The sequence below is a fragment of the Schistocerca piceifrons genome, chromosome 9 (genome assembly GCF_021461385.2).
Source record: "Schistocerca piceifrons isolate TAMUIC-IGC-003096 chromosome 9, iqSchPice1.1, whole genome shotgun sequence".
NCBI classification, from domain to species: Eukaryota; Metazoa; Arthropoda; class Insecta; order Orthoptera; family Acrididae; genus Schistocerca; species Schistocerca piceifrons.
In genome coordinates this window covers 40,825,387-41,113,744 of record NC_060146.1, presented here as the reverse complement: position 1 = coordinate 41,113,744, position 288,358 = coordinate 40,825,387, and the positions used below count along the sequence as shown (strand labels likewise).

General features: G+C 41.8%; 1 protein-coding gene, 1 non-coding gene and 1 pseudogene across 4 annotated transcripts; 1 reads left to right on the top strand and 2 right to left on the bottom strand.

Annotated features, from left to right (window-relative positions):
• Nucleotides 1-57,572: 57,572 nt before the first annotated feature.
• On the bottom strand, nt 57,573-57,691 carry LOC124717610 (annotated as a pseudogene).
• Nucleotides 57,692-118,857: 61,166 nt separating this feature from the next.
• Nucleotides 118,858-256,827, bottom strand: LOC124716947 (apoptosis-stimulating of p53 protein 2-like). 3 transcript variants are annotated; one of them, XM_047243537.1, is made up of 18 exons: nt 256,670-256,827; nt 251,651-251,818; nt 223,735-223,964; nt 209,746-210,032; nt 191,261-191,483; nt 188,847-189,073; nt 188,795-188,816; nt 185,860-186,008; nt 179,269-179,389; nt 168,866-168,988; nt 163,198-163,439; nt 159,109-159,295; nt 150,117-150,332; nt 145,509-145,749; nt 139,203-139,530; nt 129,853-130,019; nt 124,172-124,371; nt 118,858-120,978 (listed from the first exon to the last, which is right to left on the bottom strand). In XM_047243537.1, the coding sequence occupies exons 1-18, from the start codon at nt 256,794-256,796 to the stop codon at nt 120,937-120,939; spliced, it is 3,300 nt and encodes a 1,099-aa protein (XP_047099493.1). In that variant the 5' UTR covers nt 256,797-256,827; the 3' UTR covers nt 118,858-120,936. The 3 variants fall into 3 exon arrangements, with proteins under 3 accessions (XP_047099493.1, XP_047099491.1, XP_047099492.1); XM_047243535.1 differs by having other exon boundaries at nt 188,795-189,073; XM_047243536.1 differs by having other exon boundaries at nt 163,198-163,436; nt 188,795-189,073.
• Trnal-caa lies at nt 169,744-169,818 on the top strand. The gene has a single exon. It is a non-coding gene; the product is annotated as a tRNA-Leu (tRNA).
• Nucleotides 256,828-288,358: the final 31,531 nt, after the last annotated feature.

The following is a 288,358-nucleotide window of genomic DNA, read 5'->3' as shown; positions in this document are numbered from 1 at the left end:
GTACGATGATGTACTGGAGTTCAGATTAATCTATTTACTGTCACTAAACATTGGACAATGTTGACTGGAATACTCTCTTTCAAATACTGAAGGTGATAGGAGTAAAATACAGGGAGCGAAAGACTGTTTACAATTTGTACAGAAGCCAGATGGCAGGTATAAGAGTCGAGGGGCACGAAAGGGAAGCAGTGGTTGGGAAGGGAGTGAGACAGGGTTGTAGCCTATCCCCGATGTTATTCAGTCTGTATACTGAGCAAGCAGTAAAAGAGACAAAAGGAAAAGTTGGAGTAGAAAACCTTGAGGTTTGCCGATGACATTGTAATTCTGTTAGAGACAGCACAGGACTTGGAAGAGTAGTTGAATGGAGTGGATAGTCTTGAAAGGAGGATATAAGATGTACATCAATAAAAGCAAAACGAGGATAATGGAATGTAGTCGAATTAAATCAGATAATGCTGAGGGAATTAGATTAAGAAATGGCACACTTAAAGTAGTAGATGCGTTTTGTTATCTGAGCAGCAAAATAAGCGATGATGGTCGAAGTAAAGACGGTATAAAATGTAGACTGGCGATGGAAAAAAGCGTTTCTGAAGAAATGAAATTTGTTAATACCAAATGTAGATTTCAGTGTTAGGAAGTCTTTGCTGAAAGTATTTGTGTGGAGCGTAGCCATATCTGGAAGTGAAAGATGGAGGATAAAGAGCGGACCAAGAAGAGAATAGAAGCTTCTGAGATGTAGTGCAACAGAAGAATGCTGAATTTTGGGTAGTTCACATAACTAATAAGAAGGTACTAAACAGAACTGGGGAGAAAAGAAATTTGCCGTACAATTCGACTAGAAGAAGGGATCGGTTGATAGGACACATTTAAGACCTCAAGCGATCACCAATTTAGTACTGGAGTAAAGTGTTGGGGGTAATGAAACCAGGAGGTGAATGCAGCAAACAGATTCAGAGGGATGTAAGCTGCGGCACCTATTCGGAGATGAAGAGGCCTGCACCGGATAGGGTAACACAGAGAGCTGCATCAAAACAGTCATCGGACTGAAGGCAACAACACAACAAAAATGTGTTCGAATATACTGAATTACCTCAAAGAAACCGATTTACTGACAAACAGCCAACACGAATTCAGAAAATGTAGTTCTTGTGAAACACAAGAAGCTCTTTATTCACAAGAAGTAACGAGTGCTCCCAGAAGGCTTTTGACCCGTTCCTCACAAGAGAATTCTAATTAAATTACGTATATACGATATATCGCTTTACCTGTGCGACTCGATTCGTGGTTTCCTGTCAGGAAGTTCGCAGTTCGTAGCAACTGATGGAAAAATCATCGAGTGAAAAAAAAGTGACATCTGGCGTTCCCCAAGGAAGGGCTGTTCCTTATTTACATCAAAGACTTTGGAGATAATCTAAACAGCCATCTTAGATTGCAGATGATGTCGTCATTAACCGTCTATAAAAGTGTCAGAAGATCAAAACCGATTACAAAATAATTTATAGAAGATTTGCACAGGATGCGAAAATTGTGAGGTCATCCTCGAGAGTACTAAAACGAATACATTCCATTTCGGGTATATGATAAATCACACATATCTAAGGGCTTTCAACAGTGTTAAATAACTAGGAATCAAAATTGCGAACAATATAAATTGGAACAATCGCATATACGATATTGTGGGGAAGCCAAATCAAAAAGGCCGCCTACACTACCCTTGTTCGTCCTCTGCTAGAGTACTTCTTAGCAATAAGGTATCTTTACCAGGATGCATTGGCGGAGGACATCGAAAAAATTCAAAGGGGGACAGCTGGTATTGTATTATCGCCAAATAGGGGATTTGTGTGGTACGGATATGATACTAGAGTTTGTCGTTGCGGCGAAATCTTTTCACGAAATTTCAGTCTCCAACGTTTCCATCCGAATTCGAAAATATGTTGCTGACATGCACCTATAGACCGAGAAATGATCAGTGTAGTGAAAGTCAGTGCTCGCAGGGAAATATTTAAGTGTTCATTTTTTAAAAAAAAAAAAAAAAAAAAAAAGGTTCAAGTGGCTCTAAGCACTATGGGACAACATCTGAGGTCATCAGCCCCCTAGACTTAGAACTACTTAAACCGAACTAACCTAAGGACATGACACACATCCATGCCCGAGGCAAGATTCGAACCTGCGACCGTAGCAGCAGCGCGGTTCCAGACTGAAGGGCTTAGAACCGCCCGGCCACAGCGGCCGGCTGTTCCTTTTTCCCACGCGCTGTTAGAATGTGGAACGGAAGAGAAATAGCTTGTAGGTTGTTCGTCTTCAGATAGAATGGGGGACGCCAGTTGTGATACATATATTTAGTATGAATAAATCTTTTAACTGTATTCAAAGATATGGCTTTATCTGCTATCGATTCCGGTACCACAATGCACAGTCTTCAGTCGCTTCTTTTGATAAATCGAATGATAACGTGGTTTATCGAAGTGGGGCTTGAGGATAGCGCATTGTAGCGCCGAAATCTGTAGCAGATAAAGCAATACTTTGAATACAGCTGAAGGATTCACTCACACTAAAAGGTGGCATGTGAAATTATGCCTCAGCTTAACGTGCCTTACTGCACCACTACCGCTTTCAGGCCTAAAATAACGTCTTTTTTTATTTCGCATAGCCTTTCTAGAGATTATTATAAAGAAACATTGTTTCTGCGTTATTGATTTCAACCGTAGTTTCCTTTGGGCCAACACTCATTTCAATCTTCGAGAACGTTATTCATTTTCTTGTGTCCACTTTCATCCAATTCTTGATTTTTTTTGTTCTGATGGACTACCTTTTCCGTTCCTTCTTTAAACAGTGAGCTGATTGTTATTGTGTCTATGTCGACTCCCATATTTTCTAGATTTCTTCCTGCTTCTCCCAGGGACGTGAGTCTGAATTTGTGATTGTTTAGTAAGTCATAGAGTTTTTTCAATCATCCTGCATTATTCATCCCGTGTCCACAGTATATTGATCTCCTTTATCCCATTGCTACTGTCAACTTTTCAAATTCCAGATATAATTGTGTAATACACCACAGAACCAAAGAAACACTTACAGGCATGCAGATTCAAATACAGAGATATGTAAACGGCCAGAATACGGCGTTGCGGTCGGCAACGCCTATATAAGACTACAAGTGTCTGGCGCAGCTGTTAGATGAGTTACCGCTGCTACAGTGGCAGGTTAAGAAGATGTAAGTGAGTTTGAACGTGGTGTTATAGTCGGCGCACGAGCGATGGGACGCAGCATCTCCGAGGTACCGATGAAATGGAGGTTTTCTCGTACGACCATTTCACGAGTGTACCGTGAATATAAGGAACCGGATAAAACATCAAATCGTCGACATCGCCACGGCCGGAAAAAGATCCTGCAAGAACGGAACCGACGACGGCTGAATAGAATCGTTCAACGTGACAAAAGCGCAACTCTTCCGAAAATTGCTGCAGATTTCGATGTTGGGCCCTTCGACCGCTGTCAGCGTGCGAACCATTAGACTATACAACATCGATATGGACTTTTGAAGCCGAAGACCCACTCGTGTACTCTTGATGACAGCACGACACAACTTTACGCCTCACTTGGGCTCGTCAACACCGGCATTGGACTGTTGATGACTGGGGGGATGTTGACTTGTAGGACGAGTCTCGTTTAAAATCGTGTGGAGCGGATGGGGGTGTACGGGTATGGAGACAACCTCATGAATCCATGGGACTGTCAGAGCTGGTGGAGGCTCTCTCATGGTGTGGGGCGTGTGCAGTTGGAGTGATATGGGACGCTTTATACATCTACAAACGACTCTGACAGGTGACACGTACGTAAGCATCCTGTCTGGTCACCTGCATCCATTCATGTCAATTGTGACGGACTTGGGCAATTCCAGCAGGACAATGCGACACCCCACATGTTCAGCATTGCTACAGAGTGGCTCCACGAACACTCTTCTGAGATTAAACACTTCCGCTGGCCACTAAACTCACCATACATGAACATATATATCTGGGCATAACTGAGATTCCTTGCAACGTGGTTTTCAGAAGAGATCTTCACCCTTTCGTCCTCTTACGGATTTATGGACAGCCCTGCAGTATTGATGGTGTCAGTTCCCTCCAGCACTACTTCAGACATTAGTCGAGTCCATGCCACGTCGTGTTGCGACACTTCTGCGTGCTCGCGGATTCCCTACACTATATTAGTCAGGTGTACCAGTTTCTTTCGGCCTTCAGTGTAGATCGTAATCTGTAATCTGAGTTACTGGTGCTTTTGGGTCCTAGTATTTTTCTTAGAATTCTTCTTTCAGTTGTACAGGGTGTTACAAAAAGGTACCGCCAAACTTTCAGGAAACATTCCTCACACAAAAGAAAGAAAATGTGTTATGTGGACATGTGTCCGGAAACGCTTACTTTCCATGTTAGAGCTCATTTTATTACTTCTCTTCAAATCACATTAATCATGGAATGGAAGCACACAGCAACAGAACGTACCAGCGTGACTTCAAACACTTTGTTACAGGAAATGTTCAAAATGTCCTCCGTTAGCGAGGATACATGCATCCACCCTCCGTCGCATGGAATCCCTGATGCGCTGATGGAGCCCTGGAGAATGGCATATTGTATCACAGCCGTCCACAATACGAGCACGAAGAGTCTCTACATTTGGTACCGGGGTTGCGTAGACAAGAGCTTTCAAATGCCCCCATAACTGAAAGTCAAGAGGGTTGAGGTCAGGAGAGCGTGGAGGTTATGGAATTGGTCCGCCTCTGCCAATCCATCGGTCACCGAATCTGTTGTTGAGAAGCGTACGAACACTTCGACTGAAATGTGCAGGAGCTCCATCGTGCATGAACCACATGTTGTGTCGTACTTGTAAAGGCACATGTTCTAGCAAAAAATGGTTCAAATGGCTCTGAGCACTATGGGACTTATCATCTATGGTCATCAGTCCCCTAGAACTTAGAACTACTTAAACCTAACTAACCTAAGGACATCACACACATCCATACCCGAGGCAGGATTCGAACCTGCGACCGTAGCAGTCGCGCGGCTCCGAACTGAGCGCCTAGAACCGCTAGACCTCCGCGGCCGGCATGTTCTAGCAGCACAGGTAGAGTATCCCGTATGAAATCGTGATAACGTGCTCCATTGAGCGTAGGTGGAAGAACATGGGGCCCAGTCAAGACATCACCAACAATGCCTGCCCAAACTTTCACAGAAAATCTGTGTTGATGACGTGGTTGCACAATAGCGTGCGGATTCTCGTCAGCCCACACATGTTGATAGTGAAAATTTACAATTTGATCACGTTGGAATGAAGCCTCATCCGTAAAGAGAACATTTGCACAGAAATGAGGATTGACACATTGTTGGATGAACCATTCGCAGAAGTGTACCCGTGTAGGCCAATCAGCTTCTGACAGTGCCTGCACACGCTGTACATGATACGGAAACAACTGGTTATCCCGTAGCACTCTCCATACAGTGACGTGGTCAACGTTACCTTGTACAGCAGCAACGTCTCTGACGCTGACATTATGGTTATCGTCAACTGCACGAAGAATTGCCTCGTCCATTGCAGGTGTCCTCGTCGTTCTAGGTCTTCCCCAGTCGCGATTCATAGGCTGGAATGTTCCGTGCTCCCTAAGACGCCGATCAATTGCTTCGAACGTCTTCCTGTCGGGACACCTTCGTTCTGGAAATCTGTCTCGATACAAACGTACCGCGCCACGGCTATTGCCCTGTGCTAATACATACATCAAATGGGCATCTGCCAACTCCGCATTTGTAAACATTGCACTGACTACAAAACCACGTTCATGATGAACACTAACCTGTTGATGCTACGTACTGATGTTCTTGATGCTAGTACTGTAGAGCAATGAGTCACATGTCAACACAAGCACCGAAGTCAACATTACCTTCCTTCAATTGGGCCAAATGGCGGTGAATCGAGGAAGTACAGTACATATTGACGAAACTAAAATGAGCTCTAACATGGAAATTAAGCGTTTCCGGACACATGTCCACACATCTTTTCTTTATTTGTGTGTGAGGAATGTTTCCTGAAAGTTTGGCCGTACCTTTTTGTAACACCCTGTATATAATAATTCGAGTTCTTCCATGGAAGCCAGTGAAAGAGTATTTATTGCATCGAACATTTCTGGTCTGACGACTGTTTCATAGTATCCCAGTTTTGTGTTCCGGGATAAAGATTTTTGTCTACGCACTGCATTATTTAAAAAAAAAAAGCGAAGCACCCAAAAGGGGAGGTGGAAACGAAATCAAATGTTATAGGTTCAGAAGGAATATTATGTTATTTCAGTCATTACAAACTAGAATCCAAGTTATAACTTACTTGGCTGTATGAGCCAACTTAGCAGTCAGTGTGACATGGTACCTCTTCTGCCTGGATGCATGAACTGATTTTGTATGGAAATGGTGTCATAAGATCGTTGTATTTTCTCCTGAAGCAAGATGGCCCACAAATGTTGTAACTGGTCCTTTATATCCTGGGTCCTAGTACTAGGAAACTTGATGATCGAGCTGATCTCACACTTGTTGTAACCTCCCCGCAATAATATGACAATATAAAAAATGTAAATGGTAATGGAGACATATATCGTTAAATTGAAATGAAGCCACGAAGCAATATCGTCGCCACAGAAATATTTAAACATAAATATGACAATGATAATGAGCCAAGTGTAACCTCCCAAACAGAATTAACGTTAAGGAATGAAGATTGATCATGAACTCACAATAATATTAATTAAATAATGAAGCATGAACTGAATGTAACATCTCAACACAAATAATTAAACCTGATAAATTTTATAAGGGCAGCTGCGCTGACCTTCGGCCCTGTGAAATAATTTAATCTGATAAATTCTTACCTCAGTAAAACTGCATCTATATCTGCTCTTTTTTTCGGCACAGCTCCGTGCAATGCTGGCCCATATTTAATTTTGATTCTTGGAGGGAATGCATAGGAAGTATTATTTAACTTGAAATGAATATATATAGGTGTAGAACATGAAGTAAATATAGTGCACATGCACCGAGTACACAACATATCAGACAATGACAAAAAATATATATACAATGAGTACAGAACATATCAGCAAATCACAAAAAATGTATATACAAATTATACTGATAAATGACAAAAGTACACACTCACTGAAGTAGTGAACATATCAGGGAATCACAAATGTATAGGCAACGAGTACAAATCATATTGAGAAATGACAAAAGTGCACACGCACTGAAGTAGTGAACATATCAGGAAATCACAAATGTATAGGCAACAAGTACAAATCATATTGAGAAATGACAAAAGTGCACACCCACTGAAGTAGTAAACATATCAGGAAATCACAAATGTATAGGCAACGAGTACAAATCATATTGAGAAATGACAAGAGTGCACACGCACTGAAGTTCAGTACAAAACATATTAACAAATGGCAAAAGTGCACATGCACTGTAGTTCAGAACATATTAAGTAAAGACAAAATGTATATACAATGAGTACAGAACATATTCACAAATGGCAAAAGTGCACATGCACTGTAGTTGAGACCAAATCACAAAAATGTATGTGCAATGAGTAGATATCATGTTTACAAATGACAAAAGTGCACATGCACTGTAGTTCAGAACATATTTGCAAATCACAAAAATGTATAGGCCATAAATACAAATCATGATAACAAAAATTATTTTTTATTACTATGTCAAAAGAATTAGGATAGGAAAGGGAAGGATTGCATCATGGTTGTAGCACTTTAGGTTGCACGTAGCTGCACTGAAAGTCCATATCTTTCTACAGAAGCACAACACCAAGTGAGGCAATCTAAAGTTCTTTTCCCAGAAGTATTAATCAGCGTAGCCAAGACACTGAAATGCCGTAGTAATATTCCATGTTATCCTTTTGGTGGTACATTAGGTACACCAAACAGTGGGACCATAATAACATCTCCATCGCTCAAGGTGGTGGACAGCATGTCGTGTCAACACCACGATCTTGTAAAGTAGACCAACGTAGAATTAGTGCAAAAACCAAATATAGTGCTCCATGATCATGAGGATAGACAGGACAAATAGATATTGCAGTAATTTCTGGTAATTAGGTCAGAAGATGTAGGACATTAAGTCACATAGTAGTCTTCATTGAGAATTACACTAGTAATGGGTGACACTCATCGCCCAGTTACTGAACATTTCTGTACCATGTATGTAATATTACAGAATAATGTTCATAAAATTAACTGAATGTAGTAATTATTGGCTTTCATTGCCCAGTTACAGACCATCAGAAGTCATCATTCAAAACATAAGCTAATGAATGGCATAGTATTAACATAATTCACTTAATTATAGTAATTATTGGCATCATGGGTAATCTTATTACAATAAACAGTGGCATTCATTGGCTAGTTACAAAGCATCATTTATTTGTATTATTAGGAAGTCATTATTGAAAATGAGTTAATTACTGGCATAACATTTATACATAATTAATAATCAGGGGCATCATAAGTAATCTTATTACAATAAACAGTGGCATTCATTGGCCAGTTACAAATCATCATAATTTTTTTTTGTGTTATTGAAAATTAGTTAATTACTGGCATAGCATTTATACATAATTAATACTCATGGGCATCATAAGTAATCTTATTACAATAAACAGTGGCATTCATTGGCCAGTTACAAAGCATCATATTTTTTTTGTATTATTGAAAATGAGTTAATTACTGGCATAGCATTTATACATAATTAATAATCATGGGCATCATAAGTAATCTTATTACAATAAACAGTGGCATTCATTGGCCAGTTACAAAGCATCATTTTCTTTTTTTTGTATTATTGAAAATGAGTTAATTACTGGCATAGCATTTATACATAATTAATAATCATGGGCATCATAAGTAATCTTATTAGAATAAACAGTGGCATTCATTGGCCAGTTACAAAGCATCATTTTCTTTTTTTTGTATTATTGAAAATGAGTTAATTACTGGCATAGCATTTATATGTAATTAGTCTAATTATAGTAATCATGGGCATCATAGATAATCTTATTACAATAAACAGTGGCATTCATTGGCCAGTTACAAAGTATTTTTCTTTTTGTATTATTAAGAAGTCATTACTGAAGTGACATACTATTTAGAGCTGATCAGTATTATTCAGAATTCTCTTAAACCAGTAGCATTATTTGGGACTGGTAATTACTTTGTTTGCTTTTGAGTTATTGCTGCAAATGGAGATGTGTAACGTCATTCGTCATGAGTCAGCTGTAGCAAGGTCATGAAACAAGGTAGTATATGTGATCACATTTATAAATGATAGTCACAACTGGTAAAAAAAATGCAAGTACTAGTACAGGTTTAATAAGTAACAGGTTTAGTAAGTATCATGAAAAGCTTCTCCTGGAAAAAATACAAAAATGGATTATTGAGCTGAAAGAAGAAACGCATACTATGCTGAAAAGTAGTGAACTTCCAATTAACAGGTAGTGAAATGTGTATAAAAATATGTGTTCTCTAGCTGTCCTTTCCAAAACCTTCAATCATCATACCATACGATATAAAACATACTATCAAAACGAACTGCAACAAATACTTAAATAACCACATAGCATAAATACATAAACTTCAACATCATCCTCATCTGTAAAGAAAATACTTCATTATCCATCACTTTATTATCCATATTATCTTAACTCCATTATTATCATCACCTGTAAAGAAAAACTTCATTATTCATAGTAGCATATTCTTCATCATTATTCATCATTATCATCACCTGTAAGGAAAAACATTATTCATAGTAGCATATTCTTCATCATTATTCATCATCATTCATTATCATCTGCAAAAAAAATCACTCCATTATTCAGTATACAACTATTCCTTATTCCTAGCATATTTCATCACTAAAACTAAGATGTGTAGTTCTGTCTGACAGCCTGCATCAATCGCTTCGTATTCTGAAAGAAAAAATTAGTTAAGACTGCTATTCTACGATGTGTATAGTATATTCTTGTTAATGCTTGTTAATTCTGATCCATTTACTCTTCCTCATAAGGTTTTTGCATCTTCTTTCGTTTATTCCGTAGGTGAAATTCCCATTTCTGTTTAATTTATTTCCTTTACACGTTATTTCTTTCTGAAAATGATAAACAAAGATTAATGTCTTGCATTTAAATCATATACCCATTAAATAAAAACTGGTTTATAGTGATATTTGAGCATACAGCATACCATGACAGAAAACGTAATATGTCAAAAAACATAGACAGTGTTCAGATGCAAAAATGTACCCAGTGTATCACAATGTAGCAGCAAAAAGAAGTAAAGTAGTCACGATGTTGAGATATCATAAGGCAAAAATGTCAAAGTCAACTGGTGTTTGCTATATCTTAACTATTTCATAGTGCATACAAACAAAACAGGAAAACAATCATACATACATAAAAATGGAAAAATATGCACAGTCTGATGTGTAACGACAAGAAGAGCGACCTGCTAACCTTACCTTGTCGGGCACTTGCCAAGAAAAAATACGACAATCGTCAGTAAGTATTCACATGAATATAATTGTATAAGTGGTCATAAAATGTCTAAGTTCATCTGGAAAAATATGCACGATCTGATGTGTAACGACAAGAAAAGAGACCTGCTAACCTTACCTTGTCGGGCACTTGCCAAGAAAAAATACGATAATCATCAGTAGGTGTTCATGTGAATATAATTGTATAAGTGGTCATAAAAAAATTAGGAAATGGCATTACAGTGTGATAAATCGTAAAGTATGTTCATTCAATAAAAGGTTTGACGTTCGACACGTGGTGGTTCCCTTTCGATTTTCTGGTTCTCAAAGTTTCGACGTGTACTACATTGGGGTGAGGAATGCTGCGAATCCGATATGGACCTGCGTATAGAAGTTCAAATTTACTGCACCTACCTTTTATTTTGTTGGATAGATAGTGTGTACGTACTAATATCTTCTGTCCAATATGAAAGTCACGGCGTGTACAAACCTGTTTTTGCTGTCTTCTCCGGCGCTCTGCGGCACGTTTGATGTTGTTCAGCGCAATGTCAATTATTTCATGGTGTCGAAGTCGACGAGACGTAGGAAATGTTACTAATTCTTTAATTTTGTTAGGTGGTTCCACATTTTTCAGTATAACAGACGGAGATAGCATAGTGGATTCATTTGGTATGGAATTAATTACATCCTGGAATGAGTGTATGTGTGTGTCCCAATCAATATGTCTTTTATGGCAGTATATTCTACACAGTTTACCAATTTCTTTCATTAATCGTTCACAAGGGTTCGAAGAAGCATGGCACCTGGATATATAGATCGGAGAAATGTTTTTAGCTCGTAACATGCGTGTCCATATGGCAGATCGATACTGTGATCCATTGTCATAAATTACTTTCAACGCATGCCCTACATGAAATAGAAAATGTTTTACAAATGCTTTCGAAACAGTTTTAGCAGTAGCTTTGCGTAACGGAGTGAAGGTAACAAATTTTGAAGTGAGTTCAACAGCGACAAAGATGTAGCAAAAATATCTATTAGTTCTGGGAATCGGACCAAAAAGTCTACAGCGGCCATATGTCTTAATTTAACAGGTACAATGGGATGTAATGGAGGAATATGTGAAGTCGTATCTGATTTAGCTTTCTGGCAGATTTTACATGACGCTAAAACTCGTCGTATACGTTTCTCCATGTTGGTAAAATAGCAGTTCTGTCTCAGTATAAGAAAACATTTTCTAGCTCCGTAATGTGCGTTACTTAAATGAGTATACCAGATTAATTTGTTAACAAGCTCATCAGGAATGCATAATAACCAATTGTTGCTGTCAGGATGAGGGCGGCGAAACAGAATGTCATTGCGTACAGTGTAATGGTTTCTAATCGTAACATTATTCCTATCTTGCCAAAGGTGTTTAATCTCTTTCCACACGTTGTCTTTACTTTGCTCTTGTGCTATGTCCTGTAATGACGACGAAATAAAATTTTCAAATGCAACTTGTTGAATGTACATGACGCTGAAATTTGCTTTGCAGAAGTTGGTTGCGATGTCTTGCTGATTGTTGCTGAGAGAACGAGATAGTGCGTCTGCTACAATATTTTGTGTGTCGGGAATGTGAACAATTGTAAAATTAAATTCCTGTAAATAAAGTTTCCATCTGCTTAATCTGTCGTGTGTAAATTTCGCCGAAAGTAAAAAATTGTATCGCTCTGTGGTCTGTGTAAACGGTGGTGTGTCTTCCATAAAGAAAATGCCTAAATCTTGTAAAAGCCCATACAACACATAATGTTTCCAGTTCTGTAACAGAATAATTTCGCTCAGCAGGTGACAGAATGCGACTTGCAAATGCGATGTTTGTAATTACTGTAGAACCATCTTCTTCAATTTCCTGGAAAATATGTACGCCTAAAGCGGTGTTAGAACTGTCGCTCGCAATGGAAAAATTTCTGGTAAGATCTGGGTGCGATAAAAGTGGTGCATTCAACAAAGCATGTTTCAGGTTCATAAATTCAGAATGTGCTTGCTTATCCCAGGACCAAATAGTGTTTTTACCTGTCAATTGACATAATCTGGGGGTGTCTAAAGCAGAGTAATGAATGAATTTACGAGAAAAGTTGATTAAACCCAAGAAGCTGCGTAGTTGTTCCTTCGTCGTAGGAACAGTAATGTCACGTAGAGCTTGAAGTTTTTCCGGGTCAGGCGTAATGCCTTCTGCTGAAATTACATGTCCAAGAAATTTTATAGAAGTTTTACCAAAGTGCGATTTTCTGAGATTAACTGTGAGTCCTTGCGCACGAAAAGTTTGCAACAGTTGTTCAAGAATCAAATTGTGTTCAGACCAGTTAGCTTCTGCAATAAAAAGTCTACGTACGTTGTGATTCTGTCTTTAAGTTCTGTCGGAAGTATTGTGTTCAAACCGCGAATAAAAGCTGCTGAAGAAATTAAGCCGAACGGTAATTTACAAAATTGATAACAGTCACCAAAACAGAGAAATGCTGTATACTTTCTGCAGTTCGGATGGAGCTGAATTTGCCAAAATCCCGATTTCAAATCTAATGTGGAATAAATAGCAGTACCATGAAATTTCTGTAGAAGTTCTTCTAGTGTCTGTGGGCGATCTGTTTCATTAATAATAATGTCATTGATGTGGCGCGAATCAAGTACGAGGCGAAGTGAACCATCCTTTTTCTTAACAATATGGAGCGGGTTTATGTACGGACTAACTGCCGGTTCGATAATTCTTTGCTCGAGCATATCTTGCAATTCCTTCTTAACTTGTTCTCTATGGATATATGGAATGGGATAATGCTTGGCTTTAAATGTATCGTGCTGTTTGACTTGAAATTCATACATAAAACCGGACATAGTACCAGGAATGTTGTCGAAAATTGGAGCTTGCTGTAAAAGAATTTTGTGTAGTTGCGTACGTTCGTCGTCTGTATTTGCACTGCTTTGTTTAACTTTATCAGAAATCATCTGTATTACGTCATAGTCAGCTTCGTCTGGAGTATTATAGTTATGTACGTACGTATCTGTGAACAATGTGGAATTACAGTCTATGCTGCGTGATACGGAAATGACCTCTGTGCGATTAATTGTTTGTTCTTCTGCAGATAATGAGTGCTGAAATTCTACAGCAAATTGTACATTTTCATCCTTCAACATTAAATATGAATTTTGAAAGTCAAGGGCTGCGTCGTGTTGTACCAGAAAATTAGTACCTAAAATAACGTCTGTTGTCAATAAAGGAACAATCCAAAAATTTGAGTGAAATGTGTGACCTGCAATACAAAATGATAAATGTGTCTGTAATTTAACGTCTACTCCTTTACTCGATACTGCTCCTTTCACTTTCGTTTTGCCTAATGGTAGCGTAGGATAGGTATTCTCTTTGTTACACTCGTTGAAAGTTTCTTCATTTATTACTGACATAGGTGATCCGGAATCGATTACTGCTGAAAATTTCGATGAACCAATTTTAATTTCGATGACAGGATGTGAAATGGTTTTCTGAACAATTGGTCTTTCCTGCAAAAGAGTGTCTCTGATGTCGCCAAAAGTAATAACATTTTCGTGAACAGCATTTTGCGTGTCAAAAGTAGTGCTTGTGTTACTGGAAGATGCGACCTGTACTGTATCTAGTCAAATTCTATCTGACGTGTTATTATTTTCAGGAGGATTCTGTGGCATTTCGACTATTTGAATTGTTCTGTTATTTCTTCCAGACGTATTACGCTCTGGATGATACCTACTGTCGGGTTCATTCATGAGAATATGTTGTTGCTGATCATTTTGCTGCTGGTAAGACCGACTGTTATTGAACGTATGTTGATAGTTGTGCTCATTGTTTTTACATCTGTCGTGATAGTCATTCCTATACGGTGCATTGCGATAGGAATTGAAGTACTGTGTTTTCTGCACGTAGTTATTTCCTTGCAGCCGTGCGTTACTATTTGTTGGAGCTGAGACTATACGTGCACGCGGCAAAACATTAAAGCCTGGTTGACCTTGTGCATTACATTGTTGGTTAGGTATGCTAACTGGCTGACTTTCATGCTGTTGTGGTGAAAAACGTCTATTGTTACCAAAATGTGGTTCTTCTTGCTGATAATTTTGTCGATACTGATAATTAAAATTTTGCCTGTTATTAGAATTCTGGTGGTTGTCGTTCCCGAAGCGTCTATTAGCTTTGCTATTGTAATTGCGCGGCTGATCGTAATTGCTGTACGTTTGTTGACCTTGGTTGTTATATGAAAAATTTTTGTTAATAAAGGAATTATCCGATTGCTGTACTTCCAAAAGCTGTAACAGATCTCTGAATGCCGAAACATTTCCCTTCTGTTGATCCGTTAAAAGTGACACTCTTAATGACTGTGGTAATTTAGAAATGCATAATTGTATAAGTGCAGATTCACTGTATGGTTCACTTAGGTACTGGTTTTGTTGGACCATGTGTTCAAAAAATTGCGTGACAGTGGAAAAATTTGAGTTCTCATAATTTGGTAAACTAATTAATTGATCTTTAATTCCGCGCTGTGTCGTCTTCGACCAATACACTGACAGAAAAGCATTCTGAAACTCTTCTACCGAGTAATATTGTCTCGCAATCGGTCTCATACGAGTTGCCGGTTCGCCTTCCAAAAAACTACAAATAAATTCAAGTTTGTGTGTTACAGGCCAAGTTGGTGGAAAAGCAAAGCTGAATTGTTGTATCCAATCCAGGGGGTGAATCTGTGTTCTGTCATTTTTAAATACTTTAAATTTTCTCATGGATAGAAAATGCTTGTAATCAAAATTATCGTCTCTGTATAACGGAACAGGCTCAGGATTGTATGGGAATCTGTTTGACTGTGACTGTTTGGAATCTAACTCACGTACTCTCTGTAGATTACCTAAATTATACTGGCTGTGTGAGTGTGAGAAATGTTCGGAATTCGCCATATGTTGTGACGTGTTATTAACTGAAATATTTTTTATCTCTGTTACCTCTTGCTGTAAACTTGACAATTTTCTACGTAATGTATTATTAGACGAATCTATCTCACTGATTGTCTGCTATAATTTTGGAATTCAGGTGTTTGAATAAACGAAATCGGCGAAGTATCGTCTGATTTGCTGTCATTATTACTTTCAATAACGTCAATACGACTGGCCAATTCATCATATTTTTCAGTCAGTATTTTTACCTGATCATCGTTTTTAGTGTCAGAAGCATCAATCTGTTTTTGTAATTTACGTGTGGTTTCGTTCAATTTTTTAACGTCGGCTTTGATGACATCGGAATCCTGTGTTAGTTCTAATTGTTCGAGTCTGTCGGCCACTGTTTGAAAATCTACTGTGTGTGTGTGTCTGTTTTCGATTTAAGATCGGAAATTTCATCACGTAATTCTGTGTTCAACTGTTTGATGGTATTAATTTCGTCTGACACTGTAGCAATATTGTTGTCTACGTATGTTATTGCTTTCGCAAACAATTTACGTTTATCTTCCTGTCTCTGTGAGGTGATTGTTTCCATGACCCGTCGTTTTACTTTATTCTGTTCCTGTATAAATTTACGGAAACGCGTATCACTGTTTTGTAGGTGGTGATTAAAATGTTCGTCAATTTGAGTGTTCTGTTGGTCGAATTTCGCGTCTATCTTTGCATCCGTTGTGCGCGAAAGTTCTGCTGTCATTAATTTAAACTCGTCGCGTAATTGTGTTGCTTTCTCAGAGCATTGTTCACCGACTGCACTAATTTCGTCTCTAAGTGATTCTGTTGCAGCTGTTTGCATATCCCTTAATTCTTGGGCAACAGATCTAATTTCTTCACTACTTTTCCTAGCACAAGTCTCAATTTCCTCACGTAACTGTTCTTTAGTATCATGACATTGCGCGGCAACAGCTCTAATCTGTTCACTAAGCTGTCTCGAATTGTTGCCTAATTTTTCATTTAACTATCTGGAATTGCTATCTAATTTTTCATTAAGGTGTTTGTTCTGTTCACTAAGTTGTTTGAAATTTTCTTTAAGATTGTCTTGTTTTTTATCAATTTCATTAAGTTGTTGTTTGTTCTGTTCACTAAATTGTTTGAAATTGTCGTCCTGTCTTTCATTCTGTTGTTTGGAATTTTCATTAAGTTGTTTGAAACCTTCACTAAGTTGTTGTTTGAGATTTTCACTATTTTCATTAAGTTGTTTGAATTTTTTATCAAATTGTTGTAGCAATAGTGCCACAATTTGATCCAAGTCAATATTACCGGCTGTATTCTCTGTGCTGTTTGATGATGTACCTGCAATTGTCACGTTTTGTGTGACCATTTGGTCATTCTGTGATTCACAAAAAGGTTTGCCCATCGGACGCGCACTATTAGTCACTACCTCGGAAATAAATAAATCCGACGCATTCTGATTACACTGTTCGTTTTCATTAAAAATATCTGTCCGTTCGTCACATAAATCCTGCAAAACCGGGTGTGTTAAGCTGGGCAGCGCTCATTGCAACAGAACGCCCCCACGTCATTAATTGTCGTCAAATTAACAGAGGATGCAATTGAATTCGTCTGTTCATCACTAGGATCAAAATCATTATTAGTGGTTGGAACACACTGATTGTCAGTAAACGGAGGATTGTCATCATTACACTGTGTGTCACTAGTACTATCGTTCAAGTTGTTTAAGTCGACTATTTCACTCATTATACCTCGTGATGTACTATTAACAGTTTTTCTCGGCATTTTTCTCAGAACAAATTAGTCACAAATGAAATAAGCACAATGCAAAAAGCAACAAACACAAATACAACAAAGAGCAACGAATTGCCGATGATCTGTGAGAGAAAGTCACAAAATTAGTAAAAGCATTCCGCCAAATGCTAATTATATTTAAGTAAATAAGAGCAGATATCTGACTACTTATCAGAAGATTCTCAAAGAAATACGATCCTGGCAGGGTCGCCAAGTGTAACCTCCCCGCAATAATATGTCAATATAAAAAATGTAAATGGTAATGGAGCCATATATCGTTAAATTGACATGAAGCCACGAAGCAATATCGTCCCCACAGAAATATTTAAACAAAAATATGACAATGATAATGAGCCAAGTGTAACCTCCCAAACAGAATTAACGTTAAGGAATGAAGATTGATCATGAACTCACAATAATATTAATTAAATAATGAAGCATGAACTGAATGTAACATCTCAACACAAATAATTAAACCTGATAAATTTTATAAGGGCAGCTGCGCTGACCTTCGGCCCTGTGAAATAATTAAACCTGATAAATTCTTACCTCAGTAAAACTGCATCTATATCTGCTCTTATTTTTCGGCACAGCTCCGTGCAATACTGACCCATATTTAATTTTGATTCTTGGAGGGAATGCATAGGAAGTATTATTTAACTTGAAATGAATCTTTTTCTTTAAAACAGTTAACTTTATAAGAAAATTATTATTGGGGCAATTCTTGAACAAATTAATTACAATTAACATATGTTATTAGCTGAGCGCAATGCTGCTTCATTACCTTCGATAACAATATACCTCGTCCCGAACCGTGACCAGAGATGCAAGGAGAGCACGCCGCCGAAGCATGCCGACGCCCGCTCAGTACAACCGTCCACTCGCTACAACTACTGCCGACTGACCACTACTGCAGACAGAGTGCAATTCGCAACTGAACTCTCGCGCGGTCAAGCGCAGACTAGCAACGATAAATAACTCTCTGGTCAGAGATTCTGTCATGCCTCGCCATCGCTGGTAATGAACACATATGAAACGTACGCGTTTCAAACATCTTTTCTTTATTTGTGTGTGAGGAATGTTTCCTGAAAGTTTGACCGTACCTTTTTGTAACACCCTGTATATAATAATTCGAGTTCTTCCATGGAAGCCAGTGAAAGAGTATTTATTGCATCGAACATTTCTGGTCTGACGACTGTTTCATAGTATGCCAGTTTTGTGTTCCAGGATAAAGATTTTTGTCTACGCACTGCATTATTAAAAAAGAAAAAAAACGAAGCACCCGAAAGGGGAGGTGGAAACGAAATCAAATGTTATAGGTTCAGAAAGAATTTATGTTATTTCAGTCATTAAAAACTAGAATACAAGTTATAACTTACTTGGCTGTATGAGCCAACTTAGCAGTCAGTGTGACATGGTACCTCTTCTGCCTGGATGCATGAACTGATTTTGTATGGAAATGGTGTCATAAGATCGTTGTATTTTCTCCTGAAGCAAGATGGCTCACAAATGTTGTAACTGGTCCTTTATATCCTGGGTCCTAGTACTAGGAAACTTGATGATCGAGCTGATCTCACACTTGTTCTATTGGAGACAGATCTGGAGTCTTTCCGGCCGCGGAAACACCTCAACATCTCTTAGACAGTGGACAAGCATAGAAATTACGGAATATCTCCCCAGTGTGGCGAAACAAGCGCCGTATCGTTGTGAGACGCACTGATGGGAGCGAGTGAGCCGGGACTTAACCCCGCTTCACTACTACTATCGCCACGTCGTCATAACGCGGCTGCGCGTAGCTTACAAAGTACTGCGCCACAATCTAAGAATGAAATTAAAAATTAAAATAACTTTTCCGAACTTTGCTAACGCATGCTTCAGTGTATTAATGCCAATATTGTGAAATCTCAGAATGATCAAAAGAACGAGCTTTGCTAAATATGTTGTTCTAAGAAAAAATAGTGTGGCGTTCGCTGTGTTATTCGGTGGTTACGTATTTCATTAACTTGTAAAAGAAAATGATAATCGTATTTTATTACATTCAGTAATTACTAAATAATTTTTCTCTCGGCTAAAGATTTGGTCAAGTTGCTAAAGAACTCCAAGTTAACGTCGTGTTAAAGTGTTGTCTGTAAGTTGTGTAAGTGTCACTAAATCACAGTTCATACAACAGTTTCTATACAACTATTGATTATGTTGGAAACAGTTATCTTCAGCAAAATGATCATTAAAACCACCGAATATCAGCCGCGCACAACACTGACGTATGTTACCTGAAACAATATTCTTCGCAACTCGTGCGTAATTAATTTCGGATCCATACATCAGCTAGAAAAGTTCGTTATATGGATCGTGCTATGAGCACTGTTTTTAAAGAACCAATCTGCTTCGAATCATTTTCATTAAAATGAGTTCGGGACCACCGGTGCACATTTATTTTTACACATTTGTGTTACCTTCGGCATTTATGTCTGCAGAGTTGCGTAATTTGAATTTGCCGCTGAGATAATTGTTAAGATAGCGGCAGACAATTGATAGAGACTTCCTATTGTTAGAGCAAATAGGATAAGTATTTGAAATGCTTATTAAACTTTACTTTCGTATTGTGCACTATTTAGACTTCATCAAGCAAACATTTGATTTTTTCTAAGGAAAACACAGACAAAAAAACGCGATGCAAATCGCTATCATCAATGGCTGCGCTCCTTGCAGCGGAAAGAAATAATTGACACAAATAACGCTTACTGAAAGAGGAATTACAGTTACAAATAATTATTCACTTATATTTATAATAATAATGAACTCTATTATCAAGTAATAATTAACAAATAATTACAATTTCTTAACAGACCTCAGTTTGATATGCGTCTTGCGTCCTGAACCTACAAAAGCCAACCAACAAAAGGTAAAAACAAAGCAAGACAAACGCAGATCATAAAAGGAATTTACAATTATCATTGTCTTTGTATGATACACATCGATATGTCCAATTACATCATAAAATATTATATAAATAATTAACATTTATCATCGTTTTCACTGTTTTTTCATATGTCGGATAGATAACGTTTATAACAGTTAGAGGCGTAATTTCCTCTCGTCGCACTGTAGCTAAAATTTATCTCGTGGATGTTACAATAAGTAGCGCTAAATGATGGAACTAGAAAGTTAAAAATTGTTCGGAATGTCAAAATGGATGTCCCAATCAAAAGTTACAAGTCTCGAGTTAATCGGTACCATACTTTGATCAAAATCGGCGCTTTTGCGTGAAATTGAAGGCGCTAAATATTCGACTCAGAAAGATGAAAAGTTGTATGTAGTCTTAGTTTGATATAAAAACATGAGGCCTAACTATGTGACACCATTAAGCTGCCTCCATTACTTTTCAGGCTATTTACTAAAAACTAAACTCGAAATGAAAACGTTGTTATTTGTAATTGATTAAGTGTCCTTTGTATATATGGTAGCAAGTTGTAATTACTGTACTTGATTACATTCATTAAATAATACAGCTACACCAAGTTTCAAGACATTAATGTAAACAATCAAAAATACAAGGTCACTTAAAGAGATAGTCCAGAGGGCATGTTCTACTGTCGGTTCCGTTTGAAAAATTCTAGCCGGCAAATTTTAAATGCAGCCGGTCTGAAACTTTTGTAGTAACTAAAATCAATGTAACTCCATTCATATAAAAATTAAGACTATTGTAAACTGTTAAACAACAGAGATATTAATTAATACGTGTCCGAGATAGGGGCCATTTAGATGCTGCTACCTGTGCCTACAGCAGTTAGTAGCAGATGTTCCGTTTGGCAGTCTGCTGCGCCCGTATCGCTTAGATTTCAGGAAAGAAACTGTTTGTGTGTCGCCCGTGGTGTTGACAACGCCGTGTGGCAAGTGTTGAGATTATTTTCCACTTTTGTAGTGGGCAGTTAACATGGATGATGAGAAGTCACGACGATTGACTCTTTCGTTTTGAACTTACCGTAGAGGTCACTTCCGAACTGCTAATGGTGTTGTTTCTGATAGGCATATTATTGTTATTACTACTATCAGGAATGTTTCTTGCCGTGAAATGTTACTGAATATATTAATCACTTAGAACTCAAAACTTTCACTTATAGTCGCTGTTCCTGATCCAGCTGAGTAGACAGCAAAGAGTAACATTTTCTTTCAGTTAGCACAAGGAGAAAGTGGCCTTTCAGGCTGGAAATTATGGTCAGTATGCTTTCCATCGCTTTCCGGCTGATCGCAAAAATAGTTTTCAGGCTACTATAAATGATGAAGAAGATTGAAACTTCCAGGCAGATTAAAACTGTTTGCCCGACCGAGACTCGAACTCGGGACTTTTGCCTTTCGCGCGCAAGTGCTCTACCATCTGAGCTACCGAAGCACGACTCACGCACGGTCCTTACAGCTTTACTTCTGCCAGTATCTCGTCTCCTACCTTCCAAGCTTTACAGAAGCTCTCCTGCGAACCTTGCAGAACTAGCGCTCCTGAAAGAAAGGATACTGCGAAGACATGGCTTAGCCACAGCCTGGGGGATGTTTCCAGAATGAGATTTTCACTCTGCAGCGGAGTGTGCGCTGATATGAAACTTCCTGGCAGATTAAAACTGTGTGCCCGACCGAGACTCGAACTCGGGACCTTTGCCTTTCGCGGGCAAGTGCTCTACCATCTGGGCTCGCGAAAGGCAAAGGTCCCGAGTTCGATTCTCGGTCGGGCACACAGTTTTAATCTGCCAGGAAGTTTCATATCAGCGCACACTCCGCTGCAGAGTGAAAATCGCATTCATTCACGAAGAAGATTGTTCCACGTGCCGGCCCTCCTCAGGTCGACGTCATACTCGCCGATGATGTCCAGGTAGCGCAAAACAACGATTCATTCACGAACACACTACCACACTATTCATTAGAAGTCCTCGCTTCCTGGTCATGTCACGACTCCAAACGCTGCCGTCTGTGTTGTGTTAACGTCAGCCTATGCGGTAATCTCCTGGTCTGACGGCTATTAGCCTCCGACCTATGGTGGGCTATGACGCAGATTATTGCAGGGAGTTCATTATCTGTTCTCGGATGGCAGGAGTGGAAGTGAAGGGGTTACGATGTGCCTGCTGCATAGTACTGTATCCTCCCTCGAGGACATCAGACGTCGTCGGCCAGGGACCTCGACTGCTAGTATGGCTGCACTTCAGCGTCGGGCCGCTGTCATATTTTAATGCCAAACAAACACTGCATATTGCAAGATTCGACGAGCCGGCTAACAATGAGGCCGCTTTCAGACACTGTCAAGTGCTCATAACGCTGCCTCACACGACTATGCTGCATCTCCATATATTTCAAAGTGCTCTCTTAACATCTGACTCTGTTCACACCTCATACACTGAAGCGCCAAAACTGGTATAGGCATGTGTAACCAAATACAGAGATACGTAAACAGGCTGAATACGGCGCTGTGGTCGGCGGCGCCTATATAAGACAACAATTGTCTGGCGCAGTTGTTAGATCGGTTACTGCTGCTACGATGGCAGGATAGCGAGATCTAAGTGAGTTTGAACACGGTGTTACAGTTGGCGCACGAGCGATGGGACACAGCATCTCCGAGGTAGCGATGAAGTGGGGATTTCCCGTAAGACCATTTCACAAGTGTACCGTGAATATCAGGAATGCGGTAAAACATCAAATCTCCGACATCGAGGCGGCCGGAAAAACATCCTGCAAGAACAAGGGCCAACCACGGTTGAAGAGAATCGTTCAAGGTGACAGAAATGCAATCCTTCCGTAAATTGGTCCAGATTCCAATCCTGGGCCATCAACAAATGTCAGCGTAAGTACCATTCAACGAAACATCATCGATATGGGTTTTCGGAGCCCAAGGCCCACTCGTGTATCCTTGATGACTGCACGACACAAAGCCTTACGCATTGCCTGGACCCGTCAACACCGACACTGTTCAAGTTGGTGGAGGCTCTGTAACGGTGTGGGGCGTGTGCAGTTGGACTCCTGATACGTCTAGATACAGCTGACAAGTGCTTAAGTACACTGTCTGATCACCTGCATCCATTCCTGTCCATTGTGCATTCCGTCGGACTTAGGCAATTCCAGCGGGTCGATGCGACACCCTACACGTCCAAAATTTCTACAAGGTGGCTCCAGGGACACTCTCCTGAGTCTATACACTTCCACTGGCCTCCAAGCTCCGCAGACTCCCCTGAGGTGAACATTATTGAACATAATTGGGATGCCTTGCGTCTGGCTGTTCAGAAGAGATCTCCACCCCTTCGTACTCTAATGATGGACAGCTCTGCAAGATTCATGGTGTCAGCTCCCTCCAGCACTACCTCAGACATTAGTCGAGTCCCTTCCACGTCGTGTTGCGGCACTTCTGTGTGCTCGTGGGGGCCTACACGATATTAGGCAGGAGTACCAGTTACTTTGGCTCTTCAGTGTATATACCCCACCCAAACCGGTAACAACACTAAACACAAACAACAGTAACGCACTCCTGTGGCCATCCTACCTGAGGCGGGTTACTATAACTCTGCATACCCCCTGATTGCTGATTGCCTCTATACAGGGTGTCCCAGCTATCTTGTCCACCCAAAATATCTCTGGAACAATAACAGCTATTGGAAAACGACTTTCACCGGTATCAATGTAGGGCTGGGGACCATGAATGTACACATTTGGAAACATTCTAAAACGAAAGCATGTGTTTTTTAACACAAACTTATGTTTTTTTTAAATGGACCTCCTATATTTTTCCTTCAGCAATCCATAGTATGACAAAGCACATACACAATGGCGTTGAATGCATCGCAATATTCCCATTACATCCCGAGATATTAAGACGCGAAGTTGACGCTTGAGACACCCGACATGCGCTGCTAGCGCACGTCCTGAGGCTCAGGCGTGAACCCCATGCTGCCCGTAATGGCGATGTGATTGACATGCGTAATCACACTTCCATACTTATCAAGAGGTCCGAAACGAATAATACGGTCTGCTCCCATCCTGCATTAACGTCGTACATTCCAGCAGGTATTTATCCCATAGGCTAGGGGTGATGCGGTTCTGTAACATATCTGTGTACCGCAACGTTAGTCACAAACGTAACTTCGCTTATCGTTAATCCGTTACTAAAAAGGTAATGCCGTTCAACGTTAAAACTTTACTTTACTGTAGATCTAGCGCAAGTGACAGTTAATCATTCACTCGTAATAGTAAAATTCATGTTGATGGTTTCAGTGAAACGAGCAAGTGCACTAAAAGTTTTACCGTTGTTTCGGACCCCTTGATAAGTATGGAGGTGTGATTACACATGTCAATCACATCGCGATTACGGGCAGCATGGGGTTCACGCCTGAGCCTCAGGACGTGCGCTAGCAGCGCATCTCGGGTGTTTCAAGCGTCAACTTCGCGTCTCAATATCTCGGGATGTAATGGGAATATTGCGATGCATTCAACGCCATTGTGTATGTGCTTTGTCATACTATGGATTGCTGAAGGAAAAATATAGGAGGTCCATTTAAAAAAACATAAGTTTGTGTTAAAAGGCACGTATGCTTTCGTTTTAGAATGTTTCCAAATATGTACATTCATGGTCCCCAGCCCTACATTGATACCGGTGAAAGTCGTTTTCCAATAGCTGTTATTGTTCCAGAGATATTTTGGGTGGACAAGATAGCTGGGACACCTTGTATATATGAAGTTACATTGAGATCCAATCATGTCTTCTGGATACCATACCACCCCCCCCCCTTCTCGCTCTCTTTTTTTTTTTCAGGCAGTGTAAATCAAGTCATATTAGAAGCACGCGCCCATACAAGAAAGGATGCTGAGTATGGAAAACATTAAAGAAACCTTTGCTGAAAAGAGAACCATCTGTACGAAATGAAGAGATCAGGTGATAAGGAAATACTAAGGAAAGAAAGGAAGGAAGAGAGGAGGAATAAATAAATAGAAGTGCTCTAGTAGGTAAATGAACGCGAAGACGTTATTGTGAAAACGGAAGAGGGCGTAGATAAAGATGATATATTATACAGCGAGAAGAATTTGACAAAGCTCTGGAAGGCCAAAGACGAAATGAAAGCACTGCAACACTGTTCTACCTGGTAAGTAGGATATTCGAGATAGGCCAAATACCGTCGGATTTAAAGAAGAATACGACCCCAGTCCAAAAATGGTCGGTGCTGACTGGTGTGGAAACTAAGAAATCATAACTTTAGTAGCTCAAGATCGCTAAATACTAAAACTAGTTGTCCGCAGAAGAGTGGAAAAATTGGTAAAAGTTAACCACTGAGAACATCAAACTGGTTTATAGAGAAATGTAGGAACGCGAGAGGCAACACTGGCCACAAGACACAGCTATTTTAGAGGAAATTCTGAAGAAAGGCGAACCTACGTTTATAGCCTTTGGAGATTTAGAAAAAGTTTTTCCTCAATTTCCGCTGGAATAGAGTCTTCGAAATTCTGAGGTTTACCAAGTACATAATACGAGGTAGTATAGGTTACCAAGAATTTATTCAGAAACCATATTGTAACAGTGAAAGGATATGGAAAGGAGGTACCAATTGAGAATGGAGTGGGACTAAAGACAGCTCACACGCGATTACTTTGCCCGTGCGCAGCGACGCATTCTCGATGTCAGCGCCAGCCGACCCCACCCCTCTGTTCCAAAGTGGCGCGCGTCTCACTCGCCTACCGCCTACACAGTTCTCCACCTTCTCCGTTACAAATGAAACAGTCTCTGCCCACATCAGCTACACAGCGGGAACAGAGGTGTGCACACGTTGGCTGTTCTATAATGCCGGGTGATCAAAAAGTCAGTATAAATTTGAAAACTTAATAAACCACCAAATAATGTAGATATAGAGGTAAAAATTGACACACGTGATTGGAATGACATCGGGTTTTATTATAACAAAAAAAAAACAAAGTTCACAAAATGTCCGACAGATGGCGCTGGACAGGTGAACGTCAGTGACTGCGCATGACAATCGTGTATGAAAGGAGCTGTAATGAGAGAGAGAATCAGATGCGCCAGCAGTCGCAGCATGTTGACGTTACCTGAAAAGGCGCTTTTAGTGAAGCTGTATTATCAGAATGGGGAATGTGCTAGTTCAGCGTTACGATCCTATCGCCATAGGAAGGGGATTCGAACGGGTAAAGGTCCGTTGACAAATGCAGCTGTGGCGAGAATGATTTCGAAGTTCGAAGCCACGGGTTGTTTAGACCCCGTAGTGGCCGACCGAGCATAAGGCGTAATGCTGCTGAGACAGTTCAGGAAGAAATGGAGACTGTAGCGGGTTCGTCTATGCACGGGGAAGTCAGCCCTCGTGCAGTCGCACGTCGCACCGGCATTCCATACACTACTGTTTGGTTGGCACTGACGCGTACCCTCCGATGCTATCCGTACAAAATCCATCGGCATCATGAACTGTTACCTGGCGATTTAGTGAAGCGGAGGGCATTTGCGGTGTGGGCGTTTCAAAAGATGGCGGAAGATGACGATTGGTTGAGTGACGTGTTGTGGACCGACGAAGCTCATTTCACGCTCCGAGGGTCTATCAGCGCCCACAACTGCAGAATTTGGGCTACCGAAAATCCTACAACTGTCGTGAAAACTCCATTGCACCACGAGAAAGTCACGGTATGGGTTGGATTTACCACACGTACCGTTATCGGGCCTTTTTTCTTCGAGGAAATGCGTGATTCTGGTTTTGTAGCTGCTACCGTGACGGGTGAGAGGTACGCCGATATGTTACAGAATCGCATCGTCCCCAGCCTGGCTGATAAACACCTGCTGGAGCGTACGATGTTTATGCAGGATGGCGCTCCACCCCATATTGTTAGACGCGTGAAAGATCTCTTGGTGATGATCGTGTTCTCAGCCGCCACTTTCGTCGTGCTTGACCTCCCAGGTCCCCAGACCTCAGTCCGTGCGATTATTGGCTTCTGGGTTACCTGAAGTAGCAAGTGGTGGTGGTGGTTAGTGTTTAACGTCCCGTCGACAACGAGCTCATTAGAGACGGAGCGCAAGCTCGGGTTATGGAAGGATTGGGAAGGAAATCGGCCGTGCCCTTTCAATGGAACCATTCCGGCATTTGCCTGAAACGATTTAGGGAAATCACGGAAAACCTAAATCAGGATGGCCGGAGACGGGACTGAACCGTCGTCCTCCCGAATGCGAGTCCAGTTTGCTAACCACTGCGCCACCTCGCTCGGTAAGTAGCAAGTGTATCGTGATCGACCGACATCTCTAGGGATGCTGAAAGACAACATCCGACGCCAATGCCTCACCATAACTCCGGACATGCTTTACAGTGCTGTTCACAACATTATTCCTCGACTACAGCTGTTGTTGAGGAATGATGGTGGACATATTGAGCATTTCCTGTAAAGAACATCATCTTTGCTTTGTCTTACTTTCTTATGCTAATTGCCGGCCGCGGTGGTCTAGCGGTTCTAGGCGCTCAGTCCGGAACCGCGCGACTGCTACGGTCGCAGGTTCGAATCCTGCCTCGGGCATGGATGTGTATGATGTCCTTAGGTTAGTTAGGTTTAAGTAGTTCTAAGTTCTAGGGGACAGATGACCGCAGATGTTAAGTCCCATAGTGCTCAGAGCCATTTGGACCATTTTGTTATGCTAATTATTGCTATTCTGATCAGATGAAGCGCCATCTGTAGGACATTTTTTGAAGTTTTTGTATTTTTTTGGTTCTAATAAAACCCCATGTCATTCCAAGCATGTGTGTCGATTTGTACCTCTCTATCTACATTATTCCGTGATTTATTCAGTTTTCAAATTTATACTGACTTTTTGATCACCCGGTACTTCTCAGACGATTTTAAATAAACTTATCCGTAACAAAAAAAAACGATTTTCTTCTGATGTCATAGCCTCATTCGTCAGCTTCATGGTGTACTGCCTGCCGTGGTCATAGTTACTACGATGTACGGTCTAGTCACATTAATGTGACCACCGCCTGTGTTCTCTGTCAACATCCAGTAACCATCAACGTGCAATAACGGCAGCAGTAGCAGTGGAGAGTAATTGAAGCGTGTCGGGTCACCGCTGTAAGCAATGCAGTAGTTGTAAATAGTCTTCACGGGTTTGCCACCGGATCACGTTTTGCAAATTCCACAATATTTCCCCGGAGCAACTGTCCGACATCTTCAGGTGGTCCAACATTGCTTATGGCTAGGTGCGACTGACGGTATCGGCACGTCGATGCCCCGTTTCTAGAACACGCACGCGAAGAATGCGCATGCGCAGAAATCGCGCATGCGCAATGATATGCAGACAGATGGTGCCATATCGAAACACCCTCTGCCAAATATCGCAGAGCGGCTGTCCCGTGCGTGCGCTGTACGCTGCGTTTGCCAACAGTGTGGCCAGACGTAACTCACGAACGGCCGTACTAGGCCAGTGTTATGAGGGGCCAGTTATCGAAGAATCTGGATTTTAGCGTCGTGATTTAATAGCAGCCAATGCAGGGTTCCAGGGTGTGCTCAGTTGAAATCCTGCATCCCTGCTGATGAGATTATCGGCTGTACGGATATGTATCGCTTCCTTAATGACGCAATCCCATGAAGATGGTGCTGGGGATAAAACTTATCTTTTCATAAATCGTCCGATGTCCTGTATACGGGCAGTGTTCCGGAATTGCCGACTTTTCTGGTTGACGAAGGCGTATATGACGCTGATGTTCATCGTAGCGTTCTTGTACTGTGCCGCATGTCTGTCCTACAGGGTTATTACAAATGATTGAAGCGATTTCACAGCTCTGCAATAACTTTATTATTTGAGATATTTTCACAATGCTTTGGACACACATACAAAATCTCAAAAAGTTTTTTTAGGCATTCACAAATGTTCGATATGTGCCCCTTTAGTCATTCGGCAGACATCATGCCGATAATCAAGTTCCTCCCACACTCGGCGCAGCATGTCCCCATCAATGAGTTCGAAAGCATCGTTGATGCGAGCTCGCAGTTCTGGCACGTTTCTTGGTAGAGGAGGTTTAAACACTGAATCTTTCATATAACCCCACAGAAAGAAATTGCATGGGGTTAAGTTGGGAGAGCGTGGAGGCCATGACATGAATTGCTGATCATGATCTCCACCACGACCGATCCATCGGTTTTCCAATCTCCTGTTTAAGAAATGCCGAACATCATGATGGAAGTGCGGTGGAGCACCATCCTGTGGTACGTTTAGCTCCGTGCTTGCTTTATTCGTCGACTTCCGCGGGCTACGCGTGAAAATTGCCGCACGCGTTCAACCGTTTCTTCGCTCACTGCAGGCCGACCCGTTGATTTCCCCTTACAGAGGCATCCAGAAGCTTTAAACTGCGCATACCATCGCCGAATGGAGTTAGCAGTTGGTGGATCTTTGTTGAACTTCGTCCTGAAGTGTCGTTGCACTGTTATGACTGACTGATGTGAGTGCATTTCAAGCACGACATACGCTTTCTCGGCTCCTGTCGCCATTTTGTCTCACTGCGCTCTCGAGCGCTCTGGAGGCAGAAACCTGAAGTGCGGCTTCAGCCGAACAAAACTTTATGAGTTTTTCTACGTATCTGTAGTGTGTCGTGACCATATGTCAATGAATGGAGCTACAGTGAATTTATGGAATCGCTTCAATCATTTGCAATAGCCCTGTATATACACTGCCCCACATTGAATGGTTCAAATGGCTCTGAGCACTATGGGACTTAACATCTGTGGTCATCAGTCCCCTAGAACTTAGAACTACTTAAACCTAACTAACCTAAGGACATCAGACACATCCATGCCTGAGGCAGGATTCGAACCTGCGACCGTAGCAGTCGCGCGGTTCCGGACTGAGCGCCTAGAACCGCTAGAGCACCGCGGCCGGCGCCCCACATTGACAAGGAATCTTGTTTACATCACATTTCCTCATTTTCTGTCGATTGAACTACAACATTTGAAGACAGTGTTCCGACAAAACGGTTATTCTGAGAGACAGATACGGAATGCATTCAGGCCCAGGCGAATTCAATCTATGGAGCAGAATGAAGATACGAAGACACCCACAACTTTGGCCATTTTGCCGTACATTGGTTCCATGTCGTCAAGAATAGTAAGAGCCGTCGGAAGATATGGAATTGTATTTTTCAACCATCTGCAAAACTGAGAAACCTGTTGAGTTCGGTTACTGATGACTTTGGTCTGAGTAAATGCGGTGTGTACAACATTTCTTCTTAATATGGGGCAGCGTATATAGGACAGACATGCGGCACAGTACGAGAACGCTGCAATGAACATCAGCATCATACACACCTTCGTCAACAGCAAAAGTCGGCAATTGCGGAACACTGTCTGAATACAGGACATAGGATGCAATGTTACTTGTAATCTGTCTTGATTGCAAAAATGTTTATTCACATGACCGGTTTCGGTTCCTCTAGAACCGTCTTCAGATCTGAAATTTCGGTTACAGGAGTAAGCCGTCCACACGCAGCAACTTTCACATGCTGCGTCACATGTGTCGGATTACAAGTAACATTGAATAACCAGTGATTGCGGTATCCCTTCAGACATTATCTCCGTTTTTGCAAAGGACATCGGATGATTGATGAAACGACGGAATTTTTATCCCCGGCATCATCTCCCTGGGACTGCGTCATTAAGGAAGCAACACATATCCGTACAGCCGATAATCTCATCAACAAGAATACGGGATATCAACTGAGCACAGCCTGGAACCCTGCACTGGCTGCTATTAAATCACGACACGAAAATCCAGATTCTTCGATAAAGGGCCCGTCATAACACTGGCCCAGTATGGCCGTTGGTGAGTTACGCCTGGCCACACTGTTGGCAAACGCAGTGTACAGCGCAGGCACGGGAGAGCCGCTCTGCGATATTTGGCAGAGGGTGTTTCAATATGGCACCATCTGTCTGCATATCATTGCGCATGCGCGATTTCCGCGCCTGCGCATTCTTCGCTCGTGTGTCCTGGAAACGGGGCATCGAATTGCGGATACCGTCAGTCGTTCCTAGCCACCAGGAAACTCCAACCACCTGAAGATGTCGGACAGTTGCTCCGAGGAAATATTGTGGAATTTGCAGAACGTGAACCGGCGGCAAGCCCCTCAAGACTATTTACAATTCATCCGCCGGGAAAGCTTGAAGAGTCACAATGCAGTAATTGTCGCAATGAGGAAATGAATGATTTATCTGACGTCCAATGGGCGTGACCATTCGCTTTCGGGCCAAGAGTGGAAGCTTTTCCGAAATGATTAAGTTTGTAAACCGGTCGCGGGCCACAGTGGTTAAAGTGTGCCACGCATGGGAAAATGGCGCTATACAAAATAGGAACAGAGGTATCTCTCGTGAACCATGGGCCACAGATGACAGGGGTGAAGGACGGTTGCGGAGATGTCTACGGGCGAACAGACGTGGAACTGTTGAGCAACTGACCGCCCAGGTGAATCGAGAGACTACCAAACATGTCTCCCCATCGATCGTTCCGCGGCCGTTGCAGCGTTTGGGCCTCCACAGCAGGCGCCTGGACCACGTCGCCATGCTGACTGCTGTTCATCGGCGACGAAGGTCGAATTTGCACGCCAGTACTGATAGGCGTCAGGTTGCCTCTTCCGATGAATCACGTTTTATGCTCCATCAGCGTGTAAAGTCTGAAAGCAAACACCCTGCATCGGGGAAGGAGCGTTAATGGTCTGCGGAATGTTCTCGTGGTTTTCCCTGTGTGATCTCGTCATTCTGGAAGGCACATCGCGCATCAACACCAGTATGAATCTATGCTTGGGGACCATGTCTACCCTTAGATGCAATTTGTTTTTCTTCAGCGCAGTGGCATCTGCCACCAGGACAGTGCTAAATGTCACACAGTTCAAGTCGTACATCTGTGGTTCAGAGAGTACCAGTGAGCCGGGGTAAAATTTGCTGCTTTGAAGAGCGCACCGCACCGCGTAGTCTAAAGCAGTCGCCTTCCGTTTCTGGCGGTGGCGCCACTGTGGCAGTCGCAGCTTTGGTGTCTCCCTCTGGTGGGAAAGGGGAAAGTGTGCCTGTTCACGTGCGTTTAAGGGGCACTATGAGCTCGGAAGTGTCCCCCACCTTCTCCTTTTCCTTGAACACATCCGCACACTATATATTGTCTGCCGCCTTGATCCCCCTCACCCCCTGGTGTCTCCCATCCTCTCCGCCCCAACCAGTTGCCGCGCCTTTACCATTGTGTCCCACCCTCTCTCCATCTCCACACCCTCCGTCTCCTTTCCCAATGCAACTTCCACCGTCTACCCCTCCCGTATGATGAGCTTCACCCTGACATCTACCCTTCCTACCAACTCTAACCCCATCTTCCTGCCTCCTCCTCAGGGCTAGGGCTGCCTTTCCTCCCCCTCCCTCCTCCTGAGTGGCTTCCCCCTCCTGCTCCCCCTCCATCTCTTGTGCCCCCTTTCAGTGTCTCTGCACTCCCTCCTGCCCTGTCTTCCCTCTTCCTCTCCCACCCCACGCTTTTCCTGCCTCTTCGTGAACCCGCCATTCCCCCCCCCCTCTCTTCATCCTGCCACTTCTCCTGCTGCCCCTTGCTCTCCCCTCCTTTTCCATCCTCTCTGACCTTTCCCTCGGCAGGTCCTGCCTGGCAGTTTTATTCTTTGTCGTGTGTGCTGCAAGTGGACTTTAAGTGTGTTGTTCCGGTGTGTTTTTACTACTGTGGCCGACTTTTAATCTGTGCATGTCCATTCAGTGTCTTCTCTGTGTTTTGAAGAATCGCCAACTGTGTTTTTTAACTTTCTGGTGACTTTTTTAACTGTCCTCCATGAACGCCTCCATGTTAGTCTATTTTTTACCTCCATTTTCTCCCATTATTCTGTTTTAAGTTCCCCTTCCTCGCCTTATGTATGTAACATTTTATTCTTATTTTAAGTTGTTATGTCACTAGGCTGAAGAGCATCGGATTGTGCCGCTGACAGCCCTTCCTTGCCCATATGGAGCAGGATAATGGAATCACAATAAAGAAAAATAAGACTCGGAAGTGGGTCAGTCAGCCTGAGTCAGGTGGGGGGCGGGGAGTCTGTCAGTCTAGTCAGTTGGTCAGCTGGCTCAGTGTCAGGCAGTCAGTCTGTCTATCGGTCTGCTATACGTTAAGGGGGTCAGTCGGAGTGAGGCTAGGTCAGTCTCGCGTCACCAGTTGCTGGTCTGTCTCTCGTTTGCATTTGTGCAGCGGTTTGTCAGTCGGAGGCAGTCAGTCGGAGGCAGTTGGGCAGTCTGTCAGTCTCGGCGAGTCTGGTGAGTTGGTCAGCCAGCTCAGTGTGGGGCAGTCAGTGTCTGTCTGTCGTCCAGAGTGCTAGTACGTGTTAGGCCGCCAGTCTGCTCGAGTTGTTCAGGGCAACGGTCATTGGCGATCGGATCGATCGGTTGGTCGGTCTCGCACTGAGGCACAAGATGACTTGTCCGCCTGGAGCGTGGGTGCATCTGACGTCCCCACGTGAGTCCAGTGGGCTGCACTGTATAGCGAGGAGTAGTGGCTTCGCGGCTAACACGAGAGCAACAGGAGTCAACCCACGATATCGGTCTCGCCAAAGCGAGCTGCGACGCCGTGAGACGGGAGATCGGCGCGCCTTCCTGCGTCCGTTGAAGCGGCTGGCAGCGGACGGTTCGGGAGAGCGTTTTGGGGGGTCGTGCACCAGGTCTTCGCCAGACATCGCAGTTTATTAGAAGTTAAGTGATTGGTGATATGTTGATTGATTTACTCTTGTTAAATTCTACTTGTTTTCTCGGTCAGTGTCTCGTCCCCAGCTTGTTCGTCTCTCTCCCGTCTCATTTGTTAGGCAGTTAGTGTCTGTCTGTCTGTCTGTCGGTCTGCCGTACGTTAATAGCTGCCTCTGTCATGTTTGTCGGATTCGGTGTTGACGAATTTATTGCTTAAAGGCCGAATTCTTGAAATATGTTTCTACCTTGTGTATCATCTTGCGAGGTGGTATATTCGTAATGTAGAGCATGTTGTACAGTTTACGTAAGTCTGCATTTTATGGGTTTTATTTAAATAGTTATTTTAGGTTATAAGCTTGCCACCCTTCCACCGTAAGAGTCCTTTTAAAAAATTGCACTTTCAAATAATTTGAGGGTTGTACCATTTCCATTCCTCTTACGGGGTGCATAGTTTACATGTTTGTGTGAGTTGTTAAAATTTTTTGTATAAAGTAATCTGGTGTGTTGCAGATTTGCACCAGTGTACTGTTTCAGAGGTTGTTGTGAGCGGTCATGACTACCGCCGTGTTGAAAGGGAGCAGGCAATCTTCTCAACCCGAAGGCTCCTACTATTAATATTGTTCTTTGCCTCTATATAAAACTGTAACTTGATATTTCAAGGGCGCTTTGCTGCTTATAATTTTAAATCTGTTTTGAAAAGGCTTTTAGAAATAAAATTCATATTTGCTAAATTGTGACTTGATATTTCGAGTGTGCTTTTCTGATTATAATTTTAAATCTGTTTTGAAAAGGCTTTTAGGAATAAATTCACACTTGTTAAAAATAATTTTCCATCAGTTACTTCCTGGCAAATACTTCCACGCTCACCTAGTGTGATTAAATGTGTCAATGTTCTTGATGAATCGCCAGTAAATAAAGAAAATTCTTTAAGAAAAAGAAATTGAAAGTAAATTCACGGTTCGACCAGGCTGAGTTTACTGTACCACCAAACTCCCCAGATTTAAACCCAGTCGCGAATGTGTGAGATCCCCTCGATCAGACAGTTCACGCCGTAGACCGTCAGCCGAGAAAGCTCGTGTAGCTGTCCACGACACCAGGACTCTGTTCCTGCGCGTCTCGCGGTTGAAAACATGGTTATTCAGGCTTCTGACATATGGTTATAATAATGTGACTGGATAGCACAACGTATTTTGCCATTATGTAAGGTACTGCACAAAATTCGAATAGTTTTCAATGGAAAATAAGGGTCGCCATGAGTTTGCGTTTGGTGTATACCAGCTCACGTATTACTGCTTATGAAATGTAGCACACATGTTGATTTTTTTTCTTGAGACGAGGTCTACGAGGGTTGCCCAGAAAGTAATGCACCGCATTTTTTCCCCTGAACAATTCTTTACTAAACGTAATGATAGTTACACATACGAAAGAATGGTGTTCTATCTACGCACCCTATTTTTGCACGTAACCTCCATCCCGTTCTAGGGCCTTCCTCCAGGGGAAACAAGCCCGTGTATGCCGTGTCAGTACCAACATGTCCTGGTGGCGGAGCCAGTGCTTCACTGCCCATCATCGTCCTCAAAATGTCTTCCACGAATGGCAACCTTTAATGACCCCTCGCGAATGACAGCATCAGCTCGCTGTAACATGTCACGTGTGACAGCCGTGGATGGTCTCCCCGACCGCTGCAAATCGTGGAGCTCCGCCGAATCCCCTTCTGATGACCTCACCCTCCGTGCCCAGCGACTAACTGTACTTCTGCCGACAGCAGACGCTGCGTGGACTTTGCACAACCGTTTGTGAATAGTTCCCACAGTTACTTCTTCTGCAGTGGTAAATTCAATGACAGCAAGAAAATGTTCAAATACGTGTGACATCTTATGGGACTTAACTGCTAAGGTCATCAGTCCCTAAGCTTACACACTACATAACCTAAATTATCCTAAGGACAAACACACACACCGATGCGCGAGGGAGGACTCGAACCTCCGCCGGGACCAGCCGCACAGCCCATGACAGCAACGCCCTAGACCGCTCGGCTAATCCCGCGCGGCTCAATGACAGCACATTGCTTATCACCTACAGACGCCATTTTGAAACTGTCCTGCAGCTACGCTATATGTCGCAAGTGATGGAAAGTTGGCCAGTTCCTCAGAAGACTTCAAATAATATATACGTAGCGTTTCTCATTCTCAGCATTGCTTTCGGCTGAGAAAAGAAAATGCGGTGCATTACTTTCTGGGCATCCCTCGTATATCTATCTCCAATCTCGAGAACATGGATTTTATGTAGAGCACTCATTCCGATCGCATTCACAAACGACTGAGTGGAAGCGAATTATTCATAACATCCCTCATATCTCATAAACCGTTCGAGGTACAGAAATGAGTTTTTGGCAGACGACAGCAGGCGAAGCAGAGAATTTTTTTTTTCCTAGAACTAACAAGGAAACTTTCTTATCTACAGTGACAAATGAGTGACTACAGACTTTTCAATGAAATAATGTAATTATTTTAAGGGCCATCAGTAGCTGGTGAAGCGAGAATGTGTATGGGTTTGCAACTACGTGCGAGAAGCAATCACACATTTATTTTTATACAGAGTCTGAACTTTTCATAAGCTATTGACCTTACTTGTCCAAATCGTTTGCTTAGTAATAAACTGTTCCGGTGAATTTGTGTAAACCCCGCGCGTTTTCGCAAAAGAAGTTAAGTTTAACATGGCAACAAGAGAAAGAAAGGAAAGCTGCACAAGACAGGAGAAAATAAATCTCCTCTTCCGTTGTACGAGGGCAGTTCAATAAGTAATGCAACATATTTTTTTCTGAAACAAGGGTTGTTTTATTCAGCATTGAAATACACCAGGTTATTCCCCAATCTTTTAGCTACACAACACTATTTTTCAACGTAATCTCCATTCAATGCTACGGCCTTACGCCACCTTGAAATGAGGGCCTGTATGCCTGCACGGTACCATTCCACTGGTCGATGTCGGAGCCAACGTCGTACTGCATCAATAACTTCTTCATCATCCGCGTAGTGCCTCCCACGGATTGCGTCCTTCATTGGGCCAAACATATGGAAATCCGACGGTGCGAGATCGGGGCTGTAGGGTGCATGAGGAAGAACAGTCCACTGAAGTTTTGTGAGCTCCTCTCGGGTGCGAAGATTTGTGTGAGGTCTTGCGTTGTCATGAAGAAGGAGAAGTTCGTTCAGATTTTTGTGCCTACGAACACGCTGAAGTCGTTTCTTCAATTTCTGAAGAGTAGCACAATACACTTCAGAGTTGATCGTTTGACCATGGGGAAGGACATCGAACAGAATAACCCCTTCAGCGTCCCAGAAGACTGTAACCGTGACTTTACCGGCTGAGGGTATGGCTTTAAACTTTTTCTTGGTAGGGGAGTGGGTGTGGCGCCACTCCATTGATTGCCGTTTTGTTTCAGGTTCGAAGTGATGAACCCATGTTTCATCGCCTGTAACAATCTTTGACAAGAAATTGTCACCCTCAGTCACATGACGAGCAAGCAATTCTGCACAGATGGTTCTCCTTTGCTCTTTATGGTGTTCGGTTAGACAACGAGGGACCCAGCGGGAACAAACCTTTGAATATCCCAACTGGTGAACAATTGTGACAGCACTACCAACAGAGATGTCAAGTTGAGCACTGAGTTGTTTGATGGTGATCCATCGATCATCTCGAACGAGTGTGTTCGCACGCTCCGCCATTGCAGGAGTCACAGCTGTGCACGGCCGGCCCGCACGCGGGAGATCAGACAGTCTTGCTTGACCCTGCGGCGATGATGACACACGCTTTACCCAACGACTCACCGTGCTTTTGTCCACTGCCAGATCACCGTAGACATTCTGCAAGCGCCTATGAATATCTGAAATGCCCTGGTTTTCCGCCAAAAGAAACTCGATCACTGCCCGTTGTTTGCAACGCACATCCGTTACAGACGCCATTTTAACAGCTCCGTACAGCGCTGCCACCTGTCGGAAGTCAATGAAACTATACGAGACGAAGCGGGAATGTTTGAAAATATTCCACAAGAAATTTCCGGTTTTTTCAACCAAAATTGGCCGAGAAAAAAAATGTGTTGCATTACTTATTGAACTGCCCTCGTAATGTCAGCATAAATCTGTATCCACTGTGGTTTTAATGACAAATGGTTGACTTGTCGAATTACTGGCTGTACCGGCACAACCTGTTAATATGATAGTTTGCAGTCTCGACAGCTGTTGCTTAGTTCTGCACGATAGACGTTTGTGTGAAAGTTTCAGGTGTAGAACTACACCTGCCCTACCGCAGTGGCCTGTCTGCAAGGGAACCCCCACCACTACCGTTGTCTGCTCCACTTACACACCATCTGCGCTGACAAGTAATACTGTACACACTCTAGCCAAGGAGGAATCTGGCAATATGACTCAAGTTAAGTGAGAAGAAATAAAAATTTTGAGATTTGCTGACGGCATTGCAATTCTGTCAGACACCGCAGACGACTTGCAAGAGGCTTTGAAACAGATGGTTAGTGTCTTGAAACCAGGTTATCAGCATCTACATCAACATACACTACTGCCCATTAAAATTGCTACACCAAGAAGATGACGTGCTACAGACGCGAAATTCAACCGACAAGAAGAAGATGCTGTGATATGCAAATGATTAGCTTTTCAGAGCATTCACACAATGTTGGCTCCGGTGGCGACACCTACAACGTGCTGACATGAGGAAAGTTTCCTGCCGATTTCTCATACACAAACAGCAGCTAACCAGCGTTGCCTGGTGAAACGTTGTTGTGATGCCTCGTGTAAGGAGGAGAAATGTGTACCATCGCGTTTCCGACTTTGATAAAGGTCGCGATTGAGGTTTATCGTATCGCGACATTGCTGCTCGCGTTGGTCGAGATGCAATGACTGTTAGCAGAATATGGAATCTGTGGGTTCAGGAGGGTAATACGGAACGCTGTGCTGGATCCCAACGGCCTCGTATCTTGTCCGCATGGCTGTAACGGATTGTGCAGCCACGTTTGCAAGACAGCAACCATCTGCACGAACAGTTCGACGACGTTTGCAGCACCATGGACTATCAGCTCGGAGACCATGGCTACGGTTACCCTTGACGCTGCATCACAGAGAGGAGCGCCTGCGATGGTGTACTCAACGACGAACCTATGTGCACGAATGGCAAAACGTCATTTTTTCGAATGTATCCAGGTTCTGTTTACAGCATCGTGATGGTCACATCCGAGTTTGGCGACATCACGGTGAACGCACATTGGAAGCGTGTAATCGTCATCGCCATACTGGCGAATCACCTGACGTCATGGTATGGAGTGCCACTGGTTACACGTCTCGGTCACCTCTTGTTCGCATTGACGGCGCTTTGAACAGTGGACGTTACATTTCAGATGTGTCACGACCCGTGGCTCTACCGTTCATTCGATCCCTGCGAAACCCTACATTTCAGCAGGATAATGCACGACCGCATGTTGCAGGTCTTGTACGGGCCTTTCTGGATACAGAAAATGTTCGACTTCTGCCCTGGCCAGCAGATTTTCCAGATCTCTCACCAATTGAAAATGTCTTGTCAATGGTGGCCGAGCAACTGGCTCGTCACAATACGCCAGTCACTACTCTTGATGAACTGTGGTATCGTGTTGAAGCTGCATGGGCAGCTGTACCTGTACACGCCATCCAAGCTCAATGCCCAGGCGTATCAAGGCAGTTATTACGGGTACTGATTTCTCAGTATCTATGCATCCAAATTGTGTGAAAATGTGAGTTCTAGTATAATATATTTTTCCAATGAATATCCGTCTATCATCTGCATTTCTTCTTAGTGTAGCAATTTTAATGGCCAGTAGTGTACATACTCCGCAAGCCACTGTATGGTGCGTGGCGGGGGTGCGCTGTACCACTACTAGTTATTTTCTTTTCTGACGCACTCGCAAATGGAAGGAAAAACAGTTGTCTGTAATGCCTCTGTATCAGCCCTAACTTCTATTATCTTGTCTTCGTGGTCCCTACGCGCTATGTATGTTGGCGGTGGTAGAATCGTTCAGCAGTCCGCTTCAAATGCCAGTTCTCTAAATTTTCTCAACAGTGTTCCTCGAAAACAACGTCGCGTTCCCTACAGGGGACCCTTAAGTAACTCCGTAACCCCTCGCATGTCTCTGAATTGATCGACATCCTCTTTTAATCCGATCTCGTGCGGATCCCCAATACTCAAGAAGATCTCAACAATGGTGCACACAAGTGTCCTATATGCGATCTCCTACGGTTGAACCAGACTTCTCTAACATCCTCCCAACAAACCAACGTCTACCACTCGCCTTCCATACCAAAATCCTCGCATGCTCTTTCCATTTCATTTCGCTTTCCAACGTTACGCCCAGATATTTAAACGACGCGACTGTGTCAAACAGAACACTACTGATGCTGTATCCGAACACCGTTGGTTTGTTTTTCCTACTCATCCGCATTAACTTACATGTTTCTACATTTAGAGCCAGCTGCCATTCTTCGCACCAAATACAAATATTGTCTAAGTCATCTCGTATCATCCTACAGTCACTGAACTTTGACACCATCACGTACGCCACAGCATATTCAGCAAACAGCAGCAGATTGCTCCCCACCCTTTCCCCAAGATCGTTTATCTATATAGAAAATAATGCCGTTCTTATTATATTTCCCTGCGGCACTCCTGACGCTATCCTTGTCTCTGATGATCATTCGTCATATCTCGTCTTCCAGTTAGGTCGAACATCAACTCTGTGTTAGGCTTAACCATAACACTCCAAGCTGTAACATTTCGAAACAAATAACTTTTCTACATTAACTTGTATATGGTTGCAAATGACAAACTATGAAAGAAAACAAGTGCAATCAAAAATATAAAAACACATTCTGTGGCAACAAGGTATATACAGCAAACTTTGTCTGTTTTTCAGATTAGTAAATACTGTCTCAAAAACTTAAATTTTTATGTGTACAAGTAGCACTTTTCCTTCTTAAAGAAAGAAAATAAAAGCCTACAGATGATGCCGAAACTTTACGTGAAACATGTCTGGAAAAAGGAAGAAAAGATAAAATTATGTTTTGCTCAAGGCGGTGCCTCTTTTGAAACAAATATAGTTGTTAGCTAACAGAGTCGGAAAAAGCTTCAACCTCCGGATGATTATTAACATCATAAATTCAAAAATGGCCAAACTGATTTTCTCTGGTATAAAAATCTTATCTCTAGAGCCGCAACCTAAACAGCAATACCAATGTTCAGATTATTATAAGCCATCTAAGGAACTCATTCACTGCTGAGAAAAAAGTGATGTTGCGATGTTTTTCCTGGGAGAATGGTTCCAAAAAATGGCTCTGAGCGTTGTGGGGCTTAACATCTGAGGCCATCAGTCCCCTATGAGCCGTGGCTGGCTCGTGTTATGCTTTGCATTAAACCTTGATCGCTATTCTGTGACCAGTCTCCCGCGGTTACCGCGATTATGCTGTTATTCTCCCTCTCCGCGAAACGCAGCAGCAGCGTGTATCGATATTCGCACCCTTGTGTAAGTAGGCTGTTTAGGTGTAAGTAGGCTGTTTAGGTTTTTATGTTGGTAACGCCACGTATCGCTCTGTATGAAAATCACTGACTGTGCTATGTGCAGTCTGTGGCTTTCATACAGAGCGCTACGCGGCGTTACCAACATAAAAACCTAAACAGCTACTTACACCTAAACAGCCTACTTACACTTGCACTATCTTTGGCCTCGCGCTGATAGTTTCCAGCTGTGCCGTGTGTGGGCAGTTGGTCTGTTGGCGTGGAGCAGCGAGGAAGTCTCCGCGGCGCGCGTCTGGCCGGGCCTGCTGGTGGCGTCCATGTGTGGTCGGAGTGTGAGGGGCTGTTCTGATTGCTACGAGGTCCGTGGCTCACCGATCCCGGACACGGAAGTTGAGTCTTTACTTAATCTACCAGCCAGCCCCAACTGTTCATATTGTGTCGTTTGAATTTCGTTGTGGGCTGTTGGGACATTCCCGCGAGCAACAATGTGTATTTTCAAGTTGGTGAAATTCTAGTCGCCCTCCTGCGGAGTTTAACTTAACTTGATTATTTTTTAATTGAATTGCACCTGCTGAATCTTCTGCTTTGTGGCCGTTAACGTTCCAGTTACCTGCCCTGGCCGTTGACGTAAATTCAGGCAGTGTATTTTCCTCGTCGTGTTGTGGCTGTCCAGCGCGGCGTGTAGTGCCGGCCGAAGTGGCCGTGCGGTTAAAGGCGCTGCAGTCTGGAACCGCAAGACCGCTACGGTCGCAGGTTCGAATCCTGCCTCGGGCATGGATGTTTGTGATGTCCTTAGGTTAGTTAGGTTTAACTAGTTCTAAGTTCTTGGGGACTAATGACCTCAGCAGTTGAGTCCCATAGTGCTCAGAGCCATTTGCGGCGTGTAGTTTGACAGCTGAATGTGTAATTCGTTATGGGCGCCGATACCTTCTGCGTTGTTCCATTGAACTCCCTGTTACGTGCTGGTTCGGTGGAGCGGAAGTTATCCTGTCGCTTGGTCCGTTGACTGTCTGTCGGTTGGGTTGCCGTCGGATTGAGAATTGTTGGGACGACTGCCTGTCTCACCGAAGCGAGCGTTAGTGTTTGAATTCCAGGCCGACCCTTGCAAACTTCTGAGCGCCGTTTGATGTGCTGCCTTTTCTTATTTGTCCTTGTTGTTTGTTTGTGTATGGCTTCTAGCCGATTTTAAATTAAAGTTGTTTTGCCCTTAAGGCGTGAGATTGTTTGGGCCTTCAGCCTAATTTAGAGAAATGTTTTAAGATAAAGCTTTCTGCCTTTTAAATTCAAATTCCTGTTTTTTAAGTGATTGCTCTTCAGCTGGTTTGAAATTAAAGTTGTTTTACCATTGAGGCGTGAGATTGAAAAGCGCAATTACCAGTGAATTAAGTTCTAAAACTAATGTTTGGCTTACTCTGTTTTTAATGTTTTCTTTATTCTCGTAATGTTTGTCAAATGAGTAAACTAGTATGTTCGAGTGTAACTGACAGCCACTCATTTTGGCCCCTTTCCACAAATTAAACTATCTGTCCTGTCCTGCGCATATAGCAGGGGATATCACCCTAGACCAGGGGCGGGCAGGAATCCTGCACGTGTGCGGTGCACTTGCACGCGTGCAGTTAACAGGTGTTCCGCGTGCACACAGGGGCAAGCTGGCCACCCGCTTATCTCCTAGGTTAGGTTAGTGGTGTTTAACGTCCCGTCGACAACGAGGTCATTAGAGACGGAGCGCAAGCTCGGGTTAGGGAAGGATGGGGAAGGATATCGGCCGTGCCCTTTCAAAGGAACCATCCCGGCATTTGCCTGAAACGATTTAGGGAAATCACGGAAAACCTAAATCAGGATGGCCGGAGACGGGATTGAACCGTCGTCCTCCCGAATGCGAGTCCAGTGTGCCAACCACTGCGCCACCTCGCTCGGTGCTTATCTCCTATCCCCACCATACCCTCTCTCCGCTTCTTCCTCTGTAATGCGTTTTGTTTCCTAGCTTGCTTTATTGAGTGAATGAATAAGGTTAGTAGGAGTGCTTGAAGGAAATCATGGTTTGAAAGAGTACCTATTACCTACGATACGTTTTATTTAATTATCACAGGTGGAGTTTACAATACGTTTAATATCTGGATCAAAATTTCTACATACAGACAAACACAAACAGCTACGTAAATTTTCATCACTGATGTTTGCTCTTAACCGAGACTTATTAATTCAGCAAATGGTTTTCCAGCTCTCGCTATATTAAGCGCAGTCTTATAACTTGCACATACCGCTGGGCTATTATTGTTGTCGTCCTGAAAACTAGAAAACAGTGCTCCATAAAATGTTAAATCAGTTAGATGAGAGACATGACGAGAGAAAGTCGCAGATCTCTCGTGACAACAGCAACTACGACAAATTCAAATGGCTCTGAGCACTATGGGACTTAACTGCTGTGGTCATCAGTCCCTTAGAACTTAGAACTACTTAAACTGAACTAACCTAAGGACATCACACACATCCATGCCCGAGGCAGGATTCGAACCAGCGACCATAGCGGTCGCGCGGTTCCAGACTGTAGTGCCTAGAACCGCTCGGCCACTCCGGCCGGCCAACTATGACAGATTCATCTGGTATCGTCAGATCGCTCTTCTTAAGCTCAGTCAATTCCCCACCCGCTCAGAATCCGACAATAAATTGTACTCGTCCTTGTGAAATTTATTATAATGGCCTTCAATACTAAACTTCCGTTGACCAGCTAGAATACTGCCACATATTAAACATTTCGAATTTTCACGTTTTTGCACAAAGAAAAAATGATTCTCCAATTACTTTTTAAAAGATAGCAAATCTCCACTTTTCCGTTTCTTGAAATACAACGTTCACTACATAGTGGTCGCTTCGCATCAACGTCCGCAGCTTAGCCTGGCACTACACTGCCGCAACCTGTCGGCTGTCGCCACAGCCCCGTTCGACGACTGCACGCGAGCAGCACACGTGCAGCGCTGTGCGCTCATGAGCCGCGTGCAACGTTTGCCCACCCCTGCCCTAGACTCAGAACTACTTAAACCCAACTAACCTAAGGAGATCACACACATCCATGCCCGGGGCAGGATTCGAACCTGCGACCGTAGCAGCAGCGCGGTTCCGGACTGAAGAGCCTAGAACCGCTCGGCCACAGCGGCCGGCTGGAAGAATGATAACACAATTAAAATTGTAACTGTAGTTACGTTATTTGTACAGGGAAAGAGTGCGGTTTACAACGGCGCGATTTTTATCGTCCTCGCTGTTATTTGAGAACAGCGTCATCTAAGGTTGCTTGCAATCAATAATAGCTGTGGTCGTGGTACGTAATACAGCTTGGTCGAGCGCCCATGCATTCCGCCACCTGCCCAACACATCCGTAACGCGGGTCCCCTACCGAGTAGGAGCAGGCTGACGGCCACCAAGCAGAAACCAGGTGAAGCCGGCAGCAGCCAGGAATACGACGATAGAGGTCGCGACGTGTACGACCTAGGTTATTAGGCATAAGCATGTGACTGAGTATTCAGCCGTAGGCAGCTCATTTAAGGCTGCGCACAGGTCACAGAAAGCGGTCTTCATCCAGAAGACGCTGGGTCGCCGAGAACAACATCTTTGCCACAACTAGGGGTTTACTGCGAGGGTAAGTCAATTATCCGCGATTTTGTTATATTTTTGTTTACTTCGTAGTACTGTCGTTTTACGTTGATGACGCATGCTTTGCTTATTTTTTGTTATATCTTTCCAATTTTCAAGCTGCTAAGTTAGTTTCGCTATCGCTGCCGCGCAGTTAATCATGGCAGCTCCGATATTTGCACCAAAGAAGAGCGACGTTCAGTGATCCGCTTTTTGTCGTCAGAAGGCGTATCAGGGGCCGAAATTCATCGAAGACTTTCGGTACAGTACGGGAGCAGTGTTTTTTCACAACGGAGTGCCTACGAATGGATTGAAAAATTCCGAAATGGTCGCACAAGTGTTACGCACGATGAAGGAGCCGGACGACCGTTTACCGCCGCAAGTGAAGAAACCATTGAGCGTTCACGTGAAATGATTCTCTTGGACAGACGATTAACCTATTAACGAAGTGACATATCGTCTGTGAATTAGTCATCGTTCTGCCTACGGAATCATCCACAATAGACTTGGATTTCATACAGTTCGTGTAAGGTGGGTCCCAAAACAACTCACACAGTTTCGTAAACAAATGCGCTTGGAAATCTGCAAACAACATTTGTATTGCTATGGTAACGAAGGGGACAACTTCTTAGACAGGATCATTACTGGTGACGAAACATGGATCGATCATTACGAGCCGGAGAGTAAATGGTAATGGAAGCGAAACATCCAAATTCGCCGTGCAAGAAAATGTTCAAGATCCAACCGTCCGCTGGAAAACTGATGCTTACAGGTTTTTGGAACGCACAAGGTCCAGTACTGGAACATAATGGTGAAAGGGGCACAACAATAAACAGTGTACGTTACAGTGAGATGCTTACTACCAGGATAAAGCGTTCAATTCGAAGCAAACGCCGAAGATTGCTGTCAAAAGATGTGTTGTTGCACGACAATGACCGTCCGCATACTGCTGCCCACAGTGCTGAAACGCTCCAGAAACTGGAGTACTGGATCATGCTACATATAGTCCCGATCTTCTCACTTCTGACCATCACTTGTTTGGTCCACTCAAACAGGCATTAAGCGGCCGTCGATTTGCCTCGGACGAAGCAGTGAAAGAAGCGGTGCATTCCTGGCTCGCAGCTCATCCGAGAACCTTCTTTTGTGAGGGCGTCAGGAACCTTGTACCACGATTGACCAAGTGCGCTGAAACGCAAGGAGACTATGTCGAAAAATGATGTTCTTGTAAAGTTACTTAAAATCTGTCTTGATTGTAATTTTTTTTTCATATGACCGGTTTCGGTTCATTCGGAACCATCTTCAGATCTGATATTTCAGTTACAGGAGTAACCCGTCCAAATCCAGCAACTTTCACATGCTACGTCACTTCATGTAGCATATGAAAGTTGCTGGATTTGGACGGGTTACTCCTGTAACTGAAATATCAGACCTGAAGATGGTTCTGAATGAACCGAAACCGGTCATATGAATAAATGAAAAATACAATCAAGACGGATTTTAAGTAACTTTATAAAATCACTGATTGCTGTTATCCCATAAGACATTATGTCCGTTTTTGCAAAATGTTCTTGTAAGTTTCCTATTTAATTACAATAAAATTCAATAACTACTTTGCGGATAATAATTCACTTACCCTCGCACTTTGTATCCGGGAACACAGGTTGCAGTCAACCGCCATTTACGCTACCGAGTCGTCCTCCAGGAGGAACTGCAAAGCTACTGACCCACAGACCGTTGGAAAGACACTTGTGTTTACTAGCAGGAGATAAACTTTTCTTCTTTTACACCTTGAGAATCGTTCTTGTTCGCTGATTGCAGATATGGCGGTACAAGTGCTAACCAGTGCGAGCATAGTCAATGATTTCGCCTGGAATAATAATTGATAAAGAGCTGTGTGAACGGGTTCCGAGTCAGCTAGTTTTATAATTGTTATCTGTAGTTGAGTTCTTTACTAATATGTAATAAAGTCGGTCGGCCGTTTGGACGAGCGGTTCTAGGCACTTCAGTCTGGAACCGCGCGACCGCAACGGTCGCAGGTTCGAATCCTGCCTCGGGCATGGATGTGTGTGATGTCCTAAAGTTAGTTAGGTTTAAGTAGTTCTAAGTTCTAGGGGACTGATGACCTCAGATGTTAATTCCCATAGTGCTCAGAGCCATTTGAACCATTTTTTGTAATAAAGTCGAGCATTAAAAATGCGGAACGTAATGCCACACCTTCCTTACCAGACAGAAAACGGCGATGCTCAGGCAGTGAAAGGAAGACCAATAAAATCAGTAGGCTCAAATGGTTCAAATGGCTCTGAGCACTATGGGACTTAACTTCTGAGGTCATCAGTCCCCTAGAACTTAGAACTACTTAAACCTAACTAACCTAAGGACATCACACACATCCATGCCCGATGCAGGATTCGAACCTGCGATCGTAGCGGTCGCGCGGTTCTAGACTGTAGCGCCTAGAACCGCTCTGCCACCCTGGCCGGCTAAAAGGAGTAGGAATCCGTCGTTATGTAGAGGGAAATTCAAAAAGAAAGGACAGATTGCAATCGTTTATTACAGGTAAACTGTGAAAGAAGGAAACAAATTGCGCATGTCACTGGATAGAGGAAGTTTGAATGTTTTGTGTTCGCACAGATACTTTACCATTCATCTCGCACGAGTACCATGCGTTGCTCGAGAAATTGGAAAATGACAGTCAATTTCATTCACACACGAATCAACACAAATCGATAGCTTCAGCAATTCGGTTTCTCAGCTCTTGAAGTGTAACTGCCACAGGTGGGACAAAGACTTTGTCTTTTATGTGCCGCCACAGAAATCGTGGTGTGTGAGGTCTGGTGGCCTAGAGGCCAAAAGCAGTGAACAACATCTTATTTTCTTCCTCTTCCAATCCAACGTTGTGGGGTAGTGTTGTTAAAATAACGCAGCACCTCAAGGTGAAAGTTAGGCTGGGTTTCGTCATGCATAAAAATGAAATTATTGGAATATTTACGAAGTTGGGGAAACAATCAATTTTTCTGTCATATTCTGGAGAACTGAAATGCAAATTTCATACCTTTTGCTATGGTAGCCGGGACGCGATTGCCGAACTAACTGCAACTTGTGAGACTTCATATGCAGGCGGCGTTTCAGATCACGTTACACCGTTGTTTGAGGAAGTTGAACTTCCTGGCCCGCTCGTCTTGTTGGCTTCCGAGGACTCCGTGTGAACGTGTCTCGGATACGCTCGACATTGTCATCAGATTTGCGTGGCCCGCCAGTGCTTTTCCCAGTATTTTGTATCACAGTCGTAAATCCGCTTGTGTAGAGGCGGTGTCTTGCTAAATCGACGGTTGACTGCGCGTTGCACTTGAACAATGGACTGACTACGCGCAAATTCCAACACACAAAATGATTTGTCTTGTGGCGTAGTGACCGTGTTGCTACAAACAACAACGCAGCTCCCAGCTTCGTCAGAACTTTGAAACTTCCTCCATGCAGTGACATGCGCAACATGTTCCTATCTTTTATAGTTTGTAATAAGTACTCCCCCCACCCCACCCTATGAACTATGGACCTTGCCGTTGGTGGGGAGGCTTGCGTGCCTCAGCGATACAGAAAGCCGTACCATAGGTGCAACCACAACGGAAGGGTATCTGTTGAGAGGCCAGACAAACGTGTGGTTCCTGAAGAGGGGCAGCAACCTTTTCAGTAGTTGCAAGGGCAACAGTCTGGATGGTTGACTGATCTGGCCCTGTAACACTAACCAAAACGGCCTTGCTGCTTTGGTACTGCGAACGGCTGAAAGCAACGGGAAACTACAGCCGTAATTTTTGCCGAGGGCATGCAGCTTTACTGTATGGTTAAATGATGATGGCGTCCTCTTGGGTAAAATATTCCGGAGGTAAAATAGTCCCCCATTCGGATCTCCGGGCGGGGACTACTCAAGAGGACGTCGTTATCAGGAAAAAGATAACTGGCGTTCTACGTATCGGAGCGTGGAATGTCAGATCCCTTAATCGAGTAGGTAGGTTAGAAAATTTAAAAAGGGAAATGGATAGGTTAAAGTTAGATATAGTGGGAATTAGTGAAGTTCGGTGACAGGAGGAACAAGACTATTGGTCAGGTGAATACAGGGTTATAAATACAAAATCAAATAGGGGTAATGCAGGGGTAGGTTTAATAATGAATAAAAAAATAGGAGTGCGGGTAAGCTACTACAAACAGCATAGTGAACGCATTATTGTGGCCAAGATAGACACGAAGCCCATGCCTACTACAGTAGTACAACTTTATACGCCAACTAGCTCTGCAGATGACGAAGAAATTGAAGAAATGTATGACGAGATAAAAGAAATTATTCAGGTAGTGAAGGGAGATGAAAATTTAATAGTCATGGGTGACTGGAATGCGACAGTAGGAAAAGGAAGAGAAGGAAACGTAGTAGGTGAATATGGATTGGGGCTAAGAAATGAAAGAGGAAGCCGTCTGGTAGAATTTTGCACAGAGCATAACTTCATCATAGCTAACACTTGGTTCAAGAATCATAAAATAAGGTTGTATACATGGAAGAATCCTGGAGATACTAGAAGGTTTCAAATAGATTATATAATGGTAAGACAGAGATTTAGGAACCAGATTTTAAATTGTAAGACATTTCCAGGGGCAGATGTGGACTCTGACCACAATCTATTGGTTATGAACTGTAGATTAAAACTGAATAAACTGCAAAAAGGCGGGAATATAAGGAGATGGGACCTGGATAAACTGAAAGAATTAGAGGTTATACAGAGTTACAGGGAGAGCATAAGGGAACAATGGACAGGAATGGGGGAAAGAAATACAGTAGAAGAAAAATGGGTAGCTTTGAGGAATGAAATAGTGAAGGCAGCAGAGGAACAAATAGGTAAAAAGTCGAGGTCTAGTAGAAATCCTTGGGTAACAGAAGAGATACTGAATTTAACTGGTGAAAGGAGAAAATATAAAAATGCAGTAAATGAAGCAGGCAAAAAAGAATACAAACGTCTCAAAAATGAGATCGACAGGAAGTGCAAAATGGCTAAGAAGGTATGGCTAGAGGACAAATGTAAGGATGTAGAGGCTTATCTCATGAGGGGTAAGATAGATACTGCCTACAGGAAAATTAAAGAGACCTTTGGACAAAAGAGAACCACTAGCATGGATATCAAGAGCTCAGATGGAAACCCAGTTCCAAGCAAAGAAGGGAAAGCAGAAAGGTGGAAGTAGTATATAGAAAGTCTATACAAGGGCGTTGTTCTTGAGGATAATGTTATGGAAATGGAAGAGGAAGTAGATGAAGACGAAATGTGAGATACGATACTGCGTGAAGAGTTTGACAGAGCACTGAAAGACCCGAGTCGAAACAAGGCCCCGGGAGTAGACAACATTCCATTAGAACTACTGACAGCCTTGGGAGAGCCAGTCCTGACAAAACTCTACCATCTGGTGAGCAAGATGTATGAAACAGGCGAAATACGCTCAGACTTCAAGAAGAATATAATAATTCAAATCCCAAAGAAGGCAGGTGTTGACAGATGTGAAAATTACCGAACTGTCAGTTTAATAAGGCACAGCTGCAAAATACTAACGCGAATTCTTTACAGACGAATGGAAAAACTGGTAAAAGCCGACCTCGGGGGAGATCAGTTTGGATTTCGTAGAAATATTGGAACACGTGAAGCAATACTGACCTTACGGCTTATGTTAGAAGAAAGATTAAGGAAAGGCAAATTTACGTTTCTAGCATTTGCAGACTTAGAGAAAGCTTTTGACAACATTGACTGGAATACTCTCTTTCAAATTCTAAAGGTGGCAGGGGTAATTTGTACAGGAACCAGATGGCAGTTATAAGAGTCGAGGGGCATGAAGGGGAAGCAGTGGTTGGGAAGAGAGTGAGACAGGGTTGTAGCCTCTCCCCGATGTTATTCAATCTGTATATTGAGCAAGCAGTAAAAGAAACAAAAGAAAAATTCGGGGTAGGCATTAAAATCCATGGAGAAGAAGTAAAAACAATGAGGTTCCCCGATGACATTGTAATTCTATCAGAGACAGCAAAGGACTTGGAAGAGTAGTTGAACGGAATAGACAGTGTCTTGAAAGGAGGATATAAGAGGAACATCAACAGAAGCAAAACGAGGATAATGGAATGTAGTCGAATTGAGTCGGGTGATGCTGAGGGAATTAGATTAGGAAATGAGACACTTAAAGTAGTAAAGGAGTTTTGCTATTTGGGGAGCAAAATAACTGATGATGGTCGAAGTAGAGAGGATATAAAATGCAGACTGGCAATGGCAAGGAAAGCGTTTCTGAAGAAGAGAAATTTGTTAACATCGGGTATAGATTTTAGCGTCAGGAAGTCATTTCTGAAAGTATTTGTATGGAGTGTAGCCATGTATGGAAGTGAAACGTGGACTGTAAATAGTTTAGACAAGAAGAAAATAGAAGCATTCGAAATGTGGTGCTACAGAAGAATGCTGAAGATTAGATGGGTAGATCACATAACTAATGAGGAGATATTGAACAGAATTGGGGAGAAGAGGAGTTTGTGGCACAACTTGACAAGAAGAAGGGACCGGTTGGTAGGACATGTTCTGAGGCATCAAGGGATCACAAATTTAGCATTGGAGGGCAGCGTGGAGGGTAAAATTCGTAGAGGGAGACCAAGAGATGTATACACTAATCAGATTTAGAAGGATGTAGGTTGCAGTAAGTACTGGGACATGAAGAAGCTTGCACAGGATAGAGTAGCATGGAGAGCTGCATCAAACCAGTCTGTTACAGTTTTTGCAGATGGGAGATCATAGCAGACAGCGACAATTCATCACTTGGCTTTTGAAAAATTTTAGCAGAAATCCGAACCGATGTGAATGAAGAAAATAAGTTTCAAGACTATATTCAGCTGATGGGAATAGCATTAAGATGTGTCAGAACGTTTTCTACATACCCTCTCTGTTATAGATATGTGGGTGGGGACTGACGCAAAGAAACTGGAAGCACATGGAAATTTGCCTCCTACTCTGAGAGGAAAGAATTCCAAAAGGAGGAATACGATACAGCCTGAAATAAATAAGTCAGTTTGAGAGCATATACACAACTTTCCTTGCACACATTACAAAAGGAAAGTACCAAGCAAAAAATACTTTGATGCCGGAATGAACATTGCAAAGGCGTACCAAGGTTGGATCAAAGAAAGTAAAGATATCGCCTTGAATCCTGACACATTAAGGGAATACACTGCCATATTCATATTGAACCAAGAGTTCGCCCCTGGTAGTTGAGTGGTCAGCGCGACAGAATGTCATACCTATCAGCCCGGGTTCGATTCCCTTATGGGTCGGAGATTTTCTCCGCTCATGGACTTGGTTTTGTGTGGTCCTGATCATCATCATTTCATCCCCAGCGACATGCAAGTCGCCGAAGTGGTGTCAACTCGAAAGACCTGCACCAGGCGAACGGTCTACCCGACGGAAGGCCCTAGCCACACGGCATTGAACCAAGAATATAATTTTCATTCTTTCATCCTAAAGAGGATAAATGTGAAATGTGCTATTCTTACGCTATTTCTTCTGGGGATGAGAAAGCAAAGTTGAGAGAAAAATACGCCTGTCACGTTGCCAACAAAGCTACTGTCAGGGAACTGAAATAAGAAGACGGAATCACTTCAGTCTAAGACGAGTCCATTGTCAGTGCTCGTTTCGAAATGCAGAAAGTGTTGGCTGTTCCTCAGTCTGATGTGAGCCTTTATTACTACAAACAGGGATATTCACCTTCAATTTAACAGTGCACAACATGGGAAACGAGGAAGGGCATTACTATGTTTGGCATGATCCCATTGCCCGTGGTGTTCCAAATGAAATAGACTACTATCTTTACCGTTTCTTACAGATGGAGGCTGGTAAAGGTGGTTAAACATTCAAACTACTCAGATAGATGCAGAGGACAAAATAGGAAAAGATTCTATTTTTTACGTTTCTTGTTGCGTCTTTTAAGTTCGGAATGTCAATCACACATCGCTTTCTAGAAAGGGGGCACTCCCAGGATGAAGGTCACTCAATGATGTTCTTATCAAAAGAAGTACAATCTATGTACGTTATGGATCATAAGCTCACCTTACAAGGGAACCTCCCCATCGCACCCCCTTCAGATTTAGTTATAAGTTGGCACAGTGGATAGGCCTTGAAAAACTGAACACAGATCAATCGAGAAAACAGGAAGAAGTTAACGAAATGAGTCAGGACGTAATATAAGACTTCAAGAAAGTGGTGCAATAACAACAGTGCAAATAAAGTTATGTGGGGTAAACTAACAGGAAATCGCTGTTTTAGAAGGACGGCTATACGAATTGTCCATCAGGTTGTGTCTTTTGTGCAGAAGTGATCTAGAGGAAGGCAGAAAAGAAACATCATTCTGCCGTTCATCTCGATGACTGTGTTTGTGGAGACTACCATCGTCTTGTGTAGCAAAAATGAGTTTCACCCGAAGAGCCGACAAGTTTCCATCGATCGACGCTCGAATCCCGATTCTTCCGTGCCCACTGCAGTCACAATTGATGATGTCGTTAGGTCAACATGTGAAAATTTAGGGGTGGTCTGTTGCGAATGTACGATGATCTGAAACACTTGTGCGTGCACCAACATTGTGCTCTTTCGGCAGAGATGTCACAGATCACCATCTGTCCTACTTTGCAAAGCAGAGAAGCATCCGAACCCCACATTCTGCGAAGAGTCGTGGACGTCCAACCATTTAGCGCCTAGTGCCCTGCCTCTTCCCGTAGATGCTGACGACAGTAGCACGTGAGCACTCGACCAGCTATACCCATGTCTCTTCTTTTCTTGTTTCTTGATCCCAGTTTCTTCAGGTCTGTTGCGAAGAGTCACGACAAAAGTTTAGTAGTGGCGTGGGACAATCGGTTGTGGGTGAATCTGTCCAGTTAATGCGAAATAATGATGTATGATACAAGTGTTCAGGTAAACCTTATTCCACTTCCACAAGACTTAAATAATTCCACCTGATACAGTTTATCCTAGAATTGGAAGCTGATTGCTCTGTTTTAATGAAGTAATGCCGGTTGAATTATATTGGCATTTATTAACGGTTGTGATCTGAAATGCTGCTTGCCAGTGTTGGTGAATATTCAAAATCTACTTGCAATTAATAATCATATATCAATAAGAACAGTGTTCGTCAGTGAAATGCAATATCAATTAAGTTACACAGCATTTGGTAATTTAAGTTTTGAAACCGCTGGTTTATTGGCGTTTCTGGAAAAGAACACTCATACTCTAGTTCGATCAGCAAATTCCGTGTAACAGTTTGTATGTATAACGGGACTTATTACGTCGCAAATCGTTCTAATGAATGAATTGATTTGCATTACAGTGTTGCTAAGCAACGAGATCAACAAGATGACATGCGTCCTAATTAAAACAGAACCTCGATATTTAGAATAAATTTTCACTTCTTTTTTATCAAAAATCAGTATTTATCTAAAAGTAATTTCAAACTTTGTGTATTAAGTCCAAACACGTTTGCAGTTATTATATGCGATTTAATTGAAATCTCAATTACGAGCTAGTGTGTAACGTGTTTCAAATCGAGCACGCGGGTTTCAATTTTCCCTGATGGGCTAAACGACCTTTTGTAATAACGTGATGTGTCTATCTCACGAAAAGTCTTAATGAAATTGGATTTGTCTCTATTTGGCTCAAAATCACCAGATGAAATACACCGCACAGGTCAGCGAACTGTACACACGCACTTTTAGCACTCTAGGTGGTAACTCGTCTAAGAGTAAAAGCCGCACATAAATACATACGTCTTACATGCATACAAAAATCAAAACACCTTTATATTAAAAAGATAAATTATGGCATGCAATTACTAACTAAACATTTCCTATTCTAAATAAACTTCAAGAACTTGTATTTCATAATTGAGCCGTGGTAAAAATTGCGATTTTGAAGAGCGCGCCGCAGCGCGTAGTGTGAAGCAGTCGCCCTCCGTTTCTGGCGGTGGCGCCGCTGTGGCAATCGCAGCTTTGGTGTCTCCCTCTGGTGGGAGAGGGGAAAGGTTGCCTGTTCACGTGCATTTAAGGGGCGCTATGAGCTCGCCAGTTGGTCAGTCTGTCAGTCTTGGCGAGTCTGCTCAGTTGGTCAGCCGGGTCAGTATGGACCAGTCAGTGTCTGTCTGTCTGTCGTCCGGAGTGCTAGTATGTGTTAGGACGGCAGTCTGCTCGAGTTTGCTCAGGCAATGGTCATTGGCGGTTGGATGGATCGGTTGGTCGGTCGCGCGCTGAGACACAAGATGACTTGTCCTCCATGAGCGTCGGCGCATGTGAGGTCACCACGTCAGTCCAGTGGACAGCGCCGTATAGCGAGCGGTAGTGACTTCGCGGTCGACACGAGAGCAACAGGAGTCAACCCACGACATCGGTCTGGCCGTGGCGAGCTGCGACGCCGTGAGACGGGAGATCGGCGCGCCTTCCTGCCTCCGTTGAAGCGGCTGACAGCGGACGGTCCGAGAGAGCGATTTGGGGGTGCTGCGCCAGGTCTTCGCCAGAAATCGCAGTTTATTAGAAGTTAAGTGATTCGTGATATGTTGTTTCATTTACTTGTTAAATTCTACTTGTTTTCTTGGTCAGTCTGTCGTCCCCAGCTTGCTCGTTTGTCTCTCGTCCGCATTTGGTAGGCAGTTTGTATCTGTCTGTCTGTCTGTCTGTCGGTCTGCCGTACGTTAATAGTTGCCTCTGTCATGTTTGTCGGATTCGGTGTTAACTAATTTATTGCTTAAGGTGTAAAGGCCGAATTCCTGAAATATGTTTTTATCTTGCCTATCATGTTGAGAGGCGGTATATGTGTAATGTAGAGCATGTTTGTACATTTTATGTAAGACTGCATTTCATGGGTTTTTATTTAAAGGGTCATTTTAGTATATGAAGTTGCCACCCTACCATCGTAAGAGTACTTTTAAAAACAAGTTGCACTTTCGGTGGCAAATAATTTTTAATGTGAGTGTTTTGCACCATTTCCATCCCTCTTACGGGGTGCATAGTTAATGTGTTTGTGTGAGTTGTTAAAATTTTTAGTTTAAAGTAATCTGGTGTGTTGCAGATTTGCACCAGTGCAATCTTTCAGAGGTTGTTGTGAGCGATCGAGACAACGGCCGTGATAAAACAGAGCGGCAAGGTTCTCAGCCCGAAAGCTCATAGTGTCAAAAAAAAAAATTGTTATTTCTGCCTCTGAATAAATTGTAACTTGATACTTACAGGGTGCTTTCTGAATATAATTTTAAATCTGTTTAAAAAAAAGGGCTTTTAGGGATAAAATTTCCATTTATTGAAAAAAATTTAATTTGTTTTAATCAGTTACCCACTGGCAAATATTTCCACGCTCGCATGGTGTGATTTGATGTGTTGTTCTTGATGAATCGCTAGTAAGTAAAGTAAATTCTTAAGAAAAGGTTTCGAAAGTAAATTCACGTTTCAATAATCAATAAAAATGAAAGAAACTATTAGTTCGCTAAAACAGATTCAGATTACTGTCAACTCGTGTCTGGACGATGACGTCACGGATTGATACTTGCTTGGAATGAACGAAATAACTGTACTGAAAAATACTGTCAGTTGAGTAATTTAGGGGTTTTTATGACAAATTTGGTACCCCTTACATCGCTACACAGTTTCACCGTTTTCAAGATATTCGTTCGGAGGCACTGTGTGATAGTAACCTGCCCTTTATCAGAGCGGCTCACTTCAGTGGATTTCCCCATTCGCAGCCTATATCTTCACTAGGGTGATCCCCCGACCGCGTCTACTGCGCTTACGACACTTCTGTCACCGCATCGAGTACCAGCAACGCCACCATGCGGCAGCCAACATCGCGGTGGGTGGTGGTCATAATGTTTTGGCTGATCTGAGTGAAATGGAGTTTGCTAATAGCAAGAAAAGCTCTTCTCAAGAAAAGAAGTATGTCACCATGCAATACGAATTTAAGTGTTGGAAAGACTTTGCTGATAGTATTAATGCAGACTGTAGCATAAAGTAGAAATTAAACGTGTATGATTAAACAGTTCAGACAAAATGACGAAATTTTTAAAGGTGATTCTACAGAAGTATGCCAGAGATGTGTGTAAATCAAATAACTAATGAAAAGATACTGCATCGAATTGTGGAGAAAGGTAATAAACTATCTAAGTAAAAAACACCACCCGAAAAGGCCTTGAAGCCTCAACGGTATCGACCGGCCGCCGTGTCATCCTCAGCCCTTATGCATCACCGGATGCGGATACGAAGGAGCATATGGTCAGCACACCGCTTTCTGAGTCATTGTCAGTTTTCGTGACCGATGCACAATACTTCCCAATCAAGTAGCTTCTCAACTGGTCTGACAAGGTCGAGTGCACACCGCTTGCCAACAGCACTCACTAGACCAAGACGGTGACCCATCCAAGTGCTAGCCCAGCCCAACAGTGCTTAACTTCGGTGATCTGACGGGATCCGGTCCTACCGCTGCGGCAAGGCCGTTGGCGCATTAAATTAGAGACTGTGAATTAATTCAATTAGTTGGTAAACATATCTCTCTCACAAACTAAAAAGACATAGCCTACTTAAAAAGCTGAAAGATTTAATTATTTCATGGACCAAATGCAATGTACTAAAAAAAGGTGAGAGAAAAGTACATTTCTACAAAAGAATGGTAATACCATCTATAATTCAGAGTAGTTAGACAATAATAGCTGAAAATGAAAGAAGAACACAAGCTGCACAAATGAGGGTTTCAAGAAGAGCAGCTAGCTATAGACAGCTACGCTATGAATGAAGACATCAAAGAATATAGAAATAAATGGAGAGATTATGTTACAAGAACAAATCAAAATACCGTAGAATGCCTAAGATAATAGTGAACACTATCTAGTGACGGAGAAACGATAGACCAAGAAGGAGATGGAGAGATCAAGTAGAAGCTGACCATAAAGGACAGAGGCACTGTACAAGACGATGTAATGCGCAAATGTGTAACACTTTGAAGATTGCCTGTTCAATAGGTAGTTTTATTTTTACCCACTATATTTTACTTTTAGAACATAGCGACAGTTGTCTGCGCAATACTCTGCATATTTCTCCCGAGATTCGACTAATCGAAATAAACTCTTTGAGCAACGTCCACTGAGACCCTTTCGTGTCTTTGGTAGGTTAGTTTGTCAATTAGCCGTTAGAAAGCTTTCGCGGCTTCGAAGCAATGCTGGGTTTCTTGCTTGAACACACTCCGCCCAATCCCAGTATGTGTTTTTCTATGTTCTGTTCTTGCACTGTTGGAAGTTTATGAGGGAGACTGGCTTTATCTTGGTGTCGACCAGAGCTATTTTGTGAGATTCTACAATGATGAAGAAACTGGGTGAGATCATTTCAGTTATTTGCCGAGGTGAAACTTAGGCGAACTGGCTAGGTTATTTCGTGACTGCTTGCTGAATTTCTGCAGAGATTACTCGCGATTACTCCGCGTTTCGAATGGAGGCTGTATTCTTCCGACGGCGAAATGGTTACTCGTATGGTGCCCAGTTTTACAATAAATGGAAGCTGAATTGTAAATGCGTTCCTGTCGAATTAAACGTTGTGTATTAAGAACTTAGTATGCAGGTTGCTCATTGTGAAGTTCAAGCGTGTTGTATTGCTTTGAGGACCCGCTCGGGCTTGTAAATCAGCTATATTATTTCGGTACCAACGTATTTATTTATTAATGAACTTATTTCTGAATTACTTACCCTTAAACAGTGCAGTGCTGCTATGCCCACCTCGTGCTTTAACTTGGGTCTAATCACGGTCTGTGAATATTCCTATGCATCGGAGGCCACTCAAGGAATCAATTTTGCAACTAAAAATCTTCAGAAATAAGTATTTTCTTAGAACTAAATTGAGTTTCAGATGCACAAAGATAGGTCGAAGACTGCAGTTACTAAATGTACTGTGGGGTAACCTTGCTGACATTTTAGATGGAACTGTTGTTCATCAATTGTGTTGATTTTGACGGTTCAGTTGATTCTTTCATGCTGAAGTCAATGATTCCATGCCTGAGGGGACATCCTCATTACCGTTTCTGGACAGTATTAGGAGAAAGTTATTTAATTCTTGATCTGTTTTTTGATGAATCATTACTACCTGTTCAATGTTCAAATAATAGTAACTCAAATAAATGTCTTCATTTCACGTCTGTGGTCACAAATATTGTAGGTCAGACTACCGGTTTCGGTCAGCCATGACCATCTTGAGATCTGCAGCAACACACAAAGACAACTAGTGCGTGTCTACAGCACAAAACAATGAAATACGCCATGACGAAAAGTATTAGTGGCATACATGCGAAAATTATGAGCTTTATATATGACTAGGCATACCTGTTTTATATTTAAAAAAACCATATCCTGGAGCCCTAGTGGCGTGGTCAAATGCCAAAAACACAAAATTAGCGCCATTATCGCCACACGCATATAAATTATGGTATATACTATAAGCATCTTGTTAAATGTGCTACTGTTCGGAACAAACTGCTCTACGGTAGACACAAAATGTTTCTGTCGCAAGCTCGCCGCGTGACACTCCTGTAGGTGTAAACATATTCTTCAATGATCTAGTTATAAGATATAAGGAAAGAAATTTATTCTACATTTTCGAATCACTGTTCCATTCGCAATCATGTCGTAACTTGTGAAAGACAGTTATAGAAAACGCAGTTTCAGTTACACTTAAATTATATAGTTGTGCGTGTGAGTGTGTGACTATCCTGATGATTATTGCAGGTGAAATTGTGTTTCCTGTTTCATTCTGGTGCTTGTAGGTTCATTCATAATGCATTGCTTGAAACTTCAGAGCTTTTCTATTAGTTACTCATGGGAGCGATTCACTTCTTATCACGACACACGACTTAGAACTTCAAGAAAGAATGAAACCTTCCCGTTTCCTCTATATCTCTTTTGTTACGCAACCTTCCCTTCTACAAGAACCTATGAAACCTCCCGTTAGGATTTCTATCTCTTGCTTAAAAATAACAAATGAAATATTCCCTTTGAAATTAATTATCTGTCTCAATCTTCGCATACATATTTAAATGCTGCTTATTAAAAGTGATTTTCGGATTATTTCGACGAAACATAGAATGTGTCGTCGTCGTGGCCCTCAGTCGTTACCTGCAATAACCCAAAACTGTTCCTTACCTTTTTTACTGTTACTGGATCGCTATCTGACTGCTACATCGAACTGCGACATGAATATACTTACTCTGTTTTACTATACTCTATTAACTGCTGGTGGACTGTCATAATAAGTGGCTGTATTTATTACCAAAGCTGACGTTATTCTTTAATAGCAAAGCTGACGTTATTCTTTAATTAATTTGACGAAAGTTATGTAATTCATAGTTAAACTTTTTCTTGACAACAATAAAATTTTGCAAAGTTTTATGTTGATGGTTTTTGGGATGTATTATAATCAGTAATGCAACATTGCTAGCAAAAATTAATTATATTCTGAAAACGATTCTTCATATATTTACTGTTGGTAATGAAATGATTTTACAAACGTTCCAATGGGACTTACTTATTACAATAATCTTACAACTAGCATTGCATAAGCATACCTGCCGGCCGAAGTGGCCGTGCGGTTAAAGGCGCTGCAGTCTGGAACCGCAAGACCGCTATGGTCGCAGGTTCGAATCCTGCCTCGGGCATGGATGTTTGTGATGTCCTTAGGTTAGTTAGGTTTAACTAGTTCTAAGTTCTAGGGGACTAATGACCTCAGCAGTTGAGTCCCATAGTGCTCAGAGCCATTTGAACCATTTTTAAGCATACCTTCAGTAGTCTTGAGTTTCTCAAAAAAATAATTCAATAATATTAGTTCGTCTAGTGATAATAGTTAGCTGATGTCTCTTGTAAATCATAGCTGGTGGCTGGCAGGCACACCGCTCCTCTCAACCTCTCGCTTCGGACCTGCTACCGACCCGCTTCACATCTCGCTTACTACTGACTTCCTACGAATGCTAAAGTGTGGTCTCTCCCGCCAAGAATGCTTTCTGGTGCAGACAATCCCAGCTACCATTACAAAATGTATCAATGCGCGGTCTTTCCCACTCTTTTCTTAAAATCTATCCATACGCGGTCTCTCCCGTCCTTTTTAAAATTATATCAATGTGCGGCCTCTCCCGCCAACAATACTTTGGTGCAGACATTCCCTGCTAACGCAATTATTTCCAAAATGAGACATATTAATTATTCCCACTTAATCCTATTAATAAAATATAAATATCTTTCATAAATTGTGGTTTGACAATAGAAATATACACGCCTTACAAGGAGAATAAGAAAACCTGACGGTAAGCGGGGCTCACTAAATAGGACACAACCTGAGACATGACTGAATGAACACTGTGGACAGAGACCGAAATTTGACGACTGTAAGTGGATTCTAGTCGAGTGGGATGTGGCGAGATGGAAGAGTCTCCCTCAGGATAGATTAGCACGGAGACTGCTGCACCGGAGATCTTGGTAAAAGCGGTCGGCAACCCTTCGGGCACCTGTAGCACGCGTGTAGCCTACACGCCCCCTGCACGCCTCAGCGTCGCGAGCTCACCCGACCGCAGTAACGGCGGTACCAGCGCTAGCAGAGGCCGCCACTTCCGAGGGGCCTATTTGCGTCCGCCACAAACGTGGCCTGAAAATAGTGCCGCGAGTATTCCGCCCACCAGCCACTATAAAGGTCGGCACCAGAGCTGAATAGGTCAGTTCGTCTGGCTTAGCCTCTCCTAGCCTCCGAGCGGGTGCTTCTCGCCCTTTCGTCTTATGACGCCCTCGAAGTCCATCGTAGGGACCAACGCTGCTGTATTCAGGTTTCGTTATTGCATCCATTGGTGTAATCACACTCGGATAGAGAGTCCCTGTGCTGTTGTTATTCAGGACAGCATCATCAGACTTAGAATATTCTCCATTCAAGTGTATTTGTCTATAAATACACTACTGGCCATTAAAATTGCTGCACCAAGAAGAAATGCAGATGATTAACGGGTATTCATTGGACCAATATATTATACTAGAACTGACATGTGATTACATTTTCACGCAATTTGGGTGCATACATCCTGAGAAATCAGTACCCAGAACAACCACCTCTGGCCATAATAACGGCCTTGATACGCTTCGGCATTGAGTCAAACAGAGCTTGCATGGCGTGTACAGGTACAGCTGCTCATGCAGCTTCAACACGATACCACAGTTCATCAAGAGTACTGACTGGCGTATTGTGACGAGTCAGTTGCTCGGCCACCATTGACTAGATGTTTTCAGTTGTTGAGAGATCTGGAGAATGTGCTGGCCAGGGCAGCAGTCGAACATTTTCTGTACCGAGAAAGGCCCGTACAGGACCTGCAACATGCGGTCGTGCATTATCCTGCTGAAATGTAGGGTTTCGCAGGGATCGAATAAAGGGTAGAGCTACGGGTCGTAACACATCTGAAATGTAACGTCCACTGTTCAAAGTGCCGTCAATGCGAACAAGAGGTGACCGAGATGTGTAACCAATGGCACCCCATACCATCACGCCGGGTGATGCGCTAGTATGGCGATGACGAATACACACTTCCAATGAGCGTTCACCGCGATGTCGCCAAATCCGGATGCGACCATCATGATGCTGTAAACAGAACTTGGATTCATCCGAAAAAATACCATTCGTGCACCCAGGTTCGTCGTTGAGTACACCATCGCAGGCGCTCCTGTCTGTGATACAGCGCCAAGGGTAACCGCAGCCACGGTCTCCGAGCTGATAGTCCATGCTGCTGCAAACGTCTTCGAACTGTTGATGCAGATGGTTGTTGTCTTGCAAACGTCCCCATCTGGTGACTCAGGGATCGAGACGTGGCTGTACGATCCATTACAGCCATGCGGATAAGATGCCTGTCATCTCGACTGCTAGTATTACGAGGTCGTTGGGATCCAGCACAGCGTTCCGTATTACCCTCCTGAACCTACCGATTCCATATTCTGCTAACAGTCATTGGATCTCGACCAACGCGAGCAGCAACGTCGCGATACGATAAACCACAATCGCGATAGGCTACAATGCGACATTTATCAAAGTCGGAAACGTGATGGTACGCATTTCTCCTTCTTACACGAGGCATCACAACAACGTTTCACCAGGTGACGCCGGTCAACTGCTGTTTGTGTATGAGAAATCGGTTGGAAACTTTCCTCATGTCAGCACGTTGTAGGTGTCGACACCGGCGCCAACTTTGTGTGAATGCTCTGAAAAGCTAACCATTTGCATATCACAGCCATCTTCTTCCTGTCGGTTGAATGTCGCGTCTGTGGCACGTCATCTTCGTGGTGTAGCAATTTTAATGGCCAGTAGTGTATCTTGACTGTGTTAATTTGTCAGACTCTGGAATCACCATACTGTCAAGTATTCATACCTGTGAGACACTTTATCTGTGATTTTGTTACTATCGTTGAAGCAGACGTTTATTTCCTTGGTCAATACACTTCTGTAAGCTTTGATTCCAGTCTTACCTGCGTCGGTCTGAGCGACACATCAGAGATCTACATCAAACCGGTCTTCGGACTGAAGGCAACGACGGCCGCAGCAATAACAATAAGTAGGCTTAAGAGGTGTCGGAGAAGAACGACACACAGTAGTGTCAAAACAGTTTCGGAGGGTGAAGCAATTCAACGTTCCAGCGTCCCTCTTTAGCATGAAGTAAATTCTGTTAGTGGCGCAGTTCTTGTTTATGCCCGTCACGTCGTCAGGGACGGAGAGAAAATCCCCTGGACTCCCTCCCTAGGGCTTCCCCTCCCACCCTAGCTCCTGTGTAACCGAGTTTGCACCATTGGCCAGCTACAGGGTTGTGTTAACTGGCCGTAATGAAGCGTAACTGCTTAACTAAGTGGCTCTCCCTGACTGCTCGAGATGGTGCGACTTCGCGGCCCAGAAGGAGACCATCCAAGGTGCTGAAGGCGCTCTGTCTACACCTGCATCCACAAACACAGGGTGCTCCGAAACTGTTTGTTCAAAACAGTAAAACAGATAGAGAACACCAAAACAAATGTATGTATCTGTGGTACACACGTCCCTGACGGTAATTTCTGTTGCTAGGGACTATTTACGAGGAAGGTAAGTCTATCATGCTAATTACGAGGTGCATTCAAGTTCTAAGGCCTCCGACTTTTTTTTTCTAATTAACTATTCACCCGAAATCGATGAAACTGGCGTTACTTCTCGACGTAATCGCCCTGCAGACGTACACATTTTTCACAACGCTGACGCCATGATTCCATGGCAGCGGCGAAGGCTTCCTTAGGAGTCTGTTTTGACCACCGGAAAATCGCTGAGGTAATAGCAGCACGGCTGGTGAATGTGCGGCCACGGAGAGTGTCTTTCATTGTTGGAAAAAGCCAAAAGTCACTAGGAGCCAGGTCAGGTGAGTTGGGAGCATGAGGAATCACTTCAAAGTTGTTATCACGAAGAAACTGTTGCGTAACGTTAGCTCGATGTGCGGGTGCGTTGTCTTGGTGAAACAGCACACGCGCAGCCCTTCCCGGACGTTTTTGTTGCAGTGCAGGAACGAATTTGTTCTTCAAAACATTTTCGTAGGATGTACCTGTTACCGTAGTGCCCGTTGGAACGCAATGGGTAAGGATTACGCCCTCGCTGTCCCAGAACATGGACACCATCATTTTTTCAGCACTGGCGGTTACCCGAAATTTTTTTGGTGGCGGTGAATCTGTGTGCTTCCATTGAGCTGACTGGCGCTTTGTTTCTGGATTGAAAAATGGCATCCACGTCTCATCCATTGTCACAACCGACGAAAAGAAAGTCCCATTCGTGCTGTCGTTGTGCGTCAACATTGCTCGGCAACATGCCACACGCGCACCCACCTGGATGACACTTTTCGCATTTTCAGGTCGTCATGCGGGGTTTTGTGCACAGAACCGACAGAAATGCCAACTCTGGAGGCGATCTGTTCAACAGTCATTCGGCGATCCCCCAAAACAATTCTCTCCACTTTCTCGATCGTGTCGTCAGACCGGCTTGTGCGAGCCCGAGGTTGTTTCGGTTTGTTGCCACACGATGTTCTGCCTTCATTAAACTGTCGCTCCCACAAACGCACTTTCGACACATCCATAACTCCATCACCACATGTCTCCTTCAACTGTCGATGAATTTCAATTGGTTTCACACCACGCAAATTCAGAAAACGAATGAGTGCACGCTGTTCAAGTAAGGAAAACGTCGCCATTTTAAGTATTTAAAACAGTTCTCATTCTCGCCGCTGGCGGTAAAATTCCATCTGCCGTACGGTACTGCCATCTCTGGGACGTATTGACAATGAACACGGCCTCATTTTAAAACAATGCGCATGTTTCTATCTCTTTCCAGTCTGGAGAAAAAAAATCGGAGGCCTTAGAACTTGAATGCACCTCGTACAGTAGTGACATACACACGAACTGCTCCAACGCGCGGCTGTTGGGCTGTATGCACGCAGAACATCGTCGGACTATCGAGCGCCGTGTCCGTTCGGAGATTGCTGGCATGTCCACAATGGTACAAGTAGCGACGAAAATTCTAGAGAAGAGGCCTTCTTCTGTTTCCACGACGTTTCAAATACACCATCTGTTTCATAAGCAGCCAGAGGAAGAAATCCAGACACGTGAGGCCAGGTGGTCTGGGTGACCAGCCGACCCATCGATTCCCAGAGAGGGCTCCCAGTGCCGCTGAAGTGGGTTGGCGCCCCATCGTGCTGGAAGCACATCCTTTGAATCAGTGTGCTTCCAAGCAGACCTCATAGCCAACCATTCAAACACAGAGCAGTTTCTAATGTCACAACACATTATCAGTTAGCGCCGCCAACACGACAGCTTGTGTCAGAACCAAAAACAAAATGTTCCCTACGATTACAAGTTGACTTCAGAGACCGTATGTTCCAAATAAGAATATGCGATTTTCTATCCGCTTCACGTACAGAGTGTGAGAAAAGTCACTATCTTATGCTTCTCTAGACTGCTGCTCTAGGTATGAGAAACACACAGCCGGGTGGCAGCACAGTCTGTAACGATAACACCGAATACCTTAAACGGCAATCGATGCTAATATTAAACCTCTGCGAGGAATTTTTGAGAAACTTGTGACCGTGGGATAACCAAATGGCAACAGAACTATCAGGCTGGGGTTCGTTTCCGAACCACTCCGGCAGAGTGTAACCAACAGCAAACAGGTGGGTCAGGAACAGACGTTCTCCCAGCTCAAAAGCAAGTTGTAATATGACTTATTAATATCGGTCGCCAGCCTAATTAGGCATTTTTGTGTCAAGCAATATACGAGGGTTGACTGAAAAGTAATGCCTCCACCTTCGTAACTCTTCGACAGTTGGCAGCATTGGTATGCGGCAGCTACTGGGTTGTTCTGTAGCCTCTTCTCCACAGCTCCAGTTGGGGAGAAGCCTTAGTATTGAACGGTTGTCTTGCTACAGTGTAAAGTATGGAACCCTGCGCAGACAGTCGGTCAATGAGATTTAAGCAACGTGCAGTCATTGAATTCTTGACAGCAGAAGGTCTCACCCCTAAAGGAGATTCATCAGAGAGTGAAAGCAGTTTGTGCTGACTGTGTTGATGTGAGCACTGTGCGTCGTTGGCGAGTAAGTTTAAAGATGTTGAGGTGGGAATATCCGACATGTGTGACAAACAAAGAGTTGGACGTCCTGTAACAGCAACCACCGAGTTTCATAAGCAAAATTTGACAGATTGATTCAGGACGATCGTCGTATCACTCAGAGAGAAATTTCAAACACAATCGGCATTTCAAAAGAACGTGTGGGTCACATTATTACTTTGCTTGGCTAACGGAAGATCTGTGCACTATGGGTACCCCGGATGCTGACTTCAGAGACTGAATCTCACCACCGTACTGCATCCTCCGTACAGTCCAGATTTAGCACCGACTGACTTCCATCTGTTCCCAATAATGAAAGATGACCTGCGGGGACATCATTATGCTTCTGATGAAGGCGTTGAGAGAACTGTGAGAGTTTGGTTGCAGAACAAATCAGTTTGGACTGTAACTGAAGTGCTTGAGCATTGTCCTGCAAAACGTTGGTCAGGTCCTGCAGAAAGTGTCGTCACTTCTGTCTCTATGCTGTTCATTTTTGGAACACTACCTACGACCAGCTTAGAGACAGGAGTGATGAAACTTTCTGCAGGACCTGACCATCAATTTCCAGGACAATAGTCAAACACGTACAGTGGAAGCTGTTATAGATTTGTTTGACTGATGGGGCTGCTAAGTGCTTTACCACTTACTGCACTCCCATGAGTTAAGCCCTCGTCAGTTCAACTCGATTTCTAAACTGAAGGAAACACTTCACGGCATTCGCTTCACAACTGCTACAAATTCGTCGGGCAACAGACCGCGCCGTTCGAACTGTCAACACAACTGGCACTGCTAAGAGTATCCTACGACTTCCACATCGCTGGCAACGGGTTACACACAATGCTGGTGACTACTTTGAAGGTGTCAATGTGTTCTTTTTTCCATTTCCAGGAGTGTGTGTATATATATATATATATATATATATATATATATATATATATACTCCTGGAAATGGAAAAAAGAACACATTGACACCGGTGTGTCACACCCACCATACTTGCTCCGGACACTGCGAGAGGGCTGTACAAGCAATGATCACACGCACGGCACAGCGGACACACCAGGAACCGCGGTATTGGCCGTCGAATGGCGCTAGCTGCGCAGCATTTGTGCACCGCCGCCGTCAGTGTCAGCCAGTTTGCCGTGGCATACGGAGCTCCATCGCAGTCTTTAACACTGGTAGCATGCCGCGACAGCGTGGACGTGAGCCGTGTGTGCAGTTGACGGACTTTGAGCGAGGGTGTATAGTGGGCATGCGGGAGGCCGGGTGGACGTACCGCCGAATTGCTCAACACGTGGGGCGTGAGGTCTCCACAGTACATCGATGTTGTCGCCAGTGGTCGGCGGAAGGTGCACGTGCCCGTCGACCTGGGACCGGACCGCAGCGACGCACGGATGCACGCCAAGACCGTAGGATCCTACGCAGTGCCGTAGGGGACCGCACCGCCACTTCCCAGCAAATTAGGGACACTGTTGCTCCTGGGGTATCGGCGAGGACCATTCGCAACCGTCTCCATGAAGCTGGGCTACGGTCCCGCACACCGTTAGGCCGTCTTCCGCTCACGCCCCAACATCGTGCAGCCCGCCTCCAGTGGTGTCGCGACAGGCGTGTATGGAGGGACGAATGGAGACGTGTCGTCTTCAGCGATGAGAGTTGCTTCTGCCTTGGTGCCAATGATGGTCGTATGCGTGTTTGGCGCCGTGCAGGTGAGCGCCACAATCAGGACTGCATACGACCGAGGCACACAGGGCCAACACCCGGCATCATGGTGCGGGGAGCGATCTCCTACACTGGCCGTACACCACTGGTGATCGTCGAGGGGACACTGAATAGTGCACGGTACATCCAAACCGTCATCGAACCCATCGTTCTACCATTCCTAGACCGGCAAGGGAACTTGCTGTTCCAACAGGACGATGCACGTCCGCATGTATCCCGTGCCACCCAACGTGCTCTAGAAGGTGTAAGTCAACTACCCTGGCCAGCAAGATCTCCGGATCTGTCCCCCATTGAGCATGTTTTGGACTGGATGAAGCGTCGTCTCACGCGGTCTGCACGTCCAGCACGAACGCTGGTCCAACTGAGGCGCCAGGTGGAAATGGCATGGCAAGCCGTTCCACAGGACTACATCCAGCATCTCTACGATCGTCTCCATGGGAGAATAGCAGCCTGCATTGCTGCGAAAGGTGGATATACACTGTACTAGTGCCGACATTGTGCATGCTCTGTTGCCTGTGTCTATGTGCCTGTGGTTCTGTCAGTGTGATCATGTGATGTATCTGACCCCAGGAATGTGTCAATAAAGTTTCCCCTTCCTGGGACAATGAATTCACGGTGTTCTTATTTCAATTTCCAGGAGTGTATTTAAGACTTTACAGTATATTTATGATGTGTGCTTTTTCTACTTCAGAGAGTAGTTTTTTGAAATTTATAAGCTAATGTACAGAACTTATGTGACATTGAGATTGTGTGTCTAATAGTGCCAAACACAAAACATTAAAGGTGCATTATTGGCTTATACTACAAATTTGGAAATAGACAGTTTTTATAGAAATGTCCTTATCGATTGGTTAAAACCATAAGATTCTATCTGATAAATGTAATATTCAATGGCTGGCACATTGCCCTGTTCATTTTTGCAGTGAAAGACTGATTATATAGATCTGATCACTTCAGATACTTATATTCAATTAATGTCCAGAAAGTGTAGTTGGAAGGCTAGTCAACTTTATTATATATCTCCTTTCCGCCATTCTCAAGTCTTTATGTTTAATTTAATTCTTTCTGGTAATTTAGTCAGTAACACAATCTTCTGTTGTCTTTCCTTAACGTCAGCGTAATTGAAATGATCAAACGGTTTTGTTTAAATAACTTCATGTATGTATAACTTAGTATGTATTTGGAATGTGTAATATTGTTTTTTTTAATAAAGGTTTTTATAAAAAAAAAAGTTGCGTCTGTATCTGACAATGAGTTTTTGTTGGGGCGGTGGTTCGCGTCGTAATAAGTTCAAATTTTTTTCCTATCATTAGCGTTTTTTATTAGGTTCCGATACTTTATTATTAGTTTAATATAAGTATGTGTTATAATATTTTATGTTATGTAAATATAAGTTCACCTTTTTTTTGAGGGGTGACTTTGTTCCTTTGGCTTAATCTACAGGACAGCTTGCGCTACTTGTATAAAGATATTTTGCTCCTTTTTCTTTTACGCTTCGTAATTCACATGTTGCAAAGATTCTGCTACTGAGTAGGAACAGTGATCAAGTAAGATTGATCTCGGGATTTTACTAAAATTTGGGAATGATGAAATAATGTTTATCTTATGCGGAGAAGTATTCCGAATTTGTACCGCACTGTAATGGAACTTTTACAAGCCTGTGTCCTTATTGGCTGGACATGGTACTTTCCTTTTCGTGGACGATGGAGGGAATGTGCATTTTAATAGAGCTAACGTGGGAATTTTACGCGCGCCCGTTGAGTAAACAGTGTGGTTTACGAACTAGAAACATCCCGCAACTGCCGCTGGAGTGCGTTGCGATCGCATATACCACGTTGGGGCCCACGTTCCGTGTGCACGAGTCGCATCGTTCCTGAGCGTTCAGCAGCACGTTGAACTCGGCACGCTCAAAGTTGACGTTCGACAGCACGGTCCGTGTGCCGACGGCTTAAAAGGAGTGGTGCTGCAAACCGCCCTCTGTGCCAGCCAGGGCTCTACGCCACGAGAGCGCAAGCTGCATGTTGACATCTCTCCTCTAATACGTGGTGAGGAATTTTGAAGTGATTGCTTACACTTACAACGAGAGGTCAGCAGGTGGGATCGACTTTTTGAAACTAAATACACCGTGATGCAGGTTAAGATCTCAAGTATTGCTACCTGCAACAATTCGCCCTTGTGGGTCCTCGTTCGCGATTAACTGACCAAAAAAAAATTCGGAATTTTGGGTCATGATCAGTAACGATAAAAGAGCCAAATCACATAATCTTGTTGCGTGGTGTAATGGACAGGATAATAGCTAAACACGTAAGAGGTTGTGGGTTCGAAACTCGTCAGCTGCAGTTATCGAAATGACTTTGATCATTATTTCTTTGAATTAATTGTTTAAATGTAATTTCTTATTTCTAATCCTTTGTGGCGTTATTTTAACAACCGTATAAACTTTCCATTTGGGTAACATTGAAGCAATTACCCCCCTCCGTCGCGAAAATGAAGTCTTTCTGACGTAGGTTGCGGCCACTTCTAAGAGTGCCTCCGTCAGAAATAAAACATTTAAAACTGGCGTGTCACGTATAAAATAAATACGAAGCATTAACGCTTTAGGCGCAGAATATTTTGTGACTAAAGCGTTATCGCTTCATATTCATTTAGTCACAAAATATTTTGGAACTAAAGCGTTATCGCTTCATTTTTTTTTTTTTTTTCATAGGTGACATGCCAGTTTTAAATGTTTTCTTTCTGATGAAGGCACTCTTAGAGGTGGCCGCAACCTACGTCAGAAAGACTTCATTTTTGCGACCGAGGGCTGTAATTGCTTCAGTTTTACCTTGTGACGGTCGCTGACAACGCAGCCATCTTTAAAGCTGTAAATTTTCATGTGTGTTTTTTTTATTTATATCGTTCTTTTTCCAATCGGAATTTTTGTGAATATGAATTTAATTGTATTTATCTGTTATATATTCAATTCCGATTTATCAGTTAAAAAACAGAAGATCAAATAAGTGTTTATATTGGCCGTGCAGTGGCGTAAAAATGTATTTTTAGTTACCAGATGTGCAACTTTTTGCGTGGTAATCGCCACACAAACATTCAAAACAAAACCTAAATACCTACTGCACTATGGGCAAAATAACGCAGATGGAGATTAAATGAAAGCAGGGTTTATAAGTATAACGAAATGGAAACAAAATGATAGATATAGTGAACACAATAATGTTGACGAGAAAATAGGACGACAAAACAAAAGAAATCCAATCGAAATTAATACATAAAATTAATTACAAACACATGAATAAAGATTTCAATTGGAAAAAGAATTAGAGGAAGAGAAAAAGAGAGCTAATGAAGAAATTGATATTGTGATTAAAATGACGTGACGTAGGAATGGAAATAAAATTTACAGTCAAAGCAATTAATTGAATAAAAATTATGATCAAAATCATTTCGATAGGGATTTAAAAATAAAAAAATTGTTTCATTTTTTTCTTTATATCATTCTTTTTCCAGGCGGAATTTTTGTGAACATGAATATAGTTATATTTATATGCTACAATATTGAATTATTTGAAAATTCCGATCTATCAAGTAAAAAACAAAAGTTCAAATAATCCATCTATTTTGACTGTGCAGTGGTATGAAAAATGTATTTTTCGTTGACTAAATGGCTCTGAGCACTATGGGACTTAACATCTGAGGCCATAAGCCCCCTAGAACTTAGAACTACTTAAACGTAACTAACCTAAGGACATCACACACATCCATGCCCGAGGTAGGATTCGAACCTGCGACCGTAGCGGTCGCGCGGTTCCAGACTGTAGCGCCTAGAACCGCTCGGCCACTCCGGCCGCCAGAGACTTGTCAAATGATCAAATGATGGTTCATGCACTAGAGATACAACTACAATAAAGAGTTTTTCATTATTGCCATCAGTACCAGTGTTTAGCGGGAAACCCAAAGATGATGTGAAAGTTTTTTTTTGTTTTTTTTGTTTTTTTTTGTTTTTTTTTTGTGTTAACTTCAAGGTGCCTACCTGTGAGGATCATGGACAAATTCCGATAAGCTACTGGTTGCCAAATTAAGAATTCAGGGAGTAGCACAAGATTTCATTAGCGCGGAGCCTACTTGCGTGAAAACATAAGATTACAATGAGTTTAGAACGATTGTTGTTCAGAGATTTAAGCGTAAAAACGCGATCAGATTTTACATAGAGCAGCTTCACAATTTGCGAATGCGACGAGACGAATCTATCGAGCAGTGTGCCAACAGAATTCGAAGCATCAACGCCCAAACGTACGAGTTAGAAGATGAAAATGAAAATCCCATTCAGTTGTTCGAAGCCGACTAGAGAGTCTTGGACACATTCATTCACGGGTTGCACGGAGGGAAAGTACGGAAAGCTGTTAGACTGGCGCGATGTAAAACGTTTCTGGAAGCTGTAGATTCAGCTGTTTGTTTCGTTGACGCACTAAGACGACCGAATGAGATGCAGAAACAAGAACGCAGAGTTTTCAACACAACAGTACAATGCTACAGATGCAATAAGCTGCGTCACATGCGTAAGGTTTGTAAAGAGAATCGAATCTGCTATTATTGCGGTATGCAGGGTCATGTTTCGAGTGATTGTCGCAACAAGAAGGAAGGTAATGCGAACAGCAGACTATCAGCCAGCTCTTTAAACGAGTACGGGGACGTACGGCCCACCATTCCGTCTGCCCCTTGCGAGAGACACTGATTCCTGTTAGTTCCAGCGAAAATCAGACTGAAAATGACTTCATGATAGGTGCTGTATATCGTGGGAGAAACATCAAACTACTTATTGACACAGGAGCACAGACCTCATTAAAGTGGTGTTGCATAGGTAAACGGGATAAATTGAAACCGCCGCTTTTAAAAGTGCGAGGGTTAAATGGAGGAAAGCTACATAACTGTGGAGAAGTTCAAGTAGAATTAATTCTTGGCCAAGTCCACGATGAAGGTGAAAATAAAGATAAATACACAGCAAGGGTGCAAGTAGTTTCAAATAACGAAACGCGTTACGACGATGTACTTGGATTTGATTTCTTGTCCGCTAACGAGGCAGAGATATTTGTCGCAGAAAGAAAGATCGGACTAGGCCGTAGCAACTACAAGCTAGGAAATCGATCTTCAGATCGTACTCAAAGGAGCAGCAATACTGACGTCATGGGAATGGACCGCCTAAACGATGCATCAGTTCAAACCGTACGAGTCGATGTTCAAATTGATCAGCCTCAGCAAATTCCCAAGGGAGCAAGAAAGACAATCTACGTTGAAGTTAAGTCACCCCGATGCAAGGATGGAACTTTGTTAGTAATTGAGCGATCCGAGAAAAGTGAGTTATTGGATACGATGCATTGTTATGTTGCTAGAAGAATAGGTGTCGCTACAATGGTGAGACAGAATGTCGCAAAAGTCCCGGTTACAATAACGAATATTGAGCCGTAGTAAAATTTGCTATTTTGAAGAGCGCGCCGCAGCGCGTACTGTGAAGCAGTGTCCTTCCGTTTCTGGCGGTGGCGCCGCTGTGGCAATCGCAGCTTTGGTGTCCCCCTCTGGTGGGAAAGGGGAAAAGTTGCCTGTTCACGTGCATTTATGGGGCGCTATGAGCTCGGTCACTCTGAGTCAGTCAGTCGGAGGCAGTTGGTCAGCCAGAGCAGTCGGTCAGTCTGAGTCGGTCAGCCTGAGAAGTGTCAGTCTGTCAGTCTCGGCGAGTCTGGTTAGTTGGTCAGCCGGATCAGTGTGGGACAGTCAGTGTCTGTCTGTCGTCCGGAGTGGTAGTATGTGTTAGGCCGCCAGTCTGCTCAAGTTTGCCCAGGCAATGGTCATTGGCGGTTGGATCGATCGGTTGGTCGGTCGCGCACTGGGACACAAGATGACTTGTCCGCCTGGAGCGTCGGCGCATGTGAGGTCGCCACGTGAGTCCAGTGGCCTGGGCTGTATAGCGAGGCATAGTGGCTTCGCGGCCGACACGAGAGCAACAGGAGTCAACCCACGACATCGGTCTGGCCTGTACGAGCTGTGATGCCGTGAGACGGGAGATCGGCGCGCCTTCCTGCGTCCGTTGAAGCGACAGGCAGCGGACGGTTCGGAAGAGCGCCAGAAATCGCAGTTATTAGAAGTTATGTGATCGGTGATATGTTGTTTCAGATATTTGTTAAATTCTACTTGTTTTCTTGGTCAGTCTCTCGTCCCCAGCTCGCTCGTTTTTGTTAGGCAGTTAGTGTTGTGTCTGTCTGTCTGTCTGTCTGTCGGTCTGCAGTACGTTAATAGCTGACTCTGCCATGTTTGTCGGATTCGGTGTTAACGAATTTATAAAATTAAGGTAAAGGCCGAATTCCTGAAATATGTTTTTGTCTATCATCTTGCGAGGTGGTATATGTGTAATGTTGAGCATGTTCTACATTTTATGTAAGTCTGAATTTCATTGGGTTTTATCTCAATAGTCATTTTTTATAAAGTTGCCACCCTTCCACCGTAAGGGACCTTTTTAAAAACGAATTGCACTTTCGGTGGCAAAAGATTATTATTTTTTTTTTTTTTAGTGTGAGTGTTTGCACCATTCCCATCCCTCTACGGGGTGCTTAGTTAATGTATTTGTGTGAGTTGTTAAAAATTTTAGTTTAAAGTAATCTGGTGTGTTGCAGATTTGCACCAGTGTAGTTTTTCTGTAGTTTTTGTGAGCGGTCGTGACTACGGCCGTGTTAAAGGGAGCGGAAGCTTCTCAGCCCGAAGGCTCCTACTGTAACAAAAAAAAAATAATTATTCTGCCTCTGAATAATTGTAACTTGATATTTCGAGGATGCTTTTCTGCTTATAATTTTAAAACTGTTTTGAAAAAGCTTTTAGGAATAAAATTCACATTTGTTAAATTGTAACTTGATTTTTAATGCTGTTCTTGAAAAGCCTTTTATGAATAAAATTTCCATTGGTCGAAATTTAATTTGTTTCCATTGAGGGTGCTTTTCTGCTTATAAATTTTAAATCTGTTTTTCAAAAGTCTTTTATGAATAAAATTTCCATTGGTCGAAATTAAATTTGTTTCCATTGGTTATTCCTTGGCAACTACTTCCACGCTCACATAATGTGCTAATATTCTTGATGAATCGCTAGTAAATAAAGTAAATTCTTTAAGAAAAGATTTTGAAAGTAAATTTTCACGGTTCATATATGAGCAATGAGGATGCTATTTTGCCACGAGGAACAAAAGTTGCTGAAGTGTCGACCGTAAGTAAAAGTGACGTAATACAGATTCCAGATGAGGTAACAAATGCTTCAGTTATAAACACAGAGTTTTGTAACACTACCGCAAAATTACAACGAGGAGACGAATTTAATTATGAACTGAAGCGCAAGGTTTGGAAAAATATAGAACATTTCACAGTTGATGAACAGAAGATTTTAGCGCCTGTTTTGTTGGAGTATGCAGATTTATTCCGAGAACGTGCAAATTTACCTGTCACTCATTTAGTTCAGCATCGTGTTCATACAGGGAATGCAACCCCAATCACACAGAAACCTTACCGAATACCACTCAGTCAGAGAGAGTTGGTAGAAGACATGGTTAAAGAACAATTAGAAGCCAGAATTATAAAACCAAGAAATCCTTCAGACCCACCGTGGTGTTCGCCTGTTGTAATTGTAAGAAATCTATTCCTGGAGAACCACAGTTCCGTTTTTGTGTAGATTACCGATCTCTGAATGCTGTGACAACACCCGACATTTACCCCTTACCAAATTTAGTGGAAACCTTGGATTACTTGGGCAGATGTCGAATTTTTTCAGTATGTGATTTAACAAGTGGTTATCACCAGTTAACAGTGCATCCAGATGATCAAGGTAAAACTTCATTTGTAACAGTAACAGGAGTATAAAAGTATCTTCATATGCTGTTTGGACTTCGTAATGCTCCAGCTACATTTCAATGCCTGATGGATTCCGTTTTACGAGGGATCACCCCAACATAAGCACTTGTTTCCCTTGATGATGTAATAATTTTTGGTGAAAACATGAAGCAGCATACTGAGAGACTACAAGCTGATATTGAGTGTATAAGAAGCGCAAACGTGTCTTTAAGAGATAAATGTCATTTTGTACAAAGTAAAGTTAACTATCTTCGTGATGTTATAACCAGCGAAGGTGTTCGACCTGATTCAAAATTAATTGAAGATGTAAAGAATTTTCCTGAACCACAGAATTTGAAAGAACTACAATCATTCTTGGGACTGTCAAATTTCTATAGAGGATTTATAGCCGGTTATGTGAATATAGCACTTCCAGTGACACAGCTACTGTAGAAAGGGGCCACACTTTATTGGACAACAGAGAGCAAAAATGCAACGGAAGAACTTAAAACTGCTCTAACCACAGCCCCAGTGTTAGCCTATCCGGATTTCAGTAAACCTTCTATTCTTTCAACAGATGCATCCAATTTTACCATAGGTGCAATCTTGTCTCAAGAAGTTGACGGTAATGAACATCCAATCTCATTTGCTTCCAGACAATTAAACAAGGCAGAATGTAATTATACTACTACTGAGAAGGTGCTTTGTGCTTTGGATTTTGGTATAACACATAACAGATGTTCCTTAACAGGAAGAGAATTTACAGTTATTAGAGATTATGCTGCACTTAAATGGTTTTTGAGCTTAAAGGATCCAAGTTCCAGATTAACAATATGAGCACTAACCAATTTAAGGTTATTCACCGACCTGGTAAGCAACATGTGAATGCTGATGCAATGAATCGAAAAGTCAATGTTTGTGTTACAATGAGTCGAGAAGAAGAGTTAAAGGCAGTTCAGGAAGAAGATCCACAATGCAAATTATGGAAATATGATCAACGTTTTGTCGAAATAGATGGATTATTGTACAAAATCACTAGTAAAGGAAACCGCCTAATTATTCCAGAAAGCATGAAAGATCAAATCCTGAGAGAGCAACACGATTCTCTATTATCAGGACATTACGGTAAAAAAGTAACAGACATTAAAATAGCTCAAATGTTTTGGTGGCCGAGCCGCAAAGCTAACGTTTTAGAGTTTGTTTCGCAATGTGATTCCTGTAACAGACGGAATAATGTAGGAAAAAGTAGAGCACATTGCAAGAACTGCCAGAAACAAGTGAAACATTTGAACGGGTAGGACTAGATGTCGTAGGACCGTTGCCTAAGACTAAAGATGGAAACAAATACATATTGACAATGTTAGATCATTTCTCTAGATACCTTCTCATGATACCAATGCCTGATCTGAGCGCTGAGACTATAGCTAAAGTTTTTGTAAAAGAATGGATTCTTAAGTTTGGATCACCATTAAGTATAATCAGTGATCAAGGAACGCATTTTAAGAGTGAATTGCTTAAACAGACTTGTAAGCTCATCCAAATAGTTAAGGACTACACCAGCACACGCTGAAGGAAATGGAAGAGTCGAACGAGTCCACAGGACAATTATTAAAATGGTTAGCCATTATGTGAGCAGCAAACACGACAATTTGGATGTCTGTCTGCCGTACATGGTAAATTGTTACAGTGCCAAAATGCACAGCTCAACTGGCCTAAGTCCATGTGAGATCGTCTACAGAAGAAGAATGCGTTCACCCTTGGACTTTGCACGATCGACTGCCGGAATCAGCAATAAACATGTAAGGGATCTAGCACTCAAACTAAAGGAAGCATGGAGGGGAGTGAAACAGCGAAATCAACAATCCTTTCTTCAGCAAACAAGACAACACGACCGCCAAGCAGCAGTGCCACAGTATCGAGTTGGAGATCTTGTGTATCTGAGCAACGTGGTGTTAAAGAAGAGTCAAATCAAAAAGTTTAAGAAGTCTTGGAAAGGACCATATCCAATCTTGGAGGTGTTGTCGCCAGTCACTGTTAACCTCGAACTGCGCTTTCGTTCCATTGTGGTTCATGTCAGTCGCGTGAAGCCACTTCTGGGTAGACTTCCTGTAGTATCGCAAGACGACGGGGACCGAACGGGAGGCAGACCTGCTGTTCTCAGACCCAGGAAGCGAGAATCGCGAGGTCGCAGTCCACACTTCGAGGCGGAGGCACCGCGTTCGTTTCATTACGAATTACGTGGAAATATATGCTTTGCACTCTGTTCAATGAAAACCGTGTGCTTAGTAATGGTTCTCCGCATATTCTTTAATACGATAATTTCATTAGAGAGCTTAGTTGAATCTGTACTGGATTGTACGATCCTGTTCCCTGACAGCCCTACAATCTGCGTAAACGCGTGTAGTGTGTGCGAGTGCAATGCGTGTGTTTATTTGAGCCATGTGCTTATGTGGATGTGTTGTGAAAATTTAGTTCAAATGGTTCAAAATGGCTCTGAGCACTATGGGACTTAACATTTATGGTCATCAGTCCCCTAGAACTTAGAACTACTTAAACCTAACTAACCTAAGGACAGCACACAACACCCAGCCATCACGAGGCAGAGAAAATCCCTGACCCCGCCGGGAATCGAACCCGGGAACCCGGGCGTGGGAAGCGAGAACGCTACCGCACGACCACGGGATGCGGGCAAAAAAATTTAGTATTGAAGCTAGTGCACAAGTGAAAGTAAACCTTTTATTTCACAGGTTACCACAAGAAACTTATTTATTTTATGTTCATTGTTAATTCTAGTATTTAGAACTAATTAAGCATGTTCATTTTTATCCTAATGCTTGCTATGATAGCGTATTCTACTAATGCTGTAGTAATAGTACCACAGAGTACAAGTGTTTTGTTTGAACCACGATCAGAAATGGTAGTTTCAACAAGTAATGCAAAACTTGTCCTCAAGTAAAACCTGAGTGAATTCCAGCAACAGATTAATTCTGTAAAGAAGCAAATTGACCTAATTCGTTCTGTTAAGGGCAATGGTACAGTTTTGGAAATGGGTACATCTTGGTATAATAACTGGATCACAGCCAAAATGCAGGTAGAGTCTACATTTGCTAATTATGAACAAGAGATTTACTGTTTTTTATAAAGCTTTTGCCACACAAAACATTAATTAGGCATAAACGTGCCTGGTTTGATTTTGGAGGGAGCATTCTTCGTAGTGTATTAGGTACTTTAACTAGTCGAGATCTACTTGAATTTAAAGGCAAAATATTAGCTCTTGAACAACAATCCAGTACAGATTCAACTAAGCTCTCTAATGAAATTATCGAATTAAAGAATATGCAAAGAACCATTACTAACCACACAGTTTTCATTGAACAGAGTGCAAAGCATACATTTCCACGTAATTCGTAATGAAACGATCGCAAATATCCAAGAACTATTCCAAGGATTAAATACCGTGAGTGCGCACTTAGATTTAAGCTCTCTTTTGTTAAGGTTACTGATAGTTTATCAAATGCTAGAATTGATGCCCTTAACTTTAGAACAGCCTAAGAAAGTAGTTCAAATGATTGTTTCAGCAGTGTACTACTACATCCAGAACAGTTTTTACAGATCCTGCTATCAATTGAACGAAAGCTAGATCCAACATATACTATGATTTATCCTGTTAACTCTTACAATTTATATGCTTACTATAAGTTAAGCACCACACACTGCTTAATGATTTAAGATGAATTAACTGTTATTGTTTCTATTCCCGTTGCTAGATCAAAGCATAATTTTGAAATGTATAAGATTTATGCTTACCCTGTGAAATGGAGACAGGCAGATATTCATATAAAGTATGTGCTGAATGATTATCTACTAAGCAGCAAGGATCGAAGGTATTTTGTGTCCTTAAATGAAAATGATTTGCATATGTGTAAACGTAGTCATAAGTTAATTTGCCCTGAATCGGCAGTATTCTTAGACAGTAGAGTGTACAGCTGTGAGAAAGAATTGTTTACGTATCATTCCCCCAAAGGATGATTGCCCTAGAATTTTAACGCATCTTAATGATCCATTTCTTAAACGATATTCTGAAGGTATAATTTTCTCATTTAACACCACCCTTGATGTCACACTTACATGTAAAAACTATGATACACCTGAGCTAACCTTTACACTAAAATTGAACAACAGTGGATTAATCTTGAACGCCACACATTGCGATTTATCATGTGAACTATTTGACATGCCTAGTGCGTTGCCAACTACATTTCATGCAACTGGACATTCGCCATTAACTAGAATGTTATCTGTTTATTATAATGATTCATACATACTAACATGTGGAAAGCATTCCTTATCAAGTTTTTCTGAAGACAATAATTTAATTAAGGACATTCATGAAAATATAATCTCTTCCAATAATGAGTTAAATTTCATTGAAGCAGCAAATAGAATTAAGTCCTTCGATTCCTCCAGTAACGTTAATGCATACTTGATTGTCAGTATTGTGTTTTTATTGCTTTTACTGATTTGTCTTTTGTCAACAGCGTTTGTCATGTATGAAATTGTCATCTTGAAGGCACGCTTCTCTATACTGAACGTTACTGTGCCTGCAAATGAAATACATGTTGCAATGCCTTCTGATGCCACAAATGGCGCAATAGATTCATAACGCCCAGCAGGTCGTTTTGGGCCACCTATGGTTGTTCTTTTTCTCTGTGGAGAGTGATGTAAGGGTGTACGGGTTGCACGCAGTCCTACGGTACGTTAATACGCGCTCGCCAGCCATCCTGTTTGGAATGCTGACAATCGGCCTCGGTCGCGGATATGTCTCTTTCCTTAGCTCACCATGGAGCCTTTCGATAAGACCGTAATTAGGATGCCAGACAGAGTGATGGTGGGTGCGCGTAGCGTGCGTGTTTTATAGTCCGCCTTTGTTAATAAAACAGTTTAATATTACTTCTCGTGTTCGCGTATTGCCGTACCTCAAGGAACCCCCCACCCCCCCTCCCTCCTTCGCTTACAAATCCTGACAAAATATTCGTGTGATCGTCATCCGGAGCAACAGCACAACCTACCCCCTTATATTAACTTATTATAGCTCTATTGTATCACCTGGTACCAGTAAACGCTATTTATTAAAAAAACAGATATTTAATACACTTTTAGCGTCCCGTATGTTCTGCACGACCGTAAATGCGGCTTACATATACGCCGAAGATTTTTTATGTTGCTAAGCGGGCTAAAATACTAGTAAAAATGGGTTACGTTTTTCTTGCTGTGGTTTAATTACGTTTTCCAAACTCGCGGAAAGCTCAAAGATAATCAGAAGTAGCATGAATTACTACTATTATTGCCCAAAGAATTGATTGTTGTCATGAGAGAGACGATATAATCACCTACGTAGCTAAAGGACTCTCACTCACGATAAATAATTTATTTATATCATATTGGCTTCAGTTTGTTTAAGAATTTACTTTGCAGAAATAAAATTAACTCCAAACTCAACGATATCGTGAAGCAAACCTAAGCCTTGTTACCTACTGCGGTTAAATTCATCTATGCAGTTACGTAAAAATTCTAATAACATGAACGTTGCAAATATTAACAGCTGAAAATTATTATCAACGTTCAAATTATTTATTATGTTAACTTGAAGGTGAAACCCAATATTTAATATTTTATTTAAATTCCACGTAATGCCCCCTATGCGCCATTACGACAAAAGAAAGCCACTTGGGTAAATATCTAAAAAAAAAAAAAATCGGTTTAAATAATTTAAAAAAAAATTGTTCAAATGGCTCTGAGCACTATGGGACTTAACATCTGAGGTCATCAATCCCTTAGAACTTAGAACTACTTAAACCTAACTAACCGAAGTACATCATACACATCCATGCCCAAGGCAGGATTCGAACCTGCGACCGTAGCGGTCGCGCGGTTGCAGACTGAAGCGCCTAGAACCGCTCGGCCACTCCGGCCGACTTAAATAATTATTTTCACTTAAATATTTCCACAGGGAGGGACAGATTTTGAATAAGAGCAGGAGAAATTTACCTTCTACTATATATTGTAATAAAAACATTTTAAGACAAAAAATATCATAGGTTTTATAACTATCTGCCGTATTAGCTACGGTTTTTATCGACAGAAATACACTTATTTTTGTACTTCCTATACACTTATCACTTACACGTCTCGTACAGGTTTAGTTTAATTTTTATAGGGCTTTCCAGGAGACGTCACAGGGCTCGTCTAATCTCAAAATCTAATCCCCAGAGTGTGTGATTCAGCTATTTGTTGCCACCATATATTGCCCTTGTTAATTTCACTGTATTTGTAGTAATAGTCTTGTGTATGTTTTAGGGCTGCGGCGCTGCTTTCTTGTACAGTTTCACGGGTTCTACCAAACGGTGCGAACCTCTTGTCGTACCAAAAGGCTGCTCTGAATATTTAGTAAAATTTTTCACCTTCAAATTTCTAATTACAGTCGCTGTATACACAAAAGATTCGCCTTCGAATTTCTTATTAAAGCTGTATACGCAGCAGTTTCATCTACAATTTCTCATTAAGCTGTTGTATACGTAAAAGGTTTACCCTCTCCTTTCTTATTACAGTTGTTGTATACATCTTTTCTTAAAATACTCTTTAAATTGATTTAAATGTCACTGTATGGGCCCAGTTACGGTTCTATTGGGTGTTACTGTGAGTTTGTGTACATTATTTCACGCACTGCTAAAAACTTTCAAGAGTTGTTTTATTTTATTTAAAGTCTCTGCCGTTAAGGCTGTGTAATTCTGCCCTCAAATGCTTATTGATGTAAAGAGTATTTGGTAAATTTCTTCATAACTAAATCTTGACTTGCAGGTAACTATAGCCTTAGTTTTTGGGACCCATCCGTTTGAGTCTGCTGTTTTGTGTGGAATTCTTTTATCTGAATAAACCGTGATTCAGAAGTGCATTAACGAATGATGTTCAATCGCCATTTGCCAGCGCATCTTGGACGATACTGCAGCCGCAATATCCAGGAAGTCCAAGGAAGATTCCATTCTGCCATCCATGCTAGACAACATACTCGGCGGATGGAGAGAAGATAAGTGAGGTCGGCGACCTCCCGATGAAATACTGTCTCAATGATCTACATTGCGTTAGTGGAAGTGATCATGGAAGGACTTCAAGGAGTAACAGTGGCGGGTGGAATTACTCGCTACAGTGGGACCGATGCTGACGGCCTAGGAATCCAGCAGACTATGACTGTTGACTGGGGTACCATGAAGGCGGAGACAACCGTCTACAAGTTAAATGCACCAAAATAAATGAACAAACAGGGAACAAATTCTGTAGTGTTTGAAGTAGATCAGTAGTTGCGGAGTTGGTTAAGGATTTCAATGCAGTTTTGTAGTAGTAGAAGTAGTTTTAGGTTTTTCTCGCTTTTTTAAATTAATTATCAGAAATAAATAATTAATACATAACTTATTTGAATGATCTAGCTTTTCAGATAATTTTCTGTAATTATGAAGAATAATTAAATAAATGGCCGGCCGAAGTGGCCGTGCGGTTAAAGGCGCTGCAGTCTGGAACCGCAAGACCGCTACGGTCGCAGGTTCGAATCCTGCCTCGGGCATGGATGTTTGTGATGTCCTTAGGTTAGTTAGGTTTAAGTAGTTCTAAGTTCTAGGGGACTGATGACCTCAGCAGTTGAGTCCCATAGTGCTCAGAGCCATTTGAACCATTTGAACCAATTAAATAAATAAAAATAAATACTCCTTCACCCAGCCCTTCCCTGTCCTTCCTTGTAGAGGTGTATTGCGGTATCTCAATGAGTATAGGGTAATATCAACAGCAGCAGAAAATTGTATAACGGGAGTAGCATTCGTTATGAACAGGAATGTAGGGCAGAAAGTGTATTATTGTGACTAGTCCAGTGATAGGGTTGTTCTCGTCAGAATCGACAGCAAACCAACACAGACAACGATAGTTCATGTATACACGCCGACGTCGCAAGCTGAAGATGAAGAGATAGGGAGAATATATGAAGATGTTGAAAGAGCAATCAGAGCACAAAGATAGATTAAAAGGTAATAGTCATGGGGGACTGTAATGCAGTCGTAGGGGAAGGAGTAGAAGAAAGGATTACGGGAGAATATGGGATTGGTACTAAGAACGAGAAAGGAGAACGACTAATTGAGTTCTGCAGTTTTCAGCTAGCAACAGCGAATACTGTGTTCAAGAATCAAAAGAGAGGAGGTATACTTCGAAAAGGATGGGAGATACGGCAAGATTTCAGGTAGGTTACAACATGCTCAGGCAGAGATACCCAAATGAGACACCTGATTGTAAGGTGTACTCAGAAGCAGATATAGATCAGCTCACAATTTAATAGCGATGAACAGTAGGCTGACATTTAATAGACTACTCAGAAAGTATCAAGAAGCAGAAGCAACGAAGGGGGGGTAGGGGGGGAGGTACGGAAGTACTAAGGAATGACGAGATACGCTTGAAGTTCTCTAACGCTATAGATAACCCAATAATGAATAGCTCAACAGGCAGTAGAGTTGAAGAGGAATAGACAGCTCTTAAAAGGGCGATCACATAAGTTGGAAAGAAAAACATAGGTACAAAGAAGGTAACTGCGAAGAAACCATGGGTAAAAGAAGAAATACTTAAGATGATCGATGAAAGAAAGAACTACAAAAATGTTCAAGGAAATTCAAGAACACAAAAATACAAATCAAGGAGAAATGAAATAAACAGGGAAGCAAAGACGAAATGGCTGCATGAAAAATGTGAAGAAATCGAAAAAGAAATGATTGTCGGAAGGACTGACTCAGCATACAGGAAAGCCAAAACAACTTTCGGTGGGATTAAAAGCAAGGATGATAACAAGAGTGCAATGGGAATTCCACTACTAATTACAGAGGAGAGAGCGGGCACGTGGAAATTGCACACTCAAGGCATCCAGGAAATGTAAGATTTGGCTGATGTGATAGAAGAGGAAACAGGAATCGATATAGAAGAGATAGAAGATTCAATATTATAATGTCAAAGTGCTTTGGAAGACTTAAGATCAAATAAGACAGAAGGAATAGACGACACTTCATTAGAATTTCTAAAATTATTAGGATATGTGGCAACAAAACATCACCTACGCAATTCCGAAAACCGCAACAGCCGACAGCTGCGAGAATTGTCGCACAATCAGCTTAACAGTTCATACGTCTAAGTTGCGGACAAGAATAATGTTCAGAAGAATGGAAAGGAATACTGTCTGTTACATGACGATCAGTTTGGCATTAGGAAAGATAAAACCACCAGAAAGACAATTCTGACGTTGCAGTTGATAATGGGAGCACGACCAAACAAAAATCAAGACTCATTCACAGGATCTGTAAACGTGGAAAAAGCACCAGATGACCTCAAATGGTCGAAGATGATCGTAATTCTAAGGGAAATAGGGGTATGTTATAGGGAGATTCGAGTAATACACAATATTTACAACAGCCGAGAAGGAATAGTGAGAGTGGGGGACCAAGAAGGAAGTTCTCGGATTAAAAAGGCTGTAAGACAAGGGACGTAGACTTACGCCCCTGCTGTTCAATCTATATATCAAAGAACCAACGATGGAAATAAAAGAAAGGTTCAAGAGTGGAATCAAAATTCAAGGTAAAAGGGTATCAATGACAAGATTCGCCGATAACATTCCTATCCTCGGTGGAAGTGAAGAAGAATTACAGTATCTGTTGGATGGAATGAACAGGCTAATTAGTACAGAATATGGACAGAGTAAATCGAAGAAAGTCGCAAGTAATGAGACGTAGCAGAAATGAGAGCAGTGAGAAAATTAACATCAGCTTTGGGGATCACGGACTAGACAAAGTTAAGCAATTCTACTATCAAGGCAGCAAAATAACCCGTGATGGAGGGCGAAAGGAGGACATCAAAAGCAGACTAGTACTGGAGAAAAGGGCATTCCTGACCAAGAAAAGTCTACAAGTATCAACCATAGGCCTTAATTTGAGGAAGAAATTTCTGAGAATGTATTTCTGGAGCGCAGCATTGTATAGTAGTGAAACATGGACTGTGCGAAAACCAAACAAGAGAATCGAAGCATTTGAGATTTGGTGCTACAGGCGAAGACTGAAAATTTGGTGCTGATAAGGAATGAGGCGGTTATACGCAGAATCGGAGAGGAAAGGAGCGTATCGACAACGCTGACAAGAAGAAGGAACAGGATGATAGGGCATTCTTAAGACATGAGGGTATGACTTCCATGGTACTAGAGGGAGCAATAGAGGCCAAAAACTATAGAGGAAGACAGAGAGTGGAATACATCTAGCAAATAATTGAGGACGTAGGTTGCAAGAGCAATTCTGAGATGAAGAGTTTGGCACAGGAGAGGAACTGTCTTTGAAGTAGATTCTACGTCGTGTATCAGTGCCGTCTATAGACCCTTCAACGAAAATGGAGTTTATGCTAGTAGTGTCGCTCTAGTGGAGATGCAGATTTTAGTCACAGGAAAACAGACGTTTCCTTCCACCCAACGAATTTCATCATCCTCGATTACATTAAAATTTTATACAGACATGGTTTGAAATATACACTACTGGCCATTAAAATTGCTACACCACGAAGATGACGTGCTACAGACGTGAAATTTAACCGACTGGAAGAGGATGCTGTGACATGCAAATGATTATCTTTTCAGAGCATTCACACAAGGTTGGCGCCGGTGGCGACACCTACAACGTGCTGACATGAGGAAAGTTTCCAACCGATTTCTCATACACAAACAGCAGTTGACCGGCGTCACCTGGTGAAACGTTGTTGTGATGCCTCGTGTAAGGAAGAGAAATGCGTACCATCACGATTCCGACTTTGATAAAGGTCGGATTGTAGCCTATCGCGATTGCGGTTTATCGTATCGCGACATTGCTCCTCGCGTTGGTCGAGATCCAATGACTCTTAGCAGAATATGGAATCTGTGGGTTCAGGACGGTAATACGGAACTCCGTACTGGATCCCAACGGCCTCGTATCACTAGCAGTAGAGATGACAGGCATCTTATCCGCATGGCTGTAACGGATCGTGCAGCCACGTCTCGATCCCTGAGTCAACAGATGGGGACGTTTGCAAGACAAAAACCATCTGCACGAACAGGTCGACGACGTTTGCAGCAGCATGGACTATCAGCTCGGAGACCACGGCTACGGTTACCCTTGACGCTGCATCACAGACAGGAGCACCTACGATGGTGTACTCAACGACGAACCTGGGCGCACGAATGGAAAACGTAATTTTTTCGGATGAATTCAGGTTCTGTTTACAGCATCATGATGGCCCCATCCGTGTTTGGCGACATCGCGGTGAACGCACATTGGAAGCGTGTATTCGTCATCTTCATACTGGCGTATCACCCGGCGCGATGGTATGGGGTGCCATTGGTTACACGCCTCGGTCACCTCTTGTTCGCAATGACGGCACTTTGAACAGTGGACGTTACATTTCAGATGTGTTACGACCCGTGGCTCTACCCTTCATTCGATCCCTGCGAAACCCTACATTTCAGCGGGATAATACACGACCGCATGTTGCAGGTCCTGTACGGACCTTTCTGGATACAGAAAATGTTCGACTGCTGCCCTGACACAGCACATTCTCCAAATCTCTCACCAATTGAAAGGTCTGGTCAATGGTGGCCGAGCAACTGGCTCGTCACAATACGCCAGTCACTACTCTTGATGAACTGAGGTATCGTGTTGAAGCTGCATGCGCAGCTGAACCTGTACACGCCATCCGAGGTCTGTTTGACTCAATGCCCAGGCGTATAAAGGCCATTATTACGGTCAGAAGTGGTTGTTCTGGGTACTGATTTCTCAGGATCTATGCACCCAAATTGTGTGAAAATGTAATCACGTGTCAGTTCTAGTATAATATATTTGTCCAATGAATACCCTTTTATCATCTGCATTTCTTCTTGGTGCAGCAATTTTAATGGCCAGTAGTGTACATATTTCTGGGTTCACCGTTCAAACCTAGCTGGTTGTCGCAGAATTGGAGTCTGCGTACCAAGTGACACATGCTCCTCCTCTTTGTCTGGCACCATGTAGACACACTCGTCAAATCTGCAACAAAGGACAAAATCTATCTCCAACAGATTCCAACTGAAGATTTTTTGAAATGATGTATGAGGGATGGGCACCGTGTACAACTGATCACTGTCACGGTCTTTCCGGAAATAGGCTTCGGTTTCCCGAGGAATCGTCATGGGTCCAGTGTTTCGGTTCTCTTGTACGGTTGTTCAGCATACTAAATGGCTATGCATTTCATACTTCACTCCTCGACTACTGCTCATGTATTGTCATGGGCGCCGAGTTATTTTAATATCCCACCTGCTGCTCCCTTCTACAGTTATTTAATAACTGAGGCACTGACATGGGAAATGCTGTATTCAAACAATGCTTCAGATTTTTTGTCGAGAAGGTGCTGAGACTTGTCGCTAGTAACACAGAAGCAGCAGATGTCAGAGTTGTGAGCGATTGCGTTCTTACAAACGACACAAGATGGCACTTGTAACATCACGTGAGCTGGCATGGATATGGGAGTGAGTCAACAAGCCACCGAGGTACCAGCTTTTGCTCGTGACCAACCGTTCATTACTGTGTTACTGATTCCGCACTAAGGTTACTAGCAGTTGTTAGTACGACAAAATGCCTTCGAAACGTGATCGATACAAAGTATTGAATCGTATTTTCCTACTGCAATGAAATTTGTTTGATATATTCAATCGTAACGGCTAGTGTTGTGTTTTATTATGACCTAACCGATTTTTACACTTCCTTTACGCAGGTTGCTTGTATATTCAAATATAACTGCCATAGTTCTGAAGACAATGATGCACGGAAGCTGCACTCAGACTTTTGGAACCAAAACTAGGTAAGTCAAGGTCATTTTCTTTTTCGTTTACTCAGCATAGTGAGGACAAAACAAAGAAGGCTGCGTAATATCGATGATCTTGTTTTGACGCATCAAACAAATATCTGTCACTGACTCTGGCTGTGTGTTGTGACAACTGCGCCGGCCATTATAAAAAACGGATGATTTAAACGGCTTTAATCTATGCAGTGGTAAGCAGTGTGGTTGATAATGTCAGTTTAAAATTCCTAGTGTCGGGGCATTCGTAGATGCCTTTGGAACGAGATTTCCGCAAAATAGAAGAAAGAGGTTCCACAACGAATGACTCCTGACGAAATAGCTAATGTGATAAGAGAAGCAAAGAATGTATAACCATTCAGTGTTGTAAAGATGACGGAGGAAGATGTCTCTGATTTCAGCTCGGTATGCGATACATTACTGCACACAGCATCAGTAAGACCAATTCTGCTTCTTGGATTAGAATTGTGAGGGATCAGCTGCCCACCATAGAAATAGAAGATTCGTTCGTTGCAATAGAATTATGGAAGTAAAACAACATTTTGAAGAAGAACATCTCTACAGTTCGTTCTCTACCACTAGTTGGACGAATGCTCATCGTTCTTGATGCTAAAAAAAAGTTCTCTTGGCAGTGTTGGACTACATGGACCTCAAATATCACACATTTTACCACAATCTTTATACTCCATAATTATTTTTCCAAAAGAAATGTGACAGCTAGCTGTAAATATATTTGTAAAGTTAATTTGGAGTTTCTGTAGCCATTTTACAAATACAACTTGTATTTCGTAGTGTCAAAAGCATTGTTTGCTTCTCCTGTCAAGTTTTCTTTTCATTACTTAGTTACTTCTCCATCTCGACGCCATAGGTACAGAAAATATTGTCTCTGAGACATAACTTTAAGTGACAGGTTTAGTATTATGAAATTATAACATATTAATTATCTTAGTAATTCAACTATGTCCACATTGATTCGGTGTACCAAAGCGATATAAAAGCTTCCTTGTTTAACCGTGACTCCGAAGGAAATGCCATATGTGATGCACAATATTACTGCTTATGCCTTCCCAACTGGGAAGTTAAGCTGACCCTTCCGTGGATTATCGTAATGAATCGGCGCGTAGTATTTCCTCCCAACAGTTTTTTGTGGATCTTTTGCAGATTTTGTCCCTCGAAGCAATTCTTCCGGCGCATTAGATTCTTCTGAAGATGCAAGCAGGACACTTGTGATTATAAGTGGACATGCGGGTAGCTAATTTACTTGAAATAAGTCTCGGAATGCCATTACGAAGCATTTATTAGGAAACATAGTAAAACAGCTACAATTTAACAGTCTGAAACGAATCTCCCCAGGAAATTCACAAACTACATTTGGATGGTAAAGCTGTCACTAAGAATAGGCTCCACGCACACCCTATCGCCGACTGGCAAGATTGGCACGGAACGGAAATCGCTTGCTTACACCGTAAAAATGGTTCAAATGGCTCTGAGCACTATGGGACTTAACAGCTTAGGTCATCAGTCCCCTAGAACTTAGAACTACTCAAACCTAATTAACCTAAGTACATTACACACATCCATGCCCGAACCTGCGACCGTAGCGGTCGCGCGGCTCCAGACTCTAGCGCCTAGAACCGCTCGGCCACTGAGGCCGGCCTGGACCGTAAAACTTCGTCGCTCTTCGTTCATCTTCGCTAATTTAATAATAGTCATTTGTCTACTGAATTAGCTGCGTAGCGATATTATGGTATTAAAGTCGTGATGACCCGTAGACTCCTAGCATCTAGTGATGACGGTCGCAGGTTCGAATCCTGCCTCGGGCATGGATGTGTGTTATGTCCTTAGGTTAGTTAGATTTAAGTAGTTCTAAGTTCTAGGGGACTGATGACCTAAGCAGTTAAGTTCCATAGTGCTCAGAGCCACTTGAACCATCTAGTGATGGAAACAACCTAATGAAAACCATCGATTTATTGGAGCATTACGTGTCGGTTGAATTATTCATTCATTCTTTTGACTGAAACCTAAAGCCTAAGGGAGCAACTGAATGGAAACAATCGAATTAGTCAGCTGTAGTTTTAATCCATTCATTCATTCATTTCTTACTCCCGACACCAGTCAGTCTCTCTGTGCAACTGAATGAAAAGTCGTCACAATCCGGTGGTGTTTTTCAAGTGAAACGTCTTTAGTTTTTACGTTGGTTGAAGTGCGAGTTCATTCGTTCAATCGACTGAAAGCAGTTTAGTAGTTTAGTTATCTAGTTATTCTTCTGAGAGAAAGCAATCTGTAGTACTTTCAGAAGATGAAGTATATAAAGCAGTGGTAGTATTATACACTATAAACATTGCTCCAGATACACGTGAAGACATCTCAGTGGATACATACTCATTTAAATATGTACCAAAAGACTAATTCTTGTTTTTCATTTTTTTAAACTGACGAACACATTGCTGTGTATTACATTGTCCCATGTGCAATTAACATGTAAAGAATTAAAAAAAAAGCTTCATTGGGAGTTCAAAGATGAAATAGGAGAAGGGAGGAGGAGAGAGTTGCTGACAATGAGGTCATTACAGAGGTCAGCAAGCGCAGAAGTTCTGTTAGGAGTCAATTAGGGGGAACAAAGGAAATTTCCAAATTTTTGCGGCTGTTTTCCTAGAATGTGTGTGATTAATTACATAAATTAAGTTTAAATTCTAGCGAGAGATCGATCGATCGTTCCGCTGCGTCGCGCACGCTCCACGTCACCGTCGTGCTGCTGACTGGGCCAGGGCTACAGCCGGTGCCAGGAGGTGGCGTGTTGGCCGGTGCTACCGCGCCACCTCCTTTGACCGGCTGCCATCCTGGCACAAATCCCGGCAATACCGCGCTCGCGCCGGCTATCGCGCCACCTCCTCGCGCCGGCTGGTTTCCTAGTAACATGAAGCCATTTTGCTGTTTCTTCCACAATGAAAAAAAAACATCGACTGGCCAGTCGGTTGTGGAAAACGGTCGGTTGGCCCATCACTACTTAGTATTAGCTGTATCAGAAGTGGGCTTTTAATATGTAACACACTCTAAGACAAAAATAATAATGTTGTTGTTGTGGTCTTCAGTCCTGAGACTGGTTTGATGCAGCTCTCCATGCTACTCTATCCTGTGCAAGCTTCTTCATCTCCCAGTACCTACTGCAACCTACATCCTTCTGAATCTGCTTAGTGCATTGATCTCTTGGTCTCCCTCTACGATTTTTACCCTCCACGCTGCCCTCCAATACTAAATTTGTGATCCCTTGATGCCTCAGAACATGTCCTACCAACCGATCCCTTCTTCTAGTCAAGTTGTGCCACAAACTTCTCTTCTCCCCAATCCTATTCAATACCTCCTTATTAGTTACGTGATCTACCCACCTTATCTTCAGCATTCTTCTGTAGCACCACATTTCGAAAGCTTCTATTCTCTTCTTGTCCAAACTGGTTATCGTCCATGTTTCACTTCCATACATGGCTACACTCCATACAAATACTTTCAGAAACGACTTCCTGACACTTAAATCTATACTCGATGTTAACAAATTTCTCTTCTTCAGAAACGATTTCCTTACCATTGCCAGTCTACATTTTATATCCTCTCTACTTCGACCATCATCAGTTATTTTGCTCCCTAAATAGCAAAACTCCTTTACTACTTTAAGTGTCTCATTTCCTAATCTAATCCCCTCAGCATCACCCGATTTAATTTGACTACATTCCATTATCCTCGTTTTGCTTTTGTTGATGTTCATCTTATATCCTCCTTTCAAGAGGAGGATAATAATAATAAAAGAAAAATGACGCACCACGAGGGGAATTATCTGAATGGGGTGGAAATTGGTAGATGATGTTGCGTACGTGTGTAGACAAACAACTGAGAACAATTTCAGAAAAATTGCGTCATTTATTCTAGAGGAGCTGCCCACGTTTCAGGAGATACTGCGGAGAGGTGTGGAATTTAATCCACGACATTGGCGCAACGTCTGACCAGTAACTTTGCACCACCACCTCTCTTCCTTACCGGCCAAATAATGGCAGTGGGAACTATTTCCACCACCAGGATTCAAACTGGCTTACGTGTCAGTCCAGCTTCACCGCGCAAGCTTGCGTTAACGACCTTTTTTTTTATTTTGTTCGTTGCATTTGGTAGCGGTCACATGGCATCCTTTCAAGTTCACCTTTGTTCCTTCCACCCAGTTCTTTACAAGGCAGTCAGCCCTCCGACGGAATTAACTGAGCCTGCGAGAATAGTCGTAATATTACATGTACGTATTGTGTATGCGGAGTGTAGTGGAATGTTTGTGTTGTAGATTAGATTAGATTAATACTAGTTCCATGGATCATGAATACGATATTTCGTAATGATGTGGAACGAGTCGAATTTTCCAATACATGACATAATTAGGTTAATTTAACAACATACTTAAGTTAATATAACAACTTTATTTTTTGTGTTTTTTTGTTTTTCTTTATTTTTTATTTTTATTTTTTATTTTTTTTTTCAATATTTTTGTTTTTTTCTTTTTTTTCTTAATTTATATCTAAAAATTTCTCTATGGAGTAGAAGGAATTGTCATTCAGAAATTCTTTTAATTTCTTCTTAAATACTTGTTGGTTATCTGTCAGACTTTTGATACTATTTGGTAAGTGACCAAAGACTTTAGTGCCAGTATAATTCACCCCTTTCTGTGCCAAAGTTAGATTTAATCTTGAATAGTGAAGATCGTCCTTTCTCCTAGTATTGTAGTTATGCACACTGCTATTACTTTTGAATTGGGTTTGGTTGTTAATAACAAATTTCATAAGAGAGTATATATACTGAGAAGCTACTGTGAATATCCCTAGATCCTTAAATAAATGTCTGCAGGATGATCTTGGGTGGACTCCAGCTATTATTCTGATTACACGCTTTTGTGCAATAAATACTTTATTTGTCAGTGATGAATTACCCCAAAATATGGTGCCATATGAAAGCAATGAGTGAAAACAGGCGTAGTAAGCTAATTTACTAAGATGTTTATCACCAAAATTTGCAATGACCCTTATTGGATAAGTAGCTGAACTCAAACGTTTCAGCAGATCATCAATGTGTTTCTTCCAATTTAATCTCTCATCAATGGACATACCTAAAAATTTGGAATATTCTACCTTAGCTATATGCTTCTGATTAAGGTCTATATTTATTAATGGCGTCATACCATTCACTGTACGGAACTGTATGTACTGTGTCTTATCAAAATTCAGTGAGAGTCCGTTTACAAGGAACCACTTAGTAATTTTCTGAAAGACAGTATTGACAATTTCATCAGTTAATTCTTGTTTCTCAGGTGTGATTACTATACTTGTATCATCAGCAAAGAAAACTAACTTCGCCTCTTCATGAATATAGGATGGCAAGTCATTAATATATAATAAGAACAACAAAGGACCCAAGACTGACCCTTGTGGAACCCCATTCTTGATAGTTCCCCAGTTTGAGGAATGTGCTGATCTTTGCATGTTACGAGAACTACTTATTTCAACTTTCTGCACTCTTCCAGTTAGGTACGAATTAAACCATTTGTGCACTGTCCCATTCATGCCACAATACTTGAGCTTGTCTAGCAGAATTTCATGATTTACACAATCAAAAGCCTTTGAGAGATCACAAAAAATCCCAATGGGTGGTGTTCGGTTATTCAGATCATTCAAAATTTGACTGGTGAAAGCATATATGGCATTTTCTGTTGAAAAACCTTTCTGGAAACCAAACTGACATTTTGTTAGTACTTCATTTTTACCGATATGTGAAGCTACTCTTGAATACATTACTTTCTCAAAAATTTTGGATAAAGCTGTTAGAAGGGAGATTGGACGGTAATTGTTGACATCAGATCTATCCCCCTTTTTATGCAAAGGTATAACAATAGCATATTTCAGTCTATCAGGGAAAATGCCCTGTTCCAGAGAGCTATTACACAGGTGGCTGAGAATCTTACTTATCTGTTGAGAACAAGCTTTTAGTATTTTGCTGGAAATGCCATCAATTCCATGTGAGTTTTTGCTTTTAAGCAAGTTTATTATTTTCCTAATTTCAGAGGGAGAAGTGGGTGAGATTTCAATTGTATCAAATTGCATAGGTATGGCCTCTTCCATTAACAGCCTAGCATCTTCTAATGAACACCTGGATCCTACTATATCCACAACATTTAGAAAATGATTATTAAAAATATTTTCAACTTCTGACTTTTTGTTCGTAAAGTTTTCATTCAATTTGATGGTAATACTGTATTCCTCTGCTCTTGGTTGACCTGTTTCTCTTTTAATAATATTCCAAATTGTTTTAATTTTATTATCAGAGTTGCTGATTTCAGACATGATACACATACTCCTGGATTTTTTAATAACTTTTCTTAATATAACACAGTAGTTTTTATAATTTTTGATAGTTTCTGGGTCACTACTCTTTCTTGCTGTCAGATACATTTCCCTTTTCCGGTTACAAGATATTTTTATACCCTTAGTAAGCCATGGTTTGTTACAAGGTTTCTTACGAGTATATTTAACTATTTTCTTGGGGAAGCAGTTTTCAAATGCATTTACAAAAACGTCATGAAATAAATATTTTAAATTGGCATCAGGTTCACGGTACACCTCATCCCAGTCTAACTGCTGTAGGCTTTCCCTGAAATTTGCAATTGTTAAATTGTTGACTGAACGTACTACTTTGGAGGACTGTTTAGTATTGCTGAATGGAGCTATGTCATATATTGTAACTAGCTGTGCACCATGATCAGAAAGACCATTCTCAACAGGCTGAGCATTTATCTGGTTAAACTTATCTTGGTCTATAAAGAAGTTATCTATCAGTGAGCTGCTATCCTTTACCACCCGAGTAGGAAAATCAATAACGGGTGTCAAATTGAAAGAACCGAGTAATACTTCAAGGTCATTTTTCCTATTACCCTCTTTCAGAGAATCTACATTGAAGTCCCCACAAATAATAATTTGCTTCCCCCTGTCTGACAGATAGCACAACAAGGAGTCCAAATTTTTCAGAAATAGATGAAAATTTCCTGATGGGGACCTATATACAGTTACAATTATAAATGTGCCTTTATTTAATTTAAGCTCACAGGCACATGCTTCTATATGTTTCTCTACACAAAACTTTTTTGTTTCTATACTTTTTGCACAATGATAACTTTTGACATATGTGGCAACTCCTCCTTTCTCCATATTTTCTCTCATTACATGTGCAGAGAGCTTATAACCACTTACATTTACCTTATCCATATCAGTAACAATGTGATGCTCAGACTGGCATAGTATATCTATTTCATTCTCAGCTTCTAAATCTTCCAAACAAACCAGAAGCTCATCTACTTTATTCTTTAAACTCCCAATATTTTGATGAAATATACTTACATTATTTTTAATTATACTTTTATGAGAACCTTTCCTTATTCTAACATTTGCAGTACTCTCCTGTCTGAGTTTCTCATTGTGCTTAGGCCTAGTTCCTATACCAGTGGTCACATGGTGTTCAGAGAGGCAGATTATGTCAATTGGGTTGGGTGACTTTAGTTCATCAATGCAATTACCTAGGACTGAGATACAACTTGGTGGAGATAAAATTTCTGGTGATTGATGAAAATTTATAATTGATAGCTGTGATTGGTGATCCAATGTGCTAGAATTGTGCTGTTGAATTTCTTTCCTAAACTGAAGATTTGTTTCAATCCTGACCTCTCGTAGAACTTGACATCTTTCTGTCTTACCTATCCTAAAAAAGGTGCTGCTCCAACACCTGTAACCACTGGTATTTTACCATTCATGGCAGTGCCTCCCCCCCTTAAATTTCCTGCTATTACCCCAGCCAATTTCCCCTATGGTGATGATGAAACCAGGTGCCGGCTACATAGCTTAATCCTCGCGAAATGCATCAAGGAGACCGCCAAGCTAAACGTCCATATCCGACGGAAAGATCACCATCGTTTGGTATGTAAACCAGGACACTGGAGCAAAGTCTAGTTAGTGATCGAGAACTTTTCATCACAACCTCTCCTTGCCGATCAAATTCCGGGAGTGAAAATATTTTCGGTTGTAAGGATTCGAACCGGCTTACCCAGCAGCCACTTTACCACACAAGCATGCCCTAGCGACCTAAGATATACAATCGTGTGCAACGTCAAGCCTTAGAAGACGTTCGAACTGTATCTATACCTAAAATCAGATACACCGGTACCTCCCAGCCAACCTAGCATCAGTAAGGTACTGTATTTCAGTCAAACCTCATTTTCAGCATCCGTAAACGCCTCAAATCAACGTAGGCCATCTCTCGCCAAAAATCAATGTGCCTTCTGTCCGCACTTCTTCCACAATGACTGACTCATGACTCTCACCTATCGTTTTGCTCTACCAAAACTACTGTTTGGCAGTTTTGTTACGCTACATAAATGACGTAGTAAATGGTACGATTACCGGCAGCATTGCTAGAATTGGTAGGAAAATGGACGTGTAAGAGAGGAAATGGGAGCCCACGACTTCTCTCTTTTTTGTTTGTTTTGCACATAATTAGAACCGCACATCATTCAATTTTAGTCCATTGTTTATTTTATATCCTTACGGAATATAAATTGTGTTTCGTAAGTGTTAAAAATTACTTATCGCGTAACTTCTGCGCTTTTATGTGACGAAAGCAATTACTTTTTATGCAAGTACGGTTTACATGCACAAACATAAAAAATATATGTCATTATTGTTGTTATTTTGTACGCAATAGAAAGTTGTTCGTCGCGATCAAAGACAAGGGTTTCTTGTTATTGTTGATAAATGTGGCAGTTGTTTACGAATAACAGAAACATGTTTTGTGTTAAGTTCGACGAAGTATTGAACGATGTTTGATATACTTTTGTTTTGCGATTTTTTTATCTTTTTCCTTTAGGAAATTGCGTTTTCTAACGCTGTGTAACAAATCTGTATTGTTTTCCATATTTTTACTACAACATTGCTCTGTTTCACATTACAAATCTGCAAGTTTCGAATAAAACCTGAATTCAACATTGACAATTTCCGTTTTGTCATAAATAGCGTTTATTCTTAAGGATAACTACGTACAACAAAAGTGTTCTGTTGCTTAACCAGCTCACTCAGTTTCTAGATGGTGCACTGCTTCCAGTTTTTAGCGAAACCTAGTAAGACGCTGATCTCATACGTAAAGAGAGCGATTGTTATGAGGTAGTGCCTGACAGGTATGCAACACATTCAATGTACTGGTAATGCGGGTATGGGCTTAACTGATCAGAGCTACTAGGAGGGGTACCATAGGCTACACTTACTTAAGGTAGTCTATGGTAACCTACAGTAGTTTTACCACTTTACTCTCACCCACCTCCTTTCCCAAAAATGAAAAATAAGACATTCACTGTCTTTGTACCTTCGATTTATGGAGGCCCTTAATGGTAGTTCTGTTTCCTCTCAATGGTCCAAATAATTCACTTGCAATTAGCTGTGTCCATTGGGTCACAATGTTTCTAACCAATCATATCTCCCACTTTTCTATTCGTAAGGTTAATGCCCACTACATATCTTATCACAAATTTCCATTTCCTCTCCTATATTTTAGTGTACAAACAATGCTGTGACCATACCACATGGTCAAGAAATACCAAAGATCCCCCAGCATCACTCATTCAAATCCTATGAGATCATTATAATCCGAAAACAAGCTGTTACCACCAACCTAATCTAAATTTTACCACCTACAATCATCATGTACCACTCACGAAGGCACGAAATTACCTTACCTAACAATTGGTACTAACTACCTTAAACTTTGTCTTACTTCTAACAAAAGTATTTTACTGGGCAAACATGAAGAGTGTTGCCTCTATTCACATGTGTTTGCCAATATCACAAGTATATATGCACTCCCATTCAAATCCTTCTTCAGCATTGCATTCTGCACCCTCAATTTGTCCACTTGTCCACTCTTCCTTCTCCTGCTTCACAATGAACACTTTCACAGATTCTGTATCTCCTATAAACTTAGCATAAATCTCTGCCTCCTCACCATTGTTCCTAATACTCTTGTTCAGCTCAAACAAGTCACTGAGTGAAATAGCACACTGGAGAACAACAGTTCAAATCTGTGACCAGTCATCCTGATATAGGTTTCCTGTTTTTTCCCTAAAATGCTCCATGCAGATTCCAAGAACGGTTCCTTTGAAAGGAATGCAGATTTACTTCACTTAGAACTTTCTAGAAAGTTCACCTTATCTCCAGTTCCTGGAGTCAGGTATTATTATTTATTTAAAACAGAAATTTTAAATGTACAATAATCTGCCTTACACACAGACAGCAAACAAATGTTAATAAGAAAAATGAAAAAGTAGTTAAAATGTAATTAAAAACTGTTATAAGATTGTCGGTTGGTTGGTTGGTTTGGGGAAGGAGACCAGACAGCGTGGTCATCGGTCTCATCGGATTAGGGAAGGATGGGGAAGGAAGTCGGCCGTGCCCTTTCAGAGGAACCATCCCGGCATTTGCCTGGAGTGATTTAGGGAAATCACGGAAAACCTAAATCAGGATGGCCGGACGCGGGATTGAACCGTCGTCCTTCCGAATGCGTATAAGTGTTATGTAAAATAGTTTGTTGTAGTAAAGTTATCACGAAAATAAATTTCCAATTGTAACTTCATTTAAGTAATTGAGTTGACAATCATTTGTAAAAGTTTGATTTTTTATACTTAATGGTTCAATGGCAGAGGCCACATGAATTAGTACAGAGTCAAAGTGTAGTTAGCTTTTTAAGGCAGTCTTGAGTAGTAGTTCTCTGTTACTTAGTTTTTGTGCAATATGAAAAACTGTGTTTAGAACTTGAAATGTGTAACTCTATGAGGACTACTGAATGTGTGGCTCATGATTACTATCAAGAATAGGGATTTATTTCAAGCAATAAAAAAGACTTAAATAGAACCAGGTCTTGGGTTATTAATAATCAGCAATATGTCCAGACAACAGTAATTTCAAGTGCCAAGGCCTCAACAGCCAGAGACAGTGGTTATGTGTGTGAGTTGTGTTTATATGAATGTGTGTGCATGTGTGTTGTCTACTTCAGAAAAAGGGCTTTCAGCCAGAAGTAAACTTGTTTAGCACTGATTTTGTTGTGCCTGTCTGGGACTCAACATCTCCACTATATGGTGAGTAGGCAGCTACCCTTTTGATAATATTATCAAATACAAATAAATTCCACTAAAAAATAAAAAAAATTCATTCTGCACCACCATCTGCTGCAATTAACTCTCAGTGATGTTCATTGGCTTGTTACAATCAAATCATCTTAAAAATAGTAGCTATCAGTTGCTTTTAAAATTTGACCTCTGATTTACAGTTGTATGGTCAGATTAGAAATTTCACATCAACTAGGTGATGTAGTAAAGTGTTTAGCACACTGGACTCTCATTCTAGATTATGGCTGTCCAAATCCCCATCCATCCAAACAGATTTAGGCTTTTTTTGATTCCATTAAATTTCTTATGGCAAATGCCAGGATGGTTCCTTTGAAAGGGCGTGACCTGTTTCGCTTCCCAACTTTTTATGGCCCAATGTTGTACTCCATCACTAATTGTCTTGACATGAGAGGGACAGACATTAATCCCTAATCTTTCTTCCTACAAGTAACATCTCCCCAACCTTATATCTGTGCAGATTCAGTCTCTTATCCCAATGGAACTTCAGTCAACACCAACTGTCTCACCACAAACAAGTCCCACCACAAACAAATCCCACCACAAACAAATCCCACTAATTTCCCATCCCAGCAAAACTTGAACAAACCTACAATTAATATTATCTTGAATATTTTGAAACATATGTGCTTTAACTATTTTCTGTAAGTTCTAAAGCTACTGGTTTTGTTTTAAGAAGTCGCCTAGCACAAGAATGGGTGCCTGCTCTACTGTGCAAGGAGTTGTTCCAAGTGGCCCAGTGTCCATGCTGTTTCACTGCCATTCACTCACTCATTCATTCATTCAATGTTTCGTAGATTCTATCAAGAGAGAACATCTTCTAGAGCATGAAACAAGTCACAGTATATATCAGTAAAAGTCAAGGAAATCATAAGAATTTAACCAGTATGCTGCATTAACAATACACTGTTGCTATATTGCTTTAAGCGACTCATGCCTACAGTATCTAAATTCAATCAAATCAAAAATGAAAATTCTACTTTGGAAAAAGCTACTGCTTGCTCAGTTGTATTAGATAGTTGTGGCTAATCCCCTACTGGCGGCATGATATTTTCTTGATTGCAATGCTATTTTCCAAAGAAAATATTTATTTGCATCTCTAAATAGTGAGTCAGATTTGATCTGATGACTAGTGCCCCTCCCCATGTCCAGGAAGCAGACACCTTAATGGCTTTCCTGGCATGTCTGAGTCATAACTCCAGTACATTACTATTTGAAGAGTGCAGGATGAAAAATCGAATAACTCACAGTTCTTAGTTGTTATCGGGAAACAAAATTTAAAGTCTCATTGCTCATAACATTTCAGTTTCTCATATTACTTTATTTATTTTTATTTAAGATGGTAATACAAATATTCCAGATCAACATTATTGTGAAATTACATACACCTGAATAAGGTGTACAACAATACAATGTATTTTTATCATGAATGCAACTCATATAGAGGAAAAAATGTGGCAACTTCACAACATATTGCCAGTAGCTGCTAGATTTCAAACACTTAACCACTTATTTAAATTCTCATTCAAGTGAATTATTTAGTTTAATATTATAACCATTCAGTATGAAATATTTCTCTTTTCTTTTTCAATGGATGTTACAAATGCAAAAATAAAACACATTTAAGCTTCACTGTGGCAAGATCTTTCCAAGCCCTGAAAATCTTTGTATTTCTCAGCAGATATTTTAAGATAATTTGTAAAATAATCTAATAACTCAATTAAAATTGTTGTGATACTTAAGAAAAATAGAAACTCACTGTGTGAAATGAAAAAAGTTCAATACCTATTGTTGTAAGCAGACCATTCACCTTTATACCAATCAGATGGGGGGTTGAACTCACCCTCTCTCAAGTTGGTAACTTATCTTTTCTTTCCAGGAAGAAGTAACGTAGCTTGCTCATAACTCCTTTGTGGCTTCTTCTAAACTGAACAAGTGTTGAATTACAATGTGACTTCCAGATCTCTCACTGGCTTGGGTTGGAAAAGAAGTCTCTTCTTGCATATTTTATTATCCAGATGTCCTGTCCACCGTTAGGCTATTTCTGGCTGCTTCTCAGCATCAATGGCAAAGAGTGCATGTGTGAATTCCAGAAAACTTAACTTGATACCACTCCTGAGCTTGGTCAATCATACCAATATTTTTGTCATATTTGTGGTACAAATGACTTCTTATGGGGAACATCATCTTCACAAAGACCAATCATATTTCTGTGTGGAGTAGATCATGATGGAATCAGAACACAGTGCCACTCTTGTTTTGCCCTGTGCAGGAGTCACAAAAGATCTCCACATGTCTGACTTCTGGTTCAGAAAACTGTGAAAACAATAATGAAACTTCATCTGCTCCTTCTTGTCCTGCACTGTGGATTCATATAAAAACAACTATCCCCTGGTGATAAAACAAAAACATTGAAAACAAATACACACAACTGTCATTTATAACAAACCTCATTTGTCTTTATATTTGAACAGGGAAATTTTTGACTGTAATCCATAGTTATTGCAACCTTAGATGAGTACATTTGACATTTCTCCTGTGCTTTTTTATGCCTGTCATAGACCACTTCTTGCTTTCTAAGATGCAATTCATGGGGTGTTTCATTAGATTGAAGTTCAAAATGAAGCCATATTTTCTTTTCAGCAGATGATGTTGAAGCCAGTTGCTTCCCCAAATTTTTCTTTTTAACTACATTCTCAGCACAGGAACCACAAGTATCAGGCCATGGATTTCCAAAATTTACATTAAAATCTACATTGAATATCGTGCAGCATGTTTCATATAATAAATTCTTGTCTTTAAATTTCTCCTGAATTTATTTATTTATTTTTAAATTCTTATTCGAGAGCTTGAGTAGCTGGATTTTTTTCTGTGTTTCTCAAACTGCAGTGGCTGTTTCATGGGTGCACAAATGTACTTCTTACATAGTTCTTTTAAGGGTAATACGAACACTGAATTTACAAGATGCTCCTCAAAACTGTTCCTCCTGCTCTTCTGTTCTGGCATGCCTGTGCTGCACTGGGACCACAGCAATTAAACGGCTTAAATAAAGGTTTATTTCATCGTCATTTTCAAATTGGTTCATCTTCTTAATAAGATTCCTTTTGTTTTCATTGCTGACAATATCAAAATACTTATTTTTACACTTACATGATTTCTCCACTTTCATGTGGTCACAGTCTTAATCATTCTGAGGCAGTACTAATGCTATCAAACTTCCTTTCTTTAGTCACCTTCTCCAAAGACAAACTGTATTTTTCTTCATGAATAGATGGGTCAGTGTCTTCATTATTCATAACACAGTACTGGATCAAACTTCCTTCATAAACTCCACAAAACAAACTAAAATGGGCCAATTAAACACAGCAATGACTGTGACACCACATAAAATATTAGCTTTAGCAGACCAACACAGGCTAGGAACATTACGTCATGAAACTCTTCCCATTACATTCCCTGGACTTGGCAGAATATTCCCCTGTTTTGCTTTGACTTGTAAGCACACATTTTCAAGATATTTCATTATCTCATGATATGTCAGATTGTTGCCCATTTCTGCAAAACAATCTCAGTCTGCACTGGGTGAATTACTAAACAATGAAAAAATCAGAAAATCTGTAATTTTGGACTTATTAGTTTTTCCCCTGGACTCTTCATTTGTCATACAGATTAACAATAAATGCTGCTTCTTACCATTTAGCTAACAAAACTTTGTGCTCTCTCATTCTAGTTTTTCAAATAATTTGAAGGGAGAGTGGCTAATTTTAACTTGCTTTGAATTGCCAGAGATTTCCAATTTCTTACTTTAAGTTAGACAGATGCTTGTTGAATACCTTGTGTTTCAGAGTACATTGAACCCTAGACTTTAAATTAAAATTATTTTTGTGTCTTCTCTTGTGATTTTGTAAATCACACTCCAGCTGAGTTTTGGTATCAGTAACAAAAGCCATTATTGAATAAATGTACCAAATAGAACTAACAAGGGATATTGAATGTATACAGAAAAGGGTGGCACAAATGGTCAAAGGTATGTTTGACCCGTGGGAGTGTGTGTCACAGATATGCCTCAAAGACAGTGGTCGTGTATGTGTCAGTGTGTGTGTGTGTGTGAGTGTGATTAATGCTTAAAGCTGTAAACCACTAGCAGGCCTGTTTGGTTATCATGCGAACAGTATCTCCTAAGGTTGCGTATAAACTCCTGATTAGTACAATTATAGAGAAAGGTGGCATATTGTTGAAGGAGAAATCAGCGATCTTGTTTTATTATTTAATGAACTAAACGTTCTCAATGATTTTTATTAACTGTTATTCATTTGGTACATTTCATATGAATTGTGCCACCTTCAGATTTATCACTAAAATATGTTACACTTGCTACCACTGGCATCAGCTGGTATCATTTGAAAACAACTGTTATGACACACAACAGCTGACACTGTTGGTACCAACAGTGATTTATTTTAGTGATAAGTTTGAAGATGACATAATTCAGCTAAATGCATCAAATGAGTAACAGTTAATAAAATGTGATATAGACTGCTTTGTTAATTAACAAGTGTTTGTGTTATCAGCAAACATTACATTTTTTTGAATAGTCCTTGAAACCAGTGGAAGATTATTTATGTAGGCTGGACCAAATACAGATGATTTTGGAACCCCAAAGTGTTCCCCCATTCTGAGGTCAGTTTTATGTCTGCAACATAGTCCCTGGACTTGGCAGAATATTCCCCTGTTTTGCTTTGACTCGTAAGCACACATTTTCAAGATATTTCATTATCTCATGATATGTCAGATTGTTGCCCATTTCTGCAAAACACTCTCAGTCTGCACTTTAACTACAGCTTGTCCATTGAGTTATGTTTAGTTCTCTCTTACTAGCCCAACATATTTTAATCCTAGAGTCCAGCAGCTTTTGTTTGATTTTGTGAAGGTAAGTCTTCGTCTGTACAAGAGATATGCTAGTAACACTTTAGTTTGTAAAGTTGGATTTTGTGATCCACACAATCAAAGACTTTGTGGCAAGGTAACAAAATATACTGAGACAGTAAGTTTTGCAGAGTAGTTCTGCCAGCACTTCATTTGTGAGATCTTGTACTACTTTCTCTGTGGATAATCCTTTATAAATGTCAATGTGATAGGCAGTTAACAAATTCTGCTCATTTAAATAAACAGTACTCTATCACATATCACTTCCTTAAACACCTTTAAGTTTACTGGAAGGATCTGTTACTAGATGTGGTTTGCTGATTTCCAATTTTATAGATGGATGTTGTTGTAGCAAATTCAGATCTGTCAGAAAATATGCCCTGAGTCACTGACTGATTACAAAGATAGCTTAAGGATAGTGTTTTCAGGTCAGCACAAGATTTTAATATTCTTCTAGAAACATCATTGTAGCCAGCAGAATTATTACTTTTTAGTGACCTGATTTATTCTGTAATCTCCTTAGGGGCTGTTTTTTTGAAACTAATGTTCATTAGTGGTGCATTCAGCACCTACACAAGTAAACCAGGTGCATCTGTATTCCACTGTTAAATACTGGTTGTTGCCTTTACAGACAGTGTGAGGAGATAATCGTTGAATTTGGTGAGTGATGACTTGAAAGTGTCACTATTTGTCAGACTAGTTTTCTGGGGAGGCTCATTTTAATGTGTGTTACTATTTTTTAAGTACTTTTTTTTTGTAAACTAATTTTTGCCTTATTATTGGAGTGTTTTATATTTTGAGCACAGTAGATGACATAAATTTTCAATCATAAAACAAACACTCAAAGTGCAGTAGGAATGTGATTAAGAAAGAGTTAAATTTCCTGTCCATACTGTTTGCTTTATAAATTTCTCACTAACTTTCTTCCTGTAATTTCTCCATAAACACCATGATCAAGTCACAGTCTATGATTCTCTGTGTAATACTTTTTTATGATCTGTACTTAATGTTCAGTATATTTTATTAATAATAGTTTACCATCATGGTCAGATAAACCACTGACTGTTGGTTGTACAGCTAAATCATTGCAGGTTGTTGGGTCTAAAAACAAGTTGTGAGTAACTGTTGTACTACTTCCTTCCATCTTCATATGGAATTTTTCTGTGAGAAGTAACTAATCCAGAGCTGGATATCAACAAATCCAGCTGCCATCAGTCAGCAGTATCTGGCAGAATTTCATATTAAGATCTCCACAAACAATGATCCTCCAGTTACGTCTGCTGGTCTTTGAGGATCAAGATATTTCCTGCTGGTGGTCTGTAAGCTCCCAATACTACAGGCTTGCATGTTTCCTGATCCATTTTTGTGGAACAGCATTCAAAAAGCTGTTCAACACAATATTCATTACCTGCGGGGCCTTGACATTCTTTGTGTGTGTAGCCACTCTATCTTTCTTCTCATTGGTTAGGCAGTAATGCAATTTAACTCGCATCCTTTTATAGGAATCTGATAAATTTAAGTGATTTCCAAGTGATTATCTGCAATGTAGAAAAAATCTGCTCAAATTCTATCTCTTCATTGTTCTATATGCATGTAAGAAGTTCATTCTTTTTATTAATAGTACCTCTGATATTTGATAGAAGACTAAATACACTTTCTTTAATATCCATGTCTTTGTCCAACTTGCAATACACTGTGTTTAAACTGTATCTCTGTTACTTCTTCAGCTCTGTGTTTTGAATGAATTTACCCTTGAAAAAGGCCTGGGGAACATACTGGAAATTACTGGCATGGGTTGGATTTCCTGTCAAACAGAAAGTCGTCTAGTCATCAAAAGGGATATCTAGAGTGCTCCAATTGTTAATCTATATAGGAATCTATATAGGTGGTTTGGGAGACAATGTGAGCAGCCCCTGTTTTTTTTTCCATGTGATGATGTCATTCACTGTCCAGTAAAGTCTTACAAAATCAAAATGTGTCTGTATGGAATGAAAAGTAGCAAATTATTTTAAACAATGAAAAGTGTTAATATTTGATTATGTGATAAATCATATAAATAAAGATGGTTGATTCAAATAAATGCTTGAGATAACAATTACAATCAAATTAAACTGGAGTCATCACACAGAAAATGGTGTGATGCGGATAAAGCAAAGACTGCATTTTATTTGTAGAACAATTAGAAAATGCAGCACATGTATTGAAATGACTGCCTACACTATGGTTGTCCAGCCTCTTCTGGTGTATTGATGCATAGTATAGGGTACTTGCCAGATAGGACTGAAGAAGAACATCAAAAATTTCAAAGAAGGGCAGCTTGTTTTGTATTATTGTGAAACAGGGGAGTGTGTGTCATGGATATGATATGTGACTTGGGATGGCAATCATTAAAACAAAGACATTGTCCATTGCAACAATATCTTCTCAAGAAATTTCAGTCACTAACTTTCTCCTCCAAGTGCAAAAATACTTTTAATAAAAATAAGAGGAATCAGAGCTCACACACAATGATTTACATGTAAATTTTTTGCACGTGCTGTTTGAGAGTGGAACAATGGTGAAATAGTCTACAATTTGTCCTTTGAACCCTCTGTCAAATGCTTAAATGTAAACTGCCCAGTAGTTATGTGGATGTAGATGTGGATACTGTTTTGGCCAGACTAGATGCTTCAGATAATTAGCCATGCAAGTATCCTCTTGCAAGAACCATTCAAATACAATCACATTGAGTATGATGCAGCCAAGTGAGGGGCAATGCATCAGTCACATCCACACCCTGAGAAATTTTCCAAGCTCAGTTTTAACATCTTTGACAGAATGCTTCATGCATGACTTACCATACTAGAATGAGGAGCACTGTCAGTGAATTGTCTGATGTCATTCTCAGTTGTAAATAGTCTTTGGTCCAAGCTGTTACATATAGCTCCACCCATTATTATTACTTTCTTGTCTAACATCCTTCCTCACACACCCTAAATCACTGCTTTGCACCTAATACCTCCTCTGTATGGTGCGTATCACTCTATCCTTTTCATATTTTCCATTGTTAAAACCACAGATGGCATTCATGTGCTCTACACTTGACTTAAAAATATTAATTATCTAGTGACTGCTTCACAAAGAGTTACGTATTAGCTTCTGACAGTCTCCTCCATAATTATGACTGCGCAATTAGACTTTGTTGGCTAATTTTCTTCTACACTCATGTGGCAAGATACACTTGGTGTCATTTAACTGTAAAGTCCGATAGTTGTGGTAAGAACACATTTTACTATATGGTGTTCTCCTCTATTGTGTGGCCATCATTCTTAATTCTACTCCACTTATGTTTAAATGTATTGAATACTAGTTCAACCCCATATGTTTGACGAATCCTTCAACAGTAACCCAAATAGGGCAATTTAATGTGTTATACCATGTCAGTCCTGTTTTTATTTGTTCAGATAACAACTCAGTTGTTGTTTTACATTTTGTATTTTAGCTATGTTACAGGTCACATGTATCTTAATCACTCGAAAAAGACTATTTTTGTTGTTGGTGGTATTACCTTCAGTGCAGATACAGCTGTCCACACTAGCCTATCCTTTGAAAGCCTCTTCATTGCTGTATAACTATTGCTACTGACACTTATTTGAACCTGCTTAAGGTGTTCAGGCCTTGGTCTCATTCCACAATTTTTACCTCCTATAACAGTCTAATCTTTAGTATTCTCCTATAGCACTACATCTGAAAATCTTCTGGCCTCATCTTGTTTGGACTGTTTATCAACCATGTTTCACTTTCATACAATACTCTCCAGACAAATACTTTCAGAAAAGACATTTAATATTTTTATGGATAATTGGTCTTCTGCATGGTTTGACACAGTGCACCATGAATTCTTCTTCTGTGACAACCTTCGCATCTCAATGTAATGCTTTCACTCAATGTACTCAATTATTTCTTCTTCCTGTGGAAATCCATAGGCCTTCCCTCAAGCCTTCTTCCAATAATATTGTATTCCGTAGCTTGTCAAGGGATGTTTGTGGTGGTTCTTTCCAACCCATCCTTTTTGGTTAGTGGCTGTACCCCAGATCTTTCCTTATTTCTTTATTTTTTTCTGTCTCCTCTTGTGCAGCCTTTCACTGATCTAAGGAACTTCATTTTTGAAGTTTCAAGTTGTATTAGGTCTTTTGATCTTAATGCCCTACTTTCTGTTCTGTATAGCACTGTGGGAAGTGCCAGGACTTAATAAAATTTTGTTTCAGTTTTTTCTTCTCATGTTACCATTCGGTGTTATTCTTAGTGTACCACATATATGTTAATAGGTGTTAATTTTCTTATTTTTCATCATTCTCTTCTTCAAAAGGTGTATCATAGCCTAGATATTGGAAATGGGACACCTGTTCTGTTATTATACTGTTGATGATTTGCCTTGCCCTATTCTCATACCTCTTAGGCATTTCCTGACCAGATCGTTGATGTAGGTGTTGAATAGAGTAGATGGCATACTACAGCCTTGCCTTACTCCCTGGTTTATCTCTATTTCTGGTGTCAGTTCTTTGCCATTATCTATTCTTATTTTGGTGTTTTTGTATAGAATATTGTTATCACATGCTTGCTCTCCTCTTTTTTTTTGGGGGGGGGGGGGGGGGGGGGGGGAAGTAGCAAAAACAATTGAGGTCATAAGCACCCATGTTATAACCATGAAACATCAAGAAATAAAAGATGTTAAAAGTGACTATATGTTAAGGCCAATTCATGGAGAAAACTCCAAAAAATACACCATGGAGACAGTGGGGTTACCAAACAAAAGTTTACATATCCTTCCCCTTATTGCTATGAAAGATACAAAGTAAAACGTGGCTGACAGTCCATGTGTCATACAGTAAAACAGACGGCAAACATACACTGGAACGCAAACAGTTAAAAAAAAAGGGCATCGAGTCAGTAAATGGTGAACAATCAGAGGTTGATGACAATATGCACAAAGTGGTGGATGATCGTAACAAATGGCAATAGCTAGAATGACAGTGGCCAATATGCAACCTAGCTAATATTATCTCCTCACATTGAGAGGGCCGAGAAGCGGTTGGCCAAGTCATTGGGAGAGATTTAATTGCCTGGAGCTTGTTCCCGTGAAGATAAGACTGGTTGTGATGCCAAAATGACACCACCTGCCAATAGACAGCAACACAGAGATCATATAAAGGAATGGAAGAGCTAGCAGGCTGAGGTAGGACGACTGCAGCCTTGGCAGCAGTGTCAGCAGCCTCATAACCCTTCAGACCAACATGACCAGGAACCCACAAGAACATCATAGTGGTTCGCTCAACAGCAAGCAAGTGGAAGCTTTCTTGCACTAAAAGATGAACTGTGTACAGCACACAGGGGCTCTGAAGGGCACTGAGAGAATTGGAGCATACGACACAAGTAAAAAGTGTGTCTCACTATATGTACTCAGTGGTCTGATAGAGGATGAGGAGCTCTTCTATAGAAATCGAGCAGTGTTCTGGAATCCAATACCAAAAATGGTCGGTGCCAATGCTGAAGTCCCATGCAACACCACAGTCAGTGTTAGAGCCGTCAGTGAACACAAAGATCCTGTCACTAAGTTTTGTGCAAAGATTGAGGAACGTCATTGATAGATCGAATCCAATGTAGTGTCCTTGAGAAGTGAATGAAGTCCAAGATGAACACAGGCTGCTGTGAAGGTAATCTGTAGTGTCCTTGAGTAGCCCAAAGTAAACTCTGGAAGATAACAGAGAAGAAGGGCGCATCCTATACTGGCAGTCGAGGGAGTCACTGCAAAAGAGGGCGGACAGACAAATGGAATGAGTATCTGTTGAGGAGGATATCAAGCCAGTATGACAGTGATAGTTCAGCAGCTTCTGCATAGAGACTCTCAACCAGGCTAGTGTAAAATGCACCAGTGGCCAAACATATTCTATTATGGTGGATTGTGTTAAGATGGTGTAAAATGGATGGATGTGCAGAGGAATAAAGGAAACACACACAGTCTAGTTTTGAACAGACAAGGGACCAGAACAAGTGTAGGAGGTTGGTTTGATCTGTTCTCCAGGAAGTACAACTCAGGACACATAGGACATTGAGGGACCAGGTACAGCATGCAGCCAGGTAAGACATGTGGGAGGACCAAGAAAGTTTCCTATTGAGCATGAGCTCCAGGGATTTTGTGGTTTCAGTGAATGTAAAAGGAACAGGCCCAAGATGTAGACAAGATGGAAGAGAACCACTGTGCCACAAGAAATTCATGCAAACAGTTTTGTCTGCAGAAAAGTGAGGGGAATTGTCAATGCTCCAGAAGTAAAGATGATCGAGACATCATTCAAGGAGTCAAGTCAGTGGAATATAACTATACAGCCTTCCTCAAAATTCATATGAAATGTCTGATAGACATAGGAGACAAGTCTGTGGAGGACTGCAATAGATAGAGAAAGTTGTCAATGTAAAGGGAGATGGCGATGACTGGCTGGAGAGGAAAAGAGGATGACACTCGGGACGGAGCCTTGAGTTACCCCATTCTCCTGATCAAGGAGTCCCACAATGCCTAACCCACATGTACCTTGAAAACTCAGTCTTTTAAAAATTCCTGCAGGAAATGGGGCAGGCAGCCTTGGAAGTCCCATATGCATTCAGTATGGAGGATACCAGTCCTCCAGTAGGTGTCATAGACTTTCCCCAAATCAAGAAACACAACCGCAATATGTTACTTACCCAGAAAATCATTCATGACATGGGTTGACAAAGTGAATGCAGAACCATGCACTCAAAAAATCCACATTTTGCAGTGGTTAGTAGATTATGAGACTCGAGCCATCATCACAAGTGGAGAAATGTTGTGCTTCAATGGTCACCAGGGAGGAATAAATCCTTCAGTCGGCCTTAGAAAGTTGCCAATTGGGTTTACATGCAGGTGGAGTAGGAATTAGCAAATGGATAGTTCACAGGAAATGGTCACTTGAGTACATATCAGGGACAGTGGATCACTCAAGATGACAGGCAAGCTGGGCAGTACAGAACGAGAAGCACAAATTGGAATAGGTGTCACAATCTGAAAGAAACGTGGGTGCTTCATTGTTAAGACAGATGAGGTCAATTATGATTATGATGGCGGGATGTAAAAAGCCTTCATAGGAATATTCCTTTTGTTCTTTCCAGCCTGTAGGTTATATAGCAGGTGATTTTGCCACTTGGGGCGAAGATTTGGTGACTTCTTGTGCAGCTGTAGGAGAAGGAGATAGGGATGCTACTGTGGGTGATTTCACAACTGCAGTACTGAAATGGAGATCGCAAGTCTGTGCAGACATATCCTTTGTGGGGTGAGGCATAGCAAGAGCACTGCTGTAAGTGCCAGATGGTAAAATGCAGGGCTTTCAGCTAGCCAAAAACTTGAGAGCAACAGGGTAGGGTACTTTTTCCTTGAGCCAGATCTCCTGGATGGCTCACTCATCAAGAAACATGGGACACTCATGGGATGAGGCTGCATGGTCGCCATTACAAGTGATACAGCAGGGAGAAGGAGGCCCTTGGGGGCATCTCTACCACAAGTAACACATTTGACACTGTTTTCACAGGACACACGAGTGTGGTTGTAGTACTGATGCTTGTAGCAATGCATTTTGTTTGGAAAGTATGGTCAGACCATGATGACTTCTTAGCCTGCCTTAATATTCAATGGAAGCACTACTCAATCAAACGTGAGAAAAAGCACGCGTGTAGGCACTAAGTTTGCATCGATCTTTTTCATTACCCAATGGACCACAGTGGCGCCCTGACCAGAGGGATAATTTTGGATTTCTCCCTTGGTCAGACCATCAATCAGCTGAATGTAAATAACACCATGTGCCTCGACATGTACAGCAGAGCCACGGAGGAGCAAAGCTGTAAGCAGTTGTTGGGCTTAAAAATCACAATTGGTCTCCAGAAGCAAAATCCCACTACATAAGCAAGAGCAGAATTTCACAGGGCCTGCAATTGCATCTACATTCTTCTGAATAATAAATGGGCTAACTGTAAGAAATAGGACTGACTTTCTTTGGTACCTGACACCACAAAGAACTGAAGTGCAGCTGGTATAGTCTTTGAATCTTTCCCTCATTCCATTTACATTTAGCACACATAAACTGAGATGGGGATTGCCACCATCTCCAATGGCATGCTCCTTCCAACTGGGGGCTCACCCACTTTAAGTGATCTTTCACACCTCACGTCACACCTCCCGAACTCCTGACATAGGGACCAATTGGCAATTTGAAAGGTAACAGCTCAAGTTTATAGCCCTCCGTGGGCCTGGCCTGTACATGCAAACCTTACCTGTCAACCCAGAGCTGGGAATTATGCATTATCCACTCACTTGTTACATCTCAAACGCATGGGACAGCCTTCAGGAATGCACAAGGAGGAAGAAGAAACAAAGAGAACTCAAACACCAAAGCAGAGGAAGATGAGGAGATGGAGAATGAAGAAAGAAGGAAAAAACAGACAGGGGACTGTTCTGATGCCTGGCTACTGAAACTTCAGAACGCATTCCTGAAAGTTTCCAAGACATGTTCCCGAAGTTCGTTTTTGGAAACCCAGAATCTACTATGTAGGAATCAACATGGATTTCGGAAACAGCGATCTTGTGAGACCCAACTCACTTTATTTGTTCATGAGACCCAGAAAATATTAGATACAGGCTCCCAGGTAGATGCTATTTTTCTTGACTTCCGGAAGGCTTTTGATACAGTTCTGCACTGTTGCCTGATAAACAAAGTAAGAGCCTACGGAATATGAGACCAGCTGTGTGGCTGGATTGAAGAGTTTTTAGCAAACAGAACACAGCATGTTGTTATCAATGGAGAGACGTCTACAGACGTTAAAGTAACCTCTGGCGTGCCACAGGGGAGTGTTATGGGATCATTGCTTTTCACAATATATATAAATGACCTAGTAGATAGTGTCAGAAGTTCCATGCGGCTTTTTGCGGATGATGGTGTAGTATACAGAGAAGTTGCAGCATTAGAAAATTGTAGCGAAATGCAGGAAGATCTGCAGCGGATAGGATCCTTTATTGTATGATTATATGATAGCGGAACAAACACTGGTAGCAGTTACTTCTGTAAAATATCTGCGAGTATGCGTGCGGAACGATTTGAAGTGGAATGATCATATAAAATTAATTGTTGGTAAGGCGGGTACCAGGTTGAGATTCATTGGGAGAGTCCTTAGAAAATGTAGTCCATCAACAAAGGAGGTGGCTTACAAAACACTCGTTCGACCTATACTTGACTATTGCTCATCAGTGTGGGGTCCGTACCAAATCGGGTTGACGGAGGAGATAGAGAAGATCCAAAGAAGAGCGGCGCGTTTCGTCACAGTGTTATTTGGTAAGCGTGATAGCGTTACGGAGATGTTGAACAAACTCAAGTGGCAGACTCTGCAAGAGAGGCGCTCTGCATCGCGGTGTAGCTTGCTCGCCAGGTTTTGAGAGGGTGTGTTTCTGGATGAGGTATCGAATATATTGCTTCCCCCTACCTATACCTCCCAAGGAGACCACGAATGTAAAATTAGAGAGACTAGAGCGCGCACGGAGGCTTTCAGACAGTCATTCTTCCCGCGAACCATACGCGACTGGAACAGGAAAGGGAGGTAATGACAGTGGCACGTAAAGTGCCCTCCGCCACACGCCGTTGGGCGGCTTGCGGAGTATAAAGGTAGATGTAAATGTAGATGTAGATGTAGATGAAGGGAGGGGAAAAAGAATAGCAGGAGGATACACATCCAGCACGGGAAGGGAAGAGATGCTGCAAAGGCTGGGGTCCCATGGTAGCCAAGTACTAACTCACCAAAGAGTTGGGCACCCCTGAGGGGTGGTTTCAAAGTGCAAACAATGTCAGTACAAGATCATCTTTGATAGAAGCATGCTTTCTGTGTTAATAAAATTGAATCAGAGATATTTCAAAGCCATTCATTAATTATTTTGCTGTAGATTTTGTAAGTAGTATTCAGAAGACTGATCCCCTTGTAATTAGTTGTGTTACTTTTGACTCCAGTTATAATAGTGAAATAACTTCTTCATAATTCCATTCCTTCGGAGTTTCACGTGTGTGTCCTCACATGCTATACAAGTGGAGCATTCTGAATTTTAGAAATGCTCCACCATGTATGTTATCAGTTCCGCATTAAATCCATCTAATCCAAGTGCTTTTCTATTTCTTGTTTCTCTTGAATGCTTGTTTTATTTTCATCAGATCTATTATATCTGTTCCTTTCTCTTTAGTTGACTCTTCTACATCTGGATTATATCTTAATTTCATGTAGTGATTTATCCAATCTTCTGAAGGAATGATATTTGTATTTGCAGTATCTCTGTGTTTTTTTTTTTTGTTTTTTTTTTATTTTATTTTTTATTTTATTTTATTTTTTTTTTTTAGCTGTCTGATCAGTTTACATGCTATTTCTTGTCAATTGTGTATGTCATGTTCAATTCTGATTATAAATGTAGCCCATGAAGGCCATCGTAATTGAGCTTGTCTTACTACTTTTTTGATCAATCAATGGAAATTCCATGTCACAATATCAACAATGTAGCCCCAAAGTACTGAGCATTAAAAGTGGGCATCATTCGAAACAGTGTGTCAACAGTTCGCTGTTTCAGATTACCACCCTCAGCACCATCAAAGTTATGACACAGGAATCGCCTGATGAAATGATGTGTTGTCTGTGTAAGTGGCAACCAATTTATTAATAAGAGTAATTGTACTTACATTTAAGTGCATTATGCGATACAAGATACAATTATAAATGTTTACTAAATGCCTTTAATGTCATTTTTCTTCTACTCATTGTGTTATATTACAACAATCTTCATTTAACTTCATATTCCTTGCTACAAATATGCACTGCACTTGAACATGACACACACTATAATGTGCAGCCATCAGTTCATGTTATTTCAGTGTCAAAATTTATATCATAAGCAGTTGATCAGTATGAGTAACTCACACCTGTGAGTTGTCAGCACTGGAAAATAAACAGTCCTCTTACACCTCAGCCGCTGCATTACTTACCCCTCTATCAGTGAGGTAACTAGCAACTTTACTGATCTCATGACTGAATTCAGTGATATCATTTAAATACATCTTAAAATATCGCTGTCTCTCTATGTATTTTTGTCTGTTACTGAGCAGAGAAACTAAATTCTTAAGAAGCTCCTACTGGTAGCTGCCATTTTTGGATTTGGTTGTTAGTTGCTAGAGCGATATTATTATAAAATGAGGCTGAGAACTGTGAGCCACACAAATACTTGAGTCAGGCCGCAGTCTGACGACCACTGGCATAAAAAGTTTGGCATCCTGAGCTTGTTTGATATTGTAACTGCTTTTTGAGTCATTACAGCCTCCGATGATACCTCCAGCATTGGAAAATGAGATGCCAGGCACAAAATGTGGCTTGGACAAAGGCCTAATGTTCATAAAACAAAAATCACCTTATTTATGCATTTCATTAGACACTATTCGTATTCCTGAATTTAGGTATTGGGCAACCATTCTGTCTGTAATTTTATAGTGTTCTCAAATGTTTCTTTTGACACAATCTTCAATACAAAGCCGATTTCAAATTTACCATACCTATTGAAGTCCATGACATATTTAACTACTACAGATAAATTACTTTTGAAGGGCACAAATTAATATTTTGAAACAACAGTTTGATTTCCATTGTGTAATAATCTTTACTCCACAATTTTCAGTGCAATTTTATTTTATTTCTGTGCTTAACTAGATTCACTTGCTTACCTTGGTGTCATCAGAAGTCATTCTTTTGGGCACTGAACATCAGTGATATGCAACAATTTAATAATGTTCTAGATTAGATTACTTGGTCATCTGTACAGGCAAAGATATATTGTGTCTGTTTCTTGTAATTTTCTTGCCGCAATAAATTTGCAGTGTACATTCATCTGGTGTTAGGCATAACAAATAACTCAGTTTCAAGAGGCAAAATGTATAGCACACATAACAGACATGCACTATCGAGCTTTCGGGACTAATAAATCCTTCATCAGAAGGGAGAGACAGGGATATGTCGGTAAAGATTAAAAAGAAAGAGTACACCACTCGCACCCCAGGGTGGGAGAGATCCACCTGTTGTGAGGGTGAGGGTTACAAAAACAAAATGAATAGCACAATTAAGGATTTTGATAGACAAAAGATTATCTTTATAAAATAATATATAACAGCAAGGTTGCAGCATGTTAACCTCAGATGGTGAGTCATCATCAGAAGTACAGATAATTTCAGGTGCACCCCACTCAAGTGTCTTTGGATGCTTCCTGTTCATATGTATATTAAATACATGGCAGGTATTAACAGTAGCATTGGACTTTTTGTAGAAGATATATTTATCTTTAGTGAATTAAAGCAAACACCCAATTATCTAGGTGTGGCTGATCTTTTCAGAGTCATGAGATTTTTGAAAAACAAAAAGAACAAAGCCTGAAATATCATTATGATCAGAACAAATATTTCTATTTAGGATAAACACTATTATGCCTAAGACTCATGTTTTGCCAGTGGAAGAGCCCACTGTCTGCCACCCCTGGAACAGAAAGGATTTTTCACTCTGCAGCAGAGTGTGTGCCGATATGGAACTTCTTGGCACAATAAAACTGCTTGCCAGACTCAAACTTGTACCTCTGCCTGTGCAAGTGTTCTACTAAGTGAGGCTCTAGTAAAGTTTGGAAAATAGGAGAGAGGTACTGCCAGAAGGATTGCATTTTTAACTGTACTTTTCTAGCCACTGATAGATCTAATCCTTTGCTTCTACAATGGATCATTGACATTGAATGTTAACATATTTCATACCTGTCAGGTTTTTGAAGACAGATGTCAACCATCCCACATGAGGCCCCTTCAAAGTTTAAAGTAATTGTGTCAAGTGAGGACTCTGGGAATATAATCCAACCCCACATATATTGCTCCTGTAGGGATCACAAAGACGACATTACAACAACTAAAAGACACACAGGCATACAGGCATTTAAGCTATCATCGCACCCCCCCCCCCCCCCCAGCATACTCCCACTCCAATTCAACTGATATGGGAAGTAACCCCAGTATATGGTACAGCAGGAAATACCCTATCTATCATACATTTCACACAGTTTGCAGATCTAGCCGAGTATTATTTTTTAATCTCAAGAAATTTGTCATCAGTTTTCTGGCCTGCAAACAGTAACACAACACACATTGCAAAAAACATTCTGCCATTTAAATTTAAATGCATCACTAAAACATGAGTGTGTATTAACAAACTCAGACATAATAGAATTTCAAGTGATTACGCAATAAAACAATGTCTAAAACTGGGATGAAAATATATTTCAGTTACAACATGATATTTACAATAATGATAATCATAGTGATAGTAATAGTAATATTTCTCTCTAAACATAAGGTATATCCATCCACTAGGCAGATGCTTACAGAACGGGATTAAAGTATAAACTATTTACTCATTCCTCAACACTGGCAGAGCCAGAAATGTAAAGCATTTTATTCCATACAGCAATAATATATTTATGTACATATGGAAAATATTTCATCTTTACCCCTTATACTGCTTCACAAGTAAATATTTTATTTATTTAGTGCTAATTGTGCACCCCCACAGTTCATTAAAATGTATACAGCTGACATTCTCATTTCCACTTTTCGTACTTTATTAGGAAGGCACAGAACCATTTACTTTTCCTTGCATACAATGTTTGTCTGATTTTGCTGCCAGTTACACACACACACATGCATTCTCATCCTGCTTGCCTTTTAGTACCGATTAATGCTCAAGTGGTCCATTCATTGCTCCCACACAATAAACAGAAACATTTCAGCCAATACATCAGCAAATAACAATGTCTTACTGAATGTGTCAGTTTTTCCCATCACAAAGTTTCTGCATCTTATCAGGTATCACATTTTGCATCAGCAAAGTTCACAAGAAAGGTAAGAAGCATTGTGTATCAGATTTTTTTAACCAAAACTGGTGAATTAAAAACCTTGCATCTATATGACTGAAAAGCTATTGTGTTTACTAATCTGTGACTTCCATAATAAATTCAAACTGTGGAATTCTAGTAGATAAGAAAGTGTAAGAGTAGAGTGTGCTCTCTTTTTACACTGCTTGCGGAATCTATCAATAGGATAATTAATTCTATCCTTCATAGAACCACTTCTTTTGATATGTTAAAAAGAGAACTTGGGGACATACCTTTGCCCACAATCAACAGGATTTGTCACTATCAGGAACTATTTATGCAATCCTTAATCTATACCTTTTTAGTGAAGGTGAAAGATTCCAATAGACATGTTATTGTCTTTAATAATGTATTAAATGAGAAATAGATTCACTATAACAACAACTGCTCATAATTATGGCCAGTGATGCAGAGATTATATTAAATTTGGACTCTCACAGTGCCTCAGATCTGATATTCCGATTATAGCCTGGCACTGTCTAGTATTCTTAATAGTCAATGAGGTGGGAGAAGATATGTCATTCATCACAAAGTACAGTCAAAAGCTCCATGCCAAAGTATAACAAATTTCAGCTGCCATTTTCTTACATTGGACAGTGGCAGGAATAAGACAAAAAATTAAACCTTCTGGAGTATGTGCACAATTCATAATTAGCATAACTTATGTAGAAAACCATTCATATAGTGCTATGAATACTGAAGCAACTGTGACTTTGCATGTTTTATCTCTGCGATGAACTGTCTCAAAATACATATGTAAAAATGTTGAAGCGTATTGTCAAACACTTCCATGGGTTACTAAAAACATCAAGGGTGCACTTTAAATTTGATCATGTTTCACATTTGCATTGGCAAGTGGCTTGACTCAGTAAGACTGTGAAGCATTTCAGGCCGTTCTGTAAAAGTACAATATATCAAAAACTCTGTTCCCATATATTTATAACAGCAGGCATTATTTCCCCAAACTCACAGTTAATTCATACATACACAGTTCATTGTTGCCTTCTATTAGAAACATTACATATCAGCCTAATCACATCTGTCTCTATTACAGTTTACATAATATACACTTAACTCTGAGCATCGAAATTCGATGCCTATTAAAGCCTGAATTGTTCTCAGTTTTTGTACTTCAAGTGTTGCCTGTGATTGCATTTTAGTATTAAAGAATCACATCGAGTCATGGTCACAGACAAATTCATAGTTCTATCCATATTTAACAAGTTTAGAACCTGTAATATCTACTCTATCATAGGCCTGAAGTACAATGCAGGACAGTAAAATATCCTCAGTCAGTTCGATGACACACTTCAGTCAATAAATTCCAAAAAGCTTAAACTATTGTCTGTCTGGACTGGATTTGCTCCCCTGAGTTGGTGGCAAGTTGGCAGCCTGTTTACGTTGGTCATTCAACTATCTTCTTGCCAGGCTGCACTCTAGGATAGAGCTGGAAAAAAAAAAAAAAAAAAAGACATGTAATTTAGCAGTCGCTCTTGGGAAACAGATGCACAAATTAGGCATCACACTTGTTAAAGAAAAAACACTGAAGCCCAAAAAAAGAAAGGGCTATGAGAATTTAATGTCTAATCCATTATTTTGTCATAAAGGATAGTGAGGCATAGCACCTTGCATCATGCCTATTCAAATGGAATATTACAGCAGTGATTGGACATGCAGTGTGAGTCACATGCAAGACAGGTGTCATCAGATGACTCAAGTATATGTAATTTCTAAGCCATATGATAGAAGCCACTAGATGGACAGTTTTGTTTATTTGATTTTCTAATTGTTTATTAATTACAGCTATTATTCTGTAATGACAGTGAATGAAGATGTGGATGTGAAATAAGGTTTTATACAAAGTTTTTATACTGTACATTGAAGTAACAGGGAATGTGAAGAGTGTTCAAGAATGACTTGTGTTAATCATTCATACCGGGGAATTTGTTGTGAACTATTTCATCAGTTTACGGTGCTGGGGAAATCATAGTCTGGATTCAGATGCCAGAGACTGTGGTTATGTGTGTAAGTTGTGTTTGCATAAAGTGTGTACGTTATGTGAGTGTGCATGTGCACGAGTGTTGTCTATTTTCAACAAAGGCCCTGTTGGCCAAAAGCTCACTTTCTGAGTGTCTTTTTGTTGTGGCTATCTGCAACTCAGCATCTCCGCTATATGGTGAGTAGGAACTATCCCCATAACATTGTTACATTCCATCCTGCATTTTCCATTATTGAGCAGTCAACTCATACAAATAACTTGGCGTAATACTTTATGGCTATATGAAACAGTATTATCACAAAGATTCAGTTTTAGATAAAACAGGCAGCAGATTCATTTATTGATAGAACAGTACAGAAATAGAATCAGTCTAAAAATGAGATCACTTACAAATCACTTTTGCTATCTGACCTACAACAATGCACAAGTGCTCAAAATAATACTAACTGGAGATATTGAACGCATACAAAGAAGAGCAGCCTGAATGGTCACACATTTGTTTCACCAATGATGGAGTGTCACAGAGATGCTGAAGAAATTGAACTGGCAGCCTACTTCCAAAAGTTCAAGAGTTAGCTTTAAATAATGTGTCTAGGTATATCAAACAACAGAAAATCCTTGATGGATTAATGTCAATATTGTGGAAAGGATAGAGTGCTACTCACAGAAACGCACAATAAAAAGACTGTAAACAAGTAAGATTTTGGTCTAAATGCCTACTTCCAAAATAAACAACGAACACACATGCACTTTCTCACAAACTCAACTTGCACGCACATGACTACTCTGGCTGTCGAGGCCAGACAGAGAACAGCTGTGCATGATTGTAGAAGCAACCTGGGTAGTTGGGGGGTGGGGGCTAAGGAGGAAACTGGGGTGGAGTGGGGAGGTTCAAATGGCTCTGAGCACTATGGGACTTAACATCTATGGTCATCAGTCCACTAGAACTTAGAAATACTTAAACCTAACTAACCTAAGGACATCACACAACAAGGCAGAGTGGGGAGGGTGCAGGTAGAGTAATGATGGATGACAGTAAAGTTATGCTGAGCAGGTCAATGTGACAAACCCAGCTGTCACCCACAACATAGGCCCATACAAATTAATAGATCATATTATCTTTCCACTTCACCTTAAGATCTTGCATTCAATACTAAGTTGTCCTACGCAGCAACATGTGCCACTACCCAAGTGCCAAATTGATGGATTGAAATCCAAGAGTAACACAGAGTCCACACTTAGATGCAGCATGGGCAAACATTCCTGAATAACCAGTCAGGTGGCATGAAACAGATGTCAAGTGACTGCCATAGAAGTCTGCCTGCAGAGCATACAAATAGATGTTTCTACATGTCTGTCCAGCATTTTTCATACCTTAATTGCTTCTGTAACACCATTTGCATTTTTTTGCTTTGTATAATGTTTCAACAGTCCTACTCCATTATGATCCTATAGCTATATTGACTTCTTTCACAGTGTAGGATTCAGATAAATACCTAATATTTAATTCCTGTAATACTAAGGTCAACATACCACATATCAGGTTATTTATATTATGTTGTTTTTCAGAGAATGGACACCTTGGCATTACTATACTTCTGTTACTGTAATCTTTGATAAAGACCAAAGAACAGGCAGTCACACTTCATATTTGTTTCAAAATCTCTCTTTGAAGATCACGTAATATAACATGTTAGTTATTAGGTGTAAATTTCTCACCAGGTATACATTACTGTAACTGTGCTAAAGAACAACCCACTTAGAAGGATTATGTTAAGACAGACTCTTATGACAATTACATATGTTCTATATTTGGCTGTATTATATTTGGCAACAATGTGTTTTTGATCCACAGATGTGTACCGTGTAAGTACTGCGGCTTTAAAAAACTTTTTTAATCCCCCTGGTCTCTACACTGCCTGTAGCTACTTTATACTTGCCTCTATTTTGTACCTTACAGTTTTGTCCTCTTAAGATGGTTGTTGTAACTGAAACCAGTAGGGAATAAATATAAAATTCTACAGCTAATGGTGGAAATATGCTTCTTTCAAAATATTATGTACTGTTTCAATTATGAATAGATTTTATAGTATCACTGTACTATGTTAGCTGAGTGATGAATATTCAGTTCTAAACATGGATAATTACCGAAGAAAGATTTGCACATGTACACTGTTACTAGAAAAAGACTGTTCACTGTAAGGTGACAGAAAAAAAGAGAACCTTTGCCCAAAGAATAACAATAACACATGGCCTATTAAAACATTGCCAGCAAAACCTCATTTATTTTAGAGCAAAATGTCTTTTTTTATCATTTTGAGCTCTGGCGAATCTGGTTTGCGATTATGGAAACCTTCTAATACTGTTTTGTAATTGTGCCATTCTGAAGACTTTGTATAATCCTGAAAGGAAAGTACTGTGGAGCAACATAGTATTATTCTGTGCAGAGGACTACTTCCTGATGTGAAATACTTGGCCATAAAATATTTTAATGCAGACAAGTAAAATACCATGATGTGTACCACATCTGGCATCCAAGCAGAGAGATTATTTCAGAACACAATCTCATACTAGCACAAGTTATGTATGTTTTAGCTGAATGACCATCATGTTGCACATATCTGTTCATACTCATACTCACCCCGAGCAAGTTGCGAGGCACATATCCCTCCTTGTCATCGAGCCGCGACCACCACCACTCGCGTTCGTTTTCATCTCCCTTCCGCAGGACCACCAAGCGGTCACCCTCTCGAAAGCTTAGTTCATCCGGGTTGTGTGCTTCATAGTCATAGACTGCCCACACGACACCACCGTTGAGAATTCCAAGCTTTTCTTGGACACCTTAGAACAAGTAAAATTAATTGTTTTCAACAACAGGTTCAGAGTATGAGATGCAGTGATAATGAGCATGATCCACAGCACTCAAGTACAAACATGATTTAACAAAATGGAAACCCCAACAGTTTGTGTGTAAATTTGTCAATTTTCCCAGCTGTGTTCCCAGGTCCCACCACATTCACAATCTCAGAAATAACATATTTGGAAGAAATAGCCAAATATTTGTGACAACAAAGGTATCAGTTTCACAGCTGTCCTGTTTTGATGATGATGATGATGATGATGATTATGTATAAAAACTAATGTACACAATTCTTCTTTGTTTATTTTATTTTTCCATGTATTATTCAAAATGTAGACAATGAATATAGCAAAACTTCATTTACATGTTTTTTCACTTATACATTTTTCTCACTTATGCCTTTTTTTCTGTGTGTGCTGGCAGAATATCCACAGTGTGCACAAGTTATGATGCAGTGTTTCAGAGTGGGTTGCTGGGAAGTGGATTGGTAAGGCCGATAGTAGACTATAATAAAATTTGACAGTGTAATAAGGAAATTTCTCAAAGGAGCATTGGTCAAATTTTTTTGATCAAAGCTAGCGCCTTGCCTTAGATTTGATCAAGCGTTTGTCTCATGTTTACTGCATGGAGAAATCAACTGCTTGGAGCACTAGCATTGGTGCAGCTGTCTGACACACAATGTTCATCAATATGACTCCCAAATTACATGGTGCATCACATATATGACAAAATTGATAGAAATATTCAGGGCAGATAAAACACTGTGTGGCTTATGACACCCTGAGTGTGAAAAGAGAATAAAAAGCAAGAGCTATAAAAAAAATTGTGGATACTATTAGCCGTGAAGTATGGCCAGGATATACCCCCGAGAATATAAAGGAGAAAATCTACAACTTCTGTCGAAATAAAAAATTTTTCATGACTGCAGTACACATTAAATGTATTTTCCTTCACAAATTCCTCCTTCAGTGCATTATAAATAGCTTCAAACATTTCTGGTATTATTTTTGTCAATGTGCACTGCAGCATTAGAGTGCTATACCGGTACTGTAAACTAGAGTAGCTAGAAATTTCAGTATTATGGTAAGTCTGTCTTTTGCAGACATAGCATTTCTGAGAGAGTTCAGCTTCATAATATGAGGAGCCACTTGAGCACAAATCGAAATGTACTCTCATCCATCGCCAAAGGGATTTTGATGTGACTTTACGTCCTCAACTTGCAGCCCCATAGCAAATTTTATTGTATATTTTTCGCATCTTGCCATTAAGTCCACGGCTTCACCCAAGTATGTTTCCTTTTCTTCCACATCTCATGCAAATGCAATGACAATGCAATTCCAGTGCACACAACTGCAGACCAGGTATAATTTTGCTTCCATTATTGGGGGTGTAGTATGTTTATGTTGACAATGACCATTCATTGTTGGGAATTCATTTCACCACAAAATAAATGATTAAATCTGTTCTTGCTCTATGGTTGACAGATTCTGGTCTGCTCAGTAAATTAGTTATACTCATAAAATGAACATTTCATAATGAAACATTTGCGTTATATGAAGATGGTGTTGCCAACATCAGTACACTACACCACCAAGCTACAGATAATAGTATTAAGTCATCGTCAGCAGTTACGAAGGAACTTTGACGAAATATTTGACGAGAGTGTAATACCCCCTTTTGCACCACGTCAAAGGTCATTGTCGAAGAAAATTTGATAGTATAATACCAGCCTAAGCTCCATTTATTAACACGGCACAGCAGTTGCCAACTAGAAAATCACTTCGTTGCGAAATCCAAATCCAACTAAAACTTAATTTTTAATGTGACAGATTTGAGATTGTTTTATAGATTGACGGACAAGCAACAATAGTATAAACTGTAATAACAGAGTTGTCACAAATACCAGATGTTATACAGATACTGCACAGTATTGGAAAGTACAGTATAATGCATGAAGCTTACTATTACGGCACTGGTGATGGCCACAGGGAAGATTGGTGGTAGGTGTAGCACTCATTTGTTTTCCCAAAATTGCATGACTTCTGATGAACTAGGGCACAACTGGACAAGAATTGTTGCATGTCACTCGGGAATCCCGAAACATATCACACCTCACACTGTAGAGTCGTGCTGTATTACTGTAGGTCTAATTATTTTGAAAACTGGTAACATGAGGGGCAAAAAAAAAAAGAAAAGCATTACTATCGCTGAAAAGCTACGAATTTTGAGAGTTGTTAATGAAAACAGGAATTAGGAATTAGGAATTTCTGCATGTACTTTAAATTCTGTAGCAGCAAAGGCAAAGGAAACTGAAGATAGTGCAAGTGTATTCAGAATTTCTACTAGTAAGTGGACACGCATTCAGGGTGAGAAATATGAAGACATGAGAGATTGTTGTAGTGGTTCAACATAGAGCAGAAGGCATTCTTATTAGCAGCCCAATGCTTTGTGGAAAAGCAAATGAATTTGCAATTCGACTCAGTGTAGAGAATTTCAGTGCTTCATCAGGTTGACTGCACAAATTTAAGGTAAAAAATTACATCAGCTGTCAGAACGTATGTGGCAAAAGCAAAAGTGCGAGATTGGAAGGAAACCTGTTTGAAAGAACTGACATCCCAATATGCTCCTAAAAATATTCTCAATGTGGATGAGATCGGCTTGTTTTACAATGTAATGCCTGACGTCACTATGGCATTCAAAGGCGAGAAATGCCATGGAGGAAAACAAAGTAAACAATGTGCAACAGTGCTGTTATGTGCTAAAAGTGATGGGAGTGAGAAGCTCCCCCACTTACGATCAGGAAATTTGCCAAGCCCCATTGTTTTAAGAACACTGTCACGTTTCCCACACAATACACTAGTAACAAGAAATCGTGGATTATGCCAAAAGCTGTCTTTGAAGTGTCATGTGAAAATGGGTGCAGCAGGCCAAAAGATTTTATTGTTCGTAAACAGGTGTGCAGCATATCCTCCCCTTGAGGAATGTGACCATGGAATTATTTCCAGCGAATTTCATGAGTGAGCTCCAGCCACTTGACCTCAGAGTGATACATAATTTCAGGTTGCATTATAGCAAAATGCTCTTGCAGCATGCCACCAGATTTGTAAACATAAAAAAAAGGAAGAAACGAAAATAACCATTTTACAGGTAAGATTTTCACTTGTCATTTATTTCATGTTGTGCTACTGGAGCCATAGAACACTTTAAGAAATAATTAATGAATTTGTTTCTTTTGATAGGCAATGCACTACAGTGCAGCTTCATGGCATAGTGTTTCAGTCGATACCATTCGGAACTGTTTCTGCAAAGCCGAATTTGGAAATGAAGTCCATGATGACGGTGGAAATGACCATACTGATGAAATTTGAACTAATGATGAAGAATGGAATCAACTTTAAGAGCAGGCATCATTTGAGGATTACATGAACGATGATGAAAACCTCATGACTACAGAACCCATGAGTATCGCTGAGGTAGTTTAATGTGCATTGCGGGACCTGGACAAGGAGGAAACTGACAATGAGGATGATACAGAAGAGTCTCAGCATTCCTCCGTGACATTTAATGATGGAGTAAATTCGTTACAAATAATTGAACAATTTGTGACACACCACAATGTTTCTCACGAAATAGGGACAGAGTTATCCCATTTTGAGTGTACAGTGTACACTATTGCCACGTCAAAGAAAAAACCAAGCTGAAATTACAGATTTTTTTTACGAAATGACGTTTACATTTTTCTTTATATCTTTGTTAAGTATGGTACCTAGTAAGCCTATATAACATTTTGTAGAATGTAAGTTTTTATTTACTGGATTTTTCATTTGTGTCTACCAAATAATTTGATAGCATGGTGTTATATTTCATATAAACTGTTTTCGCATTTATACGCTTTTTTCCTGTAGTCCATTGTAAAACGTATAATTTAAGTTACACTGTAAATGGAGTAAGTTTAGAATAGGTGTAGTATTAACTTTTTAGGCAGATGCCTGATGTCAATAAAAGTTTGTAATTTTACTTAGCCAGAATACGTTGAAAAATAATTTTTCTCAAGGAGCCTCTTAAAAGAGGGCGTAGTGTCATACTCAGGTAAATATGGTAGATGCTAAAAGTATCATGGCACCTACAGTCATTCAGACTGCCAAGCTGCTCTCAAATCTCTATAAGCCCCTGCAATGAGACCATCGAGCATCGCAGAATGCAAGGAATGAGAGACTAGAAGAAACCAACTGGGTACACCTTCTGTGGGTCCCTGGTTACTCAGGTATTACTGGTAACAAACAGGTTGACAAGCTAGCTACGACAGGGGCTATGACCCCCTTTGTTGGACTGGAACCTGTCCTATCACTAAGGTAGTAATAAAATCTAAACTACATGGCTGCATCATCAGAGGGCAGCATATAGAACTTTGGATTAGGAGCCAAAAAACAGAAAATTGGCTAGCTAATGATGACGAAAATGTTTAAACAGAAGTTCAGGACCAGGCTTGAACAGGAGGCAGATAAACTCTCCGTAAGTTTAATGACAGCCATAGGAACTTCAGGGAGTATTTTTATATCATGGTAATAGAAAAAGGAGCTCCCAAGGGTTGACTGTGTGGTGAGGGGGATGAAACCACATCACAGAAAAGACAAAATATCTGGATCAATAATTCCAGAAGAGGTTGTGAATAACAAACATATCATAATGGGAATTCTTCTACTACCCACGGGTATTGGGTGGCATTAATATTCAGGAGGGAGATGTATCACACAAACTTTGTTTTGTTGTGGACAACAGAAGATTAAGTCCTCTGTTTTGTCTCCCTGATCAAATCAAATCAAAACCAGTAATTGTTTGTTTTTTATCCCTCCACAAGCAATTGTTTCAAAAATTGTTGCTCCTATCAATTGCAAAGTGGGTGCTGTAGTTTGATTTTTATGTGCACCAGGACCTACAGCTGCTCAGATTCACCACGAGTTGCGCACGGTTTGTTGGCCTACAGTCAGGAGTGAAGAGAAAGTTAGGTGACAGTGTCATGACTTTTGAAATAGGCATATAAATGTGCAAGATGGGTATACAGGCCCAGTGACCAGACTGATAAAACTGTGCAAAAAGTGGACCAAAGTCTGCAATCTGAGCAATGATCAATTGCCACAATTATGAATTTCCTTATGTAGGATGCACCATTACATGAACGATTGTCACAGAAAAACTTATCACAAATGTAGTGCAAGATGGGTAGCAAAAATGCTTTACCAATCAACAAAAAGAGCAAATAATAAAAAATCAATGAAGCAAACACTAACAAGATACAAACAATTTGTTTTCGAACTGTTACCCCTCCTTGCACTATAAACAATGACTTTAAGGTAACGAAGAACTTGAGAGGGGCTTATTGGGTTACTATAGGATTCCTTGCTGCATGTAAAGTTTGCATTTTTTGTTAGCTTGAATTCATGAGAAATTCTTTCATTACTCACTATAAAGATATTCGGAGCATCCATCAAAGCCTTCCTCATCTTCCTCGCACTTCTCTGCTGCTGTCTCGTGGTCCGAAAGCGTTGTTGCGAAGATACACGCTCCGTGCTCCACGAGAAATTTCACCATGGCCAGGTTATTGCACGATGCAGCACAATGCAGAGGCGTCCTGCAAAAGGCACACAAAAATTTCTGAAACAATCTGGTTCATTTGAAAGTGATATTTTATGGAAATTTATGAAAGTATCGTGACAAAACAATATTAAAAACCTCCGAAGTTTTTTGCTGTAACGTACTGTCTTTGCTCTTTTCTTTTAAATTATATAAAACATGAAAGCTGAAGTAAGCAGTCACATTCATTTTCCATATCAAAAGTAATCTATTCGTGTTAATTACAGAGAGAAGTGACTACTGTGATTCAGAGTGACAAATTTCTTGTGTGGTAGGTTGATCTCTGCTAAATCCCTGGGTCAAAGACTACACAAAATGTATTGTCATTAATATCATTAACATGGCCATGCATATTGCTGTGTCTTATACTGTTTGACAGAATGAAGACATGGGAAATTATTGCAAGCTTAGATGAGCACTGTACAAATACGTTGAGAATGTCATTTGAAAATAAGGTATCTGGAATCAGCATAAAATCATTTTTCCAGTGCCATAAACTAAATTACAAAAACTATAAAATCAACAAATGTATTCCTTAAGCATGACAGTTTTCCTCACTCGCAGAAATGAGAACCAAAACAATTAGCAAGAATTCATTTCACGTGTAGACATAAGAGGTGCTCTTTTCTTCATTACGAAACAGGGAAAAACAAAAATTGAAAATGTGAGGCAAGTAGATACTGCAGAGAACAAAAAGTCTCTAGAAATCTTGGATCCAATAAAGGTATTAGAAATTACTATGGTTTAGCCACTAAGGTTTAAAAACCAGAGTAATAAAAGGCAGCAGAGGACTCTTACAAGTGAGGAAGATGGTGAGAAGAGAGAAATGTGTTGGCAGACTGAGAAATAGCCAAGAACAAAGTGCAGCAAACCAAGAATCAATACTGGAAACTGCACTTCAGTGCCAGACTGACAGCTTCCACAACAAAACATCGCATATGCACCTTTTAGACTGAGTTTTGATGCACAGAAACAGTCTATTACAATTGTTGCCATCAAAGACAGAATCCAGATTGAGCAGAAGGCCCAAGCTGCAGGCTTTGTATAGATGTTGAGGAAACAACTGACCACATTCAAGCTTCACAACTGATCAAGCAGAGACATACTGATGTGACACATATAATCCACAGTAACTTATGCCAAAATTACCATGTGCTGGTGGCAAAGAACTGGTGGGATTGCAGGCCAGAAACAAGTTCTCAAAAACAAGCATACCAAAGGGACTTCCAACTGCAGACTGATCAAACGTTGGAACACAATACACCAAACCTCTCAGTTGTGGAGGAGAAGAAAGTGTCTATCATTGACGTTGGTATCCCAGGTGATAGCAGAATCAATGAGAAACAGAAACTTACAGATATGATGACTTTAAAATCTAAGTTTAAGTCAGTGAAAGTGTGAAATTGGTCCAAGTGGTTCTCAGCACACTGGAAACAGTGCAAAAGGAACTTAATGGACACTTGAAAACCATTGTTATTGACGAAATAGCCATCTGTCAACTATTGGGATATGCACAAATTATCTGCCATTATATCACACAGGCCTAGACATTTTTGAAGTGTCCAATTAGAGGTAGAACACAAAATCAGCACAGTGACCTCATTTGTTGTGTTTACTGTCAAAGTAGTAATAGCAATAATAATAATAAGAAGAAGAAGAAGCAGCATCTTTCAGGAATCTTGTGGCAAAACAGAAATCTATATCTTTACTACTATATAGAGAGACAAGTCACTCTTTAACATTGTTACAAAAATCTTACTTCAAACTTTTAAACAATGGAAAAACCAGGCTGGAAAGTAACAACATTATGAAAAGGAAAGTTGCTACTCACCATATAGCAGACGCTGAGTCGCAGATAGGCACAACATAAAGACTGTCACAAATATAAGCTGTCGGGTGGGCAACAAGGTCTTTGTCAAAAATAGATCACACACACACACACACACACACACACACACACACCTGCAGTCTCTGGCAGCTGAAGACACACTGCAAGTAGTAGGAGCAGCATCTCTTGTGAGGGATTTAGGACTCTGGGTGTTTAAAGAGGATTCCTCTAGACAGACCAGGAATAGGTTGGCATAGGAGGGTGCCATATAGGTGCCCATACCCGTTCCATTCTAAGAAGTCCATTCCATATAGCCTAACCATCTGCGGCCATCGAATCTGCAGCAATGAGTGGTCCCTCTCGAAATATACCTATGGTCTCACTGAACCCTTCATAGACCGTAATTATTCTCCAAACCTTGTACAAAAACAAATCTCCCACGTCTTATCTTTCCAGCCTCCCAATACCTCCAGGAGTCTCACCAACCAGCCGCAGAGGAGCATTCTCCTCGTAACTCAGTACCACCATATACTGAAGCAACGGAATTACATTCTCCACCAGGGTTTTGACTATTTCTCATTGTGCCCTAAAATGAGAAATGTCCTGCCCACTATCCTTCCCACTCCTCCCACAGTGGTATTGTCCCATCCACTGAACCTACACAATATACTCATCCATCACTACACAACCCCTGCCTCCAACCCCTTAACTCATGGCTCATATCCCTGTAATATGACCTTGATGCAAAAAGTGTCCCATACACCTTCCCACCACCACCGACTCCAGTCCAGTCACAAACACCACCTATGCCATCAAAGGTAGGGCTCCTTTGAAATCAGTCATGTGATCTAAAACTAAGCTGCAACCACTATGCTGCATTCTACGGGGCATGACAACCAACAAGCTATTTGTCTGCACGAATGACCACCGACAAACTGTGGCCAAGAAACAACTGACCACACTGCCAAACATGACAACCTTCATTTCAGTGACTGCTTCATAGCCTGTGCCACATGGATCCTTCCCACAAACACCAGATTTTCTGAAGTGTGCAGTACAGCCTTTGTTTCCATAAGCCTACTGGCCTCAACTTTCATTAGTCATTGTCCTCGCCCATGCAGCTCCTTCCCTATTCCAAGACTACATAACCTTCATTCCGCAAATGCATGTTACTTCTCTCCTTTTCCACTACCCCCCCCCCCCTTTTCCTCTGCCCTCTGTCTAACCTCCTCCACTTCATCCCTGCGCACTCCCCAGCAGCACTTCACCATCCCCCCATCTCCAGCCTACCATACCATCCTTCCCCTTCCCCCTCCCCCTCCCCTTTCCCATCCCCACCCCAGCTACCACTCCCATCATGCACTGCTGCTGCTGCTGCTGCTGCTGCTGCTTGCAGTGTGGCTTCAGCTGCCAGAGACTGCAGTCATGTGTGTGTGCGCGTGTGTGTGTGTGTGTGTGTGTGTGTGTGTGTGTGTGTGTGTGTGTGTGTGTGTTTTACAAAGGCTTCGTTGGCTGAAAGCTTATTTTTGACAGTCTTTTTGTTGTGTCTATCTGTGAATCAGCATCTCCGCTATATGGTGAGCAGCAACTTTTCTTTTCATAATACTGTTACCTTAAATTTTTTACATGATATTGTAATAAATATTCAAAGAGACATAGATTACATTGCTTTATAAACAACACTGTACAGGTTTTCTGTTAAAACTGACTGCAAGAAAGAAAATGCAGTGCTGTACTATACTGTAAAAATGGGCAGTTTCATTTTCTTTCTCGCAGTTTGTTTTAGATATTATAGTAGAGCAGTTTAGCTATTGGACAAATTGCTTCTCCCATGTATACCTTCTCCTTACATGTAATTTTGAACAAATATTGTCCACACACCTGTGTGCTGTTTTCTTTTCTTCCTCACATTCAGCTTTACACAAAACTGGATAGTTGTATTTATGGTTGATCAGCTTATGATTAGCATACTACTACAAAATCTGAATTAGCCAAAACTTTGTAATCCTACTCATTTGCAGACTAAAACTATGTGAGATACTGTCATTGAAGATCCTACCATCACAGATACTCCAATAGTAGAGGTCTCTCACACCACATATACCAATGATGCCACGTGATTTATCATTTCCTTTTGAGCAACTTCAAATTCTCTGTCAGTGTTTCATTGGCAACAACAAGGCTCAAGTTGGGAGAGAGGGGGGAAAAGGGGATGGGGATAGGTGGGAGGGGGGGGGGAGGTGAAGGAAGATGTGAACAGACAGTGGAGGAGGAAGAGGAGGAGGATATGGATAGTGAGAGAGGTGGAGAAGATGGGGAAGAGTGGGGGTAGGAGAAGGAGATTAGGACGTACACTATGTGATCAAAACTATCCGGACACCTGGCCGAAAATGACAATTTTATGGTGCCCTCCATTGGTAATGCTGGAATTCAGTATGGTGTTAGCCCACCCTTAGCCTTGATGATAGCTTCCACTCTCACAGGCATACGTTCAATCAAGTGCTGGAAGCTTTCTTGGGGAATGGCAGCCCATTCTTCATGGAGTGTCGCACTGAGGAGAGGTATCGACGTCAGTCGACGAGGCCTGACACAAAGTCAGCTTTCAAAACATCCCAAAGGTGTTCTATGGGATTCAGGTCAGGACTCTGTGCAGGTCAGTCCGTTACAGGGATGTTATTGTCGTGTAATCAGTCTGCCACAGGCCGTGCATTATGAACAGGTGCTCGATCATGTTGAAAGATGCAGTCCCCTTCACCGAATTGCTCTTCAACAGTGGGAAGCAAGAAGGTGCTTGAAACATCAATGTAGACCTCTGCTGTAATAGTGCCATGCAAAACAACAAGGGGTGCAAGCCTCCTCCATGAAAAACATGACTACACCGTAACACCAACACCTCCAAATTTTACTGTTGGCATTACACATGCTGGCAGATTACGTTCACTGGACGTTCACCATACCCACACCCTGCCATCAGATCGCCACATTGTGTACCTTGATTTGTCACTCCACATAACATTTTTCCACCGTTCACTCATCCTATGTTTAGGCCGCTTATACCAAACAAGGCTTCGTTCGGCATTTACGGTATGATGTGTGGCTTATGAGCAGCCGCTTGACCATGAAATCCATGTTTTCTCACCTCCCACCTAACTGTCATAGTACTTGTGGTGGATCCTGATGCAGTTTGGAATTCCAGTGTGATGGTCTGGATAGATGTCTGCCTATTACACTTTACGACCCACTTCAACTCTTGGCAGTCTCTGTCAGTCAACAGACAAGGTTGGCCTGTACCCCTTCACGTTTCCCCTCTACTATCACATCGAAAACAGTGGACCTAGGGATGTTTAGGAATGTGGAAATCTCACATACAGAAGTATGACACAAGCGACACGCACTCACCAGACCATGTTTGAAGTCTCTGAGCTCCGCAGAGTGCCCTATTCTGCTCTCTCACAATGTCTAATGGCTACTGAGGTCGCTGATATGGAGTACCTGGCAGCACAATGTACCTAATATGAAAAATTTATGTTTGTGGGGGTGTCCAGATACGTTTGATCACATAGTGTGTATCCTGTTTCCATAAATATTTAGCCATTGCGGAGCACTGCTGAGTTTGCTAGCAAACAATGAAGACAGAAACAGAGGTTTAATTTCTGAGATTGAAATCAAGGTTGTTCATCCATTTTTGCTTCCAACTCCCTGCTTCAAATATTCATCTCCTGACTCAGAGACAGGGTAATTCTTTTTCTTCCTTTTCCACTTCTTTTAGTGATGAAATTGTGTGTTGTGTCTCCTTCACAGACTTTATCTAGTTCATTTCAGCAATAGCAATGTTGGTTATCATAAGATGGCCAAAATGGATTGAAACATTCTGTTTTAATCCAAAACAAAAACATTTAGAGAGATTAAGCTCTTTGCCTAAAGTGAAAAGGGCAGTTGCTAAGTGACAGGACTGGAGCCTGCGCCAAATGAACAGAAACAAAAACACAAATAGTTCATAATGCATATTTTAAGTAGTATGCATTGACAATGTATGTGCTTTCAGGTGATGGTTAATGTTCTTTCATTGAAACAAGACTGAGTAATGTACTTACATTTGATGAAGAATAATGTTATTTCAATTTAGCATATACATCTGTTAACTTACGTAACAACCAGAAATATTTTATTCGACAGCCTAGATCAAGAATAAAATGTAGTAATATCAAATTTGAATAAATAGACAGCCTACTTAAAGAATATCGAGACAAATTATTCCTTCAAATCACTATGGGTAGCTCTTCAAGTCAACTTAAGGTTTTGCATGTCCAAAAGCATGTAATACAAATCACTTTTGTGTGCACTAAAGAATGTGTTGTGAAGGTATGTTTGTGAAGGTATGTTCAAGGGACTATCGGTACTAACCATTCCTTCTGAATATATTTCTGAATGAATTTGGTCATAATATATATTTTCCAAACTCTGTTGATGGTATGAATTCTAGAAATCTAAGTAATCTATGTAAATATTTAAATTCATGATATGAATATTAGAGGGAAACATTCCACGTGGGAAAAATATATCTAAAAACAAAGATGATGTAACTTACCAAATGAAAGTGTTGGCATGTTGATAGACACACAAACAAACACACACACACACAAAATTCAAGCTTTTGCAACCAACAGTTGCTTCATCAGGGAAGAGGGAAGGAGAGGGAAAGACGGAAGGATGTGGGTTTTAAGGGAGAGGGTAAGGAGTCATTCTAATCCCGGGAGCGGAAAGACTTACCTTAGGGAGAAAAAAGGACAGGTATACACTCGCGCGCGCGCACACACACACACACACACACACACACACACACACACACACACACACACACACACACATCCATCCGCACATATACAGACACAAGCAGACATTATGACATTATGATTATGATCTGCTTGTGTGTGTATATGTGCAGATGGATATATGTGTGTGTGTGTGTGTGTGTGTGTGTGTGTGTGTGTGTGTGTGTGTGTGTGTGCGCGCGCTAGCGCGTGTGCGAGCGAATGTATACCTGTCCTTTTTTCCCCCTATGGTAAGTCTTTCCGCTCCCAGGATTAGAATGACTCCTTACCCTCTCCCTTAAAACCCACATCCTGTCGTCTTTCCCTCTACTTCCTTCTTTCCTGATGAAGCAACCGTTGGTTGCGAAAGCTTGAATTTTGTGTGTGTGTGTGTGTGTGTGTGTGTGTGTGTGTGTGTGTGTGTGTGTGTGTGTCTATCAACATGCCAGCACTTTCGTTTGGTAAGTTACATCATCTTTGTTTTTAGATATAAATATTTAAATTCCCTTAATTTGGCCCAAAATGATGTTTGTCATTCAGGAATATGGCTTTCCAGTGGCCATATGGGGTTTAACTACTGATAACTCCCAGCTTAATAGGAGCCTAAAGGATTTATTGGTGGACGATGTCTTCTACTCCACTGATGAATTTCTTAGAACCAACTGATGTGTATATTGTTAATAATATCGAATAACATATTGCGTAAAAACTGACTTTTGCACATCTTCATTGCAGTAATGTAATCTACTTAAATATGTGCTGTAAACTTAGTTTCCTTTTTATGGTGTGTGGCTAAAACAGACTAAGAATTTTCACATGCATTGCATTGTATTATAGATTTATATGTTTTTTGACAAATTTTCTAGTAACTACTGAAATATTAATTTTTCTGAATTGTACAATTAACTGTATTTGATAGTTTTTTAATCCTATTCTCCAACATCCATTAATGGATGGTGAAATGAAGGAGTCATAAAACAGTACCATGTGTCAAAGTGAAGAACTAATTCAAGAGAGCAGTCAGTCACCAGTGGTTAACTATAGCACACAGGCAAACACAAATCACAAACTTGAGTGCTTACACTGGAATAATATTGCACATACATAACTTTTCTTTATCATTAATACTTGGGCGTAGCAGACCTCTGATCAATGAATCTAGTGTTTAATTCTCTACTGCATGAATTCCTGTTAGGAAACCAATTCCAATGAAAAAATACCTAGTGGTAGGGTCTGATACGCAACAGTTGAACACAGAAATTTTGACTTAATTTTGATTGACATATGGCAAAATATTGATTAATTAATAATCATTCAGTTAGAGAGATGTCAAAACGAACCGTGTAATGATTAAGCACGCACCATCTCACATACCTCAAATTTGTTCCTTCAGCTGCTTTTGCATGTGTTTCTGTACACCCTAGCTTCAGTAAAGATCAGTGATTTTGAACTAGCTCGATGTAGCCAGATAGTGTGTGTTGTCAGAACAGAATATCATGCATATACAAGTGGTTTCCTTAACATTGTAAGTAAACTTACTGTTTGTTGCAAAATGGCAACATTATGCAATAGAGGATCAAGATTATCAAGAATATTGATACCCCAAAGAAAGCATGTAACTAAAAACATGGTCCCCCACTTTTGCTGATCAAAAATTAACTATGGGTGATTACAGCCTTCACATCCACGAGAAAACTTGGAATAAAGAGGATGTGATAAGAAGCTCTTAAGAAATTAATGTTGAGTGGGTTGGGGGAGTTAAGCATCTCACAGTAATGAGTCTTCTTTTTTCTCAGCTTTAGTTTAACTGCAGTTTTAAAAAACTGCTAAGGTCATCAGTCCCTAAGCTTACACACCACTTAACCTAAATTATCCTAAGAACACACACACACACACACACACACACACACACACACACACACACACGCCCGAGGGAGGACTCGAGCCTCCAGCGGGATCAGCCGCACAGTTCATGACTGCAGTGCCTTAGACCGCTCAGCTAATTCCGTGCGGCTGCAGTATTTAAAAGTTGATAATTTAAATGGGCTAATATTCAAACAAATAACACACATTTAAATATTAAGTATTTCAAAATTTGTGATTCATAAATCTCAATAGAATTATATTCCAACGTAAGGCTAAAAACATGAAATTACAAAATTCCTGAAGTACCCTCAGATTTTGCCAATTTTCCAGATGAAATTTAATTCCCTGTGAACTGTAGGATTTTCCACAAGAATCACTACCCTGTAGCAATAATTTCAAAAGCAAAGACATCAAATGTCAATAATTTCAAAAGCAAAGACATCGAATGTCAATAATTTCAAAAGCAAAGACATTGAATGTCAATAATTTCAAAAGCAAAGACATCGAATGTCAATAATTTCAAAAGCAAAGACATCGAATGTCAATAATTACAAAAGCAAAGGCATCAAATGTCCACTTCTTCATACGAATGGATGTCATCCCTGCTAGAGATGTTCCAGTTTCACACATTGTGTGCCAAGAACTAGGTAGAAAGAAAACAGGACAGGAGCCTCACCAGCCGTCACTGTCCTGGGCGTTGACGTCACAACCGAAGGCAACGAGGAAGCGCACAATGCCAAGGTGCCCTGCGCAGATGGCATTGTGCAGGGCGGTGATGCCCTCGTCATTGGCAGCACTGGGGTCGGGCACGCGGCCCGCCGTAGCACGCACCAGCTCCAGCTCACCCTCCAGGCTGGCGTCCAGCAGCAGCGCCAACGGGTCAAAGCTCACCCGCCGTAGCTGCCCACCCTTGCCCTCCCCACTGCCATTGCCAGATCCCGTGTTGCCACTGTTTGTCCCCACTTTCAGGTTACCTTTCCTCCTCACCACTGCCGAATCACCACCTGCACATAAAAGAATATCTCAATGTACATTTGTATTGAAAGGATAATTTACTGCAACAACAAAAAGTATGCAAATGGTATAGTCTACTTGGCACAGCACTCATTATCCTTGATCACAAATATTTGTACATAGATAACTAGTTTCAGAAAATTAAACTGCCATCTTTGAATTGAAAATATTTAAGAAACAGGTTACAGGCCACAACTCAACAGAATATACGCAAGAAAACAGACTGCATAGCAATACTGAAACATACCACTTAGTGCAATGCAATAGTGTCTACATCAATGTTTATCGTTAGACATCTTTTCGTAACTGCATTTTGACATTGTACTACATGACGTGTATTGTGGTACCTGTTTATTACACCACTCTGATGTACCTACCACATTAATTAGTATTGTGGGGCATAACATAATGCCTTTACTGTGAGGTGCATTTATTACAGCCATATTTTGTGTGTATGTGTAAATTTTTTTGATTGTGGGTATCGACCCATATACGTACTTTTAATCTCTGCAATACAGGAAAAGATAGATTGCAACTTACCATAAAGATGACACTTTAAGTTGCATATAGGCAAAATTAAAAGAAACTTACACATAAGCTTTCAACCACAGTTTTCATCAGAAAAAGAAAGAGAAACACTCACCATTCCTTCACACAAGCAAGCTCACCTCACACAAACATGGACACTGACTGCTGCAGCTGGCAGTCATTTATGCATGAGATGGTCTCACTTGTGTGAATGAATGATATGTATTTCTCTATCTCTTTCTGATGGGGGCTGCGGCTGAAAGCTTATGCGTAAGTGTCTTAATTGGGCCTGTCTGCAACTTAATGTGTCATCTTTACAGTAAGTAGGACTATCTTTTCCTACATTATTGATATTCTAACATGGAGTTCCCATTCTTATGTGTTTAATCTCTCTTACATTTAAATTGTAAGACACAGTTATGATAAAAGTCTAACTATAATGATCGCTGTAGACAGTAATTAGTAAGTAACTTTATTGCTATGCAGTCTGTTTCTTTCTGTGGCCTGTAATCTGTTTTTTAAAAAATTTAAATTTGAAGTTCGTAATTTTATTTGCTGAAACTAGTTACTGATGTACAAATATTTGTGATCAGGGTTAAAGTGTTTCCACAAGAAGACTATACCACTGATTATCGATTGCCTCCTACACGACTGACAATGTCAGGCAGTTGTAAATAAGAAAAAAGATTGCAGGAAGACAGAATTTTGCTCTCCATGCTACTATATCCTGTCCAAGCCTCCATCTCTGAGTAACTACTGCCACCTCCATCCCTCTAAATCTGCTTAGTGTATTCAACTCTTGGTCTCCCTCAACAATTTTTACCCTCCACGCAACCCTCCAACGCTAAATAGTTGATCCTTTGATGCCTCAGAACAGGTCCTACCAGCGTTCTTCTGTCGCACCACATTTCGAAAGCTACTATTCTCTTCTTGTCTAAACTGTTTACTGTCCATGTTTCACTTCCATGCTTGGCTACACTCCATACAATCACTTTCAGAAGAGACTTCTGGCACATGGGCAAACACTCCTTAAATCTATAATCGATGTTAACAAATTTCTCTTCTTCAGAAATGCATTCCTCACCATCACACGTCTACATTTTATATCCTGTTTACTTTGATCATCACCAGTTATTTTTCTGCTGAAATAGCAAAATTCATCTTCTACTTTAAGTGTCTCATTTATTAATCTAATTCCCTCAGCATTACCTGATTTAATCCAACTACATTCCACTTTCCCCATTTTGATTTTGTTGATGTTCATCTCGTATTTTCTTTTCAAGACACTGTCGATTCTGTTCAACTGCTCTTCTAGGTCCTTTGCTGTCTCTGACAGAATTACGTCATCTGCTAACCTCAAAGTTTTTATTTCTTCTCCATGGATTTTAATGCCTACTCCAAATTTTTCTTTTGTTTCCTTTGCTGCTCGCTCAATATACAGACTGAATAACATCGGGGATAGGCTACAACCCTGTCTCACTCCCTTCTCAAGCATTGCTTCCCTTTCATGCCACTCAACTCATAACTGCCATCTGGCTTATGTACACATTGTAAATAGCCTTTCGTTCCCTGTATTTTACACCTCCTACCTTCAGAATTGGAAAGAGTATATTCCAGTCAACTTTGTCAAAAGCTTTCTCTATGTCCACAAGTTCTATAAACATAGGTTTGCCTTTCCTTAACCTCTCTTCCAAGATAAGTCGTAGGGTCAGTATTACATCGTATGTCCCTACATTTTTACAGAATCCGTGCTGGCCTTCCCCTAGGTTGGCTTCTACCAGTTTTTCCATTTGCCTGCAAAGAATTCATGTTAGTATTTTGCAACAATGACTTATTGAACTGATAGTTTGATAATTTTCAGACTTGTCAGCAACTGTTTTCATTGGAATTGGAGTTGTTATATTCTCCTTTAAGTCTGAGGCTATTTGCTGCCTCATTCATCTTGCTCACCAGATCGAACAGTTTTTTATGGCTGGCTCTCCCACAACTATCAGTAGTTCTAATGGAGTGTTGTCTACTCCCAGGACCTTTTTTCAACTTGTCTTTCAGTGCCCTGTCAAATTCTTCATGCAGTATCGTATCTCCCATCTTACCTTCATCTACGTCCCCTTCAATTTCCCTAATACCGCCCTCAAGTACATCACCCTTGTATAGACCCTCTATACACTCATTCCACCTTTTTGCTTTCCCTCCTTTGCTTAGGACAGGCCTTCCATCTGAGCTGTTCATACAGGTGATTTTCTTTTCTCCAAAAGTATCTCTAATTTTCCTGTACATGGCATGTATCTTACCCTACTGAAATATGCTTCTACATCTTTAGATTTGTCCTCTAGCCATTCCTCTTCGTCATTTTGCATTTCCTGCCGATCCCATTTTTGAAATACTTGTATTCAGTTTTGCCTGCTTCATTTATGGCATTTTTATATTGTCTCCTTTCCTCAATTAAATCCAATATGTCTCAGGTTACCCACGTATTTCTATTAGCCCTCATCTTTTTATCTGCTTTATCCTCTGCTGCCTTCACTATTTCATCTCTCAAAGCTACCTACTCATCTTCTACTTTATTTCTTTCCTCTGTTCTTGTCAATTGTTCCCCAATGTTCTCTCTGAAATGCTCTACAACCTCTGGTTCTTACAGTTTATCCAGGTTCCATCTCCTTAAATTTCTACCTTTTTGCAGTTTCTTCAGTTATTTTTGCAGTTTCTTTAGTTTTATTCTACAGTTCATAGCCAATAAATCATGGTCCATTTAGTGTGGAATCAAAACCACACGTGGTTTGTGGTGCCTCATCACATCGCTGAGGGGTGAAGGCTATGTTGACACAAAGACTGATAAACACATGATCTGACCATAACTTTATCCCGCAACCTCTCTGTTACTAGGCATGTGCTTCATTGGTAGACCACCAGGCCCAACACAGTTACATTGTTGAGAAGTGATTAACTGCATGTATATGGGGAGATGGGAGAGGGGAGGAGTCACGACAAAACAATGTCAAAGATACTGAGTTCATTTAGAGATCACTTTGGCAAGGCCCAATCTCATCAATGATATAAGAAAACATGAGAGGAAACTTGTGCTGCTGTTGCTCAATCAGATGAGCAGCCTCAATGAAACTCATGAGCAGCTGCAGTTCAGCTATCATGGCCAACAATAAAGCACCACATTCACCCCATTAAAAAAGATTTTAAAGTGAAAGAATTGAGACTGATGTTTGTCAGTGAACTGACTGACGATGTAGTGAAGCAGCGAGTTGCAACCCGTCATTCTTTACTGGCACAATTTCCAAATGCTGTGCTTCACTTGCTTCACTTGACTGTGTTGTTTCCCAGTGAATGTGCAATATAATACAGCTCACACAAGAGGAATTGTAGTTATCTGATTTTTATTATACGAGCTCGAATGTCGTCATTGCCCCTGTTCAGAATACATTTTTATAAGAGTATGTGTAAGGAAAGTCGCAGATGTGATTTGTATCTTACTAACCCATCACAGGGAATAATCCCATCCTATCTGGGTCAGCATCAGTACAACACTAATGGTGAATTCTGCAAAAGTTTTGCGGAAGCCTTTCGAAGCATAAATTCTGAGAATCTCTGCAAGATATTGAAAATAACATGATGATGAATAAATCTCTGTGTGAGGTATGATAGTTCACATGCTCATCTGCAAGATGCATTGTTTTTATGTGTAACCATATTCAAACATAAAATAAAGTACTTTGAACTAGAGGTATCAGGCTTCCTGGATACAATGCAGAAAAAAACAAATGAAACTTTCCGAACCAATAGCTCCTTTCTCATGAAGAAAAGGTATATGGTTGGGGAACATTAAAAAGGAGGGACTACTGTTAAACAGTTACAAAAAAATCTTCTGTAGTATGTCTCAAGTTCCTGTTACACTACATAGGCTATTTTGATCATCACATCTGATATTCATTTACGTGAACTCTGGAGATGGGAATTTACCATCAAACATATCCTCACATCCAAACACCCTCTTCAACCAAAAATTCCAAAAATAACTGTTTCTTTCTTCCTTTTCTTTATTTATTCACTCCATAACTTTTTTATCTTTATGCCCCACTACTCCCCCCCCCCCCCACCTCTCTCTCTCTCTCTCTCTCTCTCTCTCTCTCTCTCTCTCTCTCTCTCTCTCTCTCCCCCCCCCCCCTTTACCCTCTGTCCACTTTATTAGACATCAAGGATAGGACAGAACAATATACAATAGGATAGTATATGACAATAACATGGAACAGAAATTAACAGTCAGTGACAGAAGAATGTGATTGCATTGACAAGGCATTGCCCTTAGAATGGGTGTGCTTATTGCTGTTCATTGTATGTTAATATGTAATGTACTCTATATGGTTTGTATTCAGTAATTTTGCTGGACAAAACTGTCTCACACTCCAGCTCACACTCACCTTTGTTAATATTCTTACAATACTGTTTTCACTCTGTTTATGCCAGTCTGGAAATTTCACCATGAAATTTACAAAAACTTGAATTAAACATTGTATAGAAAATCATTGTTTCCAATCATTCACAAGTAATTGTTAACCTTATGTGCTTAAGCTACTTTCAGTGAATACCACCACTTCCTTAATAACTCATTAATTTAATCTATTCTTATGAATTCTCCAATTAATGTTCCTTGTCTCTTTCCATTCCTACAACTTATTTATCAATAATTTTATACCACTTTCAATATTCACTACTATTAAAAATGATTGAGTTCCTCAAGATTCTCCGTCTAAATTCACTATGTGACCCAGTGACTCACACAAAAGTGCACTTTCTCCAGAGTTACGAAAGAACTCTAATCTACATCACCATATACATCTACACTTACATACATCACAAGCCACCATACGGTGTGTGGTTGAGGGTATCCTGTACCAGTACCCATCATTTCCTTTCCCGTTCCACTCGCAAATAGAGTGAGGGAAAAATGACAGTCAGCCATATGATGTCCAACAAATGTCCAACTCCCTAAGACCTTAACACCCAGTAGTTAATTGCATTAGCATGTGGACTAACACAGTACACTGTGGGATCCATAACTAAGTTAACATACCAAATAGTGCCAAAAAAAGGAATGAAAAACTATTTTTAGGCAGTGGTATTGTGGAGTAGTAAGTGATAAGATACTCTGTATTCATTTCCATATATTTGATAAGGATGCATCATGTGATGACAAAATTATTTTGGCAATCAATACAAGTGTTTAACATTACCATGCTGCCACACATCTCCTTAGAAACTTTTTGTTAAAGGGATAGAAAACTGCTTCCAACTGCAGAATCCTCAGCTGAAATGTTTCCACTGTGGCACAACATTTTAATACAAGAGATCCTATACCTAGAGGCCACCTTCTTTTCTACATGGCCTATGAAATGCTATTTCACTACTTTTTCAGTAGGAAACAGAGGCTTACCTGGCTGGACACTCAATCCTTGCTGCTGTTGCTGCTGTTGTTCATCCGAGTTTGTCTCAGAGGAATCTTCAGCTTTGACAGCACTGTTATTCTCTGCAAGCTGCTGCTGCTGCTGCTGCTGCGAGGGGGTAAGAGTCGCCCCACCCGCAGAATCATCCTGCTCAGTATTCACTCCAGCTGTGAGGCGGTCATCATCATCTGGTGAGCTGTTTGTCACCAGGGAAGTGACCACACTGTTTCCCTGCAGCACCATACAAAACACAACATGAACACATGATTCTTCTAGGTGTGTGTGTGTGTGTGTGTGTGTGTGTGTGTGTGTGTGTGTGTGTGTGTGCGCGTGCGCACAGGGAATCGTGGAAGGTGACTAAACATCTACATCCATACTCTGCAAACCTGCAACACTTGAATTGCATGGTAAAGGGTAAGCCTACTTCCCATATAACAGTTATTGAGGCTGCTTCTGGGAAGAATAGCTGTTCAGATTCATTTGTGTGCAGTGTAACTGAAATAATGATGTCCTCATCACCCCTATGGAATCAATACACACAGAGTTTTAATGTATTGTTAAATCCATCTTTTAGAGCTTGTACTTGAGACATTATTAGTAGGTTTCCCTGGGTTAGTTTGCCAGTTTGTTAACCATCTTCATGGCACTCTCCCATGGTTCAAACAAACCTGTGAACATTTGTGCTACCCTTCTCAGTATACATTCAATACTGGGTTAGTCCTATTTGGTACAGATCCCATGCACTTGGGCAATATTCTAGGATGGGTCACAGGAGTATTTCGTGAGCAATCTCCTTTTTAGACTGTATTTTCCTAGTATTGTACCAGTGAAATGAAGTCTTATACCTGCTTTATCTACAATTGAGCCAGTATGACAATTCTGCTTCTTAACCCTACTAATTTTTACACCCAAGTATTTGTATGATTTGAACAGTTCCAGTTGTGACTCACTAATGCTGTAGTTTTTGTTTTGTGAAGTACATAATTTTACATTTATGAACACTGAAAACAAGTTGCCATCTTTGCAACACTTTGATATCTTGTCAAGATCCAACTTAATATTTGTCCAGCTTTTTTCTGGCAGTATTTCATAACTGCATCATCTCCACAAAGTCTGAGATTATTAACATTGTCTGCAACATCATTAACACACAATATGAACAGCAATGATTGTGAAACACTTCCCTAGGGCACACCTGTAGTTATTTCTACATTTGTCAATAACTCTCCATGCGATATAACATACTGCATTCTCCCTAATGAGAACTACTCCATTCAGTAACAATAATTTTTGCTATATATCCCGTATGATCATACTTTTGATTGTAAGTCTAGGTTTGGTACTGAGTCAGTTGCTTTTCAGGAATCAAATACTGAATCTACCTGATTTTCTTCGCCCATGGCTAACAAGATGTCATATGAAGGAGTTGAATTTCACATGAGAGATGTTTTTGGAACCCATGCAGTTGGCATGGGGGAGGACATCCTGTTGGAGACAACTCACTATGTTTGAGCTCAGAATATGTCCTATTGTGGATGGCTACCTTTTTTTTTTTAGGCGAGTAAGACCTGTTCTTTCTTCTAATTACTTGGCATAGTTTCCTATAGGCCCTGAAGCTATGTTGAGTTTGAGGGATTTTAGTTGTTCCTCAACAGCACTGACTCATACCTACAACACTCATCTGTCCAGTTTGCAAGAATTAAATTGGGGTAACATCCAGGATTTTTCATTGTGAAGGAATGTTTGAAAATGCACTAAAGCATTTCTACTTTTGCTGCACTACCCCTCAGTTTCAGTCCCTGTCTTGTCCATGGGTGTCTTGATAGAAACATTGGTACTGTTAACAGCCTTTACACATAAGCAGAATATCTTCATGTTTTGTGAGAGAAACTTCATTAACATTGTGCAACTGTAGCTCAAAAGAGTGGTTTAAACTTGAAGTTTATGTAATCCATTTATGAAATAGAAAATTCAATTCTCACTAGTCAAAGAGCAGAATTAATTTCAGGAGGCACACTTCCTAGAACTGCTGACTTAAATTTTTACAGTTGAAAACAGTAATTGTAATTCTCATAACCATACATTGGTTTTTCAGGTGGTAAGAAAGTTCTGGTCAAATTAAATCGGAAAAAGTCAGAGTGGCAGGTCAAACTCTAGGCTGACATGGAGTCATCTGTTGAGAGCATTCTGTGAAGAAGGGAGTATTGTTCTCAAAGCTAACACACAAGGATCAGTTTCAACTGTAGGCTACAGATATATAAACAAGAAACATGTAACTAACAAACAAACATATTAAAAATAAAAACTGTTACAACTGGAAGTATATGAAAGATCAGGCACAAAGAGGCTGTGGACACCTGATGTGAGCATGTTATCATACTGCCTCAGTAATAGGAATAAAATGGAGGATTGATTAAACAGTTGTGGTGGTCTATACCTACATACACTCAGTTCTTAGCTAAAGAACTCTTTTCTGGGAATTGAAGGCACAAAACATGGACACAGGTTTTAAACCACAGAAAGGACCCAACAGAATAATAACTAGAAGTAGTAGTTGTAAAGAGCTATTTAAAAAGCTTTGTCATCCTTACTTGATGCCAATCTGTGGTGCGTATTACAGAAAATTTTAACTGATGAAGGCTGTGGCCAAAAGCTTTGTGTGTCTTAATTGTGCCTGACTGCAACTTAATATGTCTTCTTTACAGTAAGTAGCAATCAGTCTTTTCCGACATTGTTGATATTCCCACCAGAGTTTCCATTGTTTGATTTGTATTAATAGTTCTATGCATAACTGGAGTCATTTTTTACATTTACCCAGCAAAGACTAACAAAAAACTCAAAACAGCATTTTATACTGGGATAAAACTGCCAATGGAAGGTAAAAAGATTATTAAAACACATTTGCATAAAAAAAAGCAGTGAAAATGTTCTTCTCAAGTAATGCATAATAAAGATTACTTGGAGGACTCAGAGAAGTGGATAGTAATGAAATTGGATAACTACAGCACCTTGTTATATTTCAGTACATGATTATGGTTTATTGCTTTCACAGTGATGCAGGATGGTGATGTCCATTGGCTTTGTTCCTCAGGTGTACAGTAGCACATAGTTTAATATGTAATCTGGAACTGAGACAAGGGGCAAAGTATCATCACCCCAGACTGAGAATCATTTGTGGGTGTCTTAACTTGAGTGGCAGTGGAAAGTGGAACTATGTTTTGCATCCCAAGTGACCAGCACCAGCCCAGGAGTCATCAGTGAGTGCCCACATGTATGGACAGAGAAAAAAGAAATTATGTTTTATACTGCAAGTTAACTTAAACAATTTGTGTGAAAATGAAGGAACATTATACAAACAACAGTCACTGAATGAGGCAGTGCAGCTGTTACGGAACTGACCTCATATTCGGGAGGATAGAGCTGCTCTGTCTGGCCATTTTGATTTTGGTTTTTCATGATTTTCCTACACCACTAAGGAAAATGCTGAGATGGTTCCTTAATTATGGCCATGGTCAGCCACCTGTCCTGTGTCTGTAGACTTCCTGTCCTGTCCTCTTAAACCATGTTATTTACACTGTGTGTTATATTTGGGCCCATTGATTTGTAATATATTGCCTTTACAAATCTATATCATTGTGGAATAATACCTCAAGTGAATAAAGATAGGTAAATAAATAAATAAAATAAAATAAGTCACTGCTAGGAATACTAAAGTAAATGAAGTAACAGAACAATAGAAATGTACATCTAGATCAGGCAAACAGCAATGAAACAACTAATGTATGTATAGTTTTTGCAGTAGTGGTAAACTGCATGTAATTGTAGTATATATAACTTAAATTTACAGAGCCATAAACAAGCATTGCATGGCTGCCAGGTAGTGCCATTTTTCACTGCACATTTTTTAAGTTTGGTTAGTTTCATTTTTCTTCTTTGTAACTGTGAAGATGTACAGCTTACAGTTTAAACCAGTCCTCCTTTCCTAAAACACATATTTTACACCTTAATGGGGTCATTGTGTTGTGGGCTGAGACATAATTTTACTTCAGGCTACAGATATAAGTTCCCATTATTATTAATAAATTTATCCAAGGTGAAAAACAGTCAAACAAAACTAACTCGTTCAACAGTTGAACAATTCTTAAGGTGGGAAAGTTACCTAATCACCAGGTTTCTTATTCTCTCATAAACAGCAAAAATCTTGCATTCTCTGTTTACCTTGTGGATGTCAGGCTGACAACACTGTAAAGTAATACATGTATGTACATTTTTAGTATTTGTTTGAAACATTATGAAACCAAATCATGAAGCCTTCATGCAAGGAGCTGACACACTGCATTTAAACACAAAAAGGAAAACAGTCAGAGCCCTCAAAATTGACAGGAAGAGGAAGCACAGATCTCCAGGTGCCCTAGTTTTCAGCAACTAATGTCAAAAGTAGGCATTAAGGAAAGCCTTAAAACTTGCTAAATCAAACTGCTCAAGAAAATCAAACCTTCAATTTATACTAAAAATAAGAAACAACAGGCAAAAGGGTGGTCCATTAGAGAGGAAAGGCTGTTTGTTGAAAGTTCCTGTAACCATAAATACAACATTACCTGGATAGCAGAGTTCACAGAGGTAGTCATTGTTGGTGTCGGTAATGAAGACGTCACAGTTGAGGCAGAGCTGTGCACCAAATCTGAGGGAGGTGCATCTGTCTCAGGGAAGAGGAAGGCCGGAGGCATCTCAATCCGCCTGTTGATACTGACGTGGACTCCACCGGGGCCTGCAGTGCCCTTCAGCCTCGGCTGCTCCGACATATGCTTCCGACACTGGAAATTTAATATGATTTACAGATACACCTCAATAAAAAGTATGGTTTATTACAGCATCACACGATATAAAATTATGAGAAATAATGATTAAAATTCTTCTGGTTGTTGTAGCTCTTCGCTGTACAAAACAATTATAAACTGTAAAACCAATGTTTCAACCATATTACAATGGCCTTTCCCAGGACAAGACTGGTTTCGGTGGAGAAGAGGTGGCTCTGTTTATTGCATACGATTGGTGTAAATATGTCACATTTGTGAAACTTCATTGGCTCTAGAATATAATAGGCTAGTCATGATGAAAGGGGAGAGGCTGGAAAGAAGTTACTGGTGAGCTAGCCAGATTGTCAGTGATCGGCGGCTGTCTGCAGATCAGTGCTCGGCTTCTGGTGGCTTCCTCAGTTCTTCTTTGATGTTGTTAGTGTGACTTATCCAGTCGGCACGGGCAGTCATCAACTGAATACTTCTGAGCTGGGTGATAGTGGCTCTCCATGTGCAGGTACCAATTTGTGTGGAGTGGCTTCCAGTATGCTTGTGTACCATCCCCAGTTCCATATACCTCCATGTTCAAAAAAGGTAATGTGTCATTGTTTCATAAGTTAACTGTATATTCCTATGCAGACTGTCAAAATGCTGACAGAGGCTTCTCAACTCTCCCTCTGTATTTCCAGCTAACAAATTTATCATCTAAATACTGTAGCCAGGAACAGGGGCGTAACAGTGCAGAAGTGCAGAAGCTAGAGCCATTGTTCAGATCCTTCTACGAAGATGTCCACAGCGACAGGGAGAGGAGACGTGTCAGTGCGTTCTTGTACACACCAGAACCCAACTACCGATTTGCAGACTGTCGCCAATCACTGACAAGCCAGTTAGATAACCAACAGTTTTTTTCCTACCCTCTCCCCTTTCATCATGGCTAGCTTATTATATTGCATGGCCAATGAAATTTCATGAACAAGAGACAATGATACCTATTACAGGCAATAAACAGAGCCACCTTTCTTCCACCAAAACTAGTCTTTTGCTCTGAGGAAGACCACTGTAACATAGTTGAAACATTGGTTTTACAGTTTACAATTTAAGTATTTTACACAACCACAGGTACAACAAATAAAAACTTTAGTACATTCCTAAACAGTTTTCTTGAAGTATTTAAAACTTTCCCACCAAGATCATATTGTAACAAAACATCAAGTAAGATGAGATGGATCACACCAGGAATAAAAATATCTAGTGAGGGGAAGAGGAAGATTCATAATCAACTGAAGTGCAACAAAAACCCTGATTTTGTAAAATATGTTACAACCTATAAAACTATTTTTAAAAAAGTTGTGAAAGCTTCAAAACAAATGGCAAACAACAAATTCATCCTAGGGCAGAAAAATAAAACAAGGGCAGTAAGGTCTGTAGTTAAGTCAGAATTTGGAGTCCGAAGTCACAAACGAGACATTTCAAAAATTAAACTAACTTAAGGAAAAATCGGTTGTAAATCCAGCTCAAATATCTGAGTGCTTCAATGAGTACTTCATAAATGTAGCAAAATCTGATTTAGACATAGCAAATTATGAGCAGAAAGTAAATAGTTTTGGGTTAAAAGGCAATACCTGCGAATGTCGAAAAATTCAACACAGTCTCAGCAAAATTTGTTCAAAATGTCATCATCTCCTTAAAAGACAAAAACTTGGTTGGCTGGGATGGGATACCCACCACAATAACTAAGAAAGTTTACAACATAATAGCTCATCCTCTCTTTCTCATAATAAACAAATCCTTTGAAGGAGGTTACTTCCCTGAGCTCTTGAAATATGCAGAAGTAAAACCATTGTTTAAAAAGTGTTCAAAAGATGATAGGGGAAATTATTGCCCAATCTCTATACTCCCTGTCATATCAAAAATATTTGAAAAATTTGCTGCTTTACAGGTACAAAGCTTCATCACACAGAATGGTATAATTTCACATAACCAATTTGGCTTCCAACAATGCAAAAACACAGTAGATGCAATAAATGAGTTTATTGAAAAAATTATTTCATCACTAGATAGGAAAGCTAAGGTTGCAGAAATATTCTGTTATCTTGCAAAAGCATTTGACTCTGTAAACCGTGCCCTGATGCGTTTCAAACTCAACAGGTGTGGAATAATGGATATTGCTTTGAAATGGTTTGAACCATATCTCTTGGAGAGGAAACAAACGATAGTAATCACATATGATGGAGCAGATTATTTCTCAGAGTGGGAAAACTGTGTCACATGATGTTCCTCAAGGTTCAATCCTTGGACCCATTTTATTCCTCTTCTATGTGAATGACTTGCCTCTCAATATAAATACAGTAGAACCCATTTTAACTTTTTTCTAGGAACCAGAATTTTACAACCTTAAATGGGGGTTTATCTTATATCAAGGTTTCGATAGAAAGCAAACCTTTTCCAGAACTCTTTGCCTGTATTGACACGAATTGCACCAACATACGTAATTTACACAATAACAACAATAAAACAAGGAGATACCTACCCTACACACTATGCTGTTATTACAACTTTGTTTGTAGCACTAATACAGTTGTCAAAGATCATAGTTTCCCAGCACACAACAAAATTATAACATCCACAAAACACACAATTACAGTAATATAATAAATCAAGTTACTTTTCCTATATACAACACATATTTACGCAACTTTCATAGTGCCTCATTTTTTGAAATATCTATAATCAAATATGGTAGTTTGCTTTTTAACACTGTTGGATTTTAGGTTCAAAAGGTCCATCTCCAATTGATCTACTCTGTCTATAAAAGGGTTGTCCACTTTAAATGCTGTGACAAATCTCCGGACAATGCCTATGCTGGCAATAGCTTCACTGAATGATGGTGTTTGCATTTCTTCAACCCTAACATCATCATCTTCTTCGATATCTTCATCATTCTGCTTTACTTCATCTTCGCAGATTTCCTCGACATCTCAGATATGTGTAGTAACGACGATCACAAGCCACACATTCGTCAAAAGTGATGGGTAAATTGATAGATACCTGCACCCAATCGTGCATGTCCACTACTGCTTCATCACCGTCTTTGTCTTGAGTGCTCATTTCATTACATCCAGCCTTATAAAGCAATTTGAGATGGTTTCCTTATTTACCGTTTTCCGACCTCCTGTGAGCATATGCATTGCTTGCAGGATTTTCAATTTAAGCACCTCATTCCTGTCAATAAAGGCAAGTGCCGTAAGGACAAGAGCTTTCAGATGCTTGCTTTTCAGGCTATGAATAATCCTTAGATCTATGGGCTGGAGTCTGCTAGTGCAATTTGCAGGAACGAAATGCACTTTCACATTCCGCAATTATACTAAGTCTGTTTGATGAGCAGGATACTTGTAAATAGAGAGATCAACCTTCCTGTTGCTAGCACCCATTTGTGCATCAAAAGCTTGCAAGAATTTTTGAACAAGTCCACAGTCTTCCAAGCACTTTTGTTGCTATAATACTTAGCACTGTTCTTAAAGCAACATGGTTTGTGGAACTTTCCAATTACTATGGGATCCAGCTTGTCACTGTCATCTGCGTTGCTGCATAAGAGAACAATAATTCTCTGCTTGCTCATTCTTCCTCCACGGAATGCTTCTCCTTTAACACTTAAGGCTTTAGAGGGCATGGGTTGGTAAAACAGGCCTGTTTCATCCATACTGTACACATCCAGAGATTTGAAACCTTCTAAGAGGGGTGGCATCACCTCTTCTTTCCAGTGCTCAACACTTTCATCATTAACTGCAGCACTCTCTCCATATACTACCCTGCGAGTTATCCCATAGCGTTTTTTGAACCTATCCAGCCAACCATTCAAAGCTTTGAATTCTGTTAACCCAAGTTTCCCTGATATCACAGATCCTTTCATTTTTATCAATGCCCCATTGGTAAATTTTCAGCACATGCTCCATTGAACCACTCCATTAGCTTTGAGTCCATTTCTTCGTACAGCGACTTTTTAACAATTTTTCTCTGCTTTGCTTTTGAACCGCACTGTGTTTCTTGATCCAGAATCTTCTCCTTATACTTCAATATTCCTGACAATGAAGACTGTGCAAGTCCCAGGCATTGAGCCATTTCACTACTGGGCACATATGCATTTCTCACCACTTCCCGACAGAGTTTTTCTTTTTGCTGCTATAGCCAACTTCACTACAGCAATGAATGTGAGTGGGCAAACTGATATACAGCTGGATTCTCCACATAGTACACAGTAATACACAAACTGATGCAAACTTGCGTAAACTGACGCTATACTGTAATGCTGCTACGAACATACAGAATCGGACAGCTTGGCTGCATGCAAGCATGCAAAGCAGCGTGAGTGTTAGCATGCTGTACATTGTTAGTCTTCAGTCATGGTCAGCTAAGTTCGAGCTTTCTTGTGCACGTAGAGAGGAATCGATATAGAATATGATCAATCGTATCTAATATAAATGCTGCAGTTCATAGGTTCTTAAGGCTTACACGATGCTTACACGATGCTTGCATTTGAAGGCAAAGCCTACAGAAGATAGGAAAAATCCCACTAGAAGCTGCCACAGGTACTGTATTTACCCAACTGCAAGCCGACCTCGAATGCAAGCCGCACCCCAGAAATGAGACTCGGTAAAAAAATAAATAAATAAATTTTACCCCGATTTCAAGCCGCACTTAAAAGTGAAAGATATGGCTCATCATATGATGAATACAGTATTAAGCGTCCCTACTTCTTAGGGATTTGGCACACTTAAAACTACAACTGCATCGTAAAACACTGACAGCAGTGAAAATTCACTATCCATCGAAATACAGTATTCCGGATCTACACGCACGTGAGCTGTTACAGTGATATTGCAGGTGAGCTTGCTGCACTGCATACCAGAACACAGTCATGATTTTTCACTTTTTATTATTAACACTAGTGACTCCTTGTCATTACTTTTGTACAAAGCATCATCCTCTGTGCCATCAAGCGCATTAGAAATACAGTATTTTTTAAATGCATGATGAACAGTTTCACTTGGGAGACATTTCCAAGATTGACTAATGCACACGCATACTTGAGCCAAGCTTGCACACTTAACATGTCCTGTAGGCGTTAATTGCCTACCTTCGTTTGTTAGACACTGTGTATACATACGGTATTTTTCTGCTTGTCCATAAAAGGTTTGTTTAAACAAACATCTAACAGATGCAAAATTGACGTCATCCATTCTGGAATTACAACTAAGTCCGTTTTACCCGCTGCTATTTTTGTTTCTTCACAGCTGGTGTACACTGACCTGCATATGAATCTAACACAAGCATACATGGCAAACCTAGCAAGGTACCAGGACAACGTTGCCAGACACATCTGATCCATTCTAAAACCATGTCCTCCATGAACCAGCCAACTTTGTTAGCATGTACAATAACATCTTTAGGAAACACTTTGGACTTCAATAAAGTCTTCTGTGTGAAATGTATGGCGGTAGTTTATGGCCAGACACAATTTGTACCGGTTATCAATGTTTGGTCATTTTTAGCGTATGCACATCAGCCCACCATATAATGGTAGAATGTCAATGGTATGTAATCCACAGTTTAGCTGAAGGTGACAATCCTAAAGTGAAACCTTATCTCTCAGGGAGGAATGTAAATTTCAATGAACAGTTTTATCTAATCAAATTGTGCGTGTGTGTGGGGGGGGTGGGTCTTTATATACTTTCTTTTCATTGTCTAAGGTTTGTCCTATTCATAAAGTATTTCCATCTATTTATATCTACCGTATTTACTCGAATCTAAGCCGCACCTGAAAAATGAGACTCGAAATTAAGAAAAAAAATTTTCCCGAATCTAAGCCGCACCTGGAATTTGAGACTCGAAATTCAAGGGGAGAGAAAAGTTTTACGCTGCATCTCCAAGTCGAAACAAAGTTGGTCCATTGTAATATGAAACACAATTTAGGTCGAATGAATGATGATACAGCTACAGTAGTTTGGTTCAAATCGTAACCTTAGCAGTTAAGCTTTACCACGTACCCATTGCTATGCGTCAGGCGCTCCGTCCCTATTTATACGGGTACCCTTCCTTTTTCACGTGCTTCGTCTGGTTTGAATTGATTGCTTATTTTTCTCTGATCTGATAAGCGCCGTTTTCTTTGTTATAGGTGTTAACATCACTCTAAGCTCAAAATGCATTACTGTACTGTCTCATGCATTGTTTGTTGCATTCTGATAGTGCGTGTCTATGGCCTGTCGCCGCTCGCGGCATTGCTTGCTTTTGTGCGCACTACCACTACTTACAATAAAAAAAAAGGAGAGGAATCGTCTCATTAGCGAAACATTGGCAAGAGACTGCTATTTGTTGTTACTTACACTTCTGCTTTCTTTGATAATGAACAACAAGAACTAAATAATACACTGCGTATGATAGAAGGTGTTCTGAACGAGAGTTTAGCAAAAATTTTTCTCCGTTTGAAAATCTTTGCAGGCGCCTCTTTAGTACATTACATTCTGCACAGAAATTAGAGTCATCTTAGATTTAAAAATCTAGTCGATTGCTGTGCTTCATTTCTGACTGTATCACTATTAGGCATAAGAATAATACGAATATAAACATGACACGATATGTATATTCTTCCGCGTTTGCTGCTGTCTCACTCTAGTTTCGTAGTTTATTAGGCAGACAGGATTTAAATGAGATAGCAGCAAACACGAAACAATACATGGCAAAATGTTTATATTCATATTATTCTTATGGTGAAGAGAATACTGCATGTGATTCACAATTCATAGAAGTTCCTATTAGCAACCATCTCTTCTCACAGGTATGAAAAAATCAGAACGTAGAGTTGGCCATATTGACAAACATCGCAAACAGTCTTGCCAGTCGGATTTTCGTAGTACATTGAAATGCTGCTACATTCGAAGATGAACAATACGGAATTTGTATTTACTTCGTCGGATAATGTATGAAAATGTAGTGGTCGAAATTCAGGCCGGAGAAAAAAAGCTCGTCTTCCACCTTTTTTTTAAATTTATTTACTGATGCAGAGGATTTGATGCCAGTATTTATCTTTGTGCCTGCCAAGCATGCCTGTGTAGCGCTACATATATTCGACTGCAGAAGTTAGTTGTGGCGGCACCCACCAACATTTTTCAGAACTTCCGCTTGCTTTGCACTCGATTCTAAGCCGCAGGCGGTTTTTTGGATTACAAAAACCGGAAAAAAAGTGCGGCTTAGATTCGAGTAAATACGGTACTTCATACTCCACATGCCGCTTAATCCTGTGTGGCAGGAGGTACTTAAGATAGCCATAACTGATGCCCTTCTTGTGTACCACTTGCAAATGGTGTATGGGTAGAATGACTGTCGGTAAATCTCTGCGTTACCTCTAATTTCTGAAATTTTCCTGTCGTGGACATTTTGTGACATGTATGTAGGAGGAAGTAGTGTGTTGTCTAAGTCATCTCAGAAAGTGCTGTCAAATTTCAATAGTAGACCTGTCTGTGATGCACAACACCCCCCTTATAATATCCGTCACTGGAGTTTGCTGAGCGTCTAGATGATGCTCTCACATGAAGTAGACAATCTTGTGATGAAAGGTGTCACTCTTTATTTGATATCTCGATATCTCTCTCTCTCTCTCTCTCTCTCTCTCTCTCTCTCTCTCTCTCTGTCTGTCTGTCTCTCTCTCTCCTCCCCCCCCCCCCCCCTCCCGCCCACAGTCCTATCTGGTATGGATCCCCTGTGCGATGAACAATACTGAAGAATAAGTCTAACAAGCACTTTGTAAGCCACTGCCTCCACAGATGAGTTACATTTCCTGAAGATTCTTCCTATGAATCTCCTCTTGCAACTGCTTTTCTTCCAATTTGTTGTACATGGACATTCAACTTGAGATCACTCTGGATAATCCTCCCACATATTTTACAATAGATACTGTTTTCAGCAATTTGTCTTGAGTTATATAGTCATACAATAATAGATTTCTTTTCCTATGTATGCCCAATATGTTATATTTATTTACACGCACAGTCAATTGCCAGGGCTGGCGCCATTTATCAATCCTCTGTAGGTTCATTCTGCAAATCGATACTGTTTTCTGGCTTTGCTACTTTCGTACAGACAACCTCATCATCTGCTAACAATCTTAAAATGCTTTCTACTAGATCATTTATATACTTTGTTAACAGTAACAGTCTGATCATATTCAATTAGGGTACTCCAGAAATTACGTATATGTCAGTCAGGTTTTTTTTCCTGCTAAAAGCAATATGTTGAGTTCTATATGGAAGGAAGTCTGGAACCAGATTCAAATCTGGTCTAACTCTTGGTAAGTTCATTCCTCTCCTAAACGGCAGTGCGGGGTGGTGTCAAATGCCTTCCTGAAGTCACAGAACATGGCATCAACCTGAGCGCAATTGTCTACAGCACTGTGAAGCTCACAGAACAACAGGAAGACTTAGAGTTTTGCAAGAGCTCTTTTTGTAGAATCCATTAGTTTTTATTTTCTTGGTTCTATATTGTAGCTTTGAAGCATAATCACCACACTTTCTCAAAAGTATTTTGAGCTGGAGTGTGTAGCTTTACTTCACCACATAACCAAGTTAGATCCCACTGTGGGCGAGTCTATGGCCAGCTGTCTGGAGTAATATATATTAAAAGACTCTGAGCATTGCTGTTTTAATACTATACAATTTCAATGAAATAAGGAAAGAAACAGACTGTGCAGTTAGCAACTGAAGTAACAGTATCAACTAAAACTTATGACAAAACGGTGTCTTACCAGGTTGATGGGGCCCCTCGCCTTTATGGCAGGTGGTGGAGGTGGGGCCTGTGCCTGTGGGGGCGGCTGCTGGTGCTGCGGCCCCTCAGGCAACCTGGGGAGGGGTGGGGGCGTGGCCTGCTGCTGGTCTTCTCCCAGTCCCGGCACAGCACCGGGGCTGCTGTCGTCCGGTACAGCCTCCTGTTGTCTGTTCGGAGAATTGCACTTGTAACCACCAATGTCAAGCGGTATAGGAAAACATGATATACACAACTAATATACAACCTAATACGCATTCTTTAGCATTCAACATTTCCCGCTTCCTTTGCATTGTCTTTTAGTTTCATATCATTATTTATCTATTTTGATTGCAGAAAAATAATCTCTTATTTATAACTTCCGTCAAACAGTTGAAGAAACTAATAACATCAATCAGTAAAAAGCATATATAGGAAATGTATTGTCCACATCACTAAGATCTCGATTTTCCTAAAAAGATATTAGTCTTGTGAAAGTCACATTTACTGAAAAATTAACACAATAATAAAAGTTCAAAGTTATGTGGATAAATATCAAAGCCCTTAATAACTTGAGAAATTATTAATGATAACAAATGAAAGATTCACAAATAAAGTTTCATCAGTAAAATTGAGATACTAATGAAAATTATTACTGTGATTAAGAATTAAAGTAAACTGTAATATACAGTTTGCTGTGAAATCAACTGAATTGTAAAAAAGGATGTATTAATTGTAACAAAAAAGTTTACATTCCTTGTCAAAAAGTTACAGAGTTACCGTGTCTGCAACTGTATAGTCAGTTGATGGCAGTATTGGGTTTGCAGTACTTGCCTCTTTCATGTGTTAAGATTGTCCAAATTGAACTCAAATTTGTATGCAAGTCAGACAGAATTAGTGACTGAAAATAAGTGTAATTACTACTTACTCCTAGAAAAAAGTAATTATAAGTTAGAAGAAAACTGTGTCATGTTATTTCTTTCAGTGAAGAACCCCACCCAGCATTGAAATTGTTATTGTTCTTATGATATCCTTATCATTATTGGCATGTGGTGATATGCTTTGGGTTATCTTGTCAAAAAATTCACTTGCTGAATTAAGTCTGTAACTATATTTAATTTTTGGTAATATAGTGGTGAGATGAAGGATTACATTAGGCACCCAAGTTAATGTTATAGACATTTACTTTGCTGATTTTAGCATCTAATCACATCAAACTGATAGCATGCTGCTGCATCAAAAAGAATGAACAGTATTTCATGAAAAACTGCCAGATTTGTGGAGGAGAACACAGACCAAACACATACGCTAACATTCAACAAGAATCTTCTGCTTTTACAGGAAGTGTGAAATCGTTATTAGCCGATTCATATGTGCCAAGGTATGAGGGGTAGTCAAATGGAACCTGTGCACCAGCCACAGTGGGGCCACTACAAGTGCCCACCACATGAATGATGATATTTACCCTACTGCAAGATAACAAACAATTCCTACTTTGTGGGGTGCGGTTGGCCACTGAGATCCAACAACCACACCCACTCTAGCACTTCCTCATCCAACTCCAACCAACATCCACTCATATCTTTCTTCAGGTTGCCTTATGTAGCGCCACCATTTTGAGCCCAAGGGCAAACAGAAAAGCTAACTGTGAAAACATCCCACATCTCTCCTGCCAAAGAAATCCAAAGCTGTTGACAGACATTCCAGTAACGGTCTTCAATTGCAGGGACTCTACACATCCATTTCCTTGAGCATGGAATTGCAATCAATGCACAGTGTTACAAAGACACTTCACAGAAACTGTGATGTGCAGGAAGTCCAAATATTGTTAAACAGAATGATCCTGTCCACCCCCACATTGACTATCAGCTGAAGGCCACGCTTCAGCAATTTCATTGGGAGACACTGCAACATCCTTTGTACAGCCCAAATTGTTCACCATGTGATTTTCACATCTTTGGTGACCTGAAGAAAGACACACATGGATGTTGGTTTCAGTTTGATGAGCAAGTGCAAGAGTGGATCTGTCAGCGGCCGAGCACACTCTACAAAACAGGACTTTATGGTCTCATCCCAGTGGGCTAAATATCTTAACAAGTGTAATGAGTACTTTTGAATAGAAATTCCATGGTCCCATTGTAGTGGGTATTCAGTTTTCATTTGTCTGCTCCTTATATGAGGTCTACTCAAAAAATTCTGGAAAATTCGTAATTTCGCGCCAATGGGGGAGCAAAATGCCATTGGCATCCCTAACCACAACTGTGTTTAATGTGTAAATGCCAGAAGTTTCACTGTTTTATGTCTGTTCTTTATTGTTCAGTGCTGTATTGAGTAGAACATTGTGTCGCACAATATGCGAATTTCGAGATGGCAGAGTTGGAGAGCAATGCATCTGAATTAAATCGTGCATGAAACTGAAGGAAACCTTTACAAGGGGACACCAAATGATCCAAGAATGTAGTCTACAGTTATGATGTTGAGACCAAGGTTCAATCTTGACAATTATGAAAGGTTCACCAAGACCAAAAGATGCTCATCAGGTCGGGTCAAATGTCAAAGCCATGCTGATTGTTTACTTTGACTTTGAAGGATCAGTTCATCATGAATTCATGCCACAGGGAGAAACCATTAATCAATGGCACTATCTGGATGTGTTGTGAGTCTGTCAGAAAATGTGAGAAGTAATGGTCTGAAATATTGCAAGACAATTCATAGCGCTTGCATCATGCTAATGCACCTGCACATTAATCCCTACTGGTGCATGACTGTTGGACAAAAAAAAACTAAATCACTCTGCTTCCTCATCCTCGTTATTCTCCAGATCTGGCCCCTGCAGACTTTCTTTCATTTCCAAAGTTAAAAACTCTGCTGAAAGGACAGAGATTTGCAACAATAGACGAGACGAAAGAAATTTTCCACATGGCACTTTGCGCGATCCAATAATAAGCATACCAAGACTGCTTCTGGAAGTGGAAACAACATTGGGAGCAGTGTATCGATTGCAGAGGAGAGTATTTCAAAGGAGACCATGCAGTAAGTAAAAGGTAAGTATAGAAACAATTTGTGGACAAAGTTATAGTATTTTTTGAGCAGACCTCGTACATTTACATTTTCGAATGACAACATTTGAAGGAATGCTATTGGAAGTAGTATAAGGTACTTAAAATCATTTAAGTACACTAAAGAAGCACTATACAATTCTAATTTAGGCATGCATTAAGGAACATTTACTTTCACAGTCTCAGTTGTATGACAAACTGATGGATGACTAAATTTTGCCGTGTATGATTATCATCTTTAGATCTGAGAATTCACTATTGTTGAATGGTCGAAAGGGACAGAAGGCTGATGGCTGAGGTGAAATAGAAATGATGGAATGGGATAGAAATGTAGCACAAGCAATAAAAATTTCATACTTTAGGAAAACGAGAGAGACCAACAGTCCTAATATTACACTAGATAATGGAAGCAATACTTACAAAAAATCAAGACACATTTATAAGATTTGTCAATCCAGAAAAAATGTTTGACAATATAAAGTAGTTCAAGATGCTCGAAATTCTCATAAAAATAAGTATACACTCCAGGCAGCAATGCATAATAAACAAAAGAACAAGAACCAAGAGGAAACAATATGAATAGAATGCCAAGAGAGAATTCCTTAGATTAAAAATGGCTTAATTAAGGGATGCATTCCTCCTCATCTGTTGTTCAACATGTATATCAAAGTGGCAACAAGGAAAGAAGAAGATATTTAGGAGTGGGAATGAAATTCATAATGAAAGGGTGTCATTGACAGGTTTCAATCATGAGACTGCTGTCCTCCATGAAAATGAGGAACTAGAGATCTGCAGAGGCAAAAAATATAAACGAAGATAGAAGTTGGAATGTACAGAACAAATAACTGAGGACACTGGGCATTTTTAGTGCTACCCTGCTTGTGAGGTGAAAATAGGGAGGAAAGGAGGTCATGACAGACTAATGCCACATGACACATGGCTCACACGCAAAAAGGTATACAGTTTTTTAAGTTCAAAATTTAGATTCAATGTCGGTAACTGCAGTAGCAGAAATGCGACAATCCCACCCGTACCTCAAGGTGGTCAGACTGTCGTCTGCTGAGCCCTGATGCTGGTGGAGCGCCGTCTGCCTGGGTGGTGGTGGCGGCGTGGGCTTCGCCTGCGGCACCGTCGGCTTAGGCGGCAGCGCCGGCTTCGGAGTGGAAGGCTGCTGCAGAGTCGCCGCTGCGGTTACCGACGCAGAGGTAGGGGCAGACTCTGGTGTGCCGGTCAGAGGTGTCGAGGTCCCCTGTGGTGGACTCAGCACCAACATCTGCTGTAGAAATGCATTGCATGGCTGAACAATTAAAAAGATACATACCTCAGGCTGTCTAAATGTGCGTTTTCAGTGTGTTTACATCTGTCCAACTTCCTTGCATACTAGGTGCGTGAGGCCACTGAACAAAGAGGCAAGGGAGCCCAGACAATGGTGCAACCTCATGCAAACCTGGCATTTCATAACATGGACCAGTGTATGTAGATGCACATGCCTCTCCATCCCAGGTGTGGACAAATGCAACACTCTTGTGCCTCTCCGTGATTATGTTTGTTTCATGCTTTACTTCACAGTTCTTAGAAATTGACAGAAAGTCACTGAGTAAAACAGAAGTGATTTCTGACTTTCCCCGAGGTGGTGACAACCCTCTGTTGTTTCTTTTCTATATAAATGATTTTAGAGACAATCTGAACAGCCATCTTAGCTTGTTTGCAGACTATGCTGTTGTTTGTTGACTAGTAAAGTCATCAGAAGGCAAAATAAATTGCAAAGCAATTTAGATAAGACATCTGTATGATGCAAGAATGGCAACTGACCCTAAATAATGAAAAGTGTGAAGTCATCCACACGAGTGCTGAAAAGAATCTGTTGAACTTCAGTTACACGATAAATCAGTCAAATCTAAAAGCCATAAATTCAACTAAATACCTCGGAATTACAATTATGAACAACTTAAAGTGGAAAGAACACCTAGAAAATGTTGTGGGGAAGGCAAAAGAAAGACACTGTTTTATTGGCAGAGCACTGAAGGAACAGCCTGCACTACACTTGTCCATCCTCTTTCGGAATACTGCTCTCCAGTCTAGGATCGTAACCACACAGGATTAACAGGGTACATCAAGAATGTTCAAAGAATAGCAGTGCCAGGTAGTTAAATATGATTTGCAGAGTATCCATGTAGATGCTGATGTACTTTACTAGGCATCTCAGTTGAAAGACTGTTTCCCCAGATGCATTCAAATTTATCTGTTTGATTGCCAAGTGGTCCAACAAGAAACATTTAGAACTTGACTGACTTATTGTGCATTTATTTGTTTGTGGGAATTCTGTGGGTTTCAGAAGCAGAATGAAAGACAATGACTGTCTACAATTCCTCATAAATAAGTACAAACTAGAAACAATAAAGGTAAATGTGAACAAAATAATAAGCCTTCATTCGTACCTTTGACGTCAATGTGTTTAAGTAATTCTGGCATCCTGGACGGGCAAAGATGTCCTGGTTTCTTTACAAGCCACTTGGATACACAAATATTTTGCACTGACAAGGGCAAGTAACTGAAATAGCTGTTTGCACTGCTGTATGGTAACCATACGTTTGCAGTCAAAAGACCTCTAACAGAGCTGGAAATTCCATCTCAATTCAAAATCTCCGATAGTAGCCAAACAGTTATAAACATTTGGGGGCTGAATACACTTGGCAAAATAAGACCCTCCACTGTCACAAAGACCTAGTCATGTGTCTGGTGCATACATAAACAGAAATGCATTATCCTTTCAGCACTTCCATTTCACATACTCCTAGAATGTCTTATGTTCAGAAGTAAACAAATTCTCATATTCATTGTCTACTGGAGGAAACTGAAGCCTCAAATAAGTGTGTGTTTTCATCCTATAGTTTAAAATCTTTTTCCAGGAATTTCAAGCAAGCCTGGAAAATGTTTATGACAATGTTTGATTCTGATTGGAACTTCAAACTGGAGTAATGATCCCTGCTAGAAGAAATTTGAAGTTTCAGAGGTAACCTTGTCAGCACTGCTATCATGTCTCTCTATTCTGAATGGTCCTTTGCTATCAGCGACGCATCACAATAAAGTATTACTCTGGAATAATGAGTACATTTATTAAACATATTATTTCTTGCTATCCTTTCTCTTTCATCAAGCTTACCCAACAGGTATTAACAATCTTAGTACTTACATTTGTTACTATTATTTTGTCATTTCTCAAAATATACTAGCTGCACCGACAGCTGCTACTAGCAAAGCAGGCATGTTTATCACCGGAACAACATGACGGTTTCACATATGTGCGAATGAAATCACGTATTTGTATATGTTGAGGGAGAGGTACGCACCTACACACACAGTGCAGGGTGCACAGCTGTAAATAAACCTTAACTATGTTTCCATTTTTCATCTGTTGTTATAGGTTATCGGTCTTGAACTGACTGCAGTGTAATTAGAAAGAACTACACCAGATGCATTTCACTTTTATTTACAAAGCATCTTCTGTGATATCCTGTAAATTGGACACACACACGTTTGTACATTTATTTTGTGATTCTTTTAGGTTAAAAACAGCATTTTATTTATGAAGTTGGTCTGCAAACTACTTACAATGTTTCTTTACATAGTCTACACCTTCCCCTCTTGCTAGCAGTGGTTGGTGTCAACAGGCTTCATTTCACATCTGCAGTTTTTTGCTTTTTGCATTATTTCCTATGCTGCGCTATTTATAATTGAATTTCTTAACTGTTTGTCATTCATCACTGCCACAGTATTTATGCCTAATTGTTTGTTATTGTTAATGTTGTGAGTGTTGCCAACCCATGAAATGATTGTGTGTGTGTGTGTGTGTGTGTGTGTGTGTGTGTGTGTGTGTGTGTGTGTGTGTGTGAGAGAGAGAGAGAGAGAGAGAGAGAGAGAGATAGAGAGAGAGAAATTGTCTTGTATGTAGATAGAGTGACAAGGGAGGAGGGGGGGGGGGGCGACAGGGATGGCCTGGGCAGTGATTATGGGACAAATCTGGTAGTGGCAAATAGAGCCTGTGGTTATACTTTTTGTACTTTTAATGTTATATTACGTGGTCAACCAGTTTTAAGAGTGTGTGGTTTGGCAAGTTGATCTGATCATTTATGAGTTGTTTCTCTTCTGTTATGGTTTTCTGGAAGTGATAGTTTTCTTGTAAGGTGAGGAGGTGTTTGTTGTTGTTCATGTTCTTATGATTTCCATGTCTGTGTCTCTGGTTGTAGTTTTATGTTGGTGTTGGTGTAAGTGTTCTGCAAAAGTTGAATGATTTGTCCTATACCTCCATGCTCTTACATGTTCATTGTTGCATTGGTGTCAAGTGTCCTCTTGGTTTGACCTATGTATCTTGCATCTCATGTATTCTATTTCAGTTGGTATATTCCTTATTTCTGATACAAATCAGTTTTTCCTATTGTTTTTGGAAAGTATTTCTGAATTGAGTTGGTTTTGTGTGCTATTTTTATGCCTTGGTTTTTGAAAATATTGGATATTCTGTGTGTGAATTTGTGGTTGTATGTCATTGTGTACCACCTTTTACTTTGTTTCTTTCACACCTTGTGTTGTTTCTATCCCTGTATTTTGTGTATTTGTTTGTGTGCTATTTTGTCCTTGTGTTGATGACAGTTGGGTATGTGTTGTTTCCTGTTTCTTGATTTAAATTCTATTTGTATCCACTGTTTGTGGCTATTTGTATTATAGTATTCATTCCTTTTTGTAATTGTCTGTACCTAATGATACGGGGTTTAGTCTGTGGAGCATGTATGCAAGTGCTGTCTGCTTTTGAGAATTAGAGTGTTGTGATGTCTCATGTATAAATGTGTCTGTTGTTGTCAGTCTTCGGTATATGGCAAATGTGTGTTGGCTGTTTCGAATCTTTATCGTGATGTCCAAGAAATTTAACTGTCTATTTTGCTCTTTCTCTATTGTAAAATGTATCTTATCATGAACAGAATTTATGTCTGTGTGTAACTGGTCAATTTTATTGTTTGGTTCATTATCAGGTACAAGATATCATCCATACATCTAATCCAGTATAGGATGTTGTACCTATTTGGCACTATTTTGTTAAATATAATATGTTCTACATGGTTCATAAATATGTTCGTTATGGTTCCAGACACTGGAGATCCCATTGGTAATCCTTCACTTTGTAAGTAGAATTCATTATTGAAATGACAATAATTCTGTTTTGTTATTAGCTCTAAAAGCCTGACTATTTCTTTGATGCATTCATGTGGAAGTGTACTGTGTGTCTTAAGATTTTGTTCTATAATGTTTATTGTTTCAGTTATTGGCATATTGGAATACATAGTATCTACATCAAATGACAGGAGGGTGGCTGTGTCTGGAACTTTTATGCCTTTTACGTACTGAATCAATTGTGTGGTGTTTCTTATAGTCCTGTCTTCTTGCAATTTGTAGTTTTCTGATCAGATTTTCAGTGTGTATCTTGCAAGTGGGTAAGTTGGAGCATTTCTATAATTCACAGTAGCTCTGACAGGGAGATCTTTCTTGTGTATCTTTGGTTGGCATCGGAGGGAAGGTGCATTGGAATTTGTTTGTATCAGTTTTCCTTTTTCATTGTTTTCTATTCTATGTTTAATGTCTTTTAGAGTGTTTCTCAGCTTCATTTGGAATCTGTCTGTTGGATATGATTTTAATGTTGAACTCTTGTGTCTTACTGATGTATTGCTCTTTATCCATGAGAAGCACTGCGTTTCCTTTATCTGCCTTTGTGATTATGGTGTTGTGTTTCTGTAGTTTCTTTCAAAGTTTTGTCATTGTAATAAAATCTGTATTGTTTCAGCAAAATGCCAAAAACTACAGATGTGAAATGAACCCTGTCAACACCAACCACTGCTAGCAAGAGGGGAAGGTGCAGATTATGTAAAGAAACGCCATAAGTAGCTTGCAGTCCAACTTCATAAAGAAAACGCTGTTTTTAACCTAAAAGAATCAAAAGATAAGTGGACAAACATGTGTATCCAGTTTACAGAATACCACAGAAGATGCTTTGTAAATAAAAGTGAAAAGCGTTTCGTGTAACTTTCTTTAATTACACTGCAGTCAGCTCAAGACAGATAACCTATAAGAACAGATGTTAACAGCTGCTGTGGAAGATGGCCACACATACAAATGTATTTCCATTTTTCATTTCACAACTCATGGTTTTGCCTCTTCTGATTTCAAAGAATTCCTCATCGTTTCTTCTTTGCTCAGCCACATTATATTTTGCCAACTGGGTTATGATGGTAAGCCCTTCTACTGTGAAGTCTTCTATTCTTTAATGGCGTTCAAGCCATTTTCTCTGGTTTAATCTTTGCTGATCCATTATGGATCGTGGGACGATGGCCGGCATGAACTACCTGATGCAATAATTTACCAACAGTCGTATGTATTGTCGAAATTTATTTTATTTTATTGCATCAAGATTTTCTCTTGTATTCTTTGACATTAGCGTTACATATTCAACTCTTAATTCTCTTCATAAAATATCTTTTCCTACACAGTCTCTTCTTTGACCCATTTCCCCTAATAAAAATCTTATAACAATAAATTGAAATCATCTCTGATGTGACCTGTACTACCATCAAGCAACACAGGAGTAACTTCTTATCTTGTAAAATGCCTCATTTCTCTAGTTTTCTGTGAATGGCACCACACACAGGATAAATGTACCTGGGGAGCTGTAGAGCTGATCGTTTGTGGCTGCACCGGCTGTATCTTTGTCGACGATGTCTGATAAATTGGAGATGGCTTCTGATGCTGCACTGACGTTGGTGCTACACTGCTGACTGGTTTCTGAAACACCCAAGTGATATATGAAACACTTGGATCATAGTCCACGAGAAAGAGCAAGGATATGACCTACCCAGTGCTTAAAAGTTGGTATTATAGCACATATTATTTAGCAACAAGCAAGTATGCAGCTTTAACTAAGGAAACTAATATAAGATGTGAAGCAAAAGAAAAAGCTTTAATTATTAAGTTAAAATTTGAATAGACTGGGTCCACATCGTACGTGAAATTTTTAAATGATCATACCGTTTTCGGCTGTTATAATATTATTTATTGGGATTGTGATTTTGACATTTTGTGATGTTCGTATACTGTGTGGCTGTTGTAACCCACTCAGTGATATAAAGCAGTGACATGCTGTGTAACAGTGGTTGAATGTTGTAGTGTGAATTCATCTGCTGTTCTGGATACTACGCACATTAGAAAACTGATGAAGTAACGACATAAATATCGAAGTTTAAATTTCATGTAGCAGACATGGTAAACGATCCAAAAAGCTAACCTTGTCAACACTGAGATAATGTGTGTGTCTCTTTTATGACCCTTCACTATCAGTGGTCCAAAACAAAGTATTAACTCTGAAATTATGAGTACAGTCACTAAACATCCCCCAGGCTGTGGCTAAGCCATGTCTCCGCAATATCCTTTCTTTCAGGAGTGCTAGTTCTGCAAGGTTCGCAGGAGAGCTTCTGTAAAGTTTGGAAGGTAGGAGACGAGGTACTGGCAGAAGTAAAGCTGTGAGTACCGGGCGTGAGTCGTGCTTCGGTAGCTCAGTTGGTAGAGCACTTGCCCACAAAAGGCAAAGGTCCCGAGTTCGAGTCTCGGTCGGGCACACAGTTTTAATCTGTCAGGAAGTTTCATATCAGTGCACACTCTGCTGCAGAGTGAAAATCTCATTCTGCATAATACTTATTGCTATCTTTATCTCTTTCATCAACCTTATATAGGAATTATCCAACAGGTATTAACAATCCCAATATTTGCATTTTTTTGTTTATTATCTTGCCATTTCTCAAAATATACTGGCTGCACAGACAGCTGGTGCTAGCAAAGTGGGCTTGTTGTGATCCATTTACAATATCTGCTACATGAAATTTAAACTTCGGTGTTTATATCATTATTTGACCATTTCCTAATGTGTATGGTGTATGGAGCAGCAGATAAATTCACACCACCACATGCAACTCCTCTTACACAGCATGTCACATCTTGATATTGTTCACTGGGTTACAGCAACCCAAAATACAAGAAAATTACATATTAAAATCGCAACACCAATATATAATGTTCTAACAGCCAAAAGAAGAGTGATTTCATTTGACAACTATTAATTATGTTAAAACTTGCATTTTCTGCAGGCAGCTACGCATGTGTAATAATGGCCTACAAATTATTTGCTTGTGTCCAAACTTTAGTCATGCTGAACCATATTTTATCTTCTTAATAGTTTATTTTACTTCTAATGCAATTCTGAATTTCTACAGTGCATTTTTTTATACATTGTCAAAGAACTCTAATGTGATCATTAAACAGTCCATATAATACGTGCAGCAACAGCATTAACTAATGATGACATATTATAAGCAAGAACTTCAGAAAGTAAGTTACATGTGTCGTCCCACACATAGACTTGTATGACTATAGTAATCCATCTTGCAGACACAGTTTTGCTGCAGTATGGATAATAGTGCATCATAATGAACAAGTAAAATCGTTGCAGCAACTGGAAACATACTCCAAAGATGAAGTATGTGGGACAGTATGATACTTGTGGACAAAACATCTAAATTGCACACTGGTTCACCATGAAATTCTGATGGTATTGAACAAACGCAATGCTGTGTCCTGTCACAGTGAAATAGTCCCAACAATTTGACAAAGGCCACAGACACGGCTGAAGCTGAAGGAAGGAGGACCTTGCACCATGCGATTTCAATCTTTTCTGCAAGCTGCAACAACATCTGGAGAGCAAACAGATTTTCCAGTGATGAGGATGCTCAAGCAGTGGTTCTCGAATGGCCCTCTGATCCAAGGATCAGATTTCAGTCAACAAGGAACTGAATTATAGATAAAATACTCCAATCATCATTTACAGAGGCTTGGTGACCATGATGAAAACTTGCACCATGCTTATGTGTGATGTGAAGTACAGCATTCAAATCTGTCATACTGTGTTCCTGTTAGTTGCCCCACCTACAACAGTGTATATTTGTTTGTCTTATCATGAAATTCCAAGAAATTTGTTACATTTGTGTTAGGGGGCATAGCCTTGACAAAGTAACTATTCCAGACGCATGCTTCCAATTAGTCAGGGAATCTGTAAATATTATCCCAGGTTTCTCCCTTGTTATAGAACAACCACTTTCTTGAACAATGGAAACTCTAGGTTGATATACCAACAGTATTTGGAAAAGGATAGATTGCTACTCACCACACACACACACACACACACACACACACACACACACACACACACACACACACACACACACAAAAAACCACTACCACTACTACCAGCAGCTCTGTTGCTGAAGGAGGTTTTGGTCAAAACTGTAATGCGTAACTGTGTAACAGTCTTTTTGTTACGTCTGTCTGCAACGTAACAGGTCATCTTTATGGTGAGTAAGGCTCTATCCTTTCCCTAATATTGTTGATAAACCACTTTCTTGGTCAATGTAGCTTCAGTTCTTGAAGAGCACTTTTCATCTTTGTAGAATGACAGACCCTGAAATTTAAGAAGAATTAGTGACATTAATTTCAATGTTAGGTCCCAGCTGTTTACTGTTCAAAAATGTGTTGCATCAGTTAGACTGCAACCCCTCTGTGAATGCTGTTTCCAGGAATGGTGTGCATTAGTTGCTGGATGTCAGTTTGAATGCTTTACATTTATACCAGAGTGAGCACAAACCCAGATATCCTGCAACACGTTTTGAGAATTTCGGCGTAAATTCTAGAACCACTCGGCCTTCTACCATCTCGAACACTTGATATTTTAGAATTGCAAGTGGTATGATAGAATCCTACCTACTGTGCATCGCAGCATGTGTGTGTGAAGTTTGTCGTGAGAAGACTGTAGACACGGCGGTCGAACTGCACTGACAAGTACCTGCCGGTCGATCCATGGAAGTCATAGTGAAAGAGCAAGGAAGAACTATGGAACTTCTAGGTTATTCTGTATTAATCATATCAGTGACCATTGTTATAAATGACATGAACTTTTGAAATATGGAATTTTGAAGAAACTCTCATCTTGGAGTCGATGGAGGCAAGATGTATTTTACAATTTGTTTGCAATATAGTTATGGTTGTTAAGCCAACTCTTTTCTAAAATTTGCTCAAATCTGTTTCTAATGTGAGACGATACAAGTGGCTTACAAGAAGTCCAATTTTTTGTATGCCACGTGTGAATTTTGTTCTTTATGAAGCTCAAATATACCGATAGTGGTTGAAAAGTATTCTTCGAGTACCTAATTATTTCGCAAGTAGAGAGAGAGTCTTTAAGGTTCCTGCAACTAGCATCATTCTTCAGGGGAGACGTTTATAAAGATTCCAGATGCTGGCTATCCAGAGAAGAAGATTGGCTGTGTACACCACATAAGTACACCCGTATAAGAGAAGTCTGAAGTTTGCACATACACTTCACACACTCTTAGTTTTCAAATCATTAGGAGGGGTGGGGGCAGAGAGGCGGAGAGGGGGGGGGGGGGGGGGGGGGGAGGACCCCCCCTGACAAACACACACAAACACAAAGTGGTTCTTTGCTTGGAGATGTATGGTATCAGCTGTGACTAAGCACACAGAAATGGATGGAATAGTTAATGCAAAATGAGACCCAGTTTATTTCACTAATGATAAGATCGTAAGCTTATACTATATGCACTTACTTTCAGAAGCTACAAGCCACACTGCATACTGCTGTGTACCAAGTGATCACATTTAAACTAGAAAAACTGCGCATTAATATTTTACTTTAAAATATTATACATGAGATAGGTTAATAATATACATTTACTTTATATGACACCTCTATTCCTGAAAGGGGATCACGAAGTGAAAGCTCATATTTCTACAATTACTACAGTTGTAGATTAAAACCTATTCCTTCGTGATTTGACATGTTTCTGTCTAACCCACTATGGGTGCAGTATTCCAAGATAAAAGTACATATTGCTAATGTCTGACTGATGAAATATAGGACACTGCACAATTTAGTCAATAGCTTCATGCCAACTTGTTACAAAAATTCACAAACACTTGTGACATGACACCTGCAACCATTTTCAATAATGTGAAGTTGATTATTAGGCTAAGAGTTTAAAATGAAATTGTGCTACTGCAGACCACGGGATTCTTAGCACACAAAAGTGCCCAAATTATTTTGCTACGTACAAGTTAAGTTCTTAAGTAAGGCAGTTAGCACTAGCCACATGAACACACAATAAGGTGTCAAACATGGGCTGAAATTTTTTTCATGATGGTGTGAGCCACATCTTAGGGGAACTGTCAGTTAAACTACTAAACTAAAATTACAGATTATCTTATTAATTATAATGAGCATTTTTGTTTTTACAAAATAATACAGACCTCCATTAACCATTGGGACAAGGGAATAAAATAATACAGAGGCTACCATGGCTGGTATCAAACTCATTAAAATCCTTTTGGATCTACTGTTGTGTGATCTTATATTTAATAGAAAATTATAAAATACTAAATAAAGGCCATCTTGGTCATGTTGCATTGGCCTTCCTCTGGTAATAGACTGATTTAGCTGGGAATTAATGCTTTATTCTCTCTAAGTTCTATCAGTGTCCTAAGACCACCAGTGTCAAATTTATATAGAAGTTACTGGATCTAAAATACCACTGTTCAATTCTGGGAGAGAGGGAGGGGACATATGTCAAAATATTTTTGTGTTACATAGCTTACTTGTAGTTCACAGCCCACTGAGAATTGGTGAGGGAGTTGTGGGTCCATGTTTTCCTGCTTGGTTGTGGAATTACATCAGTCCACATGGGTTGCTTGTGAAGCCAGCAAAATAACAGGGACAACCTAACTTCCAAAGCAGCCAAACAACAGCCATACAGCATCTTGAGATTTTCCTGACATACTGAATTCTTGATGTTTTGAGGATGCAGTCATTGTTTTCCATTATGTCCAATTTTCATCTGGGCACCTGCTAGAAATCTTCAACAAGTAAGCTCTCATGTCCCTTCCCCTCCCCACTTTAAATGCGCCTACAAGCTCAGCAAGACGGCTGCAGTATGGCTGAAATATCTTATTTTAGTACTATAGTATTTTAAGCACTGTATGACATCTCAATACACTTGGAAGGATTTTGAAAAGATTAACATAATAATGTTTCATCCACTATGTCCTTTGCTGCTGATCTGAATCCTAAGGTATCCATCTTGGGTTTCACTTTCAAGATAGTTACTTAGTATTTTTCCTACTAAACAGTTTGCTTCCTACCACCACCACATTGGCAATCAAGGACCCTGTAGATCATGTGCCGACCTCACGATGCTCCTTCATACATGGCGATCTTGTGCACTTTGGATCCAGTTGTCACACACTCCTAGCTGGCAAACGTCTTTCTGTAGCTCATCCTCCCATTGCTTGCTAGGTCTTCCAATTGGACAGGTACCATCAGGTCCTCCCATAAGTACATCTTTTGCCCGAGAGGTGTCCAGTCTCCTAGCAATGTGTCCTGTCAAGCTTACTCTCCGCACTTTCAGTTTTTGAACAATGTTCAGCTGGCTCATCAGCTCATACGATTCTTGGTTTTTTCTATATCTCCACGAGCTCTCTTCCCGGACAGGTCCAAAGATTTTTCTTGTAATTTTTCTTTCAAAGACCGAGAAGCTTTCTTCATCCTTTTTTGTTGTGCTTAGGGTCTTTGTCCCCTACAACAATATTGGCAGTATCACGGTATTGTATGCTTTAAGTCTGGTCATAATTGACGGATTCTTGGATGACATTATCTACTTTAGACTGAAATAAGTTTTAGACCCATTTACAATGCGTTGGTTTATTTCCCATTTGAAATTATTTTGCCTGTTGAACCATGTACCAAGGTATTTAAAATTTTCCACTTTAGCACATATCCCTACCTGCAATGGGATGTCAAAGTCCGCCCCCCCCAGTAGCCAAGTAGTCAGCACGACAGAATGTCAGTCCTAAGGGCCCGGGTTCGATTCCCGGCTGGTTCGGAGATTTTCTCTGCTCAGGAACTGAGTGTTGTGTTGTCCTAATCATCGTCATTTTCATCCTATTGACGCGCAAGTCACCGAAGTGGCATTGTATATCAAAAGACTTGCACCTGGTGAACGGTCTACCCGACGGGAGGCCCTAGTCACTCAACATTTACATTTACGTGGGATGTCATTAGGGGCATCTCTCGATACCTCCATTACCTCTGTCTTTTCTGCATTAATCCAGAACCCTATCTTACTTGCATTTTGCACTAGGTCATCTACAGTTTCTGCCAACTCTTCCTCCAATTCTGCTAGAACTGAAATGTCGTTTGCATAACCCAGTAAATCTCTTGTACCATTTAGTGTCACCGCTTTGTTTTCTCTTTTCGTCTCTCAGATTGCTTTCTCTAGGACCAGATTAAATAACAGTGGTGAAATAACATCACCTTGTGTCACACCTGTTCCGATATGGAATTCCTTGGATAACTCCCCTTGGTATTTGACTAGCTATTGTCTCCTCCGTGCACACCTTGACCGCATTTACCAACTTCATCGAAACAGTATCTTTGGGCTAAAAGAAAATGTTGAAATTCAGGTTCTGGTGGGGTTTCCAGTTACATAAAGTTACTGTCGGTAATCTGTTAGCAGTATAATCTCATAATATAACATCAGTTACTTTCATTTATAAAATAATTTCTGAAGCCTACCCAAGTATCCCTGTCCATCAAAGATCAATACACTTACAGGAAGCAGTTAGTGTCATATATTGTTCGGAAATTCAATATCTAACTACTTTATACTCATACATAGTGCTGGATCTACTGGGGAAATACTACACAACCGTCTACGGTGTGCCAGGGTTCTCACAAACAACTGGCAGTCTCCCTTTTACCTCAGACTCGTTTGCAAACGTAAGTGGTGTCGGAGGCAGCGCAAACACAGGCCTCCTGACCCTCGCAGGGTGGTGGACAGTCACAAAGCCACTTCTGAAGAGGGGGCCCAGTGCAGCAGGCAAAAGGTAACGCTGCAGCAGAGCTTTGGCTTTTATACCAGTAACACACTAAAATGTCTAACATTATGAGCCAACTAAGCCACAAGCTGTGCTGCATACAGAACAGAACACATTAAGTTTGTTACGGATAGTTGTACCAACACCACCATTGGATCTCCAATCCCCCTCCCCCTTCCTAGTATAATATACAATACCAACAGATAATAAACCTTTATCTTCTTGTAAATTTGATTAGAGGAGTCAGCCTTTGCACAACTTATTTACTAACTGACAGTCCCCTTCTGAACCTAAATCTTTTTCAGAAACAAAGTAACATCTACATATGAAAAATTAGCATATAGTGAAAATTTTTAATTAACGAGTGTGTTTGGGGTGCGAGGGAGAGGGGGTGTTGAGCAACATCAGTATTTTCAATAATTTCATAAAAGAACATCTTGTCACACACTATGAGCTGCACTTCCAAAGAACTTATTTGGTAGACTTGACATTCGGGCATATAGCTCATCAGTGGCATCTGATACAGAGGATAAACAAACAGATTTATACATATTGATGTCATCAACACAGAACATTTTGTACCCACTAAAGTAGACGCATAAGACTATTTACATTCTGTGCCCATCTACGTCATTGACAGACACATCATGATATGTGCAAAGTATGTAAGCATTCTTATGTTCCTACTTTAGTGTATACAAAGTAGTATTGTGTTATCTTCAGAATTTGTTTGTTTGTTCTCTGTGTCAGATCCAATGCCAAATACCAGTCTGCCAAATAAACACTTTTGAAGCGCAGCTCATGGTGTACAACTAAACATCCTTTAGGGTGACACAAAAAGTTCACTAACATTTGAAAATACTCTAATTCACAGAATAGGGCAGGTAGAGAGGTAAAATTTGACACATGTGCCTGAAATGACATGGTGTTTTATTGAAACCAAAAACAAGTGCAAAAATTGGGCAACAGATGGTGCTGGAGGACAACTCATCAGTTTTACCACATAAGATCATGTATAAAATGAGCTGTGACAGGGGTGGTCAAATGTGCCAGTTATCACAGAATGTTTAATTTATCAGAAAAGACACTGTTACTGAAGGTTTACTAGCATGATGATGTTGATCGCCAAAGCCCATTTCACACTCCAAGGGTATGTCAACACACAGAACTGCAGAATTTGGACTACCAAAAATCCTGGAAGTCATGGATGCCCCATTGCAGGATGAGAAAGTCATGGTGTGGCGTAGATTTATTGCATCAAATGTGATTGGATCCATTTTCTTTAAGGAAATGTGAGGCGCTACTTTCCAAACTGTTGTCATGATAATGGGTGCAAAGCATGCCAATATGTTACAGAATTGAATCATCCGTAGAATGGTTGATGAACTCTTGCTGGAGCATACAAATTTTATGCGGGATGGTGCTCCATGCCATACTGCTAAAATGTGAAAGATCTCTTGTGCACATTGTTTGGTGAGGACCGTGTGCTGAGCCACCAGTTCCATCATGCTTGCCCTCCCCAAGTTCCCTGGCTTCAATACATGTGCTCACTGGTTGTGGGGTAACCTGAAGTCTCAAGTCAATCGTGATCATCTGACCTCATTGGGGCTACTAAAAGGCAACATCTAACGGCAGTTTCTCACCACACCTACTGATATGCTGTATAGTGCAGTTCACAACATGGTCCCTGAACTAGAGGTATTGTTGATCAATGATGGCTAACGTGCTGAGTTTTTGTTATTAAGAACATAATCTTTGCTAAAATTTCAATTGTTATGCTAATTACTGCTTCTGTACCATCTGAAGCACATCTGTTGGTTAATTTGTGCAATTTTTATGGTGTCAATAAAACTCCAAGTTATTTCAAGGATGTGTGTCAATTTTTACCTCTCTACCTACATTATTCTGTGAAGTACTGAATTTTCAAATGTTAGTTTTGGGTCGCCCTGTACATAGAAGCTGGAGAGTACTGAACATGGAAGATTTTCAGATGTTAACTAAACTGGGACAGATTACAACAGTTAAAAGGCTGGCATAAACAGATTTGTTGTGACTAACACAACCTAATTCAGAAGACAAGTCTCACGTGTCCCATTATGTCTGCGCTAGACTTATTCCAATGCACATTATGAATGAATCTGCCTTACATTTATCTTTCTAATCCTAACACACACACACACACCACACACACACACACACACACACACACACACACACACACACACACGCGCGCGCACACGCGCGCAAATAAAACTAACACAGAAAATGTTTATAATATGGCTGATGCAGTAGTGACTCTCAATGAACAACACAGAAGGTGCTAGAGACGACCACCATTGACATCAATGCAGAACCAAGTTTCATTTATCAAACTGGTAGACTCAAGTAGCAGCTCTGCCTGAGGGCTGGCATCAATAGTGTTTTCAACATTCTGATGTAGCTTTTCCAGGGTGTGATTATGAGAACATGTGATCCATTTTCCTCCACAGGTAAAAATCACAGGGAGATAGATCAGATGATTGAGGTGGCCAGGAGATTGCACTGGTGCTGATTGTCCTCTCTTCACCAACACATCGTGCAATCGTGACTAGTTATGTGAGTAATCTGATGGTTTCACTTTAATGTATACGAAGTGTTCTTGTGTTACAGACTTCAATATGCGTAAATTATTTAGCTGATCATGGGAGTACACATCACTAACATTAAACTCTTGTTTTTGTTAGTAATGGTTTTTATTCGTTTAACACTCAACAATGAACACATGCTGTTTTACTGTGAGGTTCATTTTGTGTAGCATTCAACTCATCACTTAACACATCTGATCCTTTCACTCATTGAAACATAATGATGTACTGAAATACATGGGACAGTACATGCAGGAGATGCTCGTGCGCACACAGGTGAACAACTGATTGGTGCATCGAAATCACTGTTTCTGTTAAGAGGCAGGTCTCCTTCGTTAACAAGGCTCAATTCCACTTCACTGTTTTTTTCCAGGCCAGTTTCATTTTCTCCAGCACACAAATATATACAAGGAATATTTCTGCAAACACAACTAACATACTAAATTTACTGACCTGGTGTACAGAGCCCTGGGCCATGTTCCCCATACCAGAGCTGGGTGCTCCTGCTGGGGCAGAGCGGTGGAGCCCTGGAAGGAACGGCTGAGGTGGTAGTCCAAATGCAGGCCGGCCACCACTGCAAGCACAAATATTTCCATAGAGTCACAGGAAATTTCATGAGGCTAAATAGCAACTACAAGAAAAATTCATGCACAACCCCATATTTTATTATTCAAGAACAATCTTAAAATAGTTATAGATTTGTTTTCTTTACAGCAGATACTTTACTTATTCTTTCTCCTAGAATGTCAACAGTTTCTTACTACTACTCAAATGGCACATGCACTTATGATAAAGTATTAGGAAACAGGTTGCATTTGTGTTGCCAGCTTCATTTACAGCCTAGATATTAATGTTTTCATAAGCTCAAAGGACAAAATAATAGTCATTCCCCTGAAAGAGCATACTGGGCACTTTTGAGGATCGTAAATGGTGACCCTCTTCTGCTGACATAACTTGTGGCAGTGAAGTCTGTTGTATGGAATCAGTGCAATAATGGTTAATGAGGAGATGTGAAAGTTAGACAGGAAATGTGTTTGAACATGCCCACAACTGCAGTGCAAATGAACTCGTCCAATCTGTGGTATCAATGGAGACCGTCCAACTTGTTTACAAGGAATAGTTTCCAATCAAAACCATGTAACACAGTGTACGAACAGTCGAGATGAAAAGAGCCTAACAGACAAGTAACAGGTTCAAATGTCAACAACTTACCAATGAAAATCAGTTTCACAGCCAACAGGAGTTGCTGTTATCAGTGAATACGCCTAGAGGTGATGTTACACATGTGTGGTACTGATTTATTCGAATTTTGTGTTTCTTAAGAAGAATTTTAGGACCAATTTTGTTTAAATTGCAGTTGCTGAGAAGCTATATCACTTTATTACTGCTTATGTGTGTGCTACACTGCTATCATTAGTATGGTCCTTACATGTTGGTTACATAAAAGTGTCAAGTGATTAGAATGGCACCCCTTTTTTCCCTTTTGCTTTGGGATGTTTTGATAATGTGCCATATTTCATTACAGTTAATCAACAGTAACCCACACCACAGCAGACTTAAATGTGTGTATTTTATATTGGAATATAAAACTAAAATCAACTTACATACATTTATTGTGCAAATATGGTTACATATATTTAAATGGGAGATATTTAAATGTAATGTTATGTAATGTAACAGGACATACAAAATATGTGACTGAAGCATGAATCAATACTAGTACTACCACAATTTTCTTTTCAGTTTAGTTTTTTCGTAATCAGAATATCGGTAATATCCTTTCTTCCAGGAGTACTGGTCCTTAGAGACTCACAGAAGAGCTTCTGCACTGTTTGGCAGGCAGTAGATGAGTCACTGGTGGAAGTAAAGCTGTGAGGATGGGTCCTGAGTAATGCTAACGTAGCTCAGTTGGTGGAGGACACACCCGCAAATGGCAAAGATCTCAAGTTTGAATCTCAGTTGAGCAGTTTCAATATGCCATAAAGTTTAGTATCAGTGCACACTCTGCTGTAGAGTGAAAAATTCATTCTGGAGTGTGATAGTCGAGCACAAGCATACGCAATAATAAACAACATGCAGTGACAAGATGTAGCTTCTCAGCCACTGCAGCACGGGTTCATCATCTGCAGTTTCAACAAAATAGATCTTAAAATTGTTCTTAACACAGAAGGGAAAAAATGATAGGGTGTGCGTGAAGAAAAACAAAATTAAAAAAAAATAAGAACCACTCTAATGTTACACATTAGTGAGATGCCTCCTGAGGTGACGCTTCTTCCCCAACAAGCTTACTTTAGATATAAAACATGGGTTACATTTTATGCCACTAACTAAGGTCGCATTCCTACACCATATTAATAATAATTTGCAGTTGTTTTGACAAAGAGGAGGAGAATATAATATCTGCTTCTAACTACTAATGTTACCCTCAACTTTTTCAGCACCCTTTAAGGTACTTCATCATTCATAGCATAATGTTGACTACTAATTAGTTACCGTAGAAGTGACTTTTTTTTTAATTTTTTTTTTTCCTGTATGTCAGTCAGGAAAGTTATGAATAGGAAATTCTAGTTTAAGAATCAGATTGTTTCACTACAGTCTGGGGTTTTATGGGACATTAAATGGTGAAAGTATTTATGAAACTGAAAATGTACTGGTAGATGAAAGAAAAAAGGTCCAGATGAGTGTGTGTAGGACACATCTACATCTACATCATACTCCACAAGCCACCTAATTGTGTGTGGTTGAGGGTACTTTCGGTACCACTATCTGATCCCTTCAACCCTATTCCACTAACGAATAATGCATGGGTACCTCATCTGGTCCTGAAGCCTTTCCACTACTAAGCAATGTGCCAATTTTTGGCACGATTGTGCTTCAGCCGCGAGTGTTAAGGTCGATATTGGCCTTGCCAGAGATACTGGGGTGTGGAGTTGGCGGCGAGTGGCGCTCTGGCAACAAAAAGTGGAGGGTTCGAGAGTAAAAAGCGAGAGCAACAGAAATGCAGGGTGTTGGACTCCAGATGGTCCGAATTGTGCATTAATACTTTTGGCAATCTGTGGTAATGAACTGATGGTGAAACTGAGACACTTGGGAAATCAACACTGCTGTGGAACGATAAGCCATGGGCTCTGCAATTGTATGGACACAGCTTACAGCGAGCTGTGGCCAATATCATTTGTGAGTGTTTTGCCACAGCAGATAAACAAGACAGCATGAGCCCAACCTGAACACGCTGTGCTGTACCATGTTCGCCCACAATAAGGAAGTCATGATATTGGAGAAGAAAGCAGTGGAATACGATACTTGTATTAACCTTCAGTGACTTCTGTGGTGTTGGTTTACTTAACTGTATGGAGATTGAGCAATGACTGTCACTTTTTAATGGAATTTACGATTGTGTGGAGGTGTAGCCAATGCCGGATGGGCATTGTCAAAGTTGATAAATTTCTTATTTGTGAACACAATTTTCTGTTATCAGGATTACTCAATGGACAGATTTGAAATTGTCAGTTCTGCACTGTAGTTCAGTGGGTTATAAATACTGGAATTTGGAAAATATGCTAATGATGAGTTTTGGATATGTTTTTATATCTGTGTGTTAAATGAAAGTGAATTTTGAAGTTTGTAAGGAACCTTTTTACCATTATGATTCTGTAAGTTTTTATTTGGAAGTGATGTTGTTTGCTACCATTATTGGTTGAGAATTTATTACCCGATTAATCAAAGGAACTGTTATTTAACCAGCCTTTCTATGAAGGGTTTTAAGACTTGTTTTTCAGTGAACTATTATTAATAACTTACGTAAATCAGTAAAGTTGTGTAAGCAGTTATTGAAGGCACCTTAGCCAATCAACCATGGCCAGTTCGGAACAGGCAGTGATGTGACATTAGAGGACTAGAGACTATTTGTTGTTAAGTTTTGGCAATGCTAATCCTGTTGTGTGTTCTTGTTGAAGTGTCTAGTCGCCCCCAAGTTAAATAATAATTCCGCACAGCGACTGTAGCTGCTTTTCGATTCCACGATCAGTTATCTAAATATCTGCAATTTTGACGTTCGTACGATGATTGAAAGGAGGGACAGTGTTACGATCTTCTGCAGTGAAACAACTTCGGAAGACCAAATGCAGTATTTCGGCCTTCTCTCTGTTATCTTCCATTTCGGTGCAGGTGTGGTCACAGAGAATAAATGGATGATTTTGACCCTCTAACAGATATTATATATGACCAAAATCTCTTAGGGTTTTTACTCAGGTCGGCTGAAAATATCTTACTTTCGAAATCATTTAATGCTTCTCTCATAGCTCTCCTTACACTCATTTTCACTTTGTTCAGCTTTTGTTTGTCAGCTAGGTTTTACTTGTCTTGAATCTGAGATGAAGTGCTCTTTGTTTATGTAGCACTTTTCTAACATGGCTGTTAAACCATGGTGGATCTTTCCCATCCCTTAAAAGCTTACTCTGAGAATATTTGTGTAGGGCATATTGAACGATGCCTTTGAATTTTTTCCATCACTGAATATTTGATACTGACTGCTGAGATATTCTGAAATTTGTATCCTGTCACCCCTGCTGAGCAAATATATCTCCCTACCTTTCTTAACATTCCTTATAGGACCTGTCATCATAGATGCTGTCACACCTTTATCATCGCTAATTCCTTTCTCTATGTGAACTGATTCGGTAACGTCGGGTCTGTTTGTTGCTCTCGAGTTGCTTCTCTAACTAACTGCTCAAAGTAATTTTTGGACAAGACATCCAGAACAATGCGACATGATTCCCTGTCTCTGGCACCATGTTTGATGGTAGAACACTCTCAATCTATACCTAGCAAGTTGAAGTCACCTCCTATTACAACAGCATGATCATGAAAATTACTAATGATATTCTGCAAGTTCTGTCTGAAGCTCGCTCTACAACTACAGATCCTGACCCAGGTGGTCTATAAAAGCATTCGATCACCATTTTTGACTGTTCTTTGATAGTCAATTTCACCCAGATTAATTCACATTCAGAATCTGTGATAATGTCGCTAGATTTTATCGAATTTTTTACTGCAATAAACATGCCTCCACTATTGACGACTAACCTATCCTTACATTGAACATTCCAATCTGAACTTAGGATTTTGTTGTAATTGAAGTCTGGTTTCAAAAGGTTTTCTGTTTCCAATACAATCTGTGCATTATAACCTTCAGTAAGTGATACTAATTCTAGGACCTTTCCTTCGATGCTCCTCCAGTTTACTAAAATCATATTAATCTTTCCTATCTCTGATCTGTCAGGACAAAGAGTCTCTGAGGTCACTGTGGCTGATTTAAGAGGCAAATCATGTTCGCTCCCAAGTGAGGGGTCCTCTAACCTAAAAAAGTCCCACGTGCACGCCACACGTACTCAGCTACCCTAGTAGCCGCGTCCTGCGTGTAGTGCACGCCTGACCTATTAAGGGGAACCCTACAATTCTGCACCCGATAGCGGAGGTCAAGAAATTCACATCCAGTGCCATCACAGAACTGTCTGAGCCTCTGATTTAGACCTTCCACTCTGCTCCAAATAGACAGCTTAGCCTGCACACCGTGTGCACTGCTAGTTGCCTTCACCAAATCAGCCAGCCATTGAAAGGAGCAGAGGATGACCTCAGAACCCAAGCGGCAGATGTCGTTCGTGCCAACATGTGCCCCTACATGCAGACAGTTGCACCCAGTAGGCTCGATAGCCGCCGGTAGGGCCGCCTCCACATCACGGGTGAGATCTCTCGGCAAACATACCAAATGCTGATTGGGATTCTTTCCCACCTCGCCTGCTATTTCCCTAAAGGGCTCCATCACCCACCTAACATTGGAGCTCCCAATGACTAGCATACCCACCCTCTGTAGTTGTCCAAACAGGGCAGAAAAACTGACCGCTAGCCCAACAGGAGAGGCATCCCGTGCTGGCTGAGAGTTGTCATCAACACTGGGTAGCAACTAGTACCTGTTGCTAAGGCATAGAGCCAGCCACATGTTCTGCTCCCTCTTTTACCGTCCGCCCAGTGACACGCAAACCCACCACTGTCTGCCACCCACTCTGGAGTGAGGACGGACCAGTCAGATGTTGCGTATCAGAAGCTGCAGCAACATCCAAGTCACCAGGGGATTCCAATGGCACCAAATGTGTCATGGGCACCCTGACGTCATTGCAACTTTGAGCATTAGCTAGAATGCTTGTCGACAATAGCCCAAAGCAGCTTCCAGCTGTTTATGGACAGCAGCCAACTCTCCTTGTATCTGCTCATACAGAAGGGTTCCATATAACCTAAATTATGTTTATAGATAGCTCATCCATCCCAGAAATACAGGATTCTGACGATTTTTGTCTGTTATAAATACTGATACTTGCAATATATCAGAATGTGAAATAACAGGTTGTATGTTGATTGCATTTAGGTAGAAGCTTAAATTTTTTACACTTCCAAGGAACCATAGGTTTTAGTATGTGACAAATTTCAACTTTATACATCTACCCAATCCTGAGAAAAATGGTTATTAACAATCAGACAGACGAACAGACACACACAAGAATGTAATCCAAATAAAGGTTCTGTTTTTACCGACTGAGGTATGAAACCCTAAAAATGAAGGAAACAATAAGAATATGGCAGGAAAGCTTACAACAGTGCTCTAGTTTGGCACCTGAACTCAAACTCTTGCGTGTTGCAGGCAATGCTGTTACAACTGAAGCTAGTTATAGAGTGTTACCTTAGAGAAGTCCCAAACTGACTCCTCTACTGGCAATTCGGATTGTATCACATACAGTAATGCTGGTTATTTTACTCTACAGTATTTGTTGAAACATGGCAGATGCAGTAAGAGTATTCCAAATCTTTAGTCAGAAATGACTTGAAATGATGTTATTGTTTACTGGCTAGCATACAAAAATTTGTATGATGCTATAAGCCTATTGAATTATTGCCGTGATGAAGAAAGACAGTGAGATTAACACTATAAGTAAGCTGCAATAGAAAAAATAGGTTCTCTAAAATGTAACAAAAATATTTTTATTATCTGACCTGGTGTATGATTGCTTGTTATTGGAACTCTCATGCTGTTGTTGTTGTTGTTGTTGTTGTTGTTGCTGCTGCTGCTGCTGCTGCCCAACACCAATTGCCAGACCTTTGTTTATTCCTGACAATGGAGTACTATGTGCAACTGACATCATCTGTGAAAAAATGCATCTAAATCACTCACGTGTATAGTAAAAAAATATCTAAAGGTATAAGGAGGTGGTAATTAAGGACCCTGTTGTTTTTACAGTCAGTTACTTACATGTTCCACTGATCATTTGAATGAATCTTGAGTCAGTTTGCAGGGTGTATGTACATAATTGGTGTCAACATTAGTGGACTGATGCAAGTATACCTAAAACAAGGTTTTTTCTTAAGGGGAAAAAAGGTGGCAGAAATGCAAATAATGGAAGTTGGAGGAAATTGTGTCAATTTAGAATCACAATATGTTGTGGAGCATAAAGTAAGTAGGCTTAATCTGTTGGTAGAGCAGTTGAAATCCGTACTGAAGATTCAGAGACTGTTCAGACATCACTGACAGTCTCCAAGAACATGTCAGTGGACAGGCAAGGTCAAACAAAAAAGTTTAGAACAATTTTCCTTGGAAGTACAAAGCAGTGGGAGACCTTTACTTGCAGATGAAAATATTAAAAAGCTACACGACATGTGAAAGGAACTCCAAGGAATTTGCCAGTCACTCTCAAATTCTGCATGCCACAAACACCTACTGACAAAGTTCTGCTTCTGCATCTACATCTGTACTCTGCAGACCACTGCGAAGTGCATGGCAGTGGGTACATCCCATTATGCAGTTATTAGGGCTTTTTCCCCATTCCATTTTTGTACGGAGTGTGGGAAGAATGAATGTTTAGAGACCTGTGTGCACATCATAATTAATCTAATCTTGTCCTGAAGATCCCTATGGAAGTAATATGTAGGGGGTGGCTTTATATTCCTAGAGTTGTCATTTAAAGGTGGTTCTTCAAACTTTGTAAGTTGGCTTTCTTGGCATAGGCCACACAGTTTACTGAAAACCCGTGAACACAGACTGTTACCTACAATGAGATTTAAAACACCACCCACAATAGAAGTGAAGCATGATGAAAACATTGGCAGATAGAGCAAGAAACCTGTGTAAACCGGAGCTGCTTGATGCGGGATTAAAACATTTCAGCAATGAACTGCTCAAGAATGGTTATTTGTCTGCTGAGATAAAAAGAGAGTTAAAACCACATCTCTTAGCTGATAGTGATGCACAAGTGCCTGTGAAAGTGGACGTTTCACTGCATTTCATTAAGGCTGTTACTGACCACAAAGGAAAAATCTTGGATACGGAAGTAATATGTAGCGGGTTGCTTTATATTCCTAGAGTTGTCATCAGGTAGATCACCTAAAATTGGTCAAGGATGCTCTGAAACTGCTGGAAAAAGCAGGTATTTATAGGATTCCATGTAGTTGTGGGGGAGGTGTATGTGGGCACTACAAAAAAAAAAAATTCAAAAAATGACTGGAAGAGCACTAAGGCAATTACAGAAGGGAGTAGATTGACAGATCAGAAGTTGCGGAACATGCTTTGCAGCCACAAGACCATCATATTCATTTTCAAAGGAGATGCCATCGAGATTATGAAACACCCCAGGTATTTCACCAGGAAGGAGGAGGGCATGAAATTCAATGACATTTTCATCCTGGTGCTGAAGATGTCTACCAGTCTTCCACCATGGGGTGGTAGTATCAACAGGTAACGGCAACTGACAACAGCCAATTGCACCCTGGTATTTAAAGCATGTGACATCACGCCATTCCAGGGAAGCACACATAAATGGAATTTTGCTGTAGTCAGTATAAATGGAATTTTGCTGTAGTCAGTAGCAAGCCAGGGTGTGAATCAGACCACTCAAAGTCATAATCCCCTTGAAAATATCCTCCACAGATGGGAACAAAATGTCCGGTTTTAATGTCAAATCCATTTGACCAAGGCGGAACAGCCCAGAACGTTTTCTTTAATTACAAAGATAAATACTACCTTGTAATTTACACTCCCCCGCCCCCTACAAAGTGGCCACAGGTTAACAGTCAAAGACACAAGATTAAGCAACGCACAATATTTACAGAACAAATGCCTGAAATGATGACTGAAGCTTGGTGATTTGGCTCTCATAATGATTGAAAAAACTCGTTTACATTCATCTGGTTATTTTAACAACCTTAACTTCTGATGTTGGTCAAATGAAAACCATACAGACATGCACAAATGTCCCCTAGCAACGACAAAGATACTTCTTTGAGGAGAACAGAGGACAAACAGCTGCAGTGACTGTAGAGAGTATTACCTCTCAATGTTTCAAAATATTATTGTACTGAACTATAGAGAGTACGCTTAAGTGAAACAGAATGTGGTTCCAGCAAGATGGGACAACTGCTCACACAGCCAACATTGGGCTGAATTCTTTGAGGATTAAATTTCCTGGACATCCAATTTCTCATAATGTTATCACTGCATGGCCTTGGTCCACATGTTCGCCAAATCTCACAAACTGTGGTTTATTTTGGGGAATTATCTTAAATTGTAAGTATTTGTAAACAGACCACAGAACACTATCTGCCAGGAAATCTCTGCAGTACAAAATCGGGTACTGAGATGTAAGTTTGACAGAAACGTAGCATAGCAGACAATAGTTGCAACTTAGATGAAGTTATTTTCAAATGTTAGCTACTCCTTTTTCAAGGCTGTTAAATGGCATATGTACCCCAATATGCTGTATCAATAAATATGTTAAAGTATTGGGTAAAGCAAGGCATTTGTTAAAAATTGTCAGGCCTTTTTGCTGCACCCTGTACTACTGACAATTCCAATTTACAATTTACATTCTCATTATTATTTGAACCACAGAAAACCTGAAGATGGTACAAATTTACATAATGTAGTGGGTATACATGCCTGCTGTTGCTGTTGATGCTGCGGCTGCTGCTGCTGCTGCTGTTGTTGTTGTTGTTGTTGTTGTTGTTGCCCCATATTGGTGTTCGCAGGGCTAACACCAGTGCTGCTGCCAAAATTGCTGTTCAGGTTGCTGTTGATGGCATTCCTAGCAGTCTCCACTTCATTGCCACCCACTGCCGTCTTTGACAAGAAACTGACTGTGAACTTTGTATTGTATGGCAGTGTTTGGTACTTTGGGTCTGCCTTGCTGCCCCCAAACTCTGAAGGTGATATGTCATCCTGCAAGCATCAACAAAGACACATCCTGGAACCTCACTGCTGTTGTTACTTGTGTGTAAATTGGTTGCAGGGCTGCCAAAAGTTTACTCTGCACCCATCTAACCACTGACAATGACTTCATTTTCTTTAGGCTGTTGTATAATTCAGCCTGGGGTCACTCAAATGGGGTATAATTACAAGTTCTGGTTTTATACCAAGAGACCATCAGATTATTTTGACATGTCAACTGAACAACTGTGAAGAAGCACTGATTGCATCTGATCAGTTGATGACCTCCTACAAAAAATTTCCAAATTATCTGATGATTACTTAATAACAAGTTGAATCTGGTAATTGTACCATTTGAGTGTCCCAAGTCTAAAAGACTTTTCTATATGTATTTATATTCCACACCTTCTCCAAGACACTTGAATAAATTTTAACCAAATTTTGTACACATATCACTTAAAGCCTGTAAAGAAGCACTGTGGGAGTAAGAAGCACTTAACTCTCATTGGGGTGGCGGTGAAAAATGAGTGGCACAAAAACTTAACTCAGCAACCTCAGGAACAATTTCAACCACGTACAAATGTATCAAATCCATAGTTTTCCAGGTTGCTAGTATCACTGGTGACTGTCCTGAAGACATTTCACAACTAGGTGCAAATAAGGAGCAAGGGCTGGGTCTGGAGTATTCTGATATGTGGTTCTGAGTAGACGAGATGTATTGATGATGGAACTACTTAGATCTGTAGATGATCCAGAGGGATCAAAACATGTAACGTAATTAAAAGTGTGCAGTTGCGAGTGGACTTTAAATGGGAATTATCTTGCACATATAAATGATTCATTACTTGTATAATTTGTTTAAAAATATTGTAGTGATAACAGACCCAACCATCCCTCGGAGTGGTGGAGGTGAGAAGCCATGACATGTAAACTCATTAACGATCCAAATTAGTATTGAATACATAGTTTTCCAAATTGCTAGGCTCATAGGTGACAGTTCCGATGACATTTGACCCCTAGGTGTTAGGAGGATGGGAGGAATGGGGGGTTCCAATAGTGCTGATCTATCAGCATCTCCCTGCAATATCTGGATGAATTTCAACCAAATTTGTTATATACATTATTCACAATTTGCATAAAAATAGTGTTGGATTAAGATACCTCTGCTAGTCGTAGGGTGAGGGGAAGGGATTGAGCGACATGTAAAAATGTTCGAAAACAATCCATTGATGTTTTTTCTTGTACTTAGTTGACTTAAAAAACTTCAAAAGTATGAAGCACCACCTGTCTCATATTTGTTGTTCAGTGTGTCAACCAGTTTGTGACAATATTTGCTACAATGAGTCAACAATATTGTCACCATATTTTGGAGCCAAAGATCATGCTACATGGCTGAATACCACGAAAATATTTACTTTCCTCTGTTGAGCTGCATGGTGTGAAACTGGAGAATCAGTTGCTGGCAACAGTCCTTTTTCTCAATGTGGTAACCAGTTACTGCTGTCAGTATTCCTCAAATGAAACCAAAGTCTGACAGATTCTACAAAAAGGCGAATGAAGGTAAAGTATTGCAAAAATGAAACATTATGAAAGATACCATCAACTTCAGGCTACGTGTTAACATGTTGCCACAATGTGAGCGGGTGAATCTGAAGATCAGCACGATAGTCCCTTACAAGAAACAACATCTGATTTAACCGTGATAGTGTGTAGTTGTAAAAGTGAGGCATTAAAGCAATATCATTGCAGATAATTTACAGAGATAAAAGCATACGGGTTGAGCTGGTATGCAGACCATAGAATGAGCACGGGCTCCCCCAGGGGTTATCTGCAGTGAGGGAAATTGAACGCAAGCTCACAGACTGACTCTCCGGACCTAAGAGGGAATGCCTACACACTGCTAGGGAATGCAGATGCAGATGGAATGCCTGGAACCTATAGAGCGGGAGGAGGGTGTAGGTATAAATATTTGACCCATTCCACTCTATGAGCAATCTCAGGCAGCACCTGGTGAAGAGGACTAGTCACATTGCCAAATTATCACGCAAGAACAACGGTAACATCCAGCAGATACCCAACACGTCAAGATGTCATCAGATTATCGGGAGTATCTGTAAAATCATAATATTCGTACAGTTCCAAGATGAGGGGCAAAGAGCTTCTTAGCCAATTTGAACTAGGAGAGAGAATTGTGCTAACCTGGTGAGCATTGTGGGAGCCCTGGGTGAGGGGCTTCTCCTGCTGGTCAGCGGACATGGGCTGATGGTGTTGCTGTTGCTGTTGCTGCTGCTGTTGTTGTTGTTGTTGTTGCTGCGGCTGTGGTGCCGGGACATGGAGGTACGGCTCAACGGCAGCAACATTGCCTCCGGGCCTCAGCAGGAATGCCGGCTTTTGGTCCTGGGCGTGACCCACCACGGCAGGCCTGTGCGCATGACATACAGCTCCAGACCAGGAAACTGAGTGGCGCGCGCGCACACACACACACACACACACACACACACACACACACACACACACACACACACACACACACACACACACACAAACTAAGAGAAGTTACATGTTACCAGTACCAGGGGTCACTCCCAACAGCAAACGTGTGCAACAACTACAATTCCAAAGTGGTACTTACACCATTTGCAGAAAACACTGGACCATAAATATATTTTTACTTCAAAACCAAAAACTTTAAATCTAAAAATATAATGGAAGAATAGCTGAAACTGATCCACTTTGTTTAGTCTTTCTCCCCATTGATTTTCTCATTTGCAAAAAAATTTTCAGTTAATCACTTCATTAGCTACTAATTTGTACAAAGTATATTGTTATAAATTAAAATGTATAAGTATTATAATCATCCAAACCTTGTGCTATATTGACAGTCTTAGTGTACATTACAAGAAATTGGAGCCTTTTGCAGCTGAATAGCACAGAATGAATAGAATTCACGGCAAAAATACTGGTTCGTGCCTTTCTCTTTGTGGTTAATATTTCTGCTTTTGTTTAGAAGGGACATTACAAGGACATACTGGAAACAGTGAACAAATTTAGGAATTCTGTTGGAAAATTTATGTTTATGCCACAGTTCATGACTGTATCAAAGGACATAAGTATTTTTTTCTTCCCCCACATCATATTGTATTTTCACTGATTTTCCAGACTAAGTCATTCTTTGCCGTAAAAATTATTCCTTCATACAACTATTCTATCATTACATAGTTTCCCTCTTTAAGCAAATACTATGTTATAAATTTTTAAAGAGAGATATGAGAGATTCGTGAATGTTCATTACAGAGAGAGAGTCACCTTCAAATGTGGTACATATTTCTAGCAAGGAATACGAAATGAAATTGAAACTTGTAATACAATGGAATGAGAAAAACCAAACCAGCATTTAAATAATTTCAATGGTGTCTCATACTCAACAGAACATTTAAATGTAAGTACAAATGCTATTATTAGTTGGTACCAACACTCAACACTCAATACTATAATATCAGAGCTGTTAGGTCTCCGAGGTCGTCAACAGTCTGAAAAAGACCAGACGACACGAAACGCTCTGAATAAAGCCGACCTTTAGCTATCAGTATTTGTGGGCCGGCATTCAGCTTATCGTGCCCTTACTGTAGTTAGTCTGTTGGGGCTTGTAATATAGTAATTTACACTGTGTGATCAAAATTACCCAGACACCCCAAAAACAAACTTTTTTCATATTGGGTGCATTGTGCTGCCACCTACTGCCAGGTATTCCATATCAGCGACCTCGTAGTCATTACACATCGTGAGAGCAGAATGGGGTGCTCTGCAGAACTCATGGACTTCGAACATGGTCAGGTGATTGGGTGTCACTTGTGTCATATGTCTGTACGCGAGATTTCCACTTTCCGAATCATCCCTACGTCCACTGTTTCCAATGTGATAGTGAAATGGAAATGTCAAGGGATACGAACAGCACAAAAGTGCACAGGCCAACCTCTTTTGACTGACAGAGACCGCTGGCAATTTAAGAGGGTTATAATGTGTTATAGGCAGACATCTACGAGACCATCATACAGGAATTCCAAACTGCATCAGGATCCACTGCAAGTATTATGACAGTTAGGCGGGAGGTGAGAAACCTTTCATTTCCTGGTCAAGCAGCTGCTCATAAGCCACACATCACACCAGTAAATACCAAACGACGCCTCACTTGGTGTAACGAGCGTAAACATTGGACAACTGAACAGTGGAAAAACGTTGTGTGGAGTGGCCAATCACGATACACAATGTGGTGATCCAATGGCAGTGTCTAGTGAATGTCATCTGCCAGTGTGTGTAATGCTAACAGTAAAATTCAGAGGCGGTAGTGTCATGGTGTGGTCGTGATTTTGTTTTGCATGACACTATCACACCACAGGCCTACATCAATGTTTTAAGCACCTTCTTGCTTCCCACTGTTGAAGAACAATTCAGTGATGCCGATTGCATCTTTCAACACAATCGAGCACCTGTTCATAATGCACGACCTGTGTCAGAGTAGTTACACGACAGTGACATCCCTGTAATGGACTAGCCTGCACAGTCCTGACCTGAATCCTATAGAACACCTTTGTGATGTTTTGGAATGCCGATTTCATGCCAGGCCTCACTGACTGACATCAATACCTCTCCTCAGTGCAGCACTCCGTGAAGAATGGGCTGCCATTCCCTAAGAAACATTCCAGCACCTGGTTGAACATATTCCTGCAAGAGTGGAAGCTGTCATCAAGGCTAAGGGTGAGCCAACACCATATTGAATTCCAGCATTACCGGTGAAGGGTGCGACAAACTCTTAAGTCATTTTCAGCCAGGTGTCCGGATACTTTTGATCACAGTGTATATAAGTGAACAGTTGATAACATGGGTATAATTGACCCAAGATGCACCTCACCGCATCAGCACTGGTTCTTGAGCGAAGTAGTTTGTCAACCATTGGTATATACTATTACATTGCCAACTGTAGCATTCAGTTCCAACAATCAAGAGTACAGCTATGTATCTCTGTGCCTTCCGTTCACTAATTACTTTTTAAAGCAGAGGTTCCCAATCTGTGTGTAATCACCCCCTAAGGGGTAAAATGAAATTTTCTGAGGGTTAAAAGCCAAACGATCCGATTCTGTTTCAGTAACAAAACAATTATTTCCAAAAGATAATTACTATCATCACAACTTTTTTTACTAATATTGATCATACAAGTTATCAATAATTACTTTTTCTTAACTAGTAGCATTAATGTGGTGGAGGTTACAGCTTCTTCACATAGCCCACACACTACACACATGTTGTGTTTTGTGCCATACATTGCTGAAGATAGAAGTGAGACTGAATGTAACAAAGATTAAATATCTGAAGAAAATGTATTCTCCAAGTTGTGGGAAGTACCTGCAGCACCCCAGCAATTGCTTCATTACTCACTCTGAAACACACAGCATGACACAGCAGTAACTATACAAGGCTACTATAGTGCTGTATGCAGTATTATTATTATTATTATTATTATTATTATTATTATTATTAGTGGCTGTGGTCAGACACAAAGCAATAACAGCGTGAAGTCTTCCAATTTCTGCCAGTTGAGAAGTAAAGTGTGGAGCAATCAAATGATTTACGAACAGAAAGTATACTGCACTCATTTTAACTTGGTTGATTTTAAACGAGATTGCACTGTGCAGGTCAAGCAACTGGCGCAATGGAGAGGAGTAATGCAAGGGAAGTTTGTTTTGTACCCAAGTGTAGCACTTGGGATACAACAGGAATTCCTTTGTCATTCATTAAAACACACACACACACACACACACACACACACACACACACACACACACACACACACACACACCAAATATTCATTTTTCATTATTTAAAAAAATAAGTGTTCCACAAAAAGTCTATCATTTTACAGATTAGTTAAGTGATTAATCGCATAAGTAAGATTGGAAACCACTCATGTAAAGTATTCAAAAGTGCGTATACTTATGCACAGAAAGTAGTTTGGTTCGTAATTTAGTTTTCTACTGTTTCACGATTTCCCTTTCTTCCTTTTCAGACAGATCACCTCACGATGACTGAAGTGTGAAGTGGCAATGATACCATTCCAGTAATCTGTGGCTGAATTACCAACACTCATGGACTTCGAACATGGTCAGGTGATTGGGTGTCACTTGTGTCATATGTCTGTACGCGGGATTTCCACATTCCGAAACATCCCTACATCCACTGTTTCCAATGTGATAGTGAAATGGAAATGTCAAGGGATACGAACAGCACAAAAGTGCACAGGCCAACCTCTGTTGACTGACAGAGACCGCCGGCAATTTAAGAGGGTTATAATGTGTTATAGGCAGACATCTACGAGACCATCATACAGGAATTCCAAACTGCATCAGGATCCACTGCAAGTATTATGACAGTTAGGCGGGAGGTGAGAAAACTTTGATTTCCTGGTCAAGCAGCTGCTCATAAGCCACACATCACACCAGTAAATACCAAACGACGCCTCACTTGGTGTAACGAGCGTAAACATTGGACAACTGAACAGTGGAAAAACGTTGTGTGGAGTGGCCAATCACGATACACAATGTGGTGATCCAATGGCAGTGTCTAGTGAATGTCATCTGCCAGTGTGTGTAATGCTAACAGTAAAATGCAGAGGCGGTAGTGTCATGGTGTGGTCATGATTTTGTTTTGCATGACACTATCACACCACAGGCCTACATCAATGTTTTAAGCACCTTCTTGCTTCCCACTGTTGAAGAACAATTCAGGGATGGCGATTGCATCTTCCAACTCCGAAACAGACAGCATGACACAGCAGTAACTACACAAGGCTACTATAGTGCTGTATGCAGTATTATTATTATTTCTTTACTTTCTCAGACGTTAAGTCTGGTTAAAAATGGAAAGTGACGCAGACCTTGATCAAGCGTCACTTCCTTTTAACTCTATGGTATGTGTTATATTGCATTTAGGAACTTTCGGGTAATTGAACATGTATCAATAATTACTGATTTCTGTAGTTGTATATATAAGTTTGGATGTAGCTGTATTGCATTGATGTACTGGTGGATATTGTGTGGTATGACTCCTATAGTTGATAGTATAATTGGTATAATGTCAACTTTATCCTGATGCCACATGTCCTTGACTTCCTCAGCCAGTTGGATGTATTTTTCAATTTTTTCTCCTCTTTTCTTTTGTATATTTGTTGTATTGGGTATGGATATTTCGATTAGTTGCGTTAATTTCTTCTTTTTATTGGTGAGTATGATGTCAGGTTTGTTATGTGGTCTTGTTTTATCTGTTATAATGGTTCTGTTCCAGTATAATTTGTATTCATCATTCTCCAGTACATTTTGTGGTGCATACTTGTATGTGGGAACGTGTTGTTTTATAAGTTTATGTTGTAAGGCAAGCTGTTGATGTATTATTTTTGCTACATCGTCATGTCTTCTGGGGTATTCTGTATTTGCTAGTACTTTAAATCCACTTGTGATGTGATCTACTGTTTCTATTTGTTGTTTGCAAATTCTGCATTTATCTGTTGTGGTATTGGGATCTTTAATAATATGCTTGCTGTAATATCTGGTGTTTATTGTTTGATCCTGTATTGCAATCATGAATCCTTCCGTCTCACTGTATATATTGCCTTTTCTTAGCCATGTGTTGGATGCGTCTTGATTGATGTGTGGCTGTGTTAGATGATACGGGTGCTTGCCATGTAGTGTTTTCTTTTTCCAATTTACTTTCTTCGTATCTGTTGACGTTATGTGATCTAAAGGGTTGTAGAAGTGGTTATGAAATTGCAATGGTGTAGCCGATGTATTGATATGAGTGATTGCTTTGTGTATTTTGCTAGTTTCTGCTCGTTCTATAAAGAATTTTCTTAAATTGTCTACCTGTCCATAATGTAGGTTTTTTATGTCAATAAATTCCCTTCCTCCTTCCTTTTTGCTTAATGTGAATCTTTCAGTTGCTGAATGTATGTGATGTATTCTATATTTGTGGCATTGTGATCGTATAAGTGTATTGAGTGCTTCTAGGTCTGTGTTACTCATTTCACTACTCCATATGAGTAGGTCAATATTTATTATTATTATTGTTATTAGTGGCTGTGGTCAGACACAAAGCAATAACAGCGTGAAGTCTTCCAATTTCTGCCAGTTGAGAAGTAAAGTGTGGAGCAATCAAATGATTTATGAACAGTACGTATACTGCACTCATTTTAACTTGGTTGATTTTAAACGAGATTGCAGTGTGCAGGTCAAGCAACTGGCACAATGAAGAGGAGTAATGCAAGGGAAGTTTGTTTTGTACCAAGTGTAGCACTTGTGATTTGTGATACAACACGAATTCCTTTGTCATTCATTAAAAACACACACACACACACACACACACACACACACACACACACACACACACACACACACACACACACACACACACACACACACACACACACACGATGATTGAAGTGTGAAGTGGCAATGATACCATTCCAGTAATCCATGGCTGAATTACCAACACTGCTGCGGCAGCTGCGATGGCACAGTTCGATACTGAATTCCTTCAAATGCTTTCCGTTACATTGAAGCAATGGGTTCACCTCGCATGATTAAAATCGCACCGTCACTTCGCTGCCCACTTTTGCTATTATCCTCAAATATTCTTCTATGTATCATAAACAAAAATCAGCACAAGGAAACAAAGCACACGATCGTGACAGTTGCGTTAGCGTCCGTAATTCTCCTCCGCAGAGCGTTTGATGACCATAAACGAAACAGAAGACGCGACCAAGCTCGCTTTTCTGGCTGGTTGTTGCTACGGTAGCTCGTTTGTGAACAACCAGCTCAGCTTCTGTCTCTATGCTGTTCATTTTTGGAACACAACCTATGACTAGCTTAGAGACAGAAGTGATGACACTTTCTGCAGGACCATACCATCATTTTGCAGGACAATGCTCAAGCACGTACAGTGCAAGCTGTTACTGATTTGTTTAACTGATGGGGCTGCTAAGAGCTATACCCTCTACTGCACTCCCCTGACTTAAGCCCTCGTGAGTTCAACTCGATTTCTAAACTGAAGGAAACACTCACGGCATTCGCTTCAGAACTGCTACAAATTCGTCGGGCAATAGACCGTGCCACAAGAACTGTCAACACAACTGGCACTGCTAAGAGTATAGTAAAACTTCCACATCGCTGGCAACGGGTTATACACAATGCTGGTGACTACTTTGAAGGTCAGTAAACCTTTGAAACACGTATCTATATTGTACGGGCTGTAAATAAATAGTTGCCACTATTAAAGTTCCAACCCTTGTATTTTCATACAAATAATAATGACGTATTGTGAGACCCATGCACACTGTTGAAATTGAATGTTGCATGCTACTATGAAGTTGCAAACTTTTAAAAAGATTGTGACTGGAAAAGAAATGTTTTGAAGGACTGTACACCTTGAATGGAGACTGTCCCCTGAAAGCTGACAGGTCGTCTTCAAATGTAATGTAAGGCCCTACGATGTAAAACGAAATGCATTTCAAACACACCCACAAAGGTTGAGCTTTTGTTCCAGAAACTGCTTTTCTTTCTTCTCTTGTTTGTTTGTCGCAGAACCGGAGGTGCATCAGAATACCATGCGATCTTCAAAAGCTCACTGTGGTTTGAAATAAGGGTAAACCATACTCATCTGATCGAAATTGGCTCGAAGGTTTCCCCACGTGCCTTGTGTAAACCAGCTGTTATTAGTAGCACATAGAATGCTTATAGTTCTGTAGAGTCAAGTTCAATCCAGCATTCAAGATATGTGTGTAGAATTTCTGTCTTCAGCATGGTTGTTATTATTATGCATTACTATTACACTCTGCATGTGATTGGTGATAAAATGGCCTAGACAATCTGTCCTTGTCTGTATTTGTGGTCTAAGGTGACATGGAATTATTCAGTTTCATATTTTGTACTCCCGGAAGCCTTTTTGCACACATGAGGTGGTACTATGTCGTCAGTTATCTGTCCACCTATATCATAACCACCACCACCACCACCACCCCATTCATTTACATCCGCCTCATCTCCGACCTGTGTATCATCCTGCCACGTCTGCATCAGCATTACTCTCATTCCTCTTTCCAAAAACTGATTCCCTGCTAAAACCTGCACGAGCTGGTAGCCCCTTTCAAAGCCTTTATCATGATCTATGATGATTCAAATATAGTATCATATTTTTCTGACCCCACTGAAAAGAAGATCAAATTATTGTACTACAAACTTTGATAGAGCCATAAATATTTGGAATTTATGGTTTTGTGGATTCCACACTGCATTCATATTTCTTCGAAGATGAAATTTCAATCAGTAACTCACGTTTCCCTAATGGGTATGAATAGAAGTCAGTGCAACTGTATTTACCGAAGTTTAAACAGGTGAGTAAAATACACTTAACGCTCTTCACTGTAAATCTATTCCTCTCATCTGTCCACTGTCACAATAGTAAGCTGAAATATCTTTCACTGTCACTGTCACTTTCACTGTCTGTTTCCACTTTTGTTTTACAAATGACTGTATATGAACTATTTCGCCAAATAAGAGGCTGTCATTTACTAGAATGCCCTTTTCATTTAGCCACATTAAAGTATTTTCAACTACTGACCATTCTGGTGGTTCTGTGAGCATCATCCATGAGAATACAGAAAACTCAGCTATTCCCTGTAACCATGAGGATAAATAGTCTACTGAAGCATCATAAAACATTGATACTGCTATGTCAAATTTCTTAACAGACTGGTCATCACAATTATCCAGCAGTTATTTTACACTTAGTGGTACAAAATGTTGATGTTTCCTTGAATTTAGACTTGTCAAAGCTTTATTTAAGACTGCTAAATACTTCACATATGGAATTATTCTGTATCTCAGTGCTCAGAATGGATTGTTGGAAAACACTCATTTGTGAATATACAAAAAGTAAATAACATTCATTTATAGGATCACTGAAAAAACTCTTTAAGATTGCAGGGCACTTTGAGTTAGACTGTGACAAAAAGTAAGATTTCAAAGGTTCATACATTTTCAAGATACTTTCTATGGCTGGCAACAATGAAAGCCACCTTGTTTTGGAAAAGGAAAGTAAATTTTTGTAAGTGACACCAACAAATTCACAGAATTCAGTGAGTTCTGCAACACGAATAGAAAAAATATGAAAATGGTTGACAGTTAGTATTGTCTGCACCAAATTCAACACACTTTGAGATGATACTGAATGACTGTATAACATGAGAAAGATAATTGGAAATTGTTTCGGAATTTTCGTTCTGCGATTCATCAAGATCAAGCAATTTCGTCTGCATTCCACCCTCACTTACAGAAAAATACTGAACTATCACAGGAAAAGTTTTCTTATGCCCATGGATCAGTAGATATTGAAAAGTATTTTGCACTGTTTACGGCAGCTATTACCGGTTTCTGGGAATGCGGAGCTATAACATTGTTGATAATTGCTTCACATTTTGTTCTTCCACACGAAACATTTTCTGGAAATCTTAGAATCAGAAATTTTGTTTTGTTTAGTTGAACACTGCAGTCATTAGAACGATAGCTTTGGTGGTGTTTAACAACATGGAATGGCAGGGTTCCTTCTGCTGCAGCCACGTTTTTCTGTTCCTGTGTGTTTGAAGTTACAAAATATCTCGTCATTTTTTGCGAGGAACCTGCCGATCGAAGATTCTTCCTGTGTTTCTCTGATTCCATGTGATGCTTGAGATCTGCAGCACCAACATGAGACACGGATACAGCACAGTTACATGCGTCACATTTTGCTGAACAGTCATTGTCTGTAGCAGTGAAGCAAGGGAATTTCCTCTGAAGCTCTTCCGAAAACTTTGATTTTCGTTTCGGCATCACCACGACGTGCTAGCACTTCACGAAACTGATACTGAGTGCTATCAACAATGGCAAGCAAAAGCAAAGAAAATAAGAGTACGCAACAATTATAGTGCTTAAGCTGTCCATTATCAGGGGGTACCAACGTACGGAATGTCAGTTTCAATTAATAGTTTATAAAATCGACACAGAGAAAATATTTTAACCACTTTGTAAATGTCTGAAAATAATCCTTGAAAATCGGGACAAATTGTTTGTTTTTTTAAAAAAAAGTCGGGACAAATTTTTGAGTCTCAAAAAACGGGAGAATCCCGATTAATCGAGACATATGGTCACCCTAGTTGTAGCCTGTCCCCAATGTTATTCAATCTGTATACTGAGCAAGCAGTGAAGGAAACAAAAGAAAAATTCGGAGTAGGTATTAAAATCCATGGAGAAGAAATAAAAACGTTGAGGTTCGCCGATGACATTGTAATTCTGTCAGAGACAGCAAAGGACTTGGAAGAGCAGTTGAACGGAATGGACAGTGTCTTGAAAGGAGGATATAAGATGAACATCAACAAAAGCAAAACGAGGATAATGGAATGTAGTCGAATTAAGTCGGGTGATGCTGAGGGAATTAGATTGGGAAATGAGACACTTACAGTAGTAAAGGAGTTTTGCTATTTGGGGAGCAAAATAACTGATGATGGTCGAAGTAGAGAGGATATAAAATGTAGACCGGCAATGGCAAGGAAAGCGTTTCTAAAGAAGAGAAATTTGTTAACATCGAGTACAGATTTAACTGTCAGGAAGTCGTTTCTGAAAGTATTTGTATGGAGTGTAGCCATGTATGGAAGTGAAACATGGACGATAAATAGTTTGGACAAGAAGAGAATAGAAGCTCCCGAAATGTGGTGCTACAGAAGAATGCTGAAGATTAGATGGGTAGATCACATAACTAATGAGGAGGTATTGAATAGAATTGGGGAGAAGAGGAGTTTGTGGCACAACTTGACAAGAAGAAGGGGATGGTTGGTAGGACATGTTCTGAGGCATCGAGGGATCACCAATTTAGCATTGGAGAGCAGCGTGGAGGGTAAAAATCGTAGAGGGAGACCAAGAGATGAATACACTAAGCAGATTCAGAAGGATGTAGGTTGCAGTGAGTACTGGGAGATGAAGCTTGCACAGGATAGAGTAGTATGGAGAGCTGCATCGAACCAGTCTCAGGACTGAAGACGACGACAACAACACAATAAAAAAACGTCCAGAAGAATCCTATTTGGAGGATGACAAAGCTATGTCCAACCTACAACTGTTTGTTTGTAATTACAAGAGCCTTGGGGTGTTTTTAGAGACCCTAAACATCAAGTAAGTGTTAAGAAACAAGGTTGGAGCAGTTGTTGCAACATTTAAGTTAGACACACTGATCAAGATTTGGGAAGAACTCGCCTATCGACTGTGTGTGTGCTGTGGGACAAATGGTGTTCACATGGAAAACTTAAGAAAAGCTGTGAGTTGCTCTTTCATTCGGTGTAGCATTTAAAATAAAGTTGAATGTAAGTTGGCACAGTTGATAGGCCTTGAAAAACTGAACACAGATCAATCGAGAAAACAGGAAGAAGTTGTGTGCAACTATGAAAAAAAGAAGCAAAATATACAAACTGAGTAGTCCATGTGCAAGATAGGCAACGTCACGGACAGTGCGAGCTCAGGAGCACCGTGGTCCCGTGGTTAGCGTGAGCAGTTGCGGAACGAGAGGTGCTTGGTTCAAGACTTTCCTCGCGTGAGAAGTTTAATTTTTTATATAACCAACTTCGCTCTCCAAAATTCTGCGACATGTTCAGATTTGCTTGGACATATGCAGGATTAGACGGTCTACACACGGAAAAATTTGAAAACGTTAAAAACATATGTTTTGACAGAGCACTGGGGAAACTGTGCGACTGTGAAACTGTTGCATTCATTTGTTGCAGTTTATGTGACAAACTCTTATGTTTTCATAAGTTTTTTGGGAGTGATTATCACATCCACAAAAAACCTAAATCGGGCAAGGTAGAAGAATCTTTCTATTCATTCGCCAAGTATACAAGTTAGGTGGGTCGACAACATATTCCTGTCATGTGACGCACATTCCGTCACCAGTGTCGTATAGAATATATCAGACGTGTTTTCCTGTGGAGGAATCGGTTGATCTATGACCTTGCAATCAAATGTTTTCGGTTCCTATTGGAGAGGCACGTCCTTTCGTCTACTAATCGCACGGTTTTGCGGTGCGGTCGCAAAACACAGACACTAAACTTATTACAGTGAACAGAGACGTCAATGAACGAACGGACAGATAACTTTGCGAAAATAAACTATTCACTCGAGGGAAGGTTTGAACCAAGGACCTCTCATTCCGCAGTTGCTCACGCTAACCACGAAACCACGGTGCTCTTGAGCTCGCACTGTCCTTGATGTTGCCTATGTTGCGCATGGACTACTCAGTTTGTATATTTTGCTTATTTTTTTTAGTTCCACACAACTTCTTCCTGTTTTCTCGATTGATCTGTGTTCAGTTTTTCAAGGCCTATCCACTGTGCCAACTTATAATTGAATCTGAGGGGGGTGCGATGGGGAGGTTCCCTCGTAAGCCTTAAAAAACCAGATACTGTATTCATTTTGAAGTACCCAGTATGACAGCAAACGCTGAGGAATACATAGCACAGTGTTGGTTTCCGTGTTAAACGTACAGTGAACAGAGAGCCGAAAATGTACTCTAGGCGACGGCCCGGCAAATTTTAATAACTGTGGCTACTGATAAGGAAGTCGGCACAAGATGTAAGGGTTACGGTTTTTTGTGGAAAAGCGCCGAGTTGACGCGTCACGGCTTCCCCACTGTGTAGGCGGAAGCGTGGCGTCGGAGGAGGGGTGAGGAGGTGGTGGAGGTCCCAGTAATGAGGTGCGGGGGTCAAGGGTCGCCCTGGGCTGGCGGCGGAGGCAGGCACAAGCGAGGCGGACCAGTCTGCGGCACACAGCACGGGCGTGCACAGCCAGAAGCAAGGCCAGTCACCAGAGCAGTAAGAACGGAGCTGGTCACACACATTTAGGGCGATTGTTGTGATCGATCTGAAGTGTAAAACTATTATCCTGCATCAGTCACAACCTTTTCATTTCATCGACGCGTTTCGACGGTTAAATCATCAGTGCACTAGTCTTCGCTGGCAAGAATCGGCGATTTCTTGCAGCAGCGAGGCTATGTTGAGTCTTGCACGTGGAAGAAGAATAGTTACTGCACTGCAGTCCAGTGCAGAATATCTTATATTCACTTTATGACGGTACGACAGTTGGTTTGTGTCGAAGCTACATTTTTGGTACGACGGTTGAAAATTGCTCAATAAGAGGATTTTAGAATTTGATCCAGGTCACTTCTGTTATCTGATCAGTCTACTTTGCTTCGTGATACTGAGTTAGTAGATCCGCAATTTATAGTCCGGAAAAATTATAGGGACAACTCTTAGAAAGCCCGTTGTTGTCTCCCATTAGCACACGTAAGTTTGAAATTTGGCGCAAGGGTGCCCATAACCTAAGTCTGTAATGGTACGAGGGCGTAGCGCCCTGTGACTTCACACTCCGGCCTGGCGGCGCTTCGAAGGACAAGGTGTGGACACATCCGAAAATAAGGTCAGAGATCGGAAGTTCATCTGAAGTGTAATGTGGGTTAATGGTGTCACACTGGCATCAAATTTCACCACAACTGTGCCCGAAGCCACACGATGGGAAGGTTGTCACATCCCCTCTTGTCCCCATTTCATCCCTTCTTTCGACGCCTCTGCGATGAGCGTCGTAACCGGCGACACACGGCATTGCAATCACTCGGTTTTCTTATGGGTGGGCGAGGAAACATTTCAGACACACCACCACGAGACGAAAAGACCTCAGGGGGTGGCATAAAGGGCGTCAATGGAACCACGCATTCACTTGCCGAAAACGATAACTTGCAATGAGGTAAGCTACAGGGCGACGTTCTTGAAAAATGTGGCCACTTCTGCTGTCACTTGGGCGTTTAAACCCTACTCTAAGGACATCTCGCCCCCTTTGGACTGTAATGTCAGCAATTTTTCTGAGTCAGAGGGTGAAACCACTCGAAATCTGATCGTGATCCGAAGCAGTAAAATGTTCGTATGCGTTTTCATCTTTCCTTTTTTTCGCGCCCTCTTATGATGTGAGGACGGGAGGATTAGACATTGACACGTTTGTGAATCAAATGTCAAAATGCCCCTCTGAGGCTATGCAGTTTGCCACCCGGGTACCTTTGAGCGCTTTAAAAATATACCTATCTGAAAACTTGACAACAGTTCAGCCACGCGGCTGCTCTGCCACCTGACGGCTAGGCAACCCGTTCGACAACCGTAAGTAGAGTTTGACTATCTTCAGGCGCTAGAGCAGCCGCGGGACTGAATTGGTGACAACGTTTCTGTCTCTTACGTTTTCAACATGATCAACAAAGGTGCAGGGTCGGCACCGAGGGTGTTGCCCAACTTGGTGGTCTTAGAGGGTTCAAATGGCTCTGAGCACTATGGGACTTAACTTCTGAGGTCATCAGTCCCCTAGACTTAGAACCACTTAAACCTAACTAACCTAAGGACATCAGACACATCCATGCCCGAGGCAGGATTCGAACGAGCGACCGTAGCGGTCGCGCGGATCCTGACTGTAGCGCCTAGAACCGCTCGGCCACTCCGGCCGGCGGTATTAGAGGGACATATTTTATTGACAGACGCGTAAGTGCCGTAACCTCCCGTGATCATGCCACGAGAGGGCGCGAAAAAAGGATGGATAAAGAAAGCACGAAAACACTTCTTCGGAGAACGACAAAATTTCGTCGAATGGTTTTGAACGGTCCCTGTACGACACAGCAAAAATTGCTGTTACAGTACACTTCAAAGGGGGGCGAGATCACTGGGGTTGTAGCCACGCGTTGTCCTTAGAGGAGGACTGAAATGCACGGGTGATAGCAGTGGCCAAATTTGTGAAGAACGTCGTACTGTAGCTCATCGCATTGCGAAATATCGTTTTCGGTCTCGAAATGTGCGGCAATGAACGTGCCAAGGGACTCAGTGGTTTTACTGAGGCCGTTTATGTCACCCCTGCCTCCTCCTCCGAGGCTTTTTCGCGTCGATTACAAGCACTCCCATTACGAAAACCGCTTGATTTCAATGCTGGGGGCCGTGGTCTGACCTCCAATGCAGACGCGTCAAAGGAAAGACTGAAATGTGGGTAAAGGGGACTTTGACACCGTTCGCATCGCGTGACACATCCAGGGTGGCGTCGGGCAGCATTGTGGTGAAATTTGGTATCAGTGTGATATCATTACCTTAAATCCCACATTAACTGGTAGACTTTCTTCGCACGTATCATCGCTTTGCTATTTGAAGTGTCGCCAAACCCGACGGTGACGTTGTAGGGCTTCAACTTTTGCACCATTACAGAGGAAGGTTGTGGACACCTTTTAGCCAAATTTCAAAATTATGCGTTAAAATGGGTGTCAATAATGGGGTATCGAAAAAGTGATCCTTTAGTTTTGTTGCGTCGTGTATTTGTTCTTTTGTTCCAGGAAAAGCAAGGGATCGTACAAACATACCGCCGTTTGAGTCTCGTACAGATTCCCGTATGGAGGACATAGACATCCCTGGAGTTGTGAAGCAGCTGAATGGGTTGAAAATAAATAAATCGCCAGGTCCTGATGGGATTCCAATTCGGTTTTAAAGAGAGTACTCTACTGCATTGGCTCCTTACTTAGCTTGCATTTATCGCGAATCTCTTGCCCAACGTAAAGTCCGGAGCGACTGGAAAAAACGCAGGTGACGCCTGTATATAAGAAGGGTAGAAGGACGGATCCTCAAAATTACAGACCAATATCCTTAACATCGGTTTGTTGCAGGATTCTCGAACATATTCTCAGTTTGAATATAATGAATTTCCTTGAGACAGAGAAGTTGCTGTCTATACATCAGCACGGCTTTAGAAAGCGTCGCTCCTGCGAAACGCAACTCGCCCTTTTCTCACATGATATCTTGCGAACCGTGGATGAAGGGTATCAGACGGATGCCTTATTCCTTGACTTCCGGAAAGCGTTTGACTAGGTGCCCCACTGCAGACTCCTAACTAAGGTACGAGCATATAGGATTGGTTCCCAAGTACGTGTCTCGAAGACTTCTTAAGTAATAGAACCCAGTACGTTGTCCTCGATGGTGAGTATTCATCGGATGTGAGGGTATCATCTGGAGTGTCCCAAGGAAGTGTGGTAGGTCTGCTGTTTTCTATCTACATAAATGATCTTTTAGATAGGGTGGATAGGAATGTGCGGCTGTTTGCTGATGATGCTGTGGTGTACGGGAAGGTGTCGTCGTTGAGTGACTGTAGGAGTATACAAGATGACTTGGACAGGATTTGTGATTGGTGTAAAGAATGGCAGCTAACTCTAAGTATAGATAAATGTAAATTAATGCAGATGAATAGGAAAAAGAATCCCGTAATGTTTGAATACTCCATTAGTAGTGTAGCGCTTGACACAGTCACGCCGATTAAATATTTGGGCGTAACATTGCAGAGCGATATGAAATGGAACAAGCATGTAATGGCAGTTGTGGGGAAGGCGGATAGTCGTCTTCGGTTCATTGGTAGAATTTTGGGAAGATGAGGTTCATCTGTAAAGGAGACCACTTATAAAACACTAATACGACCTATTCTTGGGTACTGCTAAAGCGATTGGGATCCCTATCAGGTCGGATTGAGGGAGGACATAGAAGCAATTCAGAGGCGGGCTGCTAGATTTGTTACTGGTAGGTTTGATCATCATGCGAGTGTTACGGAAATGCTTCAGGAACTCGGGTGGGAGTCTCTGGAGGAAAGGAGGCGTTCTTTTCGTGAATCGCTACTGAGGAAATTTAGAGAACCAGCATTTGAGGCTGACTGCAGTACAGTTTTACTGCCGCCAACTTACATTTCGCGGAAAGACCACAAAGATAAGAGAGATTAGGGTTCGTACAGAGGCATATAGGCAGTCATTTTTCCCTCGTTCTGTTTGGGAGTGGAACAGGGAGAGAAGATGCTAGTTGTGGTATGAGGTACCCTCCGCCACGCACCGTATGGTGAATTGCGGAGTATGTATGTAGATGTAGAAGAAGAAAAAGGTGGTGGTGGTGGTGGTGGTGGTGGTGGTGGCGGCGGTGGTGGTTCGTGGAGCGCTCAACATCGTGGTCGTCAGCGCCCTTACAATTCCTCAGTCTTTGTATTTCCAAGCTCACCACATCCCCAAAATGAAGATGAGGTGAGGACAACACGAACACGCTGTCCCCGGGTGGAGAAATCCGTGACCTGGCCGGGAATCTATCCCGGGACCTCGTGGTCCAGAGGCAGCAACGCTAGCCACTAGACGACGAGCTGAGGACGGAAAACGACGACGACGACGAGAAAGGGAAAGAGGGATAACATGCTGGTCCGGTGGGGGCAGCTGGCATGGGGAGGCGAGAACTGGAAAGCTAGTAGAGAAAGGAAAAACTTGCATAGGCGAATGAGCTGGGGTAAAATGTCTGTTGTGATCTTCCGTCCTGAGACTGGTTTGGTGCAGCTCTCCATGCTATTCTGTCCTGAGCAAGCTGCTTCATCTCCCACTACCTACTGCAGCCTACATCCTTCTGAATCTGCTTAGTGTATTCATCTCTTGGTATCCCTCTATGATTTTTACCCTCCACGCTGCCCTACAATGCTAAATTTGTGATCCCTTGATGCCTCAGAACATGTCCTACCAACCGATCCATTCTTCTTGTCAAGTTGTGCCACAAACTTCTCCCCAACCCTATTCAATACCTCCTCGTTAGTTACATGATTTACCAATCTAATCTTGAACGTTCTTCTGTAGCACCACATTTCGAAAGCTCCTATTCTCTTCTTGTCGAAATTATTTATTGTCCATGTTTCACTTCCATACATGGCTACACTCCATACAAATACTTTCAGAAGCAACTTCCTGACACTTAAATCTATACTTGATGTTAACAAATTTCTCTTCTTCAGAAACGCTTTCCTTGCCATTGCCAGTCTACATTTTATATCCTCTCTACTTCGACCATCATCAGTTATTTTGCTCCCCAAATAGCAAAACTCCTTTACTACTTTCAGCATCTCATTTCTTAATCTAATCGCCTCAGCATCACCCGACTTAATTCGACTACATTCCATTATCCTCGTTTTGCTTTGGTTGATGTTCATCTTATATCCTCCTTTCAAGACACTGTCCATTCCGTTCAACTGCTCTTCCAAGTCCTTTGCTGTCTCTGACAGAATTACAATGTCATCGGCGAACCTCAAAGTTTTTATTTCTTCTCCATGGATTTTGATACCTACTCCGAATTTTTCTTTTGTTTCCTTCACTACTTGCTCAATATATAGATTGAATAACATTGGGGAGAGGTTACAACCATGTCTCACTCCCTTCCCAACCACTGCTTCCCTTTCATGCCCTTCGACTCTTATGGGAGGAGAAAAAATATGCTGATGATCGTGATCATGACGACGATCGTGATCATGACGACGATCGTGATCATGACGACGATCGTGATCATGACGACGATCGTGATCATGACGACGATCGTGATGATGTAATTGTCGACATGGCCAGTTATGCTGATTGCACATCTTTAAGGCATCAGATCAAAATACCTCATTCGAAAGTAGTTTTGCTGCCTGCCTGCTCCTCTCTGTAGACAGTTTCTAAAAACTCCCTTTCGTACACTCTCTTCCGACTGAACATTCACGAACACTCACCTGTGCTGTTGCTGCTGCTGGATCGCCTGCTGCTTGTTGTTGGCGTTGTTGTTGAGGATGCTGCTGGAGTTGTTGTTGTTGGCGCTGTTGTTGATGTTGTTGTTGTTGGTGTGGTTATTGTTGGTGGTGGAGGTGTGCTGCTGGTTGAGGAGGCGCTTGCGGTGCAGGCGGCCCTGCAGCTCCGAGATGCGGCGGTCCACCGACGCCGCCTCCGCCTGCCGCTGGCTCAGAGCCTCGCGCTGCTGCGAGATGCACAGCCGCTGCTGCTCGTTCAGCTTGTTCCGGTACTGCACAGCGGAACACGCACTCAGTGGGCAGCAGAGCAGGGGTCTAAAGTGGGTGTATTAGGGGCGTCACGGTCACCTGACAGCCGTGTATGAATGGATTATGGGGTTTCAAGGGACCAAACTATAACGATCATACTGGGTACGAAGTGTGTGAGGAAAGTAATGAGACTGACAGCACTGCGAACGATCTGGTAAAGCTGTTTTACTCTACTTGTGATCACTCCTTCCAAATGCTCAGAGTTTCAGCTCCGCACGGTCGTCACGTGAGTTTTGATCACGCCATCACTGAAGCTGTGCTTTTGTTTACGAAAATGGTTCAGAAGAATTTAGAGCAACGTTATGCAATCAAGTTTTGTGTTGAACTTGGGGAATCCGCATGTGTGACCTGTGAAAACTTGGAACAGGTACACGGGAAACATTCCTTATCGAGAGCACAAGTTTTTCGATGGCACACAGCATTTTTGAAAAGCCGGGAACACGTTGAAAATGAACCTCGGCTCGGGGAGACCTTCAGCTTCAAAAAACGACGAAAACATAGAGCGTGTGCGCGTCTCTTGTGAGATCAGGTCGATGTTTAACCATAAGGATGATGGATGACTTGTTAAGCACTTTCGACGTACATCTAATTTTGACCCAAGTGTTGCACACGCGAAAAGTTTGAGCCAAAATGGCGCCAAGAAACCTCACAACTGAGCAGAGGGACAATCGAAGAAACGTGTGCGTCGATCTCTTTGTGAGTACTGCCAATGACGACGAATGGTTCAGCAGTGTGATCACAGGTGACGAATCTTTGATTTTTGAGCACGGTCCCGAGACAAAGAGGCAAAGTGAGCAGTGGTACAGTGAGGCAGCTCCTCGGCCGCCAAAAAGCTCGAATGAGCAAATCAAAGATCAAAACAACGCTGATTTACATTTTTGGTTGCAGCGGAACCGTGGATATAGAACTTGTTCCTCCAGAAAAAATGTCAACCAACTGGTTTACGAAGATTTCGTTGAAAGGCTCATGAGGAAAAAGAGTGAATCGAGTGAGACCAGAAATTGGAGGCAAGCGAATGCTGCACCATGACAACGACCATGTCACCCAGTTACTTCCTTCACGGATTTATTTTTCCGTAGCCCCCTTTTCACCTAATCTGAGTCCTTGTGACTTTTTCCTTTTGCCAAAATTGAAAAATGTTTCAGAGGGACGTCATTTTGGGGCTCTGGAGAACATTCAAAAAATGTGATCGACACGTTAAAAGTACTACCAGTAGAAGCCTTTCAGCGTTGTTACCAAGACTGGGAACAACGACTCCGCCTGTGTATAGCTGCCGAAGGGAACTAATACGAAGAGGACAACATCATTGAGAAAAAATAAAAAATAAAAATTTTGGTGGATAAAAATCTCTTTACTTTTCTCGTGCACCTCGTACATTGGAAACGTACGCAAAAAATCATTCGGTTTTAAACCACAAGGGAGAGGGTGAAGGCTAAAAGAAAACTGTCATACGACACCCAGAAAAGCTGTTAAAATTAATTTGCTGTCGAGACAGGGGACAAAAGATTACAGGAAAGGGTAGAAGCATCCACTGTACGACGCTGACAATTCAGCTATGTGATAGTGTCGTAAACATTTTAAAAATCAAATTAAGATTCAGAGTACAATTCCAACCGAGTACGTTTGTTAGGGGTCAAACCAGCCCTCCGTTATGGGGCAACTTGGTTCGCCGCCAGTAAGTTATTCCTGTGGATGCAAGGCAATGAGTTCGCCATTCGTTAGGCCCGCTGTCTAACGGCAGTGGAGGATAATTTCAATAGAACGTGGGTCACCCTCAGTAGGAACCCCACAACTAGAACAGGGTGGGACAGCTTGTCCAGGACGTAGACAAAAATATGGAAGCACCGGAAACACATTACCACGCCTAATACGGCACAGGAAAAACTTTGGCATTCAAAACAGCTTATAGTCGTCCCACAATGGAGGAATACGAGTCTCGTGTCCTTTTCAAGGGAATCGTGTCCTATTCTTCCTGCAAAATAGTGGTAACGATGATGGAGGTGGGTAGCGATCACGTAACCACCTCTCGAAAGCAGACCACAAACGCTCAGTAATATTGAGGTCTGATGACTGGTGGACAGAGGAGACATGACAGTTCATTCTCGTGCTCACAGAACCAGTCTTGGACGAGGAGTAGATTTGTGTCTAACGTTCCGTCAACAATGAGGTCATTAGAAACGGAGCAAAGGCTCGGATTAGGGGAAGAATGGGAAGGAAATCGGCCGTGAAAATTATCCCGGCGTTTGCCTGAAGTGATTTAGGGAAATCACGGAAAAGCTGAATGAGGATGGCTGGGCGCGGATCTGAACCGTCGTCCTCCCGAGTGCGCGGTCTTGGACGACTCTAGCTCGGAACTCGGGACCGAGCTCGAGTCTCGGTCCGGCACACAGTTTTAATCTGCCAGGAAGTTTCATATCAGCACAGACTCCGCTGCAGAGTGAAAATCTCATTCTGGAAACATCCTCCCAGGCTGTGGCTAAGCCATGTCTCCGCAATATCCTTTGTTCCAGGAGTGCTAGTTCTGCATGGTTCACAGGAAAGCTTCTGTCAAGTTGGAAGGTAGGAGACGAAGTACTGGAGGAATTGCAGCTGTCGGGACGGGTCGTGCTTTGATACCTCAGATGGCAGAGCAGTTGTCCGCGAAAGGTAAAGGTCCCGACTTCGAGTCTCGGTACGACACAAAGTTTAAATCTGCCAGGAAGTTTCATATCAGCGCACACTCCGCTGCAGAGTGAAAATCTCATTCTGGGACTACCTTTGTCAACGTGGGCGGTGTAGCATTGGCGCACAGCGTCACCAGTGGGGAACCAGCAGTATACCATGGTATGGACCTGATCTGCCAAAATGATCACGTAATCCTTGGCAGCAGTGCGACACCAGAGTAACCACGGCTCTCTTTGAATGCCACCATATGGCTGCCCATGTCATCACACTGCACCCCCGGCATGTTTCCTCTTGAGATGTAAGCTCGGCCACAAGTTGGAAACAGTGTGCAACAAGAGTCACCCCACCAGACGACTTTCTTCTATTGCTCCACAGTTTAGGTTTTTATGCCTTCCGTGCCACGTTTTCCTGTTACATGTATTTGCATAATTGATGTTTGGAATTCCAGACTGCCCTCAAATTCCCTACCTGTGGATCTCCCTTCGCGTTGTCTTGGTGCTGATAGGGTCTGCGAGTGCGACATTCAGTTCTGCAGCGATTGTTGCAGTTGCCGTCCCGTTATTTTTCTTTAGTCTTGTTCAACGAGCTTATGTCACGATCACTCAACACAAACTTTCGTCCGCGTTATGGCTTGGCGGATGATGATGATCTTTTTTTTTCATTTTTTTGTATTCACTGTAATTCTCCGATGCGGTGCCTCTTGAAACGGCAAATACTTCGGCTCCCGTGGCTACGGAAGCACCCACCGTGCGAGCAGCAAGTTTTTCCACGTTCGAATTTGGTCAGCTACTTCATAATAAACTCCTACTACAAAGAGCACTGTTCTAACCACGGCTGACACTTGCAAATGTACTGAGGGCAGTGCACAGATCCCGTCCGTGGTCAAATACCACGCCGCCACCTGCAGGCTTCGCTAGCAACCGTATTTATGACCATCGAAACAATTCAGAGGAGGGGCTGCTAGATTTGTAGGTTCGAACAAAACGAAAGTGTTACGGAGATGCTTCGGGAACTCAAGTGGGAATCCCAGGAGGGAAGGTAGTGTTCATTTCTGGAAACACTATTGAGCTGCCAACATACATCGCGCGTAAGGACCACGTGGATAAGATATGAGAAATTAGGGCTCATACGGAGGTGTACAGACTGTCATTTTTCCCTGGTTCTATTTGTGAGTGGAACAGGAGGGGAAATGACAAGTAATGGTACAGAGTACCCTCCTCCACGCACCTACCGTTGGCTTGCGGAGTATTTACGCAGATGAAAATGTTATGACGTACGTATGCAGACTGAGGACACGACGAAAATTTGTATCAAGGTTGGGATTCGAACTGGTGTCTTTTGCTCACTAGGCAGACGTGCCAATCACTACACCACGCCTCTCTGCTCAATCCAAATTCCTATTCACGCCTTGGTCCACATGGTTCCCGCAAAACTAACAGCATAAGTAGGAATTTGGATGGGGGAGGGAGACGTGCTAGGGTAATACTTGCAGTTGTCCAAAGTCACTGTGCCAGGGTGGGGTACTGGTTAGGACACCTGCCTAGTCAGAAGGGGAAGTGAGTTCGATTCCCGGCCTTGGTACAAATTTTCATTCGTCGGTTCAGTCTGCGTATACACATCATGGATGTTTGAGACTTGGAAAGGTCTCGGGACCCATATAGTTTCATTATGTTATTGTCCAACCCCTGTATCTGTGAGTCAGACTGGTGCGATCAATACGGAAGTGCCACTCCGACAGGATATGGGCGACCGTCCAGGGAAACGTTTTTACAAAATATTTTGAGAACAGAATACATTCTTAAAATGTAACTGGTCTTTAACATTAGAAGGACCGTACAGGTCAAGCTGGCCACTGAGTGTTGTTTAATACTTAATAAACACAGTACGTTTTAATTTAAGGGGCTTGTGTTTCGTGACTTAGTATGCTTTGGCTGTTTACAATTTCTATAGAATACAAACATTTGTTACAGAAGCTGAACTAATTATAAAAGTTTTTACCTTAAGGGCAGCAGCTGATCATTTTGATCACTGCAATATTTTTTAGGTTTCATGCCCCTAAAAAGTGCAATAATGGATTTTTACAGCCGCTTAGCTCATTTTATTTCAGTGTTGTGATCTCGTTCCATCTTTTTCTTTACATTTTTAGTGGTGCAGTGGACATACTTTGGTTGCTGTGCTCTGTTAACGTGGTGGTGTGCTGTGAGGAAGTTTAGTGCCCCTTATTATTACGGTGCATCAGTGTTTTCATTCAGGTGAGCTGCTACAATTCCATAAAATTTGGAACTAATATTCTGGACCAGACGAGACATCTGGTCGTCTGCACACTGTCAAGCATGGCTGCCACAGATGGCCTTTGTACGCATCTTTCAACATGCTAGACCCTGCCGGAAACAGCGCACGGATAATTTAGAGAGAGACTACTGGAGAAAATGTTATCTGGCGAATGTTTCTTTCCAGATTACCAGAAGAACTCTTTTGTCTGTATGTATAATAAAGGAAAAGCCCTGTTCATACAATCACTGCGACCACTGTAATACATAAGGTACCAGTGCGGAAAACTTACCAAACAAGAGCACGCAGAAACTCAAACAAAACAAAGTATGCAAGTGCGGTGCAAGAAATTCATATGTCGTCCGTGTGTGGGAAGTGTTTAGTACGCTTGTGCAAAGTGTTTTGATAAGGATGGTGACTGACTGGATGGTTGGTTGGTTGGGGGTATAAAGGGACCAAACTACAGGGTTTTCCTGGCGCAAGGAAGGCTCAAGGTACAAAAACACCCCACCTAAAAAGAAAACGAATGGAAGGAACAAAAAACGGGGAAAACATACACCACAAGGAAAAGAAGGTATTAAAACCATAGAGCATATAGTCTGCGATGGCTGATCACAATAATACAAGAGGACGAGCCAACCACTCTGCAACACATTAAAATATCTACCCCAAAAAGACAAGGTGAACACATGTAGGGCAAAGACGACCACCAAGACAAACAAATGCCAAGAAAGTGCGACAGAGTAAAATGGAGGGAGGGTGGCTACCTCAGAGAGAAGGCTAAATACCCACCCTTGGATGGTACGATAAAAAAAACCCTCACGAGTAAAATGCAAAACTAAATCTGCTGTTGAGGCACTGTCGCCCAACACCGAAGGTAGGGTGCTGGGGTTAAAAGTCCGCCGCAGAGCAGCGGAAAGTGGGCAGTCCAGCAGCATGTGGACGGCAGTCATATGTGGGTCCTCGCGACATAGGAGGTAGCCATGTGTTAGCCACGTATGGCCAATGCAGAGCCGGCAGAGAACCACATTGTGCCTGCGAGAGGACAGCGTGGAGGTCTTCCACACATTCGTAGTCTTCGTAAGGGCATGCAGTTTGGTGTGCGTACTGAGATCATGCCGCTCCGTCTCCCAAAGCTGAGAAACCTCGCGGTGTAATGATGATCGCAGGTCAGTTACAGGGATACCGATCTCCAGAAGTGGTTTCCGTGTAGCCTGTTTGGCCACCCTGTTGGCAAGTTCATTTCCTAGGATTCCGACGTGGTCTAGGGTCCATACAAACCCCACGGAACGGCTGGACCGTTCCAGGGCATAGATGGACTCCTGGATGGTCGCTACCAGAGGGTGGCGAGGGTAGCACTGGTCGATAGCTTGTGGGCTGCTCAAGAAGTCAATACAGAGATGAAACGACTCGCAAAGGGCATGAGCGGATGCGCGCAAGAGCACGAGAAATGGCAACCAGCTCTGCAGTGAAAACACTGCAGCCATCTGGCAAGGAATGCCTATTCAATACGTCCTCCATGAAAATACGCGAAGCCAACGTGACCGTCAGCCGTCGAGCCATCCGTGTAAACCACTTCATATTCCTGGTGCATGTCAAGAATCGAGAGGAAGTGACAGCAGAGAGCTGCGGGGTTAACTGAGTCCTTAGGAAGCGAAGCAAAGCATCGGTCTAGGTGTACACCATGGAGATGTACGTGAATGGACCTCGAGTATAGGTGGTAAAGGCAAAGACTCCACCTCAGACAGAAGAGATCGGACGCGAATCACAATCATAAGACCTGACCTGGGCCTCTGATGCAGGAGATGAACCGCCGTGGATGGGAAAAGGAGACAGTAATTCGCATGCTCAGGAGAACTACGAATGTCTGCAACGTAACTGGCGAGCAGTTGTGCACGCCTAACCTTCAATGGAGGAACTCCGGCCTCCACCAGGACGCCGGTCAACGGACTCGTCCTAATAGCTCCTGGCGCCAGTCTAACGCCACAATGGGGCACTGGGTCGAGCAAACGCAAAGCTGAGGGAGCCGCTGAACCAAAAACCAGACTCCCATAGTCAAGGCGGGATTGAACAAGGGCTCTGTAGAGCTGCAGCAGCGTAGAGCGATCTGCAACTCCAGTTAGTGTTGCTCAGGCAGCGGAGGGCACTGAGATGCTGTCAGTACTTCCGCTTCAGCTGACTAAGATGAGGAAGCCATGTCAGTAGGGCGTCTAAACCTAGTCCTAAGAATCGATACGTCTCCATTATAGTGAGTGGATCGTCAGTAAGGTAAAGTTCCGGCTCCAGATGAACGGTACAATGCTGAAACAAGTGTATGACACACGACTTCGCGACTGGAAACGGGAAGCCGTGGGCTTAGAGCCTATGACTGTACGTTGTGGATGGCTCCCTGTAGGCGCCGCTCGGCAACACAAGTACCAGCAAGAGTAGTAGAAATGCAGAAGTAGTCTGCATACAGAGAAGGTGAGACCGACGGCACGACAGCTGCTACTAGACCGTTAATGGCCACTAAAAATAGACACACACTCCGTACGGAGCCCCGCGAGACCCCATTCTCCTGGATATTGGGAGAACTAAGGGAGGCACCAACTTGGACACCCTAAGTACGGAGCGATAGGAAATTTTGGATAAAAATCGGGAGCAGGCCTGGGAGATCCCACTCATATAATGTGGCAAGGACAAGATGTCGCCAGGTCGTGTCATAAGCTTTTTTCATAAATAAAAAAAGACGGCAACGAGGTGTTGGTTTCTCGAAAAGGCTGTTTGGATGGCAGACTCGAGGAAAACTAGATTATCAATGGTAGAGCGACCCTGGCGGAAACCGCCCTGGGATGGAGCTAGTAGGCCACGTAACTCCAGGACCCAACACAGCCGCAGACTTACCATATATTCTAACAGCTTACAAAGAACGTTGGTGAGGCTGATAGGCCGATAGCTATCCACCTGACACATTATTATAGTTGCTACAGCTCTTGTAATATCTCCCACAGCTGTGAAGGGCAGGGGTCCACATTGCCAGGAACCACGCTTCCTCGAGGGCAATGCAGACAGCAGGTGCAAAGCTTAACAGTTACTATAGCTCAGCCAGGTGGTGGAAAAACCGCCACAATTCCACTGGAGGGTGACGTTATCATGAGGCCGGGAAGATATGAAACACTCAATGAGGAAGTCTACACCTCAGGGTCACCTGCTGCCACCGAATGAGTATTTGTATCCATTCCTATTGGAGGTGAGGCATCAGGGAGATCCACGTCGTCGCAGGATGCTGAGATCTCCACCTCATCTGCAGGTGCGGAGTTGGTAGGGAGTGGTGGTGTTGGCGCCACCAAAGGGTCCCTTTTCTTACCAGACTTCTTTGTTTGCTTTCCCTCTCGCTTCTCTTTAGGGGCTTGCTGGGAGGACTTCTCTGAAGTAGCTTCAGGCACAGAGGAAGACCGTAAAGCTCTTCATCCAGCAGCTTTTGGCTCCTTGAGCCAACGGTGAGTGTCTGCTGTGGCACTAGTGGAGACTTTGGGAGAGAGGGTCCCAAGGGACCCCTTCCACATGAGAGGAGCCAGAGGAGGCTGTTGCTTCTATGGGAGGGTACCAATATCCCCTGCATTTGTGAGGCCTTGTTCCCAAAGTAGGTACTTTGGGAGCAACAGAAGGAGATTTTCCTCCTACCACCAAGGGGGCAAATGTATTCTGGAGGCCCAGAGGACCCACTGATCGTGGCACAGAGTGTGGTACGACTGGTACTTGTAATGGCGATGGAAATGTACCTGCAGCGTATGTGGACGTCAAGCGAATGGGGTGTAATCGTTCAAATTTATGTTTAGCCTCTTGGTAATTCAACCGGTCCAGGGTCTTGTACTCCATGATTTTTCCGCTCCTTTTGGAGTGCTGTGCAGTCTGGTGAGCAGGGGGAGTGCTGCTCTCCTCAGTTGATACAAGTGGGAGGAGGCACACAGCGAGCATCTGGATGCAGTGGACGTCTGCAGTCTCGACATGTGCAGCGGCAAGACATGTGCCCGTATTTCTAGCACTTAAAGCACCGCATATGGGGAGGGACGTACGGTTTAACGTCACAGCAGTAAACTATCACCTTTTCACGCAATGAATCACCCTCGAAGGCCAAGATGAAGGCACCAGTAGCAACCCTGTTGCCTTTGGGTCCCCTGTAAACGTCCTGGATGAAATGAACACCCTGCCGTTCTAGACTGGCGCGGAGGTCATCAGACTGCTAGAGGAGGTCGCGATGGAAAACAATCCACTGGACCATGCTGAGTCTTTTATGGGGAGTGATGGAAACAGGAATATCACCCAGCTGGTCACAAGCGCGTAATACACGGGATTGGGCTGGGAATGCTATCGAGACTGCACCGCTTCTCATCTTGGACAGCGCTGTCACTTCCCCAAACTTATCCTCAAGATGTTCAACAAAAAACTGACGCTTCGTAGGTAGAAAGGAGTTCCCGTCCATTCTGCTACAGACTAAGTACCGAGACGAATATGGCTCTCTTCTTTTTGTAGCCCTGCGTTCCTCCAATGGTGTAGCGAGGGAGGGAAACGATTTAGGGTCATATCTGTCGGCATTGTACGCGATCTTGCTCTTCTTAGAGACTGCGGGCACCGTATGGTCACCAGCAGGAGATGACTTAGTCCGCTTCATTGCGTGTCATCCGCCCTAACGCCACCCACTCCAATCAGGGGCTCTTCCCACGGGCGCCACTCAGCCACAACAAAGGCCACCTGGCATGATGGCCGTTGCCAGGAGTCCTGATGCTCCAGGAAGACAGGCTTGGCATACGTGGGGAGTTAACAGCTCAGGCATCAGCGGTGCGATCCCTGTGTTGGCAGGGGGCTACCACCAAATGGGTACATGACGGCCCCACCAGAACGGAATGGCTACAATGCTGGATATTGGACGCAGAGAAATCCAATACTGTCATGGGGGCGAAAGAGGACAGGAGACAACGGAAGACGACATACCCTGGAAAGTGTCCTCGCCCAAATAGTTGAATTACACGTGGAGACGCAAAGCCAAGAACAGAAGTTCAGGAGTTCGAATCTACGGACACTATGGATAGCTCATGCACCACGTAAGGCGTCCTTCCCCATATGGCCCGCACTTCTGTAGAATTTGGAAATCGGCAGGTCAAACCATAAAATGAGACCTGAACTTACAGGGCAGAAAAGTGTGAGGCTCCTTTTAGTCGCCTTTTACGACAGGCAGGCATACCTCGGGCCTATTCTTATCCCCGAACCCGCAGGAGGCGGCTCAGATTGCAAACACGTCGTAGAGAAAGCCAATGTTATTTTTTCGTAATTGCGACAGCAGTTTATGAAAATTTTTCTTTGCATTTCCTAATCAATATATGTTTATGGCCTAATTGGATCTATAATTGAGAACAAGTCACAGATCCAAAAAACGGTATTCCATAATTACGTGTGTATTTGTAAGTTAAGTGATATAGTTTAGTTTCTGTGTTCCTTACTCCGATTCTTTTTTCTTTAGTTAATTATAGTTGATATACAAAAAAAATAAGCATTACATTCATAGAGTGAGCGAAATACACTAGCGACATATAAAGACATTGGACTGAATTTATTTAAGTTGAACTGAAAAAAAGAAATGTAAATCTCGACGGTCAAAGTGACCGGTAGCTGTCCTTCCAGGTAGTTCGCTTACGCTGGTCATCTTAGTGTTACGCAGTTTGAGTTGTTTCCGCTATCACTTCCTAATGGCTAAGTATGTCGTACGATCGACATTGCGGGTGCCTTTGATAATCTCTGGTGACGCGCAATGTTCAAGAGGCTGCTCAGACAACTGGAGGTATCCGAAACACAACAGTTTACTAGACTACTGTAAGAGCAGAGTGGTCGAATGGCAGATGGAAGGCCGAAAAGCAATCAAACGAATTACAAAAAGGTGCCCCGAAGGGTCGATCTGTGGCTCCATCTTGTGTGACATTATTGAACCCCTCCTGCAACAACTGGAGGTGACAATAGCGACAGAGAGAGTTGTCGCTTACGCAGACGACCTTTTGGTCGTAGTGTCTGCTACCAATAGGTCCCAGCTAGAAAAAATAGCAAATGGAACACTCGAAACAGCAACACAATGTTGTCACAACAACAAACTCAAGATAGCCGATAATAAGGCAACATACTTTACTGAAAGGGTCTCTCCAGAGAAACCCTCGCGTTAAAAAATGAGCAGTCACCACACGCTGTCTTGGATTACACATCGACGGAAAGCGAAATTTCCATGAACACATGTGCATTGTCACGAACAAAAGTGCACAAACTGGCAAGACTAATTTCAGAACAACTTAAACTCCCCTTGTCAGTTAAACGGACACACTAGTGTGCTCTCTTCTAATCGGTACTTAACTTCACCGCCAGCACATGGGCTCAAAAGTTCAGCCTATCAACAAAACGGGATCCTCGTCAGACGAGGACAAAGGAGCGGCTAAACACTGCCGGTGGCTTTCGGCGCCACCTCACCTCAGTGGAATCACACTGTGTGATGCTCGGAATCTATCCAATAATTATGATAAGATGTAAAGCGGCTATGTAGTGGGGAGGCACGACCAGGTTCGATACATCACTAGAGTACCAACTGGCACTAAACAGTTAAAAAATTGGAGGATTGATACTTGGCAAGATGAGTGGCAAACAACTTATAAGAAATGATAGTTAAATCAAGAACCCACGCTGTCGACAGGCGTTGATATACATCAACGGGGAAAGTTGAAAATGTGTGCTCCGACCGGGACTCGAACCCGGGATCTCCTGCTTACATGGCAGACGATCTATCCATATGAGCCACCGAAGGCACAGAGGATAGCGCGACCGCACAGATTTATCCCTTTCACGCTCCCCGTGAGACCCACACTCCTAACTTAATGTCCACACACTACGTTCGTAGTGCCCCTACCCAATGCACGCATTACCCGCGGCAGACAACCTTATCGAGCCCCGGCAATACGTGTGCATCCGCACAGAAGGAGGTCAGTGGCCGGTTAGTCTTAACTATATGAAGACGGTATCTGTTCTTTCGGACATGTCCGAAGGGAGAGACAAATTCAAACATATCGATGCCAGCCGCTGTATGATACTCTTCTCAACAGACACGGCCCTTATCCCATGCACTGAAGCCACGTGAGTCTGAGGCAGACCCCAACATTTACAAAATGGGGAAGAGGGTTCCCCAACACATCGTCTTTTCTGCAGACGATATACCAACATCAGATACACAATACACTTAAAACTCAAGACACCATACACGCAATGCTCAGAGACGAAGACCAGTGGACCATGTTAAGCACGCTCACTGACGATATATCCAAAGCGACCTATAGAGATTATGTCCGAGCCAGACAACGAGCCTATATGCAAAGACAGGAAGGAATGTACAGGTTGGAAAACAGCACTGTTTCCAACATGGAATCAGGTGGTGACACTGATCCCGATATGACCGTAAACTAAAATGAGCTCTAACATGGAAATTAAGCGTTTCCGGACACATGTCCACATAACATCTTTTCTTTATTTGTGTGTGAGGAATGTTTCCTGAAAGTTTGGCCGTACCTTTTTGTAACACCCTGTATAGTTCCGCGTAGTCAGCGCGTACACAACTTTCCCACTACAGCGCGCCCCGCTAAGCACAACAGCGCAGGCACAGCGCTCGTCCGTCTCCGCTCTACGAGATGGCGCTGTCTTAGAGACGGACCAAATTCTGCTTCCGCCGATCCGCGTATTAATATGTAACGCAGCCAATGAGATTAGTGCTAACGTAGAACCTTTTCTCCTCGAGGATCACACTCGCGCAGTGATACCAGAACGCTCGAGGTATTATAACGAGCGTACAGACCTCCGATTAGTCAGTCTGCATTAGTCTGTAGTCAAGTTTCAGTCTGCGCCTAATAAGATTATCATATTCCTGTACATAGCCATGAAGAGAAATGTATAGATACTTTGTCAAGTATCAGAGATAGGTGAGAATAAGATTAACGCACCAAGACCAAAGGAACTTCAGATTGTCAATTGTAATTAGGATCCAGAACCAAGTTAAGGAATTTTTATGCTTGTTGTTATTTTAATAAATGTGTGTGAAAATTAATCAAGTTCTGTTTAAAGTTGGTCACCGTCAATCTGCTACTCTAAGCGTGCAAGTGGCATTTCTATCGTCTGACCTAACGGCAGAAGATAAACACACCACGAGACATATTGCTGACACTCGCCTCCTTCGTTAGAGCGACAAGTCAAATAATCTGGTGGTGTGTGTACCGAAGGTCTTATAGTACGCACACCACATTTATTTTTGAAAAATTTTCCGAATTTATAATATGTCTTAAGGTTATAATAAGTCATAACATCTCTGTCTTCATAAATTCCTATGTTCCATTCATAAATCGCTAATTTTAAGATTTTAGTTTCGTAATTACTTTTAAGTATTTACAGCTGCAATATTATTAATCCTTTTTAATAAGAAGTAACGAAGATAAGTATCATATTCTGTACGTGTACAATTTCGTATTGTGAAAGTACGGCCTGTCTTAGTACCAAGGTGGCAGATCATTTGTAAATGGCAGCAAATAAAAAAATAAAATAAATAATATCAAACTAGGCGAAACAGGGTGAAATTGCGATCGAGGTGAACAAATAAATTTAACGTCCTTTGCACAGTGTTTCCTGTTGCAGAGTGGAGGTAGGGCGGCAGCAGCAGCAGCACCGCGCAGTACGCACCATGAGCTCGCGGCGCAGCCGGTCCAGCTCGAGCGCGGCGGCCCCTGGCGGCGCGCCGTCGGCCGCCCCCGCAGACAGCGAGCCGTCTCCGCCTCCGGCGCCGGCGCCGCCCCCGCGGTTGGCCCTCAGCTCCTCCAGCTGGCGCGTCAGCTCCTCCACCTTGGCCACCGCCACCGACAGCTCCTTCTCCTTCTCGTTGAACAGCGCGCGGATAGAGTCCAGGTCGGACGCTGTAAGACGCCAAGTGATTCGTCCATCAAAGGCGTCTGGGTGATTAGGTCTTAATCTGAGCCTGAGATTTATAAAATTTTATTTTTAATTAAATATGTCACAGTTTTCTGGATCTACAAAAGTTAAACGTTACTGTCTGGGATTGTACAGCTGTTTGTATAATTTTTGTACACTCGAGAGTCAAAGAAACTGGTACACCTGCCTAACACAGTATAGGGCCCCACGAGGATGCAGAAGTGCCGCAACACTACGTGGCACACACTCGATTAATGTCTGAAGTAGTACTGGACGGAATTTATAACATTAATCCTGCAGGGCTGTCCACAAATCCGTAAGAGTACGAAAGGGTGAAGGAGATCTTTTCTGAACAGCACGTTGCAAGGCATCCCAGATATTCTCAATGATGTCCATTTCTGGGGAGCTTGGTGGCCAGCGAAAGGGTTTTAACTCAGTAGTGTGTTTCTGGAGCCACTCTGTGTGTAGGGTGTCGTATTGTCCTGTTGGAATTGCCCAGGTCCGTCAAAATGCACGATGGACATGAATGAATGAATGAATGTGATCACGCAGGATGCTTACCTACGTGTCACCTGTCAGATTCGTATCTAGACGTATCAGGGATCCCATATCCCTCCAACTGCAAACGCCCCACATCATTACACAGCCACAAAAATGGTTCATATGGCTCTGAGCACTATGGGACTTAACAACTGAGGTCATCAGTCCCCTACAACTAAGAGTACTTGAACGTAACTAACCTAAGGACATCACACACATCCATGCCCGAGGCAGGATTCGAACCTGAGACCGTAGCGGTCGCGCGGTTCCAGACCGTAGCGCTTAGAACCGCTCGGCCATCCTGGCCGGCTACAGAGCCTCCACCAGCTTTAACAGCCCCTGCTGACATGCAGGGTCCATGGATTCATGAGGTCTTCTCCATACTTGTGTACGCGTCCATCCGCTAGATACAATTTAAAACGAGACTCTTCCGACCAGGCAACATGTGTCCACTCATCAACATTACAATGTCGGTGTTTACGGGCCCAGGCGAGGCGTAAAGCTTTGTGTCGTGCAGTCATCAAGGATACGCTGACAAATGTACATTGAAATCTACAGCAATTTGCAGAACGTTTGCACTTCTGTCACGTTGAACGATTCTCTTCAGTCGTCGTTGGTCCCGTTCTTGCAAGATCTTTCTTTGGCTGTAGCGATGTCAGAGATGTAAAGTTTTACGGGATTCCTGATATTCGCGAGACTCTCGTGAAATAGTCGTACAGGGAAATTTTAACTTTCTCGCTACCTCGGAGATACTGTGTCCCATCGTTCGTGCGCCGACTGTAACACAACGTTCAAATTCACTTAAATCTTGATAACCTGCCATTGCAGCAGCAGTATCTGGTCTAACAATTGCGCCAGACACTTGTTCTCTTATACAACGTGATTCACGAAGATACGCAAGTATTTTAATATGTTATTCCACAACTAAAACTAAAGAAAAACGTTCATATGAACATAGATCCCCATGTTTATTTACGTAGTTAAGGCTAACAAAAGATTTTGCCTGAAATTTAGCAACTTCGCTAATACGAAGCCATCGCAAAGCTGTACGAGGTTAAAGTAAAGCACGATTTCCATTTATTTTGTTGTTACTGATTTGGTGAATTTAATAAAACGTGTCCCACACGTGTATCTGTTGTTTTTCAGAACAATCAGAAAAGCAAAGAAGTAATTTAGTAAAATTTTTAATTTATTAACTACTTGGGCCAATATGGTTTTTAAATTCCATACAATTGCGCGAAGTTTTCAACAGAACTTGTAGAGAATTTAATTTTGGAAAAATGATGGTAATAACGTCAGCTAAAACTGTATGAATGTGTCAAATCTGCTTTTGTTAATACCATAGCAGACGTGAATTCATGTTAAACCGGAAAAAACAAAGCTCAGTGTTAAGGAAGTTGTACACTGCACATACAATTTCACAATACATTCAAAATAAATGTTTAAAAATGTCTCCACCGTGTTCAATGCATTTAGCTGCACGTGTATGAACAGATTTTGTTGCTCGTTGCAGTTTCACAGGATATTTCTTGATTTCTATTGCATTCATAATTCGAATACGTAATGTCTCACGAGTAATGTCTTTGTCCTCATACACTATGTCTTTCATCCATCCCCACAGACAAAAACCCATTGGTGTTAAATCAGGCGGTCTGGATGGCCACAGATGTTAGCACCACGACGAATCCATTTCTGGGGAAAAAGTTCATTTAAATGTGTAGGAATGGCGTTGGTGAAATTTGGAGGCCCGCCGTCATTTTGAAAATACGTTTGCAATCCCGTAACAAGTGGAATGTCTTCGAGCAAGCGGGGCATTTCCTCTTTAAGGAATTGTAAGTACGTCTCGCCATTTAAACGTCCTGGGAAAATGAATGGGCCAATAAAGAGTGTTGCTTAAACCACACCACACACTTATGATAAATCGCTGCTGAAAATTACGTTGCACTCTTGCATGTTGGTTTGCTTCAAACCATACCTGCTCGTTATGTACGAGGGTGAGTCAAATGAAAACCTTAAATTTGTAGTAACAAATCGAAATTTCGCGCCGTTATCCTGTAAGTTGGTAAGTGTGCTACAATCAGCGTGCAGAATGGCCTGTAGGTGGCAACATAGTGCAAATGCACACATACCGTAGCAGTATCAGTATAAATACGGCCGCCAACTTGCGACTTGCACCAGGGAAGAACAACGTTCTGTTATTCGGATTTTGCGTAGTGAAGGTGTGAAACCTATTAATATTCATCGACGAATAAATGTTCAGCACGGTGATGCATGTTTGCCACAGCAGCAAGTCTATGAATGGAGTAGGAAGTTCGCAAATGGTGTGACTTCAGTGGAAGACGCTCCTCGTCCAGGTCAGGCACAACGAGTTGTGACTCCACAGAACATTGCAGCAGTTGAAGCCATAGTGAAGGAAAACCGCCGACTGACACTGAATGACATTGCAGCACGTTTACAGATTAGTCATGGGTCAGCACACCACATTGTGCATGATGTGCTCCAGTTTCACAAAGTGTCTGCAAGATGGGTGCCACGGCAGCTGACTCCTGAAATGAGAGAACGGCGTGTTGATGCTTGTGAAGAACTACTTCGGTGCTTTGAACGAGAAGGTGATGGCTTCCTTGCAAGAATCGTTACTGGGGACGAAACCTGGGTTCACTTCCAACAACCGGAAACGAAGAGAGCGAGCAAGGAATGGCGCCATTCCTCATCACCAAAACCAAAGAAGTTTCGAACAGAACCATCAGCAGGGAACGTTTTGCTAACTCTCCTTTGGGACGAAAAAGGCGACATTTTGGAGCACTGTCACCAGTGCATCAAACACCGACCTGCAATCAAATCAAAGCGACGTAGATTGCTGTCAGCAGGTGTCCTTTTGCAACATGAGAATGCAAGGCCCCACACTGCCCGTACAACAGTTGCAACAATAACAGATCTGCATTTTGAGTGTCTTCCTCATCCACCATACTCACCAGACCATGCCCCCAAGTGATTTCAATATATCTGGACCACTCAAAGACGCAATGGGAGGAAAGAAGTTCCGTTCTGATGAAGAGTTACGCCACGCGGTGCATGAATGGTTGCGCGGACTACCAAAAGAATTTTTTTTTCTAGAGGAATTTATGCACTTTGTAGGCGCTGGAGGGCTTGCATTGAGCGTGGGGGAGATTATGTTGAAAAGTGATACAGCTTTGTACCACTCCTGCACAATAAATAAAGATTTTCATTTGACTCACCCTCGTAAATTGCTTATACCATCTCGAGTAAACTGTACCTGTAATAAAATGTATTTGTTTAACTGCCGATTCCAAGTAGTATTTAACCAGTTGCACTACTCCAAGCGAAGGGCAGAATTTCCGGGATGTAAATGATGCACTTTGTGTTTGTGATAAGGATAGAAATTACTGTACTTCAGTGTACACCATACCTTATATTGCAAAATGCCTAGTCGTTGAGAGATACGTCGTGTACTGGTACCCGGGCTACATTGAACAGCATCCATAACATCCTCATCATCGTCTTCACGTAACGAGCGCTCGTACTGGTTATGATCGCTAGGTGGAGAACTTGTCTCCCGTAACATTCGAAATACTCCACTAATTCATGGTGCATTCGGAATTGCATAACGTGCGCGATATTTGTTAACTGCCGCCATAGCATTACCATCACATTTCCATAAATAAGCACCATATAGGCGTATTTGTCTGACGTAAATTTGAAAGGCATCCCTATTTCATAAATAATCTACAAATTACAACAGTTACTATGTTGTTTCGCTTAAATACACTGTCATTATGTTCTTTCACTGAACAATACAGAAAACTAACTCGTTTCAAGGTTAGGAAACGATAGAAACAAATCACTAACAGTTGCCAACAATGACGAACGTTTCTACGTTCTAAATGGAAAGTAAACAAATTTACTTGTACAATAATCTTTGTTTCTCTGTATGTTCTGGAAAACTACTGCAGATACACGTCTGGGACCTGTTTAATTATATTTACCAAACCAATAACAAAATAAATGGAAAGCGTGCTTTACTTTAACCTCTTACAGTTTTGCGATGGCTTCGTATTAGCGAAGTTGCTAAATTTCAGGCAAAATCTTTTATTAGCCGTAACTCCGTAACCAAACATTTGCGGACCTATGTTTATATGAACTATTTTCTTTGGTTTTACTTTTAGAATAACATACTAAAATATTTGCATATCTTCGTGAATCATTCTGCTGTATATGCGTTGCCGACCACAGCGCCGATTCTGCCTATTTAGCCTACGTATCTCTGTATTTGACTACGCACGGCTATATCAATTTCTTTGGCGGTTCAGTGTGTATTGTTCTGTCCTTCACTTAATAGTAATTTCTGCAAAGCCTAGTACATGGCTCTTAGTTATACTTAATCTGCTTCACTACTGCATACTTACATTACGCCCTCTGCCTTTGTATTTTTTAATTCACTGTCTTTTTTTCAATAATTTGTTATGTTTCAAATGGGCACATGTCACTGGGCGCGTCCGATAGGCGCCACAACTTACATTGATTTCATGGCAGCAATCAGTCTGATTGTGTTCCTTGATAGGGCACGTGCCAAAGGCTGGAACATGTTTTATTTTTTGAGTTGAGCGTATCTGCTCTTAATTGTGACGAGTGCTTTCTCACAATGTAATTTTACTTAAGTAACCTTTGTACGTCATGACAGTTATCTTGGTTAACGCTTTTCGCCATAATTTTATGTGTATTATTTTATAGGGTTTCTCAAAATTTGATTCTGGTGAAGACATTCTTAGAGATGTCGAAACCTTGGTCAGTGTACCAAACAGTTATTTGCAACAGGTTGGATGAGTGATTCCTAAGCTGCCCTGAAAAAATTGTAAAACTTACAAAATTAGTAGACGAAATATAGTTAAAAGTCGGCACTTCTGTAGACGAGGATGGATGTTATGAAACAATGCAAAATTGTTCACTTCTCCTCTAGCATTATTTGTATATCCCGGGTAAGATTCCACTTTCAAATAATTACTAAAAAGTGGCCTTCAGCATTGTAATAACACAAGCTATCGTGGGAGGAATTTTTGGTCGACTTCACCGACAAATAAGTTAATCGAATTTACCTGCAAAACGGAATCTGCATCTTTTCCAAAATACGTTAAAGAAGTGCGATAGGTGCCCTACAGGAGACACGGCGATTACTGATCTCGTAATTTCAAAAGGAATCACACAAGCCGAGGTTACTCTAACTTTGGCTTCGAGTGGAATTGTTAGGCACGGAAGATAATACATTTCAGAAGGCAATGTAAGAAAACATAGTGTGGAAGTGATTAATAGTATTCGGACGAGAAATATTTTTATTCCATCGAGTATTAAAACATTCAGAGATCGTAATTACATGTAAAACAGTTTTCTGCTTCACACAGAGAACTGATGTAACTAATATACCTGCAATCTCCCGCAACTTAAAACACTTACGAAGTGATAATACTGCCATATTTTTTAATTTTAATTTCATTTAGTTTTATTGTGACCGACATGGGAACGCAAATCGAAAATGTCACTTTTCTGACAAAGCGGTACATTAATATTTTACTACTATGAACAAAACATACCCATCAAGTAAGAATTCCAATATGTGCTAGTTTCATGAATATTCGTATAATGGAATTGTGCAAAAATTCAAGGACTGTGTAACGAACTGTCAGGGATGGGCTTCAAATTCACAAACGTTTTTAGTTAATTAAGCCATTAAACACTTACCATACTCCAGAATGAGATTTTCACTCTGCAGCGGAGTGTGCGCTGATATGAAACTTCCTGGCAGATTAAAACTGTTTGCCCGACCGAGACTCGAACTCGGGACCTTTGCCTTTCACGGGCAAGTGCTCTGCAAGGTTCGCAGGAGAGCTTCTGTAAAGTTTGGAAGGTAGGAGACGAGATACTGGCAAAAGTAAGGCTGTGAGGACCGGGCGTGAGTCGTGCTTCGGTAGCTCAGATGGTAGAGCACTTGCCCCCGAAAGGCAAAGGTCCCGAGTTCGAGTCTCGGTCGGGCACACAGTTTTAACCTGCCAGTAAGTTTCACTTAACATACTATTCCAGACAGACATCAGAAAGCCTGCACTTCCTCTCTTTTTCATATAGATCAAAAGATTTGTAGTTACTTTATTGATTTCTTCAGTCCTAATTAATTACAATTCTAAGTTCTACAGTGGAATGTCACACAAGAAATAAGTACAAAATGTCCTGTTTTACACCGAATACAATATCAGATTGGCGGGAACCGCGAAGTGGTACCAACCGCAATAGTAAATTTTACGAGGGTTTAGCAATCTGGGGTGAAGAGTGTTGGCAGCCAGCAAGGGCACTTCAAGCTAGGAAACCAAAGATACAACGCAGAGAGAAGGCAAAAGTGTTAACGTTTGGCTGTCAGAGGTCTGCGACTCGCACATGCTCTGGGCAGCTGTCCCAGGGTACAAGCTCCACTTAACAGAATTAACTGTACACCGTCTAGGCGCTGTTGTATTGTGCCACAGCAGATGATGGTCACGTAAAGGCACGCCTCATCAGAGTCGACACGCTTAACACTGGCACCGGAGTACAGCGACGTCAGTGGGTTCATACAGGTTAGAGAGACACGGAAAATGAGTAAACCTGCCGGAAAAAGAGGGTCCCCCCCCCCCCCCCTCAAGGGAGCCCGTGGAACAGGGGCAAAAGACGCGAAACGTTGTTCAAATGGCTCTGAGCACTATGGGACTCAACTGCTGAGGTCATTAGTCGCCTAGAACTTAGAACTACTGAAACCTAACTAACCTAAGGACATCACACACACATCCATGCCCGAGGCAGGATTCGAACCTGCGACCGTAGCGGTCTTGTGATTCCAGACTGCAGCGCCTTTAACCGCACGGCCACTTCGGCCGGCGGAAACGTTGTTGCTACACGCGATAGGAAGGGCAGTGACGTACAGCTATCAGCTGTACGCTGTTGCTACTAAACCTGAAGTGTGGTAGTGTAAAGGCCGGGAGCAGCCTTACCTACGGAGTATGTAAATGACTGGCCAGACGCAGCAGGGTCGTGCAGAGCCACTCGTCAGCTTGGCCGAAGCCCCTGAAGTGCCAGTAGGCTGGTGGGCGGGCGTTAGGGAGAAACAGTGTGCTGCCACAATGCTTCAAAAACCCATGTTTTCTACTCAGAGCTCTTAGTCAGATGGCTGGGGGCGCCAACTCCATGTTGCTCGGTAAGCTCTGACAAGTTTGTTTTCCTCAGTTGGAATGCTGCTCGTGACAGCTGCTTGTGTTCGCTTACGATCCAAGGACCCTGATACCGACTTCTGTTGTGCAGCACAACAGAAGTCAGTATCAGGGTCCTTGGCTCGTGAGCGAGCACAAGCAGCTGTCACGAGCAGCACTCCAAGTGAGAAAACAAACATGTCAGAGCTTACCGAGCAACATGGAGTTGGCGCCCCAGTCATCTATTATTATTATTATTATTATTATTATTATTATTATTTCTCTCCCCTCTCAGACGCCACGTCTGGTCAAAAATGGAAAGTAACGCGGACCTTGATCAAGCGTGACTTCCTTTTAACTGTACGGTATATGTTACACTGCATTTAGGAACTTTCGGGTAATTGAACAAGTGTCAATAATTACAGATTTCTGTAGTTTTATATATAAGTTTGGATGTAGCTGTATTGCATTGATGTACTGGTGGATATTGTGTGGTATGACTCCTGTAGTTGATAGTATAATTGGTATAATGTCAACTTTATCCTGATGCCACATGTCCTTGACTTCCTCAGCCAGTTGGATGTATTTTTCAATTTTTTCTCCTGTTTTCTTCTGTATATTTGTTGTATTGGGTATGGATATTTCGATTAGTTGTGTTAATTTCTACTTTTTATTGGTGAGTATGACGTCAGGTTTGTTATGTGGTGTCGTTTTATCTGTTATAATGGTTCCGTTCCAGTATAATTTGTATTCATCGTTCTCCAGTACATTTTGTGGTGCATACTTGTATGTGGGAACGTGTTGTTTTATTAGTTTATGTTGTATGGCAAGTTGTTGATGTATTATTTTTGCTACATTGTCATGTCTTCTGGGGTATTCTGTATTTGCTAGTATTGTACATCCGCTTGTGATGTGATCTACTGTCTCTATTTGTTGTTCGCAAAGTCTGCATTTATCTGTTGTGGTATTGGAATCTTTAATATTGTTTGATCCTTTATTGCAATTATGAATCCTTCCGTCTCACTGTATATATTGCCTTTTCTTAGCCATGTGTTGGATGCGTCTTGATCGATGTGTGCTTGTGTTAGATGATACAGGTGCTTGCCATGCAGTGTTTCATTTTTCCAATTTACTTTCTTCGTATCTGTTGATGTTATGTGATCTAAAGGGTTGGAGAAGTGGTTATTAAATTGCAATGGTGTAGCCGATGTATTTATATGAGTGATTGCTTTGTGCATTTTGCTAGTTTCTGCTCGTTCTAGAAAGAATTTTCTTAAATTGTCTACCTGTCCATAATGTAGGTTTTTTATGTCGATAAATCCCCTTCCTCCTTCCTTTCTGCTTAATGTGAATCTTTCAGTTGCTGAATGTATGTGATGTATTTTATATTTGTGGCATTGTGATCGTGTAAGTGTATTGAGTGCTTCTAGGTCTGTGTTACTCCATTTCACTACTCCAAATGAGTAGGTCAATATTGGTATAGCATAGGTACTTATAGCTTTGGTCTTGTTTCTTGCTGTCAATTCTGTTTTCAGTATTTTTGTTAGTCTTTGTCTATATTTTTCTTTTAGTTCTTTAATATTTGTATTATCTATTCCTATTTTTTGTCTGTATCCAAGATATTTATAGGTATCTGATTTTTCCATCGCTTCTATGCAGTCGCTGTGGTTATCCAGTATGTAATCTTATTGTTTAGTGTGTTTTCCCTTGACTATGCTATTTTTCTTACATTTGTCTGTTCCAAAAGCCATATTTATATCATTGCTGAATACTTCTGTTATCTTTAGTAATTGGTTGAGTTGTTGCTGCCAGTAGTTTTAGATCATCCATGTATAGCAAATGTGTGATTTTGTGTTGGTATGTTCCAGTAATATTGTATCCATAATTTGTATTCTTTAGCATGTTGGATAGTGGGTTCAGAGCAAGGCAGAACCGGAAAGGGCTTAATGAGTCCTTGGTATATTCCACGCTTAATCTGTATTGGCTGTGATGTGATATTTGAATTTGTTTGGATATTAAGTGTGGTTTTCCAATTTCTCATTACTATGTTTATGAACTGTATCAATTTAGGATCTACTTTGTATATATCCAATATTTGTAGTAAACATGAGTGGGTACACTATCAAAAGCTTTTTGGTAATCAATGTATGCGTAGTGTAGCGACCTTTGTTTAGTTTTCGCTTGATGTGTCACCTCTGAATCTATTATCAGTTGCTCTTTACATCCTCGTGTATTATTATTATTATTATTATTATTATTATTATTATTATTATTATTATTATTATTATTTATGGATGAGGGCGCTAAACAGAGTCATTAATACCCTTCCATTAATAATATACCGATGAGCTTTGTGAATGAAAGTTCAATAAAACAGAAAACCAAGTTTCATCCCCAAGAAGAACCGCAAGGCAACCCCAATAACGTAACCCCGTAATAAAGTCCCAACGAGACAACAGAACAGCTAAGAAAGACATGGATAAAATAACAGTAAAAACACGGTTAACTGCGGCTGGGTGACTACCCAGCCGCTCTGTGAAACATTAAAATCTCACACCCAATATTTTGGAAAGAATTCCGGACACCACACAAAATCTTAAAACACGAACACCACTTGCCTCACTATCAGTTAAAATAGAGGGAAGATCCTGTGGGAGACCCAGTTTAACCCTCAGGTAGTCATATAAAACGTACTCAGTTAAAACACGTCGAACCGACAGCTGTGTCTCGCATCTGACGTACTGGGGGCTTCTCTCGACATAAGGGGAAGCTATTAGACAGCATTGTCTACAGAGTGCAGCGACCTGGTGCTAACTTTGATTAAAACAACAGACAGGATCGCAACAACATTTGTTTAGTGTTATAATGTTGTCTAAATTCAGCTTTCTCGACTGCTGTTTTAACCAAAGTAAGGGGAAGCCATGTGTCAACGGACAATGTCCCACTGTAAGCCGTGTAAAGGCTACTTCGAACCGTCGTGGGGGGAAGGAGGTAAACTATGGTCGCACTGAAGTCTTTATGGAACGTAGTCTATTACTCCTCACTTCCAGCCACTGGGCCTCCACCAAACATGGCCTTCCTGGTCACAAATGAAGTGACAGCCAGCAGGGGGAGTGGAGGGCGAGCGGGAGGGAGAAGAAGCAAGCCACCCAGTCGCAGAATTAGTTTTCAGCGTAGTAGTCAGTCTGAATCCAATAAGCAAGTATTTCAGACCCTCGAGTTCCTTGAGACTCCAAAGACATCCTTATGGAGTTCCAAAATCTGCGCCTCTCGTAGTTGTCCTGCGAAAATGTTTAGCGCTGCTCTAAACAATCATTGTGTGTGAAATCTTATGGGACTTAAGTGCTAAGGTCATCAGTCCCTAAGCTTACACACTACTTAATCTAAAGTATCCTAAAGACAAACACACACACCCATGCCCGAGGGAGGACTCGAACCTCCGCCGGGACCAGCCGCACATCTAAACAATCATTATCACTGGAAATTTGTCTTTCCGCGTATGCTCTTAACCGCTCGGGAATTGCAGACTAACCTGTAACTCCTCCCCTCCTCCCCCCCTTATTGTTTCAATTTTTAAGTATCAAGAGAAGAACCTCATCTTTTAAACCACAGTTTCTAAACAGAGGTAAGACATTAAGCATGCTGATCGTTTACCGAAACAGCTATGCATTAGTGTCCCTCCCACGACAACTTACGAAAAGTTTTGTTGTGTGACTCAGAAATTCTGTTTGTTTTAGGTTAGGATTGAGAAAAGCCAAATAAAACACTTAATGGCACAAAGCAGTATTGAATATGTAAATGATCACGCAGAAATGTTGAAAGCAACTGTGTCCCACAAGTGACAGTTTTTGAATTTGTTACTAAAATTATACCATTTAAACTTCTCACTTTTAAGTTATGTTGACAGGTGTAACTAGTGCCTTAATGGGGTTGGGCGGGGGGGTTGGTTGGGGGGGAGAGACCAAATTGCAAGGTCATCGGATTAGGGAAGGACAGGGGAGGAAGTCGGCCGTACCTTTTCAAAGGAACCATCCCGGCATTTGCCTGGAGCTATTTAGGGAAATCACGGAAAACCTACATCAGAATGGCCGGACGCGGGGTTGAACCGTCGTCCTCCCGAATGCGAGTCCAGTGTGCTACCCACTGCGCCACCTGGCTCGTACAGTGCCTTAATGGTTTGCACTAATACTGACTACTTATTTATTCCGAAAATGGGGAGAATAATGCTAGCAGAGTGCATGAGAGAACATCGATAAAAGTTGTCGACATAATGCTCATAAAGAAAATGAGTGCAGGATAAAAGCTGGGAAAACATGGAAACAGAGGCATCCTCCTACGAAAAAAATTTAATTGAACATCGTAAGAAGGAAGCTGGCAGAAAAAAGAAGAACAGGCTTAAATTAAAATCCGCACCGACTGAAGACGAGTTCGAAACCTGTGGTTCCCGTACAAGGTCATAAAGGGTCTTGGATCGTCCGTCAGAAACTGAACACAGATCATGCATGAAAACAGGAAAAAAGGTGTACTGAACTGTAAAAAAAAAAAAAAGAAAGAAAAAACCAACCAAAATGTGAACAGTGAACAGTCCAAGCCGAAGATGTCGTCGTGGTTATATGGTCGCGGCGTTGGACTGCGTGTTCAAACAGCTCCACTTTTTTTTCCCCCAGAAAATTATGAACTGTCCGTCCGGTCATTGTCGAGTCTGTTCTCCTCCTGTTGTCTTGGCAACTGTCGTACTACACATTGGTTACAGAATACGTCACTTGGTAAGAATATTTTACCGCGCCAGGTAAATGTTATGAACAGTGAGAGCAGGCGAGACGGCACACAGACATCTCACAGAAATGAAAATAACGAATATGCTGGTGTGAACTATGTTACAACTAAGGAATTCGAAAGTCAAAACTTTCAAACTGAAACGCAAGAATAATAACACGTGGCACTTGTGAGGAACACATAGGAGGTACGTACGTCTGGAGGTCCCTTTCTTACACCTCACTGTTGCAAACGGATGGTATACAACGACACACAGACAAGTCTGAAGTCTGAATACAACAAACAGACACGTCAGTGACCGGACGGGCAGATCATAACTGTGTGGACAAAAAAAAAAAGAAAAAAAATGGGGCACGAGGGAGATTTGAACACGGATCTCCCCCTTCGCAGTCCACCACCGCACTCACATAACAGTGAGGCCGTAACTACGTAAATATGCCCGATGCTGCACATCTTGAGCTCGGCCCGTTCACTATTTCTAGTTTCTTTTTCACAGTTCAGTGCGCCTTCTTCCTGCTTCCATGCTTGATCTGCGTTCAGTTTTTGACGGGCTATCCCCTGGACTATATTGCCACTAAATCTGAGGGCGGTGCGTTGGGGATTTCCCTTGTTAGTAGACAAAAGCGGACAAACTTCATCTTGTAAAATTACAGGTGATGTCTGCTCAAAATACAACACTTTTTCACAAGTGATAAAATCAGCAAGCAATTATCTGGTATGAAGGATACAAGTCTATTGTAGACCTAGCAGCTGGGGAAAAAAGAGATTTCTTGCACAAACGTTACGTGAATATGACAGTAAAAGAAGCTTTTTACAGCAATATCCGGATACTGAAATCAAGTTTTTAGACGCACCCCTTGAAGACCCGCAGACACACAATTCCTAAGATGTTACAAGCTCAGAAACAATAGTCGAAAGGATCATGAAATGAACATTTATAGTGTAACTCTTCAGGCTTTCCCGGCGATCTAATGACATCTTGGGTTGTCGGGTGTTCTGCCGAATATCCGGCAGAACACCCGACAACCCAAGATGTCAACATTTATAGTGTTGGAGTTTCAAACTGCAAGAAGGAAATCAAATGCATGTCTGTGCAACAGCACACCAAATACAGGTATGGTACATTTGCATAGAGGACTGTTGAAGAAAATTAAGAAATACAGATTATCCGCATCAGATCTGTTGGGGACTCACCAAGGTGTTCCAAGCTGACGAAAGGGTTCCATGCTACATCAAGTTTGAACAAGTTCTTGCTATTCTCCAGAATTCAGAGCTCATACATATTAGGAACACCTTATATCATATGGGGGTTATCAAAATGTTTTCGTCTGAGAGCGTTTCTGCGGCGTATATGCAACGTAGCGTGAATCCAATGCGGGTGTATAAGCGCAGACATGTAGCAAGGTAACTGGCGTGACATTGTCCTCCGAACCTGGAGAAACGCGAAATATGGCAATGGTATTACCAAATGTGTCCAAACACGATCTACATGCTATTATTTTTTTCACGGTTGCCGAAGGAAAAACATCGGCAGACATCCATCGGAGAATGAAGAATGTGCGCGGGGCAGCGTGTTTATTGAAAACTGCCGTTGGAATGGTGCGCCAGATTCTGTGCTGGGCGGGATTCGACATAAGGTCTCGGAGTTCAGGCTCATCAATTACGGATAAATGGGATAGACACTCGAGCTCCCGCCCTATAGTGCTGATCTCTTCCGATGCGACTATCACGCCTTCTGACCCGTAACACAGACCTTGAACGGCGACAATTCTTGTCGGACGAGGCTGTACAACAGGCTTTGTCCTTCTGAGGGCACCATCCCAGATTTTGGCACAAGCGATTTAGGGAAAGCACGAAATATCTAAATCTGGATGCCGTGAAGGAATTTCGTCCTCTCGAATGCGGTTCCAATACCGCTAGCCAGTGCACATCTGTGTGGGAGGGCGAAAGGAGGCAGGGAAAGAGAGGGGCTGAAAAGGGCGGTGCGAAATGAAAAGACTGGATCGTTAAAGCGGAGTGGAATTTCTTACCTATATTACCGTAGCCCGTGAAAAGCGGGTGTCGTAACACGAGGAAGTAATTTGAGGTCCTTCGACGACCGTCGGGTCACCTCTCATGGTGGGAGGGGCGAGTTATGAGGACAGGGGAGGGGCAGAAGAGGTATACGGAGGGGGAGACTCCATCGTATTGCTTCCGCTACATTAGCGATTACCGATCCGGCTCTATGAAGTTATTTGCGCAACAGCATCTTTCGCTTTTATCCCGATTAGGTCGGGAGCCTCGACAGGGAAAGAAGTTTCTGCTGAAAGGGTGGGGCGAAAGAGGGAGTGGCGGCAGTGAAGGCAGGGGGGGGGGGGGGGGGGGGGGGAGGGTGAAGGCTGAAAGGCGGAACTGTCGGTCTTCCTTGTCTACAGATGGACATCTCACCATGGGCGGAGTTGCCAACGGCGCACAGCTCTCTCGTTTGCTTTCAGACTGCTGCCGAAACGGAACTTTTTAAAGATAAAATAAATATCGCTAGAGCCGTTCTCCAATGGACTTGGAAAAACTCTGCAGATACGGAAGAGTAGCGAAAAAAAGTTGGAGGTGCATAGTTTGTACTATTTATTCGGCTGCAGAAAGCGCATTAAGAAATTAGGTCCGTGCTCTGTACGGTAACTTACAGGATCTGCCAGTTTGGTTATTCATCCATTCACCTCCCATACTTTTTTCAGAAGACTCAGCTGAGTTATTACTATATCATTTAAGTCGATTCCGGTCACCGTAACCATCCTTAACCACAGTAGCCAAGCCTACTAAAATTATGTTAAATCTGAATGCGTTACCGAATGACTGTTGGACTTGACACCACAAGAAAGAATGTAAAGAGTTGTTCTCAAAAACTTTCAATGACTGGCTAAGAAATCACGGGGAGAGTTGCACACGTTTCAGATTTAGGTCAACTATTCCTTACACATGGAAATGACCTTCCATTTAGCACACCCAGAGCAAAGTTATTACTTTGTGCAGGTGAGAAAAGCGATATAGTTAACATGAGAGAGCAAAGCAACAATCGTTCGTCAATGGTTTGAAAGAATCTGAAGGGGTTCTCTGAAAGTTTTGAAAAACGCAGTATATTCTGTTCTGCACAACCAACAGACCACAACCAATAATGTAGCACATGGAGTCAGAAAACAGGCTAGCATGTACCAAAGGTTTTGATGCAGGCCTGCCTATTGATCAAAACTTGAACTGATAAAAGTTTTACTGAGGCGCACAATTATTTTCAGTAACGTCATTGATATTGGTTACGGTGACAACTCGCGATGAGCGGGAAACCAGGGTTCGAGTCCCGGTCAAGTACACACGTTCGCGTGTCGCAAATACCTGACGTCGATGTCTGGTAGCAGAATGCGGATCTATTTGCTTATATTCAGGAACTTTCGTTCTTCGTATGATTGTAGATTCCAGCGCACACTCTCGTCAAATCATTATACTTTATTGTGCATGTTTCATGTATAAAAACAAAGTACGAAATAAGATTAGAAGATGAGGCTTTCTCCAATCTAACACAGGTTTCTCAATTCACACGGGCTGGTCGCACCAAGTGAAATCGTACCATGTTATACAGATGTGTGTAATACATCATCGCTGAATTAATGGCAAGTGATGCGGAATTGTTAAAAATGGCGACATTTATCTTGCTAGTTCCACATAAAACCTGACATTCATTACTTACTGATAGTCTCTGAACTTTCCAGTGTTATAACAAGTTAAAGGGTCGGCTGTTTCGACTATGAATTGTGAAAAAGCTTCAGGCTAATGAATGTAAGACCTTAAGTAAAATGAAACCACACGGTATACATACGGAAGTTTGGTGACAATATCGTGTTATCCAAAAAATGGTGGTCAACTTCTAAACAATGTTCTCACACACACACACACACACACACACACACACACACACACTAGATAAAATAAACACATTATATATAACATAAGTACCACACAACCGAACCCTTATTACTAATTTCGGTTGGAATGTGATACCAACACCCCACCACCATCAGCTCTTAAATCTCTTGTGCCGTCAAACTGATCTGAAGCGTAGCCCGGTGTCTATATTAGGTTGAAACGTAACCTGGTTGTTAGTTGGGGAATATAACGAATATTAATGTCAGACAACGATTATGCTGGCAGATTGATTGTAGCTAATGTAGCCTAATGTTTACGTACGCACCATAATATATAGGTTAGGTTAGTGTGTTTTAACGTCCCGTCGACAACGGGGTCATTAGAGACGGAGCGCAAGCTCAGATTAGGGAAGGATGGGGAAGGAAATCGGCCGTGCCCTTTCAAAGGAACCATCCCGGCATTTGCCTGAAGCGATTTAGGGAAATCACGGACCATAATATATATATTTAGCGCACTTCTTATCATAAACTAGAAGGTAAACTTAGAAAACCTATTAGATAATGGGCAAATCTACGACGAGTTCTTTAATGTATATTATGAACATATATCGTAAATAAACAACGAAAGATGTAAAGGAGTGCTTTATTTACTCGTAACTTTTACCCTGGTTTTAAACACAAATCAGCATATTGTCCTAAGCCACTAACATATTTGGCGTTGCAGAGATGGCAACAGGTTTGTCTGTAATGCTATTCACTTACATGAACACCGCGGCGTCTATATGCACCTTTATTTGTTAATGATGAACGTGTTTATTGTAAAGATCACTAACTTCGTATTATTAGTCTATGCGAATTACACTGTTTATAAGTTATTGAATGCTTCACAGTCTATGGCTCGCACCAGTTAGCCAGTATGCGACCAAAACATGTTACTGAAACTAGCCAATAAGTAAATTTTTCCTTCAGCTTATCGGCAGTCATTTCTTCACTATTTAAATACTTAGAAGCGCCACAAAATTATACATTACAGTTCAACGAAAATCGCATTCCTTCATTATCAATATCTGCAAAAATTAATGAATTCTCAAACAGGGTTCAGTGAAACGATTCTCTGCATCTAAACAAGGGTAAAAGTTACGTAATAGTTCCCTTTCCATTTTCCGTAGTTATTGAGCTATTTATGTACATACTACGCACAAAAATACTAGGAGATTCGCTTATTATCTAATGAAGCTTTCCCGAGTTTACCTCTTTCTTTTAGCTTTCGTAAATCTATGTGCGTTAAATATGGTGCGAGCGTAAACACCGGACTACGCTACAGATCAGTCTGTTTCAACCTTTATTTCGTATTCACATTCATTCGCTTCATCAACTCAACCAAACGTTCACCTTCCGACCTAACCAAGGCCTCGAGCTACATTACAGATCAGGAGTCACCAGTCACCACAACCAAAACATCAATAGGGGCGTCGGGGGAGGGAGAGAGGTAGGGGGTGTTTGCAGTGTTACAGTCTGTCCCCAATAAGAACAGTAAATGCCACGTCCACGAACTACACGACACACAAACAAGGGCGTAAGATACCCGTGTGTTGAGTGTCAGAAAAAATTATAAATACGTTTACAACATGTGTCAAAATTAAATGTGGGCCCACGGACTGTTACGAATAGTTTAGTTGGGAGAAGACTAGAACCTAATGGTGGGTGGAGGGGGGGGGGGGGGGGGAGGGGAGGAACACTACATCGCTATTAAATGATCGTAAACTGTACTAGTGCAAACTGAGTCAAAGGAATTCATAGGTTATGCATTAGTTAAATTATTAGATCTCCGATGGTATTTCACATGCCAAGATAAGTACAAAAGGTCCTTCTTTATACCCTACTGCAATCTTACGTTTTACAATGTTTACTAATCTAGGGCTACCGGTGTTTTATGGCGAATAGTTACCTCGGTACATATCTGACGGTGCTTGTTTCAAACGGGAGCGAACAGTGTCCAGTGTAAACAAACGGAATCTACCAAATGCAGACGACTTTTCCTGCAACACCACGATAACAAAATTTCAGGAGGTCTTGAGGTCGATGTAAGGGAGAGACAGAGGATAACGCCCATCCACTAGAGGGGTATCCACCTGCACGGCTGACACGTAAACAACTGGGAGGTGTTCGGACGCACGCAACACGCTAAGGACTGGCTGGAGGAGTTTACACAGAATAGGGGGAGCCACGTGGTCGCCGAGACACGGGTATCGGCCCCTAGCGGATCTTGGTTTCGCACGTTGGCGGTCACTTACTTTTACAGTGCCTGAAGACCCCTACACACGTCCCGACCAACACCGCGAGTACACCGCCGTCCTGTTTTTGTGATTTGTTTATCTTACAGTGCGACAATTATTGAACTATATGAAAAAATTAGTTACAAACTGCGGCACGCACACACTTTTTTCAACACGTAAACGTTACTGCAGACATTCGAATCTAGGTTATGACACGTTCGATATGCCTGCCACCATTGGCGATGATGGGGCGCAGAGGAATAGCGAAATTCTGCATGTGCCTAGCAAAAGTATAGGGGAGGGAAAGGATCCACCTTCGTACAACAAACATATTAGGAAGTCCCTGAGAAAGCAGAGAATTTTGGACAGTCGTTTTAAACGTAGTCACTGCCCCGCTGACAAAAAGAAATTATGTGAAATGAAAGCAGCTGTCAGAAGGACAATGAGAGATTCTTTTAACGAATTTGAAAGCAATATTTTATCTGCAGATTCTAAAAATAACCCCAAAAAATTTTGGTAGTATGTAAAATCTATGAACGCTACAAATAATTCAATACCTTCTCTTGCTGACAGTACGGGTAATGTAGCTAATGATGATAAACAGAAGGCCGAAATTCTAAACCTAGCTTTCAAAAACTCATTTACGGTAGAGGACTGCAGCACCATTCCCCCTTTCAATTATCGAACATACGAAAGGATGGCTGACATAGTGTTTAGTGTATCTGGGATTGTAAAACAGTTAATATCCTTAGACACCAGGAAGGTATCTAGCCCAGACGGTATCCCCATGAGATTTTATGATGACTATGCTACAAATATAGCACCATTCTTATCCATCATCTGCCAGAGATCTTTGGAACAGCAGAAAGTTCCACGGGACTGGAAGAAGACCCAGGTCATAGCAATCTATAAAAAGGGTAGAAATCGGATGCACATAATTACCGGCCAATTTCACTGACATCGATTTGTTGTAGAATCATGGAACATATTTTGTGTTCAGACATAATGACCTTTCTAGACTCTGGGAAGCCCATCTGTAGAAACCAGCACGGTTTTAGGATACAGTGGTCATGCGACACACAGCTGGCTCTCTTTGTGTATGATATACAACAGGCTCTAGATACCGGCTCCCAGGTTGATGCAATATTTCTCGACTTTCGAAAGGCGTTCGACTCAGTTCCGCACTGTCGCTTGCTACAAAAAAGTGCGCGCTTACGATCTATCCGATGACGTACGCGGTGGGATAGAAAGTTTTCTAACAGACAGGGAGCAGTATGTCGTCCTGAACGGGGTGACTTCAACAGAATCAAGCGTAACTTCAGTTGTGCTCCAGGGCAGCGTAATAGGTCCTCTGCTTTCTACGACTTACATTTCTGGTTGATGGTATTGACAGCGGCCTAAGACTGTTTGCCGATGATGATGTAGTCTACAGGAAAATAGTATCACACGGAAGTTGTGAACAAATCACTGAGGATTTGCAGAAAATAAATGCGTGGTTAATGATTGGCAGTTATCTCGCAGTATTAGTAAGTGTAACCTACTGCGTATAACAAGGCGAAAATCCCGATTAATGTACGAGTACAAAATAAATGCCCAGTCTTTGGAAGCGGTAACCAAATGGTTCAAATGGCTCTGAGCACTATGGGACTTGACATCTTAGGTCATCAGTCCCCTAGAACTTAGAACTACTTAAACCTAACTAACCTAAGGACATCACGCACATCCATGCCCGAGGCAGGATTCGAACCTGCGACCGTAGCAGCCCCGCGGTTCCGGACTACAGCGCCTAGAACCGCACGCCAACCGCGGCCGGCGTGACTGGTACATTTAGCCTGCAGCGTAAGCCTATGTCCCAGAAAATTCCGAGGCGGACGTTGGCGTAGCTCGGGTGTGGTGCGTCGCGCCTCCGCCCACGCCCAGTAGACGCCAACGCCATCGGCCGCTGAACGACGGCCCTCAGAGCTACGTTAGGCCCCGCTGTACACTGCCGCGCTTGCGTCGCGCAGATAAGGTCGGTGGTGGGGGTGGGGGGGCCTGTATCTGGCCCCGCCACGCCCTCAGCGCCAGCGGCTCGCGCTGCCCCTCTAAAACTCGCCTCCACCTCTTCCCCGGCGAATTTCCACTTTACGCTAATCGCCTTAACACTGCAGTCCGTACAACAACGACAGCAAAAAAATACCTAGAGCAAAACGAAAAAGAGGATTTTCTGCTCTAGAGACATAAGATAGAAATGTCACACACGACATAAAAAAATTTAAAAAATAAAAAAAAGCAGAAACAATAGGTCTCGAAAGCTCATATACATCTACACGGATACTTTGCAAATCACATTTAAGTGCCTGGCAGAGGGTTCATCGAACCACCTTCACAATTCTCTATTATTCCAATCTCGTATAGCACGCGGAAAGAACGAACACCTATATCTTTCCGTACGAGCTCTTTCCCTTATTTCGTCGTGGTGATCGTTTCTCCCTATGTAGGTCGGTGTCAACAAAATATTTTCGCATTCGGAGGAGAAAGTTGCTAATTGGAATTTCTTGAGAAGATTCCATCGTAACGAAATCCGTCTTTCTTTTAATGATGTCCATCCCAAATCTTGTACCATTTCAGTGACACTCTCTCCCACACCTCACGATAATACAAAACGTGCTGCCCTTCTTTGAACTTTTTCGATGTACTCTGTCAGTCCTATCTGGTGAGGATTCCACATCGCGCAGCAGTATTCTAAAAGAAGACGGACAAGCGTGGTGTAGACAGTCTCCTTAGTAGATCTGTTACATTTTCTAAGTGTCCTGCAAATAAAACGTAGTGTTTGGGTAGCCTTCCCTACAACATTTTCTGTGTGTTCCTTCCAATTTAAGTTGTTCGTAATTGTAATACCTAGATATTTAGTTGAATTTAGGGCTTTTAGATTCGACTGATCTAACGTATGACAGAAGTGTAACGGATTGCTTTTAGCACTCATGTGGATGACCTCACACTTTTCGTTATTTAGGGTCAACTGCCAATTTTCGTACCATTCACATATCTTTTCTAAATCGTTTTGTAATTTGTTTTGTTGTTTTGATGATTTTACTAGTTGATGAACGACAGTGTCATCTGCAAACAACCTAAGATGGCTACTCAGATTGTCTCCCAAATCGTTTATATAGATAAGGAACAACAAAGGGCCTACAACATTATCTTGAGGTACGCCAGAAATCACTTCTGCTTTACACGATGACTTTCCGTCAATTACTACGAACTGTGACCTCTCTAACAGGAAGCCACAAATCCAATCACATAATTGAGACGATATTCCATAAGCACGCAATTTCACTATAAGCCGCTTGTGTGTGGTAGTGCCAAAAGCCTTCTGGAAATCCAGAAACACGGAATCGATCTGAAATGACTTGTCAATAGCACTCAACACTTCATGCGAAAGAAGAGGTAGTTGTGTTTCACAAGAACATTATTTTCTAAACCCATGCTAACTGTGTATCAAGAGACTATTTTCTTCGAGGTAATTCATAATGTTTGAACACAATATATGTTCTAAAATCCTGCCGCTTATCGACGTTAACGAAATGGGCCTGTAATTTAGTGGATTACTCCTACTACCTTTCTTGAACATTGGTGTACCTGTGCAACTTTGCAGTCTTTGGGTACGGATCTTTCGTCGAACCAACGGTTGTACACAATTATCAAGTATGGAGCTAATGCATCAGCATACTCCGAAAGGAACCTAATTGGTATACAGTCTGGACCAGAAGACTTGCTTTTATTAAGTGATTTAAGTTGCTTCACTACTCCGAGGATATTTACTTCTGCGTTACTCATGTTGGCAGTTGTTCTTGATTCGAATTTCGCAATATTTACTCCGCCTTCTTTTGTGAAGGCATTTCGGAAGGCTGTGTTTAGTAACTATGTTTTGGCAGCACTGTCTTCGATAGTATCTCCATTGCTATCGCTCAGAGAAGGCATTGATTGTTTCTTGCCGTTAACATATTTCACATACGACCAGACGCTCTTCGTATTTTCTGCCAGGTTTCGAGAAAAAGTTTCGTAGTGGAAACTGTTATAAGCATCTCGCATTGAAGTCCGCGCTAAATTTTGAGCTTCTGTAAAAGATGGCCAATCTTGGGGATTTTGCATCTGTTTAAATTTGGCATGTTTGTTTCGTTGTTTTTGCAACAGTGTTCTAACACGTTTTGTGTACCACGGAGGATCAGCTCCGCCGTTTGTTAATTTATTGGGTATAAATCTCTCAATTGCTGCCGACACTACTTCTCTGAATTCAAGCCACGTCTGGTCTACGCTTATATAATTAATTTGGAAGGAGTGGAGATTGTTTCTCCCTCGAAAAGACCACAATAATGATAAACGTAAAAAATCCACGAAAACATTTTAAACTGGGAGAACAAAAACTACAGAACGTCAAACAATTTAAGTATCTGGGAGAATGGATCAACTCGAATGCCCTCGAGAAAAGGCAGTCGAATCTGAAAAAAAATAAGTTGAACTGGCCTTTTCATGTCACAAAAAATACTTCCCTCTCATGGAACGAAAAAATGGGACATTACAATATAGTAATCAAACACGAAGCACCGTATGCAGTCGAAACGCTGTCCAACTGTCCACCACCAACCGTGGCCCATTTGAAAGACTGCAGATCAAAGAAAGGAAGATATTCAAGAAAAGTCCTTGGCCGCAGATTCCACAAAAACAAACTAAGCCGCATCAAAAAGGAAACCCTTTACCAAACTACGGAGAAACTCTCAGACACGAAGACGAAAAGAAGAACTGTTTTATGGACACATCCTCAGAATGAACACAAATATATTAACAAAAAAAGTGTAGCTGTTTCTGAAACAAAAACAATTATTGAAAAAATAGAGGACTTAGGCGGACCAAATCACAAAAAACTTGCTCATAGATAAAATTGTAAAAAAAAAAATCCCAAGGACAAGAAAGATAGATTCCAAGTCGAAACGGAAATCAAACAAACGATCCAAATATCTCAAGAAGAAAGGAAAGCAGGATCAGAGAGAATGAAACAAACTTGGTTAACAGAAAGGCACAGAACATTAAAAGTTGATTGATTTAATATATGCCAAAGTCGGATGAAACGAAAGAAGAAAGAAGAGAAGCACCCAGAGGACAGGGTCGTATGCTCGTACATAACATCGACGGGTAGCATTCACAGAAATCACTGGTATCGGAAGTTACACTTTACTCATACCTACACCAGGCACCGGAGAAGTACAGTAGATGGTTGGTTACTTACTACACCTGGACATCCACCTGTCCGCAAAGCGCCTGCAGCTTCCGGTGTAACATCTATTTTTATAAATCACAGAAAACGCATTTTAAAGTTGGTGGAGTGTGGAGGGATACAAGTTGTGAATTCGTATAACGCGATTTTAAACTGTGTCATATCGCAACTAAAAATCCCAGTTAACGAAAAGTAGCATTCACAGTAATCACTCATATCGGAAAGCCACACTTCAAGCCGACCCTGCAGCAGATGTTGGCGAGGTAAAGGAGGATCGTTGGTTACTCACTGTGCACGGCATTGACCTGTCTCTAGATGCCATATGCCCGCGAAGGGCACGCAGCGTTCAGTGTAACATCTAATGCGATAAACCACAGAAATCGCATTTTAAAGTTTTGAAATGTGGAGGGATACAAGCTGTGAATTCGAAAATGTCATTTTAGACTGTGACAAATCGCAAACAAAAGTCGCAGTTGCCAAAAAGGGACATTCACAGAAATTACTGGTATCGGAAAGTCAAGTTTAGCCCATACCTACAGTAGAAGAAATTTGGAAATTTGTGGTAAGTTCCTATGCGACCAAACTGCGGAGGTCATCGGTCCCTAGGCTTACGCACTACTTAATCTAACATAAACTAACTTACGCTAAGCACAACACACACACCCAGGCCCGAGGGAAGACTCGAACCTCCGACGGGGACAGCCGCGAGAACCCTGGCAAGGCGCCCTAGACGCCACGGCTACCCCGCGCGGCCCTACACGAGACGTTAGAGAGGTACAGACAGATGTTTGGTTACTGAATGAACTCGGCATTTCGCTATCTCTGGGTGTCCATTTTGCTGCACAGTGCCAGCCGCTTCCAGTATGACGACTAAGGTGATAAATCGCAGAAATTGGACTTCAACTTTTCGTAATAAAGTGGAACACCTGCTGCCGTCCTTTCGACGTTTCAATGATTCAGTACACCATCTTCGGGCTTTAGCTGAGGTTAACGGGTTAATGCCCGAAGATGGTGTGTTGATCACTGAAACCGGTAGCTACACAAGAAATAACATCAAAACGACAGCTGCAGGTGTTCCATTTTTTTACATAAGTGATCGGCCAAAGTCCCTGAAACCTTCAGTTAGAAGGCTGAACACACGAAAACGAAAAAAAAATACAAGTTGCGAATTCGTGAATTGTGTTTTGAAACTTCGACAAGTCGCAACTGAAAATAGCAGTTAACGAAAAGTAGCGTTCACAGAAATCACTCATAAAGGGAAGTCACAGTTTAGCATCTGGCTACAGCAGACCTTAGAGAGATACGGATGGATGTTTGGTTATCGACTGAACTCGGCATTTCCCTGTCTCTGGACATCAGCTTCCCTGCACAGTGCACACAGCTTACAATCTGACAACTATGGTGATAAATTGCACAGTGCATCCTGCATTTCCATCCTCTGTGTTGTTTACCGATGACGCAACGTTCGGGGGTGATGAAGTCTTCAACATGCACAATTCGCATGTTTGTAGTGAGGATAACCAACATGCCACAGTTGCTAGCGCTCATGAAGTGCGGTTCTTCGTTATGTGTGGGTCGGTGTTGTTGGGGACTGTTTAACTGGGCCGTAGCTGCTACCTAGGCCGTTAAATGGCAGGCACTATTACAATTTTCTAGCCAGAGCATTGCTATAATTGCTGGAAGACGTCCCACTCCCTACAAGAAAACGCATGTGGTTCCAACATGACGGGGCGCCGGCACATTTCAGTCGTCGTGTGCGTCGATTCCTGGACCGACGCTTCCCAGAAACGTGGACTGGCAGAGGTGGTCCTGTACCATGGCCTGCTCGATCCCCAGATACGTCCCCTCTGGACTTTTTTGTGTGGGGAGAGATGTACAACCTTGTTTTATGCAACTCCAGTTGCATCAGAAGAGGATCTGGTTGGCCGGATAGTAGCAGCAACAGGAACAATTCAGGACACTCCTGGGGTTTTTGCCCGTGTCAGACAGAACATGATCCGACAGTGTAACCTTTGTTTACGTGTCAATGGAGGCATTTCTGAAAATCTGCTGTAATTGAAATTGGGTTGTGTTAATGTGTTGTCTCTTGGTCATAAAAAAATGGAAAAGTGTTTCTTGGTTTAATTAATTTGCCGCCAGAGAAATCTTCCTCTACCGGTTTAAATACTCCTCACAGGAAAAAAATGACATTAGGAAAAAATATTTGTTTTGATTTCCCCTACAACCTCCCCGAGTTTGTCGGTTTAAATGCTTTTCACCCTGTAGAGGTACATATGGATGTTTGGTTACTGACTGAACTCGGCATTTCTGTGTCTCGTGGATCCTATTTCCTGCACAGTGGTCACAGCTTCCAGAGTAGAAACTATGGCGATAAACAGCACGAATCGCATGTTAAGTTTTTGGAGTAAGGAGGAATTCATGAACCACGATTTAAAATTTTGACAAGTCGCAATTAAAAATCGCAGTTACCGAAAAGTAGCATTCACAGAAATCACGGTTAACAGAAAGTCACAGTTAGGCTCGGATCTCTAATGAGCAGACGTCAAAGAAATAGAGGCAGGCAAGTACTGTGGACAGACTAGAGATGGGCAAAGTAGTTCATCCTTGGGAACTAGTTCACTGGTGATTGCTCTTTTTTGGGAACCGTTCATTTTTACTCGTTCAGCGTTCATTATGCGTGGTATATGGTTGTTATGAAAAACTGAAAATTAGTAGCATAGGTGGTTGAAGATGGAAGGCGCCAAGAGCGGACACTTGCCTCCCCCCCCTCTCCCCCTCCCTGGAGTAGAGAGTTTTTATTCATAACAGAATTCGCACACAATTGTAATTTTCGTGATTCTGCAAAACATCTCGTTTAGCCAACTGTAGCGTTATAGTACTCCAGGCAAATTTTTCGTGTGCCACCCTGTACCACTGAAATAATAGTGTAGGTGTTACCATATTATTTTTACAAAATGTGAAACCAGACACTCCATTACGAAGCGCGGGCTTCATTTGATGTAAGTCGCTCTGCCTTCCATAACAATGAACATACTCTTTTACCTTGGATCAAAAAAAGACGGAAAATGGCCACTCGTGTGTGCCGTGCCGACGTCCTTTGCATGTGTAATAACAAAAAATCTTGCCTTTTTACAAGTATTCCTTCTGCTGTTTATCGAAATAGTGATGTAAACTGGTACGCCGTTTTGTTACCTGAAAAGATGTATGTATTACATACCACGTAATTTTTGTGTAGTTTACATAATTATAAGATACATTTTAATTACCGGTCGTGGACGCTGAATAGCATACGAAAAGAGCCAGACGTTCAGAGTTCAAAAAAGTTTTAAAACAGATCTAGAATGGGCGTGCGAAGCGAACGAAACAAACAACAACTCGATACTGAACTATGAGCAGTCGGCAGTGGAACTGCGACGAGTGGCCACACGAAGAAGCACGAGTCCGGCCGAGCGAGACCGAGACCGAGACAGGCGGGAACGGGACCGAGGCTGGAACGAGACCGGCCGACGCGCCGTTGCGGGAACGAGACCGACCGTTTCCCGTACCCGGGAACTACAAGTAGAAAGCCGCGACCGAAGTGAACTATGAACGACCGCCGTTCCTTAGAATTCGTTCCTCGCTCGTTCCGCTCATCTTGGTGAACTGTTCCTTTGGACCGGTTAGTTCGCGAACGCCCCACCTCTAGGACAGACAGAGGGCTCGGCTACTCACTGAGCGCGGCGTTGCCCTGCCTCTGGGCGTCCACCTGGCCGCGCAGCGCGCGCAGCTTCCGCAGCTTCAGCTCCTGGGCCTCCACGCGCTCCCGCAGCCTGCGCAGCCGCTCCGCCTCGTGCGCCCTCTGCTGCTGCTGCTGCTGCTGCTGCTGCTGTCCCTGCTGGCCTGCAACAAACACCTCGCCCTCAAATCACACTGCTTACAACACAAAACAGAATACTGGGAAAACAACTGGGCAAGTGTTTCGCGAAATGATTTGTCCAAAACTAAGAAACAAAATAATCATTTTGACAGCCTTCGAATGATGCTCGAAATCGTGTACAACACATGTGACTGCACAGTCCACATAATGTGATGTTGTTGTTGTTGTGGTCTTCAGTCCTGAGACTGGTTTGATGCAGATCTCCATGCTACTCTATCCTGTGCAAGCTTCTTCATCTCCCAGTACCTACTGCAGCCTACATCCTTTTGAATCTGCTTAGTGTATTCATCTCTTGGTCTCCCTCTACGATTTTTACCGTCCACGCTGCCCTCCAATACTAAATTGTTGATCCCTTGATGCCTCAGAACATGTCCTACCAACCGATCCCTTCTTCTAGTCAAGTTGTGCCACATACTCCTCTTCTCCCCAATTCTATTCAGTACCTCCTCATTAGTTATGTGATCTACCCATCTAACCTTCAGCATTCTTCTGTAGCACCACATTTCGAAAGCTTCTATTCTCTTCTTGTCCAAACTATTTATCGTCCATGTTTCACTTCCATACATGACTACACCCCATACAAATACTTTCAGAAACGACTTCCTGACACTTAAATCTACACTCGATGTCAACAAATTTCTCTTCTTCAGAAACTCTTTCCTCGCCATTGCCAGTCTACATTTTATATCTTCTCTACTTCGACCATCATCAGTTATATTGCGTGATAGCACCTTCCTTTTTCTCTCAACAGGCCATGACTAAATTTCCTTTACAGCCGTTGCGGGCTTGTATTTGGGAACAAGACGGATAAGTTTAGCACAGGAACTCATTTCCGGAAACGTACTGTTTGTCCGCTGCACGGAAAATACCACAACCGAATCTCCCGCACTGTCAACGCCACTGACTAGGACAATACGAGGGTCGTTCAATAAGTAATGTGACACATTTCTTTTCTCAGAACATATTTATTGTTAAGAATCAGAATTTTGTGACAATATACATCAACATCTCTTGCCCATGTCCTATTTTTCTACGCAGTCTCCAACACGTTCTACGGCCGTACGCCAACGTTGTGGAACAGCATGTATTCCGTGCTGGTAGAAGCTCTTGTCCCGTAGGCGTAGCCATGATTTCACTGCATGACTGACACACTCGTCACCCCCTACAGAATCTTTAAACGGACCAAAGAGATCGAAATCCGAGAGTACCAGGTCTGGACTGTAAGGGGGATGAGACAGTTATGTCCAACCAAACTCGGCGATGTGTTCCGGGGTTCTCAGACTTGTGTGTGGATGTGCATTATCGTGTTGGAGCAAGATTTCTGGTGGATTCTTGTCCGATCGAACGCGTCGGAAATGGTTCTTGAGTTTATTCAGAGGCTTCACGTAAGCCTCTGAATTGATGGTTGACCCTCTTGGCATCATATCCACGAGAACGACAGCATCACAATCCCAGAAGACTGTCACCATGACTTGTCTTGAATTTCGTCTTTCGTGGTGAATGAGGATCATGCCACTCCATGGACTGCCTTTTTGTTTCCGATGCAAAGTGGCGCACCCAGCTTTCGTCTCTCGTAACGATCCAAGACAGGCCTCCCCGTCGGTCTCATACCCTCCAACAATTAAGATGAAATGGCATTTATTTGAATGTTGTGATCCGCTGTGAGCATTCGTGGAACCCACCGTGAGCACCTTATTGAATATCCGAGAGTCTCGATCATTCCAGACGCACTTAGAATGCTGATCGACATCTGTACAGCCAATTGTCGAGTTGTGATGCGCCGGTAGGCACGAATAATGGCATCCGCACGATTCAGCATATCTGGAGCAGTGGCTGTGACAGGACGTGCCGAGCGTGGCTGATCATGGAGCTCTGTTTCTGCATTTCCTGAGGCTGTAACTTTCTTTACCCATCGCCCAACTATACTCCTATCAACTGTAGAATCGTCATACTCTGTGCACAAACGCTTATGGATGTTCACCGCGGTTTCTTTTTCTCCACACAAGAATTCAATAATAGCGCGCTGCTTGTAACGTGAGTCGTATGTACACGCAATTTTGACGCTGTACTACGGCTCTGCCGTGTGCCAGAACGGTTCGAAACTTCACCGGCGCATAGAACAAGTATCAGATTTGAAGCATCAACAAGGTCGCTTGTCTATGTATATTAATGGCTTTAAAAAAATGTCGGGAATTACTTGTTGAACGACCCTCGTACATACGCTATTCACCGACCAGCATCATTCGGGAAAGTGGTGGGACTAGACAGTGCCAATATTGGGAATTTGTACGAGTGCCGAAACTACGCCGTTGAGCGCCCCACAAACCAAACTCCATCATCATCATCATCATCATCATCACCGATCACCTAATGTCCCGTGCCCACTACATGTATGTATGTATACCGTTTCATGGCCTGTTCGGAGTGCAGTTTTTTAGTCTTTCCTCACACATTACTTTACTCGTATTTTTTGCAAAATTTCAAACACCTTGTACCATTTTACACTCATGAATCCTTTTTCTAAGCCGACAACTTCTATGAACGTCTCTTTTTTTTCAGCTCTTGCTCCAGCTATCACTTTCAACGTTGAAACTGCCTCTTTGTTGCTTTACAAAAGTCAAACTTACCTCATACATAAAATCCCCAACACTCTTTTCCATTTTTCTATGTACGAGGGTCACTTCAAAAGCCCTGCACACTGCGCACGTGTGACCGTTACGGTGGCGTGATTAAGTTGAAATTCATGCTAGTTGTGAAAGAGACTTTAGGCGTGAGGGTCGAGTATGAGTTTTCTGGTTCGCGTGGCTGTGTCGTGAGTAACTCAGTTTTAAAATGGAAGCCGCCACCGAGTCAGGTGGGATTGTACGTAGTGACCAGCGCTCCTAAATCAAAAGCGAAAGAAGCCAGCGCAAATTTACAACGCTTTGACACTGATGTGTGGGAATAGTGTAGTGGGTCGCAGCACAGTATCATGGTGTTCTGCTCGTTTCCGTGAAGGTCGGGTAAAAATGGTTCAAATGGCTCTGAGCACTATGGGACTTAACATCTGCCGGCCGCTGTGGCCGAGCTGTTCTAGGTGCTTCAGTCCGGAACCGCGCTGCTGCTGCGGTCGCAGGTTCGAATCCTGCTTTGGGCATGGTGTATGTGATGTCCTTAGGTTAGTTAGGTTTAAGTAGTTCTAAGTCTAGGGGACTGATGACCTCAGATGTTAAGTCCCACAGTGCTTAGAGCCAGTTGAACTTAACATCTGTGGTCATCAGTCCCCTAGAACTTAGAACTACTTAAACCTAACTAACCTAAGGACATCACACACATCCATGCCCGAGGCAGGATTCGAACCTGCGACCGTAGCGGTCGCGCGGTTCCAGACTGAAGCACTTAGAACCGCACGGCCACACTGGCCGGCTGAAGGCCGGGTAAGCACTGACGACAATCGAAGAAGTGGAAGGCCATCAACTGCAACAAACTACATCTCTCAGGTTACTGTAAATGACATTTTGGAAGAGGATCAACGAGAACATGCGAGGAAATTGCATATGAGGCCAGAATGTTTGTCACTTTAGTTTACAGAACCATAAGTGAAAAATTACTGCCAGATGGGTTCCGTATGATCGCAGTGAAGAGCAGAAAGCAGCTCGCAAAAGAATCGTTGAAGACTTGCTTCGACATTATTGAACAGAAGGAGAACAATTTCTGAAAAGGACACGAGATTTTGAGCCAGAAGTTACGTCTCAGTCGTCACAGTGGAAAAGTTGTGACTCCCATGAGCGAAAAAAATGCGTCGCCAACAGTCAAAGATGAACCTGATGAGGATCTTCGCAGTATGACACGAATGGAGTCATAGCTACAAATAGAGTGCCCCAGACGGACATTTGTAACAGGTGGGTACTACAAGCTGTTTCTGTAAAATATTTTGCGTCTGAAAATTCGTCAAACAGGACCTGACATGCTGACAGCTGGTATCCTCATTTTGCACGACAATTCAAGACCATATACTGCCCTACCAATGAGAGAAACGCTCGACTAATATGGATGGGAAATACTTCCCCACCCACCATACAGCCCTGATATGAGCCCATCAAGCATCGCTTCCCAAACGGAACGAACAACTCCGTGGAAAACTTTTCAGTACAACTGATGAAGCTTCTAGTGAGGTGAGCCGAGTAATCAGACAGATTAACAATGAAGGTGCCCTATCCGGAATATAGAAGTTGCCATTAGCAAGAATGGAAATTATACTGAAAACCTGAAAACATATTTTGTAAAATAAATTATTTCCTTCAATTCCGCCTGACGATGTGCAGAACTCCTGAAACGACCCTCGCATTATACTAGTCAAGAACTTGGACGCTTGAACTGTTAAGCTGACGGCGGGATAGTTCTCACACTTGTATGCTATTACTATCTTCGAGTCGTTGTGTATGATATTTTCCCAAAGCCTGATGTGTTAATTATGATAGAAGCAGAGTGTCTTAACGTGTTTCATTGTTGGAATACGTGTACCTATTTGCCTTATAGGGTATTGTCGTGTTGGAAACTAAGGCTGATCCAGCTGATTGGAAATGCCATCAGGCTGGAATTGGAACTGCAGCTGCTGCTTGAGAAATAGAGGTGGTAGGGTGTTGTCCTGTTAGAAGATGACATTCATCCTATTGGCTGGGGAAATTGGACCTGCTGCTTGTTGCAGCACTGTGTGGTGGGGTGTTGTCCTGTTGGAAAACGACTCTAACCCTGGTGCCTGGATGGGAAGGGGATCTGACGCTTCTCGAAGCACCGCGTGGTGGTGCGATGTCGTGCTGGAAAGCGGCACTTACCCTGCTGGTTGGGCGCGCCCTGCGGCTGCAGGTGCAGCTGCTGCTGCTTGAGGAAGCGCAGCCGCTGCTCCCTCGCGGCCAGCAGCTGGCGCTGCGACTCTATCTGCGACTGCTGCCGGCACGCCATGTCGCGCAGCTCCCTCAGGCTCAGCGCCGGAACGTCGCCCGGCAGCTGGAACACACAGCACAGCGCCACGTTGCAGAAGGATCCACCATCAGAGCCAACAGATCTCGCAGGTACAGTTTTCCAGGGACATATATTATGCTCTAAAACAGTGGTTCCCAACAGGTGGTCCGCAGACCCCCAGGGGTCCACCAGCTATGCCAGAGGGGTTCGCAAGATGCTGTTACAATAAAAAATATATTGAATATATTTCGTATGATAACAGATTTTTTATTTTGACCGCTTCCTGCATGAGCAGTTTTAAACTCAATATTTTTTCAATGATGAATATGTCAATGTTTTTTCTAAGTACCAAAAATAGAAAACGTATTAAAAGACTCTTAATTTGGCTTTTTTAGGTACTTGATACTGTAATATGACAAGGTACCAATCATGATCGATGAGGGGGTGGCTCTAAGCACTATGGGACTCAACATCTGTGGTCATCAGTCCCCTAGAACTTAGAACTACTTAAACCTAACTAACCTAAGGACATCACACACATCCATCCCCAAGGCAAGATTCGAACCTGCGACCGTAGCGGTCACGCGGTTCCAGACTGAATCGCCTAGAACCGCTCGGCCACACCGGCCGGCGATCAGGGGGTCCTCGAGAAAATTTTGTTGGGAACCCCTGCTCTAAAAGTACAGACTGTTCAATTAGTTTATTCTATAAGTAAGTTTTCATTAACAAACTTACATCGTAAGTTATCGAAAATTACAGCACGTATTGAAAATGTTGTCCACCCATTTCTATGCACTTTTCGACACGTTTGACCATGTTCCTAGTAACCTTTGTCAGCTTTGCACGTCCTTTTTCGTTAATGGCTGCCGTAATGTTCGTCTTCAGTGCCTGCTGGGACTGTGAATTGCTCCTGTAAACAATATCTTTCAAGTAGCCTCACAGAGAGAATTCTGGACTACTGAGAGCAGGGGCTAGTAATGGTCACAATCCTGACGAAAAGATTCTTTCACCAAAAAAAAACCCTGCAGCATCTCCATAGCAGGGCGAACTGTGTGGCAATTGGTACCGGCCTGTTGCACCCAGCAGCCGCGCTTATTCTCCCGCAGTAACACTATGAATTGTTGGATAATGTCTTGGTAGACGGCAGCATCCACAGCTGTTTCAATAAACAAAAGTTCTATTATTCGCCGCCTTGAAACCATGCACCACACGCCAATTTTCTGTGGGTGTACGGCAATCTCAATTAACTATGCGGGTTGACAGTGTCTCACAGCCGGTGGTTCAGGCTATTAACATACCCACCAAAATGAAGCCAAGCATCACTGTGAAAAACATTTGATCTACAATACCATTTTGATCTGTCTTTTCTTAAATTATTTTGTCATACAGACATTTTATCTTTCATAGGTAATTTTGTAGGTGCTGTAGGCAGTGTATTAGGTATAATTTATTTTTGACCGTAAATTCACCATAAAACTGTCAGACCTCTTATCTTTATATATTTCCTTTTATTAATTTTATATGGTTAACTGTATCGTCCTTTATCACAATTGCTTTCTATAATAGTTATCAAAATTTGAAAGTCTGCTACATGTATTTTACCCAATGTGTTTTTATCAGATTATGGTTCTAACGTAAATGAAGAATACATCTAAGCCGATAGTGGCGACATCTATAAACCATACAGGCAAACAGGTTTCTCGTTGCTACTGCACTTCAGTAGGTTTTGTACAGTAACGCCACTTGCAAAATGACTGTGTGGACGATGTGGCCTATTTCACACCATATTTTAGTTCTACGTGACGATACTTTGCTGAATGTATTTATATGTTTTGACGATGTCATTATGTCTTTACCACATTACGACATGGTGTAGAACAGGTACGCTTTACCTTATTTTATCTGTACATTTCTCAGTTTGTATGAGAGTATATCGTGATATGAAATGCTGCCCGCTAGGATATATTGTAGATCCGAAGATGGTCATTCTGACTGAAACCGATCATCGTCGAAGGAATTTATACTGTGATCAAAGACTGGAATAAAAAGAAAACATTTGACAGTACCAGGATCACTGCTTATATTGTCCGCCCCGGTAGCTGAGTGGTCAGCGTGACAGACTGTCAATCCTACGGGCCCGGGTTCGATTCCTGGCTGGGTCGGAGATTTTCTCCGCTCAGGGACTGGGTGTTGTGTTGTCCTAATCATCATCATTTCATCCCCATCGACGCGCAGGTCGCCGAAGTGGCGTCAAATCGAAAGACCTGCACAAGGCGAACGGTCTACCCGACGGGAGGCCCTAGCCACACGACATTTCCATTTTACTGCTTATATTCACGACTATGTCGCAGCTGGTACAATGCCATTGTTGCCTCTAACGTGAGTCTTGAACCACTGACAATAGTGAAATAATCGGCATTATTCAGCTCGTGGAAAACCTGCAGTGTGGTCTGAACCACGCGACACGTTCGTTTCCTGGCATAATATACGCAAAGACTGCTTTAATATCCTGCATAACTTGCGTCGTTAAAAGTGACCTCTGGCACGTTTCTTAACCTGATTCACGAAACTTTTTAACTACCTTCTGAATAACATTTTCGTTGGTGCTTCCTTTTCAAATTCCTCCGTAAACTTTCGCAGAGAAACGCCATGAGATTTCATCACAAAATAAGTTTTAATCACGAATACACGTTCTTCAACAGTTAAGTGCATTTTAACAAACAAGACACGATTACGCAACTTCGTCCCCAATTGAGAATGTTTGGAGCATTATGGGCACATCCCTCAACTCTCTCTTGATTTTGACGATCTACCACGCCAACTGGATAGAATTTGGTACGATATCCCTTAGGACATCCAACAACTCTATCAACTAATACACAGCCGATTAACTGCTTGCATAAGGGCCAGACTGAATCAACGCGTTAACGCGTTATGACGTGCACAATTTATGGAGCTCTTTCTATTGAATAAATCGTGCAATTTTTCTGAAATTGTAATGATTTTTTTGCCAGTCGGTGAGCAGTGTTTGTAGGTATACACACGGTGTTCAAAAATTTATTCCACATTTTGAGAGATGATGATATCAGGGTGATTATAAAAAAGCCTACGCGCTTTTTTCAAATTAAAAAAAAAACACAAAAAACAATAAAAACCAACTATATTTTAGTATGAAAATCTAATTAACATTTTACATGTTAGCCTTACTGAAAGTAAAAAGAGCCATGTTTATAGACGGCAACTGTGACAATAATTTATTTTATTAATATTGTATCTTAACTTTTCTTGCAATATAAGAAACACAGGTAAATAGCATTTACACTTCCAGAACTCGTAGTATCGTAATGACTGTGAAATATAATTTAGCTTGAATGCAGAAATTTGTAGATCCTTACTAATTTCTCAGGTCTTTGCTCTCCTAAATTATTTCGTAATTTTGACCAAACAAACCCTTAGGCGGAGAAGATTCTCTCAATGGAGGCAGTGAAAGCAGGGCAAGACATGAGGCACTCAGAATCTAGCTGTCAGAATGGGATAGTGTTTCGATTAAATTAGTCACAGGAATTTAAACTGAACTACTTAATGCTCAATATGAGAAAAAATCTCAAAAAAGCAATAAAGCCCATGAAAGCTCAATATTATCCATTGTGCTGTTTTATTTAATACCCGGTTTTTTGTTAATGCTGGATAGTATGGATGAAAACAAGGAAAACATCTGCAGTAAACATGGGCTGCGAAATGCAAATCTTACGAGCTATGAGCACTTGTTTATCTTCGCTGCTGTGAAACACGTCTTCTATTGGAATGTCTTCGCTATTACGAACATGCGGCAGACATCGGTTAGTGTTTTTACTGCAAACAGTACTCACAGTTTCACTAAGTGCAGTGCATACATTAGTTCTAATCGAACCAGTTTGTGTTTTAATAAGCATGCGAAATGCTTTTACATTTTGGTTTTATCTTTGCCTTTAACAGCATAACGTAAGCCTGTTATTCCATATGCGAAATGACAGACATGATCTTCTTTTGTATGCCGGCCGGTGTGGCCGAGCGGTTCTAGGCGCTTGAATCTGGAACCGCGCGACCGCTACGGTCGCAGGTTCGAATCCTGCCTCGGGCATGGATGTGTGTGATGTCCTTAGGTTAGTTAGGTTTAAGTAGTTCTAAGTTCTAGGGGACTGATGACTATAGAAGTTAAGTCCCATAGTGCTCAGAGCCATTTTTTTTCTTTTATATCCTGGCAAATGGAAGGAACTGCCGAGTTTGAATTAGAAGTTGTGCTGCTTCACGGTGACAGAATGATGTCTTCTCATCTACTCAATGCATTCTGTAGGTCGCCCGTAATGGTGGAAGGCTTACAGGAGATGTATTTCACAGTAGCGAAGATGAACAAATGCTCATAGCTCTTAAAATTTGTATTTTATCGTCTATGTTTTTCTTGTTTTGATCCATGCTTGTACCTCTCAAATATGGAGTACTTCTTTCAAGACCCAACATAAGTTCTGGAAGAACGAATAGTAGGATATGAAAAGGAAATAACTTCGAAACAAAATAATAAATATATTGAAGGACACGTTGAAAACAAAGAAAAATATATGGCATTACATACCATATGTGCCCTTTACTTAGTTTTGAATGCGACCCCGTACACGGACCGATACTGCCAAACGTAGCCATACTGCCCCACACAGTCACACGCTCACAGTACAGGGGTCTCTCATGCAGTTGACGAGCCCTATCAGACGTCAGTATGTAGTTTCGCATCTGCTGGTAAGATACTAAAAGTTCCAGGAAACGCAAGCCGAAGGTTCTTCGGGAAACTAGCTTGTTCGTTCAGTTTGTGTACGACCTGCAGTTTTCTGTGAAGGTAACCACGGGTGGTGGTCCACACGTTAACACTGAGACGTGTCTGGCAGCAAAATCGCTGAGGATCTGGGACGAATGCTTGGCGAGGTCCCTCCATTCGCTCCGCCGAGTCCTTCGTCGGCCAGCGCTCTTCTTCTTTGCACAAGACGCAGTAGTCTTGAATAGCTGCACCCACCATAGGCCTATCTGGTCCAATTATCCGGGACTTTATCACGTCGTTACTACTCGAAATAGCGACATAAGAGACACAGAAATGTGCTATGAGCCTCGTTATCTTTTATACACACCTCGCTGGGGAATGCTCGATGCACTGAACTACACAAGGCCATAATTACAAGTAGCGGTTGTTCATCAGTGCAAGGAGCGTACGGTATTTACGCGCAGGTGCAAAAGTGTCGCTGTACTACGTGACTCAAATCCTACTTTTCATTCTGCCAGACCGTGTATGTACACCGAAGTAAAAAAAAAAGTCGGACAAAGAAGGAGTTGTGTGACATAAACGATAGTTGGCAGGCTTGTTTCTACATTTTGAAAGAAGATGACCATTCAAATTTCGCGCCAGTTGCATAAGACCTGCACTAGTAGCACCACTATGAGGGTGCAAATCAGGTCTGCTGTGACGGTCATGAGCCTTAATTACCTTTGAGACTGCACGTGCTCATTTGATGTTAGTGAAGAATGCCTTTAAGATTACGCAGACATCATTACCAGCACCTCACTGGGTTTGAACGAGGTCGTGTAATAGGGCTACGAGAAGCTGGATGTTCCTTCGTGAAATAGGGCGTTCCTTTTACGATATTCAACAAAGACTTAGCACGAATGTACCCACTGTCTATGGTTCCTGGCAGCGGTGGTCACGAGAATGTACGGTCGTAAGAAGACCGGGCTATGGATGGCCACGTGCCAGTACAGAGACGAAAGACCGTCGTATTCGGGGTACACCTATGGTGCATCGTACTGCATATGTAGTAGCAATTTGAGCAGCAGCTGGAACCACAGTGACACAACGAACTGTTAGCAAACGCCATTTGCGACTTCAGTGGTCAAGTGAGAGCTCATTGGAGAGCAGGGTTGAGGTCTGTTGTGCTTTCTGATGAAAAAATGTTCTGTGTCTGTGCCAGTGATGGCCGTTTGTTGGAAGTGAGCCGGCCGGGGTGGCCGAGCGGTTCTAGGCGCTACAGTCTGGAACCGCGCGACCGCTACGGTCGCAGAATCGAATCCTGCCTCGGGCATGGATGTGTGTGATGTCCTTAGGTTAGTTAGGTTTAAGTAGTTCTAAGTTCTAGGGGACTGATGACCTCAGATGTTAAGTCCCATAGTGCTGAGAGCCATTTGAACCATTTGTTGGAAGTGAGGGCCTCCAACCGACCTGTCTGTGTATTAGATATGCTGGACCTACACCTGAAACTATGGTCTTGCGTGCGGTTTTGTACGACACCAGGAACACTCTCGTAGTTATACCACGCAGCCTGACTGCAGAACTATACGTCAGTCTAGTGATTCGAAATGTTGCCCTGCCATTCATGAGCAGCATTCCACAGGGTCTTTTCCAACAGGTTAATGATCGTCGACATACCGCTGTCGTGACCCAACATGCTCTACAGAGTGCTGACACGTTGCCTTGGCCTGCTCGATCACCGCATCTGTCTCCAATCAAGCGTATACGGGATATCATCGGACGACAAATCCAGCGCCGTCCACAAACAGTATTTAATCGTCCCTGTATTGAATACCGAAGGGCAACAGGCGAGGAGCTCCTTTACAGAAATTGACATAGTCTGGCGGTTACACCGCTTAATAATGTACCAGCAGTTCACATTTGCAATGGCTCATCTGGCGGTTACGTCAACATATGATCGTGCAATGATAATCACTTAAACGTGTTACTTACACAAATGTATTTCCGACATTCCATTCCTCAAGATTATTGGTGTTGCTATTTTTTCCGTCCCCCCCATGAACCATGGACACACCGTTGGTGGGGAGGCTTGCGTGCCTCAGCGATACAGATAGCCGTACCGTAGGTGCAACCACAGCGGAGGGGTATCTGTTGAGAGGCCAGACAAACGTGTGGTTCCTGAAGAGGGGCAGCAGCCTTTTCAGTAGTTGCAGGGGCAACAGTCTGGATCATTGACTGATCTGGCCCTGTAACACTAACCAAAACGGCCTTGCTGTTGTGGTACTGCGAACGACTGAATGCAAGGGGAAACTACAGCCGTAATTTTTCCCTAGGGCATGCAGCTTTACTGTATGGCATGGAGAGCTGCATCAAACCAGTCTCAGGACTGAAGACCACAACAACAACAACATTTTTTCCGTCATTGTATATATACAGAGTGTCCCAGAAAAATGGCGACAAACTTCGAGGGGTTGTAGATTGTGTCTTGAGAAACGAATCGAGGATAGGAGCCCGCGTGTGGAAACGTGATCCAATAACGCAACCTCTTCGCCAGCAAACGTGACTTTCCACACTGACGGACTACAGGCGGAAAGTCGCGCAAAGTTGCCTGTTATTGAGTTATCACGACTAATTCCACAATCGCCAGTTGAGGAAAAGATATCTAGCTGCCGCGCAGAAAGCCCTTGTGCCCTAGGAATGTAATGGTCTGTTGTCTTAGTCTATGATGGTTTCAGACAGAGTGTTCCAAATGGTTCAAATGGCTCTGAGCACTATGGGACTTAACATCTATGGTCATCAGTGCCCTAGAACTTAGAACTACTTAAACCTAACTAACCTAAGGACATCACACACATCCATGCCCGAGGCAGGATTCGAACCTGCGACCGTAGCGGTCCCGCGGTTCCGGACTGAAGCGCCTAGAACCGCAGGGGCAGGAGTGTTCCACCTGCAGTTCCTTTTCCTGCTGTATACCGAAAAACATTGGAGGTTCTGAAGGAGAAATATAAGCTGTGGATGGAAACCAGTGTCTGAAACTGTCGTTTACCAGGGCAACAGCGTCGCATTCATAGGGGACAAGGCCTTTCTAGGCAGCATCTAGCTCCATCTTCTCCACTGGTGATCGTGGCAAGCAGTAGCCATCACTGAATAACAAAATACATTGCGGTACATTTCGTCTACGGTCCGTCAGCGTAAAAGTCACGTTTCCTGCCAAAGGGGTGGACTAACGGCAGGCGCCGGTGCGCTCTATAGCGTCACTGGATGGCGTTTCCAAAAGCGGGCTCCTATCCTTCCATACTACGAGGCAAATCTCTTCTATCGCAAGGACTTTGCTTTACATATTTTGGGTCGATGTAGCGTAGGTCAAACCGAGAAAAAAACGTCCAGTGAACATGGGGTTAAAATGCATATCTTAAAAAGGTATGAACACCTCTTCATCTTCTCTAATGCAAAAAGCATCTCTTCTACTGAACAGGTGCTCATAGTTCTCAAGGTATGCATTTTAGAGCCCGCATATACTGGGCAATTTTTTTTGTTTTGGTGTAAGAGACCTGTCCCCAGAGCCCTAAAACTCGTCCTTTTTTTTTTTCATTCTTCGTATATATTCGGAGACTGCTTTAAATTTATTATACAAGAATACAACGGCGTTTTTCGTTGCGACGGAATCTTCTCACGAAACTCCAATCACCAACTTTCTCCTCCGAATGCGAAAATATTTTGTTGACACCGACCTACATAGGGAGGAACGATCACCATGATGAAATTAGGGAAATCAGAGCTCGTACGGAAAGATATAGGTGTTCGTTCTTTCCGCGCGCTATACGAGATTGGAATAATAGGGAATTGTGAAGGTGGTTCGATGAACCAGGCATTTAAATGTGATATGCAGAGTATCCATGTAGATGTAGATGTACTTCCTTTGCACTGGACAAATTTCCTAACTTCGTATGTTTACCGAACTTTTTGCGAGCATCAATCCTGCCCTTATGAGCCGGCCGGTGTGGCCGAGTGGTTCTAGGCGCTTCAGTCTGGAACCACGCGACTGCTATGGTCGCAGATTCGAATCCTGCCTCGGGCATGGATGTGTGTGATGTCCTTAGGTTAGTTAGGTTTAAGTAGTTCTAAGTTCTAGGGGACTGATGACCACATATGTTAAGTCCCATAGTGCTCAGAGCCATTTGAACCTGCCCTTATGGAGCAGACTTGCAACTGTATACAGCCTAGGGCACTTTGTCACGGTCCGTGGGGCTCCCCACGTCAGTTCGAGTCCTCCATCGGGCATGGGCGCGTGTGTGTGTGTGTGTGTGTGTGTGTGTGTGTGTTGCCCATAGAGTAAGTTAGTTTAAGTTAGATTAAGTAGTGTGTAGGCTTAGCGACCAATGAGCTCAGTAGTTTGGTTTCATAAGACGTTACCACAAATTTCCAAATTATATACACTGCATCACACAATTTTCACCTTACGTCCTGCACAGCCTCACAAAACACAGGTTCTGATCCCAGCAATCGGTCTTTTCGGCCTCTCAGTGCCAGTTTACGACAATAAGACCACGTATGTCAACTTCCGCGCTACGTCACGGGTTTCCACTCGCTACACTTCAGTAGAAGAGAGCGAGTCGACGAGTAGTTAGGCGCCTCCGTTCCAAAACTCGTCACACCCGCGGAGCACTTCTAATGTATGCAACCCTCAACAATCGACCCGTACTCAGCTCTTGGTTTCTAATGTGCGCAACCCTCAACAATGGACTCGTACTCAGCTCTTGATTTCTAATGTATGCAACCTTCAACAATGGACTTGCACTCAACTCTTGGTTTCCAATGTATGCAACCCTCAACAATGGACTCGTACTCAGCTCTTGGTTTCTAATGTATGCAACCCTCAACAATGGACCCGCGCTCAGCTCTTGGTTTCTAATGTATGCAACCCTCAACAATGGACCCGCGCTCAGCTCTTGGTTTCTAATGTATGCAACCCTCAACAATGGACTCGTACTCAGCTCTTGGTTTCTAATGTATGCAACCCTCAACAATGGACTCGCACTCCGCTCATGATCTCCAGTAGCACCCTGCAGCCGGACCCTTGACTGCGCGACGCGCTGGGCTGCCCCAACCCCAGTGCGGACACAGTCCGGGCGTGATTAAGCGGGCGCTCCGCAGATTATCGGCAAACACGGCCCGCAGCGGTCCTTTTTTTCCCCCTCCGCCCACGCGCCGTCGCTCACGCGGCGCCATTAAAACCATTTAGCCTGACGGCAATACTGTTTTCATTTGTATTCAAATCGGCCGACTGGAAGCGGCCGCCCTCCCCGGGTACTGATGAAGACCTGGAACCAACGGGAAATGTCACGGCATGCGTGCACGCTGAAAGAGTGCTTTAGACAGGGAGAGGGGGTGGGAAAGAGAGAGGGAGAGAGAGAGATGATTGCTACAGCTGCGGGCGTTCACTTCTGTCTCTGTAATATGATTACCGATGCCGTGCAAAGGTCTCTAGTGCTTTGTGACACACACTGGAACAAAGGGGAGAATATTCGATTCATTCATCTGATACAAAAAACTGTTACAACATTTTCCTTTGCAAAAACCAATTCGTATCTCTAAACGTAAGCTCAACTAAGCGTAGTGTAGGTTATTTTGCACAGCAACATTTTTATTTCATCAAAAAACAGATTTGTTTTCGATTTATCATAATGTTCGTACACAGTACGAGAGGTAGCCGTAAAATTTTAATTATCCTCTAGAAAAAAGAAACGTAATTAATTTTTTGTTCGTTGGCAGTCCCGCTACACACTGAAGCCGCCGCGCCACATTATCGTACCAGGCAGCGAAACGACCCAAACACTGAAAAGTGCAGTCTCGTGCTGCAATTCGCTTTCGGCAATAGCTACTCTTGCCAAATTTCCGTGGGATGTTTCCATATTTAGTGGCGTCGTGACACGTCCCACATAAGCCTTACGCGACGATGCAAATGTCTCGACTTTTGGGAACTGCTAGCAATTCGAAATGCACTGCGGGACAAAAAAAAAATGCAGCACTCTCAAGGGCAAGGCCATCTCATCGACAAGTGATGTGGCAGATGGTTTATCTCTGCAGGAGCGCACAGTAACTAATTCAGTCCAAACAGTAAAGGGTATCCAAACGGTCGCGTCAATACACATGGCACAGGCCTCTGGCGGCACCGCATGCTTGTATTCTCGCATGCAAACTATCGTAAAGGTGCCGATTGACATCGTGCGATAGACTGTCCCAAGCATCTGTTTACCTTTGATGCAATTCGGCGACGGTTGTTGCAGGTTCCGTAGGACACGTAAGTCCTCGCTTCATTACTGTACATGGTCTGTTCAAAAAATTCCAGAACTTTCCCCACAAAATTTTTCTACGCTTGCCTTTTACTTATTGTCCACGGTCTCCTTCGAAATACTCTCCTCCACGATTGATACACCGCTCCCAACACCGTTTCCACGCAGTCTCAGTACGCCTCTTGCTGGATCGCGCTAAGACGTGTCTATTGTTGCAAATCTTCGTCCTTTCAACGGCGTATTCAGCTTTGGAAACAAAACAAAAAAGTCCGCAGGGACCAGGTCTGGAGAGTACAGACAATGAGGCAGCATAGTGATTTCGCTTTTCTTGTAATAGTCACGCACCAACAAGGATGAATGTGCAGGCGCTTTATCGTGATGCAAAAGAAATGAATTGTATGCCACATTCTAGGCCATTTCCTTCTCACATTTTCTCACAGGAGTCGCAACACGTCCCGATAATACCATCGATTAACAATTTGTCCCTCCCGCACGAATTCGTGACGAACTAAGTCTTCAAAGAAAACTATTAGCACTGCTTTGATATGTGACCTGACCTGAAGAGCTTATTTTGTGTTCGCGCAATCATTCTCTGCACACTCGCAAACTGTTGCATACAGCAGCTGATTAAATGTCTCATTTTAAATTTATTATTTCTGTGAGATAATTGAATATAGTGATATTACTTAGTATTTGTTTCATTTTATTTCAGAAGTCATCCTCAGCTATACTGCATCTTGACATGGCGAAAGGTTCCATGTCCATTAAATAAATAGTCCAGTACGACCCATTTTTTTTTTCAGAAAACGCTTTGGAAGTCCAATAAAGAAGTCTTCATTCGAAGAGATATCCACAGAACAGTAAAAGAATCAGGAAACCCACTGTCAAGTGCGTTCAACAAAAGAAATGTGTTGTGGATTGGCAAGAGAGCCAACCCAGTATTCTAGAGGAAGCCGAAAGGCACGCTTTTTAGCTCACACAGGCTGGCGTGAGGTCTGGGTCAGGACAAGGAAATTAGACTTTAGCAAAAAACGTACGTAGCTGTTGGAATACTTAACTTTAATCCATAGTTGGTGAACATCGCTCTTGACGGTACATGTTTTACAGCATCAATAGTAACTGGTAATGGCGCCTTGCTAGGTCGTAGCAAATGACGTAGCTGAAGGGTATGCTAACTATCGTCTCGGCAAATGAGAGTGTATTTTGTCAGTAAACCATCGCTAGCAAAGTCGGTTGTACAGCTGGGGCGAGTGCTAGGAAGTCTCTCTAGACCTGCCGTGTGGCGGCGCTCCGTCTGCAATCACTGATAGTGGCGACACGCAGGTCCGACGTATACTAACGGACCGCGGCCGATTTAAAGGCTACCACGTAGCAAGTGTGGTGTCTGGCGGTGACACCACAAAATGTATTTACAAACATTATTTATTTAATAAATTACTTACACATATTAATGAGCTGGCTCACTCTATAACATTTATCCACGCACGATCATGTCAGAAATTATATTAAAAAATATATAAACTGGCGACTTCATGTCTGGATAAATTATTATATATATTACTGTGTTTTCTGTTGCATGGACGATAAGGGCACACATGAAAAGCCATTGCCATTGAAAAAATTTTAACAACCAAACTAGAGATCATACCTGGTAACTGCACTGAAAAACACGATCTAAGGTAAAATATCGCATTTGTACTTTACCATAGCAGTTCAAGCGCATTCTATAGCTGTAGTTTGCTTTATAGCTTCCATAAACATTTTCTGAAATTGTAGCAATCACCATTGCTCAAAATCGTCGTTACAACTATATATTTACCCATCAACAGCAATTCGTGCTCAGCAAAACCATCATCGTTGCTACACTGAATTTCCCGAAATTATTTTTCACGAATTTAATTTTCTCATAAGTTTTCCTTCCACAATACATTAGATGTAGCACAGTAATAACAAGCAAATAGCTTGTGAAAATGGAGCATGATACAATATAAACACAAACAGAATCTGACATGGACATCACACAAAATATTGACAATAACTCCAATGTTCAAAATGGCTCTGAGCACTATGGGACTTAACATCTGAGGTCATCAGTCCCCATGAACTTAGAACTACTTAAACCTAACTAACCTAAGGACATCACACACATCCATGCCGAAGGCAGGATTCGAAACTGCGACCGTCGTGCGGTCCCCCACTGTAGCCCCTAGAACCGCTCGGCCACCCCGGCCGGCAACTCCAATGTTGACACAGACATTAATGAGCAATCAATAGTATAAATGCCAAGTGACGATAATTTTGTTAGCGTTCTGACCGCTAGTGAATTATTAAAAGCCAGCTCTGTGCTAATTCTTCCGACCCACTGTGAAGATTGAACCTTCGTCTCAACATCATACCCGTAGACTCACGCCTCATCACCTGCCGTGATTCTCTTAAGGAGCATCTCGTTCTCATTTGCGCGATCCAAAAGCTCTTCACAGATTGCGAGGCGAAGGTTTCTTTTTTTGTCTTGACTCATGAGCCGTGGGACGAACTTAGCGGCAACACGATGCATTATTCCAAGATTCCGTCAGGATTTCATGACATCATCTAACTGCAATGTTACATTCTTCTGCAATCTGTCGGGCACGCATCTTTCTACGAGAACGAACAATTTCGTTGACGTTCCTGACACGAGCGTCGTCGGTAAATGTAGGAGGGCATCCTGAACGTGGGTCACCTTTAACTTCCTTCAGGTCCAATTTAAACCATGTGAACCATTCGTAACACTGCATACGGCTTCAGCACTCATCACTGTAGACGTCATCATCTGGTGTATCTCTGTAAAGGTTTCTTGAGTTTGACGCAAAATTTAATGCAGACGCTTGATCCTCTAACTGTGCCATGTCGAAATTTACAACAGTGGAGCTTCCGGCAGGTACACATTAAACACAGGCGTGTGCTGGGATGCCAAGCGTATTTCGCCCCAACACACCATTGGTGCAAAATTACAGATGTTTGGGGATTTTGTAAACAGACCTCGTATTCAACTGGTGAGAAATCTGCTGGTCTTGTTGACCACGGCTGTTGTTGTAGACCACAACAAGCACATTGGATTGCAGCATTCGTTTGTGGACGTGTACTGTCCTGCTAAAATAACACATCATTTTCCTGTACAAAAAATAGTAGTAGCATAGGGATAAGAGCCTGTGCAATGGAGAAATGTGACCGAGAGTTGTAGGTGATGGCTGCCCCACCATGAAGCCTGCGATGGGACATGTGTGTCGTAGGAGAATGCACTCTGGAATAGGCAGCTCTCACCAGGTCTACGTGTACACGTGTTCATTCCTTGCATACAGACAGAACTTACTCTCATCACTGCAGAGAAGAGAGCGCACAGAGCGCTATTCCACTCTCCAGTCAACTCTTTCACGACACTAGAGTAGCCATGCTTGGCTGTGTAGCGATGCCAGTGGTAGGCTGCACTGTAGTTCCTTCTCTAGATTGTCACACAGATGACAAAATGGTAGATATCGAAACGGACGACAGAGGGATAGAGAAACAATTAAAATCGCTCAAAACAGTTCGATTTTACACAGAGTACGCGAAAGAACTTGCCCCCCCTTCTTCCAGCGGTGTACCGTAGGTCTCTAGAAGAGCGTAGCGTCCCAAAGGATTGGAAAAGGGCATAGGTCATCCCCGTTTTCAAGAAGGGACGTCGAACAGATGTGCAGAACTATAGACCTATATCTCTAACGTCGATCAGTTGAAGAATTTCGGAACACGTATTATGTTCGAGTATAATGACTTTTCTGGAGACTAGAAATCTACTCTGTAGGAATCAGCATGGGTTTCGAAAAAGACGGTCGTGTGAAACCCAGCTCGCGCTATTCGTCCACGAGACTCAGAGGGCCATAGACACGGGTTCACAGATAGATGCCGTGTTTCTTGACTTCCGCAAGGCGTTCGATACAGTTCCCCACAGTCGTTTAATGAACAAAGTAGGAGGATATGGACTGTCAGACCAATTGCGTGATTGGATTGAAGAGTTCCTACATAACAGAACGCAGCATGTTATTCTCAATGGAGAGAAATCTTCCGAAGTAAGAGTGATTTCAGGTGTGGCGCAGGGGAGTGTCGTAGGACCGTTGCTATTCACAATATACATAAATGACCTTGTGGATGACATCGGAAGTTCACTGAGGCTTTTTGCAGATGATGCTGTGGTGTATCGAGAGGTTGTAACAATGGAAAATTGTACTGAAATGCAGGAGGATCTGCAGCGAATTGACGCATGGTGCAGGAAATGGCAATTGACTCTCATTGTAGACAAGTGTAATGTGCTGCGAATACATAGAAAGATATATCCCTTATCATTTAGTTACAATATAGCAGGTCAGCAACTGGAAGCAGTTAATTCCATAAATTATCTGGGAGTACGCATTAGGAGTGATTTAAAATGGAATGATCATATAAAGTTGATCGTCGGTAAAGCAGATGCCAGACTGAGATTCATTGGAAGAATCCTAAGGAAATGCAATCCGAAAACAAAGGAAGTAGGTTACAGTACGCTTGTTCGCCCACTGCTTGAATACTGCTCATCAGTGTGGGATCCGTACCAGATAGGGTTGATAGAAGAGATAGAGAAGATCCAACGGAGAGCAGCGCGCTTCGTTACAGGATCATTTAGTAATCGCGAAAGTGTTACGGAGATGACAGATAAACTCTAGTGGAAGACTCTGCAGGAGAGACGCTCAGTAGCTCAGTACGGGCTTTTGTTAAAGTTTCGAGAACATACTTTCACCGAAGAGTCAAGCAGTATATTGCTCCCTCCTACGTATATCTCGCGAAGAGACCATGAGGATAAAATCAGAGAGATTAGAGCCCACACAGAGGCATACCGACAATCCTTCTTTCCACGAACAATAAGAGACTGGAATAGTAGGGAGAACAGATAGAGGCAGTCAAGGTACCCTCCGCCACACACCGTCAGGTGGCTTGCGGAGTATGGATGTAGATGTAGACGTAGATGTAGCCTGACCAGGGACACATGTGATCTTAGTTCTGCTGCAAGCAGACGGTTTCCAGTGGTCCCTGATGACACAGTATTGGGAAAAGGTGCCCGGATTTCACCCCTGGATGATATTCGGTCGGCAACCGCTGTCCACACAACTGCATTACGCGGTCGTCGTGAACCTGCTGTACAGGTGTGGAAACATTCCATAGACCCCTGCTGAGAGCAACGTCACCCCACCGACACACTGTGCCCAACATCTGCAGCAATCTGTAGATAAGTGCATCCGCCTTGCTGCAGGTCCACAAAGCGAGTCCGTTCAAATGGCGTAGTTCTTCAACAGCAGCACATACTAGCCGGCGAATCGTGGTTGTACCATAGAGGGCGAATTTTGCACACACACAGTTGACCCCTAAATTCAGCACAGCTACTGCCTTCAGAGTCAAAATATGGTTTGCACGGACAGGTCTCCTGAACCTCATCTGATCGTCGACGACCACTAACCCTACAACCCCTCAATGTGCACACATTATACCCTGGAACCACCGAACGCAGTCACTGAGGGTGTTCCATTTTTTTCCGGCACTGAATAATGTGTATTCACTTCAAAAGTGGCCGAGTATATGGAAGTTAGGAAATCTGTTTCTCAAGGACAGACGTGAGGTAAAACGCGTTCTTGTACTTAAACATACATATCTCCAAATATATTACAACCGAAATAGTAAAACATGAGACTATTTTTCAGAACATAAAGCTGGATATTCTGTGCACTTTTTGTTTGAAAATACTAATCTATATATATTTTATAAGGATTTTAATTAGATTCTATAATGTATTTTTCTAGTATACTAATCGAGCAATAAAATCGGAATTTCACAGTTTACATCTGCATAAGAGGCTAATAAAACATGTGGGACAGATTTTTGTTTAAGATCGTAGTTGCTTTGAAATTAATTTCTCAGTTTTATCTTAGCTGCGACTGCTCCATTTTTCTCACGTTTTACAGCAGAACTTTTGTCAGAGACAAGATTAAGGAAAAATGCTGCACAGGATTATTAATTAAGAACTATGACAATTTTCATGATGTTAGCTATTATAGGTCCTGAGAAAAGGTACATTATAGCTCAAAAAAGTCAGTTTACAGCAATTCGCATTCTACGTTTTATTTCAGTTTTTGACGATATTGCTAATCCACATCTATAATCTTTATTCTCTTCCTCGTCTTCCTGGAGTAATCTCTCCCCCTGCCTCCTTTGCCTAGCCAAACTTTGGCATGTTTTTCTTTTGCTGCCTGAGCTTTCTCCAGTTGCACTTCATTGATGCTTCTGTGTGAGTGCACCTGGATGGAGGCCTAGTCCCTCCAGGCACTTAATCATATCTATATTTCCACTTCTGAACACTAGGCAGCCATGACATCTTCTCAACAATTGAGAACAGAAATACTGTTCTTGGACATCCATCCATACAAGGTGGTTGTAGCTCTCACTTATACTCTGTGTCTTCCCATATATATGGGCAAGGATTTCTAAGTCAGTTAATCTCAATCCATTCGAAAACTCGTCTTTGGCAATGTACACAGCATCATCAATTCCTTCACTAATTTTTTTTTCCGATGAATTCAGTGACTTGGTCGAAAATTGTTCTTCACACTCAGGAGCAGCATCTAGAACACTGTTATTTAAATTTCCTGTACTTTTTACACATGAAATTTGACATTTCCTCACTTTGTTGAATATGCGTCCACTCTTACGACCCATTTCGAGCAAAACAGGTTGATATAGCAAAACTAAAAACTGAAATAAGTTTGTAGCACGTACTATTAAAAAAAACACGTTTAAACAAAGGAACAAGCCAAGATAATCTCTCTCACAGCCTTAGAGACTCATCTGCAGTTCGTTTCGATTGTCTGAACGAAAAATTAACGCATAAAAAAATTGTAGAGTAGAGAAGGTGTGGATCACAGCATAGAAAGAAGGGGCGTGGTAGTTCAGACGCCCAAACAAGCTTTTGTAAATGATATTTCTAGCCAGAATTCGATAATGAAGCTTTGAGATGTTATTCTTAAAGAATCAATCTAATAAATTACGCAATAAAAAGAATTCGATTTTTTTCGCAATTTTGCATTACATCTGCCCTTAAGGGGTAGTGAGCAGAAAGCAAACCTGTGTAACAGGACGTCGCGATCAACCGATGAAATAAAGGATGCCTCTGCGCTTGCACGTTGCGAAAACATTCATCCCCTTGTTTCCACCGTATTATTTCTCAACGGATTTGTCAGCTTTTTTTCTTCTCACCTATTGGCTGGGCGCGATATCTCTTGTTTCCCCAATATTACTACTTAGGAACTTCAGAAAAGTAAGTGACACATGTCGCCCCACACTAAGACCGCTGCGTAACGAGAGTGGCTTATTGACGGGAGACGTTACATGTTCCGGCTTTCCCACTGACACAATTCTGTTGCGTGCACCTCACTGTGCGATTGAAATCACGCAGCAAGTGGAAATGTACTCCAAAGTTGAAGTATGCGGGACTGTACGATTACAGCGGGCAAAACTTCTAAAGCGTGCACAGCTCCATCGTGAAATTCTGTCGGCATATGGACCAAATGGAATGTTGCGTCCAGTCCTAGTGAAAGGGTGCCAACAACATGACCAAGGCCATACAGACGTACGTGGGCGATGCTGATAAGGAAGTCCAGACCTTGCACCCATTCGGAATAGGGCATATGTCCACATCAAGTTTTTTGTTCAGAATCAGTAATGCTATCACCCGTCAAAACACGTACCTTTTCTCCTGACTCACCCTGTATAACATCTGGTGTGGCTGTATCTGGTGACGGTTCTCGTTACACTTTACGTGAAATTCAAAAATATCAGTTTCACGCTGATTCTGTGCCGTTTTATTCAGTGTAGCGTAATATTTTGATACGATATCGTAAATGTTTCCTGTAATTTTTTGACAGTTCACACCACAGATGTTTTACGTATAATGTATATAATGTGAAACATCTATGGTGTGAACTGTCAAAGAATTGTAGGAAATATCAAAACAGTACGCCACACTACATAAAACAGTACAGAATCGACGTGAAATCGATATTTTAGAATTTCACGTGAAATATAACGAGAATAGTCACCAGATACAGTCTCAGCAAACGTTATACACTGAAGAGCCAAAGAAACTGGTCCACCTGCCTAATATCGCGTAGGACCCCCGCGAGCACGCAGACATGGCACACGACTTGGCATGGACTCGACTAATGTCTGAAGTAGTGCTGGAGGGAACTGACACCATGAATCCTGCAGGGCTGTACATAAATTCGTTAGAGTACAAAAGGGTGGAGATCTCTTTTGAAATGCACGTTGCAAGGCATCCCAGATATGCACAATAATGCTCAGGTCTGGGGAGTCATCAGGAGTATAAAAGTGGGCCTTCGGCTCCAAAGCCCATGTTTCGTTGAATAGTTAGCACGCTGAGATTTGTTGATGGCCCAGCATTGAAATCTGCATCAGTTTGCGGAACAGTTGCACTTCTGTCACGGTGAACGATTCTCATCAGTCGTCGTTGGTCCCGTTCTTGCAGAATCTTTCTCTGGCCGCGGCGATGTCGGAGATTCGATGTTTTGCCGGAAATCCGGTATTTACGGTGCACTCGTGACATGGTCGTTCGGGAAAATCCCGACTTCATCGCTACCTCGGAGATGCTTTGTCCAACCGCTCGTGCGCCGACTATAACATCACGTTCAAACTCACTCACATCTTCATAAATTACCATTGTAGCTGTAGAAACCGATCCAACAACTGCGCCAGGCAGTTGTTTTCTTATACAGGTGTTGCCGACCATAGCGCCGAATTCCGTCCATTTACATATTTTTGTATTTGAATACGCGTGCCGTTACCAGTTTCTTTGGAGCTTCAATAGATATACTCAGGACAACTTAGACTACTTGAAAATGGAAATCTTCCGAAACGGCTGTCGTAATAATCAATAAATGTTTTAAGCAGTGATACTGGAACGTTACTTACAATGTCCTTACAAGACATATACGTCACTGCAGTCCCAAAAGCAAGAAAAATGCTATGTCATCAAATTATGGCAAATATCCGGCGCTACTACGAAAGTTAACAAACATACGCCTAACAGTCGTATCTGGTTATTAAAATAAATTTAAAATGACATAGTAAAATTGCAAATTAAAATTATAACAGCCATTTTTACAAGCGTTGATACACATACGGTATGGACAGGCGGTGGACAAAAACATGGAAAAACACATTAGCATGCCTAATACAGTGTTGGAGAACCGTTAGCATTCAAAATAGTTTCCAGTCGTCTCGGAATGGATAACTTAAGGTCCTGTATACAATTCGTCCTGTAAAATAATGGCAAGTTCTGCGAAAAAGACCACAAAAGCTTAACAGTACTGAGAACTGAAGACTGCGTTGGCCACGGCAGATGTGGGATCTCATCCTCGTGTTCACGAAACCACTGCTGGACGATGCGATATCGTCTGAACAGGAGCCCTGTCACCTTGGAACACAGCATCAACATTTTGGAGCAAAACACTGTACCTTGACATAGACCTAATCAGCAAAATGGTCTCAAATCTTTGGCGGTAATGCGGCCTTGCAGAGTAAACACGGAGCCGGCTCATGGAATACCACGATGTGGCAGCCCAAATCATCACCCCGCCATGTTTCACTCTTGGGACGTAAACTCAACCAGAAGTTGGAAACTGTGCAGCAAGACTCGTCCAGCAGAATGTCTTTCTTCCAGTGCCCCATACTCCAGCATTTACGGCTTCGGCACCACGGTTTCCTGTTACGGGCATTTGTATCACTGATGTGTGGCTTTAGAATTCCCCGCAGTTCCCTATTTATGGAGCTCCCTTTTCGTTGTTTTGGTGCTGACTGAGTTCGCAACTGCGACATTCAGTTCTGCAGTGACTTTTTCAGCTGCCGTTCTCTTATTTTTGCCGACTCTCCTCTTCAGTGACCATCTGTCACGATCACTGAACACATTTTCGTTCGCGTTGTGACTTAATGGATGATGTTTTTCCGCTTTCCTTGCATGCGGTATAAATCTTCGATGTGTTTGCCTCTTCAAATAACATTTCCTTCGACTACCTTAGTTTTGGAGGCGCCCCGATACGAGCACCAACAATTTGCCCATGTTCTAATTCATTTAGTCCCGACGTAATGCACCCACAACTACACAGAAAACTGTTATGACCACAGCTGGTACTTGCAACGTATTGAGGACATTTCACAAGTGCCGCTTGTGGTCAAATAGCGCAACCTGCATGCTTGGCTAACTTCTGCATTTATGGTCAAGCATGCATTTCTCGCGGAGTTTGCAATCTCTGTATGGGATCTTTGTAGCTGGTTATTAAAGCCATTATAAATTGCATTGTTAACAGTACCTAAGCGTGGATTAAACCTACAGTTAGGTATAGTGACGTGATTTCTCTTACGTTCAGAATGTGATATATGGATAGGAAGGTATTTACAACACAACTATTTGGAACATATAAACATTTTCGCATACTCAATTAATTGTAAATCGCAAGAAAATTTTATATTTAAGCAATATGGTGCTGCTGACGTCATAAAAGTGCTAAAGAATGGTCGCTTTTACGAGCATAAACTCTCGTATCTACGACTCATAACCGCTTATAAAATACTATTTAAGCATGTCGTACTTGTTACAATTCACTAAAATCATTAGGAACCATATTGCAACTAGGGATGAACTCAGCAGTCAGACATAGCGACATGATGCGACTTAAGCTTACATAGGTCATTCAGATGGAAGAACATAATAAATTTCAAATTACACGAAACTTTCACATTCAAGCAAGACGGCAAATAGTAAAACGATTCGTGTTGGCACTGATAACAACATAAAAGTGATTAAGAACTGCCGCTTTTGGGCGCACGAGCAAACATGTCTAAATTCACGCCGCGCGGGGTAGCCGTACGATCTGAGGCGTCTTGTCACGGTTCGCTCGGCTCCCCCGTCGGATGTTCGAGTCCTCCCTTGGGCATGGGTGTGTGTGTTGTCCTTAGTGTAAGTTAGTTTAAATTGGAATAAGTCGTGCGTAAGCCTAGGGACCGATGACCTCAGCAGTTTTGTCCCGTAGTCCTTACCACAAACTTCCAATTTCTAAAAAATTATTCAAATGGCTCTGGGCACTGTGGGACTTAACTGCTGAGGTCATCAGTCCCCTAGAACTTAGAGCTACTTAAACCTAACTAACCTAAGGACATCACATCCAGGTCCGAGGCAGGATTCGAACCTGCGACTGTACCGGTCGTGCGGTTCCAGACTGTAGCGCCTAGAACCGCTCGGCCACTCCAGCTGACCAATTTCTAAATTCACACTAAGTTCAAAATGACACAATAAAAAAACAACAAATTATAATAAATGATAAGATTTACTTGGTCTGCCAAAATAATGAGCAATTTATATTTTGAAGTATTTGATATTGTTGTCTTGTGATGAAACGTGTCGAAACTTTTTCATTACCAGCCTAAATTTGGTACTTTTGATGAACAGGCCAGAAATTCTGACTACAGTTGTACCAATGTAGCAACGTTGTTCATTATCCAAATTTACGCCTTTTTTGTTGTTGTTTTTATATGTACCAACTTTTACGTCCTAGTCCTGTCGATGTTTTAAAAAATCCTCGAGTCCCTATTTTCTGCCAGTTGGATTTGGTAACACTGGCAGTAATGCGAATTTTGCAGCTGTATCGGGCCAATTCTGATGGCTGAAGAAGTCACCCGTAATGGTCTGCTACCTAGTTTCAGCTGCTTTGACCTCCATCGTCCCTGGCCGTGCATTTACGTTAATAATCCTGTACCGTGCGGTGTGAAATGTCAATAGCGATAACGATAACAGTAATGAAAGTTGACCTCTGTTAACCACATTGAACTGAGAGAAAGGCGGTGTGGTCACAGCACCTGTATACGTCTAGCAGACGTATTGTACTGAGGTGGTGTGCTTTGTATAGGAGTGGTGGGGGAGGAAGAGGGGGGAGGGGAGGGGTGGCGGCAGACGTAGCAGCTGCATGCGGACGTAATATCTGCAAACCAATTTCCGCCAGAGTTACGCCCGAGCGAAAACAGATTGGACGCAAAGCGGAATGTGTGAGTGCAGGGCGCTTGCATCGCGAGCAATTTGCGAATAATCGCTCCAGATGGTCCGTTCCGAAGCCCCGTCCCTCTCTGTCTCGCTCGTGGCTTTTTCCGTAACGTTATATATGCGGTGCGCCTTCCTACCGAAGCGAGAAAAGGTATTTGCAACTCTCTGTTCCCATCGTTGGAGCACCAGTGAGTAAAAGGGACGCTCTCCGATACTGTGGCGGAGATTGTGTGTGAAAAGACATGAAAGTTACTGAGGGGAAAATTTAAAAAGGTTGTTTCCCACGTCTAACACATTTCTGTGGAATCTACTGCATCACCTCGACCTTTGAACGAAAATCCCGGCATTGATTTTGACTGCCTTTCTCGCTCACTCCCATTACCGCATTCGAAAAAGTTTTCTGATCACTTGCTGTGCTCACTGGGGAGAATCATGGTGTTCTGTGACCATAAAAATTCGCGAGTTGAAACCTTCTCTAAATAACCACCTCTTAATGCGACACGTTTTTCTCATATGTAGTGTCGCTACCTACTTTTAAGTGAAACTTGTACGAATTTGTACGAAAGCTGCTGTGAAGTGCTGCGTTAGTTAGCACTGGTCGGTAAGTGTAGTGTGGCGACATATGGTTTATAACAACACATAAGCAAAAGGATTGTCAGACGAACCGCTCGTACTCGACAAAACATGCACCGCTGTGAGCTACATGACTGGGGGCAGGTTAATAGCGCAACAAATGCACCTCAGAGCCGTTTAAATAGCTGTAAATTTCGAGGCAGATTCATACGCAGTTCAGCAGCATCACCACGGCGCGAGGGCCACCCTAGAAGACGACAGCCCCGGATCTACGATATTTCCGCAACGGGGCGTGAGAATTTGATAGTGACCCCCCCTCGAGCGTTTGAGATATACCACATCAGAAATTTTTCAAATATCGATTTTTCAAATATGTGTCCATTTTGTAGCGCACACCTTTCCGAAGCGTTTGATATACACTGATGAGCCGAAGAAACTGGTACACCAGCCTAATTTCGTGTAGCCCCCCCCCCCCCCCCTCCCAGGCATGCAGAAGTGCCGCAAAAAGACTTGGCATGTTTGAAGTAGTGCTGGAGGGATTTGACACGATGAATCCTGCAGGGCTGTACATAAATTCGTAAGAGTACAAAAGGGTGGAGATCTCTTCTGAACAGCACGTTGAAAGGCATCCCAGATATGCTCAATAATGTGAATGTCTAAACTCAGAAGAGTGTTCCTGGAAACGCTCTATAGAAATTCTGGACGTTTGGGGTTTCGTATTGTCAAATGGTTCGAATGGCTCTGAGGACTATGGGACTTAACTTCTGAGGTCATCAGTCCCCTAGAACTTGCAACTACTTAAACCTAACTAACCTAAGGACATCACACACGTCCATTTCCGAGGCAGGATTCGAGCCTGCGACCGTAGCGGCCACGCGGTTCCAAACTGAAGCGCTTAGAACCGCACGGCCACACCGGCGGACGTTTCGTATTGTCCTGCTGGATTTGCCCGTCGGATGCACAACGGGCATTAATGGATGCAGGTGAGCAGACAGGATACTTACGTACGTGTCGCCTGTCATAGGCGTGTGTAGACGTGTCAGGGGTCCCATATCACTCCAACTGCACACGCCCCACACCACTACAGAGCCTCGACCAGCTTGAACAGTTCCCTGTTGACAATTCATGAGGTTGTTTCCATATCCGTACACGTCAATCCACTCGATACAATTTGAAACGAGACTCGTCCGATCAGGTGTAGACATGTATCGAGTAGCGCTGATATCGATTATGACGACAGCGCTATGGTCGTTTTTTTTGTTTTTTTTTTTTCCGCCAGAACGAGAGAGGGAGACGTGGAGATGTTTAACCGTGTGCTTGGTGTGAAGACGTTAAGGAATCGGGCTAAGAGAACAAGTAAATTTTGTGACTATAAAGGTGTTTGATGCTGTGTCATCATTTGTGTACCTCACGAGACGTAATCCGTGCTTCGCGAAGTCAAAAACCACGAGAACAATCGGGAGAACATGATTAGATGCCCGCTAGCATCTCATCCGCGCCGGTAAATGAAACTTGGGTTGCAGTGTTGGATGATGTATTGTGGTGTAGTGTTACTGTATGTATCAATGTATCAACATATTTGTTACTTTGTGAAGCGTGTAACAGTGCAGCCCTGAGTAGTGCAAGTGTTAAAAAAATACATCAATGGATTATACTAGGCTGAAACTTAAATTTCGGTAATTGGCAATCCTTTATTCCCCTTGTTAGTTATCATTTATTACAGCAACACTCGAGCTGCTGCTCCTTGACGGTAAGGGAAGAAGCGAATGACGATTGGATTTACGAGGTGAGTGGGTAGGGATAAGCCGACGCACACGAAACTATAACCCCACCCTCCCCCATTCGCTTACACAGGCGACATGTTTCGACTCATCAACAGTCCAAAGTCGATACTGACGGGCCCAGGCGAGGCGTAAAGCTTTATGTCGTGCAGTCGTCAAGATACACGAGTGGACCTCCGGCTCCGAAAGCCCATATCGATGATGTTTCGTTGAATGGTTCGCACGTTGATGGCGCAGCACTGAAATCTGCAGTATTTTGCCGAAGGGTTGCACTTGCGTCACGTTGAACGATTCCCTTCAGTCGTCGTTTGTCCCGTCCTTGCAGAATCTTTTTCCGGCCGCAGTGATGTCGGAGATTTGATGTTTTCCTGATATTCAAGGTACACTCGTGAAGTCGTACGGGAAACTACACACTTCATCGCTACCTCGGAGATACTGGGTCTCATCGCTCGTGTGTCGATTACAGCACCACGTTCAAACTCAGTTAAATCTTGATAACCTGCCATTGTAGCACCGCTCTAAAAACTGCGCGAGACACTTGCTGCCTGTTCACATGTCTCTGTATTTGAATACGCATGCCTACACCATTTTCTTTGGTGCTTCAGTGTATAAAACACATGTGTCTGAGGAAATGTAAGAGCGTTATTCGGTCTAAGGTGCGCCAAAGTGCAGTGCCACGACACTTCACACAGCATTCTTCTTTCTCACGTCACTGTATTTTGCTCCGCGAAATTCAAGCCATCGAACCCTGATACAGGGCAGTAGAAAATAAAATGTCCTGTGGTGCCTCTTCTGCTCCCAGTTGGCCGTTTTTACATTAAGTGAAGTCCCATAGTGCTCAGAGCCATTACAGCATACTACCTTTGACAAACAGTTACAATGTGGTGAGTTTTACCCACTTGACAACTTGTACGTGAGGTACAGCGTAAAATGAACGTTTTACTAAAAAAAAAAAAAAAAAAAAAAAAAAAAAAATTATTTGAGACTTGAAGATGACAGCCAAGACTGTTGAAACCCGTTGTCTTGAATAATAAAATAAAAAATATTTTGTGCGATATTGGCTTTTTAATGGTTTTTAACAAATGCGGAATTTATTTTGGGACCTCGTGGAATATTTTTGCTTCGCCCTACAATGGTCCAAATGGCTCTGAGCACTATGGCACTTAACTTTTGAGGTCATCAGTCCCCTAGAACTTAGAACTACTTAAACCTAACTAACCTAAGGACATCACACACAACCATGCCCGAGGCAGGATTCGAACCTGCGACCGTAGCGGTCGCGCGGTTCCAGGCTGTAGCGCCTAGAACCGCTCGGCCGCCCCGGCCGGCGCTTCGCCCTACAGTTTCACGAATTTCCGATTACGACGGCGCTATACATCCTTCAAAATTGCGTCTGCAAAGGAGGTGAGTCCCGAGCAGATAACTGTCATTGAGTTTCATTTGATGGAAAACGAGAGCATCGTAGATATTCATAGGCGCTTGCAGAATGTCTACGGAGACTTGGCAGTGAACAAGAGCACGGCGTGTCGTTGAGCGAAGCGTCTGTCACAATCGCAACAAGGTCACGCAAACGTGTCCAGTCTCCGGCGTGCTGACCGGCAAAAAGGTGTGCGTTCCTCGCCGCCTGTCAGATGACCATAAGGAGCAACGAAGGACTATCTGCGCGGAACTCTTACGCATTACATGGCTGATCGTCACAATATTCCTTCGAACATCGTCACAGGCGATGAAATGTGGGCTCATCACTTCGAAACGGACACAAAACGGCAATGCGTGGAGCAGTGCCACGCCACCTCTCCGTAGAACCAAGTCCCATCCTCAGCGGGTAAAGCAACGGCGACAGCCTTCTGGGACTCTGAAGGGGTTATTCTGTTTCAAGTACTCTCTCATGGTGCAACGATCAACTGTTAAGTGTACTGTGCTTCCGTCAGGAAATGAAGAAATGACTTCAGCGCGCTCGTCGCCACAAAAGTGCAAACGAAATTCTCCTTCTCCATGACAGACTAAGGCCTCACACAAGTCAGTACACCCGAGAGGAGCTCACAAAACTTAATTGGACCGTTCTTCCTCGTCCACCCTACAGCCCGGATCTCGCACCTCCCGGCTTCCATCTGTTTGGCCCGACGCAGGACGTACTCCGCAGTAAGCACTACGTGGATGCAGGCCCTCCCAGTAAGGTGACTTAAGGCGTCACACTGGCAGGAGATTATGTCGAAAAGCAGCGTTTTGTAGGCAAAAGAGTGGGTAACAATATGGTATCCTGTATTCCTGAACAAAACCAACCTGTTTTCAGAAAAAAATGTGTTGCATTACTTATTGTGCTGGCGTAAGCTGTCACCAGCACACCGGTCGGCAAAGATGAAGTGCGAAGATCGATTAGTAGGCGCTGGACCACGCGCGCCTATCACGAGAGAGGCCAGAGACACGCCCACAAGCAACACGCCGCCAACGCCCTCTCGACAGCCATTAAAATTGCTACACTACGAAGACGACGTGCTACAGACGCGAAATTTAACCGACAGGAAGAAGATGCTGTGATATGCAAATGATTAGCTTTTCAGAGCATTCACACAAGGTTGGCGCCGGTGGCGACACCTACAACGTGCTGACATGAGGAAAGTTTCCAACCGATTTCTCATACACAAACAGGTGAAACGTTGTTGTGATGCCTCGTGTAAGGAGGAGAAATGCGTACCATCACGTTTCCGACTTTGATAAAGGTCGGATTGTAGCCTATCGCGATTGTGGTTTATCGTATCGCGAGATTGCTGCTCGCGTTGGTCAAGATCCAATGACTGTAGGCAGATTATGGAATCGGTGGGTTCAGGAGGGTAATACGGAACGCCGTGCTGGATCCCAACGGCCTCGTATCACTAGCAGTCGAGATGACAGGCATCTTATCCGCATGGCTGTAACGGAACTTGCAGCCACGTCTCGATCCCTGAGTCAACAGATGGGGACGTTTGCAAGACAACAACCATTTGCACGAACAGTTCGACGACGTCTGCAGCGGCATGGACTATCAGCTCGGAGACCGTGGCTGCGGTTACCCTTGACGCTGCATCACAGACAGGAGCGCTTGCGATGGTGTACTCAACGACGAACCTGTGTGCACGAACGGCAGAACGTCATTTTTTCGTATGAATCGAGGTTCTGTTTACAGCATCATGATGGTCGCATCCGTGTTTGGCGACATCGCGGTGAACGCACATTGGAAGCGTGTATTCGTCATCGCTATACCGGCGTATCATCCGGCGCGATGGTATGGGGTGCCATTGGTTACACGCCTCGGTCAGCTCTTGTTCGCATTGACGGCACTTTCAACAGTTGACGTTACATTTCAGATGTGTTAGGACCCGTGGCTCTAACTTTCATTCGATACCTGCGAAACCTTACATTTCAGCAGGATAATGCACGACCGCATGTGGCAGGTCCTGTACGGTCCTTTCTGGACACAGAAAATGTTCGACTGCTGCCCTGGCCAGCACATTCTGCAGATCTCTCACCAATTGCAGACGTCTGGTCAATGGTGGCCGTGCAACTGGCTCGTCACAATACGCCAGTCACTACTCTTGATGAACTGTGGTATCGTGTTGAAGCTGCATGGGCAGCTGCACCTGTACACGGCATCCAAGCTCTGTTTGACTCAATGCGGAGGAGTATCAAGGCCGTTATTACGGCCGGCGGTGGTTGTTTTCGGTACTGACTTCTCCTCAGGATCTATGCACCCAAAATTGAATGAAAATGTAATCACATGTCAGTTCCAGTATAATATATTTGTCCAATGAATACCCGTTTTCATCTGCATTTCTTCTTGGTGTAGCTATTTTAATGGCCAGTAGTGTAATTAGGCCGCCTTCGCTGACCGGAGAGCCTCAATCAATCATCCAGTTGGCGTCTGTTAGTTTACTTGCAGAGCAGGTTTAGTTTGTCACAGGGTACAATACTACATAGCGACCAAGGTAGTGACTATAATGGGAGAAGATTCCATCAACCAGAACTGTACTTCACTAGCAGTGTAAAACTAAAATTTGTAACAGCAATATTATCGATATTCACATCACATCAATCTGCAAGAGGACTATCACTGATGGGCTTGTACCACAAAACATAGGCTCTAACCAAGTTAGGTAAATGTTTCCAATTCATATACATAAAGAATCGTATCAATCCACCTGTGCATTTGTGTTGTAGGCACCCATAGCAACGCCCTCTCCCCTGCTTCCTTGCGGTACAAGACTCGACACTTACTGAACGCCCCTCGCAAATTTGCGCGATCGTGGCGCCGCGTCGCGTTCGCTGCAGTTTGCTCACGTAGGGCGACATCTTTTACTGCCAGCACTCGTGTATGGCGACAACGGCGTCTACGAAGGACATACGGATCGGCCTGACACAGCTGATGCCTCGGTGTGCAGAGCTCTTTGGAGGTTTGTGAGCAGTCTCAGGACGCAGCGGACGGCGACATGTTGAAAACTGAGTTTCACGTTTTCCATCATCGCCTCGATTGTGAAGTATCGGCCTTGAAGCACCACGGCTTCCATTTCTCTTGCGATTCCCGGTTCCTGACAGAGAGATGGTCCGCCACTTCGTTCTTCATCATTCAGACTTGTCTGACCACAGTGGAGTCGTCTACGACATCTGACCACTGTGTCATACACTCTAAGGGCAAAAAACAACACATCACGGGGGAATTATCAGAATGAGATGGAAATTGACAGATGTGATGCGCATGTACAGACACACAAATGATCACAGTTTCAGAAAAACTGAAAGATTTACTCGGGAGAAATAATTTCACACATTGAGCAAGTCAGTAACATGTTGTGTGTGTGTGTTACTTGGCTTGACAGAGTTTCTGAGGCATATCGTGCCAAATTCTGTCCAACTGGCGCGTCAGATAGTCAAAATGCCGACGTGGTTGGAGAACCCTGCCCATTATCTACCAAATTTTCAATTGCGGACAGATCCGGCGACCTTGCTGGCCAAGGTAGGGTTTGGCAAGCACGAATACAACGAGTAGAAACTATAGCCGTGTGCGGACATTATCTTGTTGAAATGTAAGCCCAGGATGGCCTATCATGATGGGCAACAAAACGTGGTGTAGGGCAGAGGCGACGTACCGCTGTGCTGCATGCTTGCCAAACGTTGCCTTGCCCATCTAGGTCGCCGGATCTCTCCCCAAATGAAAACTGGGAGGACGACGGGTAGGGCCCTCCAATCAGATTGGGATTTTGATGCTCTAGTAATGAAATTGGACGCAATTTGGCAGGATATCCCCCAGGAGTACATTCTATCTACATTTACATACAAACTCCGCAATCCACCATACGGTGCGTGGCGGAGGGTACCTCGTACCACAACTAGCATCTTCTCCCCCTGTTCCACTCCCAAACAGAACGAGGGAAAAATGACTGCCTATATGCCTCTGTAAGAGACCTAATCTCTCTTATCTTATCTCTGTGGTCTTTACGCGAAATACAAGTTGGCGGCAGTAAAACTGTACTGCAGTCAGCCTCAAATGCTGGTTCTCTAAATTTCCTCAGTAGCGATTCACGAAAAGAACGCCTCCTTTCCTCTAGAGACTCCCACCCGAGTTCCTGAAGCATTTTCGTAACACTCGCGTGATGATCAAACCTACCAGTAACAAATCTAGCAGCTCGCATCTGAATTACTTCTATGTCCTCCCTCAATCCGACCTGATAGGGATCCCAAACGCTCGAGTAGTACTCAAGAATAGGACGTATTAGTGTTTTATAAGCGGTCTCCTTTACAGATGAACCACATCTTCCCAAAATTCTACCAATGAACCGAAGACGACTATCCGCCTTCCCCACAACTGCCATTACATGCTTGTCCCACTACATATCGCTCTGCAATGTTACGCCCGAATATTTAATCGACGTGACTGTGTCAAGCGCTACACTACTAATGGAGTATTCAAACAATACGGGATTCTTTTTCCTATTCATCTGCATTAATTTACATTTATCTATATTTAGAGTTAGCTGCCA

Coding starts and splice junctions, on each gene's coding strand:
- LOC124716947 (XM_047243535.1), bottom strand. CDS start 256,796: ATGGCGTGCCGGCAGCAGTCGCAGATAGAGTCGCAGCGCCAGCTGCTG. Junction 159,296..163,197: donor GACAGTCTGACCACCTTGAG/GTACGGGTGGGA, acceptor TTCTCCGAACAG/ACAACAGGAGGCTGTACCGG. Junction 139,531..145,508: donor AGGATTGAGTGTCCAGCCAG/GTAAGCCTCTGT, acceptor TTTTATGTGCAG/GTGGTGATTCGGCAGTGGTG.